Here is a 234,516-nt window from a genome sequence, read left to right as displayed (position 1 = left end):
TACCAGAGGCAGCTTTGTGTGATGAGCAGACACCCAAACATCACATCCCTCCCAGGGTACCAGCTGGCAAAGATGCAAATCTCCAGAGAAACACAAATGGGGCCGGACTGGCTGCAGGCTCCTGCACGACAGATCCTGCCACCATCCCTTTGCACCACGCTGCTCTGCTGCGCCCCAAGGATGGTACAAGCCAATCCAGCAACGCCTGCTGCGCACTCAAGATCTCTGCCACTGTTCACATATCCCACTAGGAAGGGCATGTTGCTACATGCAGTCTTCAGAGGTCTGACTCCTTTCCACCTCCGTCATTAAATGAACGACCCAAGTGTTTGTAAAAGTGTTATTTATTAGAATATTACATTGCACTTAAAAAATAAGGGAGGTCTGACCCTGTCATCTTGACCTACATGAAGAATGCAGGGCCAGACCTACAATAAATATAAATACTATGTACAGTTTATCTAAAATAAATATATAATTTAAAATGAAAAATATCTTGTTAAATAGCTGTTACCCTCCCACCCCTCCTGCACCTCAGAAAGCCCCGAGCCCGTTCTCCTCGCCTTTCACAGTTTGTTCCTCAACATGCAACACAGTGGATGGAGAGCTGCCGGAGAGCCCCTCTGCTGCCAGCTGGCCGATCCCTCCTGCCTCCGTACAGCCGCCCGGTCAGTGAGCGCCTCTCCCGAGCCGAAGCTCCCTGCAGTGACACCGCTCTCCTGCTGCTCCAGCAAGCTCCCGCCGTGCTGCGGGCTCCCAGGGCCGGCGCTGGCTCCACGGCTCTTGCCTCTTCCAGGAGGTAGAAGTGCATTAGTGCCGACCCCTGCAAGACAGCGGGGAGAGCTCACAACACAGCCCCGGGCCGCTCTGCCTGCGGCATGGTTCCTGCGTGGCATGGCCAAGGGGTCTGTCCCACCCAGCCTGCAGGAGAGCCCTCGCAGCCACTGAAGAGCCAGCAGTAGCCGTCACTCATTGCCACCCGGGAGGATGGGAGTCAGGATGCCGGGGAGCGGTGGCTAAGCATCCCGTCCCATCCATGCTTCCCTTTCAGGGACCACAGCACTTTTCCCTCTAGACACATCCACCCCAATAATCCCCAGGGCAGACAGACAGTGATGAAAACCTTGTGCTGAATCCCCTTCCCCAAAGTTCAACTCCTATGAACAGCTAAAAATCCTATCCCCAACACTACTACCAACATTACAGAAATTCTCTGAAGGCATTACATTTGTGAGGACACAAAGCACAAAGATCTTTTCTTTTTTAAAAAAAAGAAAAGTAGCTGTAATACGTAGGGGCACATCTAACATCAGGGTTTGGACCAGACGAGAGGAAGTCTGCAAGCTTTCCAGCACCCAGCCACAGCCACGTGGCCACCCCTGGGGCAGAGCACACCCCACCGCCCAGCCAGAGTAACATCGCATGGGGCTGGCAGCAAGATCCCCTGTGCCCAGCTGCAAGGCACTACATTGGTGTAAGCAGTAAGCAGAGTGGGAGTGAAAAGGAAGGGGTTTTTTTTAATATATATAAATAGAGGCAATATCTAAGGAGGGGAAGTGACTCAGAGGGTCAGAGAGGGAGCAGAACAAGTGGAAGAAAAAAACAGAAGCCGCTTCCCCACTGCCAAATGTCCCCAAAGCATGCAACGGCAGGGCAAAGCAGGGACTTCAGGTTAGAAAGCAGGAGGAGATGATGGTGGCTGGGGGTGTCAGAGGACAGGGGCTTGAGCGGGAAGGGGAGGAAAAAAGGCTGGAGCCCCACGGCCAGCCAGGCTCTTGGGCCAAATCCAGCGAGTGCTTCTCCAGGCTCAGACTGCCCTCAGTTCCTGCCTGGCTCTGGCATGGGATCCACACAGCGATCCCAGCCAGCGTGAACAAGCAGAGCCCCCAGATGTCCACCAGCCCCACCACTGCCCTTTGCCTGGCCAGGCGCTCACCTCGCCAGCACCTGGCATCCTCAGTGATTCACAGTGATGCCCAGCTTGATTTTCTCTTCGTTTTCTACATCGTAGACACCCCTCTTGTGACACCTGTGAAGCCAAGCAAAGAAATGCTCAGAGCATGGAGAAGTCCCTGCCACCCTCCCCTGCATGTGGTCTTCCCAGGGACACAGATCCAACAGCTCTGCCCCATCCTGCTCACCTGAGCATCAGCAGGGCTGCTATGATGACGAGACACAGGGAAGACAGGACAACAGCAACAACAGCCAGTGCCGTGGTATGGTCGTACGCGCTCGGGGGGTGCTCCACAGGCAGCGAGAGGCCGTGGCATCTCTCTCCATGATATCCTGGCTGACATCTGGGGGAGAAGAAAAGTCTTAAAGGTTGGTGGTGACCAAGCACAGAAGGTCACTGGGTTTGTGGTGATCAAGGACAGAAGGTCACCGGGTCCCTCACACCCCCATGGAAAGCAGCTGCCTCTTTGCTGAGCTTTAGCAAGGGCCCTACCCCTTCCCCTTTGTCCCCCTCCCCTGAGCTGGGAGGTCTGGTGTCACCATCACCTCCCTGGTACTGGTAGATTACGTTTCTCTTGCCCTAAGCACCAAGTGAAGACTCCTAGAAAGGTTGAACTCCCCCAATTAGAAGGCAGTGGGGTCTGTGCTCTTCCCAACCATCCCTGGGCAGAGCCGGGCTGCCCAGACCGTCTCTGGAAGTGGGAAGTCCCACACAAGGGAGCAGAGGGGCAGCTGGACCAGACCTCAGCACTTCCCTCAGAGCAGGATGTCCCCGCACACCCTGCCAGCCAGAGGTGCCACCTCCCTGCAGACTCAGGAGGTTACTCACGTAACAGAAATAACATTCCCCAAGAGAGCTGCAAGGCTGCCAAACCTCCCTGTGAGTCAAAGCGCACTGATGCAACCAGATATATATATATATCTCGCTATATCCAGTGCCATGGACCCTCAAGCTTATCTCCAAGATAGGGTCTCAGCCCAGCCCTCCTGCCCGGCTTGCAACAACGCCATGTGCCAACATCACCTCACAGCCACGGCACCAAGGCTGGGCACAAGGCAGAGGTGCAGGACCCAGCCTGGCACCATCCTCACCCCACCCTGCATTCCAGGGACAAGCCCAAGGAAGCAACGACGAGGAGACCCTGTGACACCGGCGTCCAGCCACCAAGAGCAGCCACAACCAAGTGACACTAGCCAACACAAGGCCTTATTATCAGAGGGGACAGGAGCAGTTGGCCACTGTTCCTAAAAGCCATGATGGCTCTGAGGGGATGTCACCCAGGGATAGACCACCAGGCTGGAGAGCCCCAGCTGGCCCCTGGCCCCCTCCTGCTTGCCTGTGTCCTGGGTACTCTCACGGCCCCAGGGATCTGGAAAGGGCAGAGAGGTGGTCAGGGGATGCCTGGGTGTCCCAGTCCCAGGCAGAGGGTGCTGCACCCCACCAGCCAAAGCTGAGCCAGCAGAGATCTCCTCTTGCTGGCAGTCCCAAGCCCCCCATGCCAGGGCCCAACTCCATGACAGCTTCCAGACAGCAGGAAACTAAGTGGTTCAAGGAGCTATGCAGAGCCTGATCCCTGCAGATTGCAGGGCGTGAGATCTTGTGGGCACCATAAGCCAGGGAGCTATTATCTTCCCCAGGCTCTGGGCACACTGCTGGGTGGCTCAGAAGATTGATAGCAAAGAACAAAGCCTCTTATATATCTGCCAGCTCAACTCCTGCCCACGTCAGCAGGGATCAAATGTGCACCCCTGGGTATTTCCCACAGTAGCAGTGCTGGATACAGGTGCCCCAGCAGCAGGCAAACGCTTTCTCCTCCACGTGCCTCAACTAGTCCCTGCTCTCTACCTGCACTCCAGAAGGGATACACAGCCCTGTCCTTCACCAGGGCCAAGGGACAGTTTGGGTATGGCTTTGGCAGACTGTCCTCAATCCGCCTTGCTGGTGCCATGGTGGAGGCGTCCTCCTGCCTGCACCAGTGCATCCTGACAGCCACGGGAGCCCCGAGCTCAGCCAAGGCTGGCAGCAGTGCGGGACAAGGGCTTACAGAGTCAGGATGGGGTCTCACAAACCAGACCCGCAGAAGACCTTGGCTGTGAGACTCCCAGCCCCTGCTCACCACCCTCTGAACCCCCACTGCCACAGGTCTCCGCGCAGCAGCTCTGCTGGAGCTCGCTGTGCCAGCAGGGGATGCTGGGTCTCAGTCTACAACGGATTTTGGTGGGGGATGGAAATTCCTCAAAAAACACAAGGAAGAGGCCAAGTCAGAGCCGTCCCTGCATGGATGGGGAACATGCACTAAAAATATCTCCTCTGCTCTTCCTCTGCCCGGCCTGGAGAATTGAAGGAACCGTGACTAAGGCTCCCCCGGCACAGGCACACGCCAGCAACTCACATGCAGGATGGAGCTCCCAGCTCTCGGATATATTTGCATTCTCCATGAATACAGAAATCCTTGTACTTCCGCAGGCATGGGTCTCTCTTCTTTCCCAGACCTTTGCCTTTTCTTCTTTTATTCCCGTTCCCTTTTTTCTTGGGAGTAACCAGGCCTTGAGGCTTTGACAGGAAAGCAACTGGAAAACAATTTGGGAAGACAGCAGTCAGATCACCTCCGTGCGTCAGCCGAAGAGAAGGCAGAGCAGCAAACCCTGGGTTGCTGCAGCCAACTCAGCCCTGGCACTCCTGCAGCCTTTTGTGCAGCGATCTGCCCCCGAGCAGAGGGGGCTTTTTTCCATTTTTTTTTTTTTCCAGCTTCTCACAAATATCATGGCCTTTCCAATTCATAAGAACAATTCTCAAGGAAAGAAAGGAATTGGGGCAGGGAGGAGGGAACAGAGCTTTATGCATCTCAAATGTTACTATTGTATGCACCAGTTTCCACTGAACACAGAAAATTGCTAATTGCCCCTTTATCTGGCTTTTATTTCCCTGATGAGTGCAGTCTTTTGTAAGACCCTATTAATGGCTCTGATGGACTCTCCTTCCTGTGGGTACAAGGATGCCTTGTGCACCCAGAGCAGGATTAAGAGAGCAAGCCTGGCTTAATTTTTGGTTTTGCAGAGCCAAAGAGGGGGCAAGGGCAGCGTTCCACTTAATTACAAAGGTATGTTTTAATTGTGGTGCAGAGACTGGTGGCTCTTGGTGCAAAGCCATCTCTGCTGGGTTGTGGGGAACCAGAGCACCGAGCTCCTCACCTGGACACAGACCGAAACCAGCAATGTTATTGCCATAGTTTTAAGATGTGCAGATGCCCAAAAAATCTGTCCCCAGCTTAATCTCGCAAGGTACCGAGATGCTAGAGAGCGCTCACTGCTCTGAGAGAGACTTTTCAGCTCCCCCCAAACCATGGCACTGAACTGCAGTGAGCCTGAGGAAATATGAACTAAGCCCTGTGCTGCTCGGGGAGGAGAGCGCGGCTGAGTCTAACCCGGCGAGCTGTAACCTGCCTAATTCATTCTCAGCCACTTCCTGACGAAACCAGCGCCGCTCGTGCGGCAGCACACCAGTTGCGCACCTAGCAAAGTTATTTTGTGATTTCAACATCATTCACGCTATGCCTGGAGAAAACTGATACTCCAGGAAACTCTGACTTGGAGAAACCCCCAGATCCGGGTGAGGCCCAGGGCTCTGCCCCAGGCTGGCAGCAGAGGCTGTCCCCTCCCCTGCAGGTTATCTCGGAGCTGCAGCCAGAGGACACACAGTGCTGCTGATCCCCCCAAGCCACTCCGCTGTTACCACCCTCCCTTAGGGCAGCCTCAGAAGATTTGGAAGGTCTTGCTGGTAGGAAAACTGGTCCAGCCCAGGTGGGCAGGGGGATGCTGCTGCTCTCCCCCTACCCAGACACTCTAGGGGCTGTGGCACAGAGGAAGGTGCCTTCAACACAACAGGCAGATTTTTCTGACCATAGCTCAGCTCAAGGCATCGAGAGAGTTCCGAGAGGCTGCAGCCCCAGTACCCAATATCCCCATTCCCTCAGGCTGTCCCACAGCCAAGGGTCAGCAAGATTGCTCGCTCTAGGATGGGGTCCCCTCCTCAGGGGGTGCACAGAGCAGCAAGCTGGAGCATCTCCCTCCCAGCAGGAAGGGTAGCAGTGTTCCCCGGGGGCTGCATCCCCTTGCACGTGAGGGGGTCAGCCCAGTTTTGCAGCACAACCAGAAAGAAAAAAAAAAAAAGGAAAAAAGGGAGGATGAACTGTACAGGGCAGAGCATGCTCCTCCTGGTGCCAGGTTACTGATCTCAGCATGACACACGTGCAAGGCACAGGTACAGGTCGCCCTCCTCAGACCTGTCCCACCCCCACAAGAGTCCCCGGGACACTCTCTGGTCCTGAGCTGGGGGAGAGGAGTCAAGCATGAATGAATGCCCAGCGAGCCTAACAGAGCAGCAGTGTCCCCACCGCCCCCGGAGCGGGGCTGCCGGCTGACTAACCCTGCCTAGGTATGAGGAGCAGCCGGGTGTAGGCGGCGGGTGAGTCACAGCGATCCCCTCGCTGCCGGCCACCGTGGCCACCATCTAAGAGGCATCATGGGGCCACCGGCCGGGGGCTGCGCACCTGCAAGCGGGGGCTGCTGTGCCCCTCAGAAGGGCTCTGCCTCCCATCTGGCCGAGCAGTTGGAGGCACAGGAATCCTCAGGAGCCCCTTGCCAGGGACTTCAGGGACACGGAGAGCCCCTGGCACAAGGCGAGGAGCTGCCGAAGCCCAGTTGCTCCGTGCTAGTAGCCCAGGGGCTGCCCCCCGCAGGGCTGCTGCCGTGGGCACCCGGTACCGGGGGCTCCCCCGCAGCGGACCCAGAGGTGCTGCCGGGGCACCCGCGGGGCTGAGCCGAGCCCAGCCCGGCCCCTCCGCGTCCAACCGCCCCCAGCCCGTCCCGCGCCCCCCGCCCCGGCACCCACCGCCCCCGTTCCCGACCCCCAGCCCCCCCCCCAGCGGCTCCGCCCGCCCGTACCTCTCGGCAGCTCGCTGAGCTCGTCCCCCGAGGCCGCTCCGCCGCCCTCCTTCTCCGCGCTGCCGCCGAGCAGCGGGGCCGTGGCCGGGACCGCCGCCCCGCCGCCGCCCTTGTGCAGCACCTCGTTGTGCAGCTCGTCCCGGGCCGGCCCGCCCGCCGCCGCCGAGCACACTGCGGGGAAGGGCTCGGCTCAGGCGGGGCGGGCTGACCGCCCCCCCCCACGCGGGACGGGCGCCGGTTTTTCCATCTGCACCCGCACGGGACCGGGACCGCGTTGCCCGGGACCCTCCACCCAGGACCTGGGTCGGGGCCGCGCTGCTCGGTCCCAGGACCCTCCGCCCGGGACCGGGACCGATTTTTCCGTCTGCACCCACCCGTGCTCGGGACCGGGACCCTCCCCCCGTTGCCCGCGCCCGGGACCAAGCCCCACACGCGTCCAGGACCCCCCCCCACGTGCCCGGCGCTGGGGCCGCGTTACCCAGGACCGGGGCCGCGTCCCCCGTGCCCGGGACCCCTCACGCCCCCGTACCTGCCGCCAGCAGCGCGTGGATCAGCACCGCCCGCCCGCCCATGGCCCGCGGGCACACGCGTCCCAGCCCCGCTCCGCTCCGCCCGGCCCCGCTCCCGCCGCCGCTCTCCCGTGGCGCGGCCCCGCGGCCGGTAGAAGGCTGCGGGCGGCGGGGCGGGGCGGAGCGGGGCGGGGCGGGGAGGGGCTGCCCGGCCGTCCCGCCCCCGAGAAGGGCTTCCCCGGCCGCCGCGGGGGGGGTCCCACCGGCCGGAGCCCGTCGTGATGGGGGGAGCCTTGGGGACCCCTCGCTCCAGGACTGCCGGGGGCGGGGGCCGCACAGGTGCCAGCCCCCCTGTCCCCAGTCCCCCTGTCCCCAGCCTGGAACACCCAGCGCTGTGGGCCTGGGCTGCGTGGTGGGTGCCCGGGAGGGGTTGATGATCCCGTCAGGGCTGCGCTGAAGCTATGGAGGGGAGGACATGGCTTCGGGAAAGCAGACTGGAAACTTTATGGACTGGTCTCTGGTAGAGGAAGAAGAGGGGGGATCCCTCTGTGCAGCCGTGGCATGCTGCCGTAGCGGGGAAGGGTTTGGGAGAAGCAAGTGCACCCTGCAAGAAGAGCATCAGGCAACAGCCAGGACCTCATGGTTCAGAGCTGAAACCTCCTCCTCTTGTCCTTGGTGATGGGGTGGCACCCACATAGGAGACAGACTTCCAGCCCCTTGCCCCTGGTGCTGGGAGAGGGGTGGCAGTGACAGCCTGAGATGATGGCAGAGACTGTTTTTGTCCATGATGCCACCTTTGTGCCCCAGTGAAGACGCTGACTGGTTCAGCCACAGCTTCATCTCGCTATCCCCTCCTAGTCGGCCACTGTCCTTGTCTCCTCCATGCCAGCCTGTGTCTGTTGTGTTCGAGGCTGCCAGCACTTCTCTGTCCCCTTCACCACGCTGGCAACTGCTTGTTGTGTTTGGCCTCATCCTCAGCCCAGGTGATGGCCCAGAAAACGCTGCTGACACAAGTGCCAGTCGAGTGCAGAGTTAGTCCCAGCTCACGTCCGGGTCAGCTGCGGCCCATGGCTGGTTCCTGGAGGTCCCGAGCCCCCAGCCCTGCTGCCGGTTTGGGTTCTGCAAGGCATGATTAAATATTCCTGCCATTGTTGTTGGCGTCTCCAAGGAATACCACCGGATTTGGCAACCACTCCCCCTCACACCCTCCTTCTTGCTCAGACTTGACTTTTGCAATTGTTTGCTGGATGTTTTTCCTTCCACCTCCTCCGGCTATCAGCAGCTCAAAAGGCTTTGGCAGCAGAGTGAGGTGGGTCAGTGGTGGCCAGGCTGAGGGGCTGCGTCCCTGGGGAGTCCTGTGCGGTGGCTCCCGGGCAGGTCCCTGCATGGGGATGGGATTTTCCCCCCTGCCAGGCTGGGTGTGCGCGGGCAGCGTTTGACGACTGACCTGCACCTCGGGAGGGGGAAGCACCGGCTCATGTCAGCTGCCAGGGGGGTTGTTGGCACAGAGGTCTGGCAGCAGGCAAAGGTGGGGGGTTGCAGGCTGCCATTCCTCCCTGCCTCCCACTGCCTCCTGCTGCCTGTCTCCCTGCCTCTGCCTTGCTGCCTTCTGTTGCCTGTTCCCCTGTGCCTGCCACAGCCTCCCTTGCCTCTGCCTCCCTCTGCCTCCTACAGAATCTGCAGCTGCCCCCTGCCCACCTCCTGCAGCCATCCACAGCCTCCCTGCCTGCACCCCGCTGCCAGCCAGGCACCGTCCCATGCCGGGGGCTGTGCTGGGGCAGCCCCCACAGGAGGGAGAGGTGGACCCCCAGGAAGGTTTGGGTGTCCCAGAGCCTCCCTGGCTCTCCTCACCTGTGGTCCTGCTGCCAAGGGTCTCCCCGTGGTCCCCAATCCAGCCAAGGTCACGCCCCCCCAGCCACTGTGGCACCTGCCTTGGGCACACACTGGTATCGCAGAGCAAACAGCCTGGCAGGCACAGGGAGCACAGCCTGGGGGCCACAGGGAGCATGGCTGGGAGGCAAAGGCCAGGGGAGAGTCAGGTGCCAGGATCCAGCCCTGTGGGCAGGATCAGTCCCCCAGGAGAGTGGCCCTGGGGAGCACTGTGATGGCCTTTAGGGGACAGGACGATAGGGCACAGGACAGGGTGAGGGGAACTGGGGTGGGGGGACCTGTGGCAGCCCTGAAGCTGAGGAGGGCAGGCAAGGCAGAGCCAGGGGACAGCTGGCCAGATAGGCCCCCCCCAAATTGTGACCCCCAGCACTGTCTGACCCCTGCCCCACTGTCTGACCTCCAGACACACTTTGTGACCCCCTGCCATGCCATGCAATCCCCCCACATACCAGGTGAGCCCCCACCATATGACCCCCCGTGCCATGTGAAGCCCCTCATGCTGTGTGACTCCCCTCCACGCCGTGTGACCTCAACGCCATGTGACCTCACATCTGATCCCTGCTACACTGTGACCCCTCCCTCCCCATGCCGTACGACCTCCCCCAAGCTGTGTGTTTTCCAATCCAATGTGACGCCCCCCATGTACCCCCGCCACACTGTGGACCTCCACCATGCTGCACAACCCTCCCCCATGTGACCCCCCCCAAGCTGTGGACCCCCACCATGCCATGTGAATCCTCATCATGGTGTGTGAACGCCATGTGACCCCCATCACACTGTGTGAACCCCCAGATCCTGTGCCCCCCCTGTGCCGTGTGACCCCCCCCCATGCCCTGTGACTCCCCCACCCTATGCAACCCCCCAAGCTGTGTGACCCCCACACACACCGTGTGCCCCCCGAGGTGTGCAGCCTCCCCGCTCAGGTCAGGCTCTTGCATCCATTGGGGGGAATCGCACCCCAGTGAAGCAGTATCTGGGCACTGACCCCAGCCTGAGCCCTGAAACCTCTCAGGGCTCCCCCCTGCCACCACCCTGTCCCCACCCACCCCTCTCCTGGAGGAGCTGGGGTCTCCAAGGAGGCCTAAGCTGAACCCAGTGCCACACCTCTGGGGGATGCCTCAGCACCTGGGATGTCCTGGCATGGCTGTGCCCCTGCCATGCTGCAGGCTGCTGCCTTCACCCCTCCTGCCTGTGCTAAAGGGAGGCAGGATGAGGCCGGCCCCACTGGGCAGCTGCTGGTGCTGGAGTGAAGGTGGTTGTTGGGCTGGAAGGAGCCCTGGGAGTCCTCTGTGGGGCAGGGAGCAGGCACAGGGGAGGTTTGGTTGTGCTTTGGGATAGTGGGGTTGATGGGGAGGGTTGCCCTCTCTGCCTGCCCTGAGGCCGGATCCATCAGCAACTCCTCAGCTCCTGGCCCATCTGCCACAAGGCAGGTACCAGCACCCCAGGGACTGGCACGTGCCCACCCACACTCCCCCAAAATGTGACTTCAACCGTGGTGGTGCCTGGCCCCATGCCAGGCTGCTCCTGGGGCTCGATCCTGCCCGGGACCAGTGGGTTCCAGCACAACCCATCCGGGCTGGCTAGGTGTTTGTGTTGCCTGCCGCCGTGTTTGCACTGCACACAGCCCAGCTGTTTGTTTTCACGGAACCGAGGGAGCCAAGCCAGGTGGCGGCGGGCACGCTGCAGGCAGAGCAGGCACGGGGCGCTGCTCTCTGCTGGCAGCACCGTGCTGGCCGTACCCACTCCCTGTGCACTGGCAGGGTGATGTGGCTGTCCCTGCATCCTTCCTCCCCGCACACGCTGCAACATCCGCTTGCCCACTCAGCCCACGCAGATGCCCTCCGCATGCTGGGATAGCCACAACCCTGACGCTGTCCTGGCCCTGGCCGTGAGCCCCCTCTTGCCTCACTCTGGGGTTCCTCAGCAGTGACACAGCACACATCCCCACATCCCCTTTCCCGGGAAGAGCTGCCATGGGGCCGTGGCATCTCTCCTGCCGTGGGCACAGGCACCCTGGCATAGGCACCGACGCTGCCGCCGGCTGTCCAGGGTTGGCCTTGCCGTTCCCTCGCCAAAGCCTTGCAGGGTATGGGAGGGCTTGAGAGCATCAGTGCAGCTTCGCCCACGTGGGTCACAAGAAGGAGGCAGGGGGGTCCCCCTGGTCTCTGGTCCAGGTGAGCAGCCAGGGGTGGCAGGAGCCAGCCACGCTGGCACCCACAGGGCTGGCCCTGGTGTTTTGAGATCGTTGTTTTGGTCTCAGCTCCCGTGTATTGGTTTGTGGCCAGTTTAAACTGGTTCACAGATTTTATAAGGTGTGGGATGAGTGGGATCCTGTGAGTGCTGGCAGCTCCAGAGGGGAGCCCACACCTGTGGCTGCTGGTGCTGGTGGCCATGCAAGCCCACGTGCCTGGGGCGGCCGGCACGGCTCTCTGGGAGGCAGACACCTGCTCACAGCCCAGACCAGAGGGGAGCAACCCTGAAGCTCCCTACCAGGCTTTCAGCTGCAGCATCTTCCCCTCCAGCACAGCCCCAGTGGCAAAGCGAGCCAGTGCCACCCTGCAGCAGGAGGAGTCAGGGGACACCACTTGCCCGCTGCTCTTCATACAGCTCAACCAGCTCCTCAGCACCCCGGCGGGGCTGGAGTGGAGGGAGACAGCCAGGTAGGCATGCCTGCAATGGCCAAGCAGCCTGGTGACACTGTGGGAAGCCCAGCCTTCGAAAGCCCAGCTCTGAAGGAGCCCACAGCATCTCCCAAGGCTGGTGGTTCTTCAACCTCAGCCCGAAAGCAGGGCTGCTTGCTGCCCTCTGTCCCCCCGGTGCCCACACTGCTTCTGCCCGGCTTAGGGTGACCTGTTTCATGGGAGAGTGCAGGGTGTCAGGCAAGCTCCTGCCTTTGCTGCTCTCCAAGGCTCCAGCAGCTGCGCCAGGGCTGACAGTGCTTTCACACTCCCCAGGTCCAGCTGCCTGGCACAAATCAGGAGGCAACTGGGGGGGGAGGTAAGGGCAGGCTTGGCTGGGGGTGATGGGGGCCTAATGGAGAGGGGCCAGGGCCAGCTGGGTATTGCTGTGGGGCAGGAGTGTGGATGGGATGTCCCCACAACCCACACCACCCCTCCTCAGCTTGGCAGGGGCACAGGGACATGGGATGCAGGGGTCTGGGGGCAGCGACGGGTCTGTCCCGGGGATCAGAGGGTCAAGGAGTGGGCAAAGCCACCGGGCTGTGGCTGTGACGGCTCTCCCAGCACCCAGCCCTCTTCTCCCCAGCACGGCTGCCTGTCGGCAGGAGCCTGCTCTGCTGGGGCACGCTCTCCCCGTACAGCATGCCGAGACACCCCGCAGCAGCACGCCCACCCATGGGGACAAAGGGAAGTTCTGTCCGCGCCCAGCATTAAAATATTTGGCACAGCCTGAGCATGGCAAACAGCTCAAGACACTTCTGTCTTGACTCCAGCAGGCGCTGCTAATGGCAGGGCAACCCCCAGTCCCAGCTCAGCCTGGGGACAGGTGGGTTGGGAGCAGCCCTGTGGAGAAGGAACTGGGGGATACCGGTGGGTGACAAATGGGACATGAGCCAGCAATGTGCGCTTGCAGCCCAGGAAACCAAGTGTCTCCTGAGCTGCATCACCAGCAGTGTGCCCAGAAGGGTGAGGAGGGGATTGTCCCCCTCTGCTCTGCTCCCCTGACACCCCCCGGGAGCACTGTGTCCAGCCCTGGGGCCCCCAGCACAAGACAGACATGGACCTGTGAGAGCGAGTCCGGAGGAGGCCACTGAAATGGTCCGAGGGCTGGGACAGCTCTGCTGTGGGGAGAGGCTGAGGGAGACGGGCTTGTTCGGCCTGGAGGAGAGAAGGCTCCAGGGAGACCTTACTGAGGCGTTTCAATACTTCAGGGGGGGTTATAAGAAAGACAGAGAGAGACTTTTTACCAGGCGCTGTCATGACAAGACAGGGGGCAACAGTTTTAAAGTGAACGAGGGTAGATTTAGGCTGGACAGGGGAAAGAAATGTTTTATGATGAGGGCGGTGAGACACTGGAACAGGTTGCCCAGAGAAGTTGTGGATGCCTCAGCCTTGGAAATGTTCAAGGTCAGGTTGGATGGGGATCTGAGACCCTGATCTAGTGGACAGCGTCCCTGCCCACAGCAGGGGGGTTGGACTGGATGGTCTGTGAGGTTCCCGTCCAACCCAAACCTGTGATCCCATGACTGGTGAAATGCCCCGATCAGAAGATTGGACTGTGGTGTGAGTCAGCAGGAATGGGGACGTGGCTGCTGAGGCTGCCCACCCGCCGCTGCTTCACGAGTCCACTGCAGCCACCCCTGAGACCCCCCACCCCTTTCTGCCTGTGCCAGCCCCATGCCAAGCTCAGAGATGGACCTAACCTTCAGTTCCTGCTGGCTGGCACGGGGCACGGGACCACCCTGCCGCTGACCCCACACATCTTCCCGGGCAGGTGGATGAAGTTCGAGGAGAAGGTGGAGGATGGTGGGGAGCGCTGGAGTGCACCCCACATCCCAGTCCTCCCCCTGCACAGCCTCTTCCAGCTGAGGACATGCCTGCAGAAGGGGACAGTGCTCCTGGATCTGAATGCCCTCAGTTTCAAGGAAATAATTGGTATGTGGGGAATGCGAATGTCACCTCCTGGGATGGGCTGGTCAGCAGAGGGACCAGACCACTAGGGAGGTCCCTGTATAAAAGCCCTGATGCATGATAGCTGGGTACCTGAGGTGGCTGGCTGCTGCTCCAGCAAAGGGGGATTTTCGCTGGGCAGCCCCCCACCAGCCAGAAAACCAAGGGGACTCAGGGCTGTCCCCATTCCTATCACAGACAAGGCAATTTCTGGGCAGCCTGAGGAAGCAAAGCTGCAGCCCGAGCTGAGGGAGCGCCTGGCAGCTCTCCTGCTCCGCCAGCCACGGCATCAGCCCACCAAATCCCCGCTGCAGCTCCTCACCGAGCTCAGCCTCTCTCCCTGCCAAGGTAGGCACAGGACCTGGCCATGGGTGGCGACATGGGCTGCCACCAGCCTGGGGCAATACCCATGCTGGCCGTTCAATTGCACACGTATTTTGCTCCCTTTCTTTGCAGTGAAGGTCAAAAGCTGGTCTGAGCCTGGAGCCTCACTCTCCGAAACACCTCTAAAGGAGCAGGTAAGGCAGGACGGAGCTGGGCTGAGAGCAGCTGCTGCATCCTGAGTGCCCAGCCACTGCACCCCTTTCCTTTCAGCTGAGAAACCGATTTAAGAAGAGGGTCCCGCCGGGGGCCGAAGCAGCCCATGTTGTTGTTGGTGAAGTTGAATTCCTGGAGAAGCCCTTCACTGCCTTCATCCGCCTCAGGCGAGGGGTCGCCCTCGGCTCACTGGCTGAAGTCGCTCTCCCCAGCAGGTAAATGGAGGATGGCTGATGGCCCTGCACCCCCCTTTGTCCCTGTCTTCCTGCTCCCTCCCACACAGGACAAGGCTTTGCTTGGCGAAAGTAAAGGGTATGGCACCCAATGCCTCGCGCATTCTCAGAGCCCTGGCTCACTGCTTCCTCTCCTGTTCTTCCCAGCTCCTTAAGAACATCCCAGGACAGGCTGAGGCTGGAGCATGTGTTGGGCAGCCTCGGGGGGACAGCCCCTGGCTTTATCCCCACCTGGGCTCTGCATTCACTCTCCTCCTGAGAAGGTCCTGGATGCTCTCCACTTACTGCCCGGGATCATGGGGGCTTGCGGCTGGGAAGGGAGGCAGGTTTGAGGGAGCTTCTTGCCCTCGCACCGCCCGCGACGGTCTCCTGAGCGGTGTGTGGCTCTTGCAGCACTGGTGGCGTAGGGGGAAAGGAGCAGGGCAGGAGGTGTTTCTCCGAGGCTGAGGAACGCATCACCTGAAGCCGTAAGGGGAAATGGTCAGTGTGCCCCTTGAGCTGGGGACTTCCTTAGAGAGTGTGCGGAGGAGGCAGGCGAGGATCAGGAGGGACATTGCCACCTCCTGGTCACTCTGCCCAGAGCACCCGTCCTCCAGGAGCTGGGTGGAGCCGGACATCCCCATCCACCTCCTGCTCTCTCTTGGGTGGGAGATGGGTGGCAGGTCCCCGGGGGGGCCCCGCGGGTCTCAAGGGGCTCATGACAACCCGTTGCCCTGTACTTTCTTCCCCCAAACAGGAGGGGAAGGAGAGCTTGTCCCTACCCATCCCTTTGCCTGGGGTGCCATCCTCTTTGCTGCCTGCCCCTGGCTGTCCTGTGGATGCAGTCACCATCTCAGGGCTATCTCCCACCCAGGTCCATCTCTAGGATCTTAAGGTTTTCCCATTGCCTTGACGAAGATGCCTGGGTGAAAGCAATCCCAGGTGGCTACTGTCACCTCCCGACCCCTCGGAGCAGGCTCTGGGAGGTCTCCAGCACTGATGCCCCACATCAGGGCTGCAGCAGGTTCTGTTAAGCCACCTTCAGCCCCACTCTTGTTGTTGAAGGAGTTTCCCTACCCCCTCTCTGGAGGTTTGCTCAGGTTACAACCCCTGGAATCTCTCCACAGCCTCAGGGTACCAAGACTGTAACAGTTTTTGCCAGTTTTGGAAAGACATGGAGAGCTTGGTTAAATATTTGAATGGGCTGCCCCTCTGGAGACCTTATTATTTTGAAGCACCCTCTGAGGTGGGGGATTTTAGCCATATTTCTTCCAGGACTCTGAGCCCTCTTTCCAGCCTCCTCCTGTGTCCCCGTAGTCCTATCAAACCTGCTGCCCATGCAGCTGACAAGCTCTCCTTCCTGATGCCAACGCTCCTGCATCCTGCCTGCGAGAAACATTCCCACGAGCATGACCCCACAGACAGGCCCAGCCAAGACCCTAACCCCACAGACAGCCCCATCCCAGAGCTTGACCCCACAGACATGACCCCATAGACAACCCCAGCTGCAGGATGTCTCCTTCTCCGCCCCAACGACCTGTGTCCCCGCCCTCCCCCCAGCCTGGTTTTCTGCAGACCCTGTAATCCAGCCGGAGTCCTGGTGTCCCACGGACTCCCGTAGGGTTTCTGTGCAGTGGGCAGCAGACGTGTTTTGTCTTCTGCCCCCAACCCCCTTCTTAGGGTGGCAGCAACCCCCCAGGTGTGCCCAGCCACCGTCCCCAGCATCCCTGCAGCACCATGGTCTCCCCTGGGAGAAGCATCCCCCAGCAAGGAGAGAGCTGCTCAGGACATGCGTTGTCTCACCCACAGGTTCCTCTTCATTCTGCTGGGTCCCCAAGCCAAAGTGAAAGCCTACCATGAGGTTGGCAGGGCCATGGCCACACTGCTGACGGATGAGGTGAGCCTGGTGCAGCACCCATGGGTGGGATGGGCCTGGGATGAGGCCTAGGCTGAGGGGACCAGGGGTCCTCTCCTCTGCAAGCTGCAGTGAGGGAAGCAGAGGATGAGGTGAGCTGGTGGCCTCCCTTTCTCAGTGATGGTTGCAGGCTGGAAGGAAGGCTCCGAGTGGCTGAATGCAGGGATGTGGTGGCTAAACCACAGCATCTCCCCACAGCTCTTCCAAAGGGTTGCCCGGCAAGCTGAGCACCGAGAGGACCTCATCACAGGGATGGAGGTGTTCCTGGATGAGCTGACTGTGCTTCCTCCCAGAAAATGGGACCCCAGTGCCCGAATTCCTCCGCCAAGCTGTCTGCTGTCTCTGCACAGGAGGTAGGCTGGAGGGACGGCAGCTGCAGTCTCTGCCAGCCCCTTTGCAGGCTCCCAGCTGGAGACCTCTGCCTGTGACACTGAAATCTCCATCTCCATGGGGATGAAGCCACCCAGGAGCCAACCACTGCCAGTGAGGTCCTCCCAGCCAAGCCCCTCTGCAGCTCCAGCCGATGACCACAGCTCTGGTCCCCGCTGCTGTTAGTCCTGCTGTCCCACTTGCCAGGGGATGGCAAAACCACCCCGTGTGCCCTTCAGGCAGGAGCTGCTGGGAACACCGGGTCTCAGCACTCAGACGTGAAACTCCGAGCAGGACACCTCCAGCTCTGCCCAGCTCCTCCACCAAAACCAGTCCCGCTAGGGCTGGCTCCAGGGTGTGCTGGAAGACATCATGGTTGGGTTGGAAGGGACCATTGAAGATCATCTAGTCCAAATCCCCACTTCTCCTCCTCCTCCTGATCTTTCTCCTCCTCATTATCAGGAGATACATGAGCTCCCTCCAGCCCTGCTTGCACCTCTGTCCCCTCTCCACCCTCCCTGTCCCCTCATAGCATCCCCTAGATGCATCTGGGTCCTGAGGGCTCCAACATGAAGCCTGTTGTCTCAGGCTCTGGTCTGTCACAGGACTGCCGTGCACCCGTCGGATTGGCAGTCCCCCAGCAATGGGGACATGGCAGCAGCTGGAGACAGAGCCAGCCTGGGGTACCCAGGCTCCAGGGAGGAGCTGGAGAGGACGGGCAGGTGGGTGTCTGGAAGGACAAGGGTGGTTGGAGGTGCAGCGGGAGGCCAAATTTGGGGCAGGGTGCTGGCTCTCCCCAGCACATGGGGCCACCACATCCAAACCACTCTGAGCTGGCATCTCCCAGGGAAGGGACCATCCCTTGCTTGGCAGGTCTCACAGGGAGGTGATGGCCTGCAAGGGGGACTGCTCTGAGATCTCACTCCGTTGCCCCAGGCTTTTCGGGGGGCTGCTGCAAGACATCCGGAGGAAGGCACCATGGTATGGCAGTGACTTCTCTGATGCCCTGCACCCCCAGTGCCTCTCAGCAGTGCTCTACATCTACCTGGCGACAGTCACCAATGCCATCACCTTCGGGGGCATGCTGGGGGATGCGACTGACAACATGCAGGTCAGTGTGGCCATGGGGTGCCCCACACCAACCCCACTTGGCCCAGCTCATGGGTCTCCTGGGTGCCCACCTCCTACCAGTGCCCGGCGAGCCTGCGGTGCCCCCAGGGCATCCTGAGCATCACCTGAATCCTGCATCCTTCCCTGGCCTCCGCAGTTTCTGAGCACTGACCCTGTACCTTGCAGTGCAGGGAGGGGTGGGCAGCTGCCTGCAGCTGTGACGCTGCAGGGGACAGTGCTGCAACACCCAACTCCACCACATGCCAAGTGCCTGGCACCTCTCTCCTGCATTTCAGGGGGTGCTGGAGAGCTTCCTGGGCACGGCCTTTGCTGGCTCCATCTTCTGCCTCTTTTCCGGCCAGCCCCTGACCATCCTGAGCAGCACCGGTCCAGTGCTGGTCTTTGAGCGGCTCCTCTTCTCCTTCAGCCAGTAAGTACCCTGCCAGGGACAGTTCCTTGGGCAACTGGCTGGGTCACGGGCCACCATCACACCAGGCAGGTGTCGTTGTTGAGGCTTTGGGTCACCCTTCCCACCAGGCACCACAGCCTGGACTACCTGGAGTTTCGCCTCTGGATTGGGTTCTGGGTGGCCTTTTTTGGTGTTGTCTTGGTGGCCACCGAGGCCAGCCACCTGGTGCGGTACTTCACCCGCTTCACCGAGGAAGGGTTCTGCGCCCTCATCAGCTTGATATTCATCTACGACTCCCTGAAGAAGATGCTGAGCCTGGCGGATGCCTTCCCCATCAACTGGCACTACCGGCTGGACAACGTCACCTCCTACAGCTGTGTCTGCAACTTGTCCAGCCCCGGTAAGCCCAAGCAGCCGTGGAACTGGTGGGGAGCAGGGGGCTGCTGCCCTGGGACCCCACTGGGATCCTGCCACCCAGCTAGATGGAGAAAGGTGCTGGAGGAAGAGGCTGCTCGATCCCATCCTTGCCTGCCCAACCACATCAACACCTTCCTCCACTCCCCTCCGTGCCATCTGTCCATCCGTCCCTGCCTCCCAGCACTGCCCAGACCCCGGGCAGACCCTTCGTCCTGTTCCTGTGGCTTTGGGATGGGGGATGCCAGGGGCTGGAAGTGGGCACATGGGTGGGTTTGTGCTGTGGTTTCTAGCCCAGTCTGTAAATCAGAGGTTGTTTCCTGGGCATGAAGATGTGTCCACATTGATCTTGCAAATGCAACCCACACCATGTACCAAAAGAATCAGTGTTGGGCACAGCCTGAGGCTGATGGTGCCTCTGAGTGGCTGGTGCTTCAGCCAAGCCCTTCACAGGGGTGTCCCCCCTCAGTGCTCCCTGGGCATCAGCTGGTGCCAGGGTCTCAGGGGTCCCATGGGGCCCCATCCAGGACCCTGGGTGCCTGGGGAGAGCCTGGGCAGCCGCACTGATGGCAGCGTGGTCCCAGTCATCCCTGATGAGGCATCCCATGGTGCTGGCACCCTGACCTCCCCTGTCCCCTTGCAGGTCACAGCTCCACAGGGAATGACACGCCGCTCCCCTCACCCCTGGCCCCCCAGCAGGTACAGCCCCTGCTCCCGGATGGGTGGGTGAGGGGCTGGGGTGGGCCTGAGGTGTCTGTGCATGACCCCTCCTTGTCACCTGCCCTGTCCCCACAGCCTTCTGCTGCCCTGTCCGGGCTGAGCAGGACCCAGTGCCTCGGTCAAGGTGGGCACCTCCTGGGGACCAGCTGCCAGTATGTGCCCGATGTCACCCTCATCTCCTTCCTGCTCTTTGGGGGCACCTTCCTCTCCTGCACCGCACTCAAGCACTTCAGGAGCAGCCGCTACTTCCCTGCATGGGTGAGCATCCTCCAGCCACCCTGGCAGCACGGCCACCCGTCCCGGCAGTGTGGGGATGGTGCCAGGTGCTGCAACCCAGGAGTGGTCCTGGGGCAGCCCCCTGCCCTGGCCAGCCCAAGGCCAAGTCCTTTCCATCTGCAGGTGCGGAAGCTGGTGAGCGACTTCGCCATCATCTTGGCCATCCTTGTCTCCTGCACTGTTGACGCCATCCTGGGCTTGGAGACCCCCAAGCTCCTCGTCCCCAGTGAGCTGAAGGTGTCAGTGGGGTGGGCATGGTGCTGTTGGGGAGTGGGTCTGGGCCCCACTCAGTGGCCATCCCGCTATGCTGCTGCTGTCCTTCCCACTGCTGGGTCCAGCCCTACAGGGATGTGGGCTGCACCCCAGCAAACAAGAAGGGCTTGAACCGCAGCCGATCCCACGCTCTGTAAATAACCTGTCTCAGTCCTGGAATAACCACATCACAGTACAGCTCATGCTGGAGAGAGAGCCACAGGCTCAAGTCTAGGCTTGGGCTCCCCACCCTGGGTGTGGAGCAGGGCTGACAGCACCTCAGAGCAGCCCATGCTTGCCACCACCTCCTTGGGCTTGCCACCATCAATGTCCAGTGCCACCTCTTCCACCTGCTCCAGGGGGCATGTGCCTGGCTTCTGGCTTGTGGTGCCCAGGAGCAACACCCTGCTCTGCCACAGCCAGAGTGTTCTCATGGGGGGCTGGTGGGTCATGCTGCCCAGGAGCACGCATCTCCAGGTGAGAGAGGTTGCTCTTCCTCTTCCCAGGTGGAACATCCCTGGGTGCCCACAGAGCTCCAGCCTGGGCACCCAGGGCTGGTCCTGTCACCCAGCTGTGCCACAGACCCCACAGGCTGGTGGTGGCTGCTGTGACCCTTCTGTTCTCTGCAGCCCACGAACCCAGCTCGGGGCTGGATCATCTTCCCCTTTGGAGCCAACCCATGGTGGGTCTGCCTCGTGTCCCCAGTGCCTGCCATCCTCATCACCATCCTCATTTTCATGGACCAGCAGATCACAGCAGTCATCCTTAACCGCAGGGAGTACAAGCTGCAGGTGAGTGGGGGACAGGGGACGGGCAGAACCCAGCCAACGAGGAGAACCCAGGTCCCAGCTGGATCCTGTGGGCCAGGGGGGCATTCAGGGAAGAGTGTCACCCCAAACTGGCTGGAAAGGTGGACAGACCCCACTGCCACCTCTCTGATGGTGCCAGGGAGGTGGCTCTCCCCCAGCCCCACTGCCTCTCTGGCTGCAGAAGGGAGCAGGCTTTCACCTGGACCTCCTCTGTGTCTCCCTCCTGATGGTCGTCACCTCTGCCACCGGCCTTCCCTGGTATGTCTCGACCACGGTCATCTCCCTGGCGCACATGGAGAGCCTGAGGAAGGAGAGCGCAACCTCAGCCCCAGGCGAGCACCCCAAGTTCCTGGGCATCAGGTACACAATGAACCCAGACCCCACTCTGGGAGACCTCCTGCCTGTGACTGAGGAGCAGGGGACAGGGGCGTGCCCACACTGGCTGGCAGACCTGGCTTTGGGGCTGCTTGTGTCTCCCCAGGGATGCCACTGGTCCCCGTGGCCATTAAAGCTGAGAGGAGCAGAGACCCTGGGGGCGGGGAGGGCGGGTGGGAGCTGAGGGCTCCTGAGGGACCCCAGGGGCACCTGTGACACTTGCGCTGCCACCTGCAGGGAGCAGAGGCTGACTGGCCTGGCTGTCTTCATCCTGACAGGCGTCTCCGTCTTCATGGCACCCGTTCTCAAGGTAGGGAGCCTGGCTGCTGGGTTTGGCCTCTTTTCCAAGGTGGGGGTTGGCCGTATCGTTCAAGGCTGGTGGGTTCCTAACCTTGCCGTCCCTTGTCCCATCAGTCCATCATGGGAAGCCTGGCCAGCAGGCAGGGAGCTGTGTGCTGCATGAGAAGGGGCTGGGCAAAGGGCTTGGCATGAACGCTGCAGGACAGCTGGCACACCAGCCACTGCTGCCCCATGTCGGCTCGCCAGCCGCCCTGTGAGCATTGGGGTCTCCTGTGGTCCCTAAACACACCCCACCACTACCCTCCACACTGCCGTATGGGGGGCTGAGCCTAGCTGGGGTTGGCTCTCGCCTGCCACCACTGCCACATCAGGCCGAGCCGCTCCAATGTACCCTGGCCACATCTGGATCACGTGGGGGCAAGCAGGAGTTCCCTTTTCCATCACCTCTGTCCTCACTTCTGAGGATGCCCTTGTAAAGCCTTTGATACAGTCCTCCACAACATTATTACCTCCAAATTGGAAAGATATGGGATTGATGGATGGACTATCAGATGGATCAGGAATTGGCTGGATGGCCTCCTCCAAATAGTTACAGTCAGCGACTCAGGGTCCAAGTGGAAACCAGTAACGAGTGGTCTCCCTCAAGGGTCCCTACCGGGATCAATACTATTTAATATCTTCATCAACAACTATTTAATATCTTCATCATCAAGTGAGATCGAGTGCACCCTCAGCACATTGGCAGATGACACCAAGCTGAGTGGTGTGGCTGACTCACCTGAGGGAAGGGATGCCATCCAGAGGGACCTTGGAGGACACGAGCCCATGTGAACCTCATGAGGTTCAACAAGGCCAGGTGGAAAGTCCTGCAGCTGGGTGGGTGCAACCCCCAGTATTAACACAGACTGGGGGATGAATGGATTGAGAGCAGCCCTCTGGAAAAGGACTGGGGGTAATTGTGGGTGACAAATGGGACATGAGCCAGCAATGTGCGCTTGCAGCCCAGGAAACCAAGTGTCTCCTGCGCTGCATCACCAGCAGTGTGCCCAGAAGGGTGAGGAGGGGATTGTCCCCCTCTGCTCTGCTCCCCTGACACCCCCCGGGAGCACTGTGTCCAGCCCTGGGGCCCCCAGCACAAGACAGACATGGACCTGTGAGAGCGAGTCCGGAGGAGGCCACTGAAATGGTCCGAGGGCTGGGACAGCTCTGCTGTGGGGAGAGGCTGAGGGAGACGGGCTTGTTCGGCCTGGAGGAGAGAAGGCTCCAGGGAGACCTTACTGAGGCGTTTCAATACTTCAGGGGGGCTTATAAGAAAGACAGAGAGAGACTTTTTACCAGGGGCTGTCATGACAAGACAGGGGGCAACAGTTTTAAAGTGAACGAGGGTAGATTTAGGCTGGACAGGGGAAAGAAATGTTTTATGATGAGGGCGGTGAGACACTGGAACAGGTTGCCCAGAGAAGTTGTGGATGCCTCAGCCTTGGAAATGTTCAAGGTCAGGTTGGATGGGGATCTGAGACCCTGATCTAGTGGACAGCGTCCCTGCCCACAGCAGGGGGGTTGGACTGGATGGTCTGTGAGGTTCCCTTCCAACCCAAACCTGTGATTCTGTGATTTTGTGGTGGAGAAACTGGAGCCCAAGACTGCCTGGTCTTCCCTCTCCCTTTGTGGTGGATGGCAAGATACAGAGCAGTGAGGGGTGTCTGTGGGCTTTGGGATCCTCTCCCAGGGCAACTTTTCTTGCCTCCCCAGCCCCAGGATGAGTCTGGCTTGGTCCTTCATGCAAGGATCCATCTCTCCTTATAATCCCCCCTGTCACACCTGCAGCAGCCCCAGGACTAGGAGTTACCTCCCGCTTCGGGTGTGTGGATCAATGCTTCCTCTCAAAAGGCACTGGGGAAGCTAACCCAGCCCTGGGAACTGCCTGTGTCCCTGGTGAAACCCGTGGGGAGCAGCAAGTGACCCCCGTCTCCCTCCTTGCTTGCCCGGGCTTGGGAGAAAACCAAACTCTGCTGAGCCACACAGAGGGCTGGAGCCAGTTTATGGTTGCAGAGGAGGTAAAGAGGAAAGTGATGTGCTGGGGAGGCAGGACCTCCCTAGCCTTTATAGATCCTGAGCCATAAGCCATATCTCCAAGTGGCTTGGTGTCATGTTCTCCACCTCCAGCCTGGATTGCTCCCACCACGTGCTGGAGAACAGGGCAAAGAACTTGGTGCATGTTTCCGCTCTCTGAAGACTGTGATATCCCCACATGAGCAGCATAACTGTGAGCGTGTCTGGGCTTTAAAGCCCTTGAAGCCATAAGATATGAAAAAATCCATGACATTAAACTGGGCTGTTGGAAGTGAAGGAATCAAACGGTGCAGCCATTATACATTATACACGACAGCTCAGCGAGCACGGGCCCCTCGGGGAATCGTGCCCTGCTGACCCCTTGCCCTGATGTTTTGCAGCACATCCCCATGCCAGTGCTGTACGGGGTCTTTCTGCACATGGGGGTGGCAGCGCTGAACAGCATCCAGGTGAGTGGGGGCTGCACCAGTGGTGGGAGGAGGGGTTTTGCTCAATACCAGCTCTCACTGCTGAGCAGAGCCTGGATTTTAGCTCTTCGTGATGGGCAACCTGGCATGGGTTTGTCCCCCACCAAAACAAGCAGGGACAGAGGGACCTTTCTGGGGCTGGGGAAAGGGAAAGGGAAGTGTCTGGGATGCTGAGGAGCATGAGTGATTTCTGCACTGATGGTTTGTGAGAAATGGAGGGACCAGTAGATAACCCAGACTTCCTCCCAAAGCCACAGGGATGTTCCCATCTGGGAGCTGCAGGCAGAGAGCTGGGACCTGCTGATCCTTTGGTCCTGGCATTGCAGCTGATGTCAGCTCTGTTCCTCTCCTGAGAAACCCACAGAGAGGAAAAAAATCTCCACTCCAGAAATATCTATCCCTTTTTTTCCTCTAAACAGTACATTTTCCTTGCAATTACCCTGCTCTGGATGACAGGTTGAGAAAACCCTCCCTCCCTCCCTCCGCTTGGGGAATTCGGGGTTGTTCTCTGGCAAAGGCAGCAACAGCTTCCTGCATGCAGGGAGGGGAATCAAGGAGTTGTTATCTCTCAGTTAACCCTTTAAAAACAGCCTGAGTCCTTTCTAGATGTCTGTCTAGAAAGTGCTCCCCTGGCCTGGGGCAATGGTGTACCAGGACCCCTGGTCTTGCAGCCAAGCTCACCCACCCAGGCATCATGCTGGCTGCCAGTGCAGACAGCGGGAGGGCTGAGCTGCAAAAACAATGGTGAAAATCCCTCTGCCACCCCGAGTCCCAACAGAGAGGTGGGTAAGAGCTGCCTGAAAGATGGAGGTGTGTGACCCACATGCTGTCTTCTCGCTACAGCTCACAGACCGTGTGCGGCTGTTCCTCATGCCAGCCAAGCACCAGCCAGACCTTGCCTACCTCCGCCATGTGCCCCTGCGCCGGGTACACCTCTTCACTGTCATCCAGCTGCTGTGCCTGGCCCTGCTCTGGGTCCTCAAGTCCACCATGGCCGCTATTATTTTCCCAGTGATGGTATGCCACCTCTTTTAATCAGGCAGCATTTCTCTGATGCTGGACTGGGTGCTGTCCACATGTGCCCTGAGCATTGCTGGGGCCCTGGCGCTCACCTTGGTCAAGGGACCCCCTCTAGGTGGGGGCACACACCCTGGCAGATGGTGTATGTGGGTGCTCAGACCCCTGAGGGCTGGTGGAGTCCCTGGTGGGCCACAATGTGACTTTGTCACCAGCCTTCACATCCTGGATTGGGGCCAGTGGGGCTGACATTGCTTTGCGGGTGTTGTGCAAGTATTGTCGCCTGGATCCAAGCCAGGAGAGGTGACGTGCCACCTCCCCAGCATTTACTAGAGGTATAGAGGGAATGTGACAGGGACCACGCTGCCTGTTCCCTGGCCCTCAGCCCCAAGCACTGTGCGATACTGATCTGTGCTTCACCCTGGCCCCAGCTGCTGGCGCTGGTGGGGATCCGGAAGGGGCTGGAGCACATCTTCTCCAGGCATGACCTGAGCTGGCTGGACAGCCTCCTGCCCGAAACGGCCGGGAAGGACACAGAGGGGAAACAGCCCAGGAAGCGGAAGGAGGAGGAAAGCAACAGCGAGGAAGTGGGTGATGTCCTGGGGGCTGTGCTCTTTCACAAGCTACCCCTGGAGATGCTTTGGTGCGGGGGCTGATCCTGGCCTGAGCTAAGACTAAGCTGGGCCGGGACTGAGCTGCTTGGTGGGGCTGAGCCGGCAGCGTGGCGGGAGTGAGGGCTGTGAGCCGCTGCCACTCTCGCCCTTCTCTTCTTCCTCCAGTCTGAGCCGATGCATCGCCAAGGACCAGAGATCAACATCTCCGTGAATTAGGGTGGCAGCCGGGATGCAGGGCACAGCGCGGGGCAGAGGAGGCCGGGCTGGGGCCTGGCTGCTCCTGCCCGGCCTGGCAGCTGCGGGTCAGGTGGGAGGCGGCACCGCGGCACCTCGGCAGGGCCCTTCCCAGCGCGGCCAGGCAGCCCCGCCGCGGGCAGGACATCTCCGACAGGCTCCGGGCCCCCTCCAGCCCGGCCCCGCACACCCCCGGGACGGGGCACCCACAGCCCCTCGGGGCGGCCTGTCGCGGGGTCCCCCACCCTCACCCGACGACACCTCTTCCCGCGGGCGGCCCCACCCCGCCCCCCGTCCTGCGGCGCCAGCCCGCGCCCCGCGGGTGCGTGGGGCAATAACGGGCCCAGGCGCTGCCGCCGCCCGGACGCCCCTCGGCTGCCCCGGCCTGGCCGCGGGTGCTGACAGAGGCCACGTGGCCGCGCCAGTGTCGTCACAGCGGGCGGAGCGGCGGCGGGAGCAGAGTGACGGCGCGCCCAGCCTATGGCGACCCGCGCTCGGGCCGGGGGGAGGGCGGGGGGGGGTGGGCCCTGCGCATCGATAGGCAGCGCCCGGCGCTAATCGCCGCTCGGCACAGGCGGGCGTGTGATGATCCCTCGCGCTGACGGAGACCTTCAGAGGGATTCGAAGGGGAGGGGGGCCCAGGGCACGGCAGGAGCCAATCGGGCGGCGCCAGACGCCGTGCGTTTTGAGCGATGTGGCTGCTGACCAATCGAAACCCAGAACTCCCGGATTTGCTTTGATTGACAGCTCGCTCGCCCCATCGGCGCGCGCAGCTGCAGCAAGGCACATGACTGATGTTTCAGGTGACCAATCAGCTCCCGGGAAGTTCAGGAAGAGAGGCCGGGGGAACGGGGCGGGGCGGCGGGCTCTAACCGCCTCGGCGTGCGCTCTCAGGGCAGCATGCTGGGAGCGCGTGACGCGGCTCGGAGTGGCGGGCACCGCGTCCAATAGCGCGCTGCCGTCGGCCGAGCGCGCCCAATGGGCGCGGACGGAGCGGCGGGTGGGCGGCGCGGCGCCCGCGGCCGGGTAGGGTGTGAGAAGTTAGTGGCGCTGCTGCGGTGCCGTGAGGGGACGGAGACGGCTGGGCTCTGCGAGCGGCGGCGGCCCCGGATCAGCGCGATGCTCACGGACGGCACCGCCGCCCCCGTCGGCGACGAGGAGATCGACTCGGTCGCTCCCCGCGCGCCGCCCGCCGCCGAGCCGCCCGCCGCGGCCGGGCCCTCCCCGCTGGGCTTGCGGGCCGTGCGCCTCTTCGGGGAGGCCGGGCCCGGCGGGCCGGGAGGCCCCGGCGCGCCCGCGGCTGGCGAGGCCGCCCTCGACTTCAAGCTGGCGGCCGCCGTGCTGCGGAGCGGGGGCGGCGGCGGCTCCGGCAGCGACGAGGACGAGGTGTCCGAGGTGAGCGCTCCCGCCGGCGGGCCCGGCCCTCCCCTCCGCCGCTTCCTGACAGGCCCGGCCGGCGGCCGGAGCCGGCGCCCGCCCTCCCCCTCGCCGCGCTGGGCCCACCGCCGCCAGCCGGGCGCTCGGCGCCGCCCCGACCGGGCGCAGGGGTCGCTGGCCGCACCACACCCCCCTCCCCCCCCCCCCCCCCCTCTCGACGGCCTGGGCCTCCCCGCCGCCATGGGCGTGAGCGGCCGCACCGGAGCCGCGGGGGCGGGGTCCCGGCGGCCCCGCACGGGCAGGGCGGCCCAGGGCCTTCTGATGAGGCCGGGGAGAAGGGAGGGAGGGAGGGAGGGGGTCTCGGCACCGTCGCGCCTCCCGGCGGGCCCCGGGGAAGGGGGGCTGGGCGCTGCGCCTGCACCCTCCTGGGGCAGCCGGGCGCTCTGTTCGCCGCTGCCTCTCTGCGTGCGGAGGGTGGGGGAAAGATGTCTCCCGTGCTGCTGCCTCCTGACCTCTAGGAGTGGTTTCCACTTTGAACCAGGTTCGGAGGGGGAGGTGAGATCCTCCACCCAGCGGAGAACAAAGTAAAGCCTGCGTCCCCCGGTATTGCTGCCCTGCACACGGGAAGAAAGATCTGGGATTCCTAGACTCTGCTAAATTCCTGATACGTATATACACACACACTTTTATGCAATAGAAATATTTCTTACCCAACAAAATGGAAGAGGGTAATGGAAGTGTATTCCTTTGATCTTCCAAACCTGCAGAGAGTCTTAAGGGAAGGGTGTGGAGGAGGGACTGGAGCCTTATCGCAACCCAAATGGAGCATTGTTGGACCTGTAAACTTACATCTAATACTGATTTATGTAGGGTAGGGAGAGAAGATAAGTCGTAGAGTCACAGAATGGCTTGGGTTGGAAGGGACTTTAAAGGTCATCTAGTTCCAACCCCCCTGCCCTGGGCAGGGACACCTTCCACCAGCCCAGGTTGCCCAAAGCCCCGTCCAACCTGGCCTTGAACCCTTCCAGGGAGGGGGCAGCCACAGCTTCTCTGGGCAACCTGTGCCAGGGCCTCACCACCCTCACAGGGAAGAAGATCTGTTGCTACTGCCCACTTACCCTACACCAAAGGGTGAGTCTTATTTCCTTAGTTGCTTCTTGTAGAAAGAAGGCCTGAGATCACAGCTACCATCATAGCCCTTATGTAGTCTTAGTGGAAAGCAGGAGAAAGTGGCTAGCACTTGCAAGCTTCTTGTGGTTCCAACGTTTTGTACTTCTGTTAGGTTCTGCAGGAGTAATAAGATGGTAGCCAAGGCCATACATACCATTTTTAGTTTGGGGGCCAGGAGTGGGTACTTCGGTACGTGTCCACATTTCTTCTGAAGAAATGGAAGGAGGGGAGCCTGCATTCATCCTTCCATGTCTAAATTTTTTGCTTTCCATTGATGATCCTCTTTTGTCCAGCCCTCCTGAAACATGAACTGACAGGTCTTATCTGCATAAAAAAAGTGATTAAACTGATGCAGACCGACATCTGCACATTGCTTGTGGCCACCTAACCTAAGTTAAAAACTGTGTTAACAGCAAGACATTTAACTAAACTAAAACTCTAATGATCAGGCAGATTAGTGCTTACATGTGAATGTTCCTTGTGTGGTTGATATCATGAACATATGATGGTACAGGATTACTGTTCAAGTATGTACCTGTTTTGGGGAGCTGGAAGGCCTACTGTAGATAGAATAGGACACAAGTAATTTATGAGTTTCTGCTCTCCAAGATGTCTTTTATGTCACAATTTAATGTATCTTTGAAGATACAAAGCAGTAGTTACAGAAACTGGAAAATGATGGGAAATGGGCTGTATCTGAGTGTTTGTGGCTCTTTACAAGATGAGCAGAGTTCTGCTTTGAAAGCTTATCCTTTTGAACCCTCCCCATTATTTAAAGGATGTGAAGATTGAACAGCTAAGGTGTTTACGAAGCACTCTATTGGTCTTTTGACTAATAGCAAGCATTAAGAACGACAGCCTATTATAAATAATGTGTCTGGGAGGTTGGCATTGAGGTCAAAAAAAATAAAGGTTCCCAAGCACCTGTTAAAGTAAAATTAATTGTTTGAAAAAACTGGGAAAAGCTTTCTTATTTAGACTATATATATATAAAAAAATAAATTGGAATTAAAATACTTGGAGATTTCCAGAACACATGTAGAGGAGTTGGGCTCATCTTGAAGCTGAAATTGCCTGGGGAGTTCTTCTTGTGTTTCTGGTTGTGGAGAGTAACCTGGGGAAAAGGCATGGGTGGGAAGGATGTGCCTCACATCTGTGCTGCCTTGCTAGACTATGGAGTATGGCTGGGAGGACCAAGAGTGAAATTTTTTTTTTATTTATTTTTTTTCCTTCTGGACATATGAGAACTAAAGAAGCACCTGTTGTTGGTGTTATTTTTTGTTTTGTTTTTTTTTTTTTTTAAGAAAGAAAGTGCAGTTAAACTCCTGAGATGGAACACTGCAATTCTTGAACAGCACTGCTTTGAAAACCCAGTGACTGGACTGTGGTCTTGTGCCGTGAGTCACTGATTTGGGTGTATGCATTCAGCTATTACTAGTGAGTGGAATTAGTGAGAACTAGAAGGGAGAATTAAAATAAAGTGTTTGCCATGCTGTCTTGATCTGTACTCTTCTTTACTTTTGAAGTCACAGAAGTAATGGTACAATATTCTGTAGGCTCTGCTGTGTGTCTGCAGCGATATTTAGGGTTTGTATCCTCGCATTAGTCTGACAGGGTAAAATAATTGGATTAGTCAAAATGGCAAATTAGGTAGAAAAGAAAATCATCAGGGAAGAGCAGGACCAAGAGTGTAATGAAGTATTTATCTAGAGAATGAAAAGAGCAATATAGTTTAGCTTAACTTTTTTGAAAATATATTGCATTTCTTACGTCAGATCTTCAAGTACTTTACAGTGGGAGTACTGTCCCCATTTTAAAGGTGAAGAGTGTGCCACATTTATTCAGTCTTGCAAAACTGGGAGAAAAATCAAAGCTTTCTGGTTTCTGAGCTCAGTGCCTGCCCATGGTGGTCACTAGGCTGCTGGCTGGGAAACCAGGGGCTGAAGTGGATCCCGTATAAATGAGTTGTATCGGGTCTGCGAGGTGAAATTTAAATGCGGCTGTATAGAATATTTTCTAGAATTACCAGTTAAAATTATCACATGCAAATAGAAACAATTGCAAGCTGAAGCATGAAGGATGAGGCCAGGAGGCTTTGTGCTATTTCTGTGTAAAATGGAGGGGAAGCCATCGTTCTCCTGGGTGTTCAGAGAAATTTTTGCCACTGGTTGCAGTCTGAGAGATGAAGTGGTTTTGACCTTGGTGTAAATAGTTTTCTTGGTCACCTTCTAAGCTTGATCAGGGTTTGGACACAGCCTGTGACTTGTTTAGAGTGAGATTTTGGTGTAATGTTAAGTGTATTACTACCACTCCTTGTGAATTTTGCCGTCACTTAAAGCGATGCCAAAGGCATGGGTATTAAACAGCCTCCTTCATAGTAGTTGTGAAGCCTGTAGGTCAAGGTGAAGGCATGCTGGCAGGGCGGTGATTAATAGTGCATGTATGTGAAGTCCATAGGGTCCTCAGTGGTTGAGTGCTTCTGGCCATAGAGCACACAGGTTCTTACCAAAACCCGTTGTGGTGGAAAACTGGGCTGTAGAATAGAGAGTTGAAGCAAGTGATAAATACGGCAGAGTTAGGGCTCACAGGATTGTGCGGTTTGCTGATCTTTTGTAAATCAAGTAGGAGAAGCCAGCTGTGCTGACAAAAGTACCAGAGGATCTTGGAGCTCAGTTCAGTAAGTGGCTTTTGGTGATGAGTGTATAAATGTAGCAAGTCTCTTGTGTTCTGTAATTCAGGGGTTTGGAGGCCTTCAATGGCAACTGGAGCTCACCCACCCCTTGGCTATGGAGTCAACTCAGCTCTCAGCTTCCCTCTCCAGAGCAGGCTGCCTGCCTCTACCAGCTTGCCTTACTTAAGCCTGTACCTATTGCATAAGCCTCTGGGGATATTTACATAAAGCATAATTAAAAATCAGACATAACCTACCTCCTACAATGAGTAGAATTAATAGTCGAATGGCATGCACTCCAGATCAGTTCAGTACTTGGAGATTTTGTCTGGGACTTAATCTTTTTTTTCCTTCCCCCTGCCCCAACCCCCCACTCCAAGGTCTCTGAATTTTTAAACTGGGTTTTGAATTCAGAGTAAATACTTCGGTAGTTTGTTTTAGATTGGCAGTGTAGTCTATTAAAGTTGTTGCTATGTTAATGAACCTTCTCAACACTGTGCTGCTTCTTAAATGGTATACACAATATGTCTTCGACTTCTGAGGTTAAGATAATGCTTATACATTTTGGTTTTCTATATTATATTTGGAATAATGTAAATAGCAGCATTTTCTTGACCATAAAGAATCAAAATTCAAAAAGTTGATGCAAATTCAGGTAGGTAATGTTAAGCAGGAAAGCCTTTTTTCAGTTTAGCAGTTGATGTTTTTCTTATTTTGACTAGCTCTTTCAAAGTTGAGGAAGTATGGGGTGAAACAAAATGGAAAATTTTCTTCACGAATTATTCACTGATTGGAAAATATTGAGGGATAATGGGTTCAGGCTTCAATAAGTATTGAGATGATGCTTAAGGATGCAGAGAGCTGGTTAGTAGGGTGTTCATTTGTTCCCAGCCTTATTAGGCATCTAATTCGTGGAAGAATCTTGGTAGGTGTCTCAGTAACCTTGAAAGTCTGGCCTGTGGTAGCCAGAAACAATCTGTCTAGTTATGGTTAATACTTATAATTCAATAACACCTTTAAAATGAACTGATTTCTACTGTTTCTTGCAGAACTCTAGTTTCCCTTCAGTGCAGCTTGACCCATTTGAGTACATGACCTAAAATAAATGTCAGCAACTGTTTTCTAATGATAGGTGTAGGCAGTAAAGATGTGAAATACTACTGTATAATTATATAAATATGTGGTGCAACCCCTTGGTAAGGGGAGATTTACCAAATTTAGCAGAACATCCATATTTAGTTACAAATTTTCACATAGGTTTCACCAGTCAACTAGCTACAATCTGGGCGGGGCAAGGGTTCATTTGAGCATTAACACAAGGCGAGACCAAAGCTGGTGAATCATGAGTTTTTTTGTTCTGATTTAAATTGGGGCTACCCACCCCTCCCCTGTGGACTTGATATTGGGATGTTCTCCTTTCCTCATCTCAGAGGATCCTGAAATATAGCAGTAAGGATGGCTGGATGATGCTGTTGCAACATTGTCCTGTGCTTAGAGCTTAAACCATCCCTGTGACATTCACTTAAAAGAAGGGGAATATAAAGGCAGTTCTTTTTCTGTGCACACATGTGGCCTGGCCTTTAAAACTGGGAGCAGCAACATTACTGAATCGGCATGCTTGTTGAAGGAGTTCAAAACTGGGGTTTAGACCCTGCAGGTGAAGAGGCTGCATAGCTTTGATCTTAGTAGGTCATTTTGAGTTCTTGTAACATGTATGAAGATTCCTTAGAAGTATGAAGCCGTTGTTAGGGGGTTAAAGTGACTCTCAGATTTAAAACAGGCAAGTCTGACTTATATGAAAAAAGGAACCTTTCTTAGATTTGTTTCCCACTTAAAATTTTGTGAAGCAAGAAGAATAACTTCTACAGCTTGTTTGAGGACTATCAGAACTGGGTGTTTAAGTTAAACTCTGAAGCCTCAGTCTTCCGTAGGGTGCTTTCATTTTCCTTCTGTGGATACTTTCTTTCCTAATTGCAGCCCATGTACCATGCAAATGCTGTCTAAAGTTCTTGTGTAAAGCTTATCTCCCTAATGGGAATGTCTGTGTGAGGAATGGAATACTGTAAGCAAAAGTTCAGAAATCTGTGATTTGTTCAAGTACTTTTGTAAATTTAGGAAGTTTTTGAGAAGTGCCTGGCCTCAGGGATTATTAAACCATGCTGCCTCTGAGTAAGAGGGAAAAAATGGGTACAGGTGAACTAATACTTGGATTTAAGTGTTCTTTTAGTTAGGATAATATGCTTGTGTGAGCTCTAACCTTTTGGTATACCTCATTAATAAATAATTTCTGTATTTTTTTTCCCCGGATAACTAGCTCTCTTTGTTGTGAAGGTGCCGAGGTTTCATTTTGTGTATTTTTGGAGGAATGCTGTGCAAGTGAAATTTATGGAAATGCATCCTACCAGAGGATAATGTCTTCCTTTCACTCTTGCAACTCATCACTTAATATTTTCTTAGGCAACATTGGTTATTTGAAAGTTTTATAAAATACTAGAAAATTTTCTCAATTTTTTCAGTATTGTCCATAGTCTGTTCAAATGCATATAGAAAACACTTATTACCATAAAACATAAATAAAAGAATTGGTCCTGTGCTGGATCCTGTTACTTCTTAATTGCTTTTAATGGGGTGAGACCACTTACTCATTTTTGCTCATTCGCTTTTAAGAGCGAGTTGTGCAGATTTTTTTCAAACTTCTTTTCATCTTTAGTTCTTCCAAAGCATCCCAGCATCTGAAGGAAGAGAGTCCTAGACTGAGAGGGGCTGCTTGTGGTTGAGTTACTATGTTGTGTTTGTCAGAATGCTGGTGGTGAATGAGGAGGAACATCTGTGGCTCTTCTGACCAGGGGAGGTTTTGAAAGTTACCTAACAGTATACCCATCCTGCAGGAAAAATTATTCCCTATTTGTCAAGTAAAAAACCTGATGTTTTACTGGCTGATGAACAGTGGGCCAGCTGAAAAGCACCTCTCTGGTTGTTTTAATGTTTCATGAGCATTAAGTTTCATAAGTTAGGTCCATAAGTTAGTCTCATTTGCCTTCAGTAAAACATAGAGATTACTGATTAACTAAAATCATCTTCTAGGAAAATCCCTAATCTTGTTGAACTCTTCCCTTTCCAAAATCATGAATAAAACTAATGGTGTCACGTGACAGGTAGGTAGAAAATCAGTCATGTTTCAAACCAAGGGAAAAGAGATCAGCTTTCAGGGCTGAATGGTCTCCTTCGGAGCCACGTTCCTCGATCATGGTGGCTTCAGAGCATCGCCTGTTGGGAGCATGTGCTCATCCACAGTGGGACAAAGTAGCCAGGAAAAAAGGGAGTCTATGAAGTGGATGCTTAACATTTAGGATTTGTTAGGGTAAACTCAATACCTTATATAAATGTACGTATTTCCATTGTTTTTCTAAAATGGTTACATTTTAAAGCCCTTTTACAGCTACATCTTGAGTGTTCATTGAATCATATTTTAGATAGGGATTCCTGCTGTGTTATTTGTTATGATAGTTTCTTTTAAATGGCTGATGGACCAGTAGTTACATTATGGTTTCTGCTGGTTTTGCAGTAGTAGAGCATGCACAAAAATGTTTATACAGGCCTTGAAAAAATAGCTACCACTAGCCTTAGCTCTGAGAATAGCAGAAAGCCCAGTATGATTTTTGGATTGGTATAAGTCTCTAGATAACTTAATTAGTCACTTTAAATGTTGAGACTTCTTTCTATCTGAAACACATGGGTTGACCAGGGAACAAGTTTTTGAATTACTAGACTGCGCTATGTTCATTGGATCCACTTGTATGGTTTTTTTTTAAACACTGTGTCCCTTTGGATTAACAAGAGATCTTAAAAGGTTGTTCCCAAGAAGGTGGCTTAGAATACTTGCCATCTTGCATGAGTGTGAGCTTTTATATCAGCAAACAAATGCATTTGTTCATCTTCTGTTTTGAAGTTTCCTCCACTTTGTTTTAATGCCTGGGATTCCATAGTTGAGCAAGGATCCCACCCTGAAAGCCCTGGTTAAATTGATGCAACAATCCTGGTTTATATTCTAATAAATCAGAATATTGAGTTACACTTGCTATTTCTTGGTTTGAGGTGAGGAAGGAAGAGGGGCTATTTCTACAGGATTATTAGACAGCAAAAGCAGGAGACAGGAGGGAGTCTTAAAGCGTGTGGAGAATATGGAGCACTGAAAACATGATTTAGAGTGGACTGTGATAGAATACATGAAAATAAGGAGTGATTACTGTAAATGATGCTTATTTTAGGAAGGTTTACTGATCTCTATTCAATGGTTTTCTTCAATATGAAGACCATACATGTCAGGAACAGACACCCGATTTACTGGGATTCGTGTGAATTTTGAGTATGCTTCAGTTGTCAGTTCTAGTTCTGTAAATGGCAGCTCCTTGCTGCAAAAGATTCTCTTGCACATCGGGAAAACTTAGTCACAATTATTTTTGTTTATCAGACATTGAATATGTGATGGCTGCAGACTGCTTTTTAACAGTTGGGTTTTTTTTTTCAGTAGTGACTGAAATGAGTAATGCTTTCTTTTCTGCTATACAGAGAAGCTTCTTAACATTGCCAGCCTCTTATACCAAGAGGACTCAACCTTTCTGTTCTCTGGCTTAGGTTTTTTTGAGGGTTACCTGGAGATGCAGTTGTATCTTACAGGCTTATTGTTGTGGAACAGTGTTTTAATAAAAATGAATTGGAGATTTCTTGTTTGTGGAAGAACTATAAGTGAGACAGCTCTGTCCAGAGGTGTGTGATAAGGTGTAGTTTGTAGTATTCAAAACTAGTTAAATTGGCATAAGGTTATCTAGTGTTAGTTGACTGCTTAAGAGAGAAATTAGGTAAGTGATTAAATTTATGTGAACCATATGACAGACACTTGCTCATGAATGCCTGCTTATGTGTTTAGTATTAGCACAAGAAAATTGAAAACCCGGGATAAACAATCTCTGGCATGGAAGTGTAGTTCAAGAAAACTCTGATTTATTGTTTTACCTGCATGTTTCAAGTACTAGCCATAATTTTGAGAATTGACTTGGGGTGCCATGCTTGAGATGCTTTGATGGGGCCAGACTGAGCAGAGAGGAGCTGCCATACATTAGTCAGGCCTCTCTCGTTGCTGGTTGTCTCGCCCATCGTTCTAGCCAGCTTGTGTTAATGCTGAGGTCGGTTTGAGTGTGTGCTAACACATCAAGAACATACGGCATAGTTTTATACACGAATGCCAGATTTATGGACCACACTCTGTGTGAGAGAGGCACTTTCCTTGTCTCCAGTGACAAAGCAAAAAGTTGTGTCCATCTTTATTTACACTGTATCTATAGCAGCATTTGCAAAATGAACCTGTGTTTTGAAATGAACTTACCACAGCCCAGATCCTATAGCTATTTGTTTCATTATCTGATAATTGTTTTATATATATTGGAGTAAAGGCTGTCCCTTAGATAATTCTGGCTCAGGTTAGTCAACTTCCTATTGTAATTGGAGCTAAATAGATTTGCACCCCTCCTCTTCTCCACCCTCCCAATCTAATTTACTGCCTACAAAACTGTTGCTGTAGACTGCTAAGCTGAGGTGGTGTGCCGGTACTAACAGCTCTGCTTAAATGTGGGGGACAGTTGGGTTTGTAGCCTTGCAGGGAGCTCAGCTGATCTAATGACTTGTTATTCCCAGAAGAATGATGTTCCAGCTTATCAGACTCCTTTGTAAGTCCATGAAATTCAGTAAAGTGGTGGAAAATTATTTGCGCACCCCCCCATTTTCTGCCTTTTTTTTTTTTTTTTTGTTAAACCAACCCAAGCTGGTGTCTGATAGCTGCCTGACTTGTCACAAGGTGAGCAGTGACTGGAAATGATACTTCAGACACTTTGCTTTCTCTGTTGAGGTGGTGATGTCCCCAAGCACCTTGTAATTCCCCTGGGCTGTTAGGATACTTTGTAATCACAAGATCGGTAGGGCCAGCACTGGAAGATGATCTCTTGGTGATTCACAGATTTTAGTGGCTTCTGTCTTCTTGGGCTCAAACTTTTTTTTTTATTGAAGAAACTGTCTTCAGAAATTGCAATTCAAGCCTAACAAAGTGGCTATGGTCTTATGTCATCAATGTCTGAATTTTGTTTACATTGATTATATGTTGTTCTTATGTACTGACTCTGAAGTACTTCCGCGAAATGGTTCTTTTCTTTCTCTAGCTCTGAAGTGCCAAGAAAGGGCAGTATACTGAAGTCCCACTGAAAGGTTTTGTGAAAATACCCACGTTTGTGTGTTGGTTTTCCTCTTCCTTTATGCCATCTCTTGAAACTGAGATAGTAATGCCAGGAAGATACCTTAAGTAGATGCAAAAATGTTTGACTGGCATGGCTGGGTTGGGGAGTGGGTAGTGTTGAAAAGTACATCTTGAAGGAAACCAAAGTAGGCCTTTTGCTGGTGTGAAGAGTCTACACCAGGGGTGTAGTGGTGCACTTGTCACGAGAGGCTCCTAAGAGTGCCATGTCAGTGACAAAGTCTTCCACTTTACTTTCTCCTTGGAATAACTATTTTTAATAGTTTTGAAGCTGACATTCTTTTTATGTTGAATTTAAAGGAATTTGATGTCAAATTCGAAATAGAGACTCATTTTTAGTCTTAACTTACGGTATCTGATGTCCTATCAGTGTTCCCCAAAACTTTGTGCAGGATTATGAGTAGTATTCAGATATTGGCATTCAGTGTAATAAAGGCCTTGGCAACATAAACTGTCAGAGGCTGGGTTTGTCAGACAAAACCACAGTATCTTTCTAGTGTGATCCTAATACAGCATTGTGCATCTTGTTAAGTATGGAGTGAAAATAGTTTAAATATAGATGATACATTTCAACTTCATAGGCATGAACTTTCAGCCTGATCTAGAGGCCTATATTAGCCTTAAGGAAGCCAAGGTCCCTCTGCATATATTCAGATGTATTTAGACATACGTCCAAATGGAATTATTACAGAAATAATGAGGAAGGGCTACCTAACACAAAAGAGAAAATCAGGTAGTCATTTATTTCCATAATAAATAGGAGTTCAGGAGTCCCAGTCAAGGGCTCAGGTCCTCATTATTAGTAGAAGCTCCCCAAACACAGAGCAAGGAGTATTTTTACCCCAAACAAGTGTTCATAGCTCAGTGTGTATCTGGAAAATGCAAGTCCAGGGAGATGATTTAATAGCAGCTTTCTCTTTATCTTTACAAAAAGTGTTAATAAGAGTCTTCCCAGAAGTACTAGTTTGGCACAAACCGGAGAAGGTAGAATGAGCTGTCTCTGCTGCTGCCCTTGCCTGCAGGGGGAGGAGGAGGAGAATGGTGCTGATACAGCTACAACAGGAGACTTTTCCATCGTCTGTAGCCTGTGTCAGTAACAGGCTTTTTGTGAGCAGCTCCAGGCTATTCTGGGAAAAAGTCCTTTTTTTGCAGTAGTGCAACATAGGAAAGATCTGTTTAGACTTAATATTAGAAATGTGTTTCTAACCCTGTATGTCATTTTCTATCTTCCAAGAATTGCTAGTGTTAGTTGTGAAGTTAGTTCTTGCAAAGTGGCCTTTACATACTCCTGACCTGAGGTAAACTCAGTCATGCAATTAACATATAAATACTGATGTAGTTGAGTCCCAATAGCTGTGAATGTAGCTGCTATGGAGGGAGGAACCAGTGGTGTAACTGGATCTGCAGAGCTGTGAGGCTGCTGCAGTCCTTGGCAGAACTTCAGGAAAGGTCCATCATTCCTGTGGATGAGGGTGAAACACGACGATGTAGTGAAGTATGCTGATGTTCAGCGCCCTGTCCTCAGGTCCCATGCAGCTCAGCAGCTTCTTTGGGTTTTGGTTGGAAATTATTCCTTGTTGCAGTTGTTTTGGCAGTTAGAATAATGTCTTGAATTCATGTGTTCCTAATGAGCCTTAGCAAGTAAGATGCTTATTAACTGCCCAAAGCAGCTCGCGAAATAATCCAAAAATAGCGCAGTGACTGGTTACTCTATCACTTTGCTGCAGATCTGATTAGAATAGAGCAGAGTGCCTAAATTTTGCCACATGAGCAGTGTATTAAGTCTTCCAGGAATGCTAACGTGAAAAGTGTTTGGGATTTTTTTGTTTTTTTCTTTTTGTTTTTTTTAATGAAGTTTATTTTTTTTGTTTAGAAAGTAAGATTTGATATATGTGGGGTAGTTTGATTTTTTTTTTAAAAAATTTTTTAGAAAAAATATTATGTGTTCATTGCAGGATACTTCCATTCACAAGAGACATCTTGTTGATTAGGGAATTTTTTACTCTGCTATTAGTGATAAGGTATCCAACTGTTCATCCTCTCTAGCCTTGTCTTAGTGTGTGAGAAACTGCATTGATTTACAGAAACGTCAGACATTCTGACTTGAAAATGCATTGAAATTTGTTCTGGGAGACTGGCAATGGTACAGCTATTTTAACATTTTGCATATGGATTTTCAGTATTTTCACACTCAATTGTGGGTATGTTATTAAGCTCTTACTAAAAATCAAAACAAAACCTAAAAATTGATGCTCAACATGTGCAGAAATAATGAAAGCAGCTGCCTTTTCTTGCTGTGATATAAAATGAAGATAAAATACTGTATATGAAGCAAGATTTTTGTGTGAGGCTTTAAATGTGTGAGGTCTCTGGAAGTACAGTTGTAAACCTAAAGAGGAGCTGAAAGGCAGTAAGACTTGAAAAGTGGTGAAAAGAACAGACTGTACTAGTACTACCCATCTTGTACCCTAAGTTAAAGCTGTATTTGTAATTCACTTTAATAAGTGGTGTTTGCATAATCAATATTAAAAAGGCAGACTTCTTTAGAGGTTCCTGTAAGTACAGTGTACTTCCTCTTGGGGGGAAAGAAGGAAGTTCTTTTGGAGTTGATAGAGTGTTTGTGAATGGTGAATTAATGCTCATTTACGTTCAAGACATGTATTGTTGCAGGTAATGCTCTGTAAATATATACAAGTGAGCTTGGGGTAAATGGTCCATATCTTTACCAAAGTGTCAAAAAATGAAGTTTTAAAACTTGTAGTGGGACAGCATCTGGAAGATGCAAGCCTGAGGTGCTTACCTTTGCCTGGGTGTTGTCAGGCTGTTCTGAGACTGAAAGTTAGGGTTTGCCAGAAGCAAGCAGTATTTGTTGTTCGTAAGTGCAGCTGCTTCAGTGGTAGGTAGCATTGTTATCCCTTTTGGTATGTCTTCAAAAGGGAGAATTGCTGTTAAATTTAGTGGTGTAATTGAGAAAGTCCATTAGCATGCAATAAAATTTCTTGTATGCAGTTCTCAGCTATATATAACAAATAATCACTTATGCACACAGTGGGATTTTCTGCCAGTCGCCAGGTCACCCAAACATTGTTGCAATAGGAATAATATTTCTAGCATATTGGTGAGGCAAAGTGCCTTGTGTAGTCTTGGTGGAGAAAATTAAAAACCCTGTAGATAAGGGTGAATTTTCTCAGAAGTCAGTTTTGCATCAGAGATTGTGCCAGCAGGGAGCCCGTGAACTGGCTAGATGGACATAACCTGGAATTTGAGTTCTGCAGAGGGGAATCTTACTGTTGAGATACATTTTGCTGTGAGTTGTAAATACCTGCTCTATGTTTTTAGTAAAAATGTATATCACTCGTTTAGGTCACTAATTTTCTGCTTGTTTAATGTTCAACTCTTTCCCACCATGACAGTTCTCTTATTTTAGTACTGTTGTCTGGACTAATCTAGAAATCTTGCTTCTTCAAGCCCTAAATCACAGCCTGCTGTCTTAGCTTTAATATTTGTGCCTTGGCACACAAGGTGAAATACCTGTGAGCTACCAATATGATGCATACCCACTGAGATGTGGAAACCATGTTCTGTGTTCCTAAAAACCACTCTCCTTGATGCCCATGTTAGCGCTGCATTTCACTGGGCGCCCACGGATTGGCTTGGACACTGGGGGATAATGTTACAGAACATTTACATGTCAAAAAGGGGCAGAAATTAGCACAAGTTGCTCTTGAATAGCAGTGCTCTACGTAGCTCTCCAGACTCCTGTTAACATTTTTCACACAATGGGGCACTTAATGAATTTGCAGATGGCCTGATTTGATTTTTTTTTGAAACATAAACTATCCCTCTCTTAAGGTGTTGTGTGGTCGTGTGTGATAGGGCTGAATATGATGATAGTTTGCTAGTGGCGTGAGAAAGATAGGGGGAAGTATTAGGGGAAAACAGAGAAAGGAAGATGAGACTGGGTCGTGAAGTGGGTGGGAAAGGGCAGCAAGGGTTGTATAACAAGCATGTCTCATTTCTACAGCATATTTAAGGCACTGTTAGTGTTGAACAGATGTCTAATTATGAAAGTTGTTTTATCTTAAAATATTACTGAAAGTAGGGGAAATTGTGTCTGAACTTGGGACAGATTCTGAAATGCGGTTCTGCTCTCATTAGAGTATGAGTCAGGTATCCTCCTTGTTTACTCTGGCAAGCTGTCATAAAACTACAGTGTGTTATGTTGAGTAATTCCATGAGCTTGTATTTGGAGATCATGTGGGCCACTGGTGGGACAGCATTATTGCTGCTTAGTTGGAATACCTGCTTGCTTAATTGTTCTACCTATCTGTTCTCGTCTAGAAAACATTAATGACTGGGGTAATACTAAGTGCCAGCTTGGAAACAGATGTTTTGGTTTTGAAGTTTAGTCAACTATGGTGTTTCTACTCAAAACAAACAAAATCCTTGTGCTACATTAGTTGAAATTACCTTTAAAAGAGAACTGAAAGGTATCTTGGGAAAGTATTCAACCCTCTCTGGCTCTCAGATAGGTTCAGCTATACCCAAGTCATTACTGATGGCTTTTTTTAATAACAGGGTAGACAGACTTCTGGTGACAAAGATGCTACAGCCTCTTGTGGCAGTCAGTTTTGGTGGCTAACTGTCCAAACGTGCATAACATTTTTTCAGTATTTAATCTGAGTTGCCCTCGCTGTAGTTTAAGATCTTAATTGTAATTTTTACAATGAAATGTTCTTCATGTAGAGTTTTTTCTTTTGTGATTTCAGTGACCTTTTCAGTGAGTTGACCAGATAATTTTTATGGTTGCGTCCTATAATCTGTATAGTTAAAACATGATTATGATAGTACAGTTAAATTATTTTGTGTCTTTCCTTATATTTTAGATTTAGTATAAAACTTCAAAAGTGGTAAAATTATTTTTTTAACTTGGCAAACAGGTTGAATCATTTATTTTGGACCAAGAAGATCTTGATAACCCAGTACTTAAAACCACGTCGGAGTTATTCTTATCGAGTGCTGCAGAAGGTGCGGACTTGAGAACTGTGGATCCAGAAACACAAGCAAGACTGGAAGCCTTACTGGAGGCAGCAGGTACTTTCTTTGTATAGTTTTTTTTCTGAACCTAACTTGCACACAGATCTGTCAACCTGTAAATTTTGATCATAGTGAAATACTCACAAGTCTGGAAATTTACCGTGATGATGGGGAGCAGAACATGGAAAACAAGGTTGTAATTCTTACAGATGTTGAGGGTTGCTTGGTCCACTTGTTCTGTGCAAACAAAGAAAACTTAATTTGAATGAAGTGGTATTTCATTGACCAGATGAGACTACATGTGTTACCAGAGGGAGGATTAAAGGGGAGAGAATGGAAGGAGGTAGACTTGCTAAAATGACAATTTTTTCTGCTGCTTTGATCAAGATATAATTATTAACTCATTACTTCAGAAATTTACAGTTGAAATTCTTGTTCCTCTGTTTTGACTTTCACAAAAATATTTCTTTCCTTCTGTAGTTCTGAGATATGATGGAAAATGCATATTTAGTGTTCATGTTTTGAAACCAGATTACATGAACATAGTGCCATTACATTTGTTACTTTTATAGTGAATCTTGACTAATTTAAGTCTAAGATTTGTGACTTGGGTGTTTGCAATGGATTTGAAAATTGTCAGTTTCAAAATTCCAAGGTCAAAAAGATGTTAAAACCCTGCTTTTAAACAAATCCTGTTTGATCATTATGGGTACATACTCAGACTACTAGTAGTGTGCTGAAATGGCACTTTTCAAACCTTAGCTTTCAACACCCTTAAGAGCTAGATAAAATAGTATTTATTTTGCAGGTGTTTAGATGTAAAGCTATATATGGTCTTAAAGGAGAAATTCATTCTAAGGAAGCAGAGGGGGCAAGGGACTCAGGCTTTGGGCTCTCTTTGCATTTTGAATTTGAAAAAAGCCCAATTTACAACATAGCATAGCTTTTGTCAGCAGCAAGTTGCAGCAGCCTTATTAAAGGTGGTCCCCTAAAATTATTCTAACCTGATGTAACTCTCGAGGACCAAACTTTGCTTTGCAGGGAAGGCTGTTTCTGGGATAGTCTGGACACTAAGAGAATTTGAATAATCTGATCCCTTTTTAAATCTGTTTTCATTTTAAAAAGTGTTTCAGTTTCTCTCTTGTCCCTGATGACTGGTGTGTCCTAAAACCTATTGCTGGCTTTATAAATTGTCAGTGGAGATGTCTAGTGTTACTAGGGCAGTCAGTCACTGAGGTATGTGTTCAACACTAGGGTGTCAGTGTTCGAAATGATTTCAGGGTATTTTAACAAATCTAGGAGGTATCACTGCTTTTTCTATTGCCTGTGAGAATGCTTTCTTTGGATTTCCAAGCAGTAGGTGCTCACTTGTCTCCAGGATTAGATGATTTTCTTTTAATCTGAGGTTTCCATGCTTTGATTCCCAGAGTGCTTTGAGTAGGGATGTAGAAAATGAGCAGAACAGAAGGAATCTGGAAAGAAGAGCAAATCAAAAAAAGAGTGCTTTTGTTTGGGGGCTTCATCTCTGGCTCTAAAAAAACTAGACAAAATTAATGCCCCTTGATGAATGTGTGAGATCAAAAGACTGAAGATACTCTTGAGAAGGTTCTCTAGTTAAGCAGTGCTTGTCTTTCCCACTACGAATTTGAACACTAAAAATGTCATTAGGGTAACCTAAAGGAGACTCTGAGAATCTGGTAGTTTATTAATAAAAGCCATAATTTGAAGTGATTGAAAAAACAGCTAGTGTTTCTAGGAGTTGTTCTAATATCTTCACTGGATTTCTCTGGATGGTTTGGCTGAAAAATACCCTTTCTAACCTTAAGTGAGCCTCTAGGTTTCCATCATGGCAACAAAGTGGCCTAGTGTTGGGACTTTGTCTTGTTTTGCAGTTTGGCAAAAGCAAGTGATTTCTCGTGTTATTTTTGTCACATTTTGGTCTCCAGCATTAAGGATCGCTTGCAAAAGTAGATGGCAGAGCTATTGCTTGAACAAGTAGTTTAGCTGTGGCCTTGTCTGATGTGGTTTCCAGGCTAGCTTGGCCTTCATTGTGATGATCCCTTCTCCTGTGGGAGACTTGATCCTACCTCACAACCTAGAGGAAAATCGGTCTTGCATTTAGTGTCTCAGATTTCTTAAGGTTTCTCACATGCAGGGTTCGTGGCTCTGTCATTAGGATCTTAATGAGTATGACTTGCAAAACTAGTTTTGCTCATTCTTCATGAATCCTTTAATATTCAGATCTCACATGGGCATGCTGTTTATTAATTCTGGAAGTTCTAGCAACTGCAGCCAGGTGGGATGTTCTTCAAATTACTTACGCAGAAGTGGCTTTCAACCATTGCCCTCTCAGATTCGTGGGAGTTTTGTTTTTAAGTAGCCGTCTTGATTCAGAGCTGGTTAGGCCTGCATATGCAAGTGTAGAGGCCAGAGATTAGTTGCACTGCTTAAAAATGTTTCTATACATCGTATTTATCCATCATAAGAGTGCTGGATATTTTTTCACGGTTCAGCTTGTTCTGTTTCCAAGAGGACTTAAAATATTTTGTGGTTTTGGATGCTGAGGGTGACAGCCTTAAGTAGAATTTCTAGCAAGAGGGTTGTGCGTCACCACCCTTAAGATAGCAGCAAGTATACACATACGTGCATATACATGTGCACACAAACAGCCGTTAGATTTCTTACGTTTACTAGGTCCTCTGGAAACCTGGCTGATTAGCTTTAGTCTGGACAACCATGCTTCCTTCTGTAATCTGTTTAAGCAAAGCACAGGCACTTTGTTAATGAACAACTATCTTTAAACAACTCTCAGTGATTGTATTATTTCAACAAAAACCTAGTTTTACCTTCTGAAGCTCACAGACTTCACTGTTCTATGAATGTCGTAAATATGAGTTGTTTTCATCTTCAGAAATAGAAAATAAATGAATCAGTTCTTTGGGAAGTTATCCTAAACAAACCAGGTCTTTTCTATACCTTCCTTCAGTTTGACTTCTAGTAGCATAGAAGGGATTTATAGGTAAAATAACCTACGGAAAGAGAGCCATACTGTTAGGAGATGTTTGTGTTTTTCAGACTGTAATTAAACAGATTCTTAGTATCCTGACAGTGGATTCATCTGCACTAGAAACATTCAGCTCCACTGTTAATTGATTTCTTATTCCAACTCTGAAGTATTATGGTTCTTTTGTGGATATTCAGTAAGGTGTTGCCTATTAAATTTCTTTTTTAGGGACAGTAGTTGACTGCTGGAGGATGACAGCTCTTTGTTGCTGTGAATGAATGGTTATAGTGTGCAGAGCTCTCGCTTGTCTTGCGGGTTCCTCCATGGGTCCCTCAACCCATGTTCTTAAAAGGACAAACTCACCTCCAAAGGGTTGGGGAAAGTTTAAAAGGTAAAGCTGTTTCATTTACTGGCCCCACCTTTTATAGGTATCAGGAAGGGAAAATTACTTGTAGAACACTCCTCTTTCTGGAGTACAGGTTGTTTCTTAAAGAGAACGGTGTTGGTTGAAGCACGTGGTCAAATAAAAATCCCAGATGCCCATTTGGTGTATTCTGCACCCAAAACATGAAATTCCACAGAAAGTTGTAAAATGTCAAAATGTTAATCACTGCAGTTAAAATACACTGTTCATACATCGTGTTTCAGCATGGTTTTGCTGAGTTTTCTGGGAAGTGATGTAGAATGTTACTGAGCTGATTTTTAGTTTGAGGAAGTAGCTTGGGTGCCTGTATTCTTACCAGCATCCTTTTGAGCATGTTCCTTCTCAATCTGGATGTTGAAGCACTTTGACAGTGAAGTATCAAAAAACAGATGCAGAAGAAAGCGGTAAAGATTGGAGCACTTGGTATTCCTGTTGAGTGTCTGTCCACTACAGCGAGGAGTTTTGCTAGCAGTGAGTTCTTCAGAAGTCCTGCTGTTGTTTATCAAGAGGCTTGTGAGGAAAATCAGGGTATTTTGGAGAGGAACCATGTTCAGCCAAGAGTTTGCTTAATGATACAGATGTGAGTAGTCCATCCTTATGTTCGAACAGGGAGCAGAGTTACTTCTGTTGAAATACAGGATTAAAGGTTACTATAGACCCTCACATAGATGGTTTGGTGTGTTTGAGAGTGGGGGATTAAATGCAATGTAAGTGGTGGAAGAGAAATCTAGTTTTAGTAACAAGTGTCTGTTGATACGTGGTGAATTTCAGTACTTGATTCAGGCATGAGGGCCTGATACTGCTCTTTGGAAAGCTAGGGGGGTGTGTGGGGGGGGAATGAGTGGTGTGTTCTGAAACTGGGGAAAGCAAAAAGTGGAAGTAATCACCTACTTAGTGGAAATACAGAACACAGGTCAAAATATGAATGGGCCCAGATAAAATCTGCCTGCTTTAGGATAAACTGAAAGGATACAGTGAGATTCAGCAATTGTAAAATTGAATGCTTTCCAGTGTGTGTATGTATCTCTCTAGATTCACTCTTGCAGAGTTGTCGACCAAACCTGCTTTTTTTTTTTTTGTGGTGTGACCAAACCCATTCATTATTAACAGCAAGAGGTTTTTTTTTTATTAAAATAGATTATATTTGGTTCCCTCAACATTAGAAGGCTTGGATGTGACAAGATAGACTCAGTGATTGAGTGCTACTGGGGAGAGTGAGCTGTGGTCTAAAAGACCAGTTCCAAAGGAGCACGGCTTGCTCTCATCCTGCATGGGAGACACCCCTTGGAAAGTGTCAGAGACTGGGCTAGATAAATTCTTTGATTGTGTTGTTTATGATCAATAAGGTTCATGTGTGAACCTGGTGTTTCTTTTCTTAGGGTTGATGAGTAATGTGATTTAAATGGAGGTGGGCATTAATCCATTAGAAGCTTAACCTCTGAAGGGTTATCCAAGCTCCACTTAAAACTGTAGAAGTTGAGGGCTGCAGAAGAGGGGTGATTCATGTTTGTCAATTTAGTGGCTGCACCCCTCTGCTTGTGGAATGCCCATGTTAATGTGGAATGTTAATGAATACATTTGTAGATCTGTACTGGTGTTCTGGCATTAAAAAAAAAAGTGTTTATTGGGGGGAATCTGAGAGAGGGTTGCTGGAGTTTGAGCAAAGGTGGAACTTCTTTGTAAAAATGTAGCAATATCAAATTTGAAGTTAGCTGTCTTCAACATGACAAAAGTCTTACCTTAGTCCAACTCTTGACTGGCTTTTTTTTAAACACAAGAAAGACTTTTCACCCTAATTTGATCTGATCCGAAATACTTGATGTTTCATTGATGTAGTATATGGATCAAATAAGAGAAACGTTTTCATTAAGGAGGTTCAATGAGGCTTCATTCTAGACATTTCTTTAGAGATCAAAGCTGTACTACGAAAATCACCACTGTTGTTAACTGGAAAATGTTTGCCTTTTGAGATACTGGCACATTACAGTGACTTGCTCATTTTCTTTCTTCATCTAAAGATTCAGAGTGGGAAGGAGTATATGGTATGTGACACTTATAGATGTGTTGTGCTTTGGAGTTAGTTGGATAAACTGAATTTTATGCATGTAATTGAATTATTAATACTATATTTCTCTGAGGTTTTGCATGATTTAAATATTTTTTTCTAATCTAGTAGTCTTCTAGATTAGAAAAAGTCTAGTCTAATCCTGCTCTTAGTCAAATTAACTTCCATACTTTGAGAGTGCGTTAAGTGTACCAGCTTCATAATTTTTGGCTCTTTTTCAGTTGGATTTTGCTGTGAAGAACAGTTTCATTGTCGTAACACTTAAATTGTTGCTTTTAGGTATCAGACAGCTAAGTTGTTTTACCAGATGTGAACACTATGCTTTCAGAATTCTTTGGCAAAGGTGATTCTGAGATTTTAACTTTTGTTCGGTGGGCATGGGGAGTGAGAAGACAAGACACAAAGTTACAAGTTTTAATTTGTGAAATACTAAAATTGGCCAGTGTACTCTTCAATCTCTTGTCTGCATATTTATGTCTATCTATATATATATCTCAGAGGTCATGGTTAGTAAGCCAGTGTTTCATGACCATACCATAAACAACTTGTGCAGTTCTCCTTTTAACATGTTTTTTCTTCAAAGTCCTGGATATATTTTTTTATTAACTCTAGTTCTCTATCCTGTTTTACTCTGCCCTATATTATTTCTCATGCAAGTTGGATTCTTCTGTAAGATTAAATTCCCTTTACTCTCCTGTTCCAATATGGGGATACTCCTGGTTAAAAACTTTTTTCCATCCAATATTGTTTTCAGTACTTGTTGTATTAGTGCTTAGAGTAGCCTCAGCCAAAGAAGGAAAGTAGGGAGGCTTTGGGCAGGTGAAAAGAAGCAGTGCTTTATTGACAGTCCTACATAATGCCTGAACTGAGATGGAATTTAGCCTGTACCAAGAGGAAATCCTACTTTTTTTTTTAAACATTTTTACATGTATGCTTCCTTCATCCATCAAAGTGAAAATAATTGCATTCAGGCTTTGCAGTGGAGTGCAGAAGCTTGTACTGGGCTTTGTGCTACTGCTGGCTGTCAGCTTAGAGCTGGCTGTGTAGTACTGTGGCTGTACTGGGGTGCTGGTACCCCTTACAGGGTACGAGGGGTCTGTTGTGGGACAGCTAGTAAGACTCTTGTTTGTTGACAATATATTGAAGCAAGTTTTTGTTGTGGTTGTCTTGAGATTGTGCTAGAGTTGGTAAATAAAGATCTTGCATAGCAATATTGGAGGTAAGCTTGCTATGTGGGTCTATGATATTAATCAGGCACAGAAAAAAATAGAATGCTAGCTCAAACCACAGGTCAATTAAAGCTAGTATCTGGTAAATATTGCTGTTGACCCAAATGTCTTACCAAAGAATGTATCTTTTTTGAGTGTGGTATAGTATTTTTTCTGAGTTCTGCTTCATTCATGTGCATGCTCTCTAAACAGATGGCTACTGGTACGATTCTTTGTGATGCCTGTGTAAGATGGGAGCGTAGATGTTAACGTTGTGAAATGAAGCAGTTACTACGTTTGCAAGTTGGAGTTACTCAAAATGTGACTCTTCTCCCTAAGTGCATCAGGAGGGTGAAAGAGGAGTGAGGAGGTAGAAAAACCTGTGTCCGTTGCTTGTATCTCCTGCAAGAAGACTCTATTCATAGTTTATAAAAAAAAATAATTACACAGACTTGGGGTTTAAGTTTGCATTTTTGATTTTCTGCATTTGTCAGTCATGTAGCTTTCTTAGCACGTGATGATAAAACCAGAGTTCAGAAATGTTCAGAACAGAGTTTGAGACTTAAGTGAATGCTGTGTAGTATGCAGAAGATCAGATCTGAATCTCCCCACTCAGATTTCAATTTTTTTTTTTTGATGTTCTGTAACTTAATGGCAAAGTGTGGTGGCGGTAACTAGTGCCAGCCACTTAGCTCCATAGTACACAGACTGGTAAGTCAGGTTGGTAGTGTGAATGTGTAGCCACCCCTTCTGGAGCTGATTGGAAGTAGACAGTGAGATGTTACCTAATTATTTTGGAAGCAGGGCTGCTTGCTACCTGTTTATATAAGAGTTGCTTAAACTGTCTAGTGCCTGTGCAGTGATGAGTGTCTCGGGTCGTATGAGAGGAATTAACTGAGCTCTTGTTGGTGGACCTACAGTACATTGTTCTTCTATCAGTTTTATAATGGTATTAAATATTTGGGGTTTTTTTTTAAAGTGTCAGAAGCAACAGATTATATTGAGTCATTAATAGTTTGCAGTATATGGTATAACAGGTGAACCTGTTGCTTTTTTCAATTGGTAACTTGCCTTTGACAAAATATTACTATTGTATATTTAGGAAGTAATTACAGTAAACAAGCTTCTCGGTAAACGATGCTACAGTATATGCATAGTGTAAATGATCAAATTTGCTTATTTCTAGAAAGTCAAGCTAGTTTTCATCAGATTAATGAAAAATAAAATTATGTAAAATATATATCACTTATGGAAGCAAGTAGGTTTTTTTACAATGGGGTGTAAGCACCTTCATTGTCTGTTATAAATTATTTTCTACCTTTTTAAAAACCTTATTTTGAAAGCTGAGAACTTAAATCTCTTGATTTAAAACAAGCTGTAGTATGTTAGGCATCTTCCACAAAAATGGAGTTTATATTCTTAGTGATTATGAAGTATTTAAATACTTGAGGATTCAGCACATACTAGGAAACTTAAAAAAAAGATACTGTTTTGCACAAATTTATCCTCATCGTATCCATCAAGAAAATACTTGCTGTGTGAACAAAAGCACAGTGCAGTTCTGTAACAACTTTTTTCCCTGTGTAACAAAGCATTATCCCTAAAACAGCAGTTACTAACTTGTCATTTAGCCATCACCTTTTCCTCAAATTCTGTACAACTGCTTAAAACTTTCTGAAAAATAGGGCTGCAAGCAATCTCACTAGATCTAGTTTTATCTCCTTCTCTTCCTTCTCCCCAGGCAAATTCAGCTGTGCTTGTGCCATTCCTGACAGGTGGTTTTAAGAACTGGTTAGACAAACTATCTCCAGTGCTGGAAGCTTCCCAGCATGCCAAGCCAGCTGCAGTCCTTAGGATGAGAAGGTTTTTCCAGGTGTCAGTCCTCAGTGTTACATGCTGAAATATGTAACTTGGAGGTGAAGGGGGCACTAAGCTGCTGTGGAAGAGCTTCACAAGGAGAGGAAGAAAGTTGTTGTAGTAAAGCAATTGGTGTTTTTTTAGTGGAGTTGCTTTGGGTGCTTGTTTTATGTATCCCACCCGAGTTCAGTGTTCCCCTTTTCAATGCAGCCATCCTTAGAACCAACTTGCAGACTGTTATCTTTCTCAGTTCTCTTTTTTTTTTTTTTAGGCTAAATAACATCAAATCTTTCTCTGCCCTTAACTCATGTTATTTAAACTTTCATCTGGTCTTGTTCTCCTCTGAAGTATGTGTACATGATCTCTGTTCTTCATAGCTTGTTGCCCCAAATTAGTCATATTACTGAAGTTGAGCTCTATTGATGCATGGATAGTAGGAGTGTTACTTCATCTGTCCTGCAAGCTGTGCTTTTGTTTATACATCTCAGTTTGTTGTCTGCTCTTTTGCAGGAGACATATTGATTTACAAGTTGAATTTGACTTCAAATCTACCAATGCTTTTCTGAAGAACTGTTACCTGAACATACTATTCCTGTGTGTGTGCAGTTGATTATTCCTGTGTGTGTATGTGTGTATATGTATATATCTTGCTGATACTCCTGTTTGGATATGACCTTTAAAAAACACTACTTGAATCTGAATCATTATGAAGGCTAAAATTCTATCTTTGCTTTCAAAGAATTACATGGCTTTTGAGTAGCAGAGGAAGGCCACAGTGAGAAAGAATATTCTAACCAACCTGGCCTGACTTCCAGTTGGCTTTGCCTTGTATTGGCAAAAGACAAGCAAGCAGTGTGTTTTGGAGGTCTCTACAGGGAAAGGAGCATGTAGGAAGATTTAATAATAAAAAGAGGAGAAACCTGCAATGTGGCTCTGCTTTTGGCTATTGGGCTCCTTCTATAGTGAGCACACCAGTGCTTGATCTTCCTAAACTGTAGAGGTAGAACAGCTTTATTTTAGTCTTTATGCAGATAAGAGCAAAGACCTGGAGAGAAATAATGGAAGAAGCTTGCTTTAGTAAAATCTTAAGTGGCTGGACTTTCCATACTTGCTATTTGAAGCAACTCGTTCCAGAAGCTTGTTAGACTTTCTCTCTGCATTGTGCTCCAGTAACACTTGTGCTCTGTGGTGCCATGCATGGGGTTCTGTGACTTCTGATGGACAAAAACTCCCATCTGAAGAAGCAGAGTTTCAGAGACATGGACCTAGGTGAAAGTCCATCTCCTGATACATCTGTGTCCTCTTCCCTTTTCATTTTTGAACTGTGGGAGGATGCCGCAAAGAATAAAAAGATGTGATGGTATGAGACTCCTGGACTGTTCCTGTAGAGGTGTGTTTTTTTCTAATGCATTAACAGTAGATGGGTGTGTTCTTTCTTCAAGTTGGGTCATGGTAAAATAAATTCCTTATTTTCTTTCTGAAAACTTGCAGCATCCTGATTTTTGGTTGTTTTGTGGTATCTAATCTACTGTGGCATTCTTAGAGATCTTATTTTCAGGATGTTTTATTATGCAGTGTGTATGTAATGACAGTACACTGGAAGGCTGTGGATCCTCTTAGGTAGAGGAGATGTGTTCTGAACAGTTTCTCAAATGTTCAGTTTGAAACATGAATTTATACACTAGTCTGTGCCACCATTGGGGTGATTTTCTTTTTTTAATGAAGTGGCACACTTGTTCAGCCTCTGAAAATATCTTGCTTTGCAATACATAATCGGCGTAAACTGGGGACTAAAAGTCCATGGGCTTCTGGGTCAAGTCGATGATATTACTGGTCCTCAATGTTTACTCTCAGTTCTTTGCTTGAAAATGTACAAGTATTTTCAAACTTTTTTTCCCTCAGATAGTCACTGAGCACTGTACTGAGCCAGAGCCATTTTCTGATTCTGATGAGGAAAACAATTATAGCCCATTTGGACTCAGTTTCCCACTGAATGCTAGAAATCTGGAGAAAAGAGTTCAAGTGGGATGTTTGCCTATAAATAGCATTCAAAGGTTGTTTGAGTTCTCTTCTTCTTGCATCTCTGTTGTGCATGGGGGTCATATTCTGGTGTTAGTCTCCATAGTGGTGTGATAAGTTTCCTCCATAAGCCTTAGGTTACTCAAAGCAGAAGGTAATTCCGCTCTTCTCCCACCACCAAATAGGTGAGAGTGTCTGTAAAGTAACCTGTTTCCATAGGTCAGAAGTCCTAAAGTAGATGAGACTTAAAATACTTGGATTAGAATGCTGTAAGTTGAGAATAGGAATTTTGTGCACCTTCTTCAGCATGAATACATTTTTTTCTTCTCTTGATGTTTCTCAGGGATATGTGAGGTTTTCCTTTGCTCCTTACCCTCCCAGAGTGGACGGTACCATTTCCATGTTCCTTCTTTCCATGTTTCAGTACCAGTCGTAGCTCTTTGAGGTGTATCGTTCAGATTTTTGGAGGCAAGCAATTGTCAGGCTTGAAATGAGGAAACATTAGTTTTGCTCTTTGATAAGGCATGATAGGAAGAGCCAGAAATTAAAGAATAATTGCCTACTGTTAGCCTTGCTGTTTTTCTGTAAAATAATGAAATAAACCATGTAAATTATTCCATATTTGATAGTATGAAGTGAAGGATTTATTTTGATGCTTTCCTTACGAGGTCATGATTTCTGCTTCTGGATCATTTGCAAAGTTGCTGCCTCCATAGTTGTACGGGTAAATATTGTAAGCACTACAGTCTAAACTTAAATAATTTCCCCAAGAGTGACTTGGGGTTTTAATACTACTTTGTATAAGCAACCAGAAGCAGTCTGGGTTTTTTGGTTGGGTTTTTTTGGTTGGTTGGGTTTTTTTGTGGTTTTTTTTTTTTTTTTTTTTTCTTGGTCTCTAGCCTGGATGCTTCCTTGAAATACATGAGTGTCAGAGCTGATGTCCAAAGCTCTGAATTTAGAGCCTGGCTCCTTTGATTCTTGCTGGGGCACTTGCAAGAACTGGTATCATCTACCATGTTAATTTAGCACTATATACTGTGATTACGATGCAGTTGAGTGTGGTGGTATGTATGTGTGCCCTCATGCTTCATTTGGCAGGGTGTGAGCAGGTGACTGCCCATCTCTAGGGGAGATGTGCTGAGTCTGCCATTTGAGTGTGTGTCCATTTAAAAGCTGAACAAAGCCAGGCAAACAATTCAGCTTGTGGCTGAAGTTTTCCCTTAGCTAATCACAGTAATACTTGCAAGCGTGATACAGCTAGAAAAGCATTTAAGTGCACAAAGGTACTTGAATACTTGCTGGTGCTGCAGCCCTGGAAAAGATGTTGCAGGAGGAGGTGGTGAGGGTGGGAAGAGATGCTGGCAATGAAAAAGGCATCAGGCACCCAAGTAATTGTGATTTTGCTACCATGGCAAATCTTTCTCATTGTGTATTGCTGGTTTTTATTTATGTTAAAGGTGGAAAAAAAAAAAACCTTAAAAAGTTCCTGACTTAGTCATTCAAAAAAAATTTAAAAATGAAGTGATAAACTCCTGTTGAACTGTAATACACAGTACCTCCCATTTAATCCTAGAGAAGCACCAAAACAAATCCATGTCCAGAATAATGTATTTGTTTATAAACTAGTGCATAATCCCATCCTCATCCTTTATAATTTGGATTAAAGTTAGCATTGTGTTTTGAATATTCCTCTCAAATGCAAGGCCATACATTTTCTTACAATCAAAAACAAGTTAGAAAGGAGACCTTAGTTGCCATGGGTAAAAGTGCTTTTTTTTAACTTAACCCCTCCAACAAACCAAACTGGAACAAACCCCAGCAATTTACTGGAGCTGGTACAATTAGCTGTTACTCTGACTTGTTTAATAAAAATACCTGAGTTACTGTCAGATCTTGTATAATATACTGTGCTAACTAGAACTAGCGTGTATACTGAGGAAAGACAGTCAGGGTACTGTGACTTTTCTATAGGATGCAGAATTGTTTTTTTAAATATTCCAGTGTGGATGCCTAGGAGACATTAGATCTTTACAGACTGTGGAAATCTAGAAAAATAGTAGTTTGTGCTGTGGAGAGATCATCCCTGGCTTGACATGTGCCTTAAACAATTTTTTGATGAATAATTGTTTTGTCTGGCTCTCCTATTGCAGTTCTTACCTAGCAGTCCATACGGCTATTGGTCAGGGTTTGGTTTTTTTTTTTTTTCCATGGGTGAGTCTTCTACCTTTGCTCTTAACTCATAATGAGTAAACGGAAGCTTTCTCCTTCTCCAAGGCCAAATTCAAATGTCTGTACTTGCATTTGATATGCCATGCAAGCCAAAACACAGGTAGTTTGAATCAACCTTTTTTGTAGGAATCTCTATTGCCACGCATTGATCTAGTTTAGCTTCATCTCTTTTGCCCTACACTTTTTTTAAAAAAAAGGTGGATCCCTTGAAAACACTAAACCTTTTTCCAGGACAAAATCTCGGGGCTGAGGAAGATGCTCCTTTCTTCCCTTCTTTCTTACCTCTCCATCCTGTGGCCTCTTGAATATGCTAGCTGAGCAGATGTTCTAGCCAGCAGGGATGCTGCGGAATCAAAGATGAGATAAACTAGCAGTTACATGTCAATTGAAGCCTAGCTGTTAGTGGTAGGTGGAGAGTAAGAACTTCAGTCCAGGGGTTCATATGTCTAATAACTTTCAGTGCATACCAAGTAGTTTTTTTGTCTGGATTGGCTGTAGTATTTCAAAAGCGTGGGTAATGTACTCACTAGGTTTTGGATCAAGGCTTAATACTTCCAAAGATACTTCAAAAACAAATAACAAAAGAACCGACCCAACTAACACCCACCCCCCACCCCCCAAAAAAAAAGAATGGGTGAACACTCCAGATCAATCTAGATAAGTTCAGTATTAATATCTGTTCAGTTGATAATTGTGTTAAATTTTTGTTTCTCTGCTAGAGGAAATATTAACACTTTCTTGTACTTGAATATAATTCGTCAGGCTTTGTGTTGAACTACAAGCCTTCTCATATTCTCCCCTGAGCTTTAGTTTGTTTCGTTTAAAGCAATTCCACCATTGAATTGCTGTTTAAATGATGACTCTGACAGAACTGGCAATTTTTTTTACTGTATTATTGCTTTTGTCCTAATTGTAGCTGCTTCTTTAAAGCACAAGGTTATTGAAGAGGCTTTTCCAATCTGTCCCAGTCACTTATCTGCTGTGAGATGGGTGAAAAAGCTGTTTGCTGATGATGTACGTCTGTAACTATGACGTAGGAGTAATTCATGATGCTTCCATATTAACCACATGTAATGTGTATGGGATCAAAGTACACTTGGTTGAGTGATCAGCATGATTTTATGCACATATGTGATGAGTGTGATGAATGTGTCTGAAGGTCCTGGTTCCTGTAAGGAATCAGCAGTGTTGAGCGTTGTATCTGGGATCTTGTCACCTTGTAGTAAGGAAGATGTTTCTTTGATAGAAATTTAACAGAAACAAAATAATGAAAAATTGAAAGGTTGGTTTTCTTTATAAAGATACGTGATTAGGAAACCTGACAATTTGGGCATTCTGAATGAGTGGCATGGGGAAGGTGTGTGAAGTGGCTGAGGTGGTTTAGTGACTATTTGCTGTCACCATCAGGCAGGAATCTTCCGTTCCTGGCTGCAGAGTTTTCTCTCCTCTTGCCAGTTCTAGCAGTGGCTAGAAAGACCCTTTGCTGCTCAAATTCATCTTGCTGTGCTGGTAGAAAGCTCCTTCTTCTTTTCCCAAATGTGAGTGTAGCGGGGTTGGTGGGGGTGCCTGGGGAAACCCAGGGAGAGGAGGAGCACTGAGTCATCTTTCTGGCAGTGGCCAAATGTTAGATCGGCACAGAAGAGCTCATGTTATTTCAGCTTTAGAAAAGGTAGCTCAATTTTCATACAGTGGGAGAAAATGGATGCCTAGTGAAAGCTTGAGAAAATCAAACTGATAAAAATATTTAGAGTTACGCTGTACCAAAGCCTGTCATGGTCAGGAATTTAAATAAGATGACAAGTATGAGGAGGTAGCTATATGGATAACTTTTCTGGTATTACTCTTTCCTATTTAAACTCTAATATGTTAACAAAACTGTCACAAGGTTTAAACCAATCTTTTAGTATTTTAAGTTAAAATTTGTGTGGTATACCATATTTGTCAAATATTCGTATTGTTTCTTGCATTCTGAAAACAAAGGAAATAAGTAGACGGGGTTGGTGGAGAGGAATTAGATTCAATTGCAGACTATTTGGGGAGATTGGGATATTGCTAGAAATATCTGTAAGTCTATGTAGAGTTGGTTTTTCATTGCAGAATTTGCTTATGAGGCTTCCAAGCTTTAGTAAAAGTGGAAGTTCCTGTGTAAAGCAAGCTGTGAATTACCTGACTAAGTAACCTGGTATTGAAGTAACATGAGACTAAATTGAAATCGCATGGGGAAACTCTCAAAAGAAATGTAACTGTTAATGAGTATTGACTAGTCAAACAAGAATTAGTGCTTGTGCTGAAGTACAGAAAATTAGTTTTCAGATTTTGAGGTATCTGAGCACACTGATGTGAAAGCAGATGATTCCAAAAAGGAAGCCTTGTCATCAAAATGTTACCAAAATAACAGTAAGAACTAATTGTAGCAGGAGAAGTACTCCCTAGCCTTTGAGTCTGAAAAAAGAAAATCTTACTGCTACAGTTGTCATACTGGAAAGCGGAGAAATGTCACTGGGATTTCTGGCTCCTGTTCTGACAACTACATTGAAATACATGTAAATGCAAATATAATATTAAGAGTTTGCAGTGTCAAGCAAGTGAAAAATTAGAAGCTGGAATTAAGGGTAGTTTTCTCTGGTGGCATGTGTGTGTTGTAATGGCCTTTCAGGGTTTTTTCAGGCATCCCCTTTCACTTGTGGATATTGCTCAAGTGGGTGAGTTCTTATTATTTTCAGGAGTGGGGATTTGTGAAGAAAGGGATATTTTCAGTTTAAGGCCATGAAATACAACCCAGGAGAATGAAATTATATTTCTGCTTTTGCCAGAAAATGCTTTAGCAGATGATCTGAACATGATTTTCCAGCTAGCATTGAAAATGTCATTTTTGGATGTAATGGTTTGCTGTCAGGAATCTGATTTGTAGAAATTAAAAACTGCTGCTCTGGAAGTCTGTGGGGATCTGTGATGGTGACACATGAAATATTGTAAAATGCTAATTACACCACCCCACCCCCACCCCCCCCCCCAACCCCTCAAGCTGCAGCTCTTAATTTCATGCTAAATGAGTTTTATTTGGCATGTCCAAATACTAATTCAGGAGAATAAAAATAAGTTGCAGCCAGTGAATTCTGTTTGTGCCGCATACTTGGTGATACAGGGGGGAAAAATACAATTTTATAGTGAAAGTTTGTATCAAATGTATATAAAAGGATAAATTCTTGTGTTCAGCATAGTTACAACAGGGATGTTAAGGGTACAGTAAGTTTTCAGTGTGCTGGAGCTGAGATCAGACTATAATTTTGATATTCAACAGTGAAGGCAGGTGCTTCACTTTGTAAAGACCAAGAGCCTCAATGTAGTTTTTTAGTGTTTTAGAAAACAAATCTAAAAAACCTTACCATATTGAATCTCTGCTCCTCCCTGCCTGGGACTAATAGTGTTGGAATGACCGACAGAAAAATGGAGAAGAATTCTGGTTAATACTTTTCTCAAAAAGAGACTATAGGCTATACCTACACTAAAATGTCTTCAAAATGACGACTTTCAAAGGACCAAGCATGTTTTTCAGGGAGATCTAGCTAAGCAAAAAGTACTATTGGGGGGCAGAGGTAAAACCGCTATGAGATTTAGTTACTTGTGGTCTAAATAGTTCGCCATTACATAACATAAATGTTTATTCTTGGTCTGCGATTGCCATCAAGAGATGTTCTTGTCATGTCTTTTCCCGGTAGGTTTTCTCCCCTAAGGGATTTGGAAATTGCCACCTTCCTCCTATCCTTCCCCAGTCAAACCAAATTTGTCTATTTTTACAAGCCTTTTGCCATCTTGAGGGCATGTTTCAGATGTGACAGGATTTTAAATAGTAGTGCTGCCATAAATTGTCTGATTGTTTTCTCCTTTTGGGTCTGAAGTTGGGCACAACATCAGGGTTCCTTTGCACAGTAATGAATATTTTCTTTCTGCTTCTGGTGTCAGCTTGTAGTGTCACATTAAGCCAGCAGCACTATTTGCAGGAGAATTCTTTCATTGTGATTTGGAGGATGGCAAAGGCTTACTCATTGAGTTAAGCTGAGCCTTTCTGCTGTCAGATTGGCACCAAGTGCTTAAGCTATGCTGAGTTTATCATCCTCTCTTTGCTGGTACTGTCCATGGGGAAGAGTATTCTTTCTTCTTTACAGGTACTCTGCTTGGGAAAGTTTGAAGTTTTTCTGTAGCTGATTGGGATATCCAGGCATACAATAGGAGTTACTGGATTGAACAACTGTGCAGTGCAGCCTGAGGAAGACCAGCTCTTCTAGAAAGAGCTAGACCTACTGCAGAGACCTTTAGCAGTTACTCTGCGCTACGTGGCCACAGCTCTTCTCTGAGATACCTGATGGACCAACTGGCCGGGCACAGTTGCTCAGATGCATCCCAAGAGTGCTGAATTTAGTTAACACACATGATTCAGCTCTGATGTGTCTGAGTAATAGACATGACTTCCCTGAAGCAGAGGTTGTACTGTGTGCTGTGTGAAGATGCTTGGAGGTTTTGCCTGGATAGAGGTATGGCAGTACTAATTACGGGTTTTGACTGCTGTGGAACAGGCTTTTGATCTGGGTTAGTTTACTAAGAAATGCTGTTACCACTCTGCAAATACATCAGTGTAAAGGACTGAAGCATTAGGAAGGCTCATGGCTAGCTTTGGCTGCACGCAAAAGGTGATCAGGTGATACCTCCACATGATTTTTTGCCTGTATGTTTTGTTTGGAGGCATCTCATGAGTCACAGCTTAGTCTGTTGTAAATAAAAACTAAATGATTTTAGTAAGGCCTTTGACACCGTTTCCCACAGCATTCTTCTGGCGAAACTGGCTGCTCATGGCTTGGATGGGCACACGCTTTGCTGGGTAAAAAACTGGCTGGATGGCCGGGCCCAAAGAGTTGTGGTGAACAGAGTTAAATCCAGTTGGTGGCCGGTCACAAGTGGTGTCCCCCAGGGCTCGGTTTTGGGGCCACTCCTGTTTAACATCTTTATTGATGCTCTAGACAAGGGGATTGAGTGCACCCTCAGTAAGTTTGCAGATGACACCAAGCTGGGTGGGAGTGTTGATCTGCTCGAGGGTAGGGAGGCTCTGCAGAGAGACCTGGACAGGCTGGGGCGATGGACTGAGGCCAACTGTAGGAGGTTCAGTAAGGCCAAATGCCGGGTGCTGCACTTGGGCCACAACAACCCCCAGCAGCGCTACAGGCTTGGGGAGGAGTGGCTGGAGAGCTGCCAGTCAGAGAGGGACCTGGGGGTATTGATTGACAGCCGGCTGAACAGGAGCCAGCAGTGTGCCCAGGTGGCCAAGAAGGCCAATGGTATCCTGGCTTGTATCAGAAATAGTGTGGCCAGCAGGGACAGGGAAGGGATCTTACCCCTGGACTCGGCACTGGTGAGGCCACCCCTCGATGAGTGGGTTCAGTTTTGGGCCTCTCACTCCAAAAAGGCCATCGAATGACTCGAGCGTGTCCAGAGAAGGGCAACGGAGCTGGTGCAGGGTCTGGAGCACAGGTCTGATGGGGAGCGGCTGAGGGAACTGGGGGGGTTTAGTCTGGAGAAGAGGAGGCTGAGGGGAGACCTCATGGCCCTCTACAACTCCCTGAAAGGAGGGTGCAGAGAGGGGGGAGGAGTCTCTTGAGCCAAGGAACCAGCGCCAGGACAAGAGGGAATGGCCTCAAGCTGCGCCAGGGCAGGGTCAGACTGGCTCTTAGGAAGGATTTCTTTGCAGAAGGGGTTGTTGGGCGTTGGAATGGGCTGCCCAGGGCAGGGGGGGAGTCCCCATCCCTGGAGGTGTTTAAGAGTAGGGTCGACATAGCACTTAGGGATCTGGTGTAGTTGGGAACTGTCAGTGCTAGGTTAATGGTTGGACTGGATGATCTTCAAGGTCCTTTCCAACCTAGATGATTCTGTGATTCTGTGAAATTGTTTCTGGAGTGAGATTATTTAACAGTGGTGGTCGGCTCACCCACCACGTCATGTTAGAAAGGTGCTTCATTTATCTTATTGCATGATCTGTTTCCAGCAAAAGTGCAGACCTTTTTTTTTCTTTAATCTCAGGAAGGTGTTAGGAAACTTAAAACTTTAGTTTTGTATGAAAGAATCCCTTCTAGGTGGTACATTTTGTGGTGAGGAACATGACCTTCTGCTGAAGTCTCTTACAGTTTTGAGTTCCTCCCCAAAATCTGGCCCTTAAATGTGGGGAGGGACTAGCCAACAGAATTTTTTTTTTAATATATCTTAACCAGAAGCTGTCATCTTACTGATGCATGATTTTGAGTTATCATGACTTTGGGGTGGGAAGGAGAGTTTAAATATTTATTCATTGGATTTTATCTTAGAAACAGATCTTGGGACAGAAGACAAATTTGTTTTTTGATATATTATTGGCTTTGTAGTATCCCAAACTTTCACACTTTGATAGATTTACCACTGAAACCAGCAGGAAACAGCCAAGGAACTGATCCTCTATGGCAGCAAGTAAACTGAGTGAACTTCAGGGTTACCCTTTCAACCTGGGAATGTCATTAAATTGAAATCTGGTGAATACAGCGGAATACAGTTAGAAGGGACATTCTCCTGCCCTGGGTTTTCTATTTGGGTTTATAAGGTGATAAATGATCTGCTGAGGAAGCTATCAAGCTGTAGCCTGCTCAGGCAAGCTGGTCATGCTGTTGAGTATGAGGAGGGAGTTGGTTGTGAAAATCATGGAGCCAGCCAGGGCAGTAGGTGCTGGTCTGAAGCACTGTGATGGTTGCATAGATCTGGAGCCCTGCTTCCCAGGAAATGGCAGTCCCTTTAGAGAGGTTGACTTTTAATCAGCAGGGTAATAAAGAACAATATTAGCCTTCCGGAAACGTTACTGGGTGACACGAGTCGAGATTCAAAAACTTTGGAAGGTGCTATTGTAGAGCCTTTAGAGATACATATTTGTGGAAAGGAAAGATCTTTCAGCTATGATATGGCTAGCTGTAAGACAAATCACTTGGGTACCTTACTTTGCACTAGTAAAAAGGGGACTATAAGGAGCAGAAAAATTAGATCTGTAAACTCAGTGTATATGTCATTTAGTCAACTTGAATAATCCAGCCCTGCTGTATTTGAGAGAGAGCTGTGAACTTTAGCAAGAAGTCTAGTAATGGTCAACGGAGTTACAGTTTAAGCAGATGGTTAATGTATAGAAGCAATCAGAGAGAGCAGGTATATAATTGTATTTTTTTCCTGCTACTGGCTGCTGAAGATGGGCTAGGGAACTAGCTTAGTCTGAGGATTGATCAGGCCTTCGCAGACATGACCTGTATGTGTCACTACAGTTTTGTCTCCTTTGATTTGCATTCACATCTGTCTTTTGGGAATAACCCGTTCTGGGTTATTATATATATATATATATTTATATTAATATATAATATTTTTTTATATATATATATTTATAATCCATTATAAATATGGATTAAGGTTTCCTATCTTTGAGTTTGAGTATTATACAGTGCAGAAAGACTGATTTAGGAAGGATCTGGAGCAGGAAGGGGGACCCAGCCAGTTCAGGACCTGATATTTTCTTGTTCAAAATAATTATTGGCATTTAAAGAGATGCATATAACCTATGAAATTTTATGCTTATTTAAGCACTAATGGGTAATCTCATACATAATGGCACAGTAAAGTTTGATAATCTGTTACGTAGTGATTAGAAGGGATATTGCCAAGTGGCTTAGATACCTTTCCGAGAATGTGCCAGACCATAATCAAGGTGTTGGGAAGGTAGGGTAATATTATAAGCAAGTTTGTTGCAGCACAGAAGTATATGGCATTTTAAATGTCAGGAGTGAGAATTCAAAAACTTTGAAAGAGCATTTCTGTTCAAAGTTCATCTGTCTTCTGAATGATGCGAAAGATGAGGTTAAAAAAAGTATAGTAAAAGGGTATTTGCTACCAATGTATTTATTAAGGGCAGGCATGTCAGGAAAGGACTTGTGTGGTATGAAATTGATGTCAAAATGTGGGATTTTTGAAAGGCAAAGTAGAATCAGCTATTCCTGAACAGGGTTTATGTCATTATACAAATAATATTAGCAATGAAATGTAGGCAGGTAAGGCAAAGTATTTTGTCTGAAGTAACTAGTTGGGTTTTTTGTCTGTTTGTTTGGGGTTTCGTGGGGTTTGTTTGTTTTTGTTTGAGATACGGAGATTCCAGATGCAAAAATCTCTGCAGATTTCAGTGCAAGTCTTCTTCGAGCATACTTGGATCCAAACTCCTGAGGTCTCCCTGCACACATGGTCCTGGGCACTGCATTAGATGTGGTTAGGGTCTGTAACTATTGTGTGCGTTCTTCAAAGGCTCATCAGAATCATATGGAGATTTAAGCATGGCATGCTTAACTTAATAAAGAGGGTTTTAAATTTTAACTGCTTTAGTGAAGAAATTCGTTTTAAAAGCCAAATGGCTTACCCAAAAATCCGTATGGCATAGCTCAGTCTATACTCTGACTTAAACTTTTTTCTCACAGAGTAAGTAAACATTCCCTTGTAACTCTGATGTTCTTTAGCTTAGTGTGAATTACATTTTTTTAAGAATTTATTTTAAAGTTTTTAAAAGCATATGAATATTAGAAAGATGACTACACTAGAATGAATTAGTATTTTCCCAATTCCTATATACAAAGAGCACTACTCAACGTGTGGTTTCTTCCTTGAGGACTTTAGTCTGAGCAGTCAGCGTACAATAAAACACATTTAAATATTTAAAACACATTCAAAAAAATGTAAATATTATGTCCCTCATTCTGATGTTGTAAATTAGATATCTTGATGCAGAAACAGTGAAACTTGAAAATGGCTACTACTTTTGATTTGCTTGGCTGTTTTTTACAAGAAAACATAGAGCCGGCACAATCCGCTCTCACTTCAGACGCACTGAAATAATTCGTGTTGTGTCCTTGCTGAAATCTCTTTTGCAAGACAAGACTGTCTGTTATGTAATCAGTGGGACTCAGGTGGTTTTTTTGCCCCCCCCCCCCCCCCCCCTTTTTTTTTTTTGGTTGTTTGTAGCTGGGTCTATTAGAAAACCAGTGAGACAAAACTGGGTTGGGTGCTTCTGTGCCCATGTCTTTCTAAGGGGCAGTGCCCGTGCCGGGAGTGTTGTGCAGTTGCTGAAGCCTGTCCTGGAGCGGAGCGGGCACAGGTCTGGCAGGGAGTCTGCTCTTGGCGTCTGCGCTGTGCTCGCCAGTTCCAGTTGCTTCACCACCTGGCTGCTAACTTAAGTTACTTGTTCAAGGCAACTAGAATTTTGCAAACCTTGCTTAGGCATTAAACACGGACAGCAGGTTAGAGCTGATTGGTGTTTTTGCGGGTTTGCCAGAAGATCAACGTGGGTCTTGGTGAATGTGCTGACTTTAGTTTACTGGCTCTGAAAATAATATAATAGTGTTTGGGAAAATATTTTGACATCAGACAGGAGTGAAGTGCATACTTTTTTGTTAGTTATATGGGGAATTAGAAAATCACTTGCCGTTAACATATGCAAAGCAGGAAGTTATGTCATCACAGACAGCAGCAACTTGCTGTTTAGTAAGATGACCGATACCATCTCTGCTTGCTTCCGCCACTGCTAGAGTTTACAGAAAATAGCAGCTGGTAGTTTTCTGTGAATGCTGTACTGCTTCTAAATATTACTAGAAGTAAACTAATGACGTGTGGATTAAAAGAGAAAACTTTTTCTTTAGGAAATCTTCCCTTAGGTTGTATTCTTAACATGCCTGAACTGAATTTCTTTGTGCTGTTAGGGGAGCCATACCTATGTTGAGAATTTGGATTAAGCCACCTGAGACCTTACGGAACAGTCCTGCTTGTTGACTCCTTGTCTTGTGGCAGCAGCTCTGTGATGTGCTAGAATTAATACTTCTCTGGTAGAGGTACTGCTTGTTGGCACAAGACTGTAGCAGTTGCTTTTGACAGTCTAGAACTTCTCAATTCCTCTGAATGGGGATTCCAATAAAGAAGATAAAACCAAGTCCCCTCTTTTGTTCCCTGAAACCCCTTCACCTTGTTTGAGGTGCTACCGGTATGCCATGCTGATTAAAGCAGGTTCTTGATGTACCATTAAAAAAAGAGACACATTTCTGGGTCATAATTCTCACTCCATTCATTTGGGCTTTTAAAGCTCTCCACGTTTCCATCAAAACCTGCCTTTGGGGGCCAAGTAATGTAAGAACTTAAAGAAAGAGAAGATCCCTTTAAGTTTCTATGACCGTGTGAGCTGAAGTTGAGTTGTGATGAAGGTGGGGTCATAAATTGGACACGTTAGCAGCTGAATGGCCTCAAGTGTGTGTTAGAACATACTGTGTGCTGGAACTGACTGGGAAAGAACATAATCACCACTGAATCTGCAGTTTTTTGTGAGGATTATTGGACATTATCTCTTACGCTTAGATGTGTTGATCTCTTTGGAACAATCTCTTTTGGTGTTCAAAGCATGTGTTGACACCAGTTGTGTGTGGTATGAGGGACTTAACTGTGGGCTCCATAACAGTGTAATTTCTTTTCAAGGTATTTTAAATGGTGATAATTATGAGCTACTAGCTAGAAATACACTTAAGTATTTTCTTCTTCCTTCATACGAACTTTATCCAGTGAGGAAGGATAGAGCAACTTATGTTCCTATGAGAATGTTCCTCCTCTTGAAATAGAAGGGAAGGGAGTGATTGCTCAAGTGTGGGTATCTGACTTGTTCCCTTACTGTAGTGAACTTGAAACAACTTTGGCCTAGGTTATTTGTGTTGGTTCTTTAAAATTTATTTATGGCTTTCAACTTCTGTGTTCAAATCGTGAAAATATACAGACATGACTTTCAGAGAATGTTATCTCTGATTACTCATGGCAAAATCACACCAGTGGTATGAGGTCCTATCCTTTTGGGACTTCCAAAGACAAGGACCTGGGTTTGTTCCAGTTTTTCTGAGGTGATATCTGTATCTTTGACTCATTAAACTGAGGAAGATCACACTGAGAGATTACCAGCTCATTTCAGGTTACCCTAAAAATCTAATCGTGGTAGTTACATGGAAGGAATATCCTAATGAGTCTGAAAGTCAACAAGGAAGCCCATACGTCAAATCGGTGTTGGTTTTAGGTGCATAGATATGTGTCTGATGAGCAAGCTTTTCCCTTGAAAGGTGAGCTGCTTGTTCTAATACACTTCTGTGATCAACTTCAGGCTAATTTAAATAGTTCAGCAGTATGGCACCAACGTGTGGAACATCTGGCATTATCTGCCACTAAGTTGAGTCATGCTGTCTGCCATAGTAGCTTTAGGAAAAAAAAAAAAGTAATCTGCTCCAGACTCTAGTTATATAGTAGTCAGCTGTACTGGAGATTTTATCTCTGTTAAACTGTTGAATTGTTGACTTGTTTAAACAGGTGGAAATACCCTTTTCAGATGCAGCCTGAATCTGTGTACTGTAGAACTGGTGGTTTGTGGCCCAGGAGAAGGACTAATCTGCTTGCAGATTTTAGAATTTGTACTTTTCTCTCTGATTTAGAGATCTGCAGTCTGTGTGTTGGGGAGGAGCTAGGTCATCTATTTCCAGGCAGGGGAGACTATAGAATCATAGAATGGGTTTTGGGTTAGAAGTGACCTTTAAAAATCATGCAGTCCAACCCTCCTACCATGGGCAGGCACATCTTCCACTAGACCAGGTTGCTCAAAGCTCTATCCAGCCTGTCCTTGAACATTTCCAGGGATGGGGCATGGGACACAAGAGCAAGTGGTTATGAAGTGGACACAAAACCAATTCAGTTAGAGATTAAAAGATAAATGAGCATTACAGCCATAAGATTCTGGCACAGTCATCCTAAATCATAGCAAAGTGAAAACTGAGCTGTTATTTAGGTGATACTGTAAACCTGCAGAAGGGAAATAAATGACTGGGTGTCTGCAGTGGTAATTCTTGTAGTCTGTCTCCCTTTTACACCATACAGCCTACCACGGCTGCTCTGATGTATTCTGTGTTGGCATGTGCAATATAAAAAAAGTATGAAATGAACAGCTGGGGATGGCACCTGGGTTGAGCCCTAGCTGGTGATGTAAATAAAAGGTGTTTTTGGCTTACTGTCCAAAAGTCCTTGGTGTGGCTATATAGCACCTTCTTTGAAACAAAGTAGGAAACTGTAGTGGGCTGTAAGTGTGCTTTTACTAGCTGGAAGAGCCAGTGACCTGTGGTTGGTAAGTCCTCCAGGAGACCACAGCAGTAATCCATGGAAACAGATACTTTGGAGCAGGTAGGGCACAGGACTTAGATCCGTGGTGAGACTTCTCTTGCCTTCAGAAATCCTGTGTATGAATGCTTCAACAAGCAGACTTCAAAAATGGAAAGAATGATCACGTGTAGGTTCTGTTTGTCTAGGTACCCTGTCTGTTGGTGATTTGAAATCACCCTTAGTGACTTGAAATGATTGAGGTATCCAGTTTAGTTTCAGATAACCAGGTAATTTGGGGGTTTCTTTTGTTTGATTTGTTTCAGCTTTTCTGTTTTGTTTTTGTTTGATTTTTTTTGACTGGACTTTTTATTTCCCACTTCCTTTGCAAGCAGTAGAGCTGTTTACCAGCTCTTTTGTGAGACTCTTCTACGCGGAGGGAAACTGCTGTTGTGCTGCTTCTTGTAAACTAAGTCTATGCTTTTTTTTAGCCTTCGCTTAGAGGTCATTTTTCTAAATCCTGTGGCTTTCTCTCAAGTGCTTTTCTGCTTTACTTACTGTGATGTTCAGCTTTGGTTGCCGCCGTCCTAGATGAGGCCTCAGTGCTGAGCTGTGGAGATTTAATTCCCTTTTTTTCATTAGGCAGTACTTCTATGTACACTGCAAGCTAGTGTAAGCCAGCACTGCCACCGGAAATAGCTAGTGTAAACATCTGTGTAGTTGCTCTGTGAGCTGTCCTGGGGAAGTAGATCTATGTAAAAACTATCATTTTCTCTGTGTGTTTGGTACTAAATTGATGCCCCAGCACAGTTTCTCAGTAGCTATCTCTTGCTGTTCCACTAGCCACCACTGCGGAGCCGACAGAACTTATGTCCCCTTTTAAACGAACAAATTCAGTTTACGTTAGTATGTGAGGTGTGAGCTGTGGTGTTTGAGGCTTGTTGTTTATAGCCTCACTATATTTAAGAGCAGTGGCTAAAGGGTTATGGCCTCAACAGTTTGGAGGTGGAAGGGGGTATGTGGCCAGTAGCCTCTTCAATTATGTGGAGTCAAGAGTCTGTGGCCCTGTTTCTCTCTTCTGATTGCTCTGCAGTGCACTACACAGTCTTTGAAAACCAGATGAGTGTGCTGTGGACAGATCTAGTTGTAATTTCTCATTTTATCACAGAGCGGGTAACTTATTATAAATTAGTTTTCGTAGCCTCTTGACAATGCCTGAGTGATCCAGAGGTAGGATGTTGGAGCCAGGGCGGTAGTGCACTTGGATCTGACCAAGTATCTTAAGTAGCTCATCTCAACCTTCATAGCCTGTGCTCAGTTTCAGTTGGCGAAGTAAACTTTTGCACCCCATCGTTGGTGTCTGCCTTGATGACAGGATAGGGACTCTTCATCATTTCCAGCAACACTGAGTTTGAATACCGTAAGCCAACACTTACCAGCACTGCAGCAGTGGTGTAGGGTAATGTAACGCAGTATGTCCAGCGTATGCTGGCCTAAATTGTTTTCAGGGTGGAGAAATTTGGTAAGTATTGATTCTTACATTAATGAGAAACAAATGGTTTGCTCTCAAACTGGGGAAATACATTGTCCGAAGACAATGTTCGAAACTTTCAAAGCATGATTTTGGTAATAATTACAAGCTGGGTTGTGGGACACATGGTGTAAATTCATCTTAGAGATATGCGCGTACTAAATAGCAAATCTTCTGAGGTGTAAGATGGGCTGTTTTCAGAGGTTTGTATCTAATTTGACCCTGTTTAACAGCTAAGGAATTGAGAAGTTTCTGACTCATCACTGGTGAAGGTAGCTAATCTATAAACCAGGAAACATTTGCTTTTTGTAGCATGTGAAATTTGACTGGGGGGGGGGGGGGTTGGGGGTGTGTGTGTGTACTATTCAGCAGTGCATTTTTTTACACTATTTGCATTTGTATATGTAAATATAAGCCCTGCCTACCTGCAGAGGCAACTGTGCAGTGATGTTTGCATATGTAGACCAGGCTGGGCTGAACTACATGGAGTAAAACTACACAGCTGTACCATGATTTTATATCAGCCATATAAATGTGTGGGATAAATACCTTCTTATGGTGCTGTTCCATATTAGCCTTAAGCTTTACTCTTGCAGCAAAGAAACTTTTAAAAAAAAAAGACTGTTACAAAAGTTCTTTGAGTCTAAGTGCATCTGTGTAATGTTAGTGTAGAGGGGGCATTGATTCAAGTATATTTAAAATATTTGAAATTTTGTTTCATAATTTTTGTGCCTGTAGCTAGAGCTGTGCAGTTTAGAATATTAAATTGTTGGAAATTTAAGCTAATAACGTACAAAATTTTTTTCCTACTCTTAAAAAAGAAAAGGTATATTAGACTAAGTCCACTTCATTTTGGGTGGAGTTGGGTGGAAAGTGGGTATTAACTTTATATTTTAAATAATAAAATTCTTCACATTCAGAAAATACTAAACCAAGCCTGTGGAGTAATACCTGTTTCCCAACCTTCTGTTTTTGGGCTTGACCTCTGGACTTATCCTTATTCCCCTGAGGGGTTTTTTGGTTTTGTTTGGTTTTTGTTTTTATTCTTCAAAGTTGCGAATTTGGGACAGGTAATGAATCTGCCAGTTGAAAAACAGTTTTCTTACTGCTGTACTATAGTAATTAAATGTTCAGGTCTTGGGCAAATGTTAACAGTTACTTTTAAGTAGCTGATTTTCTGGCATGTTTGCAAATGATTTTTAACTAATAGTGCATGTGGCTGAAATCTAAAATAGTGTCTTTGCATTTCTTTTGTGTGACTTTCATACTAACCTGACTGATGAACGAACGTACACTGAAGGAATTGGTAAATTGTCCACTGCCGATGGTAAAGCCTTCGCAGATCCTGAGGTTCTCCGGAGACTGACGTCCTCTGTCAGCTGTGCACTGGATGAAGCTGCTGCTGCATTGACGCGGATGAGAGCAGAGAACAATCACAATGCAGGACAAGTGGACAAGTATGTATCGCTCGCTCCCCACACCCACTTTCCCAACTATAGAACGTAAGTTTGTGTTTTTAATTTGAAATTCAGTTAACTTTATAGTTAGTACTTGGTAATATATCTGCTCTACTACTAGCAGAAGCAAAGTTATTGAATCTGAAGGTGTCACTATTGTCCCATCAGGTTACTGGCTTCAGAGAGTAAGAGCAACACAAATGAGTACAACAAAAATGTTACTTTCTAACCTGCTGCTCTTTCTGTGTACTGGCAGTTGATTTTTTCAAAAAGGGGTTAAATTCTTAGCTGTAGAAGAGTTGGTGATAGTTCTGTAATTACTGCCTCAGCATACTTTGTTGGAAAATAATGAATCTAGTTCATTGTATTAAAAGTTGGAAGGGAATACTAATACTTACAGGACAGCAATTTGCCCCGGTATCTTGCTCAGGAACTTAGGGGAAAATGAAACTATGTTATCTGATAACTTTTTGTAACTGATAATTAATGAGGATGACATTTAAATCCCATGATGACAGAACTGGGAATTTGTCCTACATTTTCAAGAGCTTTCTTCTACTTTGGTAATTTCAACACGTCTTTAGGGGTCCTGAAATATTTTCTACTCTGGCAGGTGATGCAGGTAGTTCCTAAACTGTTGAGACAGTGTGACTGTGTATACTGTTGAACTTAAGATCTAGGATCAAAAATTACAAGTCTTAAGTTTCCTTTCATATGGTTGTCCTCCTGAAATTCAGACTTGGGATTCGCAAAACAAAGCGCTTACAATAAGGGTTGAGTCATTGCTCAAAATGTAAATACTAGTACAGAACAAATTACTGAAGCTAGAAGAAACTGAAGCTAGAGAAATTACTTATGGATCAAAACATGGGGAGATGAAAATATGCTGGGAAAGCATAAAAAGGAAGCATACAGGAGGTGGAAGCAGACCAGGTGCCCCACAGGCAATGTAGAAACAATGTTAGGGACACGATTAGGAAAACTAAAGTCCACCTGGAGTTGAATCAGGCAAAGGGCATGAAAGGCAACAAGATACACTACTGTGAGTATATCGGCTGCAAAAGGAAGATGAGGGAAGATGTGGGCCTGCCTTAGAATATGGCAGGGGACCTAGTGACGGAGATACAGAAGAGTGAGAGGTGAATGCTGCCCTTGCCTTGGGCTTTACTGGTGAGATTGGCTTTCAGGAATCCTAAGCCCCCAAGATGAGTGGGAAGGTCTGGACCAAGGAGGGCTCGCCTTTGGTTGGTAGGAGGTCAGGGAGCATTTAAACAGGTTGGACATAGTCCAGTGGACAAGTTCATGGGACCTGATAGGATGCATCCATGAGTACTGAAGAAGCTGACTGATGTCACTGCGAGGCCAGTATCAATTTATTTGAAAGGTCATGGTGAATGAGGAAGGCTCCTGAGGACTGGAAGAAAGCAAATGTCACCCCTGTCCTCAAGAAGGGCAGAAAGAGGATCCAGGGGACTTACAGGCAGGTCAGCCTCACCTCAGTCCCTGCAAAGGTGATGGAGTAAATCCTCTGGAAGCAATTTCCTAACATAGTAAGTACAAAATGATGATGGAAAGTAGTCAGCATGGTTTTGCAAAGGGGAGATCAAGCCTGACCTGATAGCTTTCTTCAATGAGATGGCTACGTTGGTAGGTGAGAGGAGAGCAGTGAATGCTGTTTATCTTGACTTTAGCAAGTCTTTTCACACTGTATCCCACAGCATCCTGTGGGCACAAGCTGATGAAGTACAGACCAGATAGATGGACAGTGAGATGGACTGAAAACCATCTGAACTACTAGGCTCAGAGTTGTTAGTAGCACGAAGTCCAGGTGAAGGCAAGTTGCTAGTGGTATACTCCAGGCGATGATATTTGGGCTAGTACTGTTTAAAGTCTTCATCAGTGACCTGTGTGATGGCACAGAGGGCATCCTCAGCAAGTTTGAAGATGATACAAAGCTGAAGGGAGGGTGACCAGATGGTTGTGCTGCCATTCAGGAAGACTTTGACAAGCTGGAGAAAGGGGCCAGCAGGAATCTTATGAAATTCAGCAAAGGGAAATGTGAAGTCTTACAACTGGTGAGGAATATCTCTGTGCATGGGTATGGATGGGGAGGGCTGAATGGCTGGAAATCAACTTTGGAGAAACAGACCTGAGTTTCATGGTGGACAACAAGTGGAACATAAGCCAGCAATGAATGTACCCTTGGAGCAAAGGTCAACAGCATCCTGTGCTTCATTTAGAAGAGCCTCCCAGTGTCATACTTGTCACTTATACACAATGCCTTGCAAATATCTCAAGGGGAACCTGAACAGAGAGCAAACTTGGAGACCTCTTGAGGTGCCTGGGTCATCTAGAATGAACTAAGAGCCCTGTATTTAATAGCTTTTTCCCAGAGCATATTTGGTTTCCCAGCAGTTCTGTATTATGGGGTGGCTTAATGTTATCTTCTGAGAATGATGGATCTGTTTCAAGATTTGTCTCGCAGGTTATGGTGTTGGGTGGCTCCCATTTCTAAAGACTAGACTGTGTGCAAAAGTGCCTGAATTCCCACTGTCTCCTCCCAGTTGAACGTGGGAACCCGAGCTGTTAATGCCCGGTTATCTGTGGGTTGCAGCAGGACTTTTTGACTGCTTGTGCCCTGAACATAGTCCCATACTACCTCCCAGGAGAAGGTGGCAGGTTTAATAGTGCCCTACAGCCTTTTAGTGGGATCCCATTGATTCCGTATATAGACTTGACTGTGTAGCAAAATAATAAACTTTACCAAAATATCAGTTATTTTGCTTAAAATAGTTAGTGATTACAGTGCAAACATAAGCAAGCAGATACTGGATATTCTCTTCAGGTCAGATCTCAGCTTTTATCAGACAGCTGCTAGCACAGTTTATTTCATTTGGGGGTGTATGGCAAATGAGTTCCTTTTAAAATAGGGACTTAACGTAGTGTAACCATTACATCTTTGAACAATTGAAACTTGTATGCTTTCCTGACAGAACTTTGTGCTCAAATGGGTATTTTCTTCATTGTGAGTGAATTTCTTGAGCGAACTTTTATCTTTTACAAAAGAAAAGTAGAAATTTGAGGATTTTCATGAATCTGAGTGTACTTGGTTTTGTTTTAAGAAACAAGTTTCCATATTTTGCAAATAAAATACACTGATTAGGAATGCATCACAGTCTGTTATAAACTACTGTTTATAACAGAAGGCTCTTCCTCCCTTCCCCCTCCCACCAGGGCATTAACTGTGGTTTGGTTCCTACTGGCTGAGGGACCATGATTCCTTGCATATATTTTCTATATAAAATTATATCATCAGTTGGAGAAGTGTAAGTGAGTTGGTACTAAGCATGACTTGCTTTTGTTTAAAGCACTGCTAAATGCAAGTGTAACAGTTGTCTTTGCTGTTAGACATTTTTCTTTTTTTTACAGAAAAAGATTTGAAGGGCAAGTGACTTGGTTTGAGATAAATTGAAGCTCAGCTCACCTTTGTCAAGATTTGCGTAGTGTACTTTCCTGGGTCTCAGGGAAATAGCTCTTCTCTCTACTTTGGAGGTTAATGATGTTTAAAGTAGTGATTATAGATTTCTGAGCTTTTAGATGCCAAGAACTCGGGGTTTGTCATGTCTTTTCCTTCTAACTCTTAGCTTGTAACGCCCTTAAAGTCATAAGAGGTAGGGTTAGTAGTGTTCTACATAGGATTTGTGTTGTTATCGATGTTTAAAAAATGTGCAGTTCAGTTGGCTTATTTCATCTGTCTGAAAACTTCTGTAATATGCTTTTAACAGTGCATGAAAGGAAACATAGTAAACTTCTGTAAGGCTCCTCTCCTTTCTTCCTTTAAGATGTCATTAGGTAAGGTAAGGATTTTTCTTTGAAATGGCTGCTTAAATTAAGAAACTGGTGTTTCCAATTAAAAGAAAAAAAGCTTTGGGCTAGTGCAGAGAAGGAAATAGTCCCACTGCAGGAGAGACAACACTCAGAAGTTTGTCTTGCTGAAGTATTCAGTATTAGTGGTCTCTGTGATACTAGGCTGTTCACTTTTTGGCTTTATCTCTACTAGAAATTTGCCTCGGTAGCTATAGTCAGTAGTTTGTCCTGATCACAGCCTCTGTGTCTCTGGCATTCCACCCAAGTACAAATAGCATCAGTGAGGTTTACTTCTGAATCTTTCAAACACTACAAATTACAGTTTTGAGCATTCTTCTCTGCATGTAGTCTATATGAGAGTTTATGTAAGTTAGCAGCTGATGAGGACAAGAGCTAATTTAGACACAAAAAAGTCTTTATCTCTTTCATGTATGGAAATAATGTGTGTATATATATACTTTTTATTTAAAAAAATCTGTAAGGTGTATTTTCTAATAAGGCTTAGTACTAATGTCATGAGCCTTTACTTACAGACTTCTTCCTTGCATAGGAAAGCTACCCATCTATTGCAGATTTATTTTGAGCTAATGCTGTGGCAACTGATTTTTCCAGTCGCAGTTTGGCAGAAGCATGCTCAGATGGGGATGTAAATGCTGTCCGGAAGCTGTTGGATGAAGGAAGAAGTGTAAATGAACATACTGAAGAAGGGGAGAGTCTCCTTTGCTTGGCCTGTTCAGCAGGATATTATGAATTGGCACAAGTAAGTAACAAATATAGTCACAACTAAACCTTTGTGAAGCATTGCCTAAGGGGCTTCTTTGATAGGTAAACATTTTAGCTATTCTGATTATAATAATTTTTTATAAACTAAACAGAATATCAGTTAGTACAGCCTATTGTAGGCTTCTAGTTACCATTTGTCTTTTTAATGGAAAATTATGTCATATATGCCTTTAGGTTTAAGGGACTTGTCTGAGGAATGTATCTTGTGTTTTATGATGTATCTACTTTTCTGGCATTGTTCTAGATGCAGTCAAGCTGTTCTGCCAAGCAGACATTGCAAGAGAATCTAAAATAGCAGCAAAATCAAACACTACAAGTGGTTACCTTCTAAAAACTCGTGTCTTGACTCACTCAGTCCTTTGTTTATAATGACACCTGTATTGACAGTGCATTAATTTGTGTTAATTTTTGGCTTTTATACTTGTTTATCTAAGGGCAGAATTTGTGCTTCTTTGAAGATGTTTAGGTGATAGTTCTCAGAAAGTGGCCAGCTTCACATTTTGGTGCCAGGCAAGAGTGCAGGGAGAAAACTGTTTACCTGTAAGCTTGAGCTGATGTGTGCTGTGGTCATTAATGCAAGCTTACAGTTTCTCTGCTGTCATTCTGATTAGTGATTTGCCCTGTGACTTTTGAAAATGTCAGTATTGCACTGTAACTTAATGTTGATTTTAGAGATAGGAAGAAATGTAGAGAAACAGCATTTCCTGAAGCAGAGCACAATGCAAGTAGTAATTATAAGTGGTCCTGGGAAGTGCCATTGTACTTCACCATTGGGGCTGTTACTGCAAGGGGATGTCACAACTGACTGGGGAATCATTCTCACAAGCTCCCTGAACTAAAAGCAAAATGTTGGTGTTACAATTTATTCATTAAAGTGAACTTTTTTCCTCTAGGTGCTACTAGCAATGCATGCAAACGTTGAAGATCGAGGGAATAAAGGAGACATAACTCCCTTAATGGCAGCTGCCAGCGGAGGCTATGTAGATATTGTTAAACTTCTCCTTGTTCATTGTGCAGATGTCAACGCACAGTCTTCGACAGGTAACTGGGAAGCAGGAACACTAAGAATTACTAAGATTGGCGCATAAGATGTGCAGCAGTTCTGAACATCTGTGGTTTTGACTGATAGTTTCATTCACAAGAAGATGTGACAGGAACTATTAAGAATAGGCCAGATATATAGCGGGTGTGTTTAGAGTCTTACCTGGCCATTATTAAAGATTGTTTTCAATATAAACGGAAATGGAAAGCACTGTGGTTTTAGATGACCAGAAAAATACATGAAGTCTAGTTTTTTCTCATCTGTATAATCCAAAATTATGCATTAAGACCACCGTGGAACACATCTGGTCGAGACCAGTTATTTTGGTCTATTGCTTTTTACCACAGAGGAGGTACAATTCTTTGTGCATTGAGTGTTGTCTACACTGTTGATGTTTGACCACAGCTTAACTAACCTTGCTGAGAGTATTAACCTGCAGTTGGATTCTGCTAATATTAAGTTAGTATTTAAACTTTGTTCAAATTCTAAGAAAGCCGGGTGTCTGAACTATGAAATGTTCTTTTTATCTTGATGATTAGCCATACTAAGCAGAACTTACCTTTAAATTGACTGTAGCATTTAAAATGAGCCGTATGGGATTGTCTGTCACAGTACCAGAGTTTTAAATTATAAATTTATTTTAATCCAGCCAATAGAAGTTTTTTCAAGGGATTATAGGAAAAAAACAAATGCAAAAAACCAAACCCCTTCCCTGGCTCCCTTGCCCAAACTCTACAGTGAGCATAAAAATTACTCATTGATTTTTTTGTGTGTGCATTTGATCTCTCTTTGTGTGCTGAAGTAGAAAACATAATAACCAAAGAAGAAAATCCTGATTTGTAATATTGGCTTAGCATTAAAACTTGTTTACATTGTAGTTGTGTTGGGATTTTATATCCAGCATGAAATTATTGGCTGTAGTAACATTGCTTTGGAAGTAAAAGTCTGCTGCTAGTGATGTACTTGGTTTGGTTCAGAGCTGTTAAAACTAATTTCCTTTCCTATATTAGGAGTGGGTGATGGAAAGGGTTTTCATGTAAACTTCTTTTTCTCTGCAGGGAACACAGCTCTCACTTACGCTTGTGCTGGGGGCTTTGTTGACATAGTGAAGGTGCTATTGAAAGCTGGTGCTAATATAGAAGACCACAATGAGAATGGACATACCCCCTTAATGGAAGCAGCCAGTGCAGGTCATGTTGAGGTTGCAAGAGTATTGCTGGAATATGGTGCAGGAATCAACACTCACTCCAATGAGTTTAAAGAAAGTGCACTTACACTTGCGTGTTATAAAGGTATTGTCTCTTGCCTTGTTTTGCATTTTTGTTTAAATTTATTTGCTAGGATTTATCTAACTAAAGCTTCCAGCTATAGTTTAAATATTTTCTTAATAGTTTTGGAATACTGGGTTTAGGTTTTAAACTCGATGTCAGGAAATGCTCATCCATGGTGTAGTGGTAATAAGCCTGTCTACTTGTGTCCAGATGCGGTGGTTTTGTATTCGACACACTGCAGATGAAAACTTGTGACTGGCTGCATCCAGACTTGTGCTTTGACACAGGACTGCTGTCCTCTTTCCCATTCCCTATTTCATTCAGGTTACACTCATGAACTATCTGCAAGTTCTGAAAACATCTGTTAGTTGTTAGAAAAATGTGAATTTAGAATACATGTTTCTGGAATACCTGATGGGGTGAAAATGTTAGTATTATTACTGGATACTTTTCCTTCAGTGTAGATTTGGAGAATGTCTATGAATTGTTACGTATTATGAACTTTTATGGACTTCTGACTTAATTTCTTCTGCTATTTAAAGTTTCTGTAGAAAGCAACTTAATGCAGTGGTAATCCAATGTACTTCCAAGTTTGCTTTTTCTTCCCAAAACCTCCATAAAAGTTCCAACAATTGTTTTCCTCCTAATAGAAGCTTTAAGGATGCGGATTATTGTTATAGTAACTTCAGGTTTTGCTTCTCTGGTTAGAACTGTAGGATACATACTATGTATAACCCATGTGAAAACTTGCATCTGGATTTGTCAGGGATTTCCTGCAGCACATAGTAGTTTCTTGCAGAGAAATTTCAGTAATAGTACTCCTGGATATGTTGAAGGGGCATTCTTGTTTCTTGTGACCTAAAACTTAGAGTGATGTAATGTAAGATCTTAACTGACTAGAGATTTCCTGTATTATTTTTGGCAAGATGGTTGAGCTACCTTGTTTTCCTATCAGCTTATGTAAAACTAAGTCTTGTCTTGGAGGAGGATGCTCCTTGAGCGGATAAAATGTATAACTTGTAGGGACAAATTCTAAATTGACAAAAGCTATAATAAAGTTGAAAACAAGTATTGGTAAAGTTCAGTAGAAGGTTTTAAAACTAGTGTCAGACAACATAATATGACCTAATGTGCATGTCTTAGTTCTCAGAAATATGTCTGTGAATACTGTGATTAACAAGATTAAAATAAAGTTCAGATCTACATGGACTTATGTCTAAAAGATAAATCCCCCCCAGTTGTATGCTGCCCTGGAACAGTTAATTGATATGTCACTATACAGTTGAGTAAGGAATAAGTGCAGTCACTTAAGCTTGAAGTCACAGAAAAAGGTTTCTGTTGTGTAAACTTGAATTGAAGAGGTCTGTCTTCATCTTATAGTTGGGCAGTATCTTTGGGAAAGACTGTCTAAAGTCTGGCTGTCTGTTTTGCATTGGTACTTTTGAGAGTACTTTAAAAAGAGCAGGTTTGCAAATTGTAACTTGTAAAATTCGTAATAATGAACTATGAAAATCTAAATGATTTTATTAAGTGTATTGACTGTATTACTAAAAGTTTATTATATTAAATGCTTATTTATTTTGATCTGTTTCATTCGAAGGCCATTTAGATATGGTTCGTTTTTTGCTTGAAGCTGGAGCTGATCAAGAGCATAAAACAGATGAGATGCACACGGCGCTAATGGAGGCCTGCATGGTAAATAGCCTTTATTTGTACTGCTCCCTTTTCAATGAGAGAGGAATAAAAGAGGTGATAAGATAAAGTGAACCTTTGTTAACAAACTGTTTTGGATCTGCAAGCAAGTGTGTGTTAGTTTTTATCGTAAGAAAGCCTTTACTGTAAGAAAGCCTTTACCACAGATGGCCAGCTTCTCAGCCTGATTGGTCATAGGGAAAAATTATTCTAATTTTGGGGGGTATGACGTGTTGTTTTAAATGCTCCGTATGTGAAGCGTAGGAGTAACTAATCTTCAATGTAGGAAAGCAGTAGGTTGAGCCCAAGTCACTGTTCCTTTTGCAGCGTAAGAGTTAGTTTTCCACCTTTGTCTTTATGAATAAGGTCTCTCAGATCATGATGGTATGAGCCTTCCAGAAGTGCACTGAGCTGGATGACTAATGCATTATGCTTGTCCTTTCACTACTGCGGGAAGTGTTTTGCATGTAGAGGTGGTTTGCTCTCTTCTAGTTTTCTGTAAATGGTGCTGTGAGGTTTTTCTTTTGAAAATAAAACCGTAGGTCAAAAGTAGTTTAGTTCTTGGGCAACTTGTATGATTTTAAAGCAGCCATTGAGGAAAAACTTCCCTTTCCAAGACCTTCATCTTAATAAAGAGTGTGCTATTGTGTCAGAGCATACATGCAACCATTTTTGTCCAGACCTTAGGTGACCTTTTATCTATTCTTCAAGCTGGTGAAATCTTTGAAGAAAGAACAGGGACCTTGTTTTCATAGGAAGCACAGCAAACAGAGGAAAAATTAATTTGCTCCTAGTACCCTATCATCCTTAGAAGATAGGCTGCAATGTTCCTGTCATCTTCTGAGAGCTGGAGGATCAAATTTTCTTTTAGTGCACTTATGAGTTGATGATGCAAGTGACCACGGTCAGATTATAACATCTCAAGCTGTGTTAAAGTCTTCCAATAGTGAGATTGTAATAGTATCTTTGAATAGTCTTCCCTGTGTGAGAGCCTAGTGCCAATAAGGAATTGAGAAGAACGTAGTTGCAGTGGGTGTATGCTGTCACCTAAAGGAGATAGAAGCATGACTGCAAACTAAATGTTTTAATCGGCCCACTGTTCTGTTTAGGTTTAGTCTTTTTTTTTTTTTCTTTTTTTTTTTTTTGTTTCATGGTGATACAGTCTGAGCACTGGGATGACTTGGAGGCTATGAAGTGTCTTGCTTGGGCAGGATAAAGCTGTGTGGGTTGCCTGTGTGTTTTTAGCTCTTGGATGTTTCAGACTAGTTTGCATTATAAAGAGTGTATTGACCTTTAAAAGCAACAGAGAGGAAATTGGTCCTTTGAAGTCCCAACTCTTAAGTCGAATGATGGAGTTTGTTCCTTCTTATCTTTTGGCTACACACTTGCAGAGGGGAACCATTCCACCAAATTATTGTGACTTTTCCCAGTTTTCACTGTTTTTCAACTAATGAATGCTGCACATACAGGAGGCTGAGCTATCTGGTCTCTGATCACTGATTATATTGTAAGTGCCTCTGAGTTTTAGTATGTTTTAGTCAAGATGGAGTGCCACACCTGGAATAATGCTTTTAGTTAGATGGGGTTGTTACTGGCTTTTAGCCAGCTTCTCTGAGAACAACAGCCTGTCTTTAATTTGCAGACTTGATTGCTGTTAGTCTCAGGTTACTTACTACCTGCTTCGTGGTTAACTTCAGACAAGTGTTGATAGGGGCTGTGTGTTTGATATCCCTCTTTTCTATAGCTCTGTGTTAGCTGTTTGAGTTACTGGCTGATATTTCTACTGAGATCAGAATGGGGAACTCGTAGTTCGCTTGAGGTTGCTGTTCTTAATACATAAGTTCTTTAATTTTGGAAATTGGTGAAATTCTTAGCTTTATAACTTTATAAATCACCCCTAGGTATCAGTGCCCTAGCCTGGACAGCTCTGGCTTGAACTTTGAGCAGAGAGGTCATTTCTTTTTTTTTTTTTTTTTTTTTTCTTTCCTTCCCCCGTTTAGTCTTGCTCGACTTTATTTGTATTTCCTTCCAAGGACACTCTATAAAAATATCTGCTACTTGCCACTGAAATTGGCCCTTCTTATGTTTTTCTCAGGAAGAAGTATTCTTTAGTTCTCTAGCAAAACCTGTCAGCATGTGTTGGGCCTAGTTTAAAGAATTAAGCTGGTTTAACTGTCAAATACCAGGAGAAGCACTGTGTTGGGACACAGGGCTCTGAATCATCAAAGCTGGCTGACAGTTTAGTCCTTCTGGAAGAACCCCGCATTTCTTTGGATGGCAGATGACCAAGGTGGTACTGCAGGTGCATAGCTATTAGGTGTAGGCAAGGCAGCAAGTGGTTTTCTCCCCACTGAGAGATACAAAGAGCATGCTTTGATTCAGGTCTTTTACATAGAGTTCCCTCTCCATCCTTAAGTTACCCTATTTATTGTAAATGCTGAGAAAGGTCTAGTATGAAACGCTTTCTGATTAGACCCTCAGATCTTCTGTAGCTCACTGAGCAGTCTTTGGATGACTTGAACCTTTCCTCTTTCATTAGGTGTAGTTTGTAATCTGCTTCAGTTTTCTAAGATCTCTTCTCCAAATTGTTCCACGTGTTTGGGTCCCACTTCCTTAAGTTATGTGGGAGGGAGAAACCATGTGAGTGTTTCTTCTTTCCTAATGCCAAAACTTTTCAGCAGTATTGTGGCTCTCTACAAACCACACCTTAAATGAAACAGATTTTTGATACTTGGTCTGTTTCAAGTAACTTTGAGGACTTTAGTAATAGTTTCTTGAGAAACTGGCAGCTTCATTTATATGCTTTGATTGGTAAGGGCTCAAACACTGCTCTGGCAATCCTAATTCTCTTCCTTCTATGGCTAAGACTGCTTCACCCCAAGGCACTTTTCAGTCTCCTTTAAGACTTATTCACGTCTTCCATCCTGTTACCTACCTTACTGTAACCACTTCAGTTTCTCTGCATGTATCTTTCCCAGAATCTAGAAACTGTCCGTTTGCGCTTTTTTGGTCTGTAGAAGCCATGAATTGACTACAAAGAAAAAGAACATCATTTTTCTGATGCATGTTTTGGGTTTTAGTCATGGAATAGGTTTATTGCTTGTGGTACTTGTTTGCTATCTCTATTACCAGATACTTTGCTGGATATTTAAGAAAGTCTTATCCCATAACTCCTTCCGTACTCCCCCAAGAAAGAAAAAAAAAAAACCCAACATAGCTCTTTTTTCCTTATGCATTTAAACCTAACATAGATGTAGGTGGAAACCTAAATGTCAGTTTAAGCCAAGTATTACCATAACTATGTCATAAATTGAACCATCATAAGTAAAAAATCCCATCATAGTTTTCAGACCTAGTGTGATAGTGGTTGCAACTACACGATCAAGTGACTTCAGCTGTTCCTGATTTTTGTGTTCACCTTTGTTTTGTAGGATGGACATGTGGAAGTGGCACGCTTGCTTTTAGACAGTGGTGCTCAAGTGAATATGCCTGCAGATTCATTTGAATCTCCACTCACTCTGGCTGCTTGTGGTGGACATGTGGAGTTAGCAGCTCTTCTCATTGAAAGGGGAGCTAACCTGGAGGAAGTTAATGATGAAGGTTATACTCCCCTAATGGAAGCTGCCCGGGAAGGCCATGAAGAGATGGTAGCCTTGCTACTGGCACAAGGTGAGATCACTTGTTTCTTGAGCATTTGTGTTGAAGAATGCAGTGTTGACCATTTGCCGTTAGGTATTCCACACAAACTCCTCTGATGTAGCGTGTGGCTGTCACTGCTCATTGCTGTAACTGCAAAGCAAAGCTAAAACACCCAAACTGTGGAGCTGGTCAACATTCACTTTCCCACCCTGTGTATGGTCAGTTAAAGTAACAGCTGTTTTGTTTCCTAGGGGCAAATATAAATGCACAGACAGAAGAAACGCAGGAAACAGCTCTTACTCTGGCATGTTGTGGAGGGTTTTCTGAAGTAGCTGACTTCCTTATTAAGGCAGGAGCTGATATAGAACTTGGTTGCTCAACACCTTTGATGGAAGCTGCTCAAGAGGGTCATCTTGAATTGGTGAAATACTTGCTGGCAGCAGGTATGTGTGCAGTGCAAATGATCTCGCTCACGGATATTATAGACTCATTCTGTATGATTTAGAAGATACTTGGGCTTGATGGTGGCAGTGTTGTAACAAGAAACTATGTTCTGAGGTACCTTAGCAAGAAGAAAAAAAGCATATGTTATACTTTAATATTGTTTGATACTGTTAACAGAGGAAAGTGCCTCATGGAGCACTGGATTCTGTTGCATATCTAAAAAACATCAACGTTCATTAGGAACATTGTTTCCAGCTAACTGCATTCAGGACAAAATGTTAATACAGATAATACTTGTTTTTATATGCTACTCCTGCTTTGACTGAGCCTGATTATCTGCAGTCAGTCTCCCTGAATAGCCAGTACTTTAGGAATTGTGCCCTGGGAAATAGTGTGCAAGACAGATTCTGGAATGTGCTGAATTTCTGTGATGAGTGAGTTTTACTACTACATTATACAGTAGTAAAAATTTCATCTTGCTGGAGTTGGGGAGGAATGACCCTTCAACGTTCATCTGTCTGTTTAAAGTTGGTAGAGACTAAAGTGTAGTAATACTGCTTAAAATAATAAATAAATTAAAAGGAGCTGCATTTTGGAAACCTTCCTTGTTATGGGAGGTGATTTATTTGTATGCTCTTTTCTAAGAATAAGCATAAAATTATCTGATTTGTAATTCTAGAAAGTAATGCTCCCTGCTCATCAAGGGACAGTAACAACTGTGTCTCTTTGTGCAGTGATTGCAGCATGTGACACCTGTCACCAGCTCACTGGAAGCGCTGCTTGCACTTCGCTTCTGATAATGTAGCAAGTTAGTTGAGGAGCCTTGTTCTGGCTTCAGGGAGTCTCTAAATATATCTCACACCTTGAAAATAAGAAAATGGCTAGTCACATTGGCTCTTTTTCTTGCAGAATAATGCATTACAGAGCAAGAATCAGGCATCGTTTCCGTGTAGCTGGCATACATGAAGCTAGTCACGTGATTTCAACAAAGTGGTTTTAAAGCAAATGATTTTAAAGAGCAGGGAAGAAATTAAATTTGTAGAAGTGTATGGTCTTGTAGTATTAATACTAATTCAATAACATGCATTTTGTGTGGTTTTCCTTGGCATGCAGCTCCCTGTCAAATGGATAGTCTAGACAACTGTCTGGATTCCCTTTTATTTGTTGTAACAACTGAAATCTTCATTGCTGTAGAGGGAACGTAGGCATAAGTGAGCATATAGGTTTAAGTGCTCAGATTGCCAGTCATGCTTTTTCCAAGGCTTGGCTTATCTCCTCTCCTCAGAGTATTTTTCCTAGGAGAGCAATTTTTACCATGAGGGCAATGCCCTTGGGCTGTGGAAGCTGTCGATCAGTAGGATGTAGCTGTTGTCACAGAAAAAGTGCCTTGATTTTTGTGTTTATCTGATATGAAATACTTGATAAGGAGATGTCCAGTAAGAAAAAACTAATGTTTTGTTTCTAGGAGCTAATGTGCATGCCACCACAGCGACAGGAGATACAGCTTTGACCTATGCCTGTGAAAATGGACATACTGATGTTGCAGATGTGTTGCTTCAAGCTGGTGCTGATTTGGTAAGACTTCTGCTGCATCTTATGGGGGAAGTACTTTGGTTTGAAACTGTATGCCAAAGCTTACCATGCTTACGGAGCAGGAAGATGATTTTAGCAATTGAGATTCATGTATGGGTATGAAAAAAGACATGAAAGAAACTTTAAAAAGCCTGCATATTCTGTTTGGTCTAAAAAATAAAAATTCTTACTGGGTAATCTTTCATCTGTTAAGGGAAAAATTTTAGCTATAGCGTACACTTGTGACAGTTGATTATTTATTTAGCAGGATATATTTCTATGTTGTCTTTATTCATTATGCTACTTCATTATCCCCAAACTCTTATAAGTTAGAGTTTACCGGCTCCACTGCTCTGAATTTAAAATGTTTTCATATTACGAGCTACTACTTCTCTATTTTAGCGTTAGTTTCTGAACATTGTGAGTCTCTTTTTAAAACTTTTTAAAACTACAATGCAAAAAACCCTAAACTAAGCAATGCCCTTTAAATGACCAGCATAATATGATCTCTTTTCTTTGTCCTAGAACTCTTTTCTTTCTTGTAACTCTTGGTTTTATCATATTGCTTTGAGTGTTTATTTTCTGTAATGCATTTATTCATAATAAGTTGTTTACATAATTGTTCTGACTTTTTTCATATTATGTAGTGGGAGATCTAAAACTGCCACTTCATCAGCTACAGGGATATATATATATAATGCTGGTTTGGCTTTTAAGCAGTAAAAAGCAATTGATACATTAGTCTTCTAAAGAAGTTTAGAAGCCTTATATCTAATAAGGCATAAGCAGGGAAGATTGTTCCTTTGGTTGCCTTTTTGTTTTTTCTCCCACTGTTCTCCTTTCTTTTTCCACACTCTCTGCTTGTGTGGTTTTTTTGGCTTGGGGAGGGGGTTGGGGTTTTGGTTGGATATTTTAGAGTTTTTTGTTCCTTTTAAACTTTTCTGGCATTCTTATTATTTATCATTGAACCTGATAAATCAACATCCTAATGAAGTTACTTAAATTTCAGTCTTAAATGAAGTATTTTATTTTTTTAAACTTCATCTTTACAAATATAAATTAATGCTGTAATTGTGAATTAATAATACTTCCACACTTCTATGTGAACATACTTTTTTTTTTTCAGGCCTTATTAAATCTCCTGCAGTAAAGTTCTGCTTCCCTCCTACCAGGGAGGAAGGTCATGTTAATGGTGGGGGGACCGTGTTTTGGCACACCTGCTGCCCCTTGCTCGATTCAGTGTTGGGTACTGGACATCAGCCATTTTAGCAGAAGCAGGATAAGTTTGGGGGGGTTTATTATGGATTAAAAAAAAAATTTAAGCACTTGGTTATAGAAGAGTATAATTCATGCAGCATCTCGTAGTGAGGAGCAAAGCCTAAAACAAACAAAAAAAATTGCTATGTGTAAACTTTTAAAAACATGCAAGGGTTGCTGCTTTAGTGTCACTTTAAATTATTAGCATTGTATCATTTTTATTTCTTTCCCCTCTCATCACTAAGGTGAGCAGTGCTTGTGGCCTTTAGCATCTAGTTCTGATGAGTATTGCTGAGAAAAACCTCATGCCTTTCTAAAGTAAAGTTTTGTTTTACTGCATTTTCTTGTACTGCCAATCAAAATGGGGAGCTGTCAGGGAAATATAGTAAGGAAGCAAAGGAAAATCACGCATGAGAAGGAGACCTGCCATATAAATCTACCAGTTTTGAATTCTGATTGTAAGTAAATGGGGAAATGCCTGCAAAACCGCAACGATGCTTACAGTAGGTGCCTTGGATTTGGGGCAGTTTGCTTTCAAACCTTATAAAGCAAAGCAACACACAGAAGTTGTAAGCTAGTTTGAATAGTTTTGTTGTCTTTGTTCTGAGGAAGGTTACTGAAGTGTGTTGCCTTACTGCTGCGGTATGAAAAGCTTCATTTAGCAGCAGGTAGATGATTATTCTGGATTTCAATTTTCATGAGGATAGATGACTTCACCAAGTTGTCCCAGGAAGTCTGTGGTGGAGTAGGGTATTGAATGCTGATCTGGTTGGTTGGTCTGTCTTCATTTGTCTACATAATTTTGCTCTCCTGCTGTTCAGACACAGCAAATGAAAGTACATCTCCAGTTGTTCTGTCTTTTCCCTCTTCGCCCCTTCCCTCTTCGCCCCTTCCCTCTTCGCCCCTTCCCTCTTCGCCCCTTCCCTCTTCGCCCCTTCCCTCTTCGCCCCTTCCCTCTTCGCCCCTTCCCTCTTCGCCCCTTCCCTCTTCGCCCCTTCCCTCTTCGCCCCTTCCCTCTTCGCCCCTTCCCTCTTCGCCCCTTCCCTCTTCGCCCCTTCCCTCTTCGCCCCTTCCCCACAGGGGAATCCTGAGGGATTTCCCTCCCCTGCAACTTCAGTCTTTCCTGGGATTGCTTTCACTGATGTTTCATTGTTTTCAAGAAACTTTCTTTGCACCTGGCATTTATATCACAGTCAGGAGCTTCACGTACAGCATCTTCCCTCTTGTGGAGTGGTCCTTTTTGAAGAAAGTGGTGCTTAGGAATTAACGAATAGAATAGAACAGGGTAAGGGCCATTCTCTGATGGCCGGGACAAAAGGCACCCACTGAACACATCCGTGCTGTGCAGCACTGGGTCTGGCAGGTCAGTGAGCCTGGGGCTGTGCCCCTGTGTCTGTAAGAATGTCAGTGCCTACATCATAGCTCACCACAGTGCTGTTTTCATAACGCGTACACTGGACACCCCTGGGTGGTGGGATGAGGTCTTGAAGGGGTTCTTGAGGGTGCAGAGCCCCTGAGATAAGTGGAGACTAACTTGATGTCACATTTTACATGCTGCCTGTTGGGAACAATCCCTGGCAACCACCTTCCCCTGTGGTTCTTGACAGGACTAGGGCCAGCACTGTGCCAGGGAGGCTGCGAAGGAATAAGCAGTGTGAATGACCAGCGATCCCATGGTTAAGCTTGTCTCTTGGCCCTGTTTTATTTACTCATAGAGATGTAGCCACTGCTGGATTTTCCTGTTGTTGCTTTGTTTCGTGAGCCACCTGTTTATTCTGTTTTCTTCCAGACCAGGAAGGCAAGGAGCATAGTTTTTGAGGATTTTTCTTCTTCCTGATTCTAGATTGAGGAAAGAAGGTTGATCTTTCTTCCCCGAATGCTCTTGAGTTAAAGGAACGATAAACACTGGCTGTCAAGATCTGTTGCAATCAGTTCTCCCTTTTCTTGACAATTCAAAGCGTTTATTCCATGATTTGGAAAGTATATAATCTACTTTAAGACCTCAAATATTTCTTGGCTTCAATTGCCCGGAGATCAGGATTCAGACTGCAGGTGTGAAGAGGAGCCTCTTTCATGCTGGGCTAACCAAATCAGCAGAGGGCAGGAGGTGTTTCTGTCTGATACTGTGCTCATTGAAAACTGAAGTCTTTCAACTTTTCTGAAGTTACCCAGCTCACTCTGCTGAACTAATTCCTGTGTGTTGCTTATGTCCAGTTGAGGTCTTATCAATCTTGAAATAGAACCTTGAGCTAAAGTCTGAGCATGTTTTACAGTGAGGGTGGTGACACACTGCAGCAGATTGCCTAGAGGAGTTGTGGATGCCCCATCCTTGGAAAAGTTCAGACTCAGCTTGGACAGGGTTTTGAGCAACCTCATCTAGTGGAAGATGTCCCTGCCCATAGCAGGAGGGTGGACTAGATGGTCTTGGAAGGTCCCATCCAACCTAAATTGTTCTGTGATCATTATATGGTAAGTGATTCTAGTCCCCAGTTTGTCTGAACTGGGAGTGACTTACCACTGCATCTCAGCACAAAAAGGCTGTTGTTCTTACAAGTAGAAAATGGGAACTCTTGCTTTTCAGGGACTGATCCTCTGGCCTAGATATCAAATACATAATTCAGTTCAAGAGCCAGTGAAGATCTTGAGAGCTCTGTTAGAGTCATTAAGGAATGTGGCTTTGTAAAACCTGGAGAACTAAAAGAAAGTGATGGCTGAAATGAACTTTCTTTGGTTTGTGGTTAATTTTTCCTTAAAACTCTGCAGTGGCAAGTTATACTAGAAATGAACAGTGTCAGAGTATGTGCTCATCTGTTTCTGTCTGCTGGAGAGCTGCTCGATCGTGTACGGTATTTTGATGAATTTGTATCTCCTTGTGACTAATTGTTTATGAAGTCTGGCTTGTTACCAATTATTCTGATGCTTTTCTGATGCCCTTCTTTAAGGGATCTGTGTTTTCCATGTCCTTACAGGGACAAAGTTGGCCTGTCAAAATCTGTAACAAAACTAGCTTGGCAGACCTACACCTTTCCTTGTTAATGTATGCATTTTGAAATCTGCTTGCTTTTGCCAAGTATATGAATGACTTAATATGAGGCACATCTGAAGACTTCAGCCTGTGATTCCATCTGTGCCTTAGTTGCATTCTAGTTCCTTTATTGCCTGCAGGACTAGAGACTTTTCAGGGTCTTAGTCTGAGCTCCTGCCACTGGACCAAATGTAAATTTTACTTGTTTACAAACTTTATGGGGACAAAACACCTACTTTTGTGATTAATAGGAGTAAAATTCTGGAGATTACAACTCTGAAATACGATATGATAAAAGCATTTTTTTTCTAAGTGGCGGTATGCTTTAATAGCTCCAGGAAAAAATAACCAGCACTTCAGTAATACGGTTATTTAGCTGTGTGGCAAGGATTTGTCTAATCTCAAAGATGAGAGAATACTTTTGGTTTTCCTGTAAGAGTTCTCTTTTTTTTCTTTGTGCCTTTACCAGCAGTTACCTTCATCTCAAAGCTTGTATAAGGTAAGACATGCGTGGTACATGTATGTTCCCACAGGAACTAGGTGAAGGACTGTAAAGCTCACAAAGAGTATTGTTGACATTTATTGAGAGGTAATATACTGCTTTTAAGCTGTATAACTTTCTATAAACTACAAGTGTCTGTTTGGATGCCTGTTCCCTTTTAATGTAGAATTAGACCTGGATGAAATGCTGCACACTGGAGATTCCAGTCTCCTTTTTGAGAGCGAGATGGTTCTTGACAAGGTGGTTGCATCTTTGCCTGTTTAGTGTAGCTGAAAACAAAAGAGAGATTGTTCTTTTTTTGGACAATGAGAAGATCCTGGCTTTTCTCAGCTGGGAAGTACAGAAAAGAGTTTTAAATTGGGATTTTCTAATCTGGGCTGCCTTGCAACTGTACGTGATGCTCTGCTGCACAGGAGAGTTGATCTAGTGATGGAGTTTACCTTTCTACTACAAGATATATGGGTGCTTTTATGCTGAAATTCAGAGATGGAAGAGAACCCCTGAGGGCAGCTTCATCTGTGCATTCTTTTCATTTTACACTGTCAAGCTCTCCCCGAAGTTCTTTATACTTGTTAAAATTCCATTCGTGGCTTTCCTTAAAAGACTAAAACTGGCTACCTGGCATCCACATCACTCTGGTTGAAAAACAAAAACAACACACAAAACCAAAAATGGGTATGCCAAACTACCTTTTGATTCTTGCCCTATGACAAAATACTTTTACAGATGTTTTTGTCATTGCAGGGATCATTCCTTTGCCTTCAGCTGATAATACCCCTCACACTAACGTGGCTTCTTAATTAGAAACTCACTGTCCTTTATGTGTATGACACACTGCATGTTTGATGCAGTGTGCATAAGGCAGCATTTAAACATCTACAAAACTAGCAAATACTTTATAGATTTGAATGAAACCATGCTGGAGATAGCTATGTTGTCATTACAGTGAGGGATCTGAGAAGCTGTCATGTTTTTCCATACTGTTCCTTGAACCATCAGGGGAAGGTCAGGGATTTCTGGTCTTTTTAGACTTGGCCCTCAGTCTTCTACAAATAAAGCAAAAGGTTGTAGGACATGTGAAACTAATTTTTGTAGTTAGACCTTTTGGATGTTGTGTTGCGGTCTCTGGATGGTGCAAAGTACAATGAAATTCTCTTTTGTCAGTAGTGAACAAAAAGTCATCTTGTATTTAACTAGTTGTTGTGTATGACCTTTGTGCTCTCTTCATGAATCTGAATGGCTTGTGGTAGGAGTCTTAACTGGCGAGAGCTGCATTGCTTGGTCTTAAATTTGTGCTTGCTTGCCTAATTCCAGCAAAACAAGAGTTTTCAGCTGGTGGATCTGATCCATTTAAGTTCACATTCCAGGTCTTCATGACCAAGAACAACATTTATTTGTAGAACAAGAGCCGTGAGTTCTTCTTTTTCCTTCCGCAGGACAAGCAGGAGGACTTAAAGAAGACTATTTTGGAGGGCATAGAGCCGGGCAAGCATCAGGTGAGGTTGGCCTTTGATGCTTGTAAGCTGCAGCCTCAGGATACATGCTAATGACAAGCATGGCTTTAAGGCATCTAAATTTCCTCAAAAATACAAAGACTTGCTGTGTAGACTAGACATGTCGTCTTTGTCTTGCATTTTCCCTTTTTTGGGTTTTCTAAAACCCTATTTTAGAAAACAGTATCTCAACTTTCAGAAATGCAGCAAGTTATCTCATTGAGTCACAAGTAGCGAAGTCAAACCTGTTAATTCATATCTAGCTTCCTGTAAGGTCTTCCCTTTTCAGATACTTACTTTAAACTAGAGGCCTAGTTGAGTTTTTAGGTGCCTCTGAAATACTGGTTTGCTACATATATCAGGAAGGTTACCTGGGACAATTAGGTTGATGACTGCTAGAGTACTGTATCTCTTGATAGGAGTTCAATCTTGAAAATTAGCAAAGTGTTAAGAACTGCATTGTATGGCTGTTGTCTTGCATCAAAAACTTTGTCTAAATCATTTTGCTTAGAATAACATTTAGAATTCTGTTAAATATTCACTGTTGTCATGGATGAGAGAGGCTTGTAAAAGAATTGGAGAGCAGTTGGACCTTTGAAAATACAGATTTTGTTCTAGAACTTTTAAATAACATATGACATTGGAAACAAACTCAAAAAAAAAAAAAATCCTAGTCAATAATACTTGCCAACCTGAATATTTGTGAATCAAGAAGAATAATGGTGAGGGGTATAAGCCCTTATGTAGCTGATCTTGGAATTGCCTAAAACAGAGAACTCTGAATCAAGAATAAAAAAATATCAGGGATTGTCATAAGATGCTTCTGATGACACCGCTTTTGCTCTGCTCTCTGAAGTATTGATTTGTCTAGAAAGGAAATAATTATTACTGACTGGATTCTCATCTCCTTTTTGAGTCCCAGAGGAAAAGGTGCAGATAATTTAAACTCTTACCTGATTTGGGTAATACTCTTACTTTCTCCTTCCTTCCTATCTGGTACCCAAACCTACAGAAAATTATTCTTGGGTGTTCTTTCTATTCAGGCAAAATTAACAGGAGAGCATGTCACTCAAGTGTTTAGAGAATGGCATTTCTAGTCAAAGCTGGCATAGCTCCTTTATACCTCTTTCTGATCATACTAACCAGTATTTCTCAGGATTGGGGCAGTGAAGGAGAGACAGAATGCTGTGGTGAGTCCAACAGTTCAGATAGCTGGGGAAGTTGTCTTTGGAGATGAGTAGTCCTTGCTAGTTTTCATTCTTATGAAATAAGCATTTGCATGTACTTCATATTAATACAAGGAAGAAGCACATTGGAAAGCTGATGGGGAATGCTTTTGGACATTTTTCATGTTCTCTGTCCTGATTTTGATTATCTACTGCAGCTAAAAAAAAAAAAAAAAAAATCTTTGAAATTTATGGCCATTCCAGGTAAAAGAAGATGTGAGTAGACCAGGACAATGCACTGGCTCAGCTTCTTATTTTGGCTTGTTCTAGATGTTTTCCCTTAAAGCTTGAGTTGATGCTATATGCTAGCCTTTATTAAGGCTAAGTAGAGTGCTGAAGCCATAGAATTAGTTTCATCTTAAAATAAAATATTCATTTCTATCTTCTGATGTGAAAAATACCATCAAAATGCAGTGAATCTTGAAGATCTACAGCAGGTGGGCACACAAATGGTTTAGTTTGGCTGGACCGATGATGTGTATGGTACTGGAAGTATTTGAAGTGTATAATAGTTTAAGATCAAGTTCTGCCTGCTTGATGAAGTGACAGTTGGTTAAACTGGGCAGAATAACTGCATTGCATTTAAATGAGGAAGCCTCCTGACATCCGTTTTTAAGACTTCAACAGTGAAGTCTGTTAGGAATAGAGATTGTTGCAAATAACTAGGAGTAAGATATCTGAAATGCTACATTTGAATGCAATATAGGATGGCTTTTCACTACCTTAAATATAGTTAAGATGACCTAAATAAATTTTGCTTCTTGCCATCTTTGCTGTTTTATCAAAGGGGATTTAGAAATCTGTTAAATTGGGCAGTAATGTTCTGGTCCAGCTCAGCAAGTGAAGTGGCATTCAATAGTTCTTTGCATCCATAGCTGCTTTGTGAGTGATTTGCCAGCAGTACCAGGGGTTTACTGTGCATAAGGCAAACAGCAGGATCTGGCTTTTTATGATCTATTGGCAGTGACTGAGGAAGGAAAAACTATGCCAAATACCAGAGCTCAAGGGCATGCTACAATTCTTGCACACCATAGGGCCACATACTAACATAATTAGCTTTACATGTCCTGCAAATATTTCTGACATACAGACAGTCCAAAAGTATGCGTATATTTATGAACAGCTAAGCAGTCATTTGCCCTGGGAGTGGAATCTATTTATTTAAAATAGCGAAAAAAAAGGTGACTTCAGTATTAAGTCTGTAAGGCTGCCTCTGTGCATTATACTACCAAGTAATCAAAGAAATCAGAGCACTAATGTGGAGTTTAAACATGTTTTGAAACAGTGTACGATAATACAAAGTTTTTATGAAGGTGCAGGAGCAGAGCATTTCTTCTTTCCCAAAGTGTGTAAGAGAGGGGTAGTGTAACCCCCCCGTTACGGCAAAGGATTGATTGATTTTCTGCACGGGGTCGGTCTCCAGTAGAAGATCCAGTCAAGAGATTTCTTCCTCGAGTGTATGAACAGAAAGCTAACTTAAGGTGCAGCTTGCAACCAAAGCAAGCCATATGTCAAAGGACATATGCAGAGTTTTCAGGAATACTGAAACTATGGGAAGGAGTTGATTTGTTCTGTCAAATCTATTCTTTCCTTTCATATTTGTAAATAGCAGTAGCATCCACTGTCAGTACTAAATGTTAACTTTAACTGTCAGATATACACACAATTCCAGAAGTAAATAGTGAATTTAGAGTGTGGCTTCCCAGATATTTAATTAAAAAGCCCCCACAGTCCTAGTGTGTTATTGATCAGACTGAATATTCAGAGTGCAAATACAAACACTCCCAGGAAGATGATGTTCTCTCCCCTCGTTGCTGTGGGAGGGTTGATATGTATTAGTCAGCATTCTTTGTGGTATTGATCATGTCTACATAGCAGGCAAATTTTCTAGTTCTGTAACTTCTCTAATACAGTTGTATTCAGCCACATCTTTTCCAGTGTTCGGAAACTTTTTAAATTAGAAAATTGTTCTTGTTGCTCATTTCTTTTTCTGTGGTTTTGTCATCTTTCTGCTCGACTCTCCAGTCCTCTTATTCAGAGACTTTTTGTGAACTGCAGTGATTTGTCTCATTTTTATTGCTGATCTCCTTCAGCGTGTTCTAAAAATGTTTGCACTTCAGTCACTGCAATTTTTAAAGGTCTGGCATGCAACATGTGACAGTTCTCAGAACTGTTGCAGATCAGTTCACAGTTATTTGTATACTTCCTGATGCTGGATCATATTTGTGTTAAATAGTTGTCCTTTTCTGATGAGGAAACAAGGTGTTACTGTTCTCAAGCATGTTATGCATTTCAACGCTAAAATTAAAACTAAGTAGGGAAAGGTCTTTGTGTGATGGAAGTATGGATGTGGTCTTAATGCTTTTTGACAGTGTGATTCAGTATTTAAAGTAACATGAAAATTGATTCTAGTCAGTTAATATTGATTACAGTCAGCTTATAACATAGATCTTCTACTGAGACAGGTAATTCTGGTCCCATCATGAGATGGTTCAAAAGCTGAAACAATGGTATAATTTTTGCCCATTTATACATCTGTTATTTCTTCTTTACAATAGGAGCATGAATCTGAAGGTGGGAGAACCCCACTAATGAAGGCTGCACGAGCTGGTCATTTATGCACTGTGCAATTCCTTATTAGCAAAGGTAAAATACTAGTTTAAATAACTAATTAAAAAACTTAAAATGCCTTTTTACAATTCTGCATGTTTGTGATCCTTCTTCAAAACTAATCTGATTATGTGTATATGAGCATTTGTCAAACCTTTAAGGGTTTTTTGAATTTCATTTAGTTGATGATACAGTGAATCACAGAATATTGTGCTAGTTACATTTTCGACTCAGTATAGATTAATAAATAGATTTGAAGTACAGAAAATATTTTCAGTTTCTTAAAGCACTTCCTCCTTCAGAAAAAACACATCCTCAAGTACTGTCTGAAACAGTAAAAATTGCGCTATGTAGTGGTACTGTTAACTGCTTAGAATGAAAATGTAGAAGATGTGCTTTGTACAGCATGAGTGTTCCCTCTCTTACTGCTTATGAGGCCCACAGATGAGGAGGATGATATGTAGGAGCCCTCAGTTATTCAAAATCCCTTGCTTTTACCCTAGAAGTGTGTATGAATTGGGAAGAGTAGAAGAGAAAAGTTTATCTCTATTCCAGAAAATACTGTACTTGCTGATACTTTCTTGTAAAAAGAATTTCCTTGTGTTTAATTCTGAGATCTTCTCTTTATAAAGGTGCCAACGTTAACAGGGCTACAGCTAATAATGACCACACGGTGGTGTCACTGGCCTGTGCAGGAGGCCACCTGGCAGTTGTTGAGCTCCTTCTGGCTCATGGTGCAGATCCTACTCATCGTCTCAAGGTATTCACTTAAAACTATGCATTTATCATAGGTACTGAAAGAACGACATAGTTGATTTAATGGATTAGTAAATGTGCAGCTTTAAATGGCCTAATGCAAATCTTGTGTGCTATGCCAGGTAACAAAATTCATCTTCTGGCTTTTTATTTCCAAAATCTCATTTCAGGATGGCTCGACAATGCTCATTGAAGCTGCCAAAGGAGGACATACAAATGTTGTTTCTTACTTGCTGGATTACCCAAACAATGTTTTGTCAGTTCCTGCAGCAGACTTGTCTCAGCTCACACCTCCATCTCAGGATCAGTCTCAGGTAAAGCATAAGGAATTTTTTTAAAATATTGCCATGAGTTTTGCAAAGAAGCACTTCCTTAGTAGTTAACTTCTGAAGTTAATTTAGATATGGAAGTATCTAAATTGGAAAGAATTTAAAAAAAGACCACGCGTTTGAAAATGAAAGAGAGTAAGAAAATTGACTGGTGTTGTCTTCAGTGTCCTGAAGATTGTGTGAACTTTGTTCCCTTTTCTGCTACTCTCGATGGGATAGCCCCAAACCTAGTATCTCAAAAGAATATTACTTTCTTGGTTGTGTTTGCTCAGTGCTTTGTTTCAGCAGTTCTAAACCCTTGTGACAGCACTCCTCAAACATTGTTGCTGATTTTGGTTGTATGAAAGAAAATATATTGTGAATTCTGCAGGCTGGAGAGCTACCTCTCCAGTGGAATTAGCTGATTGAAAGCCTAAAGATGTTAACAGTTTTCCAGCCTATATAGCCTGGGATTTTCTGAAGAGTAACATAGTGAACTTCGACATACTATTCACAATAAAAGAGCATGGGACAGGGCATACCAAGAGATAGCATAGTGTACACAGTTTGGGAAGAGTGGAATAGAGGTCTGCTGTAGAAATGTATCTTTGTAATAACACTTTATGATCTCGTCCATTCAAAAAGGTTTTTTATCTGAGTGTGTGTCCGTGGATTTGTTTTAAGGTTCCACGTGTACCGGTGCATACACTTGCTATGGTTGTACCTCCCCAGGAACCTGACAGAACGCCTCCAGAGAGCTCGCCCCCTCTCCTGGGAGTGGTGAAAGGTGAGTATGCAGCCACTCTGAGAATATATACGGTTTGAAAACTGGTGGGCTGGGGACAATTTTATTAGAGCTTATGCATAGTATAGTCCACTCCATCAATTCTTGAACACCTCTAATGAAGTATAGGTTAAAAGTATTTTATGTACTGTATAGTTTTAGCTTATTTTCTTGTATTCTACAGTATAGTAACACTTGTTATTCTAACTTTATTATGCTTATTCTAATTTATTAGTTATGCTTATTCTCATTTTCTTGGAAGAAAATGATTGTGGTAACTGCCTTAGTGCAGACTGAAAAAAACATTAATCAACTCTAGGTGTGGTGTTAACTTTTGGATATTGTACATTGGTCATCTAGAATAGTTGCAACTGTTATCCATGAACTGGATATATCAACTTTTTCTGTTCCTGCAGTAGCAATGCAAACGTGCTGGCACTGTAAAACGCCAATGCAGATCTACTTATAGGAGAAATTTTCTTGTATTAGTAATAGCACTCTTGTAAGTAATCATAACATCAGGGTTTTGATTTGAACATGGTTGAACTGAGTGGTTAAAACCATTTGCAGTCATTAAATGGTGAATTTAGCAGTTTGTTTCCCACTATGGATTCGGTAACAAATTCTTCATGTCAGCTTAGAAGGAGAAGCAGATTCTCAAGTGGAAAGTTACAAACTGCAGCTCCTAATGATTTACAGTTTTGAATGGGGATATTAAATATTACAGTATCCAAAGCTCTATTAGCTAGCTTTCCTTAATTTCTTTATTCTGAAAGTGCTCCATGCTTCCTAAAACAAACAAAAAAACAAACCCCAGGGGCACAAATTATGAGAGAAAAAAAAATGTGTACCTAATGGTCTTAAGTGTGCAGCCGTGACTCTCTCCATGCATATGTGCCATGTGTGTGACTTCTCAAATACAGTTATTGTATCATTTTCCTAGGATGTGCAACACTTGATATTTTGGATTTCATAAAAACGAGTACCAAAGAAATGAAAAGAATATGCAACTTCTGGTTTGAATAAAACAGCAAAAAGCTATATACTGGCATGTGTGCTTCTTACAGTTAAATAACTATTAGTATTGCAAAATGGGTTAGCGTTCTGGAGTTACGTTTTGTGATGCATGGGAGACAATGAGACATTAGTTGATAGAAGACTAAAATTAAGCTTAAAGTCTCATTTAATCAAATGATGAAAAGCAAATAGTTAATTGTAGTTTAAGAAATAGCTCTCATTAAAAAAACCCAACACCTTATTGCAAATGTCAGCGCATACTTTAGGCATGTTTTTAGCAGTTGTTGGAACTGGCACAGAGAAATCTAGTTGGTCTCAGTGTTTCAGGACATGCTTCATGCATATCAGAGAAACTAATCTGTGATGTGTTGCAAGAGGTGTAGCAATCCAAAACGTGTCGTTGGGCTAATGAAGCATTCCTGAAAACTTTGTGCAAAGCCATTGTGTATCTCAGATCTTTAGGAGAAAAATGGTATTTTTGTGATAAGCACTGTGTGATCATTGTAGTGATGCCACTCTGCTACTTTAACTGCAATTGAGTCGATGCTCTTTGCTGAACTTCCATTCTTAACTTGTTATACATACGTGGCTTTAATATACAGACTTTCATCATTAGACTTCTTGGGAGATGAGGGGCAAAAGAGGGTGCAAATAAAGGTGTGTTCATTACTTCCATGGGTGAGGGGGGAAAGCAGTCTTAAGTTCTTGTGTAACAAAATTGTTTATCCTGGGAAAGATAAATTTCTTGCTTTCACAGCTAGTAGCCCCCTGAGTTTTTGTATAAATTCTTAACTACTTGGAAGAAAGAGAGGAGCTCCTAGCCTTCCTAACCTCAGCAGAGTCTGGTTTTTAAGGACCTGTCTTAGTTTTGCAAGAAATGTAATAGTAACAACATTTTTCCTGAAGAGTTCTTGGCAAGTTGAGTGCACAACTAGAATACACTTGTATGTTATTGTTAAGATTCAAATATGATGTGAGGTTTTTCAAGAGGAATTTATGGTAACTTTGAATTACATTATTATTCTTCAGTAAAGTAAGAAGGCGTATGAAATAGTTGCCATTTGAATAACTATTTTGGCAAAGGATGTAATGTCAATGTTTAGCAACTGGAAAGAGAAGCGTTTCAGAGCTGACAGTGGATCTAGAGAGACTCAGATAAAGGGGATCTGCAAAGATGGTACCCTCCTAAAGAGCTGAAGAAAAATCAGGTGAAAGAAGCTGCCAAATTAGTCCACCGACTGAACAGACCTCATCTCTTACGTGCTTAGGAAGGCTCGTTTTTAGCGCACCGTGTTTAGCACGTGTCCATTGTGTCCAGGTAAAAGTGAAATCCCAGAGAGGTTCAGCTCTTTGTGCTTTCATGGGGTGAGGCAGAAGATCCCTTCCTTGGTATTTTGTACTTGCTGCTGCCCTCGATTGAACGTGGTCAGGATTGCTCAGCATCCAGCAGCAATTCTGATACAGCAGCTCAACACGGAGAGTCTTTTGGCTAGAAAAACCAAATGTGCTGTTTCTGCAGGACCAGAGGGTGTCTCCTGTTTTACACTGCAAGGGGTGTAAAGCACAGTGGCTGGGATGCAGCTTTAGGTGCCCCTGCATCTCATTCCTGGGAGGCGAGAGGGTCTCGGTGCCCAGCACATTAAATGGTCCAAAGGAATGCTGTTGGATTTCTTCAGGAAATCAGCTGGTGTAGTAGTGTTGCCATTGATAATCTCATCTAGTCTGTAAATGCAAGCTAATGTTTAGTAAGCGTGGAATCTGAAGCTCCCAGCGGTGTTTGTGATTCTGCCTTAGTCTTTCACAAAGCATGCCTGGTGAGCGCAGTAGCTTGAACTCATGGCATAGTTTTAGAACATTATTGAAAAACAACATGCTACTGCAACAAGGGGGTGCTCAGAAATCTGTAGAAAGCAGCAGGATTGATTTCTTAGTCGAAATATTTGACCTAAAATTTCAAGTAGTCTATTTTTGGAGGTTGAGTTATCAGTTATTTTGTAAGTTTTTCTCCAGGTATGTTTTACTTCATAGCTGATCTGAAATTGTGCTTACAAATAAACTAATTGGCCTTAACTGAGTGCTTAAAACCTATCAACATGCTGTGATTAGACTTCTCCACTGTTGTTTTTAAGTGGGCAGTAACGTGCAGCATTTCTCATTTGGGGTGCATGGATTTTTACAATTCCACAAGACCTAATAGACTTAAGTTATTCACGTGAAAGCTGCCCACATCTGCCTTTGATCCCTGGGAAGAACATGAGAGTTCCCTTAAAGTTGAGTAGGCTTTTTGGAATCTCTAAGATTTTTGAGTTAGACCTTCAATACACAATATCCCCTGTATCCCTGTGCTAAATCTAACAGTCTGATGGTGTGGAGAAAGGAAAGAAAACCGACCTGCATGTAACTTCAGTAGCTACAAATTCAAATAAATATTTTTTACTATTTAAATGTCTGGCTCTTATGCCTGATACTGAGTTATACACTGGCAGAGATCTTGTATGTTGTGTGATTTCAGTGAAGTAGAGACTAGGTTAACAGTAGAACCAGAAAGATTATCCTGTTCTCATTGAGATGAAGGCATTAAAAAAGCAAGCTGATATTCTTGCTTTTCCATTCTGACTCCTTTCAGTCTTCTCTGCTGCACACTCCAGCTGCCTGTTTGTTGTTTCATGTGCTTCAACACCTTCTGATTAACTTTACTGTTTCCTCCGTATTTTCTGCCTGAGTCAGTAGCTGACTCAGTTATCCAGGATGAGTTACCAAGTGAAATGTCTCATGGCTTTCTAACTTTACTTTCTTAGTAGACTTAAAGACTTGTTATTCTTTTATGCGAATCTTTAGCAGTTCAGGCAGGTGGTTTAAAAACAAGACACATGTGTAGGTCCCCAAGAGAACAAGCATATAAAATCTTTTCATGGTGGTTTGTGAAATTCTGCTCCTTTGAAGCTTCAGTCACCTGCTTGCCACCGACTAATTTGATGACACCTTGGCCATTTTCCAGTTAGATACCGTCAAGCCACCAGAGGAAAGTTGGGAAGATGACTAAGATTGGAAAGTAACTCAAATTTTTGAATGTCAAAAAAATTGAGTTAAGTTTAGCTTGTTTTCAACCATGTAACCATTGCCTGTTGGATATCATTGAACCTATTCCCTACATGTTTTCCATGAACAGCTGCAGGAGTGATAAAGATTGACAGAAATACTGCATGGGTTTCAGGAGGAACGTAGTGAAAATACAAACTCATCTGATCATTTAGCCCTCCACAAATCTTCCTGTTCTTTTGAATTAAGTATGTATTAAAAACAATGTAGCAGATGAATTTACTTGGGAAAAGTAGGCTGGTTTTTTTGTTGCCCAAGTTAGCCAGATTATATAATATTGTACTTTGCATTTGTGTGTATGTGGATTTACTGATTGTTTCCCCAGGTTCTTAGAGCCGAATTTCTTCCTGATATGAATTACAGTTAAACACAGAATTTTCATGAAATTACAATATTGAGCTCATCTTAGTCCTGTTGATGAGGCTGGTGATATTTCATTGCATACTGCAAATCTAACTCTTGACTTCTGAGTGAAATCAGATTTTTAAAAAACCCTGAAGTGGAAGAACAGTGGACAAGCAATTCTGTTAACAAAGCGCAAAGATCTTAGTATGGATTTATGCTTTATGTCATCTGGCTTTTGTGATGTGAGGAACAGATTGTGTCTGTGGTTTTGGTTGCTTTTGTGGGAGTTTGTTTTGGTTTCTTTTGGTTTTTTTAAGTTCTATGTAATATTAGCTATCAGGATGACATTGTAATTGTCATCTTTTTGGAATTTAACTGTTTGGATTTGGATCCACTCTGTTTTCTTCAACAATTCAAGAAATTAAGGAGCTGTCAACAAGTCCAAGAGTTTCATCTAATAAAAAGTAAAGTATATTATAACTGTTTCAGGTGATGGCCAAGATGAAAACCACTAAGCTGAAATGCAAGCTGTGTTGACAGAAACTTCCTGAAGAGTATAATGGATTGTAAAAACAAAGTTTTGGTCTTTTTAATTTTCTGAAAAGACCTTAAAAATAAAGTGGTGATTTTTCTTAAAATTTGGTTGCTTGCTCTAAAATACAAGAAGTATCTGTCCTTGCTAATTCATCAGTTAGTGCTTTTAGGGTAAGATCTGAACTAGACTTTGTTTATGTAAGAAAATTACTTATGTACTTCATGTTTCTTGGACACTTCTTTGGAATAAATATCTGTCCTCAGACTTGCAGAGGACAGCACAAGTATCTGCCTGTGCTACTATTTTAAAGTACAAGGCTGTCATTTAGGTGTTAGCAAAAAAATAACATTGTCAATGGGGTCGATAAGTCTAGTTTTAGGTAGGTTTATTTTGGACCAGTAGCATCTCACCTGTGCTGCTCTATTAATTGTGAAAGGGCATGTAAATGATTTCTTTCTTGGGAGAAGACAACATCCTGTGCATTAGAAGTCAGGGCTAGAAGAGCAAATTCCTTGAGAATGATAAGCACTCAGGATAAAATATGGTGTCAGACTTGTTCTAGGCAGCAACCTTTTAAAGAGTGAATGTATTTTAAGCAAATTTAAATGAGAAGAGCTTAATTGCTTAGGAGAGCCACCAGAGAACTATAAATATGAAGATTATTTTTCCAAACTCTTGCTCACAGTGTCTAGGACTTGCAGCCAGAAGGCATTAAAAACTGGTAATGGTGTCCTCCCTGCTTATTACTGGGTGCTCACGAGACCAGTAATGTTGATTGGGGGAGGCTCATCTGGGTGAACGGACTGTTGCAACTCAGCTACTTAGGAGATTATCTACAGTGTATGGGAGAAGTACAGAAGATTTCCATAGGAGAAATTTACCTCTCATTTCCTGGAGAGAATAAGAAGTCAGAGAAATGACTGGGCAGCCACGCTTGTGCAGAGTAGGTCTCGCCCTACTGTAGCTGGATGGTTGTGTTCAGAGGTGAGGTCAATGGTTCGATGTCCAAGTGGAGAGCAGTGGCTAGTGACGTTCTTCAGGGGTCGGGGTTGGGACTGGCCTGTTTCACATCTTTGCTGGTGACAGTGGGATCGAGGCACCCTCAGCAGGTTCACTGACAGCACCAAGCTGTGTGGTGCGGTCACGCGCTGGAGGGAAGGGATGGGCCATCTGGAGGGACCTGGACAGGCTGGAGAGGTGGGACCGTGCAAACCTCGTGGAGTTCAACAAGGCCAACAGCAAGGTCCTGCCAATGGGTTGGGACAATCCCAAGCACAAACACAGGCTGGGCGAGGAGTGGATGGAGAGCAGCCCCAAGGAGAAGGACTTGGGGGTAGTAGTGGGTGGAAAGCAGGTTGAGCGGGGTGATTCTCCCCCTCTACTCCGCTCTCGTGACACCCCACCTGCAGTGCTGTGTCCAGCTCTGGGACCCCCAACATAAGAAGGACATGGACCTGTTGGAGTGGGGTCCAGAGGAGGCCACAAAGATGGTCAGGGGCTGGAGCAGCTCCCCTGTGAGGACAGGCTGAGTTGGGATTGTTCAGCCCAGAGAAGAAAAGGCTCTGGGGAGACCTTAGAGCAGCCTCCCAGTGCTTAGAGGTGGTCTACAGGCAAGACGGAGAGGAACTCTTTATCAGGGGCTGTAGTTGATAGGACAAGTAGTAACAGTTTTAAACTGAACCAGGGTGGTTTTAGATTAGTAAGGAAGAAATTCTTCCCTGTGAGGGTGGTGAGGCCCTGGCACAGGTTGCCCAGAGCAGCTGTGGCTGCCCCCTCCCTGGAAGGGTTCAAGGCCAGGTTGGACAGGGCTTTGGGCAACCTGGGCTGGTGGAAGGTGTCCCTGCCTGTGGCAGGGGGGGTTGGGACTAGATGATCTTTAAGGTCCCTTCCAACCCAAACCATTCTGTTCTATACCCTGAGTTGTGTGTGTTGGTCAAAAAACTGAAGACGTGTGTGGAATGATGGTAAAGGCTGGTCAGGTTAGGGACCAGATCCTGTGGGAATATAGAAATATAAAGCAGTTGGTGCTACGGTTCACAGAATAAATTAGGAAATGGTAGTTTCCTTACTCTGTGGCTTTCCTGGTGTGCCTATAACCACTCTGGGTTTTCTGTCAACCAAACAATTCTTTGTCCTGTAGTCATGATTACCTGATGGCAGGTGGTATTTGTGTAACAATGTCTGGATTTCTTTGATCCTCAGTCTTATTTTGTACTAAACAAGTCTTCTAGAAGTGGCCAAAACAGTTGCTTTAGAGGCTAGATTGACTAATTAATATTGCTAGGTTTGATTTTGTAGTAGGTTGCCTGTGTAGAAGATTGATGCTCCACCAAAAAGATAAATGAACAAAATAAAAAAGGAAAGTTGAAGTAATTATGATCTGGCCTACGATCGGATTTTTAAGTCTTACTCCATTTACATAAAGTTGTGTCTTGTTCATATTTATTAAAATGGGCACAGTATTTTTCAGGACATTGTAATATAGAAGAGATTTGGATAAAACAGGAAATTGCTACTTTTAAAAACTTCCAATATTATAATATTACATTACAATGCTTACATATTTGAAGCTACCAAGAACATCTTCTCCCCCTCTGGTTTGAACCAGCTGTTCAGGTGTGCATGTCAGGTGTAGCAGATCTTTCTTCCTATCCCTCATCCTTTTCCAGTATCTCCAAGATTACAGGTTGCAGCTATTTTCTGACATGGAAAGGGTGATATGAAACCTGAAAAGTGGCCCTGCTAACTAATTAGAAGATGATTAAAATAAATCTCCATACCTCTTCTGAAACTTGAGAGTCCAGCTCTTCGCTTGCTGGTTTCCTAAAGCCTGTCTTCAGAAAGTGTCCTGACTTCTGTGGTCGCTCACGGTCTGAGCCTCTGTCTGGGGAGTGCTGCCTGCTGTGAGACCAGCCTTGGCTCCTCTGCCCAGTCCAGGTCTTGATACGAGGCTGTACTTCTGCTCTTTACTTTCTCTTGTGCTTGTAGAAGAGTTTTCCTGTGACAGGCTTGTTTTCTCCCCAGGTGGGACTTAGTTGAGAGGAACAATATTAGTACTTTATTATTTGAGGGTTCTTTGAACTGCAGCTTTTCTTTCTGACAATGATGGAAGCTGTCCAGAGCTGCCAGGTCGTGGGAATGCTTTGTGTTAGGATGTAAATGGTAGATACGGTAACCTTAGGAACAGCATTAAACAGAGCAGTGCAAAGGGTTCCCATCTTAGTTGCTTGTTAAAGGCAGGTTTAATTTGAAGTAAGGGTTCTATAACGTTTCTGCTACTTCAGCAGTGGAGCAGCTTAGTTTCAAAAGACACCTGTTGACTTTTATTAGTTTCTAGCAAAGATACTGACAAGCGTTTCAGAGACTTTTGGTGAGTGCAAATGTATTTTCAAGAGTGGTCTGCAAAACTTATAATGTAAGTCACACTTTTAAAAATGAAAGTATAACTATATAAACCCTGAGCACACTGCAAAGCCAAACAGCCAGCAGCTTAAAGCAGGGTTGAGCTAAATATCCATCAGCCAGCACAAAGCAAGTTATTGCTAAACTTCAGTCAAATTCTTTATTGTCTTCCAAGAAATTTTCTTGGGACTCACTTATGGCTCAGAGACAAAATAATAGTAGTGGTTGGAATAGGTATTCAGCTGGAACTACTGACCTGTGCAAGGCAGCCATGTAAAGTACTGAGCTGGAGAAAGAGCTTACTGAAGGGTGTCTGCAGGGTTTGTGGGATGCTGGGGTATTTCCTGGACTTAAGATTTTTGTTGTTTCCCTTAAATTTAGATATGGTTTGCTTTTACTCCAGAGAGTCTGGTGAAGGTATTCAGCACAGAGTTGGTTCGATTCTATTTTAATATTTGTTGTTTCTCTTTATAAGAGAAAATTCTCTTTTAAGAGAAAATTCTCACATTTGTTTGTTTTTCAATTAGTTCCTCAAAAAAAGATTAATTTCAGTGAGGTATATGTGACTCCTGTTTTGACAGCAATGCAAAATGAAGTCACTTGTGAATTTCTGTGAAGGAGGCCCTGAGAGAAATAAAATCAGTGTTTTAGGAAACTGAATCCTTCCAGAGCTAGTGACTGATCTGGAATTTAGTTCTTGCATCCAGATTTTCATTTAACTGTGTGACGGTTAGGTAACTTAAGCCATGACTCAAACTGTATATAATTTAAATTCCCCTTCTAATGATTAATTGTATGAGTCTGCTTTGTAAAAATTCAAGGTTTTTTGTTTTGTTTTTTTTTTTAAAGCTACATATATCACTGTTTGGGTATAGCAAATGACTGTTAGTGCAGCAAATTATTTGATTAGGCTAAAACCTTCCATGTTTTTAAAGTTTCTTACACTGAAGTAATAATTAAAATTTCAGCACTTAATAGATTCCTATTAGCAAGATCTGACTGGAGATTTCATGGATGTGGCTTTTGAGAAAGCAGCCTTGGGTTGCTTGAAGGCAGCGAGCACTCAGAGAAGCACTGCCCTGGCTTGGTGTTCTTTGCTAGATCCATGTTGAAGATTATTTTTTAAGTCTTAATAGCGAGCAGAATTGTTAATTTGTTACTGGAGAGAGGGAGGCAAGCAAGCTGTTAATTTTGTCTTGGAACTTTTTAAAAAGTGCTAAAGCTTCAAAATGTATTTGTGTACATTGAGTCTGCACTGGCAGGAATCTGCTTGTAATGTAAAGGTGGAATGCTATAGTGTTTGGAGAAATAATAGTTCAAAATACTAGAGTTAGTCTTCTCTCAAATATAGACTACTTTTGCTTGTAATCTTGCTGTTGGAAGTTAGCCTTTGGAAAATAGTCTTAGTTTAATTGCTCTGTACACCAGAACGACTTTGGGAACTCGGTAAATTATTTAAATTGCCTTGTTCTTCTTGTTGATTTCACTTCCCAGATGCATTGTCATGTATGTCAGAAACCATAAAGATTCCTTATTCTTTAAGATTAAAATAGCTATGTTCAAAGGGGTATTAGGATCAATATTGAAAATTCCAGCTATATGCTTTGTCCTTTCTTGTCTTAACATGGAGTGTAGGGTTTTCCTTTTTGTGCTTTGACAGATGTGCAGTGTTAGTTCTAAAGACTTTTTTTTTTTTTTTTTGGTGGGTGAGAGGGGAGGTTTGGGGTATCTTCAGCATGGCATTTTTTCAAACATTTTTCATGTGCTTAGGTGCATCCAAGCAGAAGTCAAGTTCCCTGCAGGTAGCAGATAAGGACCTACTGCCACCTTTTCACCCATACCAGCCTTTGGAATGCATAGTAGAAGAGACTGAAGGCAAGCTGAATGAACTTGGACAGAGAATTAGTGCTATTGAAAAAGCACAACTTAAATCATTGGAATTAATTCAAGGTGAACCTTTAAATAAAGATAAGATTGAAGAACTTAAAAAGAACAGAGAAGAACAAGTACAGAAGAAGAAGAAAATATTGAAGGAGCTGCAGAAGGTGGAAAGGCAGTTGCAGATGAAAACCCAACAGCAGTTTACCAAAGAATATTTGGAGACCAAAGGTCAGACAGACACACCACTTCCCCTGCAGCAGCAGTGCCCACTTACAGGGATCTTCCCAGAAGTGGAAGCTGATAAGGGTCTGCCAGAGGATAACTTTTCAGGGTTACCTCAGGTTGACACAATCTTGTCTAAAGATGATGATCAACAACAGTCTCCACCACCTGCTGAACAAATAGAGTTTGTCCCTATCCAGCCTTTGCCAGCACCGCAATGTAATTTCTCTGGTAATTTAGGTTATAATGGGACAGAGTCTCTTGAACTTCAGAAAGCATTAGGGAATCAGCAGAATGTAGGACAGCAGCAAATTGCTGGGCAGGGGCTCTTAGTTCAAGAACCAGACGGATTAATGGTTGCCACTCCAGCACAGACGCTTACCGACACTCTTGATGACCTAATAGCAGGTGGGTTAAGAAATATACCTATTTTTGCATTAATTTGTGTGCTCAGTTTCCCTCTCTCTCCTTCCCTCCAAAAACATCTTGGGGTTTTCCAGTTTGGGAATACTTGCTTAAGAATAAAGTTCCTGATTAGTGCTAATAATCCTAACAGTGACTTCCAATTCTAACATGAGACTTTTAAATATCTTTTTTCCAAAGTGTGAAACTTCCTGTACTGGAGACCTGTTTTAGCCCCTTTGGCTTCTTCTTTTTCCATGCTTCTTTAAAAAGCCTTATCATGAGTGATTAGTAGTGCCCATTAGGAATCCTGAAAGCATGACAGTTTTGTATCTTCTTATACTTCAGTGACTTTCTTCATTGTGGAGGCCATCTCTAGAAAAAGCCAAATTATTGTCACTTGTATGGACAAATGTGTCCCTCTCCTTGCCGCTCAAGGTGTTGCTACGGTTTAAACGCAACCTGGAATCCGCACACAACCGCTCAGTTCTGTAATGACTTGTGTTTTCAGAATACCCTCTAAACCCTGGTTGTGGTACAGGAATATCTGCTTGTTAGATATAACATATGGCAAAAATGTGTCCTGTTTATCTGGATGAAAAGCAATAACCCAAAGATCCTTCCATTTGTTGATAACTGTGTGAAGAGGAATGGAAGTTCCTACACGTTGGGTTGTGTGAATCCCCTTGTGAAGAGGTATCATTTTGGTTGACTTCATTTCATGGATTTGACTAGGATTGATGTTTGCTGCTGGAGGTATGTAGGATATAGCCAGTGTTGTTTGGTCTGTAGTTTTTTTTAATTTGGTGTTTTTCAACTTTTCTTTGCACCTTGTGTTTGTCCCCCAGCCCTTATTTTCCTGTCTCTGCCCACATCCACACCCATACCCCCCCTCCCCATAGTTACTGTTCATAGTTACTGTACATAGTTACAAGTTCATTTCAAAGTTGTAGAAATGTGCAGTAAGACCTTTTGCCAGCCATTCCTGTGAACTTTTAGAATGGTAACTGTATCAAGCTCATACAAGTCAAGACTACCTGCAACTTTGCAACCTGCCATGGAGACCATAGTTGGTGGAATAGTGTGGTGTGTTTGTACCAGCTCCCTTCAGCTATACAGTGTAATTCAAAGACACTCTCTTGAGTTATAGAGCGTCAGTCCCCCCTTTGCTGGCATGGCATGCCTCCCTCCCCCAACTCTACAGTGCTCTTCAGAGTATTCAGCCAACATTAAAACAAAATTACTCATGATTTAGTGCTGGAATGCGTGAGGCAGAAAATTTGAATGGTTAATGCAAAACAATCAGCAAGGGCTTAATCTTTGGAGTGGTTTCTGTTGCTGACCATTTCACATATCTAGCACAAGACCATGTAGTATATACCCTTTCATGGTTAGCAGCTGCATATCACATCCAGAATATTCAGTGCACCCAAAATGAAGAACTGCTGCAGTCAGCTGAGTGCAAGAACTATGCCGTTTGGAAACAGATTGCACACTAGAGAAACTTTACCTTTAAAATAATTTTAAAAACCCTGAATAGATTTTGGTTCATGTTCTGAAATTGTTTACTGGTTTTGCTAGGTAATGAAAGACATTTTTTTGCTAAGAAATTAGATTTGCTCATTTCAAAAAATGGTACAAATAGCATGCCTTTCTACAACTATTAGAAACTATATTTACAGAAATGCAACTCAGGGAAACTTTAGCTGTCGAATATCAGAGCTTCCTGCAAAAATGTATTGATGTTGCTTTATTGAAATATATTTTCTTCTGAAATTCATAAGTTTGCTTTACTTCCTTCCCCCAAAAAAATTGTTGGAAGAGAGTTAGATATTTTGCTCACTTTCAAAATCAAGACTGTGTAAAAGAGTGACCCATGGAAGTTATCATCCTAGTCTATCTCAAATTTATATACATTTAAAAACAAACCATAGATCTACCTACTCATACTCCAAACTCCTTGATCTGTATTTAAAACGCACTTGACCTTTTTCCACAGACTTGCCCATTAGTCCTTAATTTTGTAAAGAAATTTTAAGCAATAGAAACTGTTACAAGAACTGATTTTTACGTGTGTGCTAAAGTAGCCAAATAAAATTAAGAGGCTTGTGCCTGGTGTGCCTTGTCTCTTAGAAAAGTTGTGTCCTCACACTCAGATGTGCCAATAAAGTGTCCCCCTTCATCACAGTACCACTGGTGGAGCTACAGTAATGGTGGTGAGTGATTCTTGGTTTAGAAGAGGTATGAACTTTTTTATTCCGCTGAGCATTGCTGTTTGTATGGGGTCTACTTCAGAAGAACAGAAACGTTAAATCGGCTTTTTGCCCTCTGCACTGAAGTACCTTTTACTGTTGCTCTTACCAGTGGCAATGTAAGAGGCAAATTTTTCAAAACCTCAGTTGAGACTAGTTGTAAGGGAGAACCTGCATTTCTACAAAGCCTCAAGTGTTTATTTTGCTGACTAACTTAATTGTGACAACATAAATAAATGGAGTATTTATCTTGCCAGTCTGCTAGCATAATTTGTCAGCTGCTAGGTGTTGAGATGGTTGATGTCAAGGTGCGAAGTGCTGGAAGTCTCGATGGCAGTTAGTCAGTCGTGGATCTGTACCCAAGTCCCCTCTTTCATAAAGCTACACAGAAGTCACCGAGTAACCTTTGGGAAGTCAGGTAAAACCTAAAAATGAAGCAGCTCTTTCCACTCCAGGATGTTTTGGTTGTAATGGAGTTTTAGATGTTCTGAAGCAAAAATCTTGCAACTAATCCCATCTTTGAAGGTGTGACTCATTACAGTCAAAATTTTAATTGAGTTTGCAAGAGAGATATAGATGTACACAGTTTAGAGTAGGAAAGCAGTAAGTTATTTTGGATCACATCTTCCAATAGAAGAGGACGTTTTGGATCTAATTTTCATTACTCAGTACGCATTTGGTTTCTTGAAGCATATTGCCTTGCATAGTTGGAGTTTCATTTCAGTTCACATTATGCATTTACTATAGTAGATTTCTTAATTGGCAATATCTGAATTGAGGCTTTTTTGCTGTTTTAGGGTATTCAAGATGAGGAACTTTCTTTTCTTTGTTGCTAGGTTTTGTCTCTAGTTGGAATATTTTTATTCCTGTTTGTTCTACTTGACTGGTGTTTTTAGTCAGAAGGTGGCATCTCTGTGTGCTTCTGTCTGACTCTCTTCCTGCATACTGCCCTTTGTATACTGAAATTCCAGGTATGTTTTGAGACACTTTATTTAACTGTTTATTGGTTCTGAAATTCTGGTTGTGGTTGGTTATGCAGAACTGTGGTATTTTAAGGTAACGATTTGAAAGGTGACATCTGAGGATTGCTGTTTGGAGTAAAACTGGCTAATAGGGTAATCTGGAGTGAGAAATGGTGACTCACAAAACAAGATGCAGTTACCAATGTGCAAAAGCCTCTGTGCAGTGACATGTTACTGAGAAGCTGCATGGACAGGCTGAAAGACTGCTCAGTCATGAAAAAGGATTGTTTTCTTTGTCCTGAAAATCCCAGTTCCTGTGAGGAAAGGGGAACTGAAATCCAAGTCTGGTATTCATGAGCATTGAACATTCATGCTCGTGGCATGACAGTGGTTAGGTCGGTGCAGTTTCAGACTACGGCAGCAATCTCATCCAGAGCTGCTTGCTTGAGGCTCTGCCAGTGCCTCAGAGTCATACTTAGATAAAATACTAAGTTCTTGCTTCCTCTTGTTTTACTCATGTTTCCTGTGATATTTTTCTTAACTTTGGAAAATAGTCATGTATGTCTTTAGAGACCTGTCTTTGACTTCACACTGATTCAGAGAAAGTCCCTTTGGAAAGTTGCAAGCCCTTCTTAAAATGTGGGGAACCTGGATTTTGTCGTGTGCAGAATATTTTTTTTTAATACACAAGTCTCTTGAATATTGAAGTCTATGGAAACATCCAAAACCTGTGTCACAAAATAAGTATTTTATAAAGATCTGAGGTACTTATTGTGAAAATTGATTTTTTTTTTTTTTTTTAATTTAAAAAAAAAAAATCAATGCCTGGCTATCAGTGTGTTTATCAGTACCCTTCCTGGTGAGAAGACAAAATGCCCGTTCAGTAGGAGCAATATGCATGCTGGAAAGTTTCCCCCTTGTCTTCTCAGAGGGTGAAAGCTGCACATTTTTCTAGCCTGTTAAAATCTTGCAGTGTGGCATAGAGATGCTGAAGGTGATCATCCCCCACGGTTGGTTTCATGCCCTCCAGCTAGACTTTCCTCTTGGAGTCATGGGCAGTGCCAGTGCTGCTCTCCACTGCCAAGCTGCGGTGCCACAGTCCTGCGTTAGTGCAAATTATTGAGGTGAAAGTCTGGAGTGGGTATGGTGGTATTGCTCCTTGGGGAGACTGTTCGTTAGCTTCTGGCACTGAGTATGACCCGTAAAGACCAGTGATCAGCAAGATGTCCTCGACTTCCCTGGGGCCAGTGTCAGACCATGAAGCCACCCCTGAGGACACAACCAGGCTCCCCCGGTAATGGGAGCAAAAGCAGAGAGGTGGCTCTCCCGGGAGTCGATAGAGGATGGCCTCGTCTCCCTGAGTGGGGTTCGCAGGAGCAGTAGCTGTCCCACCTCCTGCGATCGAGGTTGGTAATCCAGAAACGGACTTGGGGAAACATGCGTTAACTCCAATTTCATACAAGTGTATGCAAAGGGATGTTGAAACCGTTGTTGCAAGGTCATCTTTGATGACCTGTATGTCGTGTAACCCAGGCTGAGGTAAATCAGCCTTGTGAAACTGGCGGTAGAAGTTCTCAGACGTGTTTTGCTCCACAGATCATGAATTATGTTTATGCTTCATTGGGCCAGCTTGCCAGCCACACTAAGGAAATAAAAAATTACGCTTTAAAAAAATCCTGTGGCTTTGTAAACTCAGTAGTTATAAGGGGATGATTAATCAGTGGGTGTTGTAGGACTATTTGTTAGATTTTATTTTTAACAGGAGTTTGGGGTGTCAGTACAGGGTTTGTCTGTATTTCTATTACCTTTGGTGTTTTCTCTTGCGTTTGACATCGTTGTTACTGTGCACACGAAGTGCTTAGCGCACACTCATATGTTTCAAGCACATGATGAAAATCTAGAGTATGCAAGAAATACTTGGACGTTTTCAGTTATGGTTGTGAAGTGCAGAGAATTTGTGGAACCTGTAACAGCAACACTGAATATATTACATTAAGGACCCTTAAAGTGGCTCAAGCGAAGTGCCTCTGCGCACCCCTGCTTTGTATGCACAGCACGCGCACGTGTTTTTAGATGGATCTGTAGTTGCAAGGTCTGACAGCCAGTGTCGTCATGAGGAAAGACCAGTTTGATTTAATATAAGTCTTTAACAGGGTGATTTGGTGTCTTGTATTTTGGAAGGAATAACCTCTAGAAATCCAGTTAGTACCTTGCACTTCAGTGCATTGAGCAAGAAAACAATTGTATTGCATTAATTAATGCTCATCTGGTGCTGTAAGTAATCGATAGTAAGCAGATGAAGTATGGGAGCTTTTATATTTGAAATTTTTAATACAAACCTGATTTGCTCTTGACTTCTCCTTCATGTTACAACATTCAACTCTGAATGCAGATACCAGACTTTGTTGCTTAAATGTGGTAGCCAAATGTTAATGCTGGGTTTTGCCCGTGCACCAAGGAGAATGCTTTACTCGAAAAATAAAATTGAAAACTGTCACTTCCTAAAATTTCAGTGGCAAACCTCCCCCATGTTTCCAGAACCCAACTGAAGTGACCCATCTAAATCTGCTCTACTCTGTGTTTCCTGTGTCGTGCATATACAGTCCTGTAGACTAAATTAGTGATGTTAATGGTCCTGTTGAGGATTTTTCTAAGACTTTTCTGTCTGCACCATTTTCCTGTGAGTAATTGCTGGTGTGTAATTTGTCAATGGAATCAGGAAGGTTGAGCTGGGAAATGTTTGCAGAAATTTCTCTTTAAGTCATACACAGGTTTGAGTTCATCCTTCACCTTCCCTCATTGCTTGAACCACCTGGACAAAAGCAAAATGCTGCTGCTTATTTCTTATCTGCAGTTGCTAGTGTTTTCCATCAGTTGCTTGTTCCAGGAATACTACAAAATACTGTGTGTTTTGGAATAATTAAAGCTAAGCAGATATTCCATCTAATGAGGCTGCACAGTATAGAAATTTGGCAATCCAGCAGTGACAATACTTGTCAAATCCAGCTGCAATGTTGGCATGGTTTACGACAGTCAAAGTGCACTGTAGCTAGTGCATAGGCAGGTTAGACCTTCCTGCCAAGTAATCCACATGTGGGCTCCCCTCAGACTCTCATTTGATTACAAAGACAGGCAGAGAGCTTGGCCACGTGGTATATATGTGCAGGGGTATTTCTCTGCTTGTTCTGGTAAAGCTTCATTTAAACTAGTTGAATAAAATCTGATTCTCCATTATCATTTCTCTAAAAAAGCGTGCTTTTTTTTTTTATAAAAAGAAGATAAAGTTGCATTCCTTATGCCCCTGAGCTGTGCTAGATTTTCAGGATGGAATTTTTACAGGCTGTGGATCAATCAGAATAAATTTTAGGAAGCACAAATGGTTTTCAGCTCTCTTATTTTTGTTCACTGCCCCCTCCTGTCTGCTTCTCTTCCACCCTTCCTGGGTTGTTTTAACTGAGACATGATCAGTGGTGTAAGTTGCTGTCAGTCATTTTGCTTCGAAACCCTTCTCTGGAGCCTAGGTGTGCACTAACCTTTACACGAGAAACTTTTGAATTCTAGGATGAGACTGTATTTCTGAACATTAGGTTTGTGTTTCAGTGATGAATCATTTAATTGCCTGCTTAGACTGAGCATATGATGGAACTCTAACAGCGAAGGTTACGATTTGAAAAGGATAACTAATAATCTTCATGATTCGTACTCCTAATGTATACAGACTAATTCATAAAATTATTTTCTAACTTAACACAATTTGGAGATGGTGCTTACACTGTTTAACTGCTGGAAAGCTTCTTTGCGCAAGACACCAACTTGTTTGTTCTTAGGAACACTTAATTTGTTTCCCCTCACTGTTTTGATATTAGACCATTGCAGTTTTAAGGAACTAAATATTTTTCATATAAAATGTGGCATTCCTACGAGTGGATTAATAACACGGTATTACTTTTCAGCTGTGAATAGCAGAGTGCCCAGTGGCTCCACCAGCTCCTCGCACACTACCGAGTCCCCTACGCCTGAGCCTTGTTCACAGGCACCAAGCAATGTCCCCTCGCAGTCGGTGCTCCCTATGTATCCTTCGGTTGACATTGATGCACATGTGAGTAATTGCAATTGGTTTTGAGTGGATTTGCTTTCTGATAAATTCTGAAAGGAAAAGATTTAATCTAGTAGTGTCTGTAAAATGTTACCATTCTCTTAATGTATTTTTAATTTCTGAATATCTGCTTCTTTTTATTCCCAACCATGAAGACTGAAAGTAATCATGACACTGCTCTGACCCTTGCATGTGCGGGAGGTCATGAAGAACTTGTATCTGTACTGATAGCACGCGGTGCCAATATTGAACACCGAGACAAGAAGGGTAAGCTAAAACAGTAAAACAGTTTGACCATGAACTACAACTTGAAACAGAGAATTTCAAACTGAGATTTGGGATTCTTTGCTTCAGAAAATTACCAAAGCTTGTAAAAATGTAGAATCTTATTCTTGCACTTCATGTAAAAATATCAGCCGTATAAAGCCAGGACACTGCATGCCTTTTATCTGTATTTTTGAAAGGAAGTGCATATGAGCACTATCTTAAGTAGATTTGAAATGCGAAGCACTTTTCTCCTTATAATTCACCCTCTAAAAAAGACCTTAGCGTGCTAGATAGAGCAGTTAATGGGGGTAAATATCAAATCTGGGCTGACAAAGCTAGTGGTGAGTAGTTGCCAGATTGTTTATTGTATTTCCAATAGTGGAGTTCAGCAAAATCTCAAATCTTTAGAGCTGAGAGGAAAAAAAACCACCATGCCACTCTCCTTGGAACTTACATTGACCACTGGAAATAAGCAACATGCACAGCACAGACGTGTTCACTTGTTGGAGCTTTATTAAATAGGAATTAAGTGGAAGACTGTGACTTCTCTGAAGAGATGAGTTGGTCAGAACTTAATACAAGCTGATCAGTCCAAGTACTATTTAGATTTCTTTTGAAGAGCTTTTAATTATATTTGACTAGAATCAGATCAAGGTCAGAAGAGAGCTAGGAAAGTGTCTGAGATTGTGGCTTTATACCGGGATACCCCCAGTCTGAGGAAGACATGTCTGATCAGTAGAAGTCATTGTGAATTAAACCTTTTGTGCATTGAGATTCTCAAGGTTGCTTTTAACATGATCTCTTGTTACTAGGTTTCACACCTTTGATTCTGGCTGCAACTGCTGGACATGTTGGTGTAGTGGAAATTCTTCTAGACAAAGGTGGGGATATAGAAGCACAGTCTGAGCGCACAAAGGATACTCCGCTCTCATTGGCATGCTCTGGTGGACGCCAAGAGGTACAGACATATTTGTCCTCAATGGGTTTAAATTGTTTTTTGTAGGTAGTTTTTAGTACAGTGGATGTTTTTGTTGATGATGTAATAAATCATCCTTTTTTTGGAAGGTTTTACCCTGTATAACTGCAGCTAATTTAAGGCCTTTTCTTCTTCCAAGAGGAAGGGGAATTTATTCTTCTCTCCCTTGGCTCTTTCAGTTTTATTAGCTAATAGTTGTTATAACTTGTGGTCATTTTTCAGTATCCTTGCAAGATAAGTACTTTTGTGAGGGAGGTAGAGATGTTCAGTGAATAACTTCATTCATGGAATACTTCCCTAATGCATCCTCAAAACTCAAACAGCCGGTGCAGGCACACAAGGACAGAAACTGGAATTTTGCATTGGCAGTACACGGTTTAGTGGCAATGTGCAGGGCTGATAAGGCAGGTGCGGTGCAGGGCACGTTATACTAGTCTTCCAAAGATGTTTTGGTTTTCTCTCAGCTTTTTTTTTTTTTTTTGTTCCGAATAAGATTTGTTAAACCCTTCCTACTTTAGTCATGGGCATACTAGCTTAGAAGATGGCATGGAAATGGCAAAGGACTCTGTGCCAGATATGGGAGTGGTAAATTTTGGAAGGATTAAATAAGGATTAAAACTGTTGGCCAAAATTGGAAAGTTTCCACTTTGACTTTTGAATTGCAGATCTTTAACAGTAGAAGTGCTGCTCACAAATAAAAGTAGAGATCAGTGTGGCCTGTGATAGTGTTACTCACTGAACTACTCAAGTATTTGTTCTTCCTCTTTATTTTTTTTCCCTTATGCCAGAATCTATCTCTTATGTTTCTGGTTTAGTAACTTGTGAGACAGCCTTTTTCTGGCTTATTTGAAAATCACCTAGCCTATGTTGGTAGTAAAATGAGGCCCTGTCCTGGTTTGAGCCCAGAGGGCAACTGAGCACCACACAGCCCTTCACTCACCCCTTCCCCCTCTGCACTGGGAAGGAGAAAATTAATCAAAAGGCTCAGGAATGGAGATAAGGACAGAGAGATGTAGTTCTGCTGTTATGGTCACAGGCAAAAGACAGGCTCGTTAGGGGAAGAAGAAAGACATCACTTGAATTCAAAACACTAACAACAGTGACACTTAACAGACAGAATGGGACAGTGAGAAAGCATCATCATATCTTTAAAAAACCACCTCCCCCCACCCCTCCCTTCTTCCCAGGCTCAGTTTTGTTCTCAATATTCCTACCTCCTCCCGCAGCAGCACAGGGGCAGGGGATGGGGGGTGCAGTCAGTCTGGTGCTCCTTCCTGAAAAGGGGGGGGGGAGGGGGGCGGGCAGGCACTCTCCCCCTCCCCAGCTCCAGTGTGGTCACCTTTCATGGGAGACAGCCCTCCACAAACTTTCTCCGTCATGAGTCCTCCTTACAAGATGCATTCTTCTCGAGATGTTCTGGTGTGGGTCACCTCCATGTGTTGCAATCCTCCCAGCGCCAAATTACAGCAGCGGGGGCTTCTTTTCCCCACATAGTCCTGGGGGGTCCTTCACAGGCTGGTGATCTCCACGGGTGTCAGGGTGGCGGCCCTGCTGTCCCACCATGGGATACAGGAGGGGTCTCTGCTCCAGCACACCTCCCCTCCTTCCTCCTCCTTCCTTCTACTGACCTCGGTGTTCACAGAGGTGTCCTTCTCATGACTCATCCTCAAAGTCTCCAACCCCCTCTCCTGTTCCCCTTCTTAAATATGTTATCGCAGAGGCGCAGCCACCGTTGCTTGACCTTAGCCAGAGGCAGGTCTGACTGGGACCAGGGAAACTTTAGAGAAGATTCTCACAGGGGGCCACTGCTGTAGCCCTCTCCCCCACTATCAAAAACCCTGCCACTCAAACACAGCACAGGCCCACTGAAGTGCAGTACATCAATAGAAATGTTTTAGTTTTTCCCCCTTTTATGTCTCTTCAGCAGCTTCTGATAGAGGAGAGAAGTCCTTCCTCATGCTTGTTCCATTAACATCAGTCGGTCTGATTTTTACCATGTGTTTTGTTGGAAAGACCATATAATACAGATGGTCAAACTTGGCTCAAGTGTCATTTGAATTTAAGTTGTGGGAGTTTCTGAAAGAGACGCTCAAACAGTGTGAGACATTATGGGAGTGGGATAAATCACTTGTTTGCAAACTTAAGATTCACAGGAAGAGCTTCGCTTTAGAGCTTTGCATTTTTTATTAGGTAAAATAATTCTTCTGGAAGACAAGTGCTGCACTGCTACAACCCACGCAGATTAGCTGATGTATTCATCAGTTGTTAAGTCTGTACAACGCATATGTAAAAGTAAAGCAAAAGAGGATAGAGGTTTTCCTGCAGAAACTTACCTATTGACAGTGGAAACTGGTAGCATACTGGAAGGTTTGATTCACTTTCTGAATAATAGCAAAGGCCACAACATGTCTTGTAATACACATGCTGTCTTTCCAGGTTGTTGATTTGCTGTTGGCCCGGGGAGCAAATAAAGAACATAGGAATGTGTCTGATTATACGCCATTAAGCCTTGCTGCATCTGGTGGCTATGTTAATATCATCAAGATTCTTCTCAATGCTGGGGCAGAAATTAATTCAAGGTAATATACTACGTACACCAGATGAAGTGCAGCACAGCACAGACACTCCGTTGCTGGCTGTGTACTGAGGCATAGGTTGGAATCTCTAGTACTTTCAGACCGCCTTGCAGCCTTTCTGCATTGATGTTATCCTTTATGTTCATGTTATCTTAGTGCTTTTAAATTGCCTTTAACTACCACAAACTTCATCTCCTTTATACCCAAATTTTAAGGGATTACTGTAGTTTGCAGACCTATTCCTTCCCTTTCCCTTTCCCACCATTCTGGGATCTAGAAGTCAAACTATTTCCAATAGAACCAGGTAAAGGAACCAGCCAACACAATCAAGGCAGCTCTATGTGTTTGTTTGCAGATGTCTTTTTCAGAAAGAGCAACAAATTTAGAGAGCTGTGTCTCTTAAGCCTCCTCTTTTTTCCTCTTAAGAAAACTTACCTATATTCTGTCACTAGAGAAAGCTCAAACTGCAGCTGTACTAGAAGCTTTTTTTTTCTGAATGAATCTGATGCAGCCTTGATTTTAGTATATGTAGTTTAAGGCTTATGTGTGCTTCAGCCATCTGCATGTCTAAAAGCTGAAATGTATTTTTCTTGTTTATAAATTGCAATTGTCTATTGCATGTAGCTACTCTGGTTTCTCCTAATCAATTAAAAATGCTAGTATTTTAGGTCAGTGTCTATATTTGTATATGTTACATGTTCCTTTCTGGCTTACAACAAAATGTTTTGTTCCTCTTAGATACATTTCCCAGAGCATTCCTTTGGTTCTGGGAACTGCAGTTTTGTTTCTTTCCCTTTAGGACCGGGAGTAAGCTAGGTATTTCTCCTCTGATGCTGGCTGCTATGAATGGCCATGTACCTGCCGTGAAGCTGTTGCTCGATATGGGTTCTGACATTAACGCCCAAATTGAGACCAACCGGAATACAGCCCTCACCCTGGCCTGTTTCCAGGGCCGAGCAGAGGTGGTCAGTCTGCTTTTGGACAGGAAGGCCAATGTCGAGCACAGGGCAAAGGTAAGTGTGTGAATCGCCTTTCCTTATGGCTTATTTCTAACAGGTGATTTCTCTGAGTCATCAGGTTTCTTCAGATTTTCCTGAGCCTCTCTGGGCTCAGAGGATTTTTTAAATGATCTGAAATAAGTTTGGCTTTAAAAAAAAAAAAATAAAAGCAGAATGATGATGAATTTTTTGCGTTAGGGAAAAGCTGACTGGTTGTTCTGAGATCATAGTGAAGCTTAGATTGACTCTTGTTCTGTAGTAGAGATACTTCTCAGGTTTAAGCTTGACATGATGCTCATTAACAGAACAGATAGATATACATATTTTTACATATGAGTGAAGTCCGGGCAGGAAGAGAATAGTGTTGCTTATAGTGATTCTCATATAGAACAGATTTCTTGTCTACAACCAAAGTAGTGCAATCAAACTTTGTAAAGCTTTTACGTTGCTGTAGAACCCGTGGCTTCAGTACTGTGACTTTCTGTGCCTCTGAAATGCTCCACAGGTCCCATCCTTTGGTACTCTGGGACAGCTTTGTGTCTCCTGCCATAAAGCAAGCTTAAAGCTTGTGTAGACAGCCAGACTGATTTCCCCAGCACAAAGGAATTTTTGGTAACTCCTAAGGCTGCTGAAATAATTGCTGTGTCTGTCTACCCCGCCTGCTTCTGGAATGACTGTGGCTGGAGAAAAGGGGATATGGATAAAAGCCAGCTCTCAAATGGTCAGTTGGGCATGTTAGCAGCTAGTATAAGTTTATTTAACAGTCTAGCCTGGCAACTAAGCTGGACCCAGATCAGTCTCGGTGCTAAGGGAGGCTAGAGAAAAGCTATAAAGCCAGTTTCTGAGCATTTTCATAGAAACACTTGAGTCTTCATTTGGATCTGTTCTAACCTCTGTTTTAGAGATTCTGTTGTAAACTTTGTTTTTGCTGTTGAGACAGGTATCTGGTGGTACTTAGTCAGGAGTTTGCTTGAGTTTGTATAAATCAAAGCCCAAGAGTATTTGGGTTTTGGGGTGTTTTTTGTTTTGTTTGGGGTTTTGGTTGGGTTTTTTTGAGAAAGAGACTGTTTGAAGTTAGGCTCCTACGCTAAATATAAGCAGCTAAATAAAAAAAATCTGATTTCCCTGCGTAGAAATCATTGTATCTTATCTGAAGTATATTGTTCACATTTCACACTGTGTAACTTACTCTCTTGGCACAGACTGGTCTCACACCTCTGATGGAAGCGGCTTCAGGAGGATATGCAGAGGTTGGAAGGGTTCTCCTTGATAAAGGAGCAGATGTTAATGCTCCACCTGTGCCTTCCTCAAGAGATACAGCTTTAACAATTGCAGCAGACAAGGGTCACTACAAGTTCTGTGAGCTCCTGATTAATCGGTAAATTATTTCTTCTCATTAGTGGCACATTTGTTCTGTAGCTGTATTCCTCTGTCACAAGGGTGCCCTTGTTTACATTGCCTTGTGCATCTGAGAGCAAAGGGAATTGGAAGCTTTGGAAGCAGGACGTTGTATCTGTTCCCTACTCTCCAGTGTTATCCTGGAATGTCCTGCTACTCCAGCGTTAAGATAAGCAGGTAGCTGGGCCCAGAGGTAAGCAAACAGCATCTGGCTTGGCAGCTCTGTTGGCTTGTGTCTTAATTCAGCAATTCCCACGTGAGTGTTTCCCCACTGTCGCTTGAGGGGCAAAGACAGGAAGTAGCTCTTGATCTCTTCAAGCATAACCCTGTGTGCTGCTAAAATCTCAAGGGGCTGCCTTCATCCTGTGGGTAGTCACCGCATTAATGATTATTCAAAGCACTCATGGTCAGTAGTTGCATAGCTGTGGTGCAGTAGGCTGCATTAGGTGAGGGTTTGTTTCTGTAAGGGAGGTTGAAATAATCCCTGTATCACTACATTGCAACTTAAACGACAGATTTCAGGGACAGAATTTCCCTAGCTACCAGATTTCAGTAATTCTATATCCAATTGTTCTCTGATCTTTTGTGATCTTACTTCCTGACTTCCACCTTTACTCATACTCAATTACACTTGTACTTTTTTAGAGGAGCACATATTGATGTTCGTAACAAGAAAGGAAACACGCCTCTGTGGTTGGCAGCTAATGGTGGTCACTATGATGTGGTTCAGTTGCTTGTGCAAGCAGGAGCAGATGTGGATGCTGCAGATAATCGGAAAATTACACCTCTTATGTCAGCATTTCGCAAGGTAGGAGACCAACTTAATTTTATGTTTCAATGCTAAATGTTTTTAAAACAGAATTTCTCATTTGGCCTTAAATCTGAATGCTTGGTTTTGGAAGAATCAAACATTACACATCAAAATTACTATTTTGATGAAATGCCTGCTTCAAACTAATCATAATCTGTGTAACTCACACAGATTTAAGTTTTGAGAGGTGAAAAACTTTTTTCCATAAACCATTTTAACTTTATTATTTCCAATTATACACTGTCCAAAAACTTCTATGTTTGAGATTTCACTGTTTTGAGATTACCATAGTCCCCTTTCAATTTCTGCAGATTATACTGCTTGTTTCAGTCCTGCTTTTGAGATTAACAAGATACCAGTCTGTAATAAATTGTCCTGATTCCTTTGTACTTCTCCTGTTCTGTTCCTAGTTTGTTGCTGAGTTGGACACTTTGTGTAGTCAGCTCTTTTGTCACCACCTTTTTTTCTTGGCAGGAAGAACATTGCTTTGTGATGGTTTCATCAGTTATGTTGTTGAATGCAAGGGCCACAGCTATAGCAGAGGAATTTATTAACTGTAGCTGCTTTGCCTTTGACAAAATATCAAATAAGTGTACAGCTTTTTTGACAAACAGCAATACTGAGCATGCCACTGCTTTCAAATAACTTCAGAGGCAGCAGCTGGATACCTTCTGTGTGGTTGCACAGTGTACCCCATCAATGAATGGATCCAGCAGCAGAGGAATGTATTTGCCAGGATAATACTCAGGAGACTTAGTACCCTGATCCAGACATACCTTGTAACTGAACCAATAAAACAAGTTAGCTCCATAGTGTGAGTGCCAAGAGAGTGGGTTGGGGTGACGTGTGGGGTCTAAAGAGGGGTCTTCTTGGCTGTCAATAAAAACATGAACAGCTGACTCTGCCCTTGGGCCTCGTTTGGTCCTTGTATTTTAAAATAAAAATTACTTGTGGGAGAGCTTGTCTTTGCCACCATGATGTAGAACAGCAGACATGCTGTCAACACTGAGCAAACTAACTACCTTTCTTCCTAAACAGCAGCTTACCAGAAATGTTCTTGCTTATTTTTAGTCTTTTGCATTGGACTAAGAGGTATCAAACTTACGATGAACGTTGACAATTGTATACAAGAGATCAGAATTTTCTTTGCTATTTTAGGGGCATGTGAAAGTAGTTCAGTTCCTGGTGAAAGAAGTTAACCAGTTCCCTTCGGATATTGAATGCATGCGATACATAGCGACGATAACTGACAAGGTGAGTGTAACTTCAGGAGATGACCCTGTCCCTTATTTTCAGTGAAAATATACATGAGAAATCCTTAAGTATTCAAAAACCGAATGTGTATGTTTGCTCATGTACATTTTATTTGGAGGTTTGTGCATGTCTCCTTTTTAACACAGATTTTTAAATGCTGATTATTTTTTTTAGTCCTGTTGAAATAGTTAGTATGTTTATGAATACAGGGAAGCTAATATCAAGTTTGTAGAGCAAGCCTCAGTCCTCAATTTTAATTTATTATGGAAGTAGTAAGACAAGTTTGCATTCCAGGACCTGTTGAAAAAGTGTCACCAGTGTGTGGAGACAATTGTGAAAGCTAAAGACCAGCAGGCTGCAGAAGCAAATAAGAATGCAACTATATTGCTGAAGGAGCTAGACCTGGAAAAAGTGAGTAGAGAATTACTGTCATGTAGCATAACAGTTTGAACTATGTATTCATCTATAGGCTGTATTTCCTCTTGGTGCCTCCTGGGGCAGTAGTTCATGCTGTGACTCTATGTGCTTTCCTTCATCTGATATACAAAAAGTGAAGCGTATACTGAGGGTGGCAAATTAGAACTGGCTTCTGCTTCAGCTGCTCCGTTGTCCTTTTTAGGAAAGCTTGGACTTGGGAATAGTTACCTTAGGTAGTGCTGATGACGTGTGAATAAGGGAGGTCTTCCGTCTCGGTGGTGTGATACATGGTACGTTATGTATTGGGCAAGGCGCAGTCCGTAAGCGTTTTACAGACGTCTGCTCAGTGTTACAAAGGAGAGCCTGCCTGCAAGCTGCCCGGTGAGCTTATGGAGTTGAGTGGGGAAAATCGACTTCTCCCTCGCTGAGAATACTGTGAAGTGTCCCAGAGTAATGCAGATGTTTCATAAGCACTCGTTAGCTCTCTTAATGGAGGCTCTTAGAATTTTTGGCAAACAAGTTCCATATTGGTTTATTAAATTTTTCGTGTTGCTGACTTGTTAAACACCTATCAGTTGCTGCACAAAGCTACACTATAACATAGTTGACTGAGTCCATACATTAAAAAAAAGTGGTTAAAATGATAGCAGTTTTATCTGTAAAATATTCTGGGAGATCTTTTTGAGTCAAAGGTTGCTGCAAAAATTTTGATGAGGTTACTAAATGTTTTTTGAGAAAGGACTGAGGTGATGAGAGATTTTGCTGGTTTTCTGGTAAAATTATTTTTTTGTAATACCTCTGTTTTGGTTGTTACTTTGTTGTCTCAGAAGTTTTGGGACCAACTAGTCCTGTTGTGCCATAAGGTCTGCCCAGTTTCTGCATAATGATTCATTATATGATAGTCATTCTAGTTCATCGTGCTCTCTCCTTTCTCCCTCCCCCCAGATTTCTAGGGAAAATCTGAATTATAAGTATAATTTAGTCTGTGTGAAACTGTTTAAATCTGAATCCTTTTCTCCTATATAGTCAAGAGAGGAGAGCCGAAAACAGGCTCTTGCAGCTAAAAGGGAGAAAAGAAAGGAAAAGAGAAAGAAGAAGAAAGAGGAACAAAAAAGAAAACAAGAAGAAGATGAAGAAAACAAGCCTAAAGAAACTCTTGAACTGCAAGAAGATGATGATGAAGAAGAAAATGATGATGAAGGTAAAGTACAAGTATTTCTATGAACAGTGTAGTTGTGGGGGGGTGCCTTTTTTTAAGCATCTAGGTAAGGGAATCTTTCTGAAGGCTGGTACTGGGAAGTTGTTGTATAGCTTCTGCCCTGGTTCTTCCCCCTGCAGTCAGAGTTCCTGGCAAAACTCCTTTGTTCACTTCCCTCCCCCCACCTTTGTTCACTTCTCACCCCCCTTTGTTCCCACTCTTGGAGGATTTAGGGCTGAATGAGGTGCAAATAGTCTGACAGCTCAGCGAGGAGCATAACTTCAGCTGTGGTGTCTTCAGTCAGGGAACTGATTTCTGTGTGTTGTGGGTTTTGATCGTATATCAACTCTCTTTCTTTCAGTGGAGCAAGAAGTTCCTATAGAGCCCCCTAGTGCAACTACAACAACTACAATTGGAATTTCTGCGACTTCAACTACTTTCACAAATGCCTTTGGGAAGAAGAGAGCTAATGTGGTGACTACCCCCAGCACAAATAGAAAAAATAAGAAAAATAAAACAAAAGAGACTCCTCAGAATATGCAGATAATTTTGCCAGATCAGCATATATCTCTAGCACAGCAAAAAGCAGATAAAAATAAAATAAACGGAGAGCCAAGAGGTGGTGGTGCAAGTGGGAATAGTGATTCGGATAACTTGGATAGCACAGATTGCAATAGCGAAAGTAGCAGTGGAGGTAAAAGCCAAGAGTTGAACTTCACAATGGATACAAATTCCTCTGAGCGGCGCTATGCCTCACTGCTGATCCCCTCTCAGGAAGAGAAAACGAGCACCTCGGCTTCAAAAACACCAACGAGGTGAGGCTGCCTTATTGCTTCCCTATTGTTTCACAATAACCTATGCCTATGCCAATGTAAATTTTCTGTAGCTTAAGCTTTACACCAGCTGGTACATTCCCAAAGTTTATTGAACGTAGTCTCTTTAAAGATAAGATTTTTTCGGCATTGCTAGCTAGTTTTTAATACTACTTTAGCAAAACAGCCAGTTTTCTCTCTGCATTGTTTAAGCATCCGTGTTGCATTGTCAGCTTTATTAGAATAGATTTTAATGTGAATATGCTGGGAATTTAAAAAGGAAGTGCTAGCTTTGCTTGTAATCTAAACCACAGAAGTGGTTTCATTACCTCAGTTGTTTTATGGTTTCATCTTTAACTCATTTGAACTGCAATTTCTGTTTTAAGGAGGGAAGAAGTTGATGACTCTGAGCACTTCACCTGCCAGGTTGATGGCCAGTTTGATTTAACCTTGTCGAGCCAGAGGTGAGAGTCACTGAGTTCTTCTGAATGTACAGGAGCCTTATGAACGGTTTGGAAGATGATTCAGTTGTCAGGGAATGAGCTAATAACTTCTGTAACATCAGTTTCTGGATAGGTCATTGGTCTGAATCAAAAAGCTTAGATCCCATCTGAATCTGTAGTCTTTGCTTATTTTTACATAGAAGTAGTATGAGTCTGACCCTCCATAGGTTTCTTTTTTTCTATTCTTTTCCTGCATTAAGGGAGGGGAGAGGATATGGGGGTTGGTCCACAGGACATCTGGCTGACTGAGAACCCAGGTTCAATAAGAACACAAACATCATGGGATCAAAAAGGGCAGCAAGTGGCTGTTGCCAGACTGATTGAGGCACTTGTCTGGGAGTGGGAGGAGAGTTGGGATTTTCTTTCTTCTTTTCCTTTTTTCCCCAGATTAAAGTCAGGTGCAGAATGAGTGGATTTGTCAGCTCTTGTGGTTGGGGGGTGTCTGTTTTGGATTACCATTAGGAATGTTAGAAATGGGGTTTTGTTTATGTTCTGTTTTATGAATGTAAGTTGTTTCTGCCTTGGACCTTTTGCCTAAGATCTCCTACAAAAGCCTTGGAATCCTGTGCAGTTCACTACAGCAGGACTAACTAAATGCATACTTCTAAATCCTTGTTAGAAATGCTGCTCCTGTTAGATAAAGTACACCTGAGAAACAAGACAATATATAAAAATCAAAACAAGGCTAGCGTATTTTATTAATTTCTGCAGGTGCTCTTTGGCTCTTGCATTAGGCAGACATTGTCTGAAAATCATTTCTAAATTTGCTCTTCCTGAATTCCTCTTTCTTTAGTCAGAGACATGCTGATGACAAGGCTACCGTAATTGAAACTTAAACTCAGACTTCATAATGATGCTTTTCTGAAAACATGCCTAGGCATTTTCTGACAAAGAAGAAAAAAGCTTTTAAAGTCTACTCTGGAATCAATATTCCACAATGGACTTTGTTCTTTTCTTTCATACACATTTTCTCTTTGCCTCAATCTTACAGTTATCTGAGGACAAGTAAAGTTCTCCGTAGAACTTTCAAAATGCCTTGGGCAGGTATATTATCAGAGAGCCAGAACTTACCAAGATAAAGAGAGAAAATGCTGCCATTTAAAAAGGCATATTGTCTAAGCGTTGCTTTTCATATAATCAGTACACTTGGGTTATTTAAATGTGAATACATCTCTGAAGTTTGTATTAAAGTGTACTATAAACAAGCAGTTTGCCTGCAGGGAGACACAATGAACATAAAATGCTGTAAAGAATTGGGAATAAAAGCTTGCATATAGTAAAGAGGAGGAATGATGCTTAGCAGGATAGCTGCAGCATGAGGTCCTCTGTAAATTTTCCAGCTAGGTCAAATCACATAAGGCTAGTTTTTCAGTGACTGCTGCCTGTGTTTCAGTGCTGCAGGTGAACTTGTGAGCTCCCAGTGCTGGTTTTTTTCACCTCCACATAGGTCAGTTGGCGATTGCCTGTTCTCTCTCTCTCACCCAGACTTTGCCTTGTTTGTATCACTAGGCTATTGCTACAGGTACATTAGTACAGGTAATGATATTAGGGCACCTGCTTCCAAACTGATGTCTCTGGCACTTAAATACATATAAGTGCTCAAATATCTGTGCATCAGTTACCCATTCATAAAATTCGGGGTGAGAGGTAGAAGCACTTTCCAGGGAGTCTGTGACAATAAGAGCTGAAAAACTGACATTTTCAAGTATTTTGTAAGAAAGAGTCGTTATTACCAAAGTACCTTTTCTTAAAAAGCTGTTCAAAAAGGAGAACACAATATAGACAGGATCAGGAAGTGCGTAAGTACCACCTATTATCAACTATTTTAATCTGATGTCCTTAGTGTTTCTGGTATTACTTCATTCAGTTTAGCACTCCACTTTTTGGAGGAGGGGAATAGGCTGTGGACTAACTAACTATGAAGTCACCCAACAGTTGTTTCAGGTAGAAAATAAGACTGAAAACAGTTCATGCTAGTAGTTTTAAGCTGCAGAAATGTCTACTGTAATGCTGTCATTTTATTCTGTAAGTTGTAATCAGTACATTTGTGTTCCCAGACTCGATGGTGAAGGTCATTCAAATTCTTTGTCAACTACTTATAAGCCTGTTTCCCTGCCTCTGACCTCTCCAAATGTAAAGCTGAATCTGACTAGCCCAAAAAGAGGCCAGAAAAGAGAAGAAGGCTGGAAAGAAGTGGTTAGAAGGTAAAGACTTTAATTCTATGTTTAAAAACAGTCTGGGAGCTTTTTAACTTGTAAATTATTCCCAAATATAGAATGTCTAGCAAGCTTATTTAATTGTTTAATTGTATAATTAATTTATAAAAAAATCTACCCATCTTACTCTTGTAGTGCTGTGAAAACAAATTGCAGTCCTAATTTGTAGTAACTCCTCACTAACTTCATTTCAATATGACATGAACATTTTATTTGGCACAAGGGTTTTCTTTACCTGTGACTTCAGTGGAGTAAAGCGTATGGGGACAAGATAAAGGGGGAGGGAGCAGATGGCAGTGAAAAGCCCCTACAGCAGATGATTGCTTGCACATGAACTAAAGGCAGGATGGATGTTAGTAAAGGAAGAGTGGATGATCTCTTCAAGGCTAAAATTCGTTGTGCTTTGGGCAGTGACCTTGATTGCTGATTCCATGGAAAATTTTGTCACCTTAAAGTGAGTGTTAGAGATGCAATTAGATTTAAAGATTTTCTATAAAGCAAACTTTCCCTTTGAAAATGTACTGGTTTTTATTACATGGCCATTAACACCCCAGTATCTTTTATGTAACCTTTATGATGTCTAGTGCTTGTAACTAGAAATGATAATACGGCTTTCTTTCTTTTGTTCCCTTTATCAAAAAGGAATACAGCATGAACAGACAAGTGTCAGATGCTTTGGGTGCACTTATGATGCCCTCCTGCTTTTGTGTTCTGCAATGGTAGTGACCAAACATGCTTATTTTAGAGAATTAGGCTATGTGCAAAGAAATTGTATGGAGGAATTAATGCATTCAGATTAGTGGAAGCCACAGACTCTTCTTAATAAAAGTTAAAAAGTCAGTTTAATCTGAAAATTTAAGCATTTGACCCCTTAGAATTGGTTCGGTCTCTGCCTTTTGTTGCATTTGCAAATGGGGTTCTCTGCTGTGACATGGCCTTGCTAAATGTATGGTTGCAGACTGCCCACCACTGGGTGAGTTGAGCAGGCATGAAACTGTTCAACAGGCAGCTGACTTTTCCAAGGCTGCACACAGACCCTGCCGTTGACTCTGGAGCTGCTCCATCGCTCCTCCTGGGTCTCTTCAGTCTCATAGGCTCAACTCAACTGCTTGGCTGGGTATTGTCTACTCTTCTTTCTGCTGGAGAGGTGGTAGGGTTCTAGAGATGGCATCCAAAACCCAACCTTTCCTCATCCCTGAGGAATCAGGCCTTGTGTCATAAAAAATGTCTCTATAAAGTGTTCTGCAGTGGTGTTTGCTATGCTCTGACTGCTCGAAGCATGTATCCTGCCAAAAAGCTTTTTGGTGACTTTAGATGCATATGCAAAATGCCCGGGAGCCGCGTGCCTGCCTCTCCCTAAGTCTCTCCTGGTCTCAACAAGAATTCTTCTATACCCCCTGGCTAGAAGGGATGTCTATCAAAGAAGTAACCAATGAAAACATCCCTTCTGCCCTTGACAGGCAAGTAGGCAGAGTTTTGAAAGACCCTCCCCCTAGCAACACTCTGCAGCCCACACCAATTGAGCAATTTCAGCTGCAGAGAGGAGGGCGCTGCTGTTCAGGAGCAAAAAGGTACTGTTTTGGGTGCTTCTCAAGGTAAAAACCATCAAGCTTGACGGGTAGGGAGGGAAAAAACAGTGGGTGATGGGTGGGTGGGGACCTGGGCACTAGGGTGAGCTCTTCTGGGGGAGGAGTGTCTCCATGGGTGGTGGTGTGGGGTTCCTAGTGGGCTGAGGTGGAAGCAGACCAAGGTACGGTCAGGAGCCCTGTGAGTAATGTGAACATATCTTGAAAATGAGGTGAGGATGGAAGCTCTGGTTTGGGGAGGACTGGGGTGTCTAGCTTGAGAGAGGAGCTGTGGGGGTGGAGAGGGGAAGAAAGCCCAAAGCATGAAACAGCCTTGGGAGGATAGCTGGGTGTGTGCTCTGAGGACCTGGTTTCTGGGGATGAGGAGGGTTGTAGCATGCTCTCCTGGCAGAAGAGGGAAAGAATAAACACTTTAGCAAGATGAGGTGATGCTTTAGAACATTTCCATGTACTTAGATGTGTTTGAAGTACAATGGGTTTCCTTTAAGTCCTATTAAGTGAGAAACAAATTTCCTGAGGATCAAGTTACTTAAAAGTTTCCAAGACTGGAATAGCTAGATGAAGCTGGCAGCCTCTTCAGGGGGTGGTGGGGATCTGTACAGTGTTCAGAGGCGCCCTGCGCTGTAATCACAGTGGTTTCTGAAACCCCTTTGAATCCCCTCTAATTGTTCAGTGGCGAGTTCGAAAGTGGTGTATGGGCTTGAGAGGCCCAGCCTTTGAAGTCTGGGGACAGTGGTGGTCCAGAGAGACTTTGGCTGGGGTGTGGATGCAAGCGTAGCTCATGTTCAGAGACTCAGCAGTACTGTATGTCCACGCTGACCCCCCAATACCATGTGAATTAGAAAAGTCCTAAATGGACTTATTTTGCTGAACACGTGGGTTACAGTGTTGTGGCCTGACAGTGAGCCTGCTTCTGAAAATCTGTGCTGCCTTCACAGTGGCTTCCAGCAGCTTCTTAAATGACAGAATTGTACTATGATTTAGCCATCTGCTGTCCACCGTGGTGTAGTGTCACCAATAAACTTTCAGATCTCGAGGTCTGAGAGAGGTGGATGCTAAAAGGGTTGTGAATGCAAGTGGTATTGCAGAGCTGATCACTGGGAAGACATTGGAAAACCACCTTCTCCTTGCTGTATACCCTTGCTATAAACGATCAAAGTAGCTAAGCCATGGGCTTTTATATTTGAAGCAGTGCTGTTTATGTAAACTTAGGTTGATAAGCTAAGGATTTGTCTCACTTCGAAGGTACACAAGATAAGATAAAATCCAAAAGTGTTTCTGAAGCAGTGTGAGGCACATACATCTGTGTTACAACAGTGGTGGAATAAATGCTTCTGGAGAATCCTCATCAGGTACTGAGGACGATGAGTAATTTGAGCGGGGGGAGCTTTAGAGAGGCGCCAAAGGGTGGAGAAAATATTAGCAGAAAACCACTTGCTGCCCTGAAACGTAACAATATTGCTTCAGCCACCTGTCAGCAAGGTATTTTTTGTGTGCCTTTCCAGTTTGAATACATTTCACAGATTTGTGGTCTTTGTGATATAGGTCAAAGAAATTATCTGTCCCAGCTTCTGTCGTATCTAGAATAATGGGAAGAGGTGGGTGCAACATCACAGCAATTCAAGATGTGACTGGTGCCCATATTGACGTTGATAAGCAAAAAGATAAGAATGGAGAGAGAATGATCACTATAAGGTACAGTATCTGGAAATGAAAGTCTTGAGTTAGTCCGTAATGTCATTTATCAAGAAGTTTGTTTGCTTTTTAAGACAGGGCATATTTAGCTTCTTGGTACTAGAACAGAACATGTATTACTGCTGCCAAGATATGCTGAACATCTACTTCTTCAAAGATAATCCTTAAGATACGCAAGTCAAGAAGTAACTTACTGGAGTAAACATGCAGTAGACTTGCAGATCAGTATAAAATTGAGGCTACAGAATGTTGCACAAAGTGAGGTTTCCTTTTGCAAAAGATAAACGTGTTTGTATTTAATCTAGGGGTGGTACAGAGTCAACACGATACGCAGTGCAACTCATCAATGCCCTTATTCAAGATCCTGCCAAGGAACTGGAAGACTTGATTCCTAAAACTCATATAAGAACACCTGCTTCGAGTACCAAATCAATCCATGCAAACTTTTCATCTGGAGTCAGCACTGCGACTGCTTCAAACAAGAACTCCTTTCCTCTCGGAGCACCGCCCCTGGTCACATCACAGTCATCAACATTATCTACTTTCCAGCCTACTAACAAATTAAACAAGAATGTTCCAGCAAATGTGCGCTCATCTTTTCCGGTGTCTCTTCCTCTAGCTTATTCTCACCCTCATTTTGCCTTGCTGGCTGCCCAAACTATGCAACAGATCCGGCACCCTCGCTTACCTATGGCCCAATTTGGAGGAACTTTTTCACCCTCACCGAACACTTGGGGACCATTCCCAGTGAGACCAGTTAACCCTGGCAGCACAAACAGCTCTCCAAAGCATAATAGTTCAAGTCGTGTAGGTAGTCAGAATGGAAATATTTTACAGACGGAGTCTCCTGGATTAGCTACTTCTAGTTGTCCCATTACTGTCTCTTCTGTAGCTGCTTCCACCCAACCGCTGTGTGTAACCAGTAATCGGACTCCCTCTTCAGTCAGAAAGCAGTTGTTTGCCTGCGTTCCCAAGACAAGTGCTGCAGCAACAGCAATCTCAACTGTGACAAGCACCTGTAGCACTCTTCCTTCAGCTTCCTCTGCCCCCACAAACAATGGGCAAGTGCCCACAGCATTTCTGCCATCTAATGCTCCACAGACACAGCATTCTGCACTTAAAGCGGACTCTTTCTCGGTTGTCTCGACACCCAAAGAGAAGGTGTCAACACCAGACCAGCCCACTGCAAATGCGTGCGCACCATCTTCAGTTGCAAGTAGTTGCAGTATGTCAGCTAGCAGCAACTCAGGAGTCACCGAAACTCGCCCGTCGAGCAGTCCTGCACCACTAAATAATGTCCAAGATGAAATACTGCCAACCAGCATGTCAGAGATAAATCCTTCCATGTCGATGCCTTTTTCATCCAGCTCAGAAACTGCTCCTTTAAGCTTAGCGTCACCCAGGTCAGTTGTTGCAGATAATCAGGACAACAGTAACTTACCTCAAGTAGCTGTACCAGCACCTCGAGTTGCTCACAGGATGCAGTCCAGAGGTTCTTTCTATTCAGTGGTACCAAATGCAAACCTCCATCAAGATCCTCAGTCTATTTTTGTTACAAACCAAGTTCCTTTAACACCTTCTCAAGGTCCACCTGCTGCAGTGCAGCTTTCGTCAGCCATGAACGTTATGAACGGTTCTCAGATGCACATTAACCCAGCAAACAAATCATTGCCTCCTACCTTTGGGCCAGCAACGCTCTTCAATCACTTTAGTAGTCTTTTTGATAGCAACCAGGTGCCAGCTAACCAAGGATGGGGAGACTGTCCACTCTCTACCCGAGCAGCAGCTGACCCATCTTTCACAGTTCAGTCTACCTTTCTGAATAACTCTGTGCTAGGACACGTGGAAAACGTGCATCCTGACAACTCCAAGGCTCCTGGTTTCAGGCCACCTTCCCAGCGGGTTTCGACTAGTCCTGTAGGTAAGTCATTAAGATCATGCACTGGACAGAATACTTTCTCTAATCATTACACTTCGATCATCTCAAACTGATTGAGAAGTAGTTTACAAATGACAGTTAGAGAATACTGATGTAACAAGGATGGCCTGCTTTTTCCAAGTGCTCTTTAAAATGTTGATGGCGATTATTTTCCTCTTTTCTTCAGCTCTTCTGGAATGTTAGGTGTTGGAAACATTGCAGGTGTTGCATTGCTTGTTCTCTAAGACACAGGAATGCTCCCACCTGTTTGTATAGTTCAGTCTCGCATCGATTTTTAGCTTTTGGGTTGGAATGGAACATAGGGATGGGTGATACCAAACCTGAAACCTGGAACAGGTCCAGGACACTTGACAGGTTTCAGCTGCAGGAGTGACTGTGTGCAGTTGTTCAGTATTTTATCTGAGACTCTAGTGTGACTCAGGGTAAACTCTGTACTTTTTGCCTCTTGATGTGGCTCTGGGATTTTAATAAGATTATGTTGTGCTTTAGGTAGTTGTGCTACGGCGTGGTGTGTTTTATTAGGAAGTTACTGTCCTTCTGCTGTGAAGTACAGCAGTTCAAGCTTATCTGCATTTATTTGAAATGGGCTAGGAACACTCACAGTGAGCTCCCTGCCCTTGCTGTGCTCTGCCTAAAGGATTATTATCATCTTCGTGTTCAAACTACATTGCAGGCAACTGGCTGCACCCATTTGGCTGGAAGGAACCCTCAAGAGATCTAGTTTGTGCCATCCTGTTCTCCCCTTCATTCTTGCCATAACAGCTTTATGGTGCCTAGTAGCTGGGTAGCTAGAGAGCCTTGCTTTGAAGTTGCCTTTACCCCTGCAGTGTACGTTAGGCATTTGGGCTAACACTTTAGGACTTGAATGCTGGATTGGGACAAATCAAGTAGTTTGATTTTCAAACTAAAGGAGAAGGGGGCATTTGGAAGGTGTGGTGGTAAAGAAAGAAGCTTTTCAGCATTCCCGTTCCTCGTGGTTGATTTACAGGTGTGCAGGACTGCTGAAAACCAGAACACTTTTCTCTGACTAGCTTTAACCACAAAACTGGGATGTTTACTGTGACTGTAGTTTTCTGGGCTGTATAGCTCTGCAAAGCACGTGAACACCTAGAGCTCTTGTGCTATGTCCAGTCGCGGCGCAGCGAGCAGAACCAGATGTACCTAAGGCTGTGGAAGGTAAAGTAACGGGACCTTGTTCGTCAGATAGGCTGCTAATAAAAGAATTGCCAGACCCTCCTCAGCAGACTCCAGAAACACTTCACTGATGGCTCAGCTTTTTCTCTGCAGTGCTCTAAACTGGGAGTTGGCCGTTGCTGGAATGACGGCAAATGGAATCTGCTGATTTTTCTAATGGTTGCATCCTGTGTATACAAAGACAGCTGACTGGGACTTCCCATAGCAGCAAAAAATTTTGCTGTTCCCTTATGATAAGGTCATCTGTTTGTCATTGGGAAGGATTTTTTGTTCCTTTATATATCTTTAAAGGGCTGTAAGTATTTAAAAGGTAGTCTAAATCTGTTTCTTCCTTGAATTAGGAAGGTTAGGTAGAGCTCACATGGGTGACTTTGGGGAGATACGTGTGAAGTTCTCAACTGAAGCACAAAAATACTTGGACAGAACACATTTTTTTCTGAGCTAGAATTTGATTAGGATATTGCAAAGTGAAGAAAAACTGCAAATGGGTAGATGTGCCTCTAAAATTCTGTCTGGCAGGAGGTGACTGGTTAGTCAGGTCCTTAGTTGATTCATTTAATATCATTCTACTTAATACTGGTTTTGATCACCTTAGTTTCAGAATTTAAATTGCCTTTCATACAGGAAGGCGGGGGGGCTAAGGGAGCCTGGTGAGAAGGGGTTGTTGTTTTGAAGGTGTTACAGTGAGGAAAGGAGCAGGGACGATAGGCTGAGGAGCTCTCTTGGAGCGTGTGTGGTCCTGTGGTCTGTCCATCTCATTCACTGGTTCTTCCCAAGGGACCAGACCTCTCTGCTCACCCTAGCCTCCGAGGTGGGTTGAACTGGGGACTACCTTGGCTGTTTCCATAGGGTTCGTTGGCAGGTTTCATGAGATTTGAGAAGGGGGGAAAGGGTCAGTCACTGCTGGCTTAGACTTTGGCCAACAGCAGTGCGATGGACAAGGAGCAGTCTGGGCCTTGCCTGGAAATTCAGTACACTTTTGTGTGATGAGAGGGAGTAGTAATGGCCATCAAAGCAGGTGGACACCAATTTTCTAATCTCAGCTGTGTCTCTACACCTGATAGAGCAGAGGTTTGTCTTTTGTGCCTGTCTTGCACAGTTGGGCCATGGCAAGTTTTTCCACAAATCAGCATCTCTTGGTGATCACCTCTAAGCTGATTTGGTGGAAATTTAATATAATTTGATTGTGCACTAAATCAGCTTTTTCTTAACAAGTTGTCACCTCAGGGTGGAGTTTGGGTACTCTGCTTTTCCTATCCATGGGTAAGCTCAGTTGCAGCTTGAGTTTTCTCTGGCTTACCAGTTCCTTTGAGGCACAGATACACATGCAGATCTCCTCACCAGCTGTGGATATGTTCTGGAAACGGCCTTTTTTCTTACTTATGTCTTTAGATCTCTTGTCCTAACAGCTTGCAGATTGAGGGCAGACCTAGCAGATTGAGGGCAGATTGGGGTGACTGTGGAGAAGACCAAAAGAAGTCTATTTGTTACTTCTTCCCCCTGTATTTTAAGAAGGGGTTTGAGACCTTGCTCACGTGGAATTATTGAAGTATGTCAGCTTAGGAAGCAGCACATGAATATGGAGTCACATGAAATAGCTGGGCTCCCTGTTTTACATGGAGTGACCAAGTGTTGTGTCTGTTTCTCTGATGGAGGTAGCCCTTGCAGTAACCAGTTTCTGCAGAAGCGCCTGGAGGCTTTGATAAACTGAATTTTGAGCAGAGTTTGGGTGAGTTTCTTATACCAGTCTCAAAAGCTCAGTTATGCTTTCGGAGTATGATGAAGATTCTAAGTTCATGGCCCAAGTAACTGCAGAGTATGGTATTGCAAAAGGGTTTAGTATTACAAAACCTGAATTTCTTGGTAAGTACAGAAATAGGAAGCTCATTTTTGAAATCAGGATTCTGTAAGTCAATGCTCATAGAAGACATTTTTAATATTGAGCAAAGGGTTTTTTCATCCACTTTTATGAAAGGCAAGATAATGATAAAGTGTTCTTTACAACCTGAAAACTGACTACTCTGTTGAATTTGTGCATCTCTGGATGTCACACTTCCTTCAACCTGTAGAAAATACACAGCAGTGCTAAATAGCCTTGGCTGTACAGCTGCTGCACTTTGAAAGCTGTGTACCCATCCTACCAAACCTTCAAAAGACACAGCTGGGCATCTCTCTTTTGCAGAAGAGCTATTTTTATCATAATCTCTGCCTTGTTCTCTGTTTAGGAAACTGCAGTCCCCGTGGGCAGCAGCAGCACTGTTACCCATCTGTTGCCCCTATGGGGCAGAGATTCGGGATCTTAGGTGATCTGTCAGCCAGTTGGAAACTTGGTTTTGATATGTAGTAGAATCGGTCACCGTAGGGGCCTTTTGACTACCTCTGAGTTGACTTTTGTGGATGAAGGGTTAGCAAGAGTCTCCCATCGCTAGCTCCATGGCAGATGCACAGGAGGGCCCCCAGCCGGAGGTGCTGCAGTCTGTTTACAGCTGGGCTCCATGCCGGGGGTCAGTCTGCAGCTCTAGACAAACGCAGATCAGTCAAACTGTGTTGACAGGCAGCCTGCACAGGTATTAGCATCTTCCTCATAGCCATGGAGTCTTGCACTTTGTGCTGTGACAAACCCTGAAAGATTGTCCTCCCACACTCAGGTTCCCTTGTCTGAGCACCCCATGTTCTGGTGGTGGTGGTGATTTATTTCTCCTTGTCTGTAATGGAGACTTCTCTTTTTTTTAATCTTTGGGGAAGGGCTAGGGAGAAAAATACCTCCTTCAAATCCAGCGAGTCATTTCTGTCAATGGGAGCAGGTTGGGTCTGGCACTCCTGGAAGCAATAAATCAGGTCGACTTGGTTGATAATATTGAGGGAAAAAGACCTGACTTTCAGGAACGTATCCAGGTGATGAAAGGTGCACCTCTAGTCTATGACCTAAGGTATTGCCTGTCACCACTGCTGTTTGCAGACTGCTGTGGTGTAAGTAGGTACAACCTTGCTCTGCAGCAATATAGGCTGGTCCTGGTTGTGGTCATTTTGAACTGTTTAAATGGTTTTGAAACTAGTCTTGTTTAATAGGCCCTTGAAACTAAACCCAAAACTCAGGTAGACGTACAGCCATGCCCGTTTCTGCTTTCAGGTAATAACGTGTGATAAGAGCTTTTACATTTTGGAAAAGTACTTAAAAGCTTTGGCTTATTAAAAAACTGTAATTCCCCCTTGCTAATAATTTTTGTGGGACTTTGAACTTTCTCTCCATCTCTCCCTTCCTCTCACGCACCCCTATAGGAAGCAGCCCTCTCACCTGTTTTGCTGTGCATCGTCAGCCCTGTTTCTCTGGACACAGCATGCTCTGACTGATCTATATGTGAATGTACCTATAGGATGGCAAAAACCATACTGCAGTGAACTACTTCCCTGGTGCCGGATTCCCCTGGGACTTTCAGAGCCCTGTATCCCTGTTTGACTTCCGTGGCTTTTTTTGTAAGCAGAGATCCTTGCCACTCCCAGCTTTCCTCCTTTGCCTTCCCTGCTAAGATCTTTTCCTTTCAGTGACAAAGGGATGGCTGTTTTTGTTAAAACTTCAGGCCAAAACAGTATACAGAAATGCCTTCTGTTGGTTTCTAAGGGAGAATCGTGCACCTGTAAAATGAACTTACCATGTGCAGATACCCCTGAAGGTGATGAGATGCTGTAATTATATTTGGAGCACTGGCTGTCTCTGGTGCTTTGAAGCAGGTTCCCAAAGAGAGATATTTAATCAAATTTATGTTTATTTCAGGCTTACCCTCTCTAGATCCATCCAACAGCTCTACAACTTCTTCTTCAGGTCCTTTGACAGGCTTTTCAGCAAACATACAAGGAGCACGGGTTTACCTTCAAGGGCCAGCGCCTGTTGGGACTCCCAGCTTTAACAGACAGCATTTTTCACCACATCCTTGGACAAGCGCAACAAATTCATGTAGGAACTTCATGGGTCTGTCTTAGTTAACTATAAATTCATAGCTATTGTCTTTAGTAGATTTGTAACTTGAGGGGAAATTACCCAGTGATGCACAAAATGCTTTCCAATTGCTTTTAGCAGCTCTGAGGATGGTGTGCAAATCCCAAGCTGTACTATTTTGTGTTTTTTCCCATGTAAAATGCCACTAGTTCTGGTAGCATTACTAAAGGCATATTTGGGCAAAAAAATCAGTCATCGTAGGCTCTGAGAGGAAAGGTCATGAAGCTGTGGGGGTGTGGAAGTGATTATACCAATCTAAAGATTTCCCTCTAAATAGTATGAGTGTAATATTAGGTGAAAATGCCATGTTTGCCATTGTTTGAAGTTATACTTTCTTTTTTTTAAAATTGGGATTCTGGAATTATTTCATGTTACTTAAAATGTTCCAAAATCTCTAAGCATCATTCGAGGTAATAGCGGGTTTTCCTCCTAATGGGAAGAACATGGAAGTAGCTTACAGAAAATATGGGTCTTTGATTCAGAATCTGAAGTGAAGAGGCTTTTCATGTCACTGCATGCAACTTCATTGCCACTCGGAGCTTAAGAACCAAAACGTTTAAATGAGTGCTCAAAGGAAGTTGGATTTCACAAGAAGAGTCAGTGACTGAAGTTGGTGGGACTTTCACACTCTTAGGTTACACATGTGGCTTTGGGAAGCTGTCTGATTTCTCTTCTGCTGGAAGTGGTGGATACCAAAACCAGGCTGTTTAGATATTTATGGTATTTTGGCTGATGTTTTCACCTCTTCCTGAAACTCTTCCATGTTTCTTATTCTTTCTTGTAATTAATTTAGATGTTCTGCTATGTCATGAGAATATCACATGATTCTGATGGCTGAAAGCATTTGTGTTTATAATGTTGATTTTAGAGTTAAAATAAACTCTAAACAGAAGTTCTGTGAAAGACTTTTGAAGAATGCTTGCCAAAAAAGCCTTCAAAACCTTTTCATCATTTGCTTTGAGATAATATTGGGGGGATAGAGCGGGTAGCATTTATGCTCGCTAGCTTGTGTGCTTTGCATGTAATTAAGCAAGAGAAATACTCTTTTCAGCAGGTGAATCTCCTATTCCATCAGTTTCCTCAGGATCGTCTTCACCCCTTTCAGCTGCTTCTGCACCTTCTAACTTGGGCCAGCCAAAAACGGGTAATGCCAATCAAGATCGAAAGGTACCCCCTCCCATTGGGACAGAAAGGCTCGCTAGAATCCGACAGGGAGGATCTGTCACTCCGACACCCTTAGGAACCAACTTCACGGCTCCTGTCGGACACAGCGGTATTTGGTCCTTTGGAGTTAACAGTGTATCTGGTAAGTCTGTTGTACAGCCTGGGGTAGCCTAAAGAAACTTCTAGGGCCTTTCAGAAGTACTGCACTTGAAAAGAAAGCTGGGGAGGAGGAATAAAGTTCCACAGTCTGTAATCAACTTCCTTGGAGTACATCCTGAATGGAAAAGTGTCAGTGGTGGGAGAGTGCACATCAGTGAAAGCGCTGCAGTTTTCTCTCCTAACGTAGGTGGTTCTCACCCAGCCTAGATTATCTGTCAGCTTACACTTGTAAACCCTGAGAACAGTTAAGAAACTTCATATTGAGTCTATTGAATGATACAGAATTTAAAAAGCAAACAACTTTTATCTGTTAAGTGGGTCCATTTCCAAGTGTGACCCTTGGCCTAAAAGGACCGCTGCCTCTGTCCAAGTTTCTAGCTTTCCATTAACATTTTAAAGTGTTAGTTGTGATGCAGCTAATGCATCCAGAAACACATAGTTGTGGATGCTGATTTTTTGCATTGATCTCTCATGACTTTTGAATAGTGTGGAGTAACTTCTGTTCCAGGCAGCCCCAGTTTCAAAAGAATGACTTTGAAACAGCTGAAGTTTTACATTCAGTTTCCTGGTAGTTATGTTCTTGTGGAAAGGAGGAGCTGCAGCATTTGAGGTTTAGTGTTTCCACTGGTAACTTCAAAGACAAATGTTTAATATCCTGTATTTGTTATATTTTTCAGTGAAGCCCTCCATACTTTGGTTAACTTAGTGTCTCAGCACTGCTGTGCTTTTCGAAGAAAAGCTTGTATGTGCTCACATGAGCTGGAGGGAAAGAGTGTGTGTGTGTGTGTGTAGCCAGCCTTATATAGTGTTGCCTGCTGCAGCTTCCCTCTGAGAGACTTTGATGCTACAGATAAGATTTGTCTGTTAATGGGTCATCAGCCTAAAAACTGCAGGTATCTTCCTGCTTTGCTGTGCAAGGTCTGCCTTTGCTCAGAGCAGAGCCCTAAGGCTCTGTTTTCGGGGAGCCTTTAGATGTGTGTAGGTGTGTGCAGCAGCTGAATTCTACTCCAGAGTATCTTCAGTGGATGGTAATCAGCCATTTTCAATCTCCTCCTTTCCAGAAGGATTGTCAGGTTGGTCTCAGCCTGTCATGGGAAATCATCCGATGCATCAGCAGCTGTCAGATCCAGGCACGTTTTCTCAGCATCAGCCAATGGAGAGAGATGATTCTGGAATAGTGGCTCCCTCAAATATTTTCCACCAACCTATGCCAAATAGTTTTGTGGATTTTTCTAAAGTAAGTTACAGAGAGTTGGATTTAGTCTATAAAATGACCAAGGGCTTTCTTTGTTGTATCTCCTGTTCTGCCTGTTCACACTGTATGCGTGTGCCTCTTCTACCACTGCTTGCTGCACCTCCTTTCATCCCAGTACTGACTGGAAGAGGTGCCGAAGCCTGGTGGTGAATTTGTAGATTGCAGATGTTCTCCATCGCTTTTCAGTGTTTCCTTTCTCAGAGGCTCAGTCACCTGGAAATGTTTGATAAGGCTTGCTTGGCTCTTGGGGCTGATGAAAGATTTGCTTAATGCTTTCAGCACAAATCATGCCTGTGAATTCTACATGCCTTTCTTAAGGAAGCGGCAGGCGGAGAGGACCACTTCTAAGTCTGTGCCTTGTATGTTAATGCTGGAAAGTAGCTTGAGGCAGATGGGTGTAGCCAAGCCATAGTCAGCTCAGCCACCACTGGAGGAACGTCCAGGAATATCCAGGATGATGTACTCAACAGCAGACCTGCTCACAACATGTTTCGAAAGTAGCTGTAGCAGGTGCTCTTGGGATCTTCTAAATTGTAGAGCAACAATCATTCGAACACAGGAAAGAGAGCTCATAATTGCAGAAAGCTGCTCTGTTACTTGCTCTTCCTGAACTGGAAGAATATTTTAGATGGCCATTAGTAATTTATAGAAAATCTTCAGCTTGGAGTCTTGCAGGCTCAAGCTGTATATGGCCTTTGCTGAAGTACAGCCCCTGGCTGCAGCCCTGCATGCACCAAAGTTACCACATGCTGCAGAGGTAAGAGGAGGGAGCACTGAGATCACTTGCACAGCTGCTGTGTTTGGCTTTATGGGGTCATCTGACAGCCTTATGCAGAGGCTGCTGCGTACTGGCGAGGCGTAATTTCAGAAAAATGGGTAAACTGACTTGAATCTCAAGCTCTGCAGAGTCACCATATTCCATACTCTGCCTAGGTGTGCAGCAGTGCCCCGTTTCCTCACACTGCTGAGATACTTGGCAGTAGCATGTGAATTGCTTCTGTCGTCTTGGAAAACATGATACTACAGTCGTTCTTCACAGCCACTGCTGCCTTCACCAATGGTGCTTTCTCTTGTTCCCCAGGGCCTACCAATTTCCATGTACGGCGGCACTCTAATACCCTCGCACCCTCAGCTAGCGGATGGCCCAGGAGGCCCCCTCTTTAACGGGCTCCATACTCCAGATCCCGCCTGGAATCCCATGATCAAAGTTGTCCAGAACTCAACAGAATGTACTGATGCTCAGCAGGTAGTGTGGCTGCCTTTTCCCACCTTTGCTTACCTGGGGCTTCTTACAGTGTTGTGCTTTGCTTTCTTCATTTTTCAATAGGTGACTTTTTTTTTCAGTTCTTTGACACTGGAATTGAGATTGTTTGCATGACTTTTCCTCTACATTGTGTCTGTGTTTATAAAAAAATGTACAGCACTATCTGTACCAAAGCTTTCAGGTAAAATAAGCAGTATTTCAAGACTGCTGAGCCAGGTAATCAACATTGTTATAAATGAGAGGGTTTATGTCCATACTCGTCATCTTGCAGGTTGTCACTCAAACCTTGGCCAGAGCTGAAGAGGGCTCCCAGCCTTTGGACGGTCTGATTGTATTTTGGAGGAAGCCTTAAGCTTGCCCTCTAGTGGTTAAACGCTCTGTTAAAGGAACCTTTATTTGTTTTCATAATAGACTTGTCTTTTTATTTCTTGCTGTAGATTTGGCCTGGCACCTGGGCACCTCACATTGGAAACATGCATCTCAAGTACGTCAACTGATTTAAGGGGGTCTATCCTTTTTTAGCCTTGTTTGGGAATCTTTATGATCTTGAGAAACCCTGGGGATTTTTTTAATGTGCCTAACTAAGCAATTTTCTGTGGGCTATTAACAATGGAAGAAACTTGATTGCCCGTTATGTAAGAACAAAATGATTTACCTATACAAACTGATTCTGTTCTCTGGTTAGTTTAGCCATTTTGAACTTAAAAATCAGATGGAACTAGTGCTTTTGGCTGAACACTACTGAATGCTCCTTGTATGCAGCAGAGAACTAGCTGATTACATGGTTTCAACCTTTTAGGGTGGTAAATACATGTATAATTGTTTACATACTTAAAAGGAACAGCTGAGTAAATTTCATGTCGTATAGTGGCTCTACTTTATGTAGCCTGTATTAATGTGAAATATTTACCTGAATATTCAATAAAAGGCAAACAGTATTTATAGGTTGTGTGTGAGAATTTTGGAAGAAGCTGTATGTCATTGTCATCGGTAGCTGCTGCCGTGCCCAGAGCTGCATCTCTTCAGGGTCACTAAATTAGCACGCGGATGCAGTCAGGGTTTGGGGGAGGGTTTTGATCCGCAGTCATCTGCAGTATGAGGGCTGCTGAGTCCTTCTTTCCCCCTGCCAGTTCTTAGCCTTTTATTTTCTTTGTGAACACCGTTGTGCTTTTTTTTTTTTTTTTTTTTACTTCTGGATTAGTTCTGCTGCTTCTAGCACTCTTTTTCCAGGTGGGTTGCCTGAGAGATCAGGTTTTGCTCAGGGGCTGGAAATAAGGGCTGAGTTGGCAGTGTGGCAACTGGTGGCATTTCAGTTTGCAGAAGGTAAATAGGTAGCTCAGAGGTAAATGCAGGGTCTCTTCACCTGACTTGCTGTGACCAGCTGCCTAGAAGCAGATCTTAGGAACGCAGACACCACTTCCCACTAGAGAAGAACATAATATATTCAACTCTAAGCTTCTTGTAACCCTTTAAATCTGTCAAGTCCTTTCTGTGAGGACGAAGGGGATTTTTGCATATGTTCATTCTCTACCCAGGTGCAGAAGTTCTCCACTTTCTGCACTTGGACTGTGCTTATTTCTGCTTTTGCTCAGTGGTGATGCAGTAACTACACTGAATGTTTGGTCCATTCCTCGGGCAGGTAACGACAGTGCACATAGTGTCCAATCTAATGGACCACTCTCAGGGGGGTCTCGGACTGGATGGAGACTTCTCCACCTTCTCCAGACAAATCCATACGTGCAGCAGCAGAGTTTCCCCAGGGAAAGCCTGAGGAAGGAGTACTGAAAACCCAAAGTGCACAAGCAATATCCAAGTACTGCAGGCAAATCTCAGAAATGCTACTGGATGATATAGTCAGATATTTTTCCTAGTATTTGAGGAAGAAATGCAAAAAACATTGGACTGCTGCTGACCCCCTGATAGTGCAAACACCAAAGGAGAAATGCTTATGTTAACAGTAATCGTACTGAAAACAAATGGTGTTGTAGTGCTGTAGGTGTTTGCTCTTCTGGGGAGTTGCTGGGGGGGGAGGCGGGAAGGGGAGGGCCCTAAGGCCCCTCCCCCACCCCACCCATTTGGGCTCCATGGCCGCAACAGGCACAGCCACCTCCTCCTGCCCCATCCCGGGGAGCCACCATCTCCCCGTCCCAGAGGGCTACAGCTCCACCCCAGGTGGCACCGTCTATTCCACCACGCCAGGGGGTAAGACCCAGCATGGGGATGGGGTTGTCCCTTGAGTGGAATGGTGGCCTCAGCTGCCCCAGCCCTGCCAAATTTAGGCAGCTCCTTCCTGAGGGTCCCTTCCTGGGCTCTCTGGGCATGGGCATCTGCTCTGGGCACCAGGTACAGGCAGGCCCGCGGGGTGGTGGCTTCCCTGGCAGCCCAGAGCTGGAGTGGGAAGGGGAACCCCAAATACTGCTGGAAGTTAGGGCGTCATCGCCCTGTGGTGCCTGGGGGGTGCGGGCGGAGGCAGCGCCTGGTGCTCTCAGGGCAGGGAGCGGGCTGCCGGCAGTGCTGCCGAGGTGGTGGGGGCAGCGCTGGGCCCTCGGGCAGGCCGTGCCCCGGCAGGGCTGGCTGGAGCTGGGGGAGGCGCGGGGGGCTAGCACAAGGAGTCTGCTCCTGCCCCAAGTTCCCCAGCCCTGGGGGAAAGTACTGGGTAGTGCAGCTCCCTCCAGGGATGCCCTAGGCCTGCCCTCTTGCCCCCCCTCCAGCCCCCTGCCAGAGCCCCTGGTTCAGCTGTTGAGCAGGTCCTTTTCTTCCCTGTCGGTCCTCAGGGTAGCACCTGCCCTGTCCCGAAGCTGGGCATGTTTCGGTTGAGCTGCAGGCACCCACCCTGTGGGCGCTGGCTCCATTGTGTGCCTCCGATAAGCTTATCTGGGGCCGGCGCCGGGCTCGGGGCTGGCGGGGCCGTGGCAGGCACAGCGCAGGTTGTGTAACGTGTTTGTGATGCCGGGAAGGGCCTGGCCCGCGCAGAAGCTCTGAGTGTGCTGCTGCCCGGCGCTGCGCTTGCTGCCGGAGCCTGGCAGGGGACTGGTGCTGGGCCGCAGGGGCAGCCGGGCAGGGGGAGGCAGCCTGGACCTGGTGCAGGGTGGCAGCCGTGGCACGCAGGCACTGCCCGGGGGCTGTACGCCCAGCGGCTAGCGCCCTGCAGCCGGTGTCCCGTCAAACCCAGGGCAGGGCACAGCAGGGTCGCTTGCTGGCCGAGCTGCTGGGTACAGCTCCCTGTGGTGCCAACGGCGGCAGGCACCCCGCATTTGCTGTTTGAGAGCTGCAGGGAGCCACCCGCGAGCCAGCCACCTCTGGGCAGGGTGTGCTGGGGACCTGCCTGCTGCCTGGCCGTGGGGCTTGGGCTGTGGCCCAGTGCCCCAGGGCTGGCCCGGCCCCCCGGGCAGCTGCGGTGTCAGCTGCCACAGGGCACCTGCATCAGGCTGACCCCGCTGCGATGTGCCCTGGCAGACCTACAGGAGCCTCAGGGGGAGGAACCATGTGGGGAGGAGCTGCTGGGCAGATGGGTGTCAGAGTCTGCCCTGTGGGAAGCCCCACAGTGGCTCCAGAGCCAGCTGTGTCACTGTGTCCCAGCGCTGGGTGCCACCCCCTGCTCTGGGCTCTGGCCGTGGTGCTTGGAGATGGGGGTGGCCAGGGGCTGGCAGTGCCTGACAGCCCCCTGCTTTTGGCAGGTACCCGCATCATCTACGACCGCAAGTTCCTGCTGGAGTGCAAGAATTCACCCGTGGCCAGGACCCCTCCCTGCTGCCTGCCCCAGATCCCCGGTGTCACATCCCTGGCCCAGTCCAGCCTCGTCAAGCTGGAGGAGCCCAAGGAGCGGAATGAGAGTGAAGAAGCCATGCCAGGTGAGCAGCCCGGGCACACAGCCCCTGGCTACACACTGCTCAGGGCGTGGAGCTCCTGCCTGGCCGCACAGGCAAGGGGAGACCCCGGTTCCAGCTTCTGCCCCCTTTGCCTGCACGTTTTTCCCAAGGCAGCCCCATCCTAACGCTGGCCCCGTATCCCTCTGTACCGTTGCAGATCAAGACCAGTTTGAGATGGACATCTGAGTTTCCAGCTCCCTGTCTGCAGGCCATGGCTGGGCCTGTTCCTGGGCCTCGTGGAGGTGCTGGCACCATGACCAGCTGGCTGCAGCCCTCTCTGATGCTGGGGATGGACGTGTGACACCTCAGGCTCTAGCACAACTGGCTGGTGCAATTGCCTAGGAGCTCATGCTTGATCAATAAACACCATGAAACCCCAGTCTGATGTGGTGCATCTCTGTTAGGGCTCAGCTGGGTCCTCAGAGGCTGGAGGAGGGTAGCTGAGAGCTGAGCAGCACCAGGAGCCCTTTGGCGAGTGCAGAGGATCTCTGCCTCCTGCACCAAGACCCTGCAGGCCTGGGGGGGGGCCCTCAGGCTGCAGTGGGGCCGCTGGCAGCCTTCCTGCGAGCGCAGGAGCGAGCGGCACTGCAGGCTGCTCGCTGGCCGGGGGAACGCCAGCACCCTGGGCTTGCCTGCGCTGGTGGGCAGCGCCCACACCCTGGTGTGTCTCCCTGCATCTCCCTCTCCCGGAGGCCACCCACGTCCCTGGGGTCTGAGCTGCGCCAGGATGGGCAGGAGCCCAGAGGGGAGCACGGGCTGTAGCTGCAGCACAAACCCCGGCCTTGCCAGGCCGCTCCGCTCAGCCAGCCCGGAACTGGCAACCTTCTGCAGAATTGCTGGGCCATGTCCCTGATGCTGCGGGTCGCCCCCCGCAGTGCCCAGGGCGAGGCCGGAGGGGGCCGGGCTTTGCCAACCGGTGCAGCGACGAGACATGCCGCTGCCCACTTGACCTGGGAGTCGCTGGGGCGGCTGCAGGGGCCTCCCTGCCCTTTGTGTCGGGGGCTGGGAGCACCCTGCCGGGGCACCAGACCCTGGGCCCAGCCTGAAGCTGCCGTGGCCTCGCCCAGCAGTCCTGTCGGTGCTGTTCCTGGGAGGGAACCAGGAGCTGCCCGCTGCCAGAACCCCAGGGCAGGCTGCGGCCAGGGGCAGGTTAGTGCTGTTTATTAAACATCCCGTAGTGAGTCGCCACTAAAATGTCACAATGATTAAAATCCCATTTTCCTGGGTGAAGAGTGGGAGGCAGAGGAGGTGCCCAGACACCCCCGGGCAGCGGGGGCCTTTCTCCTGCCGCTGGCCCTGGGCGTGGGCTGCCCTGCTCACAGTCCGCAGCCCCCGTCCCTGGCATCAGGGCTCCTCCTGGCCAGGCCTGGCCGTGGCGTCGCCGTCCATGGCGGCAGGCAGCTCCGCAGCGGGCAGGCCCCTCGTCTCGGCGATCAGGCGCTTGACGCCCACCAGCCACTGGCTCACCTCGTTCACGTGGTCCACCATGAGCGAGCGGTGGATCTCGTCGGCTGCGTCCCAGTGCTGCTGCTGGAGCTCTGCCAGGACAGGGAACCCGCCAAGGGCCTGGGGTCAGCCTTCCCGCAGGTGCCACCTGCCCCAGGGCCGGGCACTGCCCCGGCCACAGCTCCCCCTGCCCCTCACCTTGCACCAGGAGGCTCATCCTCTTCCTCACTGGGGCCGACAGCTTCCCCTGCGCCCACATGTCACCCAGCACCGTCAGCCGCCGCCCGATGTCGTCGCACACTTGTTTCTGGAAGCAGAGGTGAGCTGGGGGGGGAACCTGCCCCCCACCGGCTCGGGGGCGCCCCTGGGGCAGGGCTGGGGCAGGGGCGGTGGCGGGGCGCGGGGCTCACCTGCACGGTGGGGCGGCAGGCGGCCAGGGCCCCCCTCAGCGGGGCCAGCACGGCGGCGGCGGGCACGCTGCACTCCTCGGGGCGGGCCCCGGCGCTCGGCCTCCCGCTCTCTGCCCGTGGGGCCGGGCCCGGGTGCCCGAGGGGGGGCGGCCCCAGCGCCCGCGGGGGCAGCGCTGTGGGGGCAGCCGGGGCACGGGGCGGCTCTGCAGGAGCACCTGCAGGGAAGAGCCCGCTCAGCCCAGCCCCGGGGCCGCCTGCTGGGACACTTGTCCCCGTCCTCCCCCAGCGCACAGGCCCAGCAGGAAGGGGGGGCCCGTGACGCCCCCCCCCGCCCCTCTGCCTGCAGAGGGCTGGCGCTGCCCGGGCTCTGCGCCCCCAGGGCCGGCAGCAAGGGCGGGTGCCACCGGCTCTGCTCCCCCACAGCCCCCCCGTGGGGCAGCGTCAGCCGGGCCGGGCTGCGGTTCCCACCGGACCCAAGGGAGAAGGGAGAGGGGGGGCCCCTGCGGTGCCCCCAGCCCCGGCTGCGCTGGGCCCCGGCTCCCCGGGGGACAGCAGGGTGGGCCGGGGGCTTTGCGGTGCTGACCTGGAGGAGTCCCCTGGGGTGGAGGGGGGGCCCGGCGGGTGAGTGGGGTTCGCCTGGGACCCCCGGCCTGTGTCTGCAGCCCATAGGAGAATTGGGGGGGGTCGTTCCAGCCACGCTCCTGGTTCCCTGCGGCAGCAAAGGGCACAGTGAGACCCTGTGGGGGGACCAAGGGACCCCCCCGGGCACGGGATGCTGGGGCCCTGTGTCGGGATGGGGCTCCCCCTCCCCAGACACAGCGGTCCTGGGGCCCCCGCTCCAGACACGGCCCCCCTGGCCCGGACACGACCCCCCCCCGCCCCCCCCCCACAACGGGACGGGGCCCCCCTCCCCAGACACGGCCTCCACACCGCACACAGCCCGCAGCGCCCTGCCCCCACCCCCCCCCCGGGGCTCCCCCCCGCCAGGACCATCCCCCGGGCGCCACCCTCCCGAGACACGGACCCCCCCGGACGCGCCCTCCCGCAGCTCCCCACGCCCAGACGCGGGTCCCCACCGCCGCCGGCCCCCCCGCTCCCCGCCGGCCCGGAAGTGCCCCCCCACGCCCCGCACCCCCTCACCCGGCCGCACGTAGGGCTCCGCCATCGCGCACGTCACGGCCGGGCCCGCCCTTCCGGCCGCGGGGCGAGGCGGGGGGAAGCGGCGGGGCCTCCCGTGAGCCCGCCCCGCCGGGCAGCCCGGGGACGGCGCGGAGGGCGGGGTCGGGGGGGGGGACGGGGAGCTTCGGCCCCGTCCCCGCCCCCGACCCCGGCCCCCGCCGCGGCCCCCGGCCCGGCTCCCTAGGGGGTGTGCAGGAGGGCCCGCCGGAGGCGGAAGGCCTCCAGGAGGGAGAAGAGGCCCCGCTTGCGGGCGCCGGCCCCCCCCGCCCCTCCGCTGCCCCCGCTCGCCTTGGCCGCCCCACCGGCAGCGTCCCCCGAGGCCGCCAGCCCGGCCCGGCCCCGGCCTGTCGCCCCCTTCGCTTTAGCCCCCGGTGCAGCGGCCACCAGGCACTTCTGGTACTGCACCTGCGGGAGCACGAGGGACAGAGAGCGGCCGTGGGGCGGGGGAGCCGCGTGGCATCCCCGGGGGGGTCACACGCGAGGTGGCGTGGCCGCGGGGTGGGACGCGACGTGGCGTCGCACAACACAGCATCCCGCTGGGGCCAGACACGAGGTGACATCCCTGGGGGGTGGCCGTGGGGGGGGGACACACCCCAAGTGTGGCCGCAGGGTCACCTGCAGCGTGGTACAGCCACGTGGCCGTGGGGCAGGACACGACACACGGCCGTGGGGTGGGACACGACACGTGGGGTTGTGGGGCGGGACACAACATGGGGCAGCCACGGGGCGGGGCACGACGTGGCAACACAGCCCTGTGGGGTGAGCCCCCTCCTGCCCCTGCTGCCCTCCCCTGCGCCCCAGGCCTTGTCTCCTTCTCTGAGTGAAAATGGGGGGCTGAGGGACGCCCCCTCCCGCTCACCATGCAGGCTGCCTGCACCGCCTCCGAGATGGTGCCGGCATCGGGCTCGCACCAGAAGGCCGCGCACTGGAAGCGTCGCCCCGTGTCCACGATGAGCGCGAAGGTGTGGGCGTCCCGGCCGATGCCCAGGAAGGTCACGTACCGCACCTGGCACTCCCAGATGTGCGCCGCCTCCTCATCTTCCTGCGGGGACCCCATGGGCCCGTCCACCCCTGGCCACACCCGAGGCAGCCCTGCCACCCCCACCAGGTTCCCTCTGCCAGGAGCTGGTGGCCGGAGCCCCCCGTTCCCCTCCCCACCTGTGCAGGGTGCACCCTCATGGCCGTGTCAGACACGCGGATGAGGGAGGGTGTCCAGCGCTCCCGCCCAGGGCCCCTTGTCAGCTTCTCAATTGCTTCATTCAGCACGTCCATCCCTGGGGAGCGGGAGACCCCATCCCGTCGGTCCCGGCCGCAGGCAGGGTGCAGGCAGGGTGCTGCCAGCCGGCGCCACAGGCAGGGACCGCCCTGCGCCAGGGCACGGCTGCTCGGCCACCCACTGCAGGGGGTTCTCGGGTGCCCCCCCGCTGCGGCAGGGCCCGCAGTGCTTACCCATGGCCCTGGGCACGGGCAGGCTGCCGATGTACAGCGCCTCGTAGGTCTGCATTGACCGCCGCACTGCTTCCAGGATATCCACTGCCAGCACAGGAAAGGTGGGGTGGACCCCCGTGTGCCACACCCTGTCCCCGAGGAGCGGGGACACCACCGGGCAGGCCAAAGGGCTCTGGCCGCTGGGCATCCAGCTGCCTGAGGGCGAACTGTGGGCAGGGGGAGCAGCCAGCGGCGGCGGGGGGACAGTACCTTGCAGCGGCAGGTCCTCAGAGGAAACAGGCTCCAGCGTGGCAGCACATGGCAGCCCACTGCTCGCTACGGCTCGCTCGGCCACGATCTGCAAGAGACGGGGCTCCCGGTGCCTCCCCTCACCCCTGAGACCCCCGGGCCATGCCCACGCCCACTGGGGCCCCTGCATCCCACCTTGGAGCACATCTCATGCAGGGCCTTGGCAATTCCCTTGGCGGGCACGTTGCAGTGGAAGACGTGACACTTGAGGACACAGGTGTCCTTGTCACTGGCTACAAAGGCGAAGTCTCTGCAAGGCCATGAGCAAGCCAGTGAGACCCCAGCAGAGGCAGCCCCACCCCATGCTGCCCCCAGGTCCTGCGCCCCCTTACCTGTCCCTACAGCCGCCGTGGCAGTTGGGGAGGGAGGCGGGGGGACAGGTTATTGCTGGGGTGCCTTCCCCCCTCAGCAGGCAGAGCCACCCCCCAGCCCCTGGCTCTGCCCGTCCCTCGGCACCTGCCATTGTTGCAGCCAACGCCCCAGACACGGATGTTGAGGATGGGCTGGCAGTGGATGAGACTGTGGTCGAGAGGGTCCACCAGGCTCATGGTATCCTTCTTCAGAATCATCACCAGGTCCTGGCCCTGCAGAGGGTCAGCGGCTCCCTCAGCCTGGCAGACGGCCTGGGCATCCCCAGCACCCAGCCCACATGTAGGGACACCCCCCATTGCCCCAGCCTACTCAGCCCCAGGCATGGGGACAGCCCTGTCTGCCCCCACAGCCCTCCCCAGGTACCATTTCTGTGTGTGGGGACAGCCCACCCAGGCACCCCTGGCACTGTCCCCAAGGGACAGCCCTGTCAGACCCACCTGCCCACACCTGGGACCCCTGCATGGATCCCTAATGTGGAGAGAGTTGACTCTGCCACTGGCACTGGTTCCTGGCCCCCCCGCCAGGCACAGTCCCAGCCGGTGGGGACAGCCAGCCTCAGCGGCAGCTGCGTCCCAGGGTGGGACCCTCCCTGGCAGCACCATCCCAGGTTCTCACCTCGCCCCAGTTCTCCGCAGAGCCCTGGCCCTTGCTGTTGGAGAGCTGCTGGATACAGTTGTTGACGGCAATGCTGCTCTTGCCAGGTGCCAGGTCCTCCTCGGGGATCTCCACCCAGCCCAGGGAGCGCACAGCAAAGCACTGAGCAGAGACACGCGGGGCTTCAGTGCCCGGCCAGCACAGCGGCCCCCGGCCCGCACCCCTCGCCGTGTCAGTGTGGTCACCCTTGATCTTGCTCCCGTCTTTGTCCCTGCCAGCCCCAGCCCACAACGCGGCAGCGAAGGCCCTGAGTGTGGTACCTTGGAGCCGGGCTCTGCGCTGTGCTGGACGTCATCTCCGTGCCAGGGCAGCGAGGTCCTGCGGAGGGACAGGGCAGTCAGGGGATGGCTCCCACTGCGGCAGCCAGGAAAGCGCCAGGATGCCCTGGCACTGGCAGACGCCCATGCCACCAGCGGGGAAGCATCCCATGGAGGTGACCAGCATGGTCCTGGTGGCACTGCTCCGTGGCACTGTGGCACATGTGGCACTGCTCTGGTGAGGGGCACCAGGGCCCCGCACCCAGCGGTGGTCAAGGGTCAATGGTGCCCCACAAGCCAGTAGAGTGCGTAGGCAGCCCTACCTCCGGGACAGCGAAGCCATGGGGCTGGGAATGGGCCTGTCCTTTGCTGAGTGCTTTGCCGTGGGGGCCTGGCAGTCCTGGGAGAGAAGAGGAAAGGGGTGAGGGAGCAAGAGAGGCTGTCAGGAAGCACCAGGTAGGAAGGAGCCCTCCCTTCCAGGACAGCATCCCATGTAGCCAGGATGAGGCCAAGAGGGGGCCTGCTGGAGCCCTTCGAGGGGCTTAACCCTGGCCAGGAATGGGCTGAGCAGGACTCTGGGGTGACAGAGACAGGCCTGCTCCAAGGGGGGCTGGACCAGCTATTCCCAGAGGGCCCTTCAGCAGGGTCCTGCCAGGGGGTAGACTCCAACACCAGCCCTCCCCTCCCTGCTCACAGCCCCTACCATTCCCCGGAGTGTCTCCTCTCCATCAGACTCCGGGCGCCCTCCTGGGCTGGCGGCGCGTGCGGGGTGCTGCCACTGCGTCGTGCCAGTCGGCACATGCCAGTAGTAGGTACCCAGGGAATCACGGATTTTCCTCCAGCCTGGGGGGAGGTCGGGGTCTGTCTCCAGGCTGTGGTCGCTCCAGAGGTTGTCTGTGCAGAGGGAGAGTGTGTGGGAAGGGGTGGGGGGAGGCCCCCCCGCTGCAGGGTGCCCTGAGAAGCGAGCAGCTTCACCCAGAAGTGAAAGGGTCCTGCGGTGGCCTCCGTGGCTGGGCACATGGCCCGGCAGAGCAGCTGGGCGAGGGAAGGCTCGGCGAGGTGCCAGGGAGGCTGCAGCCGTGGCAGCCCCCAGGCAGCGATCAGCTCCTCGGGGCCGGGAGGGGTGGGGTGGCCCGGCACGGGCAGTGCAGGCAGCCCGAGCTGCCGGGGCGTCCTGCGGAAGTGCCCGGGCAGGGCTCCCTCTGCCAACACCCCGGACGCCCGAGACCGGCCTCCTCCCAGGCCGGCGAGGGAAAGGGGTCTGGGGACGGAGCCCTGGGGTCTGGGAGGGGCAGGTTAACCCCCTCCTGCCCGCGCCCCAGGCCCTGGGGGGGGGCGCGGCAGTGAGCCCGCGGGGCAGCGCAGCGCCGAGCTCTGCTCCGGGGAGCGCGGCCCGAACCCGCCGGGCCCGGCGAGCCCTGGGGGGCTGCAGTGCCGGGACCCCCCGCTCCGCCCGCCGCGCCCCGCCGGGCCCCCGGTGCGGGGGCGTCCCCTCGACCTTGAGAGGGGCGGGGAGGCGGCGCGGCCCGAGCCGGGGGCCCGGCACAGGCCTCGGCGGGCCCCGCTCAGCACCGCGGACAGCGCCGGCACGGGCGCGGCTCCGGCCCGCGGGCTTCGGGCCCCGGGCCCAGCCCCGGCCCCGCCACCGGCCCCGGCCCCGCCACCGCACCCCGCCACCGCACCCTGTGACCGCACCCCGGCACCGCCACCGCACCCCGGCCCCGCACCCCGGCCCCGGCCCCGGCCCCCGCACCGCACCACGGTTCCCGCCCCGCACCCCGGCCCCGGCCCCGGCTCCCGGCCCCGGTCCCGCATCCTGGCCCCGCACCCCGGTTCCCGGCCCCGCACCCCAGGCCCCGCACCCGGCCGCGGCCCCGCTCCCCGCCCGCCGGCGCGGCTGACCGTCGCAGTTGACGAGGACGATGGCCAGCATGTAGTCCTTGCCCAGCATGGCCCCGGCGCCCGCCCGGCGCGGCCCCCCCGGCCCGCCGCCTCCCCAGGCCCGGACCCAGCGGCGGCTGCGGCGGGAGGGGCGGGAGGGGCGGGGCGGGCGGCCGCGGGGAGGGGGTGGGGGGGGGGGGGCGGGGGCGGCGGGGGGTGGCGGGGGGGTGAGCCGGATCCTCGGGGCACCTGGGCGGTGCTGGGGAAGGGGAGGGGGGGTTGGGGTGCCCGGCGGGGTCACCGGAGCCCGCGGGGCGCTGTCTCGGTGCAGAAGGTGGATCCCGGAGTGAGGTGAGCGGCGTCTGGGGCAGAAAAGGAGGTTTCTGAGTGCCTCAGCGGGTCCAGGACAGCCCCTTGTGCCCTCAGGTCCGTTCCCTCCCCCCCCCACGCCCTTAGGTTTCCCCCATTCCCCTTCCCCCCCCCCACATCACCCCTGTTCCTCTCCATCCACCCTTACTCATTCTCTCCCGTGCATTCCCAGTTCCTCCCAGTTCCCTCTGCCTGTGGTCCAACCTCCTCCAGCCAGTACGTGCATGCAGGTCATCCTCCCTTTCTCACCAGAGGCCGAGAGTTTTGCATCTCCAGTTTGAGACTTGCATTTTCCATGCTACCCTGAGCTGACAATCCTGGCTGATGCTCAGTGCCCAGGGACAGAAGCTCTGGGGACATCTGTGGTACAGCTCAGTGCCCCCATGGAGCCCCCCATGGGCTGCTAGGGACAAAGTCCTTCCAAGCTACAGGTGCCTGATTAATATTCCAAGATAATTTGCTGTCCATGGCATGTCTAGACAGTCCATCACGGCCTCTTCACCTTTCCTTCTTCAGAGCCAGACGCTGGTAGTTCGGGGTGTAGCCTGTGTCCCCAAGAGCGTCCCATGCCACCATGCTCTGCTTCTTCCCATGCACAGTTATCCGCAGAACTTGCAGCCTCAGGCAGTGCAAAATGAATCTTCCAGTCCTGTTCCCTCACTCTCAGCCAGGCCTCGCCTCTTTGCTTGGACTCATTCATGTGCTCTGTGGGCTGACATGTCCTTAATTTTGTAAGACACCCTTCACTCCTACCCACATTTCAACCTTGCTCACGTCTGCTGGCCTAAGAAAGGCACCATCTGCGTAATCCTAACTTTGTAGTCATCCACAATCATTTTTCTGTCTTCTGTTAGCATCTGCTTTTTTGGCTATAAGCTATTTCTTCTGCATCTGTCCAGAGCTAGTGGGATTTCTGAGACTCCACTCACCCCTGGTCCCTGGGACAGGTTTTGTCTAACCCAACCCAACCCAACCCAACACAGCAGGAGCAAGGGGGGCTCATGGCTCCCTGCATCCAGGTGTGTCTGAGGCAGTGGGAGTCAGAGGGGGCTGTGGGCCTTACCTTGATCCCTGCTTTGCCCAGACCAAGTGATGTTTCCTCTTTTTGCAGTGCCCAGGAGTGAGATTGCCCCTACCAGGAACAAGCTTATGATGACTTGTAACACTGTGGTATCCTCTGCTGCACATGTCTCCTTGTCCTTAGTCCAACAGGCATTTCACCTCCAAAAACTGAGCTTGTCTGATCAGTTGGGAGGCAGCGACCCCAACACAAACTGTTCCCACTCCTCTTCCTGCTCAGCATAGCCCACCAAGGTGACTTACTGAAGGCAATTCTCTCCTGACAGTGTCATGAAGCTTAAGGGCAATGATGGCCTATGGTGGGATGCAGAGGGAGGAGAATTTGGGGATGGCACAGAGCAGAAGCTAGGGACTGTATGAACCTTCACAGAGGTTGTTTAGGGGAATAGCTCTAGGAAGGGGAAAGGGAGGGATCAGGAGAGGAACAAACATGGGAAAACAAACAAAAGGGAGGAAAGGGTTTGGTGGCATGTAAGCAGTGGTATGCCTGCCTGCCTGAGTATCTTGTTTCATCACTGTGGTCTGTCCTATACTCTTATTAAATCACATTTCCTCTGTTCAACTGTGCTCCCCGTTCCAAGCCTGTGATAAACCTCAGACTGAACCAGCTGCTTGGCAGGACAGGAGATCTTGATGCCCAGTACAGCAAAGCCATGTATGGTCCAAGGGACCTGAGGGTCTGGGTGCTGGCTACCAGAGACCCATGCTCAGAGCCTGTCGCTGTGCACACACATGTCCGCGGGTGGTTGGCCATCCCTCAGGCAGACCTGCCAGTGCACAGGACAGGCAAGAAGACCCTGGGCAAGGTTTCCCCAGTTGTTTCTCGGCAGAACCAGCAGTGGATTGTGCCCTGGTTCCTACAGTTCACCAGGCTCAGCTACCTCTAAGGTAAAGCCCCTGCAACCATGGCTTAAATTGATGGTCTGCTGTTTGTTTGTTTGCCATGCGGTGTGTCCTGATTTTTTTAATGCCTGTGGGTAAGCCTACAATTAAAGATTTTAGAGGTCTGTGGCATGTTACTTTAATGTCTGGGGTGGACTGGAGAGTGTGAGGGCAAGGGTATGATCCTCTGTCTAATAAGAAAATCATTCCCAACCTCAAAGAAAGAGGCAAGTCCTTTGCATTGGAAAAGTGTATTTTTGGATGTCAGTGTAGTGGAAAAGAGGGCTGCTGTCTCTGAGGAACCGCAGCGTGTCTGTGAAGTGGGGCATTGGCAGCTGATGTACCTCCTGGGGAATACGGCAAATGAGGCCACATGAGCAGCATCAGCTTGGAGGTAAATAATACCTGAAGACACTTTATCTTTCATCGCTAATGGTTTTAATGTCTTGCTGATTTTTTTTTCCAGCAATTTGGGTGCTTCCTCGTATGCAAATCTCACAGGGCTGAGATTTGGCTAGAAGCTGTTTCCAGCTGCCTGAAGACCCACATGTACGAGGTAGGGGTGTGGAGGTGATGGAGGGGTGTGCCTGAGGTTCTGTGCCCACACTGTGCAGCGCACCCCAGCATCAGCCTCACAACTACTTCTCACAGGCGGCCAAGCCAAATTAGCCTGGCTGGGCAATGAGACTCACGGTGCTGGCTGCAGCCCTGCATCAACGCCAGCAGTGGTGCTGTGCCAGGAGCTGAGCCGGGAGGTGACATGGAGAGGGGATCGCTCTGCCTCTGCTTCTTTTGGGCATCATCTGATCATGCCTCTGGTCCTGCAAGTGGGAATCTGAAGCAGGACTTGTTCTACTGGAGTTTTACCTGATCTCAGCTCTGCAAAGCCCAGACTTTTCACAGATCCCTTTATTTCTGTTTTCTCTCTGGAGCGTTGGTTTACAGAGCAGGCATTGATTACCCACACTAGCATTGTTTTGTCTGTCTTCAGGCATCAGGCAATGGTGTGTGGCTCTGGGGCTGACAAACGCTGCCTGGGACAGCTTGGAGAAGCTTTTCCTTGGTTCATAGGAGGTAGTATAAGGAAAGCCCTTATACTCCTCAGGGAACGGCATGAGATGTCTAGTAATTCTACAGTGCTCATAATTTTCTGGTGTTGACCCTGAAGAGAGAGAGATCTGGGTTTGGTTGGATTTGTGCTTGAAGAAGAAATAGGGTGGCAGGTGTCTTTTTTTCTGGCCTGAATAATGAAATCCTGGAGAAGGGGCGTAAGATTTCTCCTTAATTTGACTCACGATTTTATTTTCCTAGGACAATTACCAGCTAGATCTCTTCACAATATAAGGGCGATCTCTCAGCACTTCTCTAAATGAGAGGTAGGAACAAGTGTGGTCTTCCCTTGCTCTCAGTTGTTTCTTGCTGTTCAGATGGGGAGGAAAAATCCACTTGTGCATATAGCACTTATTCTTTAAAGGCGTGGAGCTGGCCCTAGCTAAGGCTGATAGGAGCCATATCCAGCTTGTGCTGGAGAGGTATCTGCAGTCCGTGCTCCTCTTCAAGAGGCAAGAGTTGTTTTTCCTTTTTGACTGAAGTCCCTTTAGATTCAGAGACTGAGGGTATTACTGTCCCTTCACAGCAATGACTACAGGACAGACTGTGTTTCTCCCAAGGACGCAGGCAGTGTGACTGGCTGGCTAGCGGGGGGTTCTGTGTGTGCCTAGTAAAGCCAGTCTTCTGTGTAGTAAAGCAGGAGTGAGTGTGCTCCCTGCTAGACCCTTGGGTGGGAGCAAGCAATAGCAAAAATGGCCCATACATACAGGCTGATAATCAGAGGAAAAAAGAAAAATCAAGCACTTGACATTTTTCTCGTGGGTAGTTTGTCACTGACATGATTTCTGAAGTGTGCTTTCACCAATAAAGTGACACTCAGTCAGACTTACTTAGGCTGCTTCTCTCTGCAAGCGATGGGTGCGTTCTCCTCCTGCTTGGGCTGTAGTCGCTGCTCCTCAGTGAAGTGCTGGGTGCTTCCTGCTCTCCCTGCCACACGTAGCCAACCTGAGACACCTTTGGCTGATGTCTCCCAGACATTGGGGAGCGCAGGGTTCCGGCATCTCTGAGGGACGAGGTTCTCAGCAGAAGCCCGAGTTCTTAGTGGGAATAAAATCAACAGGTACCATCTTGCTTGTTGTCAGGGGGGTAACAACCTTTAAGTTATGACAATGCAGTTTGTCACATCTCAGAAATTACATTGCCACGGTCGTTTTTGAAGTAGATGCTGTGTGAAAATCCCCGTCAATTGACTTATTAAATGAAATACAGCTTTTATGGTGGCTGGGTTGATTCAGCCCTGCTGGCAGCTGCCTGAGGCCTGATGAGCAAGGCTGTCTAAGGGTGGCTCTCCTGTTCCTGGTAGAAAGAAACAAAGGCATTGTCAGTTTGTTACCAGATCTCATTGAAGACAAGAGGGAAAATGTTTTTTGCTTTTCCCCTTCCTGGTCTTGTTCAGGGCACAAGGAACAAGGTGATATGCTCCCAGCAGCATCTGACTGAAGGAAGCTTGTGTCCTTGTGGTGGGGGGAAGAATTGCTGGAGCAGAGCAGATCTGTTTTCAGTGCATGGTGGGCCAGTTGTTAGGGTAAATGCATGCTGTAACTGACTGTACAACTCTGTAATGTTTGCCATCAGGAGAACTGATACAGCTTGTTGCATGGGGACTGGGATGGAGTTAATTTTCTTCATTTCAGCTGGTATGGAGCTGTGGTCTAGATTTGTGACCAAAACAGTGCTGGTAACACAGGGATGTTTTAGTATGGTTGAGCAGTGCTTGCACAGTGTCACGGCCTCTTCTGCTCTTCACCCCACCAGCGAGCAGGCTGGGGCTGCACAAGAAGTTGGGAAGGGACACTGCAAGACCTCACTACAAGAAAGAATTGAAGTTCTGGAGCATGTCCAGACAAGAGCAACAAAACTGGTGAAGGGTCTAGAGAACTGGTCTTACCAGGAGCAGCTGAGGGAACTGGGGTTGTTTAGTCCGGAGAAAAGGAGGCTCAGGGGACACCTTATGGCTCTCTACAGCTACCTCAAAGGTGGTTGTAACAAGATGGGGGTCGGTCTCTTTTCCCAAGTAGCAAGTGACAGGATGAGAGGAAAAAACTTCAAGTTGTGCCAAGATTATTAAAGCATTGGAACAGGCTGTCCAGGGAAGTGGTTGAGTCACCATCCCTGGAGGTATTTAAAAGATGTGTAGATGTGGTGCTCAGGGACATGGTTTAGTGCTGGACTTGGTAGTGTTAGGTTAACGGTTGGACTCAATGGTTTTAAGGGTGTTTTCCAACCTCAGTGATTCTCTGACACAGCTGGGCCAGCTGATCGCAGCTGATCAAATGTGTTCCATACCATACGGTATCATGCTCAGCAATAAAACTGGAGTAAGAAGAAGGCAGGAGGGATGTTGGCAGTTATGGCATTTGTTTTCCCAAGTCACCATTACATGTGATGGAGCCCTGCTGTCCTGGCAATGGCTGAGCACCTGCCTGCCCGTGGGAAGGAGTGAACAAATTCCTTATTTTGCTTTGCTTGTGAGCGCAGCTTTTGCTTTGCCTTTTACAATGTCTTGATCTCAACCTGTAAGTTATCGCTCTTTTACCCTTCCGACTCTTCCCTGTCCCACTGGGGGAGAATGATCAAGTGGCTGGTGGTGCTGAGCTGCCCACTGGGGTGGAAGCACAACACTTGTCCATTGGGCTTTGTAAATGGTTTTCAAAAGTGAAGCAGGACATCTTATTCCAGGTATTCTTGAAGACTTTATTGAATGGGTTTGGTATTCAGGAACAGAGGGTTTGGGCACTCTTTTTGCAGTCTTTCAACCTGCCTCAGTCATACGCTTAAGATCTTTATTGTGGTAAGTTTGTGAATATCATCATGCTGATAGTGACCATTGCATTTTTTTCCATCAGTTGATGAGACAGACCGACAAAAGTTTAATAAGTTGCTGCATTTACAGACTTTGATTCTCTTTTTTTCACTTGTCTTGTTTCATGATTTTGGAGTTGCTCATATTCTGACATGCAGATGTGTTTGATCAAACCCATAGGGCTGATGGAAGTGGCTCAGTCCCTGAGAAACCTCCTTTAGTTCATCTAAACCAAGATAACTCACCATAAAATGGACATATTGCAGAAACTGAACATGCACTGAGTAATGCTGGTCCAGAGAAGGATGCTCCTCTTTGGGGGAGAGAAAAATTAAGACCAAAGAAGGATCTCACTGCCTTGCTGAGAAACAGAGGGAATAGGTGAACCTGACATGAGAGTTTTTCAGGCTGAGATAAGCTTGGTTGGAGGTGATGGAGCCATTTCTGTGACACCATAGTCAATAGGAAGATGACAAAATATAGAAGAAAATGGATCACAGAACAAAATAGGGAGACAAAACTTGTATGGAGAGCCAAAATGAGGAGGTTTGTTTGTTTTTCTCTTCTTTCCTGGCTTAAAAGTGGCTTTATAAAACTTTTGCTAGAGTGAAAATGTATCTTAAAATTATACCTGAGAGCCACTAATGTGCCAGGGCCGTTCTTCAGTGTGGATGTAACTGCACATTGGTAGTAGGTGGCTGGTGGCAGGAATGGAGTATGAGGAGGGTTCTCTGTGCACCCTTAGGGGCCCATTATCTACCTGAAAGCAGGGTTTACACATGACTCCTAGAAATCTCCTCTGGCTGAGCACCATTTAACTGTTTATATCCAGTTAGTGCCTTTCATCAATCTTTCTACAAAGTTGAAGGCACACAACTTTTGAAGGTAGCCTCTGCTGGCCCCTGCAGGGCAGGCTGGTAAAACCAGTTTGTTCTTAAACTTTTTTTTTTTTTTTTTTGTGTCCACCTTTACATTTGTCCCAATGAGGGCTTCCCCCTGCCCCGCTCCCTCTGTTTGTTACTTAAATGAATAGTAACTCAGCAGCACTTATAATGTCTGTGACAATGTGTGGTTGAGTGAGGTCTGAAGGTTTTTTTGAGCAGGCATTGGAATTTATGGAAAGCTTATTTTGTGGTGTAAAATGTCAAGCTCTGCTTCTGAGCTGGGAGCAGCAGATGTCATTGCAAAGTCACAGTTTGGTCAAGTGTGAAGTATCAGATTTAAAATTCCCTGCAATAGCAAATTTCCTGCTTCAATTCTCACAAGCTTGTACGTGCTATTTGAAAAGACTTTTTTTTAGAGTTCAACCTTCCTAACCAGGCAAGCAATCTCAGGATTTTGTTTACCATCTGTAAGCTTACAGCCCATAAACAATTGCTTGTGAGCAATTCCGGGGTCACAAGCAAATTGCAGGGCAAGTACATTTTATTTGCTCGTGGGTTTCTAATGTACCTCACCCTTAATGAGGAGGCTTCACTTTTTCCCCTTGGAAGTGTCAAGGATCAGGATTAGGAAACCTATGAAGCCCAGCAGGACTGAGACTATCTGTGTGACCTGCGGGATGGCTTGTGTTTGACCAGGAGCATAAAAATGTAGCATGTGGCTTGGTTGTTTGTCTGTTGGAGAGAGACCTGGGCCAGAGGACTCTTCTGTGTTAACCACGGAGGGAAGCAGTGGGAGCTGGGATGGCTTTGCAATGGGGAAGAAGTGGGTTTGATAGCAGCAAGTGCAGCCGTGAGGGGAGATCTTCTGTGGCAGTCTGATGTGTGCATCCTTCCACGGTAATGCTCCCTTAACTGAAACCAAGAGAAGAGACCATGCAGATGGAGGGAAGAGAGATTTCAGATGTGGCAATGCTCTTTTTCTCAGCTGAGTGGGGCTTTTCCCTGCTTTAAAAGCTAGTAGTACTTTCACTGCTGTGTACTGAAACTTGTCACCAGCTCCTCTTAAATCAAGGGGGAGAGAAGTGAAGAAAAGGGCTGATGGGTTATGGTGGCTTCCAGGCAAAGGAACATTTTCTTGTCTTTTTTTTTTTCAGATTTACCTACTAATCGAAGCCATTTGACAAGACTTTATATACTCTTCCCACACTGGACTGAAGGCCTTTAAAGCTCTAGGGACAAGTTTAATGTCTGTGTGTTGGCATTCAGGGTCTCTATAGTCTTAATGATGCTGCTTCCCAAACGGGGATAGTCCCTCTCCTGCCTAGCCTCCAAGAGGCAACTTCTAGCAGCTCATGTTGCATTCAACTTGCTGACCTTACCTTCGGTAAGCTAATGATACTCGGATGCAAATATAGCTGGAAATGTTCATGTTTTGCTTTGTGGTGTAAGACTTCGCTTGTATGATTTCCCACCAGTAGGTCTCAGTGTGCTTTCTAGTGGAGGTGCTGGCTGCTTCCGTCTTTTCCAAATAGTGAAACTGATGCAGAGCAAAAGGATGCTTGCAGGTTGGTGGAAGAAAGTTGTAAAGGATATAATGTTAGCCTGAGTCAACAAAGAAGGAGATAGCACTGCATGCCAGAGTATTTTATGATGAAGGGGCTCGGTGGTTTATTTACTTTCCTTATCAGATTTGGATGCAAACATCCTGTGCTAGTTGTGACTGGGATAGAGTTAATTTTCTTCATAGTAGAAGAATATGGGGCTATTTTTTGGATCTGTGCTGAAAACAGTGTTGATAACACAGGGATGTTTTTGTTATCGCTGAGCAGTGCTTACACAGAGACAAGGCCTTTTCTGCTCCTCACGCTGCCCCACCAGTGAGTGGGCTGGCGGTGCACAAGAAGCTGGGAGGGGACACAGGTGGGACAGCTGACCCCAACCAACCAAAGGGATATCCCATAGCATATGACATCATGTTCAGCAATATAAAAGCTGGGGGAAGAAGAAAGAAGCGGGGGCTGTTCACAGTTACGGTGTTTGTTTTCTGAAGTAACCATTATGCATGATGGAGCCCTGCTTTCCTGGAGATGGCTGAACACCTGCCTGCCTGTGGAAAGTAGTGAATCAACTCCTTGTTTTATTTGCTTGCTTGTGTGGCTTTTGTTTTAGCTATTAAACTGTCTTTATCTCAACCCATGAGTTTTCCTAGTTTCACCCTTCCGATTCTCTCCTTCATCTTGCTGGGGGTGGAGTGAACGAGCGGCTGGTGGTGCTTAGTTGCCAGCTGGGGTTAAACCACGACACATTCATATTTCAGTCAAAACAGGCTTTAATATGTGCTGTTTCAGTGTAATTGGTGTGCTCACTTGGTTTGTTTCATGACCCTTTTTCCCTGTAATCATGTGTTTTGGGCCACGGAAGGAGCGACCATTGCTGCGTTTCATAAAGGCAAGCCAGAGGAGATCATGAGCAGTGCCTTCAAATGCCACTTCAAATGCAGGGCATCCACAGACGCTCGTTTAATGGTAAAGCTTTGCTGGTTTAGTGGTGACATAAAACTTGCTGCAGCACAGCAGTGTTCTCACTGAGAATGTATTTTAAAACACTCCTTGACTACATATGTAATGTTTGTTTTCCAAGTATTTCTCCTGCGGGTCTACACAGCAGAAGGTGGACCAGTGGCGTGGCTCTCTTCAAATAGGACCTCATCTTAAGATGTAGGTGAATTATAAAAACAGTTACAAGTGGAGGAGGCTTGAGTGCACTAAATAGAAAGAGGAGACCTTATTGAGGTGGCTTAACATATATGGAGAGTCCCTGTTTTCTCTAGACCCTATGCTGGTGCCACCTGCTGCCCCTAGGTTTTGATGGGATCTGGCTGTGGGGAGAGGGGACATAGTTATGCAGCCCTGTGCTGGAGAGAGATGGTGATGGGTCCTTTATGGACGCTGCAAGGAACTGAAGGAATTAATGCCTCAGACATTCATTGACACAGAAAACCTCAAGGACTAATTGTGGCCTTTGTGATTAGTCGGAGGAGTGAATTATCTGCCTAGGGAAGCACAGAGTGTATCAAGGGTGCATGGCTCTGCTGCCTTGCAGTTGTATAGCCAAATTCCTTAGATAAGCCTTGAAGGGAGGAGACATTGACTGAGTAAAATCATATGTTCGGGTTAAGGCCTACACCTTAATTTACAGCTATAGCCCCGAAGAAGAGCTAAAAGATTGATAAGTGAGATAAACAACCAACACCAGATGGAGTTATAACTGCCCAAGAAACAAAAACTGAGGAAAAGGTAAAGGTGGTAGGGGGAGATCATGACCACTGACTCAATTGGACAAAAGGGTTAATGCACCCCATTCCCCCTCAACGCATGTGCCAGACCCATGCTCCACCTTTTCCCCATCTCTCATCGAAATGAGTTCATGGAATACCCACCTCTCTGTGTCTAGTGTGCTAATCAGCTGATAAGATGAACTTAAAAGGCAACAGAAAACTTTGCTGTGTGTGCACCCACCACCCAAGTTTACCAGACCTGAGACAACGCTGGATCCAGGGGTGGTGACCAGATTTCTTTGACTCTCTTTCTTTTCTTTTTCTTTTCTTTCCTTTCTTTTTTTTTCTTATATATTTATAAGAGACCACATTGCTTATTATCCTTTTCCAAGTTTAAGCTCTGTCTACTGCAAGTAAAACACTTTAACCAGTCATTTGATGTTGTTTCACCTTAATTTAACCTGAGGGAATCACAGAACTTTTATGATTCCCTGGGCTCCCAGTCCAGGTCGTGACAGATGCTAGCAGCTATTTCTTTGTTTCTCCCCTTGAAAACAGGGTGCTCAGCTTCAGGCCTGCATCTCTGTCGCTGATCCCTTGGGAGATGTTTTGCCTGGGTGGTCTCTGATCCCCATTGCTTGTCAGCCTGGGCTTGGGCTCCTCCTCACTGCACACTGCCCCCCACACCTGGCACCCCAGGCAGGACCATGACCTGCTGCTGTAGAAAAACCCCACCAGGACACATCCCACAGAGCAAGCCCAAGCAGCCCCAGCTGACAGACCTGGCAAACTCAGTGCACAGCCCATTACCTGCTACCAGCAATGGCCGTGCCATGGTCCTGGGCCACGGGGCTTGAGGGTTTGGGTGTGGGGGCACCCCACCATGTCCCCACCAACATGAGGACAGGAGACCGGGTGAGACTTGAGTCCAGGGAGGAGCAGAGGCACAATCCCCTTACCAAAGTGTGGGAATGCCTTGCACCAAACACTTCTTCGGGGGATGTTCAGGGTGACCTGGGTGTCACAAGCACTTTGGCTGCGTGGGGCGCTGGTGTGGATGCCCTTTGCAGCACACAGAGATCAGGGACTTGACAAGGGTTTCTGAATTTATGAAATCTTGTTGAGATTACAATGCTGTGAATCCACGCTGTCCTTGTCTTTCCAAAAGAGAGGTGGAGGGAGGTTACAGGAAGCTCTGCTGTTTGCTTCTCTTTGGCTTGGTTTTCAAAACCAATGCCTGCAGATGATAAAAATTACATGCTGGGGGGGCTTGTTCTGACCTGGCAGCAGAAAAAAACAGCAGAGTTCACAAAAGGTTGCTTTGGTTGGTAGGGTGGGCACAGCCTTTGAGAAAAGCCAAATAAGCTAAAAAACAAGAAGAGGAAGAAGAAGAAACCCAAAGGCAGTGACAGTTACCTGCCACAAAGGAGTCAGCCCCCCTCGCAGGGTGAGTGCACCAGCCTCTCCATCCTCGTGCGTTCCCCCGAGCCCCTCTGTTCTGTGACATCTCTCCTGTCGGGGTCCCAGAGGGGATGCGGTGCCTGGAGGAGGCCTGATGGGTGCCCAGCTGAGGGGGTGCCCCTGTTCTCCCCGGCTCCCTGCCTGGCATCCTCACTGCTCACCAGCCCTGCCCGCCCAGGCAAGAGCTGCACCAGTGCAGTGACCAAGTCAGGTCTGGAGAAGACAGTTTAAGATTTAGGGTGGGAAAAAAAAGCAGAGCAAAGGTCCATAACCATAAAATAATTTGCAGTTGCTGGAATAAAGAGAGAATAGAGGCAGGATTGGGCACTATCAGAAAGGTTGGAAAAACAGCAGCATCAACCGCACAGAAATCCTGGACAAAATGGTAGGTGTTCTTCACTGTTTTTTTAAACAGGTAAAATGAGAGTGTTACAATGGCTGCAAATATGAGCAGTGATGCCTTGTTGCAAAAGGGAATCAATAACCAATCAAATATCTTCCTCAGCTTCCTTTGAGATAGAATACCGAGGAACATACCGGGAGGCTTTTCCTGATTTAAAGTAATTTGGACAGGTTCAGCATGTTACCTACTTGATAAGCATAAGACCAAAGCAGGGAAGGTACTTTCTCTAAGATGTCCTGGAGAAAAGACAGGTCTGGTGACACAGGTGTCAATTCAGATCAGATGCCAGGAGGTGGAAGAGAGAGATGAATTCTGCCTGGTGCCCTTGGGACATCTGGGAAACAGTCCATGGTACACCCAAGTTTGCACAAGAGACCTTTGCCCAACAAGTTAATAGGAGCAGTAGGGCTTAAAAGAAAAGCTGTCCTGTGCTGATGGGTGATGTGATTGTGGCCCAAAGGCATCAGTTCTGTGAGTACTAGAAGAAAACCAGGGGCCAGTGCTGTGAAATCATTGAGGACATTCTGATTCCCAGTGACTGGCTGTTTGCAAAGGTGGCATTGACTGTTGGCAGGCACAGGCTGAGTAGGTTTCAAACAACTTAACCACCCCTGCAGGTTAGATATTCTTCTCCCACCCTTCCAAAAGTGACTGTAGACATTTTCTAATTGTTGAATTTGTAAAGCCACTAATTTAGCTTTGCTGGATTCCTTTGTTTTCTTACTTTTGTTATAAAAAAGTTGCGCAGCTGATACATGTTAACAGCATAAGGATGCTCAGAGATAACATTGGTCCATTACTTGATGACGTTGGTCACCTCACAAAGAGGGAAAGTGGGCACATTTAATGCCTTCTTCACTGCTGTCTTCAGTACCAGTGATGGGCCCTGGTACCCCCGGAACCCTGTGTTGGAAGACCATGACTGGTTGAAAAACTCCCAGCCAACCCTGAACTAGTTCGAGACTTGCTGCTCCAGTCTATGGGGCCGGATGGGATTCATCCCAGGGTACTGAAAGAGCTGGCTGATGTCATCACAGGACCTCTCTGCATTATTTTTCAATGGTCTTGGGAGTCTGGAGAGGTCCCAGTTGACTGGAAGCTGGCAAAAGTTGTCCCAGTTTTCAAGAAGGGTAAGAAGGAAGACCCTGGTAATTACAGGCCTGTCAGTCTCACTTCAGTGTCTGGCAAAATTATGGAGAAAGTTACTCTGGGAGTTGTTGAAAAACATTTGAGCCACCATGCAGTCATTGGTCATAGCCAGCATGGGTTCATGAGGGTAAAGTGCTGCTTAACCAACTTCATTTTCTTTTATGACAAGGTCACCCGTCTAGTTGACCAAGGGAAGCCAGTAGATGCGGTGGTTTTGGATTTTAGCACAGCTTTTTATGCTGTCTCTCACAGTATCCTTCTGGATAAAATATCTAGCACACAAGTCCATCATATATTGGGTGAGCAATTGGCTGATGGGTTGGGCTCAAAGAGTTATAGTTACATCAGTCTGGCAGCCAGTCACCAGTGGGGGTCCCAGGGCTCGATTTTAGGGCCAGTGCTTTTTAATGTTTTTATAATTGATCAGGACGCAGGAATCAAATGAACATTAGGTAAGTTTGCCAACAGTACCGAACCAGGAGAAGCTGTGGGCTCCCTTGAAGGTAGCGAGGTCTTACAGAGAGATCTGGATAGGCTAGATCGCCAAGCGTATGAAACGTGACAAGAGCAAGTTCTGCACCTGGGATGGGGTAATCCTGGTTATAGGTACAAACGGGGGGGTGAGCGCAGGAGAGCAGATCTATAGAAGGATGGGGGTTTGGGTTGATGGCAAGTTGAAATCCGAGTCAACAGTGTGCCCTGGCAGCCAGAAGGGCCAAGCATGTCCTGGGGTGCATCAAGCGCAGCACAGCCAGCTGGTCGAGGGAGAGGAGTGTCCCACTCCACACTGCACTGGTGCGGCCTCACGTGGAGTACTGTGTGCAGTCTTGGGTGCCTCAATGTAAGAAGGACATCAAACTATTAGAGTGTGTCCAGAGGAGGGTGACCAAGACAGTGAAGGGTCTTGAGGGCAAGACTTTTGAGGAGCAGCTGAGGTCACTTGGTTTGTTCAGCTTGGAGAAGAGAAGACTGAGGGGTGTCCTCGTTGCTGAGGGGTGACCTCACTGCAGTTCACACCTCCCTCGAGGGGGGGCACAGAGGGGGAAGTGCTGGTCTCCTCTCTCTGGTGACCAGCAATAGGACACAAGGAAATTGAATGTGTCAAGGGAAGTTCAGGTTGGACATTATGCAAAGGTTCTTCCTCAAAAGGGTCAGTGAAACAGGCTCCCCAGGGAAGTGGTCATGGCACCAAGCCTGTCAGAGCTCAAGGAGCATCTGTACAATGCTCTTAGTCATATGGTTTAACATTGGACAGTCCTGTGAGGAGCAGGGAGTTGGACTTAATGATCCTTATGGGTCCCTTCCAATTTGAGATATTCTATAATAAGATTTCCTCTACTTTTTCCCCTTCCAACAAATTACAGTATTTTGGATATTTTCAGAAACTTTAGAACTCAAGCCTTGAACAAAAATTGAAACAAGTGCAGGTCTTGCTTGCTCCATAGGGTTTTCTATTCCTGCATTACTTATAACCATTTATCTTAATCTATCCAATTAACCTGCTGGATTTTCATTCTTGATTCATTTGCATGCAAAAACCTTAGTCCAGTCTGTTTTCCTAGAACATACTTGGGAAGCAGCATTCAAAACACAATCTCTGTGCTGTGGAAGATCAGCATTTGAAACCAGCTGTGCTGACTGCTTGGCCATTTCAGCTCTGCCTCTACCCTGCTGTGGACAATCATTAGGCCCTGTGGGACTTTGCCACCCAGCTGGTGGCCCAGGCCTGCAAGAACTTCAGCACCACTCCCACCACCAGCCAGTCCTGCATCACAAAGACCTTCACCAAGGGGGGGTGGGATGTTGGTCAGGATGTGGGGCAGGCATGGGGGGGGCAGGGTTTTGGGCCTTGGGGTAGGGTTTGGCTTAAGGCCAAGGCTATGGGGCAGCAGATGGGGCTGGGTTTGGGACAGAGAGGGAGCTGTGGGGCATGGCTGGGGGACAGAAGCAGGGTTTGAAGCAGGACTAGGGCCATGGGGCAGGGTTGGGGGGCAGGATGTGGGGCAGAAGCAGAGATGTGGGGCAGCAGCCCCCCCTTCCCCCCCCCCACCCCCACCCCAGAGCCGGATGGACGAGAAGATGCCCTGAACCACACGCTATGGCTCCATCGTGGGGCTGGCCGAGATGGGCCATGACATGAGTGTCCCCATGTACCCCCCTTCAGTGACACATGTGTGTGTCATCCCCCCACCCAATGTCCCTTCAATGTCCCCAGTTTGTTCTCAGGTCATCAAGATACTGCCCCTCCCCAAGCTGCAGGTGGAGGGCCAGGGGTGTGGAACGTTCTGGAAGGCTCCGTGGTCAGCAACAGTGACAGGATTGGGGCTGACCACATCCAGACCCTGCTGCTGGTGGGACTTGGGGACACGCTGGGGACATGTGGAGGGGGACACAGGAACACACTGGGGACAATACAGGTGGGGTGACCCCATAATTAGCAGTTATGGGCTGGAGGTGTGTGAGGAACTGAAAGAGTTAATGCCTCAAACATTCATGGACACGAAAAGCCTGAAGGACAAGTTGTGGCCTTTGTGGCTAGTCTAAGGAATGAATTATCTGCTGAGGGAAGCGCAGAGTGTATCAAAGGGTACACGGCTCCTCTCCCTTGCAGTTGCACAGCCAAATTCCCTAGATAAGCCTCGAAGTAGGGAGATGTAGACAGAGTAAAACCATATGTTCGGGTTAATGCCTACCCTTTAATTTAGGAGCTTGATAGATGTAGGCCTTGTTAATGACTATAGCCTTGGAGAAGAGCTAAAAAGCAGGTAAGACAGAAAATCACCCGGCACCAGATGGAGCCAAAGGCTGGGTAGTTGCCCAAGAAGCAAAAACTGGGGAAAAGGTAAAGGTGCCAGGAGGGGGTCGAAACCACCAACTCAACTGGACAAAAGGGTTAATGCACCCATCCCCTCTTACGGCACAGGAAGAACCCCTGCTCCACCTTTTCCTCATCTCTCATTTAAATGAGTTTGAGGAAAACCCACCTCTCCTCGTCTAGTATGCAAATCAGACAATAAGACACGAACTTAAAAGGCGACAGAGAACGTTGCTGGGTGTGCACCCACCACCCAAGATTACCGGACCTGAGACAACCTGGGGTGGGGATCTGGACTCTGACTCGCTTTCTCTTCCCTCCTTTTCTTTTACTTCCTTTCTTTTATTTCTTACAGATTTATCAATAAGAGGCCACACTGGTTACTATCCTTTTCCAAGCTGTTTCTACCGCAAGTAAAAGATTTTAACTGGTTGTTTGGTGTCATTTCACTGTAATGTAACCCGAGGGGATCACAAAACCTTTATGACTCCCTGGGCTCCCAGTCCAGGTTGTAACAAGGTGGCACTTTGTGGGGTGCAGGTGGGGGAGGTGGCTGTGTTCCCACCGTGTCCCTGTTGTCACAGAGGTGTCCCCAATGTCCCCAGTGTCCCAAATATCCCGAACTTCCCTGGTGCCCCTGGAGTCCCTGACATGCCCAATATCCCCACAGAAGCACTGTGCCCCGGTGCTGGCCAAGCTCTGCACCCCCCCAACAGCAAGGACTCCTCCAAGGGGGATTTTGGCTACCTGGGGCTCTGCTCTGTACCCCTGGGGGGAAGATGCAGGCGCAAGCCACCATGCAGGCCCAGCAGGTCCCCAGGACTCCCCTGAGCATCAACCAGGTGAGGACACAGGGACATGGGGGAGGGAATGGGTGGACAGAGGGGGGACACGGGATGGGGACATGGAGGGAACGTGTTGCTCTGCACCCACATGGTGCAAGTGCAGGTCAACTGCACCTTCATCTGGGTGGGCTTGGAGACCTTGTGAGGGACATGGGGTCATGGGGGGGATGTGGAGACAGTGGGGGGGCATTGGAACATAGTGGAGGGGGGCCGTGGGACGTAGGATTTTGGGGGGACATGGGGACACGAGATACAGGGAGATGCAGGGGTACACAAAGGTCATGGGGAACATGGTGTCACCCAGGTGGGGACACAGGAGTGGCATTTGGGGGTACAGGGTGACATGGGAAAATGTGGGGACATGTGGGGGACACAAATACCAGGGGGGGCCCAAAATCATGGGGAGGGAAACAGAAGACACATGTCCTGACACAGGACATGTGTCCCCTGACCTGCTGTGTGACCTTTGTTGTCCCCACAGCATCATCTCACCTTGACCTTGTCGCAGGCCCCCCCAGGGTCAGGGGGAGGCCCTGCACCCCCCAGCATCATCAAGGTCCCCAGTGCCATCATGCTGTTCATGCAGCCCCTGGTGTCCTGGCACCCAGGGACCCCCACCCAGCCGTCGCCACCCCCCACCAAGTTCATCATGATGTCATCAGCCTCGGGGACGAGCACGTCACAGCAGGTACTGCCCACAGGGACACTGCGGGGTCCCCTCAGACACCTGGGGACATTGGCCTGGCCCTGGGGTGTCTCCTGTGTCTCCACCCCTACCCTGTTCTAGGGTCGTGGCGTGGTTGTGTCACCCCAAGGGTCCTGGGGGTCCCCGACATGGTGACAGCAATGGTGCCCATGTCCCTCTGTCCCCACACTGTCCCCATGTCCCTCCACAGTCCTCATGCCCCACAGGTGATCACCTTCAACACCGGCACAGCACGCACAGCCACCTCCCTGGCACCACCACTGTCCCCATGGTCAAACTGGTGTCAGCAGCACCCACGGTCCCCAGTGCCACGATCACTGGCAGCATCCAGAAGTACTTCGTAGTATTCCTGCCCCCCACTGGTGACACCACCCTGGGACCCCAACTGTTCCCCTCTGCCACCACCTCCCCTGCTGTCCCCCTCCCAGATTAGAGCCTGGGGACAGTCCCCAACCCCCCCTCCTCCCACCCAAGGAAAGCCAGTGGGACCCCTGGGGTGGTGTCACAGTCCCCCTAGTCTGTGCAGTGACCCCACTGGGACCCCTCTGCTGGGGATGGGGGGTGGCCTGGGGGTCCCCCACTGTCCCCATGTCCCCCCTCCCAGATCCCCCTGCCCCCCCTTGCCTCCCTTCTCCTCCCCAGATGCCTGGATTCCTTAGGACAGCATTGTGTGCAACACTGTCCCTCCCCAGAGGGGAGTTTTGGGATGCTGGGGTGAAATAGGGACCCCAGGAAAGGGGGTGCCTGGGGGGGAGTGGCAGCCTGTTTTGCTGATCAGGGATATCAATTAAACTCAGACACCAGAGTGAAAAGAGCAGGCGTATTTACTAGAAATAACTAAATAATATAACAGAATAATATAGAAAACATACAGTAAGAAAAGACAAAGTAGCGCGCTTAAACAAATAGGAAAATACAGGGTAATGCATCAAATCATTACTACAAGAGAGAGAGAGAATAGTGATTAAGAAAGATCCATCACCACTTGCATACGTTACCATCATCCAGATCCGCAGGCGCTGGGCAGCCCCGGTCACAGCGAGGATTTGGAGAACCTTTCCCTGCAAGTGGGAAATCCTACGCGGTGCGTCCACCCGTAGGTGAGGCTTCCAAAGTCGCTGTGAGCGGGCCCAGCCTTATATACCTGAAATCGGTAAGCCAGAATAGCTGGCACCTTTGTTTTAAGCGGAAATATCTGGTTTTCATCTCACGTTAGGTTCCCCCCAGAGCCTGGCCAGGGCTTAAGGGAGAAGCTCAGGGAGTTTCCCTGCTTATCTAGTTAATTTATGAGCAAGGTCACAAGGCCAGACAACTGTTTCTGTGGCCTTGTTATCTTGCTCACACATAAAGAAATATAAGGATACATTCAGGATAGACATGTTTTATGATGTTTAAGCTATGTCTTCTATGCATATTTCACTAATGACTACACACAGAGTTAGCAGTTTCAGTTCAGGGCCTGTTGCTCAGGCTTCAGTATTCCCACCTCAGAACAGTTGGTTTGCTATAACTTAGTATAATACCTGTTAGCACAATGGTTATCAGTTATAAAATGTACAGGATTCATCTATAGGTCAACTCTGGCTTGGGCTTATTGTCCAAGCCTTAGCACTTCACAGCCCCAAGGGGAGGTCCCCTTGCCTCCCCTCGCCAGATGCCTGAGTCTCCTCGGCCAGCTGCGCGTGCTGCTGTTTGCCCTGGTACTGCGCGGGTCACTCTGGGTGCCAGCGCTGCTCTACAGGCTCTGGCTATTGCTGGACCGTGACCCCCCCGCTGTGGGGGGCGCCGTTCCACTTGGGGGTGTGGGTGGCCACTCTGGACCTACTTCTGGGATTATTTCCCCATCTCAGTGAGCCAGGGTCTGGGGTCAATGGTGGGGGGCAGAGCCGAGGAGTTTTGAGGGTCCCAGAGGGTTTGGGGGGCTACCTGATAGGGTTCCTAGGGGGATTTTAACGGGGGGGAGGTGAGGTGTTTTGGGATTCCCTGAGGAGGTTTGGGGGTGTCTGAGGGGTCCCTGAGGATTTGGGGGTACCTGAAGGGGTCCTTCAGGGGGGTTTGGGGATATCTGATAGGGTCCTTGAGGAGAGTTTGGGGGGCCCCAGAGGGTTTGGGAGTACCTGATAGAGTCCTTGAGGAGTTCTTTGGGGGTCCTTGAGGGGGTTTTGGGAGTTCTATGGGGTTTCAGGATACCCGATAGGGTCCTTAAGTGGTGGTTTAGGGGTCCTTGAGATGGTTTTGGGGGACCCAGAGAGTTTGGGGTACCTGATGATGTCCTTAGGGGGATTTTAGGGGGTTGTGGGAGGCTTTTGGGAGACTCTCAAGGTGTATGAGGGGTTTTGGGGGTTCCCTGGAAGGTTTTGGGGGTCCCAGAAGGTTTGGGGGTACCTGATAGTGTCCCTATGAGGACTTTGGGGGTGGGCTTGAGGGGTTTTGGGGGTACTTGAGAGGGTATGTGGTGGGGTTGAGGGTCTCTGAGGAGTTTTGTGATCTCTGAGGGGTCCCAGATGGTTTGGAGTACATGACAGGGTCCTGGAAGGTGTTTTGGGGTGTCCTTGAGGGGGTTTTTGGGGTCCCAGAGGGTTTGGGGGTACCTGATAGGGTTCTTGGAGGATTTTAGGGGAGTGTGAGGGGCTTTGGGGGTCCTTGAGGAGTTTTGGGTGTTCCTCAAAGGGTCCTTGAGAGAGTTTTGGGGGGTTCTCAGGAGGGTTTTTGGGATTCTTGGGAGCATCTTGGGGATTTTGGTGGGTCTCAGGGACTTTGGGGACATCTCAGGAGGGTTTTGGGGTCTCAGGGGGATTTTGGGGGGTCTTGGGAACTTTGGGGGCATCTCAGGAGGATTTTGGGGGTTCTTGGGGATTTTGGGGGTTTGCAAATCTCTCTTGTACGGAAATCTCTCAGCAAAAGGGGGCACTACTGCTTATCCTGTGGAAATGTTCCCCACAGTCACTGAAGATTCTGCAGATAATCCAACCTGACCTTTAGGAACTCATGAACCTCACCGCTTCAGGTGGCAAAATACTGATGCATGAGTCTAGATTTTCTGAGGCACTCAAGTTTCAAAAAGATAGAGCCTGGCAGAATTTTCACAAACACAATGGCACTGAAATCAGTGGGAAATGGACCTCCAAGTATTTTTCAGTAAATCCCACTCGCCATCTATTTACATCAATGGTAAATCAGAAAAAAAGGTGTTCCAAAGTGAAAAGGTTTTTAAGCTCCATGCACTAAAATACTTCATGCAAAGCATCTTATTTCTGCTCCAGGTCACACAGCAGCATAGATGATTCAAGAATGCCCTCTACAGAGCAATACTGCTGGCCACTGGAAATGCCAAGGACAGCCTTCAGCAGAACCAAAGCAGGTGAGAGAAGGCCAGGATTCCCACTAGTCTGATAAGTAAAGCTGAAAATCAAGTATTTTAGGTTCATATTCTAAGAAAAACCCTCCAGTCTTTCTATGATTTGGGGAAATTCAATTAGTCGCTAATTAAGAGATGCTGAAATCACTGGACACCTTACCATTAATTTCAATGGCTGTAGGAATAAAACTCCCAGTAAAGCCAAGTTCAGTGCTCATTGTGCCTACTGAACTCAAATGACAGAACAGTGTAACAGTAGAACTGGAAAAAAATCTGTGGTAAAAGCTTCCACTTCTCTTTCAAGAAAATTGAGTAAAAAAAGCAGAATTCCACTGAAATGGTGCAAGACATGCAGGATAATTTTCACTGACAAACTTCTAACATTTTTTAGGGATGAGAAATGCAAGAGACTAAAATTTTTATTAAAACTGCAAGTCTAGGTGCAGAACCCGTTCTTCAGATCGCATTATCCTTTGTGCAATTTTATTTTTCTTTAAAAATCTGTATTCCACTACAGCCTGCAGCAATTCAAGCGCTGCTGAGGTTGTACTCTGTGCATTGCTTAACCATGCTGCTTCAACTTACAACTGGAGATTGTATGGTATTCCAACTACTTCAAAACATTCCATTTCAAAATCCACTCCTAGGGTCACTTTGTAGTCTTGGTCAAAATTGTCTTTACAAAAGTTGCAATTAATAAAAAAGGGTTAAATACTACTAACACCCATCTAATAGCTAACACCCAGCTAATAAATACTAATAACACCCACCTGTAAATGATGAAGAAAAGAATTCACTAACTGTGGAGTGGCTATATATTGCAGAAGCATATATAAAAATACCAAGAAACTAATTAAGAAAAAGGAGATACTGGATAGCAAAGCAGAAAGCATATACATCTAGTGAGCTCGCAGGATGAGATGAGAATCAGAATAAACCACCTTTGGACTGTCAAGGAAGATACAGTATCTTATCATTTTAGTTATAAGGGAATATATTTTGGGTCATAAATAACAACCCAAATGATTAATCAATAAGATTGAAAACTTACCGTATCTACTTAAGAATGCGGAAGAAATAATAATAAAAGGCAAATGCAGACAGACAGTTGTCACAGTGATCATAAGCTACAGAAATTCAGCGATCTATTCACTGGACTTAGATAGAAAGAGCATAAGAGCTGTTTTCTTACATCCAGCAAAGAATCAAATAACTGTTCTTTAAGGGATTCTGCATTTTATCTGTCTTATTTTATAAGCTGTGGAAACACTCGAGCTTTCTCTACAGTCTTGCAGCTGTAGAAATGAGTACATGTACCCCCACCAGGATGACTTAAAAATATCTCAGTGAACAACCTTACAAGTAAGGATAAAACACAAAACCAGGACTCAGACACTGGAAAGATTTTTTCCTTTTTTTTTCCCCTTTTTTGTACCTTATGATTGTTTAGCCTTTAGACTGGATTTCTTAAGGAAACCATGTATCGTATTGGACTTGATAAAAATAGTGCAGAATATAACAAATACTGACTGAAGTGTCAGAGCACGACTTTTTGTGTTGGTATACGAAGCCTGTCTCATACTGTAGACTTTGTTTTGTCTTTTATTTAATAACAAAACCATGGTTCAAAACACAACCATGAAGTATTACCCTGAATGGACAGGAATGGAAACATCATAACATTTATTTGAGAAATAGCAGAATCAAACCATCTGCTGAGATATACCATACCCGTTGATAAGGCTGGTTTTCCCAACATACAGGTCTCTACCCACAACCACTTTGGATATTTTCAGCCTGTTATAAATGTTTGAAAACATGACACGTTTTTAGTAGCAATTTCAACATTCTGTCTCTAAAGAGTCTGATTTAGATTCTTAAGTTGCAAGTGATGAGCAGGTGGACCTCCAGTTTAGCTAAATGCCTCTGAGCTGCAGGATCAGAGTCTTAAATTGTAAGAAAGAAAAAGAAGGTCACCAAAAAAGCAAACCCCTCTGGAGCAGAAATAGTCCATTTCTTACTCTGCCTGTTTTTTTTTTCTGAAATATAATCCAGTGGGTCATAAATTCTATTCTATTAAAACTGCTTTGACTACCAGTATATACATTTGGCGTTTTGCACATAGGCCCATAGAGTATCTGCATCCTTTTCTTTTTTCTTTTTCACTGACTAGCAAATGCACTGTTGCCTTGAGCTCACACAAAAGCGTTTTCAGAGGAATCCCCATTCAACTGGAACGTGTTAGTTTTCTCCTATTGTTTCTAGCAGAACAGCAACATGAAATGCAGCAACATGAAATTCTGAGCTTAATTAAGCTTAAAAATACAATGCTGTCTTTAAAACCCTGTACCTATATTTCTCATGCTTCCTTCCTCCATCTCCCACAGCTTGTTTTTTAAGGCCCAGAAAATCCTGTGCTCAGAGAAGACAGGAAACTTGTAAATTATCGCCAACTTGTAAGTGAGGTTATCTACAACTGCTGTCAAAAGATGTTAATTGCTTTTAAAGATCTCTCTCTTTAAATTTTAAACTTTTTTAAGGAAGATGTCCATTTTGTGGTCTAACCCTAATGATACATAGGGCCCGCATCTTGTGCTACACAGATGCCAGATTGTGGCTGTCCTTCTCGCCCCACACCACTTTCCTTGTTCCACTGAGCAGAAAGATTTAGGCTGCCATCCAACCACCCAGCAAAGAGCACGCCTCTAACTTCAGAAAATGAGTGGTGCCATTAACCTTAACAGACCGCCTGTGTGCCTAGACATGGGCATGCACGTGTTGTAAAATCAGATCACTAGTTTACTACTATCAGTTAGAAGTTTATAAGCATCCTCGCAGGGCAAAGGAAAAAAATAACCAACCACTGCAGTAGTGAACATATTCATGGCACTTATTAGAAAAAATGGTAGACTTCAGTACCAAAGAAATTCATGTACATGTTCACCTTCCTAAATTAAAGTGTTTTTGTTATTCTTTTTCCTTGAGACACAGAATTAAGTTCAGTAACTCAACACGGGGTTCTTTCTCCTTGAAAATGCACGCAGAAGTACGCTTAGTATTTTAACCTTGCTCTACTTGCACATGCACACAATTATCTAAAAGCATTTATAAACATCTGAATTTTGAATATGAAAGAGTGTGGAAAAAATCAAGGAAGAGAGGACATTGTGGAGGAAGGACACAGGTGAGGGAAAAATTTACTTCAAATGTTCAGTGAAAAAGGTGGTTGTGAAAGCAAGGTCAGAAACCAGCAAAAGCAGTCCCCTGGTGACATCATGGGAGAGGCCTTTCAGTGCTGGAGTAACAACAGAGAAGGGAACCAGGAAAGAATGGGAGAACCACCAACCAAGGGACAGAAAACTTGACACCAAACTACAAGGAACAAAAATACGATCAAGCTTTCCTTTAGCTCTCACATTTCTTAACTGAAATTGCAACAGTCCTGATGCAAATCCCTGTTTGAATCCAAGAAAGACAGGACAAGCTGCTATACCCAAGAGAAATGAGACTGGGAAACAGTACTATTGGGAGAGAGATGTACGTACAGAAGGCTGAGGAAAGAGGGGGAAATCAAGCAGGGAGAAGGGCAGCACGATACAAGGATCATCAGAGCATTTTCCTTCATTCTGTAGGTTCATGATAAACACATGACATTTTTCACAGACTGGGGCTCCAGTGAACTTCAAGTCCAGTTTAAAGTCTTCAAATACTTCCAGAAGTGGCTGCAAAGAGAAGAAGAAAACACAGACAAGCAGCTGTTTGAGGCACTCATAGTATGAACAGTACAGATAATGGCTGTAATTTAAACCTGAAGGATAATCTAGCACATGTAACACCAGTACCTTTGTGCAGTGTATGAACTCGAGAATGCCGTGGTCTGGCCCTTCATTTTCCTGATGCACCGAGACATAAAACTTTTTTGCGCTCTTCATCAGTACATTCTGATGTACAATAAGTACAATGCCCTAAGTAATGATAGATCAGTGCCACCTTACATCTTTTATATGCAAATTATTATATTCTGTTAATTAGCATAATCTAAGAATTACTGATGGGAAAAATCATGTTGCATCAATCATGAACCTGCTCAGAAGTCGTAGCTTCTAGAATTAGAACAGCAGTTTTTGAGACTAAATTTCTGCTTTGACCTGGAAGAGTTTGAGTCCTAAACTTTTATTTTAATTTGTTTGCCTGTTAAAGAGGTACCTTCAAGCAGCCCTTCACTTCTTGCTGATACATAGCAAGAGGTTTTCTTTGTTAAACATCAAAACTTCTGTAGGTCTTGGTGGTATGAGTGAGTAGGGTAGTATTATCAGAAGTTGAAAGAACTGGAAAAACCCCCCCACACCAGTCCTCACTAAAAATACTGAAGGCAAGTCAATTTGCACATAAGATAATGCAGGGACATTTCAATATTGAGAACAAACTTCTAATTCTGCAGGAAGATTCTGCTGAAACAATAAGATCTGACAGAAAAGGTCAGACAGTTAATGAAATAATAAGGCCTTAAGGTGGCAATAGTAAATGATACACAGTTTTATACCTTATTATGTAGTTTTGTACAATAAGGTACTTTGTAGTGCCATAATCAATGCTCCTACATGAGAAAATGGCATCAGAATGGCAGATTGTGATTTATTTTGAGAATGTTCAGATGTCAGCTACAGAAGCGTTCTGTGAAATGTAATATAAACATCCCTCAGCTAAAGTATTAATGCTGAGGTGAAAATAATGGAAATCATTCTGAAAAGGTGAGCAATCACCATAAAGAGGAAGAGGATTTGCACAACAATCTCCAATCATTGCAGTTATTTCTAATATATTTGCATTCTAAAAGGCTTCACACCAAAAACTGCAACATCTAACTCTTATTAATGAGCGTTTCCACTAGTTCACTCTTTTTCCTCAACTGTTACGACATGAGAATGACAAAGAGGAGAACACATCTGCTGCCTGCCTCTATGTACCACTCCTGCACCCACAAGGTGCTCACCACTAAGAGACTCTACCTCAATACAAAGACTTCACTCCCTGCCTCTGCTAAAATACTCGTTTTTAACTGGACAGAAATATTGACAATGCAAATAGAGGGTAACAAATACAAGCAGTAAGGAAAGATTAGTTGTGTTGATGTCATGTACATTGTACTACATAGATGATGTCACAGATTTTTTTTTCCCCTCCAAGTCAGACTCTTTAGGATTAATTCATCCTACTGGGGCAGTTTTTAACAGCTGAACTATTTGAAAGCCTTCATTAAGTTGATTTACTTATATCAAAGTATTTTTCTATTCTGGCCACCCACATTTGATGGCTCTACACGCTACAGATTTTCAACATGTCAAAAATAACCTTTTTTTGGATGGGTGAAGGAGCAATTATTTTAGTCATTAGGTGTAAAGCACCTTGCAAAAACAAAAAGGCAGGGTTGAAAAATATTAAATGAAACTCTGTCATATAAACTTGTGTTGACATTTCAGAAAATGGTAAATTTTAAAAAGTGGCAACCACCACCACCACCTACTCTTTCCAAAGCTACCCATTTGAAAGATTTACGATAATTCAGTATTTTGAGGACACCCGAACACTGTGGAGGCTAGGCTTCAGCACCTGCAGCGCTGTCGTGCAGGAAGAGCCAGCCTGTAGCACAGCCTGGCCACTTGACACAGGGACTGGATCTAAGCACTGCAGGTAGCAGAGCCCTGACCCAGTTGCTTTCCATAACCATCCGTTGCTACCTTTTGAGGAGTTTACTTCAGATCAGCTTTTATAAATTCATTTCCAACCATCTCTGGTTTCATCATTCCTCTCAAAGGGATCCTTTCCTCCCAGAACAGAGACAGATCACAGGCAAGAGACAAAATTAAATATCACCTGTATTCAGAATGTGAGATAACAGCATGTCCACAGTTCTCTTAGAGGCAAACATCCCTAAACACAGCTACTGACAAAAATAAAGCCTTCCAAAAAGGGGAAATGGGATATTATTAGTCTAAAATAAGCAGGCAGCTCCTCTTCCCCTCTCTAGTTTTTGCCAGGTGGGGAAAACACTGCAAAGGACACTGAGGAAGATACACTACACATTCACGTACTAAAGAAACACGAAGTCTGAATAAGAGAGTTACATTATTAGATCAACCCCCTTTATAGCAGTCATTTTGATTGAGAGATCATTATATTTCCATTGAGTCATCCCCCTACCTCCGATGCAGTTTTTTGTTCTCTGCAAACACCCCTTTCCCCTGTTGGCCAAAGGCAGTCTGCTTTGTGCTGCAGTTTTCTCTTTAGCCCCACGTGCTACAGTGCCTGACAGTGGGGCTCCGAGACAATATTGTTTACAGCGCCTCACACAGCACAGATCATCGCGAGTTTGCATTGTCCACACCTACCCACACAGACCAAACCCACCAGGGTGCACGCAAGAGATACAACTGAGCCTACAGCAAGAACGTTGTTCTACCTCCCCTAGAAGGAACGTCTGCTGCTGTGAACAATTCAAAGGCCAGTTATGGCAGCGGCATGCAAGAAAACGGAGAATTACGTATCAATGTGTACCACAGACTCAAGTGCATTTTCCAGCTGCTAAAATAAATTACTCTCACATGCACAACAGAGAACATTTGAAACAAACCATGTCATGCAAATGCCCAATTAAAACCATCTCCGTTGAGTGTAGTATACAGCATGCAACGAGTCCCTAACACTAGAACATTGAACATTTTTGGGGAAGCATTGCAGTCAAACAATTACCATAATTTTCTAATAATAATAATAATAATAATGAAGTGCATAAGCTGCTCAGCAACCACAGCATTTCCTGTAGCACTGTAATGAATTATTCTCCATGTCCATCTTACAAGTTTGCTGTCACAATGCACATCTTGTTTCTTGTCTCAGAAAAGTATTTATTTCTTGCTACCTGCCAGAATCATCTTTCAGCTGTCACTGTGGCCTTGCATACCACTCAAGCTGAATCAGCCTTCTGTAAACAACATCCACTTGCCATATTATTGGGCTTCAACACAAGCAGAACTATCCTTGTCCCTCAGGTACAAGCAATATTGTACAGTTGTGTCACATCACAGTTGTGTCTCGTTTAACCTCAACACATACATAATAGCCTGGCTCTTGGCTACCTTCAGATGCTGCACATCAATTCCAGCAGCAGTGTAGTCTGTAGATTTAATTATTTGTTTTTTTAAAACCAGGAGGACTCTCTAATGAGAGAATGCTTACAGTTTTTCATCTTTGGGGCTGCTTTTTTTAAAAAAATAGAAACATTTAACATTTTGTTGTATGCTGTGCAGAAGAATTCAGAAGAATGCCAAAGCTAACACTATGCTTCCAGTTCCAGAACTGTATCAACAGAGTCCTGTATGAACACATTAACCCCGTGTTGCCATGGCTATACTGCTCTTTGAACCTGCACACGGACCTACAAATCTACGCTAAGGAACCACATTGCCAAGGGCTGCACTGCCAAAGACATAATACAAATTATCAGATCTTCCAAACCCTATAATAATACTTAGGATTACTCCCTAAAAACTTTGTTTTTTGAGGTTTTTAGGTAAAGCAGAATGTTTTCTGAATCTATCCAACTTCATGCTGTGCAGAAAACTGAGTAGTTCTAAGGGAGCACTAGACACCAACATTGTTATGGTATCAAAGACAAATATGTAAATCATTTGCAGAGCATGGGCACTGTTGTGGTTTAAGCCCAGAGGGCAACTATTATAATGGCTGTTGGGACTGATCTGAAGCCATCGTGAGTCAGACAAAGAGCATGTATTTAAATTGTTGCGTTTGTACAGTGTTGGGTGTGTGAGTCTAGTAACCCTAAAACAGCCCATGTTTCAGTGCCGCTTGGTTCATTACTAATGGTTAGTTTTGAGCACCTGTGTCGAGCTCTCACCCAAAAGGGTTCTGTCCCTGTGCTCGAGCCCCACGGTAAGGGGAAGCTCCTGCGGGATGGAGCATCCAGCTCTCCGTCCTGATCAACACCCCAGGTGGGAGCTGGGAACACAGACTGGCCCCTCTCACCCACAGAAGGTGGTGGTCTTGTTCCCCCACAAGAGTGACCAGCTAGTGGTTTTGCTCAAACCAGCAAGTTTAAGTGATGAAGCACAAACAGAGATTCTTATTACTAAGAAAGTAAATAAAACAGGGCTTGTGAAACGGGAGAAGCAGAGCCTTGGCCAGAGTGCTAGCTGGCATAAGTCAAACCACACTCCAGGAGTCAGTGGAGTGCCCTGCCAGCAAGTTCTTCAAACTTTTGTTTTTTTTTTTTCTGTTTTTGTTTTTTTGTGTGGAGGAATTTCAAACAGAGCTAGGACCATAACCTAGGGATCTTAGCTCCTTGTTCTTTGCTGTAATCATTACACAAGTTCTTCTAAAGGTGAAGTGCTGTGGTGGGATCAGCCCTGTACATGGTAAACATGCAGAACGATGAAGTATTAAATCTGAGGTGTATGAGTAATATCTATTTGGGTTTACACACTAAGCTGTGCATTGTAGCTTTGTGTTATACATTATTGTTTTGTGCTGTTATTGTACTATTTTGGTTTGTGTGTTGTTATTGTACTATTTTGTTTATTACATTATTTTTGTGATGGGTTCTGTCCAGTCACAGGATGGAGGAATTCTAAAGGCTGGTCCTTTAGGCTGCATATGGAAACACTGGAAAGATCTTGCAGGGGGAACCACTGACCAGAGAGAAACTGATTGACTATTGTAATCATTGATGGCCCTTATATATTTTAGATGATCAGGAGAAATAATAGTGTTTTGCAGACGTGAAGGAAAATGGGATGAGATGCGGCGTGTGAATTTGTTCTTTTCATTGTGGGATAATTATGATATGTGTAAGAAATGTGGTTTGATTATAAGTGGAAGTGGTGTATTGGCACTGGAGGCAGAAAATATGAAATCGCCTAAGTGGTGGTGTTCATCATGTAGCATCAGCGGGCGATGCAAAGGGGAAATGAGCAGGAACTGGCAGCACAGGCCGAAAGGGGGGTAAACGGAAGGCAAAGGGAACAAAAGGACAGTGATTCGGATAGTTTCGACGAGGAGGAAGGTTTCAGTTTGGTGGTGGGTAGGACTAGGCAGCGAAATGCTCAGAACATACAAGCCCCTCTCAGGCAAGCAGTGGGAAGGGTAGATCGGTTGAATAAAGGTGCCATTTTCAGTATCAGATTGAACGAATTGGAAGGAGTCTACTGGGTCCTGCCTGAGGAAAAGAGAAGGGTGCTGGAAAAAGCTGAGGAGGAGGAAGAGAGGCTAAACACAAGGGATGGTCCAGATCATTGTATGTCAGCACAAGAGCCAGACTGGAATCTAAGTACAGGGGCAGGCAGATTGATGAATAAACAGGATCCACAGCTGACTACTTTGTTCATAGGTCAGTCAGCACCAGATAGAAGAAGAAAGTTACAAAAGTGGAGGGCATGTCTGGAATGTCAACATCTCAGTTAACAGAAAATGCTGCAATTTTAGCAACCGCATTTGCTCAAGCACAAACCTCCTCTGGGGGAAGAGGTTTCCCAAGAGGATGAAAAACAGGAGGAAATACAGAACATAGAATCCCCCTGGGAAGGGATCAGCGTGTGATCTGCAAGGGAAAGGGACATTGGAAGAATGAATGCCCAAAGAGACAATCAGTTAATTGGATACCCCTGTCTGCGCCCATTCCAGAGGCAGACTTACTTATGATCGGTACGGAAGACTCGGATTGACGGGGACTGGGGGTTGAGGAATTAAGACTCCCCAGCCGAACCTCTGGTTTCAGTTAAGCTGGGGAATGAGACAGTTAAATTCCTACTTGATACAGGGGCAACATATTCTGTACTAAAGAGTTGTAAAAGACCCATGAGCAAATTCTTTATGTCAATGATTGGTGCCACAGGATGGAAAGAAAATCAGCTGTTTTTCCAGCGTTTAAAGTCTGGAATTGGGAACAGGGTGCTAACCCATCATTTTTTTATATGTATACCAGACTGCCCTGTGCCGCCAGTAGGACAGGGCATAATGAGTAAACTGAATGCACAAATCAGTTTTGGAAAAGGGAAAATCCCAATCCATGTTCCTGAAAGTAAAGCTTTGGATGCCCAGGTCTTTATGTTCCAGAGGCAAGCCGAGTTACAGCAGGTACCTGCAGGAGTAGAAGGTGCTGTGATTCCTATTGTATGGGCCGGAGGAGTCCCGGGAAAATCCAAAAGAGCAGACCCAGTAAGAATTGACCTTAAACCAAGATCATCCCCGGTAAGAATTAAACAGTGTCCTCTAAAGCTAGAAGCTGGAAAGGGGTTGGTGCCAATAATTGAGAAATTCTTAAAGTATAAGTTACTAGTGGAGTGTGAGTCAAAACACCCCCCCCCCCCCCCCCCCCCCCATTTTGCTGGTTAAAAAGGCCAATGGTAAGGATTGCTGGTTGGTCCAGGACCTGAGGGCAATAAATCAGATAACCCAGGATATTCATCCTGTAGTGGCAAACCCAGACACATTGTTAACTGGAACAGCAAAGTACATGGGGATTCCAACGCCTGATGGTACCCCCTTATACGATATCACCATTGCTGGAGGCCAGAGCTATGGACAGATTACAGTGAGCGCAGCCTTTCAGCGGGGCAGTGCTAAGATGACTACTCAACAAGAAATCCAAATGGAAGAACCACCACAGGTATCCTATAACTGTGCTTGCATACAGCGATGTCATCTGAATGATGCAACTCCAGACTGCACAAACAACAATACTATAGCTGTAGGACTAGCCAAGGGCTGTAACAGTTACATGAATTCTGTAGACAGCCAATTTGATCTAGCCCTGTTACATAGATTTAAACCCTCAGTTAGGTGGCCTGTACCCCGAGCAGAAGGAACAGGATGGTACTGGCTATGCGGTAACCGAGCTCGGAAAATACTGCCCCTAGGATGGGAAGGAGTGTGCACCAGGAGCCCTAGTCCCGAGCACGACAGCAGTTAATAAGCTGCATGAACAGAGTGGATGGGCGAGGACCCTCCTTAAACGAAGCAGAAGGACTCACAGTGCTATAGCAGAGTGTCCTTAGGCATTCCACAGTTTCGTCAGATGGTTTCTCTCTCGGCTTGGAGTAAGTGAATTGGAAAAGACAACTGTAAATATATCCACCATAATCGAGAACATAGAAAACAGAACTATGGACGCCACACAAGCGTTGCAAATTGAAGTGTCCAGTTTGTCTCAGGTAGTGTAACAAAATCGAATGGCCCTTGGCCTCGCAAGGGGGTGTCTGCACCGTGATTAACACAAGCTGTTGTGTATACGTAGATCAGAATGGCAGAATTTCCACGGATTTGGCAGAAATTTGGGAACAGACCAAAGTCCTGCCTCAGGCCACCAAGGATGATACGTCCTGGGGCTTTGAAGAATTGTGGCACAAACTTACCTCATGGCTACTGAATTGGGTATGGTTAAGAAATCTGTTTCTAATGATAATAGTAATGGTCTGCATCTATATCTTAGCTTGCATTATGATTCAGTGTTGTTGTAGACAAATCTGCATGAAAATGAGGTATTAAGTATTGAGACCTTGGATTTATGAGTCCAAAGTCTCAAGAAAAGGGGGAGTTGATGCCTGTAGCTGATGCCTGCAAGCAGTTGGTGCTAATGGCTGTAAGGGGCCTCAGACAAGAATGCACCCAAGGACATAATTTTTGCCACTGTGATGGGTCCATCCCGGGGAGGGCAGAGAAGCCAACAGACACCTGTGGGAGCTGAAGGTAAGAAAGCTGAGAAACTTTACAGACAGAGCAATGAGCCAAGATGAGGTCTTATATGAAAAAAACCTCAGAGTTCATGGAAAGGACACTAAGACACCTCTTCAGCCACCACTAGGGACCACCACAGACCACCGAAAACCCCCATGGAAGCCCCTCAGAGACCCTTCCCCAAATTTTAGTACACTTGTGCAATGTATTAACAGATGCATTAGATCCTCTGGAAATAGGTGTGCACTGCTCGGAAATTACATGAATATTTGTTGGTCTCGGTCCAGCTGGGGTCGGGGCGACGCGCAGTTTGTTGAAGGGGGGGCATTGCCAAGAACAAATGCTGCTGCACTGTGTGCCCGCTCCCAATTTATGACCACCTGTTTACATAGGTTCATTTTCACTTTTACATCCTACTGACCTTCAGGTTTTGCCTGTTTATAACTTACATGCTCACCACACTCTGCAGGTGGTGCTTTTTCCTGCTGTTTTTCACCCAACAGGGTGTTCCATAATGCTGCCTCAGTTATCCACAATCATTCTTCTAACCTCAAGGCCAGTTTACATTTTGCTAACTACCAATTCTTAATTCCCACAGGCACCTGCGGGCAGAGACCCCCTGTTCAGCGACACCCCGGGATCCCACACAGCTCCTGGGGGACCAACGCCCCCCAGCCCCCGCTGTGCTCTCCATCCTGGCACAGAGGAAAAGCAGCTGGCCAGGAGTGAAGCCAGTGAGGAGTCAGGACGGGGCTCCCTGTCCCCCCGCTCTCCTCTCCTGTGCCCTGGGTGGCGCCTTCCACCCCTCCAAACTGGCAGCAGATACGGCAGGGACAGAGTAGTTGCGGCTTCATCACTGCCGTTAGCCAGCCTGTGCCTCGGCTTCCTCCTGCGTGAGCTGGTACCAGGGCAGCTGGTGCCCACATCTGGGGAGCTTTACACCAGGCCAAATAACACTGAAAAGTTGCAGGGGAGTCACAGGCTGGTTTTGCTCAGAGCAGCCATCGACAGGGTGTAGGTACAGGGCCCAGTGTCGTCTGGGCTGTGGGTAAGCAAAGGCTGAGGGCAGCCATGGAGCGAGGGGCCGGAGTGTCCAGGAGCCCATTGCCTGCGGAGCGGCTCACAGCCGGTCCCCGGTTACGGGGTGTCGTTAGGGGTGATGTCATAATGGGGCAGATCCAAACCACCCGACGACAGGGTGTCAGAGCGTCAGTGCTGCAGCCGCGCCGCCACCGGTCACAGCAGACATGCTGCGCTCTGTCCCGGGTCTGCCGGCGGCCTCTGAGCCTGCCCAGCTGCCCCCCATCACCTACCAGCTGCCCCAGGCCAGTGTCTGGCAGGGGGGGCCAGGGCCCATGGGGGCCCCGGGGCAGCTGGTGCAGCTCCACCCCGGCATGTGGCTCCCTCCCATGGTGCAGCTCCCCCCAGGGGTGCAGTTCTGCTCCATGGCTGCTCCCTGTCCCCCTGCCCATGGCTGGGGACAGCAGGTGGTGGGGAGGACGCTGGTGCCCCCCCAGCCGATGGGGCTGGGGCCAGGGGCCGTGGTCCAGGAGGAGCCCCTGTACCCCACGGGCTCCTGCCTGCTGCACGTCCCTGCCCGCCCCAGCCCCCCGTCACCCTGCCACCCCGCAGCTCAGCGCTGGGTGCAGGGCCCCCCTCTGCTCCACAACACGCCCGGCAGCGCCCAGAAGCTGCCGGAGGCCTCCAACATGGAGGCAGTGGCCGTCGAGGACAGCGTCCCTGCTGCCAGCGCCCACCAGCCCGCCCTGGCTCCGCTGACTGGCAGAGCCACCATAAAGCCCAAAGGTGAGTTTAGGGGCTGGCAGAGCCCACAGGCAGACAGCCAAGCTGAGGAAAGGTTGCATGGCCTGGACTTGGGTTGGCTTTGCTTTTGCAGCAGCAGTGACCACCCTGGCAGCCCCGGGGAAGCCCGCAGACCTGCCCGAGCAGGGGCTGGACGCCTTCGCGGAGGCCTTTCCTGAGGAGGCAGAGGACACCACTGCCCAACAGATCCTCGCTTGGCTTAACACCGTGGATGGCGAGGACACCATCCCCGACGTCCTCGACAGCCCCAGCGTGACTGCCTTCCTCCAGCAGCTCCCCGACGTCTCTGCCTACGTGGCGGAGGGCAGCAGCCCCAAGGAGCAGGCAGTGGCGGCAAGGCTGGGGGACAGTGAGGACGCTGTCTCCGATGTCCCAGAGCTGACGGCCCTCCTCGGTGAGCTCCCCGACCTCTCCAGGTATGTGGAAGCGGGTGGTGGTGGGAGTGGGGAACAGTGAGGACACTGTCCCTGATGTCCTTGATTTCCCCAACAGCCTCACCAGCACCATGTGCTGTGATGAGCTCCCCGACCTCTCTGTGTACGTGGTGGACGGTGACTGCCCCCAGGACCGAGCGATGGTGGCACATCTAGGGGACAGTGGGGACACCGTCTTGACCGCCAGTGTCCCCAACTTGCCTGCTGAGGTCCTCAAGGAGCTCCCTGACCTCTGCAGGTACGTGACGGAGGGCGGCTGCCCCAAGGAGCGAGCCGTGGCGGCAGGGCTGGGGGATGGCAAGGACACCGTCCCCAGTGTCCCCCACGTCTCCAACTTGAGCACCTCCCTTAACGAGCTCCCCCACCTCTCGGAGTACAGGGCAGAGGGCGGCTGCGACAATGAGCAAGTGGCGGTGGTGATGCTGGTGGACGGTGAAAACATCTTCCCCGACGTCCATGACAGCCTCGACAGCACAGTCTCCTCCAACAAAGCCCCCAACTTCTTGGGCTACGGGATGCAGGGCAACTGGGCCAAGGACCACCTGTCAGCAGCGATGCTGGGGGACGCCGACCCCTTCTGGGGGGTGCCAGCCTCCCCCTCGCAGGACCCCACAGGGCAGCAGGGCAGGATGGGGGCAGAACTGCCCACCTGGCTGCCACCGAGTCCTTCGGAGACATCTGAGGAGAGCTCGGAGGAGAGCTCGGATGAGAGCTCGGAGGAGAGCTCCGAGGACAGTCCTGCGAAGAGACCCCAGAAGGGTCCCCTGAAGGCTCTTCCGGACAGTCACCTGCTGAGCCCACAGGGGATCCCGCTGCTGAGTCCCCTGCCCAGCCCCTCGCGTCCTTCCCGGCGTCACCCGCCCCGCACGGCCCGGCTGATGGAGGAGGTGCTGCGGAGGCAGCCCCGGGTGCTTCTGACTCGCCTGCCCCTGGAGAATGCGCTGAAGGGTCCTCAGGAGACCCCTCTGCCCAGCCGCTCACGTCCCTCCCGGAATCACCCAGCCCACACAGCCCAGCTGATGGAGGAGGTGCTGCGGAGGCAGCCCCGGGTGCTTCTGACCCGCCTGCCGCTGCCCTTGGGCGCTGTCTCCGGCCGGGGGGTGCCCGGATCGGGCCGGGCGGGGGGCAAGCGGGCCAAGCGCCCCACCCCGGCCAGGAGTGCCAAGAAACGAGAGACCTCCCTGCGGGACAACATCCCACCCAAGAGGAGGAAGATGGTGGTGTGACGGGTGGGAAAACACTCAAAAACCTCGCGGGAGGTGAAGCCGGACAGGGACGGCGTGGTGGCGGGCAGCAGCAAGTGGAGAGCACCTGATGGCAACAACGTGCCCGCCAAGCGAGCCAGAACCCTGAGGGACACCACGGGACAGCGTGCCGCCCGCTCCAGCCCCAGCCCTCTCCCCTGTCTCCAACTCATTCTTATTTCATTAAAGTTTCAGTGTTTGTTTCACAGCGCCTCTGCCAGTGGTCATTCGTGCAGCGGGAGGTGGGGGGTTAATGCAACCCCTGCCCCATGAGCTGATACGAACGAAAATTGTCTGCAAGCAACAATCAGTGTGTTGATGGGGTGATTGTGCACCGGGTGAAAGAACCCGCTTTTGGGACAACACACAGCCCCCTGACTGCACACACACACACACAGACACTCCCTGACTGCACACCAGCACACACACACACACACAGACACTCCCTGCCTGCACACCAGCACACACACACACACACACACACACACACACACACAGACACTCCCTGACTGCACACCAGCACACACACACACACACACACACACACACAGAGACACTCCCTGCCTGCACACACACACTCCCATGGACTCCTCAGCCTCCTGCTGCCACTGCTCCCAGCCTCTCGCTGCTCCATCCCCTTCGGTTGCTCCACACTGGAACCCTGTCCCAAACCCACCAGACCCCCCCTGCCCCCAGCTAACCCAGCTCAGCCCTAGAGCTACCCCGCAGCTCTGTCCCAGTGACCCCTCTGGCTAGCGGGGCGCTGGGGCAGCCAGCTGTGGGCTGGGGAGATGACCAGCCCTGCTCGGAGGGCAGCTCAGTGCAGCCTGGGCTCCGTGCTGGGTGTCCAAGCCGAGGCCTCTTGACAGAAACCTGGACTTGGTGGGACCGTGACACAGCATCATCTCCAGAGCCAGGACAGCTCCCTTCAAGCCATGGTCCAGAAGCAAAGGGCCCGCCCCAGTGCCCAGAGATCCCAGCTCAGCTGGAGGCGTGCGGGGCACCCCTGGGTGGGAGCCGAGCTGGGAGCTGCAGCACCATCACGTGCCAGGGGCCAGGAGCGCAGCAAGGGGGGGTTGGGATGGATGGTCCTGGCAGCTTCAGAGGCAGGACCTGGTGCAGCCAGTGCAGAGCGGACAGGCCTCGGTGGGAAGCAGCTCAGGGTATGATCCATCGTTTTGTTTACATGCCAGTGACTTGCCTTAGAAACTAACTCTCCAGATTTGTTTGATGTCTGTGAAGACAATCATGCCTCGTTACCCCTTTTTTGTTTCCACTCTGGAAGCCAATAGGGCTTCTCTGCACCCTCCCTGTAGGTATTTACAGACACTGCCAGGATCCCCCTGAGCCTTCCCCAGGCTGAACAGGCCCAGCTCTCTCACCTTTCCTCATGTGAGATGCTCCCGTCCCTTCATCATCTTTGTGGCCCTTTGCTGGACTCTCTGTCCATGTCTCTCCCGCACTGGGGAGCTCAGAACTGGACCCAGCACTCCAGCTCTCGCAGCACTCACCAGCGCTGAACGAAGGGGTGGGAGCATCTCCCCTGACCTGCCGGCAGCTCTCCTCCTGACGCAGCCCGGGATGCCGTTGCCCTTCTTTGCAGCAGCGGTACATTATTGGCTCACGTTCAACTTGGTGTCCCCCAGGTCCCCCTTTTCTGCAACGCCGCTTTCCAGCTGGGCAGCCCCAGGATATACCGGTGCGTGGGGCTGTTCCTCCCCAGAGCACTTGTGCTCTATTCAACTGATACCCAAAAAGCGGTCGAGGAAATCCAAAGAAGCACTGACACCTGCCTTCTGAACAGACTATCCCTGATATAGAGAGAGATGCTTGTTTTCAATCCGTTTGTGAAGTGCACAGGGAGGAGACCTCCAGCCATCTAATACCAGACGGATAGAAAAATGAATTCCCCTTAAAAGTCAATCAGTACACATTTAAACGGATCAACTGAAAACTGAAGAGTGGCAATAACCTGGTGAAGTGAAGGCCTCATTTGCACGGGACACTTATCACGGCACATATTTGTATGACTTGAAGTAGCCCACCAGCTTGGTCACCGAGCCAGAGAATTTGTGGAGGAGGGTTTACAAACAGCGGAGTGCGCTGCCGAGGTAGTTCTGTGAAGGGACCTGACACCTGTTGGCTTTCACACATTTATTTTTCCTTCGCCTCAATTAACTGAGTTCATTTTGGTGATGAAATCTTAGTAAAGGTGAAGTCAAACAATGTAGACTTAAAAGTTAACTTTTTAGTTTTGGAGCGTTATTCCTGAAGTCCCTGGAAATGTCTGTTTGCTCGCTTTGAATTTAACAGCTGCCAGCTTAGTCTAACAGCTCTCAGACAAAACCGGCATCTGCCAGCAGGAGCCGTTCCCCGCAGGCAGCGGCATCCCCTAAGCAGAGCCCTGGAAACTACCGAGACCCGCGAAGCGGTGTCACTCTGCCTCGCCACGACTCCACATCTCCAGATTGAGCAGCGACATCACGCTCAACAGGGCTACTTTTCACACTTGTCCAAGCAGAGCTCCAACAGAAATGTTCAACCACGCTGGAGCCAGCACCGTTGTTGATTCCTTCTCCCTTCTAGCACAAAACTTGTCTTACTGCCAGTGATGGCCAGTAAGTGGCTACTGGGCTTTTGCAAGCACTAGACGTTGCACATCGACCACGTAGTCTTCTACGCCCAGCTCCGTGTCTAACAACAGATCGGAACGGCTCTGTGAGGTCCCCGCACAGGCCACAGCTACCGATGGTGGCCGAATCGCACTGTCCCTTCCCGCCCCACTGAATCGCTGGTGCCGCTTGCCCTCCCGGTTCCCCGCACGCCGGCGGGACGGGCCCCAGGCTGACTCACGCCCCGTGGGGACAAGCCACAGAGAGCAGAGTGTGGCTCCCGCAGGCTGCGGCCGCCGCCAGCCAGGCAGTGCCCGAGGCCCCGTGCCCGCCGCCCCACGCACCTTCTCCGGTCTGGCCGTTGCTGATCCGCAGGTCGCAGGTGGCCGCCTTCAGCTTCTGGCGGCCCATGATCTGGCGCTTGAGGTCGTTGAGGGAGATGTGGAGGCCGCTGAAGGTGACCGTGTCGTAGCGCAGCTGGGAGGAGAACTGGTCATGGACGCACGGCATGGCTGGGCCCGGCGACGCCTGCTCCTGACAGCGTCCGCCGTGCGCGGCAGGTGGTATCTGCCAGCCCCTGGCCCCCGCCCCTGCCACGCCTCCGGCCCGGGGCCCTCAGCGATGGAGCTGGGCTGCGGTGGCAGCGCCCACCCGGCTCCTCCTGGCAGCCCGGGCCAGCAGAGGGGTGATGGGGAGAGGCCCCGCGGCCCCGGCTCGGCCACCGATCCCGAGCTCAGCCTCCGCGGCCCCGGCTCAGGCCCGTTGTCCTGTCACCCCCTGGGCCTGTCCCTGCCTGGTGTCCTGCCACCCCCTGGGCCCGTGGTGTCCCTCCTGTCACCGTCCCGGCCTTCACCACACAGCATTACCTCCCGCCAGCCCCTGGGCCTGTGGCGTCCCCCCCTACAGCCCTGGGCCCATCACCGCCTGACGTCCTGTCACCCCCCGGGCCTGTCCCTGCCCATGTCCCTCCTGTCCCCCCAGGCTGTCACCACCCGCTGTCCCCTCCTGCCAGCAGCCAGCCAGGGCGAGGCAGCCTGGGGGAGAGGCAGCGGGCTTTGCCATGTGGCCTCGGCTGCCGGCGCTGCCGGGCGGTGAAGGGAGGGGACATCTCGGGGTGCCTGAGAAAGGCCCCGCTCCCCGCGGACGGGGCAGCCCCTTGTTCCCCGGCCGGGGAGGGGCCGCCAGCCCGGCCTGCGCTGGGAGGGGCCGGGGCCGGGCGGGGCCGCGCGCTCTAAAGGGGCCGCCGCGGGGCCTTTCTCCGGGGCTCTCACCGACGGTGCGAAGCCGGGACCCGCCCCGCGCCCGCCCCGATCCGCCCCCGCCGGGACGCGCCGAGCCGAGCCGAGCCGAGCCGCGGCGGCTCCAGCGGCGCGGGCCGGGGCCCGAGAGCGGCGGCGGCGCTGGCCCTGGCCGTGGTGCTGGCGGCCCGGGGCGGCTGGAGCCGCGGGAACGGTGAGTCGGGGCCGGGGGCGCGGCCGAGGCGGGCGGCGGGGCCCGGGCGGCGGCGGCCCCGCGGCGGGGGGGGCCGAGGCGGGCGGCGCGGGGCGGCCCCGCCGCGCTTTGACCCTCCGTAGCCGTGGGGGGGGCGGCCGCCGCGCCAGGCCGCACCGCGGGGCCGGCGGCTGGGGCGGCTCGGCCGGGGCCTGCGGCGCCGGGAGCGGGGCCCGCGGCCCTCCCGCGGGGAGCGGCTCGGGTCACCTTCGTCCCGGGGCCGGCGTGTTCGGGCCCAGGCGGGGCAGAGCGGGCCGGGAGGGACGGGCTCGGCGGCGGCCGGGAGGAGCTGGGGCGGGACCGGGCCGGGCTGCAGCTCCCGCCGTTTCGCCTGAGGATTGACCGTGCGGCGCCTCCCGACCCGCCGGGACTGTCGCTCGCGGGAGCGGGGAGGGTCCGGCCGTGCCGCCCGGTGCCGGGGCTCAGGGGTGGGGAAGGGCACGGCCCCCCCCGGCCCTGCTGCTGGGAAGGGGCTGAGCGGTGGCACCCGGCCCTGCTCTCCTGGGCCGCTTTCAGCCCCGGCTGCAGTTCCAGACGGGTTTAGCGAGGCGTGGGGCTGCGGGTTTGTCTTTAACCGCGGGAACACTTCGGGGGAGCCGTTCAAATCCACGGGTGTTACGGGGGGTGAAGCTCGGAGGTCGGGATCGGTGTTTGCACGGGGTCTGGTAAAACACCAGACGGGTGTAAAGGTGTTGTGCTGGAGGTGTGAGCTTGTTAAATCCCGGCTGACACGAGTTTAAGCCTTACAAGCTGTTTTGATGGGTCATGTCAAACAAACTTGCTCAGGAAATGATTCTAGTTAGAGGTTTTAAGTTCGGATGATGTTTACAGCTGTTTTTAAATAAAAGTATTTATGTCAGGCAAGCTGCCTGGATACGTAAATCCCCTGTGCCCCAGACAGCCCCATACCCCTGTCAGCTTTCCCTCCGCAGAGGCAATAGCAGTTCCAGTGCAGACAGTGCAGCGATGGCTGGTTTGAGCTGTGGCTGCTGCTCAGAGAACAAAGCAGCAGGTACCCTTAAGACAGCCCCTTTTTCCCAGCAATCGGACAAGTTGCATATTTCAAAAATCGCCCAGTTTCTTCCTCATACGTGTTTTTAAAATTACAAGCCTTGAGAGAGACCCGTGGTACGGCTTTAACCTGGGCGGGTAAGTTCCAGCTGGCAAAGCGAGTCCAAACCTGCCCCTCGCCAGCAGAGACGTGGAAAAGGGAGTTGACATCCAGCACTAATAATAAATACGTCTAGAGCTCTGGTCCAACAGCTCCTAATCTGAAAATGTTATTACTACTCCTACAGTGAAGCTTCTTATTTATTTATCTATTTAAATCATATTTGGCTTTTTGGGTTGCAAGCGTGTTTACGATCTTAACCCCCTAATCTTTGCTGTATTGCTACGTGGTGGGAAAATATACTCAACAATTTATGGATGGAGAAACAGCAGCAATGCACAAGATGTCAAACCAAAGTCTGGGGTGGAATATTTTTATATCATTCACGCAGTGCAAATACTTTGTATTTTGTGGACAATTTGGACGATCAAGGTCCCTAACTGAAAAGGTTTTCAGCCACTCTGATGTTTGATTCCGATTTTTGAGCATGATGAGCTCACACAGCGCTGCAGTGCAGGTGGAGAGCAGCACGCTAAGGCGAAGGCCGGCGTCAGCGGGGCTCGGAATGCACAGACAATAGTGGCGTGAGCAAACAGGTTGTTCCCTGCGCAGCGGAACTAACGGAGTCTGCTTTCTTGCACATTTGTGTCCTGCATTCTCTACAAACATGCCCCAGGATAACGCTGCTCTCCAGTGACAACATTCCCCCCGTCTCTGAGCCAACCGTACGTGGTTTTTCTTGTGCCCTGTACCTGTCTCTTCCCTTTACTCCTTTTAGACAGTATCTGGTAAGAGGCTGGGCAGCATGTAGTGTGTGTGGCTCAGCAGGCAAACTGGGTGGGTGGTTTGAGTTCACATTTAAAGCACCCTTTGGCTGGAGACGCTGAGTTTTTCCTCCTTAACCCATGCCCAGTTTTCATACATCTTTTAGGAATATGATGTGTGAGAACTCTCTTCCTCTTTTACATGTGACTGAAGTTAGTTGTGAGCTCAGAAGTTACTGAGAGGAGTAGAAGCAAGGGTTGAGGAAAGGAAACCTGACCTGTGCATAAGATGAAGATCCATATTTCTTGTTCTGTGAAGAAAAACAGGTTTGTGTTTGGTTTTTTTTTATCACTCTGTAAACATAATGTGACTTCTTGAAATAAATCTCACACGTGACTGATGCATGTCAGGTCATCAGCTGTGGTAGTTAGGGTGGGATTTACCTCCCCTAGTTTTAGGCATCTACCAACTGAGCAGCTCTGGGCTTAGCAGAAAACTAATCAATACAGTCACTAGAGTTTAGAGTACGCTTCTCCCCTTCTAAACTCTTCACCTGAATTTGGGCGCTGCACGTGTACTCCACTGCCTGCTGCTGATGGTGGGAGTTAGAATTCTGGCTGAGGTCTCTCTACTGAAATCGTCAGGTGGGACAAATTCCACTTTGTATTTCTGCAGTAGTAGCCTTTCAAAATAATTTGCTTCTTATATATTAATTCTGGCTCATACAGATTTTTTTGTGCTCCTAAACTCATTAAGAAACTGTTCCCTTGTTCCGCCTCAACGCTGTGTTAATTTTTGGTGCTGAGAGACTCGGTCTAGAATGAAATTTTGCTTCCAAGAGTATCAAGTAGAAAGAGTAAGTGCAGCAGGGCTGGGCTGTATCAGAACTAGGCAACAGCTGTGTCTGTCAGCTCTCCGTGTGCCCTCTTGCTGTGTTAAAAGAGAGGTAGTGCACTAACTGTCTCTCTGAACAGTCTGTGAAACCCATAAGCTCTCTGGAGGTCAATATTGGGGTGACTGTCTTGCAGAATATAAATGATGTTGATATTGGCGACGTGTAAAACCTGTTCCTGCTCCCTCTGAAGTAACGAGGTCTGTTAGTATCGACCTCTGTCCCTTACCCCGAGTGACCTCCCGTGGTCCTGGGACGCTGTCGCTTCACTGCCTTTGATCTGCACGTGGGAAGCGTCGTGTTTTCTGAGGTGGAGAACTGGAGTTTAAAAATTAATATTTCACGATTAGATTTTTGAATGTTTATTAAACTATTGCCCCAGTAGGCTAGAAGCTGTCTTACAGCTGCTCCTAACAGCTTCTCCTAACCTGTCACTTGGCAGGATGTTTTCCTCTCCCAGCAGTTACCCAAGAAACACCCAAAAGCCCTTTTTCCAGCTTCCTAATACCAGTTCTGAAAGTCAGCCTTACACAGAATTGCAAACTTTTGACTTGACCAAAGTGAGTGTAATTTTTCTTAAATAATTTGCTTATTCAAGTAGGCAGCGAACACTATAAAAATGCAGGATTGCCTAATAGCTTAAATGGTTTGTGATCTTTCTGTGCAGTGCTGCGTTATTCTGGTCTTCCTTGATGGTTAAAGGGCCAGAGCTCTGAAGCAGTGAATCCTTAAGGTTTGGTATCCACATGGTTTACTATAAACAAGGCTTAAGTTCCAGCTATTGCCCTGCTTAGAGTCTGTCTTGAAAACCAACCTCTGACATAGATCTGGTTGCTTCATTCGGTACTTTAAGGTTGTTACCAAAGTAGTTTGTTGAAGAGGCTTTGGCATCTTGGGATTTTGTTGTTTGTTTTCAAAAAGCAAGCCTTGGGACTTTTTTTTCTTGGGGGTCTGATGAAACATGTCTATAATGATGTTTTGGGTGTTTTTAAGTTACTTTGAATCGCTTGGTAACTGGGGCTGGAGGAGTGTTTCCTCTCTGGCAGCGTACTGCTGTGCTGCTGGACATGGAGCCTGTTTCTGCTGAAATTTGGGAATTTAGAGATTTTGCCAGTAGTTTGACCAGCAATAGCTTTGGGCCTACTACTGGAGAATCAGTCTGAGGTTTTGATTTTCCTGAAAGCTGATTTATGTGGGTTTTTTTGAGACCAGATTGTCTGCATTATAATTGACTGCTCAACTTTGCTCTCCTCCTTCGGGGATCAAACCTGCGTAGCCTTCATACGGAATTGCTGATTAATTCCCCTGCCCCTGCAGAAGAAATACTGTCAAGAGAAGTTGTGGAAAACCACTTACTGCTTTGCTTAAAACTGCTTCTTGTTGTCTTGGTAACCATAAATTTATGGGGTGGCTTAAGCAGCTTCTGCATGAACAGCAGATACAAACTGCTGAGCAGAACTCAAAAGCATGGAGACACTCCAACAAAAGCAGATTTTCTTTCAGATATTCTTAACTCCTTTCTCTTATCCTTGATCCTTGAGGTGGTTAAAAAAAGCTCAGATACCGTGGTGGTATTCATCACTTAAAAACTAAACTGAAGTAGAACATGAAAAATAAGTCTTAAGTGTAATTTTCTCTAACTGTGGAAAAATCTGTATAAACCCTTTAAATCTTTGTACATTTAGAATTATGTTAGCCTTTTATTCAGTGGTTTATTTCAGAAAAAAACCCTGATTTGCTTTAAATGTCTCCTAAGTTTCTATTCCAGGCTAACGTTGGCATGTGCCGTTGCCTTCCGTGAAGAGGCCTCGTGCAGGAGCCCCCAGTGCTGGGACCCCTTGAGCCCAGCAGACAGTGTGCCAGTTCATGACGTTGCTGTTGCTCCGCTTTGAAAGCAGCAGAGTTGGAATAACTCGGGTCACATCCTGGTGTGCCCGGATGTGTAGAACCTCCTGTTTGGTCTGTGCTGGCAGCACTAGTGACAAATAACGCATTCTGTATGAGAGCTGGTGACAAATATGAAAATATTTCTAAAATGCAAACAGCTGATGGACTGTGGCTGTGTACTTCCAGCTCTGGTAGATTGGTAGGATTATTCAACACTTCAAGATGCTTTGCTGTTTACTCCCAAGCTTCACTTGCCTCTTCTTAGCTGCGCTCCTGGAGCAGGGGGAGCTCTGTGGATTAAGGGCTTGTCTGGGGGACAGCTTGTGGCCAATTTCTAGTGATTTACCTAATCCTAGTCAAAATGATGAAAGACTCAGGTAATTACGTATAGATGCATTTTGTGGCCTTAAACCACAATAAAAGCCTAGAGCTTTTACTCTTGAAAGTAATTCTTAGTCTGTAGAGTTGAGCTGTATTTTTTGCCCTTTCCTTAAGGTCGGCTGTGCACATTCAGATTACTCCAGGTAGTACTTTATCCCGGGATACGGCCGTTGGCACCGCCTTAGCTTGCTGTGTTTGGCCTGTGTGCTCAGCAAGCAGTAGATAAGAAGGAAGATGTTGGCTTTTGCATTTATCAGGCAGCTTTAGCTGCACCGGTGTCTTGTACATTGAATTGCAGTGTTTGAGTTTTATTTGCCCTTCTGTTGTTCCTCCTTTCACGAAGAAACCGCTGGCCTGCCCTGTCACACACTTGCTTCCTTGGAAATACCGACCTTGATTATTTAAAATTAACTATTTAGAGTACTTAAACTGAATCTGTTGCTCTCCCAGTTCTTTTAGCCCACAGTTGGGATGTGCAGCAAGACAGCTTTCTGGCTTACTTCCAGTCTGGCTGCGGTTTTTCATGGGGCAAAGAGGCTGGTGGTGGTTGGTCATCAGATTTCCTTTCGCACTTCCAAAAAGTTGATCTCTGAGGCGCTGTGTGCATTAGCTTTTTCTTCCAGAAAGCAATTTATGAAACGACTTGGATATAGTGACAGAAAATCCCACTGGGCAATAACATTGCTTCAGATCCTGTATTAGTGTTGCCAGATTTATTTTTTTTTTATGGCAGTGGAGCAAATTTGCATAGAATTTATTTTTAAGCCACACAGCAGTGGTCTGTGTAAAACCATGAGGAGTCAGACAATTGTAACTATCAAACATCTGTCTCCACATCAATTTTGTAAGGCCTGATTATTGCTGGGTGAGTTCTTGAAGCTCTGGCATGGTAATTTTGTAGTCGGTGAGCTTTACATACAGTGACAAAAAGAGCAAAGGTCTTGTGCTTTTAATTCTTAGGGGGGAGAGGGGCAGGGGTGGGCTGTCTCAGCTGTAGGCAAAAGAGAGAATCCCTAAAGTGGCTGCAGTCTAAAAAAAAGTAATAATTGAAAAAGCATCCCCCTGAACAGGACAGGGGAATGGTTGTTTTGCAGCGTTGTGTTGCCAAGCAGGTTTGCCTGTCCACAGGCTTCTCCCTTGAACATCAAGGTCCAGCTGTGTGTTTCTATGAAGTTTGGTTTGAAAAGGGTTATCACTGGGACTTTGTGCTATACAGGCATGGGGCCCTGAATTTCTTTCTTGATTTCTTACCTGTGCTTAGAGTTAAAAAAAATATTTCCCTATTCGAATTTTGTGCTTTCCGTCTTTTCCTTTTGCTGGTGCCTGGATTCATATTACTCTGTTCACCTTCATGTAATTGTTCACTTTGCCAGGTCTTTGGGTTACTGGTTCTACTAAATAAACTGACTGGATAGTCAAGGCAGGGAGATTCGCAACCTTGAGGAAATAGTAACAAAAAAACACCTAATCTGAAAAGAATGCTTAGGGCAAAAATTGCTAGTGTAGTAAATGACTGCTGTCAGCAAAGCCTGGGCAGGAGTGTGGGCTGTACTCGTGCGTGTGTATGTCCAGGTTGCTCTGCTCTCTTCCGCGGCACTACCATTTCCTAGCCATTACTCTTTTCCGATCTTCCCCTCCCTGCAGCCATTCTAAATTACTTCCTCGAATCCCCTGGCATTAATTGCACGATCTGAGATGAGGTAGGTGTGCCGCTGGCAAGATCTAAAGAAAACAGACTCTGTTGCGTGGACATCTCTTACTTTTGTAAACGCCAAATGACGTCTAAGAACTGGTGTTACAACAGCTGTCGTGACAGAGGTAACATCCAGAAACTCAAGATGGCAGAAAAATTAGGAAATACCCCTTTGGTCTTATTTTGTAATCCTGTACCAGGGGATGTTCCCCACAGTACATTTCTCAGCGCTTGAAGCGTGCTTTGCTGCAAAGGACCTGGTCGTGAATTCTGAGTGAAGCTAAATATTATGGTGTGGTTGGACAAAACTGTGTATTTAGAAAACTAAACCAATTACATTTTATTAAATAAGTAAATAACATTGTTCTTTGCCTTCCAGTCTGCAGAAGCGTGGACGTTGGCAACAACCTGACCCGGCTGAACACGCTTGAGAGCTGCACTGTGATTGGGGGCCACTCACAAATATTGCTGATGTTTAAAACCAAGCCTGAAGGTTTCCGTGAGCTCAGCTTTCCTAAACTGACTATGGTTACAGACTACTTGCTGCTTTTTCGCATGTATGGCCTGGAGAGTTTAAAGGGGCTTTTCCCAACGTCACTGTGAATCGAGCAGCTCATCTGTTTTTTAACCCCGCGCTGGTCATTTTTGAGATGGTTCACCTGAAGGAGATGGGCCTCTGTGACCTGATGGACATTCCTCGAGGCGCTGTGCGGGTTGAGAAGAACAAAGAATTATGTTGCTTGTCCACGATCGACTGGTCAAGGATTTTAGATTCTGTAGGAGGTAATTACATCGTGGCCGACAAGGATGACAAAGACGAGTGTGGAGATGTGTGTCCAGGAGCTGTGAGAGGGAAGAGCAACCGCCCACCTACTGTGATAAATGGCATTTTCATTGAACGCTGCTGGGCCCGCGATCGCTGTCAGAGAGGTGAGTCTGGGGAGTGGTGTGTGTCAACTGTGGTTTTGCTGTCGGTTTTTCACCTGTCAGACCTGTTGGAGGGCTAATAGGTGTCTATTAACCTGCTACCTTTAAGCACAGCTTCCTAAAAGCAAGGCTCAAAAATTAATGTGAGTCAGGTGAAGACAGGACCTGTGGGATGGGGCTGTTCTAGCAGTTCTTTCACCTGTGTGAATAATGTATGCAAGAGTGTTGTCTTTGGCTTCTTTGGAAAGTTAGGGACTGCCTAAAGCTCACAAGTTTAACTGACTGTGAGCCTATCTGGTATCTTATGTAGTATTTAAAGTGGTATTAGTGTCTCTGGTGGGGTTTGGGTAGGGGATTAAAAGTCCAGATTGACAGAAAGGCTGCAGCAGGCAGACACAGAGAGGGGGAGAAAAGTCTGGTGGAATAAACCCCACTCTGTACAGGTGCAGTTACATTTTTACTGAAACATGACTGCTGTAAGAAGGTGTAAGGCCTGTGGATGAGTGAGCAACGCTTGCACAGAGCAGGAAGCTGGAAGCCAAGTCAGACCTGAAGGGAAAAGGAGAAGGAGGAGAGAGGACCTGGGTGGGGGTTGCCTGCAGCAGGAGTCCTGGGGAGGGTGAAATAACGGGGCTCTGAGCCTGGGGCTTTCTTCAGGGGAGAAGGTGTGTTCAGAAATTCTGCTGCTGCTGCAACCCCTGAGCTCCAGTTCTTAAACTGTATTAGCGTTGCTTTTGATTTCATACAGCTTTGTTTTTTCCAAACTTGGAACTGACCTTAAGTTTAGTTTTAATTATATATTTACTTTGATTTATGTTCAATCTGACTGACAGGGAGCAAAGTGAATTGAGGTAAAACTGACACGTTTGGAGTTGTCTGGCTTCCTGGAGGTGTTGCGTGCAAATGAAGCAGCGTGTCCTAAGATGAAATGAGGAAACCTGTGGGCTGGAGAGAATTTCTGGCCAAGCTTTAAAGAGCAACTTGGAGTGCTAAGTGCCAAATTTGAGAAGGAATCCCTACCAGTGTGCCTAAACTAATGAGATTGATGTGGTTTCCCCTCTGATACTCCTCACCCCAAAATCGTCTAGCTTCCTTCTAAAGAAGGTGGTTGTTTTTGTCGCCAGAATAACAGGGTATGAGCAAGAAGATGCAAACATATGTGTGTTCCTTTTTTAAAATGAAAAATAAGGTTATAAGGTATTTTAGTTTGTAAACTCTTCCGGTATATGGTTCAGCAGCACCAAACCTGGCTCCTTATACTTTTGTGTTTTATGTTTTCCACTATTTCATAACATTAAAGATCTAACTGAAACTTTTTCTGTGGCTAGACCATTCATAATGTCCCTCGTTCCTGTGCATTTTCTGGGGCTGTGCTACAGCAGGCTGGAATGCATGGTTTCTCTCCTTTCTATGACCGCCTATTTCCATGAAACCCGTAGGAATGTAAGATTTTTACCACTGGGGCAGGAATCTCAGCTCCTGAGCCTCTCATACAAATTCAGCTGAATTTACTGGAGGATACCCGTGCAGTATCACACGCTCTCTTAGCTTAGTTACCTAAGGAAGCCAAATGGTAAGTCCATTTGACTTGAATTGGAAATTTGAATTTGAAAAGAATTATTATATAAGAGTAATTATATACAGATGCTCCCATCTGGTTTTCTGTGTTCCTTGTAGAAGATTTAGAGAAGCAATGCTCCCACATATTGGTCTGCATTTTCAAAGCACTTAACAAGCCACGGTTCTCTTTGTTTCGCATGTTACGATTTGTACTTTTATTTATTGGTAGCTGGTTCTCGGCAAGCTGCTCTCTGTATTACATTGTGCCTTGTGACACCTGCCTGTATGCCTCTCGAGTTATTTTAACAGCTTGAGTAGTCTTTTAGACTTCTTAGACTTTTTTGAGTAGTCTTTTGAGTAGTCTTTAGGCTTTCAACACAGATGCACACTAGTAACTGTGGTAGAGATTAAGTGGCATTTATTTAGTGAACCTGTTCATCTCCGTTTGCTCTGTTCTCGTGCCAGCCATAACGTATCCTTAGCATGTGTAATTGTTTTCTCAAGATTATTAAGCGCTTGTGTGAATTGTGCTTTGGCTTTCCTCAGCCTGAAGAGTCTCACAGCAGCTCCCAGAACCGAGGGTATGAATGTTGTGAAATCTTTCCCTCTGTATTTTTGCAGCTTACCTGGGAATCTTCAGCAGTTAATTCTGTGCTGAAGTTCCCACCTCTCTGGTTTTAAGTGTATTCTCCTCTTTTAGGTTTGCTCTTTGGCTTTTAACCAATGCTGGAGTGAAATGTATCAATTTCGGTGTCATTTTCTTGGGGGAGGTTTGGTTTTGTGTGTTGTTTGTTTTAACGCAGGTTATTTGTGCCCCTGGTTTGTTTTATAGAACTTGGTGTGGAATGTCCTGTTGCTATTTTTTGTTTTGCATCTGTGGATGGGAAGTTGTTGCTGTCTAAGCTGAGAGCGCTGCTGCCCTGGGACTGTGGGCCAGGATATTGTGTTTGCTGTTTTGTCTACTAGAAAAAATTCTTCAAAAATCTTAAAGAATATGTAAATAATAATTGTTTTGATGTTACAGAGTGTGTGTCAGTTGACAGAGACAAGTCCCAAGCTGTCAGGCTTTTCCAGCCTGCTAAGCTTTGAGTCTTGCTGGAGAAAATAGGAGATGGGCAAGAATTTTGAGGAAGCACACGTGGGAAGGCGGAAAGATGTCACAGGAAGATTAATCCTCCAGGTACTTCTTTGCACAGCTGGCCTTCAGGTGAATGATCAAAACAACTGTTTTATGATAAAAACCATTGACTGATAAAAACAAATCCTTAGGTTGTAATAAGGATCAAAATTTAACAAACCATAACAACAAAAAGCACCCTTGTAGCTGTGAGTAAAACTATGTGCAAAGCTTTACAGAAAAATTCCCCAAATTAACTTTAAAAATTCTGGTCTTGGTCTAAAGGACAAATTCTTTGTTCTGAGGTACAGAATCAAGTTCAATATGAGGTGGCTGATGCCCAAATGACTTTAAAATTAACTACTCCTTACAAATCTCCATGTTCCCTGGAGGTTAGGTGCGCTGAATATTTCTGCCCCTTTTCACAGGGAGACAAATTTCACTGAGTGGCTCTTTAGCAAATTACTGTCAGAAGGCCTGAAGCTCCGAAGCTTCTGGCCTCGCAATCCTCAGGTACCTGAGGGGCAGGAGTAGGTGTGGTGGCTTCTCAATCTTCTTCAATTACAGGCCGTCCAAGGCCCTGACAGTAGCAAAGCCTGGAGTTAGTATCAGTGTGCATGGGGGCATTACACTTAGTGATAACTGGCTGAGGACTCCAGGTTTTGCCTGAAGTTGTGTCAGGTTTGGGGCTTGCATATTAAAGAAGAACAAGCAAGCAAGCAGAGGTTGGGGGTTATTTCTGATCCCTTATGCAGCGCTGAGCTCCCCTGTAATTTGGAACACAAAAGTACAAGGAGCAGGCTTGCTCTGCTTGCCAGAGAATGGCCCAACAGCGGTGTGGTAGGCACTGGGTAAAGTATTTACAGCTCTCGTCGCTCTCCTTGTGTGCACTTTGTGACACTTTTTCCGCTTTTAAACACAGCAGCACTGTTAATCGAACTCCATGTTTTGGTAATTGAGCTTGATTGCCAACAGCTTAGCCAGAGTTCTGCAAGTTGTTTCTACCTGCTTGGGGAATCAGCTGGACTGAAAGGAACTAGGACAATGAAAACAGACATAGTTTTGAGTTTGTTTTTTGTTCCCTACTCTCATCAGAGAGAGATGCTTTGTTCTGCAAGTTCAGTTCCTAAGGGACTTGCTGCCATCGTGTAAACAGCATGTGCACTGCTTAAAATGCATGAAAGGAAGATGTTTCTTTGATCTTTATTCTATCTGGGCAATATTAGGCATACTCCAATGGGAGGCCTCCACTTCTCCGTGCAAGTAGTTGGGGTGACAGAGGAGAGCAGGAGTGCAAACCGTCAAGGGAGAGAAACAGAAAGGTGTAGGTTTGTGAACTGAGAGCCTGTCCGGAGGGTTCGATGGGAGGAGGTGAGGGACTTTCATAGCTGAGGCTTGTAGTCCCAGAAGTCCTGTCCCCCAAAATAAGAGATGATAGTTGGGCTGTCTGACTAACTCCAGCCACGGAGGTGAGGCACCGCATCTGAAGTTATACGGGGATTTGTGTGCCCGGGCACAGGTACTGCGCCGTGTCCTCGGTGTGGTGGCTGGAGAATCTCATTTACAAGGATTGTAACTTCTTAAGAAGATAAAGAGCGAGTGACCAAAGGCATTGGGGATCCATTGCAGTTGATAACTTCCTCCAGGCTTCATCGTATTAAGATGACTTATCTGTAAATATGTTTTTATATATTATATAAATAGAAGTATGTGTGTGTATACATACATATGCATATGTGTATGAGTTCCTCTTAGTAAGTTTTAAAATTTTAAATTTTAAAACCCTGGCTTCTTTGTTGTTATGGTTTGTTAAATTTCTGAATACTGTTTGAAGATTGTGTCACCAAAATGGGATAAAAGAACGTATCGACACCAATGTGATGTAGATAAGCAGACACTCCCTTATTATTTTCCAGGGATAGAGGTCAGCTCCACGCTACTGCCTTTCGGATTGCAGTCAGGGTTTTCCCTAAGGAGGGTAAATAATTACACACATCTTGTTTCATTTTACATGCATATTTGGGTTCGGTTCCAGAGATGGTTTCCCATATAGTAATTCGTAAGGACTAACTGATGTGCCACTTTCTGGTTGTACCCTGATTTACAACAGTGCCAATAGAAGTGTCTGAGGCCGCTTTCAATTAGTTTGTTGACATATTTTGCTAATTTGCTGTTTTAGGTCTGATTTTTTTTTTCTAATTTTCCACTGGATTGTGGCCTCCATGGTGTATGTAAGTCTTAAGTAATTTGCAGAGTTTTACAAACACTTTGTACTAATTCAGCAACAAAGTGTGGGCCTCTGTCTGAAGAGATCCCAGTAGGGACTCCAAATCTTGGGATTATTTCTCATAGTAACCATTTTACTGCTTCTTTTGCCTGAGTGGTATGACAAGGAAAGGCCTCTGGCCATCCTGTAGAAGTATCAACCCCCACCAGAATGTATTGATACCCATTTTGTCGAGGTAACTCTGAAAATTCTACTTGCTAATAGTCTCCTGGTTCTGTTCCAGATTTGAGTTTACCTATTTGGAGCCTTTTCTTTATTGCTGGGTTATTTTTCAAACACACATCACATTTTGCAATTATCATTTTGGCTAATCCTAGCATTTTGATGATACTACTTGTCTTTTTAGAAGGGTTACCAAAGCCTCTACGCCCCAATGACATTCCTGATGTTTTATCTGAATTATTTCTCTCGTTAGAAGAGGTGGTACTATTACTTGTCCATTAGGTGTCACCCACCATCCAGCTAAATTTTTCCTAGCATTCAATAATTGCCCCGATTTATCATCTTTTTCTGAATATGTAGGTTCCTCCCTTGAAAGAACTACTGTCTTGGTTGGAATCAATGCCATTTGTAATGTCGTTTCTTTTGCTGCTCTTCTGGCAGCCCTATCTGCCAAGTTATTTCCTCCAATTTCTTTTGTATTCCCAACCTGATGTGCTTTACAGTGCATGATTGCCACCTGAGCTGGTTTCTGAACTGCTTGCAAGAGTCGCAGAACTTCATCCTGATGTTTTAATATTTGATCCCTGGGAGGACAATAATCCTCATTCTTTCCACAAGACTCCATGGACAAGTACTACCCCAAAAGCATACTTTGAGTCAGTCCAGATATTTACTTTCTTCTTTTCACTTAATTCAAGAGCTCGGGTTAAAGCAAAGAGTTCTGCCTTTTGAGCTGAAGTGGTGCCAGACAATGCATTTGCCTTTATGATTTAGTTGTCTGTTGTTACGGCACATCCAGAGTATCGAACTCCCTGTTCCACAAAGCTGCCGCCATCTGTGTGTAGCTGCCAGTCGGGATCTTCCAGCGGTGTGTCCTTCAGATCCTCTCGACACATGCTCAGTGGTAGTCAGGCAGTCCTGCTCCAGCTGCCCTTCCTCCTGTGTAGAACTTAGAAAAACTGCAGGGTTTACCAGGTTAGTTGTTTTTAAAACCACATCATCTTGTTCAGTCAGGACCGCCTGGTACTTCATCATTCTGCCTGGGGACAACCGAAGTCCCCCCTTTTGTTCTAAACCAGTTATCACTGTACGTGGGACATAGACTGTTACTGTTCTTCCCAAGGTCAATTCCTGGGCCTCTTGAATAAGCATCACTGTAGCAGCAACTGCTGGAAGGCAGGTAGGCCATCCTTTACTCACAGTGTCCAGCTGTTTGGAAAAGTGTCCAGCTGGTCTTTTCCAACTTCCCATTCTCTGGGTCAGCACCCCTAGTACAAGATGTTGTCTTTCATAAACAAACAACTGGCAATCTTTGGTTAAATCTGGAAGTCCCAGGGCAGGTGCACTCATTAGAGCTCATATTAAGTCTTTAAAAGGCCTGTTTCTGTTGTGGGCCCCATATGAAGGAAAAGTTCTTTTGAGTTTCATACAATGGCTTGGCTATTTGGGCTCTATTTCTGGATACCTTGTACTTGTTTAGTCCAAAAAGAATTTAAAAGTTCTATTGTTACCTTTATGCAGGTGGATCTTTCTTCTGTAGCAATCAGTGTGTCGTCCGCATGTTGCAGAAGTGTCCCGGCTTTGGCCGTGGATCATCCTGTTTCCATTCTTTAAGCTCCTTTGTCAGCTGATTTCCAAAATTGGTCAGGCTATTTTTTTTTTTAAGTCCTTGTCCATGTCAATTGCATTTTTTCTTTTTCGTCTGGTTTGTGGATTTTCCTACTCAAAGGCAAACAATTTTCTGCTTCCCTTCTCCAGAGGCATGCAAAAGAAAGCATTCCTTGAATCAAGCACTGTAAACCACTGATGGGTCTTTTAATGCTGTCAACAATATGTATGGATTTGCTACTCTAAAATAAATGTCCTTAACTATCTGATTCACTGCTCTTAAATCTTGTACTAACCTATATGCACCCGAAGGTTTCCTAACTGGTAAAACTGGAGTATTATATTTAGATTCATATTCCTCAAGGATTTTTTTACTCCAAAAATTTGTCAATCATTTCTTAATTCCCCGTCTAACTTCTGTTTTAATCAGGTACTGTTTAATCCTTACTGGTCTTGCACCCTCTTTCAATTCTATTTTCACAGGTTGTGCTAATTTTGATTTGCCAGGTTCATCTGTTTCCCATACTGTAGGGATTACAGCTAGATCTACTTCCTGTGGAATTTCTTGTTCTTTTACTCTTTCTTGTGTCATCAGGATTTCTCCTGGCTTTGACTCAGGTATTCTTAGGAAGAGTTCCCCTTCCTCAAAAACAATCTGTGCATTTAATTTGGACAACAAATCCCTTCCTAACAAGGGTATTGGACATTCTGGTACGTACAAGAATTCACGTGTAATTATTTTGTTCCCAAATTTTAAATACAGGGGTTGTAGAAATGGCTGTTTTCTTCTTTCCCTGTTGCTTCCCGTATGTTTGCTGTTTTCATTCCCAATTTCCTTTTACAGGTATTCAATACTGAAAATGTCATTCCTGTATCTACTAAAAATTTAACCTCTTTTTCTCCCAGCTTAATTACAACCAGAGGTTCAGCTGGGTTCCCCTCTGGTCCCCTTCATTCATCTGGGATCGTTACTCTTGCTGCCTCTTGCTGACCACCCCTCATCCTTGGACATTCTCGTTTCCAGTGCCGCCCTTTTCTGCAATAAGCACACTGATTTATTCCTAGGGGTGCATTAAAATCTTGGTTCCCAGAATTCACAAATCCTCCTCCAAAGTGCCAGTGGTAGGCCACTCTTCCTGATCTTCCAAAACATATGAAGACCACCAATAATTACAATACTCTATCATTTGACTTTTATGTAAGTCATCATGTATTTCTCCCCAGTGTGTTAACAGACATCCTAATGGGGAAACCTTCGGTACCTTTTCATCCAAAGCCAGATTACTAACGCTCTTACTCTTGAACAAATGTGTTTAGTTTAGATGTCATTTCAAAATATTTTAAAATTCACACACACACAATCACTCAGTCTTCGCTTCGTTCTTCTCTGGCTGCACCCTCGCGGGGTAACAGAACCGCGGATCCGAACTCTGCACTCGCTTCGTACTTATTTGTATGTCTCAATTCACACAAACACCACCATTTTTTTTATATTTTTTTTCCAATTTTCTTAAATACCAAAATACAAATGTCAATAGAAACCTATAGCATATAGGTTTTTCCAATACCCAGATTTCTCCAACCCTGCAATAGCTTTTGCTTATGTCTTACAGGCAGAGGCCTCGGCTCCCAAACCAAATGGGTACCCTTTGTCCAACCCTGCGCAGCTTTCGCCGTGTCTGACAGGCACTTCCCAAACCAACCAGATAAGAAGTGTCTTACCAATTCCAGGGGATGCTGCAAAGAGCCTTATGGATCGGGGATCGATGGGTATCCCAGAGAGTTCCTCAGTGCCGGCTGGAACCAATCAGGTCCCCGACTCCTCCTGTCTCTCTCAGCGAGGTGCCATCTGGGTCACCAGAAACTGTCGCCAAAACGGGATAAAAGAACTTATCGACAGCAGTGGGATGTAGATAAGCAGACACTCCTTTATTATTTTGTAGGTGGGCAGAAAGACTAGAAAATATTTGACACTACCAGTTGTCATCCTGTTTTCTCAAGCAGTAGTTAGGGTAAAGAAAAAAAGAGACTGGAGTTTACTGTGCTATTAATGGTTTTATGCGTTTTGGGTGAGAGAGGGCTGCTGCAGTTGCTGTATCTGGAAACAGTTCCCTTGTGAAGGTGGAAAAGCGGTCATGCTCTGCTGGTGGTGACGCTCTGACGCTTCTGTGGTGCGATTTGAACTTTCCTGTAGTTCCTTCAGCCCCTACTAATACTCTGTGCAGAAAGGCAGCTGGTCCTCTGGAGCCCAATAGATTGCTGCTGCCTTGAATGGTATCAATCTTGAATTGTGAGGCATGGAAATAACCTCTGCAAATACGAGGAAAGCAGCGCTGTGGTTGGGCGGGGATGAGGCAGAACACTGTTAGTGCATTCAGGAGTGTCTGTGTGAATTGCATTATCAGTGATTCTGAGTCTTATCCAAAACGCTTGAGTATTTGGTGTAAAATCAAGAACAGCACATGCACAACAAGGGTGCTCGCTGAAACACCTGAGCTTACTCTGCATCTCTTCCAAAATCAATGTGTCACTCTTTCTTTCCCTAGGAACTCCCAAGAATAATTTAAGACTTTTTTTGTGTGTTTCAGACTGTGCAGTGAATGTCCATAAGAACTGCAAGAGTTTACTGGCTGAATGCAGCAGCATCAGACCCAAGGTGGGTTTTAAAATTTGTTCTTCTTCTATAACAACAGTGCTTGACATAGAAAGTTTACTTTAGTGTGAGTGTTTTCGTTTACATCAGTACAGAATCTTGCCCTACATCTTCAAGACATTGAATAGTTGTTAGGTTGTCCTTATAGTAATTTATGACAATATATAGGGAAAATAAAGTGAAATGGTTATTGCTGTACTGAAAATTACTTACCACTGCTTGTGTCTGTCAGAAGGGCGACTAACCCTTATAAGGATGCTCAAACCCATCCCTTTTTTTTGGGAGCGTAATTGAATTATATGGTACCTCTGAATTTTACGCCACTGTATTTTAATAGGTTGTGCCATCTTAAAGCTGATGGAAGTGTGAGAGGGCTGGAGGGGAATTTGGTTATAAAGTTGCATATTATTGATAAACTGAGCACTGCAGAATAAGTTCTTTCATTTTTGAACTGTGATGAACTTTATGTCTTGCTAAGCTGTTCATTTTTGATCTGTCTCATCGTGGTGCCTGCGGTTGCATGTAAGGTCACAGGTTGGTTTCAGATAGCTTCTATCTGTTGTTTTTTTTTTCTGGTATTGGTTTTGAAAATCATTTCCTCCCCCTTATAACTAATGATACTTGAGGGAGTTCTCGTTAGTTCTAACCTGCAAGTGTTGATGATGTCAGAGGCTGGCAGCAGATGAGGGAGTGCTGTGAGGGGGAGCAGAGCGAGCAGAACAGCTCAGAGCTGGGCTCTCAGAGGTCCGAGGAAGAGCTTTCAGCCCTTGGGGATTTAGAATGTAACTCTTCAGAGGGCAGAAATGTTCTTGTGGGGTTTTTGGTATGTACTTGTAACCCAAAACATCCGCTTGCTCTGATGCTTTCATTTCCATTCGTTACCGTCTGCCAAAGTTCCGTGGTTGAATCAGCCCTGACAGACCTCTCCCGAGGAGAGCAAAGAGGGAGCGGTGGCACAGAGTGGTGTGAGGGATGAAGTCAGAAATGAGATCCTCAGAGTGAAGCAGGACTCCCCAAAAGCCTTTTGTTACAGACTATAGTACTTAAGTTCTTTGCACCTTTGATAAATTCTATCTCAGTGAATTGTAATATCCTGGTGTTGTAAGAACGAGAAAGTTGTACAGGTTACCAAGGATGCGATTTTAAATAGGCAGTCTAACTTTTTGTTAGCCAGCTGGGTTAGTTTAGTTCGTATTGATGTAAACTAAATGGTGACAAAGTTACCTTTACTACCTAAAGGGTTTGCTTTCATCTAGTAAATATTTATTATCATAGCTTTAATTCAGCTGTAACTTCATTTTTGGTTCTATTTCAGTCTGATTTATACTTGATAGGATTTTTATACAGAGTGTTGATGTCTATATGCCATTCTGGAATGTGAAAAGATCAAAACTGTTACTGTGTGAAATCTGTTATATTTTCAGTGTACAGCTTCCCTTACAGTTAGTGCTGTGTCATAGGAGAAACATGATTCATTTTGAACTGAAAGTTTGATCTGTAAGTGTAAGAATATTGTGTTTGTTCCTGTAGCAGAAAGATTTGCAGCACAGACCTTCTGGATCTCCACAAAGTTCAGCCCAGTGCATTTCCCCAGGTTTGTTCTAAAGAATGATTTCTGTGCTCAAGGCTTATCTGTTGGATTGTATTTTTTTCTTTAACGTGCTTTAAAGGCTATACACGGTGTGTTATTGAAGCACAGAAAAAGTCCCTTTTAATAAGATGGCTTCATTCTTTTTTCTACTGGGTATGGCTTAGAGGCTCCTAGCAATCTCCTGTGTGGTTTTGTCTTTTTATGTTTCCTTATACCTTCTTGCTGTGTAACCTCAAAATATCATGGTGAAAAGGGATCAATAAGCTAGTTTTTCACTGATTGTCTGTTCTCTGGCCTCTGAAAAGACTAGAACGGTGAACTTTGTTTTACATCAGATTTTCATAATTGTCTATTTAAAACTTGCCTGCAGCTAGTGGTTGCTGGAAATCTCTACGACAAGCTAGCACTAATGGTCTGGACGTAAATCTTTGTTGCAACAAAGTGGGAAAAGAGACCTGGGAGAAAAAAAACCAAGAAGAAAGAACAGCTCTATTGCAGCATAGGCTTTGAAATAGCTTTTTGCTGCTGGAAAAGACCATCACGGCCACAGGTGTATAATTGAAATGGCATTTTAATTTGTAGACGTTGCAAGGTCTGCACTAACAGAACAGGCTTCTTGGCTCTCAGGTGACCGACGGGAACTAGAGCAGAATTACCTGCTGCCCTGCAGATGGTCCGTTTGGTTGCTTTGGCTGTAAGAAACAAGCTGACGTGAATCTCCAAGTATTGCTGTGTGTATTTTGTACGTTTTCGTTAGGTACCATTCGACTTGCAGTGCAAGGTGTACTTCTTTATGAAACGGCTCTTACCAAGAGGCAGTGCAACGGGAGTAATTGTTATAAGAAGGTAAGTGGCTGTTCGTGTTATCGAGAGTGGTTTTGTGCGTTTAGGGGAATGTGCAGAGGCTAAAATAGGAAACAAGAAGGAAAATGAAAATAGGAAAAGTTGGCTGTAGGGCTTGTTGTTGAAACAGCTCTGTGGTATGGTCTGGTGTGATGGGTTAACAGCGATAGGTAGGGCCTCTCAGCAGTGTGCGGGCAGTGCTAATGGATCTCAGAAGATGGCTTTTGGTTGGTGCAGACTCTGCTAGGCAGCCAGTACTTATTTTCCACAGCCGAAAGCAGAAGCTGGAAGGGAACAGCTAATAGCATGGGCACTGGTTGTCTTTACCCACAGCGTGACACTGCAGGCTGCAGTGCCCAGCAAAAAAAGCCAAGGGTATCGTATCAGTGTAAGAGAAATACATTTTAAGAAAGGTATAAACTGTGGTGTTTGCATCCCCTCCATCCCTCTCCCCACGTTTTGTCTCTGGAGAGTTTTAGATTTGGCCTAACGAGAACCGGAACTTCATGTTCTTGGCTTGTGGAGTACAGAAGGAGAACTTCATGGCTGATGATTTCAATACTTCTCCAAATGGAAATGGGAGGACATTTGTTATTAAGCCTTTGTTTAAGAAATCTGCCTTTACAAATCTTGCTACTGTCTAATTAGTGTCCTCCTTCAGAACAATGGGCTTGGAGCTCATCACTTAGCTGTTTCATTGAGCAAGGTGGAAGTGGAAGGAGAGATAATTGTTAGTGGAGGTACAGACTAAGAAAGGGGAACTTTTGGGGGTGAGTAGACACCAGTGCTTTTACAAGAAAAGTTGTAAATTAGCGATGCATAAACCTTGGCTGGGAACTGGGGACCCTCTTGAACTGCTGCAGCAGCGTGGTCCTGAAGCAGCCTCCCAGACACTGTGCTGGAAGAGGAGTTTGGTCGGGGTGGAAGACAAAGCTTGCGTGCAGTGGAGGGTCCTGGGCTCAGGGGTCCGTGAGATCTTGTCCACTCCCATGTCCTTAAAAGCACTTTGCAAAAGGGGCAGCTGCAGACCTTGTCAGTGATAAGTTTTAAAGATCGTCTGGCTGATTCTTCATCTTTGACTTCCCTGAAGTTCCTTTTTTAAAAGGATGTGTTTTGTCTCCTGCTCCTTATCATTCATTACAGACATTAGTGCTAAATAATTGTATCCCTTTTTCAGAAGTCTATTACAGGCTTCCATGTATTGTGTAATAGTGATTAAAGTTTTAAATATCTTTCCAGTTCACAGACTGTCTAGATTTAAAAAGCATTTAAAGCTGCTGTATTAAAATGAAACTTAGCCGTGGTATCTGTTATGTTCAGTGTGTGTGCATGCAGATATCAATCACTGTGTAGCAATGAGCATTGCAAAGAACTTGGGGGTTTTATGTGATCTCAGATTTTTCTTGTTTGCCATGAAATGTCCTTGTACGGTAGGGTGTGAATAATTGCGTGTAGGTTCTGGTGTTGTACTAAAGGAGCAGCTACTTTGCAATTTCCACACTAAATGGGCACAGTAGGGACCAATTTCCTGCCCTTCAGACCTGCTGATTTAGCCAATACGGCAAGTGAAGTGGCAGCTTTACATTTCTAGAAGGATCACAGGTAGTATATAAACAGTGCATCTCTGGGGCCACTTCAGTGTGCCCAGTCTGAGGGCAGCCGGGAGTGAGCATGGGGAATACAAATTCAAAAAGCAGCGGCAGAAGCAACACAATTCCAGGGAGACAATTTAATAAGAATTGCAATTGAATGTGCTTGTGGTCTAGATGCATATTCTGTATCCCTCCAGAGTGAAATAGAAACAGATGCTCATGAGTTTGAAGCAGAGTGTTGGAGTGCTGCAGCGGAACAGTCTTGCGCAAAAAGACAAAAGACCTTATAAAAAGGCGAGATGTCATTTATGGTAAGAGTATTTTTTGTCCATCCCTCCGTCCGTCTGCAGCTCGGCTCCAGCCGGAGTTTGTATCCTCAGGCCTTAGCAACCTCTCTCCCCCCAGGACTTGTGCTGCGACCCCCTGCACGCCCGCAGCCGGGAGGAGCGGGGCTGGTGGGACCCGACCCCCTCTGCCCCCCGGGAAAGGCTCCCCTGGACACCCGGGTTTCAGGCAGCGACTGGCAGGTGGCCGGGCTGCCCCAGGCTCCAGCGCTGCAGGGAGCAGCCTGCGCCCAGCCTCCAGTCAGGCCCGGCTGCCCAAAGCGCACCTGCGCCCAGCAGGGAAAATCCCAATCCATGTTCCTGAAAGTAAAGCTTTGGATGCCCAGGTCTTTATGTTCCAGAGGCAAGCCGAGTTACAGCAGGTACCTGCAGGAGTAGAAGGTGCTGTGATTCCTATTGTATGGGCCGGAGGAGTCCCGGGAAAGTCCAAAAGAGCAGACCCAGTAAGAATTGACCTTAAACCAAGATCATCCCCGGTAAGAATTAAACAGTGTCCTCTAAAGCTAGAAGCTGGAAAGGGGTTGGTGCCAATAATTGAGAAATTCTTAAAGTATAAGTTACTAGTGGAGTGTGAGTCAAAACACACACCCCCCCCCCCCCCCCCCCCATTTTGCTGGTTAAAAAGGCCAATGGTAAGGATTGCTGGTTGGTCCAGGACCTGAGGGCAATAAATCAGATAACCCAGGATATTCATCCTGTAGTGGCAAACCCAGACACATTGTTAACTGGAACAGCAAAGTACATGGGGATTCCAACGCCTGATGGTACCCCCTTATACGATATCACCATTGCTGGAGGCCAGAGCTATGGACAGATTACAGTGAGCGCAGCCTTTCAGCGGGGCAGTGCTAAGATGACTACTCAACAAGAAATCCAAATGGAAGAACCACCACAGGTATCCTATAACTGTGCTTGCATACAGCGATGTCATCTGAATGATGCAACTCCAGACTGCACAAACAACAATACTATAGCTGTAGGACTAGCCAAGGGCTGTAACAGTTACATGAATTCTGTAGACAGCCAATTTGATCTAGCCCTGTTACATAGATTTAAACCCTCAGTTAGGTGGCCTGTACCCCGAGCAGAAGGAACAGGATGGTACTGGCTATGCGGTAACCGAGCTCGGAAAATACTGCCCCTAGGATGGGAAGGAGTGTGCACCAGGAGCCCTAGTCCCGAGCACGACAGCAGTTAATAAGCTGCATGAACAGAGTGGATGGGCGAGGACCCTCCTTAAACGAAGCAGAAGGACTCACAGTGCTATAGCAGAGTGTCCTTAGGCATTCCACAGTTTCGTCAGATGGTTTCTCTCTCGGCTTGGAGTAAGTGAATTGGAAAAGACAACTGTAAATATATCCACCATAATCGAGAACATAGAAAACAGAACTATGGACGCCACACAAGCGTTGCAAATTGAAGTGTCCAGTTTGTCTCAGGTAGTGTAACAAAATCGAATGGCCCTTGGCCTCGCAAGGGGGTGTCTGCACCGTGATTAACACAAGCTGTTGTGTATACGTAGATCAGAATGGCAGAATTTCCACGGATTTGGCAGAAATTTGGGAACAGACCAAAGTCCTGCCTCAGGCCACCAAGGATGATACGTCCTGGGGCTTTGAAGAATTGTGGCACAAACTTACCTCATGGCTACTGAATTGGGTATGGTTAAGAAATCTGTTTCTAATGATAATAGTAATGGTCTGCATCTATATCTTAGCTTGCATTATGATTCAGTGTTGTTGTAGACAAATCTGCATGAAAATGAGGTATTAAGTATTGAGACCTTGGATTTATGAGTCCAAAGTCTCAAGAAAAGGGGGAGTTGATGCCTGTAGCTGATGCCTGCAAGCAGTTGGTGCTAATGGCTGTAAGGGGCCTCAGACAAGAATGCACCCAAGGACATAATTTTTGCCACTGTGATGGGTCCATCCCGGGGAGGGCAGAGAAGCCAACAGACACCTGTGGGAGCTGAAGGTAAGAAAGCTGAGAAACTTTACAGACAGAGCAATGAGCCAAGATGAGGTCTTATATGAAAAAAACCTCAGAGTTCATGGAAAGGACACTAAGACACCTCTTCAGCCACCACTAGGGACCACCACAGACCACCGAAAACCCCCATGGAAGCCCCTCAGAGACCCTTCCCCAAATTTTAGTACACTTGTGCAATGTATTAACAGATGCATTAGATCCTCTGGAAATAGGTGTGCACTGCTCGGAAATTACATGAATATTTGTTGGTCTCGGTCCAGCTGGGGTCGGGGCGACGCGCAGTTTGTTGAAGGGGGGGCATTGCCAAGAGCAAATGCTGCTGCACTGTGTGCCCACTCCCAATTTATGACCACCTGTTTACATAGGTTCATTTTCACTTTTACATCCTACTGACCTTCAGGTTTTGCCTGTTTATAACTTACATGCTCACCACACTCTGCAGGTGGTGCTTTTTCCTGCTGTTTTTCACCCAACAGGGTGTTCCATAATGCTGCCTCAGTTATCCACAATCATTCTTCTAACCTCAAGGCCAGTTTACATTTTGCTAACTACCAATTCTTAATTCCCACAGGCACCTGCGGGCAGAGACCCCCTGTTCAGCGACACCCCGGGATCCCACACAGCTCCTGGGGGACCAACGCCCCCCAGCCCCCGCTGTGCTCTCCATCCTGGCACAGAGGAAAAGCAGCTGGCCAGGAGTGAAGCCAGTGAGGAGTCAGGACGGGGCTCCCTGTCCCCCCGCTCTCCTCTCCTGTGCCCTGGGTGGCGCCTTCCACCCCTCCAAACTGGCAGCAGATACGGCAGGGACAGAGTAGTTGCGGCTTCATCACTGCCGTTAGCCAGCCTGTGCCTCGGCTTCCTCCTGCGTGAGCTGGTACCAGGGCAGCTGGTGCCCACATCTGGGGAGCTTTACACCAGGCCAAATAACACTGAAAAGTTGCAGGGGAGTCACAGGCTGGTTTTGCTCAGAGCAGCCATCGACAGGGTGTAGGTACAGGGCCCAGTGTCGTCTGGGCTGTGGGTAAGCAAAGGCTGAGGGCAGCCATGGAGCGAGGGGCCGGAGTGTCCAGGAGCCCATTGCCTGCGGAGCGGCTCACAGCCGGTCCCCGGTTACGGGGTGTCGTTAGGGGTGATGTCATAATGGGGCAGATCCAAACCACCCGACGACAGGGTGTCAGAGCGTCAGTGCTGCAGCCGCGCCGCCACCGGTCACAGCAGACATGCTGCGCTCTGTCCCGGGTCTGCCGGCGGCCTCTGAGCCTGCCCAGCTGCCCCCCATCACCTACCAGCTGCCCCAGGCCAGTGTCTGGCAGGGGGGGCCAGGGCCCATGGGGGCCCCGGGGCAGCTGGTGCAGCTCCACCCCGGCATGTGGCTCCCTCCCATGGTGCAGCTCCCCCCAGGGGTGCAGTTCTGCTCCATGGCTGCTCCCTGTCCCCCTGCCCATGGCTGGGGACAGCAGGTGGTGGGGAGGACGCTGGTGCCCCCCCAGCCGATGGGGCTGGGGCCGGGGACCGTGGTCCAGGAGGAGCCCCTGTACCCCACGGGCTCCTGCCTGCTGCACGTCCCTGCCCGCCCCAGCCCCCCGTCACCCTGCCACCCCGCAGCTCAGCGCTGGGTGCAGGGCCCCCCTCTGCTCCACAACACGCCCGGCAGCGCCCAGAAGCTGCCGGAGGCCTCCAACATGGAGGCAGTGGCCGTCGAGGACAGCGTCCCTGCTGCCAGCGCCCACCAGCCCGCCCTGGCTCCGCTGACTGGCAGAGCCACCATAAAGCCCAAAGGTGAGTTTAGGGGCTGGCAGAGCCCACAGGCAGACAGCCAAGCTGAGGAAAGGTTGCATGGCCTGGACTTGGGTTGGCTTTGCTTTTGCAGCAGCAGTGACCACCCTGGCAGCCCCGGGGAAGCCCGCAGACCTGCCCGAGCAGGGGCTGGACGCCTTCGCGGAGGCCTTTCCTGAGGAGGCAGAGGACACCACTGCCCAACAGATCCTCGCTTGGCTTAACACCGTGGATGGCGAGGACACCATCCCCGACGTCCTCGACAGCCCCAGCGTGACTGCCTTCCTCCAGCAGCTCCCCGACGTCTCTGCCTACGTGGCGGAGGGCAGCAGCCCCAAGGAGCAGGCAGTGGCGGCAAGGCTGGGGGACAGTGAGGACGCTCTCTCCGATGTCCCAGAGCTGACGGCCCTCCTCGGTGAGCTCCCCGACCTCTCCAGGTATGTGGAAGCGGGTGGTGGTGGGAGTGGGGAACAGTGAGGACACTGTCCCTGATGTCCTTGATTTCCCCAACAGCCTCACCAGCACCATGTGCTGTGATGAGCTCCCCGACCTCTCTGTGTACGTGGTGGACGGTGACTGCCCCCAGGACCGAGCGATGGTGGCACATCTAGGGGACAGTGGGGACACCGTCTTGACCGCCAGTGTCCCCAACTTGCCTGCTGAGGTCCTCAAGGAGCTCCCTGACCTCTGCAGGTACGTGACGGAGGGCGGCTGCCCCAAGGAGCGAGCCGTGGCGGCAGGGCTGGGGGATGGCAAGGACACCGTCCCCAGTGTCCCCCACGTCTCCAACTTGAGCACCTCCCTTAACGAGCTCCCCCACCTCTCGGAGTACAGGGCAGAGGGCGGCTGCGACAATGAGCAAGTGGCGGTGGTGATGCTGGTGGACGGTGAAAACATCTTCCCCGACGTCCCTGACAGCCTCGACAGCACAGTCTCCTCCAACAAAGCCCCCAACTTCTTGGGCTACGGGATGCAGGGCAACTGGGCCAAGGACCACCTGTCAGCAGCGATGCTGGGGGACGCGGACCCCTTCTGGGGGGTGCCAGCCTCCCCCTCGCAGGACCCCACAGGGCAGCAGGGCAGGATGGGGGCAGAACTGCCCACCTGGCTGCCACCGAGTCCTTCGGAGACATCTGAGGAGAGCTCGGATGAGAGCTCGGAGGAGAGCTCCGAGGACAGTCCTGCGAAGAGACCCCAGAAGGGTCCCCTGAAGGCTCTTCCGGACAGTCACCTGCTGAGCCCACAGGGGATCCCGCTGCTGAGTCCCCTGCCCAGCCCCTCGCGTCCTTCCCGGCGTCACCCGCCCCGCACGGCCCGGCTGATGGAGGAGGTGCTGCGGAGGCAGCCCCGGGTGCTTCTGACTCGCCTGCCCCTGGAGAATGCGCTGAAGGGTCCTCAGGAGACCCCTCTGCCCAGCCGCTCACGTCCCTCCCGGAATCACCCAGCCCACACAGCCCAGCTGATGGAGGAGGTGCTGCGGAGGCAGCCCCGGGTGCTTCTGACCCGCCTGCCGCTGCCCTTGGGCGCTGTCTCCGGCCGGGGGGTGCCCGGATCGGGCCGGGCGGGGGGCAAGCGGGCCAAGCGCCCCACCCCGGCCAGGAGTGCCAAGAAACGAGAGACCTCCCTGCGGGACAACATCCCACCCAAGAGGAGGAAGATGGTGGTGTGACGGGTGGGAAAACACTCAAAAACCTCGCGGGAGATGAAGCCGGACAGGGACGGCGTGGTGGCGGGCAGCAGCAAGTGGAGAGCACCTGATGGCAACAACGTGCCCGCCAAGCGAGCCAGAACCCTGAGGGACACCACGGGACAGCGTGCCGCCCGCTCCAGCCCCAGCCCTCTCCCCTGTCTCCAACTCATTCTTATTTCATTAAAGTTTCAGTGTTTGTTTCACAGCGCCTCTGCCAGTGGTCATTCGTGCAGCGGGAGGTGGGGGGTTAATGCAGCCCCTGCCCCATGAGCTGATACGAATGAAAATTGTCTGCAAGCAACAATCAGTGTGTTGATGGGGTGATTGTGCACCGGGTGAAAGAACCCGCTTTTGGGACAACACACAGCCCCCTGACTGCACACACACACACACAGACACTCCCTGACTGCACACCAGCACACACACACACACACAGACACTCCCTGACTGCACACCAGCACACACACACACACACAGACACTCCCTGACTGCACACCAGCACACACACACACACACACACACTCCCTGACTGCAAACCAGCACACACACACACACACACACACTCCCTGACTGCAAACCAGCACACACACACACACACAGACACTCCCTGACTGCACACCAGCACACACACACACACACACACTCCCTGACTGCACACCAGCACACACACACACACACACACACACACAGACACTCCCTGCCTGCACACCAGCGCGCACACACACACACACACACAGACACTCCCTGACTGCACACCAGCGCGCACACACACACACACAGACACTCCCTGACTGCACACCAGCGCACACACACACACACTCCCTGACTGCAAACCAGCACACACACACACACACACACAGACACTCCCTGACTGCACACCAGCACACACACACACACACACACAGACACTCCCTGACTGCACACCAGCACACACACACACACACACAGACACTCCCTGACTGCACACCAGCACACACACACACACACACAGACACTCCCTGACTGCACACCAGCACACACACACACACACACACACAGACACTCCCTGACTGCACACCAGCACACATACACACACAGACACCCCCTGACTGCACACCAGCACACACACACAGACACTCCCTGACTGCACACCAGCACACACACACACACACACACACACACACACAGACACTCCCTGCCTACACACACACACTCCCATGGACTCCTCAGCCTCCTGCTGCCACTGCTCCCAGCCTCTCGCTGCTCCATCCCCTTCGGTTGCTCCACACTGGAACCCTGTCCCAAACCCACCAGACCCCCCCTGCCCCCAGCTAACCCAGCTCAGCCCTAGAGCTACCCCGCAGCTCTGTCCCAGTGACCCCTCTGGCTAGCGGGGCGCTGGGGCAGCCAGCTGTGGGCTGGGGAGATGACCAGCCCTGCTCGGAGGGCAGCTCAGTGCAGCCTGGGCTCCGTGCTGGGTGTCCAAGCCGAGGCCTCTTGACAGAAACCTGGACTTGGTGGGACCGTGACACAGCATCATCTCCAGAGCCAGGACAGCTCCCTTCAAGCCATGGTCCAGAAGCAAAGGGCCCGCCCCAGTGCCCAGAGATCCCAGCTCAGCTGGAGGCGTGCGGGGCACCCCTGGGTGGGAGCCGAGCTGGGAGCTGCAGCACCATCACGTGCCAGGGGCCAGGAGCGCAGCAAGGGGGGGTTGGGATGGATGGTCCTGGCAGCTTCAGAGGCAGGACCTGGTGCAGCCAGTGCAGAGCGGACAGGCCTCGGTGGGAAGCAGCTCAGGGTATGATCCATCGTTTTGTTTACATGCCAGTGACTTGCCTTAGAAACTAACTCTCCAGATTTGTTTGATGTCTGTGAAGACAATCATGCCTCGTTACCCCTTTTTTGTTTCCACTCTGGAAGCCAATAGGGCTTCTCTGCACCCTCCCTGTAGGTATTTACAGACACTGCCAGGATCCCCCTGAGCCTTCCCCAGGCTGAACAGGCCCAGCTCTCTCACCTTTCCTCATGTGAGATGCTCCCGTCCCTTCATCATCTTTGTGGCCCTTTGCTGGACTCTCTGTCCATGTCTCTCCCGCACTGGGGAGCTCAGAACTGGACCCAGCACTCCAGCTCTCGCAGCACTCACCAGCGCTGAACGAAGGGGTGGGAGCATCTCCCCTGACCTGCCGGCAGCTCTCCTCCTGACGCAGCCCGGGATGCCGTTGCCCTTCTTTGCAGCAGCGGTACATTATTGGCTCACGTTCAACTTGGTGTCCCCCAGGTCCCCCTTTTCTGCAACGCCGCTTTCCAGCTGGGCAGCCCCAGGATATACCGGTGCGTGGGGCTGTTCCTCCCCAGAGCACTTGTGCTCTATTCAACTGATACCCAAAAAGCGGTCGAGGAAACTCTCTCAGACTCATTTTGGAGGGTCAGAAAGCAGGCATTCTGTATTGCAGCGCTGGGCGCACACGTGAATAATTTCGCAGAGGTGAGCGCACCGACTCCTAACGCTGCACAGCTTAGAGTGAAAGCAATTCAGTCATAGGCACTAAATTTCCACAAAGCCATGAGCATATTCATACTTTTCCTAGAACTAGGTAACATATGCATTAGTACTTTGCACATGCTCACTTCCGTTGATCTAAATGAGTCGGTGCTCCTCTGGTGGTCTCTAGTGGCTAATTAGAGTCTTCCTCACTGTGTCCGTTTGATGAGCCTTTACTCCGCGCATGCTCGCTTTTCCTGGAGGCTCTTTGCCGAAATAGAGTCTGGCCTGGGCTTGTTCACAGCCACAATTTTCACTCTGCGGACACTGGAGCATCCTGTTATCTACTGTTAGGGGTCTAAACTGAGAGGCGTACATTTTGTTATCTATAGATTAGCGAGTTGTTTTACAGATGATCCCGTGGTTCCAGTCCCCTGGTATCAGGGGGACTGGGGAAGAGCAGGCTGGGGTTAACTGGGAGAACTGGGGGAGACTGGAAAGGGAGGACTGGAGAGGGGACTGGGGAAGCAGGGGGCTGGGGGTTCCTGGGGAAGGGCAGGAGGTAACTGGGTGCATGGGTGTAAGTGGGGCAGGGACACCTCAACATGGATCCCCAGCATCGCCGCCCCTGCATTGGGAGCCCCAGTATGGGGGTGCTGCAGCCCCCCAGCATGGGGACCCCCTGCATTGGGAATGCCAAGATCCGGGCAATGCAGCCCCCAGCATGGTGTCCCCCAACCCCCCTTACTGGGGTCCCCCAACACTGGGGTGATGCAGCCCCCCAGAACTGGGTCCCCCATACACCCCCCCTCAAGGTGACACAGCCCCCAGCATTGGGACTCCCCTGATCAGGGCCCCCCAGCACTGGAGCCCCCGCTGTCGGGGGGACACAGACACCAGCAGTGGGGACCCCCATCCCCCCCCATTTCTGCCCCATTTCTCCCTTAACCCCTCATGGGTTAAAGCCTCCTGGGTGGACCCTTCCCAGGGGCGGGGCCTCTTCTGGGGGTGTCACAGCACAGGGGCGGAGCCTTCACTGTGTTTCCTTTTCCAAACCAGGGGATAAATGGGGGGTCGAGGGGTGGGGCTTGTCTTGGAGGGTGGGGCCTCTCCAGGGGGTGTGTCCCACCTCGGGGCAGGCCTTTCCCCACTCTCCTGGGCCATAATGACCAGACAGGGTGTTCTCTGGAGGGTGCGGCCCCTCCCGGGGGGTGTGTCGCCAGAGGGGGCGAGGCCTATGCAGGAGTGGCGTGGGCGGGTCCAGGGGCGCCGCTGTCCAATGAGGCGCTGCTGTTCCACGAGAAGTGCGGGGCCCTCGCCAAGCTGAGCAATGGGCACAAGACAGCCAAGGCAGCACGGAGCCCCCGGCACCAGGACAGACCTTGGGGGGCCAGGGCGGGGCACGGGCACACACCCCAGCCAGGGCCGCAAGGCCTTCGTCCTGAACACGGCCAGCGTCCCCTCCCGCGGGGACAGGGCTCGCTGCAAAGCCCTTCCCAGCCTCGAGACGTTCACACCCTTCCTCGCCTCCCACCCCGCTCAGCTCCGCAGCCCGGCATCGCCTCACTGCCGCAGCAAAGGAACCCCAAATCACCCCAGGAACGGCCAGGGAGGGAGCTGCCGGCCAGGCTGGGACCCTCCTCCCCTGGCCTGGCTGCACCCCGGGCAGACACAAGACCGGACCGGGGGGGGAAACATAAACAAGAGTTGGCAGCTGCCACAAGGGCCAGGGTCAGCGCTCCAGAGATTTCTCCAAGTGCCCCCAGAGGAACTGCGCAGTGCTGGCGTCCCGGCTGGGCGAGCGGCAGGAGACACCCACCACGACATCTGCTTTGTTTTCCATCCCCCTCATCCTCACCCCGAGGCTCCCAACCACGTCCTCGCTGACTGTCAGGCCTGCAGCATCGCACCTCTCCCTCACATCGCCTGCCAGCCCTCCCCTCGCCTGCCCTGCCTGCCCCTCCTGCCCCACCTGCCCCCTCCAGCCCAGCACTCCAGGTGTGGGGCTCCTGCCACCAAGTCCCCCTGATCCCAAGGCTGTCTCAGCTCTGGCAACGGACCAAGGCTTCCAGTCCAAGGCACCTGCACCCACAGGCCCCTTTTAACCCTTTCCCTCCCCAGGAGGAGCTGGGGAGGTTGCTGGGGGCGGGGCGTAACCTGGGGACCCCCAACATTCCGTCCCGGGACACCCCAGAGAGTCCTTAGCAACCAACACCCACCACAAACCATGGTGCTGCCACCAGGGTGGGTGTCTCTGCGCGGCTCCTGGGACCCCCCAGGGCCCCGGTTCCTGCGGCTCTCTCTGCTCCCCGAAATCTTCTCCCACCAAGGTAGGCACCGACCCCGACCCCGACCCCTGCAGCCCGGGGACGCTCTTGGGGGCCAGAGCGGAGGTGAGCGCCGGCCATGGCTCCCGTCTCTCTTCCAGGCTCAGCCAACCTGTGCCCACTGCCCGGGCAGGAGCAGCCCTTCCCCACAGCCTGGGCACCCCCGGCGAGGGGGGCACCCCACGCCCCCCAGGCCCCTCCACAAGGTATGGCACCCCTCTCTGCTCCACCACCCCGGCACCTTCCGCACCTTCAGCACCCCCGACCACGGGCACCCCAGAGTCCCCATCACTCCCGTGCCCCCTCCCCAGGCAGTTTTCGCACGGGGGTTTGGCAAGCCTGGGCGAGCGTCCCTGCCCTCACCTGGCTGATGTGTGCCCAGTACAGCCCACGGCCAGAGAATTTACCACATACTTGGCACCATCTCTCCCCTTTTCACCTCGGAGAAGCCAGACTCGTCCCCGATTTCTGAGCCCGTCCCTTTGGCACAGCAGCTCATCCCGCAGGCATCGCCCTGGCCACGAGCTCCCCACGTGCGTGGCGCGGAGCCGGGGGATGTTGGGGATGGGGGCCGGCTCGGTGGGTGCCCCCAGAGGGTCCCCCTTGCCCAGCACAGCTCCCTCTCACCTACACAGGGCTGCTGAGGGCTCCGTGTGGCTGCCGTTTTGACCCCCGACTCTTTGGCTACGAGTGGACCAACATGCCACCACCATCCACCTCCATCCCCAGCTACGGGCACATCGAGGGGCTGTCTGCTCCCTTCAACATCGACAGCACGGCCACCTCTGCAGGGGCACCCCTGGGCACTGACATCGCCCCAGGCAGCGACGTCCCCCCAGCAGCCGGTGCTGACCCCTACAACCAAGGCCCTGGGGATGCCACGGACGACCTGGTTGTGACTGAAGACATGCTTCAGCAAGAGGCCCTCAGGCTCTTCAGTCACTCCCTGGATGCGGTGGGTGTCAGCCAGGATGGTCCCAGCAGCGGCCCCATGCCTGGGGACAGTGGAGTCACCAGAGAAGAGGGGAGAGCGATGGCCCCAGGCTCCCCAGTGCTGTCGACGTCCATCCCCACCTACGAGGACGTCCAGGGGCAACCGGAAAACAACATCTCCGGCGCGGCCACCCCCATGGGGCCAGTCCCAGGCAGCAACATCCCCCCGGGCAGTGACGTCCCCACCAGCCCCGCTGCTGTCCCCCACAATGAAGACCTTGGGGGCACACCAGAAGATCTCAGTCTCAGCGATGAGATGCTGCTCCAAGAGGCCCTGAGCCTCTTTGGTTGGTCGCTGGACTCGGTGGGGCTCAGCCAGGACGGTGCCAGCAGCAGCCCCATGCCTGGGGACCTGGCTGACACCTGCGCAGCCATCCCCCCCTGTGACTCCCCCTCGCTTTTGCTGCCCGATGAGCTGCTTGGCCTCGACAACACCATCGACACCGTCCTGGGCCTGGAGGACTTTCTGATGGGGCTGGAGGCCCAGGAGCCGTGGGGGGATGCGGGGATGGAGCCGCCCCCGTCCCAGCCGGCCGTGCCAGAGAAGCGGGACTGGAAGCGGGGGCAGAGCACCCTGTCACCGCCCCCCAGCAAGCGCAGGGCACTTGCAGTCAGCCCGGGGGGGGGCAGGGGGGAGTAAAGATTGATGTAGGGAACGGGGCAGTGGGTGATGAGAGTGGGGTATCTTGGGGGTGCGGGAGGAGGGTGGTGTATTGGGGGGGTATGTTATTGTATTTGGGGGGTGGGGGCTCAAGGGTGGGGTGTTTGGGGCGTGGGTGGGGATGTTCATGTATTTGGGGGGAGGGAGGGTATTAGAGTAGTTTTGATGGGACATTCTCTGTTGTTTATTGCAATTAAAATTTGTTTTCTTCAAAACCTCTCTGTGTCTGTGTGGGAGGGGGAGGCAGCGCAGGGGGCATTGGGAAACGGCACCCAACGGTGCAACAGCCCCACTGAGCCCCAAATCAGAGCCGGTGAGCCCTGAAGGGCACTCAGCCGCCCTCAGGGCCGAGTCACCACCAGCGGGGCAGGCAATGGTGGTGGGGGGGAGGGGGGACTCCCCCGGCCCATTCCCCGGGGCAAGGAGCCCTTTGGCGGGGCAGCCAGGACAGACAGCTCCCTGCAGGACTCACGGACACGGCCCCACGCAGAAAGCAGCACGGAGCCCCTGGCACCAGGACACACCTTGGGGGGCCAGGGAGGGCACGGGCACACACCCCAGCCAGGGCCGCAAGGCCTTCATCCTGAACACGGCCAGCGTCCCCTCCCATGGGGACAGGGCTCGCTGCAAAGCCCTTCCCAGCTTCGAGACGTTCACGCCCTTCCTCGCCTCCCACCCCGCTCTGCTCCGCAGCCCGGCATCACCTCACTGCCGCAGCAAAAGAACCTCAAATCACCCCAGGAATGTTAAACTCAGTTATCCACAATCATTCTTCTAACCTCAAGGCCAGTTTACATTTTGCTAACTACCAATTCTTAATTCCCACAGGCACCTGCGGGCAGAGACCCCCTGTTCAGCGACACCCCGGGATCCCACACAGCTCCTGGGGGACCAACGCCCCCCAGCCCCCGCTGTGCTCTCCATCCTGGCACAGAGGAAAAGCAGCTGGCCAGGAGTGAAGCCAGTGAGGAGTCAGGACGGGGCTCCCTGTCCCCCCGCTCTCCTCTCCTGTGCCCTGGGTGGCGCCTTCCACCCCTCCAAACTGGCAGCAGATACGGCAGGGACAGAGTAGTTGCGGCTTCATCACTGCCGTTAGCCAGCCTGTGCCTCGGCTTCCTCCTGCGTGAGCTGGTACCAGGGCAGCTGGTGCCCACATCTGGGGAGCTTTACACCAGGCCAAATAACACTGAAAAGTTGCAGGGGAGTCACAGGCTGGTTTTGCTCAGAGCAGCCATCGACAGGGTGTAGGTACAGGGCCCAGTGTCGTCTGGGCTGTGGGTAAGCAAAGGCTGAGGGCAGCCATGGAGCGAGGGGCCGGAGTGTCCAGGAGCCCATTGCCTGCGGAGCGGCTCACAGCCGGTCCCCGGTTACGGGGTGTCGTTAGGGGTGATGTCATAATGGGGCAGATCCAAACCACCCGACGACAGGGTGTCAGAGCGTCAGTGCTGCAGCCGCGCCGCCACCGGTCACAGCAGACATGCTGCGCTCTGTCCCGGGTCTGCCGGCGGCCTCTGAGCCTGCCCAGCTGCCCCCCATCACCTACCAGCTGCCCCAGGCCAGTGTCTGGCAGGGGGGGCCAGGGCCCATGGGGGCCCCGGGGCAGCTGGTGCAGCTCCACCCCGGCATGTGGCTCCCTCCCATGGTGCAGCTCCCCCCAGGGGTGCAGTTCTGCTCCATGGCTGCTCCCTGTCCCCCTGCCCATGGCTGGGGACAGCAGGTGGTGGGGAGGACGCTGGTCTCAGGGGGCTGGGGCCGGGGACCGTGGTCCAGGAGGAGCCCCTGTACCCCACGGGCTCCTGCCTGCTGCACGTCCCTGCCCGCCCCAGCCCCCCGTCACCCTGCCACCCCGCAGCTCAGCGCTGGGTGCAGGGCCCCCCTCTGCTCCACAACACGCCCGGCAGCGCCCAGAAGCTGCCGGAGGCCTCCAACATGGAGGCAGTGGCCGTCGAGGACAGCGTCCCTGCTGCCAGCGCCCACCAGCCCGCCCTGGCTCCGCTGACTGGCAGAGCCACCATAAAGCCCAAAGGTGAGTTTAGGGGCTGGCAGAGCCCACAGGCAGACAGCCAAGCTGAGGAAAGGTTGCATGGCCTGGACTTGGGTTGGCTTTGCTTTTGCAGCAGCAGTGACCACCCTGGCAGCCCCGGGGAAGCCCGCAGACCTGCCCGAGCAGGGGCTGGACGCCTTCGCGGAGGCCTTTCCTGAGGAGGCAGAGGACACCACTGCCCAACAGATCCTCGCTTGGCTTAACACCGTGGATGGCGAGGACACCATCCCCGACGTCCTCGACAGCCCCAGCGTGACTGCCTTCCTCCAGCAGCTCCCCGACGTCTCTGCCTACGTGGCGGAGGGCAGCAGCCCCAAGGAGCAGGCAGTGGCGGCAAGGCTGGGGGACAGTGAGGACGCTCTCTCCGATGTCCCAGAGCTGACGGCCCTCCTCGGTGAGCTCCCCGACCTCTCCAGGTATGTGGAAGCGGGTGGTGGTGGGAGTGGGGAACAGTGAGGACACTGTCCCTGATGTCCTTGATTTCCCCAACAGCCTCACCAGCACCATGTGCTGTGATGAGCTCCCCGACCTCTCTGTGTACGTGGTGGACGGTGACTGCCCCCAGGACCGAGCGATGGTGGCACATCTAGGGGACAGTGGGGACACCGTCTTGACCGCCAGTGTCCCCAACTTGCCTGCTGAGGTCCTCAAGGAGCTCCCTGACCTCTGCAGGTACGTGACGGAGGGCGGCTGCCCCAAGGAGCGAGCCGTGGCGGCAGGGCTGGGGGATGGCAAGGACACCGTCCCCAGTGTCCCCCACGTCTCCAACTTGAGCACCTCCCTTAACGAGCTCCCCCACCTCTCGGAGTACAGGGCAGAGGGCGGCTGCGACAATGAGCAAGTGGCGGTGGTGATGCTGGTGGACGGTGAAAACATCTTCCCCGACGTCCATGACAGCCTCGACAGCACAGTCTCCTCCAACAAAGCCCCCAACTTCTTGGGCTACGGGATGCAGGGCAACTGGGCCAAGGACCACCTGTCAGCAGCGATGCTGGGGGACGCGGACCCCTTCTGGGGGGTGCCAGCCTCCCCCTCGCAGGACCCCACAGGGCAGCAGGGCAGGATGGGGGCAGAACTGCCCACCTGGCTGCCACCGAGTCCTTCGGAGACATCTGAGGAGAGCTCGGAGGAGAGCTCAGATGAGAGCTCGGAGGAGAGCTCCGAGGACAGTCCTGCGAAGAGACCCCAGAAGGGTCCCCTGAAGGCTCTTCCGGACAGTCACCTGCTGAGCCCACAGGGGATCCCGCTGCTGAGTCCCCTGCCCAGCCCCTCGCGTCCTTCCCGGCGTCACCCGCCCCGCACGGCCCGGCTGATGGAGGAGGTGCTGCGGAGGCAGCCCCGGGTGCTTCTGACTCGCCTGCCCCTGGAGAATGCGCTGAAGGGTCCTCAGGAGACCCCTCTGCCCAGCCGCTCACGTCCCTCCCGGAATCACCCAGCCCACACAGCCCAGCTGATGGAGGAGGTGCTGCGGAGGCAGCCCCGGGTGCTTCTGACCCGCCTGCCGCTGCCCTTGGGCGCTGTCTCCGGCCGGGGGGTGCCCGGATCGGGCCGGGCGGGGGGCAAGCGGGTCAAGCGCCCCACCCCGGCCAGGAGTGCCAAGAAACGAGAGACCTCCCTGCGGGACAACATCCCACCCAAGAGGAGGAAGATGGTGGTGTGACGGGTGGGAAAACACTCAAAAACCTCGCGGGAGGTGAAGCCGGACAGGGACGGCGTGGTGGCGGGCAGCAGCAAGTGGAGAGCACCTGATGGCAACAACGTGCCCGCCAAGCGAGCCAGAACCCTGAGGGACACCACGGGACAGCGTGCCGCCCGCTCCAGCCCCAGCCCTCTCCCCTGTCTCCAACTCATTCTTATTTCATTAAAGTTTCAGTGTTTGTTTCACAGCGCCTCTGCCAGTGGTCATTCGTGCAGCGGGAGGTGGGGGGTTAATGCAGCCCCTGCCCCATGAGCTGATACGAACGAAAATTGTCTGCAAGCAACAATCAGTGTGTTGATGGGGTGATTGTGCACCGGGTGAAAGAACCCGCTTTTGGGACAACACACAGCCCCCTGACTGCACACACACACACACAGACACTCCCTGACTGCACACCAGCAGACACACACACACAGACACCCCCTGACTGCACACCAGCACACACACACACACACAGACACTCCCTGACTGCACACCAGCACACACACACACACACACACACACACACAGACACTCCCTGCCTACACACACACACTCCCATGGACTCCTCAGCCTCCTGCTGCCACTGCTCCCAGCCTCTCGCTGCTCCATCCCCTTCGGTTGCTCCACACTGGAACCCTGTCCCAAACCCACCAGACCCCCCCTGCCCCCAGCTAACCCAGCTCAGCCCTAGAGCTACCCCGCAGCTCTGTCCCAGTGACCCCTCTGGCTAGCGGGGCGCTGGGGCAGCCAGCTGTGGGCTGGGGAGATGACCAGCCCTGCTCGGAGGGCAGCTCAGTGCAGCCTGGGCTCCGTGCTGGGTGTCCAAGCCGAGGCCTCTTGACAGAAACCTGGACTTGGTGGGACCGTGACACAGCATCATCTCCAGAGCCAGGACAGCTCCCTTCAAGCCATGGTCCAGAAGCAAAGGGCCCGCCCCAGTGCCCAGAGATCCCAGCTCAGCTGGAGGCGTGCGGGGCACCCCTGGGTGGGAGCCGAGCTGGGAGCTGCAGCACCATCACGTGCCAGGGGCCAGGAGCGCAGCAAGGGGGGGTTGGGATGGATGGTCCTGGCAGCTTCAGAGGCAGGACCTGGTGCAGCCAGTGCAGAGCGGACAGGCCTCGGTGGGAAGCAGCTCAGGGTATGATCCATCGTTTTGTTTACATGCCAGTGACTTGCCTTAGAAACTAACTCTCCAGATTTGTTTGATGTCTGTGAAGACAATCATGCCTCGTTACCCCTTTTTTGTTTCCACTCTGGAAGCCAATAGGGCTTCTCTGCACCCTCCCTGTAGGTATTTACAGACACTGCCAGGATCCCCCTGAGCCTTCCCCAGGCTGAACAGGCCCAGCTCTCTCACCTTTCCTCATGTGAGATGCTCCCGTCCCTTCATCATCTTTGTGGCCCTTTGCTGGACTCTCTGTCCATGTCTCTCCCGCACTGGGGAGCTCAGAACTGGACCCAGCACTCCAGCTCTCGCAGCACTCACCAGCGCTGAACGAAGGGGTGGGAGCATCTCCCCTGACCTGCCGGCAGCTCTCCTCCTGACGCAGCCCGGGATGCCGTTGCCCTTCTTTGCAGCAGCGGTACATTATTGGCTCACGTTCAACTTGGTGTCCCCCAGGTCCCCCTTTTCTGCAACGCCGCTTTCCAGCTGGGCAGCCCCAGGATATACCGGTGCGTGGGGCTGTTCCTCCCCAGAGCACTTGTGCTCTATTCAACTGATACCCAAAAAGCGGTCGAGGAAATCCAAAGAAGCACTGACACCTGCCTTCTGAACAGACTATCCCTGATATAGAGAGAGATGCTTGTTTTCAATCCGTTTGTGAAGTGCACAGGGAGGAGACCTCCAGCCATCTAATACCAGACGGATAGAAAAATGAATTCCCCTTAAAAGTCAATCAGTACACATTTAAACGGATCAACTGAAAACTGAAGAGTGGCAATAACCTGGTGAAGTGAAGGCCTCATTTGCACGGGACACTTATCACGGCACATATTTGTATGACTTGAAGTAGCCCACCAGCTTGGTCACCGAGCCAGAGAATTTGTGGAGGAGGGTTTACAAACAGCGGAGTGCGCTGCCGAGGTAGTTCTGTGAAGGGACCTGACACCTGTTGGCTTTCACACATTTATTTTTCCTTCGCCTCAATTAACTGAGTTCATTTTGGTGATGAAATCTTAGTAAAGGTGAAGTCAAACAATGTAGACTTAAAAGTTAACTTTTTAGTTTTGGAGCGTTATTCCTGAAGTCCCTGGAAATGTCTGTTTGCTCGCTTTGAATTTAACAGCTGCCAGCTTAGTCTAACAGCTCTCAGACAAAACCGGCATCTGCCAGCAGGAGCCGTTCCCCGCAGGCAGCGGCATCCCCTAAGCAGAGCCCTGGAAACTACCGAGACCCGCGAAGCGGTGTCACTCTGCCTCGCCACGACTCCACATCTCC

General features: G+C 47.7%; 8 protein-coding genes across 30 annotated transcripts; 5 read left to right on the top strand and 3 right to left on the bottom strand.

The window, feature by feature from the left end:
* Positions 1-328: 328 nt before the first annotated feature.
* Positions 329-7,519, bottom strand: HBEGF (heparin binding EGF like growth factor). The gene is made up of 6 exons (XM_074883871.1): positions 7,427-7,519; positions 6,898-7,068; positions 4,347-4,524; positions 2,142-2,297; positions 1,937-2,029; positions 329-823 (listed from the first exon to the last, which is right to left on the bottom strand). The coding sequence occupies exons 1-5, from the start codon at positions 7,467-7,469 to the stop codon at positions 1,957-1,959; spliced, it is 621 nt and encodes a 206-aa protein (XP_074739972.1). The 5' UTR covers positions 7,470-7,519; the 3' UTR covers positions 329-823; positions 1,937-1,956.
* Positions 7,520-11,687: 4,168 nt separating this feature from the next.
* SLC4A9 (solute carrier family 4 member 9) lies at positions 11,688-26,190 on the top strand. The gene is made up of 21 exons (XM_074883951.1): positions 11,688-11,956; positions 13,749-13,909; positions 14,123-14,272; positions 14,381-14,442; positions 14,519-14,676; positions 16,483-16,570; positions 16,787-16,941; positions 17,563-17,679; positions 17,894-18,068; positions 18,364-18,497; positions 18,605-18,876; positions 19,534-19,589; positions 19,686-19,868; positions 20,010-20,123; positions 20,768-20,929; positions 21,129-21,307; positions 21,560-21,632; positions 24,076-24,144; positions 25,006-25,179; positions 25,611-25,766; positions 25,959-26,190. The coding sequence occupies exons 1-21, from the start codon at positions 11,688-11,690 to the stop codon at positions 26,007-26,009; spliced, it is 2,958 nt and encodes a 985-aa protein (XP_074740052.1). The 3' UTR covers positions 26,010-26,190.
* A 656-nt stretch (positions 26,191-26,846) lies between these two features.
* Positions 26,847-146,986, top strand: ANKHD1 (ankyrin repeat and KH domain containing 1). Of its 22 annotated transcripts, none has more exons than XM_074883931.1 (39): positions 26,858-27,422; positions 42,487-42,640; positions 70,422-70,578; positions 75,058-75,205; positions 76,122-76,269; positions 77,329-77,562; positions 79,142-79,236; positions 82,665-82,902; positions 83,124-83,315; positions 84,782-84,891; positions 91,109-91,168; positions 94,950-95,037; positions 95,634-95,761; positions 95,928-96,071; positions 96,750-96,852; positions 107,018-107,758; positions 114,920-115,065; positions 115,218-115,329; positions 116,142-116,287; positions 118,742-118,884; positions 119,681-119,894; positions 121,082-121,257; positions 121,923-122,085; positions 123,247-123,342; positions 123,637-123,753; positions 124,786-124,960; positions 125,319-125,772; positions 126,156-126,233; positions 128,330-128,476; positions 129,949-130,059; positions 131,620-131,769; positions 132,075-133,690; positions 138,723-138,869; positions 139,948-140,202; positions 141,281-141,456; positions 142,556-142,720; positions 143,176-143,222; positions 146,416-146,589; positions 146,765-146,986. In XM_074883931.1, exons 1-38 carry the CDS (start codon positions 27,006-27,008, stop codon positions 146,567-146,569), a joined length of 8,145 nt encoding a protein of 2,714 aa, XP_074740032.1. In that variant the 5' UTR covers positions 26,858-27,005; the 3' UTR covers positions 146,570-146,589; positions 146,765-146,986. The 22 variants fall into 22 exon arrangements, with proteins under 22 accessions (XP_074740046.1, XP_074740045.1, XP_074740040.1 ...); XM_074883930.1 differs by having other exon boundaries at positions 26,859-27,422; positions 138,675-138,854; positions 139,972-140,202; XM_074883929.1 differs by having other exon boundaries at positions 26,859-27,422; positions 138,675-138,854; positions 139,951-140,202.
* A 766-nt stretch (positions 146,987-147,752) lies between these two features.
* On the bottom strand, positions 147,753-149,662 carry SRA1 (steroid receptor RNA activator 1). Its single transcript, XM_074883841.1, has 5 exons — positions 149,604-149,662; positions 149,047-149,172; positions 148,464-148,678; positions 148,252-148,360; positions 147,753-148,145 (listed from the first exon to the last, which is right to left on the bottom strand). The coding sequence occupies exons 1-5, from the start codon at positions 149,626-149,628 to the stop codon at positions 147,952-147,954; spliced, it is 669 nt and encodes a 222-aa protein (XP_074739942.1). The 5' UTR covers positions 149,629-149,662; the 3' UTR covers positions 147,753-147,951.
* Positions 149,663-149,726: 64 nt separating this feature from the next.
* APBB3 (amyloid beta precursor protein binding family B member 3) lies at positions 149,727-154,687 on the bottom strand. Of its 2 annotated transcripts, none has more exons than XM_074883839.1 (12): positions 154,565-154,687; positions 153,366-153,556; positions 152,986-153,062; positions 152,666-152,723; positions 152,367-152,507; positions 151,836-151,963; positions 151,515-151,629; positions 151,341-151,428; positions 151,092-151,175; positions 150,801-150,916; positions 150,502-150,684; positions 149,727-150,047 (listed from the first exon to the last, which is right to left on the bottom strand). In XM_074883839.1, exons 1-12 carry the CDS (start codon positions 154,611-154,613, stop codon positions 149,823-149,825), a joined length of 1,455 nt encoding a protein of 484 aa, XP_074739940.1. In that variant the 5' UTR covers positions 154,614-154,687; the 3' UTR covers positions 149,727-149,822. The 2 variants fall into 2 exon arrangements, with proteins under 2 accessions (XP_074739940.1, XP_074739941.1); XM_074883840.1 differs by lacking the exon at positions 149,727-150,047 and adding an exon at positions 150,069-150,257.
* A 34,266-nt stretch (positions 154,688-188,953) lies between these two features.
* On the top strand, positions 188,954-189,782 carry LOC141949940 (uncharacterized). The gene is made up of 2 exons (XM_074884107.1): positions 188,954-189,239; positions 189,331-189,782. The coding sequence occupies exons 1-2, from the start codon at positions 188,954-188,956 to the stop codon at positions 189,711-189,713; spliced, it is 669 nt and encodes a 222-aa protein (XP_074740208.1). The 3' UTR covers positions 189,714-189,782.
* Positions 189,783-194,168: 4,386 nt separating this feature from the next.
* On the top strand, positions 194,169-216,412 carry LOC141949938 (uncharacterized). The gene is given in 8 exon segments (XM_074884106.1): positions 194,169-194,638; positions 194,785-194,999; positions 202,147-202,344; positions 202,347-202,697; positions 212,017-212,084; positions 213,612-213,675; positions 214,430-214,518; positions 216,305-216,412. Coding segments are annotated over 8 exon segments (1,548 nt in total). The 3' UTR covers positions 216,398-216,412.
* A 10,340-nt stretch (positions 216,413-226,752) lies between these two features.
* Positions 226,753-231,849, top strand: LOC141949937 (uncharacterized). The gene is made up of 8 exons (XM_074884105.1): positions 226,753-226,903; positions 227,333-228,326; positions 228,889-229,067; positions 230,000-230,377; positions 230,469-230,811; positions 230,888-231,038; positions 231,186-231,698; positions 231,832-231,849. Exons 1-8 carry the CDS (start codon positions 226,777-226,779, stop codon positions 231,847-231,849), a joined length of 2,703 nt encoding a protein of 900 aa, XP_074740206.1. The 5' UTR covers positions 226,753-226,776.
* The last annotated feature ends 2,667 nt before the right edge of the window (positions 231,850-234,516 follow it).

The sequence above is a fragment of the Strix uralensis genome, chromosome 14 (genome assembly GCF_047716275.1).
Source record: "Strix uralensis isolate ZFMK-TIS-50842 chromosome 14, bStrUra1, whole genome shotgun sequence".
In the NCBI taxonomy this organism is placed as follows: Eukaryota; Metazoa; Chordata; class Aves; order Strigiformes; family Strigidae; genus Strix; species Strix uralensis.
Note: the sequence above shows the minus strand (reverse complement) of the source record. Positions and strands in the feature narration are given on the sequence as shown.

What these genes read in the sequence shown, in the direction of transcription:
- HBEGF (XM_074883871.1), bottom strand. Translation starts at nt 7,469, where the DNA reads ATGGGCGGGCGGGCGGTGCTGATCCACGCGCTGCTGGCGGCAG. An exon ending in CCACGCGCTGCTGGCGGCAG is followed by an intron (nt 7,069 to 7,426) that starts GTACGGGGGCGT and finishes CCTTCCCCGCAG; the next exon opens with TGTGCTCGGCGGCGGCGGGC. An exon ending in GCTCAGCGAGCTGCCGAGAG is followed by an intron (nt 4,525 to 6,897) that starts GTACGGGCGGGC and finishes ATTGTTTTCCAG; the next exon opens with TTGCTTTCCTGTCAAAGCCT.
- SLC4A9 (XM_074883951.1), top strand. Translation starts at nt 11,688, where the DNA reads ATGCAAGCCCACGTGCCTGGGGCGGCCGGCACGGCTCTCTGGGAGGCA. An exon ending in CAGTTTCAAGGAAATAATTG is followed by an intron (nt 13,910 to 14,122) that starts GTATGTGGGGAA and finishes TTCCTATCACAG; the next exon opens with ACAAGGCAATTTCTGGGCAG. An exon ending in TCATGGCACCCGTTCTCAAG is followed by an intron (nt 21,633 to 24,075) that starts GTAGGGAGCCTG and finishes GATGTTTTGCAG; the next exon opens with CACATCCCCATGCCAGTGCT.
- ANKHD1 (XM_074883926.1), top strand. Translation starts at nt 27,006, where the DNA reads ATGGGCGCGGACGGAGCGGCGGGTGGGCGGCGCGGCGCCCGCGGCCGG. An exon ending in TCTTGATGACCTAATAGCAG is followed by an intron (nt 107,759 to 114,919) that starts GTGGGTTAAGAA and finishes ATTACTTTTCAG; the next exon opens with CTGTGAATAGCAGAGTGCCC. An exon ending in GGGGCAGAAATTAATTCAAG is followed by an intron (nt 118,885 to 119,680) that starts GTAATATACTAC and finishes CTTTCCCTTTAG; the next exon opens with GACCGGGAGTAAGCTAGGTA.
- SRA1 (XM_074883841.1), bottom strand. Translation starts at nt 149,628, where the DNA reads ATGGCGGAGCCCTACGTGCGGCCGG. An exon ending in GGAGCCCTACGTGCGGCCGG is followed by an intron (nt 149,173 to 149,603) that starts GTGAGGGGGTGC and finishes TTGCTGCCGCAG; the next exon opens with GGAACCAGGAGCGTGGCTGG. An exon ending in CCTGCCGCCCCACCGTGCAG is followed by an intron (nt 148,361 to 148,463) that starts GTGAGCCCCGCG and finishes CTCTGCTTCCAG; the next exon opens with AAACAAGTGTGCGACGACAT.
- APBB3 (XM_074883839.1), bottom strand. Translation starts at nt 154,613, where the DNA reads ATGCTGGGCAAGGACTACATGCTGGCCATCGTCCTCGTCAACTGCGAC. An exon ending in GCCCGTGCCCAGGGCCATGG is followed by an intron (nt 150,917 to 151,091) that starts GTAAGCACTGCG and finishes CCCGCTCCCCAG; the next exon opens with GGATGGACGTGCTGAATGAA. An exon ending in TGAGGGTGCACCCTGCACAG is followed by an intron (nt 150,685 to 150,800) that starts GTGGGGAGGGGA and finishes GGGTCCCCGCAG; the next exon opens with GAAGATGAGGAGGCGGCGCA.
- LOC141949940 (XM_074884107.1), top strand. Translation starts at nt 188,954, where the DNA reads ATGGGGCTGGGGCCAGGGGCCGTGGTCCAGGAGGAGCCCCTGTACCCC. An exon ending in AGCCACCATAAAGCCCAAAG is followed by an intron (nt 189,240 to 189,330) that starts GTGAGTTTAGGG and finishes TTGCTTTTGCAG; the next exon opens with CAGCAGTGACCACCCTGGCA.
- LOC141949937 (XM_074884105.1), top strand. Translation starts at nt 226,777, where the DNA reads ATGGCTCCCGTCTCTCTTCCAGGCTCAGCCAACCTGTGCCCACTGCCC. An exon ending in AGCCACCATAAAGCCCAAAG is followed by an intron (nt 230,378 to 230,468) that starts GTGAGTTTAGGG and finishes TTGCTTTTGCAG; the next exon opens with CAGCAGTGACCACCCTGGCA. An exon ending in TCCCCAACTTGCCTGCTGAG is followed by an intron (nt 231,039 to 231,185) that starts GTCCTCAAGGAG and finishes TCCCTTAACGAG; the next exon opens with CTCCCCCACCTCTCGGAGTA.